This window comes from Brachyhypopomus gauderio, chromosome 12 (assembly GCF_052324685.1).
Source record: "Brachyhypopomus gauderio isolate BG-103 chromosome 12, BGAUD_0.2, whole genome shotgun sequence".
NCBI classification, from domain to species: Eukaryota; Metazoa; Chordata; class Actinopteri; order Gymnotiformes; family Hypopomidae; genus Brachyhypopomus; species Brachyhypopomus gauderio.
In genome coordinates this window covers 3,483,222-3,765,492 of record NC_135222.1, presented here as the reverse complement: position 1 = coordinate 3,765,492, position 282,271 = coordinate 3,483,222, and the positions used below count along the sequence as shown (strand labels likewise).

Below are 282,271 nucleotides of genomic sequence, written 5' to 3'. Positions count from 1 at the left end.
AGATAAGGCAGAGAACATGAACATAAAAACACGATCAGCAGAGATTTCAAACAACAAGCAGGAAAACAAGGAGGGACTCACGTACAATGAACGACGACAAGGGGTTGAACGGAGGGGTTTATATAGACAGAAAACATGACGGTGAAATGAGACGCAGGTGGGAACAATGAGGACAGGGGCGTGGCAGACAGAGGGAGAAACCATGGGGACGGGGAAACTAGGCGGGACCAGGGAACAGGGAGGGGCTGGACGTGACAAAAGTGCTTTTCCATCCATTCAAGCATGCATCTTAGATAGACAAGTTAGAATTCAAGATCCCCTCGAACCCTTGATACTACTAACCTACAGGAATAAATGCCGATACCTATGCCAATTGACATAGGTGTCAATTCCAGGTTCAGAAAGTAAAAGTCCTCACCAGGATTTTGCTCAAGCTTGCTAGATTTTCTAATTAGTGCAATCCAGGTAAAATTAGTGGAATCAACACAATCCAGGAAGCCTGATTAAAATCCTGGTCTTTTACTTTCTGAACCTGGAATTGACACCTCTGCCTAGAATTGTCAAAAGTTATGCACAATAACTGCAGGAACTACAGGAGAAAAAAAACCAATGCCTATGAGAAGTGCAAATAAACATAGGTACTATATCATACAATGTGATGTACAAGGAATACAAGATCTATCTGCAGTGTTAGCGATCATTTAAGTACTCAACAAACAGGCGAGTCTTCAGTCTATGTTTGAAGGCCGCAAAAGATTCTGTAGAGAAACAGCCAGTGGAAGATCGTTCCTTCATATCGGAGCCAGGACAGAGAATAGTGCTCAAGGTACAGATCGGGCGTTGGCCATGGTCATCATGTAGCACAGGTAGCCACCAGTGTCATTAGCTGAACACGAAACACAGATGCCATTTGTTACACACAGTGAGTGAAAACTGCCCATGAACTCAATATAAATCAGGTCAGAGTGAACTGGTTGTAGGTTGATACCAAGGATGGATGGAAACGCTTTGTGAGATAGAGGAAGAAGGATGCGTGGAAGATGTGGAATATAAGGTGGAAGATGAGGGAGACGAGGAAGAGGAAGACCAAACCCAAGAACTGCTATTTCAGATCAAATTTGAGCAATTATGATAGACCTTCTTCTTCATGGAATGATGAAGAGGGAAGCAAGAAAAAGAGCCCAACCCGGTCTCAGCAGATCCACCACAGTCCGAACATACAGAGAAGAGAGTGGGTCATCGGTGTTTTGGGGTCATTGGTGTTTAGGGGTCATTGAATAGTCATTGAATTTCTGTGTACAGTTGTTTCTGTAAATCACATTGCCAGTGTAAATGATGTGTATGTGTATGTTTTACTGTCTCAGTATTTACTGTCTAATGTATCACATTTAAACAAACTGGACATAATGTGACCAAACCGGTCTGACAGAAGTTAGTCCTCGTTTCCACACAGTTCCACACAGTTCCTCACAATTCCACCATGTTCCTGCTCTCAGCAGTTCATTCTGTAGGCTTGATTGTTTCCACTTTAGCCATTCTAACAGTTTTCAACATTATGCTAGTATGATTCTCATTTTTTTTTCTTCACTTGATTCTATGCTACTGAATTTGAAATTCAGAACATATATATTCCATTTACCAAAACAATTACCTGGTGACATGCTGGTTGGGGAAAGGTCACTCAGGTCATCCTGAAGGTGCCTGAATACCTCTGACATCTGAGAGGAATTTTACAAACACTGGGGAAATTGTTAACCAACAAAACGTTTAGTACAGTATAGCTTTATTATGTGTGATGGGGTCAGAGACTTGACCCATCACCTGGACTGCACTTTAGAGTATGTACACATGCATGTAGATGGAGTAACTCACCAGATGTCCTGTCCTCAGGGGGGGAGGGCCGTCTTCCAGGGCTTCCCTGGTGTTGGCCGGTAGAGCCCACGGTCAGCAGTAGAAGGGGGAAGACGGGCCCTACTGACCCTGTAGGAGGAGGACAGGGAAAGACAGGAGGTCATAACAGAATGTGATGTTTAACAAATAATGTCATACTATCATGTTCATAGTATCATAGGTGTTCCAACAGGCGACGCATGTGGTCCCGCTCCAAGATGTTGGTAGAGGCTAACAAGGTTGGGGGGCGGGGCTACTCGTTTAAAAGCCGAACAGGAGATCTTTCGAGGACTTCCCGTGGGGGTAGCGAGTGTGCCCCGATATATTGCCAGAACTTTTATTGCACAGAATTTTACTGATGTTTTATCTGATCCATGGGGTTATGTACACGTGTGTTGCACTAATTAAAAACCTTGGGTGAAGTCTGCTTCGGAGTCAAGCCTGATCTTTTCGGGGAGAACCCTGGTCTCTCAGAGTATATACCGTTGTGGAGTCATGTCTACCCCAAGGCACATCCCCACATTATGTATGTGCAGTACTGCCACATTTAAAATAGTTGCATGTTTAAATCATTTTAAAATTATCATTTATTACAGTTTTTAAACACCACTAGATGTCACTGTGCTCTGAGTTCTCAATGACTCAAACTTCTGAATCTTTTCCCAGTACAATTAGAAAAAAAATTAACAATTTTCTTATAACATCACATTAATAAGAACAATAAAACACATGAAACTGGATAATCTGAATATTGTAGTGTTTGCTCAATATTACTGTAGCAAATGCCTACTGAGTGTTTCCACAATAGTGGTTCCCATGGTAATAAGAGCACTAGGGGCTGTGACCCTCAAACTGAGGGAGAGGTTCCAACAGATCCCAGGAACAACACCTGAGGTCCAGAAGAGTCCTGAGAACAGCCAAGATACTGCACAGGGACCTAAAGCTCACAGGCCTCTGGTAAAGGACCCGAGCTTGAAGGAAAAAGACCAAGAGGGCAAGAGAGGGTTTAAATTTTTTTTACATATACAGTATATATACGCTACTCACAAAAAGTTATGGATATATTGCACTTCGGGTGAAATTTCAGTATTAACCTAAAATGAACTCTAATCTTTATCTGTGAACTTAATGTGACCTTCTCTAAACGTTTGAATGCACATATCCAGTTGCTCAATGTTTCTGTACTTTTTGCACAAATTGCTGGTCTGTAACAAGGAGCTTAATGGCAAAATCCAGAACAGGTGTTTGACCTGTGAACTGACCAAAACTCCTGATTCAATTAGAATTGGTATTTAAACAGTCCTCCTCATCATGCTGTTCACATATTGATATCATGAGACCAAGACAATACCTAACAATTTATCAACAGAACATCACCATTGTGAGGCCTCACACAGGATGTTCTCAGACAGAAATGGCACGGAGCTTCACAGAGTGTCACAGAGTGTCATCAGCAGGTTGCAACAGAGATATAGAAGGAAGAGTCACAGAAAGGCACAAAAGTGGACGTCCTTTGACCACATCCCACACTGACGACCGCTTCATTGTGAACAGTGCCATGCGAAACCAGGTGATGAATGCCACACAACCATTTAAGGGAGGTCATGTGTCATGTCAGACCACTTGAAACCATTTATATCAGGCCTTCATTAACACTAAGCCTTAATGAAGTTTAATGAAAAATAGGACCTCTAGAAGACCTCTAGCAAGACCTCTAGAATCTTGCGGTATGACAAAAAGGCGTGTAGATGGAAGGTAATCCATTAAATTATCTTAATTTCTTACATCTAAATACAGATTACACTGAGCAGAGTTGGGCTGCTTTAACAAACCAAGGATAGGGCAAACATTGGGCTACAGTGAACCAGGATGAGCCCATATTTAAGCTGCCTTATATTTTTAAATACCGATGAATTTACCCTATAAACCCCTCCTCAGCCATTTACACGGACCTTGGGTGAGGCTGAAAGGACTTTCCCCGAAGACTCGTCGATCTTCAGCCGTTCCAAGAAGTCTTCTCTGTTCTCGAAAATAAATGCAAACGAGCATCGAGAAAACGAACTAGCTATAACTATCATCGTTCAGCGGTTTTTGTTGTTTGTTTTGGATCACTGGCAGCAGGAAGCCAATCGATAATGATGTAGTTGACACACATCACGTTATGAAAACATTAAAACCTCTAAAGCACTCTCACCTGCACTAACGGTCTGTGTCGTGGCCCGGTTACCTCATCAGCTCTGAGGGTGACAGACTGCTACAACTTCGTGGTGCGCGGTTTGTTTACAAGACTAGCGAGCATGAACTATCTGTGCTTTTGTGATTGTGAGTCTCGTTGGTGAGATGCGGTCTTCTGTCACACGTTTTGGAATAAACCACGTACGAGGTGCAGCAAAGGCACCGCAGACGACTGAGGGAGGCTTCAAAACTACTGCCGCTGTCTGTTCTCTTCTTCCTAAAGGTGAGCGCAGGTCAGTGGCATTGTAATGTGTTGATAATGGAGTTTATCCACTTTTCAACTAGAAAACAACAGTTGCGTACGTTTTTTACAGAGTAGGCAGCCCTAGCCCGGCACCCGGGGAGCAGTTGGGTTAGGTGCATTACTCAAGGGCACCTCAGTCATGGCCTCAGGTCTGGGAATCGAACCCAGGACCCTCTGGTCACAAGCAGTCACAGAGGTCTCTCTGCGTGCGTGTGTGTGTGCGTGAGAGAGGGTGGGGGGGTGATTCTCAAGTGTGTCCATGAGAATCACCCATCTCGCCATGTGACAACCCGTCAAAGACCAAGAGCCACACTTTCACTGTGTTACAGCAAAGAGCCACATCATACACATGGACACATTTACATTTACATTTATGGCATGTGGCAGACGCCCTTATCCTGAGCGACTTACATTTTTATCTCAGTGAGCAATTGAGGGTTAGCGCCTTGCCCAGGGGCACCTCAGTCATGGCCTCAGGTCTGGGAATCGAACCTGCAACCCTCCGGTCACAAGACCAGTTCCCTAACCGCCAAGCCATGACACGCTTGAGCATCACCCATCCCTTCCTCTCTCTCTCCCTCTCTCTCTCTCTCTCTCTCACACACACACACACACACTCAAAACACACAAACGCACACACACACACACACACACGCACGCACACACACACACACATGCATGCAGAGAGACCTCTGTGACTGCTTGTGACCAGAGGGCCACCCCTGCTCTAAAGAATTTCTCCTTCTCCTAATGCAAATGTAAGTTGACAGAGATTCTAAGGACTAAACGCCAGCCTTACAGCCTTACAGCCTTACTTCCATGATTTTAACCCCATGCACTCCTACACCTTAATAACTCCATTCACATGTATTCAGACCTCATTTCCACAAGGCCATTCCCTAAATTTATTAAGAAGGGATATCACCAACAGGGCCCTGTACCTTTGCTCTATTGATAAATATATGCAAAGCCAACTGCAGTTTTATTACATGCCAAAGACCCCCCAGGGAAGAGCAAATCACTAGTTCAGAAAATGATTGTTGAATGTATATCTAAGTGGGCATTTGTGCCATCTGTGAAATGGTATTGTAATTTTGATGTGGTGTGTAATGCAAAGGAAAGTGGTAAATGCAAGATTTGTGCCTACCTTAATTTTCTTTTTAAATAGTTTATCTGCCCTGATGTAATGAGCATAACATGCATGACTTAATTACACCAGCATACTGTTTCTGCTTTCTTTACTTATAATTTATTTCTCACTATTAATTTCTTTTTTGAGGTATTACCATGGTCTTGCTGATGACCCTGACTGCTAAGACTAGTCCCAAGTGATTGACAAAAAGATGTTCATTTATCAGTCGGGTTATCACGGCTCTTATGTTTCGTGCAGAGATGCGGTCATGATTGGCTCATATTTCTATGACAAACCCATCAGGAATAGAGGAGCATCTGCACACTGTCCACCAGGGGGAGCCCTTCCTGCTGCACCTTGAGTCTCATCGATTGACCTTGGTTTGATTCTCAGGGAGCAGCATCATACTGATCAATGTGCACGTTTCTCTAGATATGAGCGCATGCCAAATGCATTAAAAGACATATAAATGGTATGTGGGACATCTCTGATTGTGAAAATGAAGTTTGAAGGTAAATATGTTGCAAAACTTGATAGTGTGAAGGACATGATTTGACAACTTGTAAAACTAAATTTGTGCTTGTATTTTTAATTTGAGAACTTCTAAACTTAAAGATGCACTTGTATTTTTGTACTCGCATTCAGCACAACTTCAAGTCATGTTATTGTATCCACTTAAGAGTCTATGCTAATACAACTTAATAGGCAGTGTAGAGACTCAGGGCACTCGTGATATTTTCTGATGTGTTGCAGTGGGCTTTATTGAGTGCATAAGTTTTGAGTCATGGTCACCGTGCTTTTAACATCTGTAAGCAAAACCTGGAGACATGGTTTTTTAAATATCCAATTATTGGCTAAGTTAGCCATCAGTTTAATCATGACACCTTAATCATGAGAATTTCTGAAGATTCTCACTTGATATGTTCCAGGAAGTGGCTTTGTGGCTTATAGCAGAAATAGGTTTCATAAGCAGCAAAATGATTATAGCTGTCATCACTGCTAACTACAGCACATTTGAACCACAGCTTAGATATGGAGCTAACTGGCCACTACACAGATCTAAGATCCCTCGTACATGTGCCTTCTTTGTCAGTGGTGATCAGTCAGTGAGTGAAAATCCCCCTTTGAAGTCAAAGCCCCTTTTTTCCTCTGCAAAATGGAAAATATAGGCACCTAATGTCACCTGTCTGAGGAGCACAAATCCATTTTGTAAAGTCAGTCTAGGCAAGAAGTCCACGGGGTTCGAGGAAGAGAACCTTGCTGTGTGAACTTCTCTGTCTGTGAACTCTCGTGCTGCCACACCGTGTCTCTCTTCTCTGTGCTTCAGCCTGAGTTCTCCTGACACACCAGCCCTCTATGCTAAGACAAACAAAACAGCTCTGTTCCTGTGTCTTATATTCTCTTGTTGAGTCTTGATTTATATTGATTTATGTCAATAAACAGACTGCAATTTTATACTGATTTGATTTTATGCTATAAGCAAAAAACGAAGCAGAAGCAAAGAGAGATTCCAGAAGCAAAAGACCTTACTGGGAAAATCCAAAAAAAACAAAAACAATGGAACCAAAAACTTGTCAAAATGCAAACAAAAATAAGTTTCAAATAACCAATTATATTAAAAAAATATACTTTTGATATATTTTTTTCTGTTTTGCATTCATAACATACTTTCTGCTCTTGATGCTAAGAATTTTGCCTGCAGATTTACTTTGGCTCCTGTGGAACTTTTGAAACAAAAATCACTCCACTCCATTTGAATTGAATAACCTTTATTGATCCCACAGATGGGAAAAAGTATTATTGTTTTTATTCAGGGCCAGCAGCAAAATATTTGTCAGTGGGATAACACTGGTACATTTACTTCATAAATCTGCAATGTCTGTCATAAACAAACAAAGAAATAAATGTTAAGTCTTAGTTTCAGTCTTTAGTCTCTGTTTCAGTGTTCATTCTCAATATGACAGCCAAACTGCTCTCTCTTTCTCTCTCTCTCTCTCTCTCTCTCTCTCTCTCTCTCTCTCTCTCTCTCTCTCTCTCACTCTTTCTTTGAACTACAAGCCCTGCAGGGTCTCCATCTGCCACTAGGAGGATGGAGGTTTGTTGCCATGCGCCACTAGGCTAGTTCACCATAAACTGCTACCAATGACACCGCTGCTTTTGAGTGCAGCAAAAGTGACACAGCACCTGTCGCACCTGTCGCATGTGGATGAAACGCAGAGCAGTTGCACATCTGACAGGATCAAAACAAGCACAAGACAAAGCACGAACAATATTGCTGTTCAGGCTGAAGCACAGAGAAGAACAACTTTCAGACATCTACACCTATTTAATATACACATTAGATCTCCATCTTTCTCAGTGGCCACTACCAAACCGAAACACTTAGTTCATCATAATTTCCATTTCTGCAGCACAATGGGAGGAAATGAGACGCCTGGTGCAAAAGACCCCCAAGCCCTCAGTAGTGCTGTGTCAGAAACACATTCTCACCTATGCAAAACGAGCCTTGTTTGCGGTGGGCATAACCTGCCCCCTTGAATACATAAAGCTTCCCTTTCACTCCAGTTAGAAGAACCCGTATGATTCTTACTCCATGGACGTTGCTGTGCAGATTCTGTTGGTCGCCCTGCTACCCTACCTGGTACTCTCTGGCAGAGGTGGAAAGAGTACTGAAAAATTGTAATTGAGTAAAAGTATCTTTACTTTGCCTAAAATCTACTCAGAGTAAAAGTAAAATTACCCATCTTAAAATTTACTCGAGTAAAAGTACAAAATTACTTCATTTAAAATGTAATTTGAGTAAAAGTTACTTAGTTACTTTCAGGTATTTGATGCATGGATGAATCATGAACCAATTTCAGCACAAGTTGTTTTAATCGATTTCAAAGTGTATTTAAGTGCACATCCACACTTGCAAAAAGATCAGTTGGGCTCAGTAACATACTTCCTCACAGCACAAGGACAATCACAACCTGTACCATAAAGTGCAAACAATTTTCAGTCCTATTGTCCAACGGACAACACTATGATAAGAATAAAGAAATTTAAATGACAAATTATTCAAAAAACAAAACGCACAACCCACAAGATGCCACAAATCAAACTAAAATACAACAGGATTCCACTACTCTCAATAAAATGCCCACAGGATCCCACATCAAAAATTAAAAAATGCTCATAGGATCCCACAATTTAAAAGTAAGTGCTCAGAGGATCCAACTATTCAAAATACAGTGCCCACCGGATCCCACTATTCACAATAAAATGCCCACAGGTTGCCACAGAACCTGATAGATAGAAGATTTAAAGATGGAACAATCTCATCCTTTTAGAAAAAAGTGCACTAGATTACGAGCTGATAATGAGACAATGGAAAGGGCGCGCGCAAGGCAAGGCCACGCAATTGACTTTCAGTTCTGGGACTCAGAAGTTAAAATTTCTGCCCGCATTTAATTTTTCACCATCAATATTTTTTTACTCAGTAATGTGAGGGCGTTCAAATGTAGTGAAGTAAAACTACTTGGGTCAAAATTTACTCGAGTAAAAGTAAAAATTACATATTTCAAAAACTACTCAGAAAATTACAAATTACTCATAAAAAGTACTCAATTACAGTAATGTGAGTAAATGTAATTAGTTACTTTCCACCCCTGCTCTCTGGTAAGGTTTACCTGATCTCAGTGACACTCGCCTCTCTGCAAACCACTGGGCCTAATTGTCACATGCTGTAGAATAGGGTTATAGAAATATTAGTAGTCCAGTAGGATAAGTGGGGAAAAGGTAAGTATATATATAAAAATATTTATATATGAAAGCTGTAATGATACTGAAAAAGCAACGTCTGGTACATAAATGATAAGGGCAAGATTAATAAATAAATGCACTTATTTACTTGCAAAAATTGGGGTTAAAAATATTCTTATTGATTTTTAAAACAACAATAGCAATAACATAACAAATAAAATAATAACAATAAAAATAAAAATAAAAATAAAAAGATTTTACTTTATGCCTGCCTTGCTATGTGTGTTGACCGTCTGGCTGTGCCCAATGTTATTTAATATTGTTTAGTGAACAATATTATTTTATTGAACACTGAAAAGTGCTTCTACAGTAGAAAGAATGAACATATATAACGTATTTTTTCCATCTCTCTCCCGTCTTTTGAAACAGCGTACGTAGATGTGGGTATAATCAATGGTAAAGAGGTGAAAACACATTCTAGGCCCTACATGGTTTCTGTTCAGAAAAACGGAAAACATGTCTGTGGTGGCTTCCTGTTGTCTGAACGCTTCGTCATGACGGCTGCCCACTGCTGGAACCTGTAAGCCCTTCTCTGTCCAAGACAGTCTGTGTTTGACACACCAGTGTCACTTTTGCAGTCAAAATACCGTGTACTGAGCAAGGAGTTTCGGTTTAGTGTGACTACTATCAAAATGACAACATTGCTGATGTCAGATTATAGCTGACAGTTTCTGAATTAATCATAAATACTTATGTTACTTATGATTACACAAACGTAGTACAAAGCATGGCTCATGCTACATCACACAGCTTTCATTCACATATGAAGAAGTCATACACTGGGAAGGATTTCTGCTACTCTCGTGTTTTTTGTGATCAGGGGGGAGAATCTCACAGCAGTGCTTGGTGCTCACGATTTGTCAAAGGGCAACCCTGCTCCACTCCACATGGCAGTGACGTTCTACCGCGTCTATCCAGCATGTAACACAAATGTCATCCTTTCGTGGTGCGTTGCCCAATCGTCCTGCATACTGAGCGTATTCCATAAAACAGTCCAGAATCAGAAAACCAGGGCACTCAGTGAAGGTTACACACACAAAATACATGATGATGGGCAACACGGTGGCTTGGTGGTTAGCACGTTTGCCTCTCAGCACTGGGGTCTTGGGTTCAAGTCCCTATCTGAGTGGAGTTTCCATGTTCTCCCCGTGTCTGCGTGGGTTTCCTCCGGGATCTCCGGTTTCCTCCCACAGTCCAAAAACATGGAGGTTTGGTAAATTGGCAGTCCCTGACAAATTCTCCCTGAGTGTGTGTCTCTATGTTCAATAAAAAGTAGTGTCTGAGTGTGTGCTTGTGTGCCCAGTGGTGGATGGTGCTCTGTCACTAGGGTCTGTCCTCTCTCCGCTTCCTGCACCCCATTCAGTCCCCCAGGGGGCTGTGGCTTCCGGTAGAGAGTACGCTGTGCGCAATTGGCTGCCGATGTGTGTGTGATTGGTTGTTTGTGACTTCTACCTGTGTTAAATTTTAAAGCGCCTTGGGAATCAGAGGTTCAGAGGCTTATTGAAGGCCTTATTGATGGTGGGCCAGAGAAATAACAAATACATCATGAAGAACAGGTCAATCCCTAAAATGAGAGGAACCTCATTTTAGCCTGATCCAACATCAAATCTATCTGGAAACACGGCATATTGAGTAGTTAAGCGCACAGAAAGCGCACTGAAATGGTTCAGAGGCTTGCTGTATGCCTATAATGTGTTATAACTATCTGTATGATAACTATGCGTTACTATCTGTAAGAGAAACCTCATTTTGGCCTGGCCCGACATCAATTTATTTCTCAAATCTAACAGGAAACATGGCATATTGAGTAAAGCGCGCAGGTAAAATGGTTCAGAGGGGCAAGCTCAGAAGTATGCTGGATGCCTGTAATGTCTTGGGCCAGGCAAACCTCAATTGCATCATACATAACTAGTTCCTATATGTATGAGACACCTGACTTTGGCCTGGCCCAGCATCATTTTATGCCTCAAATCTAACTGGAAACATGGCATATTGAGTAAAGCGCACAGGTGAAATGGTTCAGAGGGGCAAGTTGAGTTTTGAGTTTTGCCTGGCCGCAGACAATCTATAATAGTAGCAAAAACATAAACGATGCAGCGCTTTGGTGCATGGCACTATAGTGAGCTATTTTTAAAACAAGCCCGTGGGCGACTCATGACGTCCTCGCGGGCACCACGTTAGTGCCCCCTGCTGTAAATTAAAGAAAATACAACTCGCTAGCTACTATGACTTAACAACAGCTTGATGGCAAGCAGTGGACAAAATTCATGCTAGTTAGCTATAATACATGCAGAGTATTTACCTTCTTCATGAGGTGTCTGTTATTTACCCCTCCCCCCCCTTCCTCTGCCACCCTCCTCGTAAAAAAAATATTTGATTGCTTGCTATACAGCTATGGCGTTATAAAACATCCTATAACTTTTTCCTCCAATAAGGAACCAGAACCCTTCTAGTTTGAGACCTTACATTTACACAGAATGAATAAGCTCCAGGACCCTAAGGTTTGTTCGCAGCAGGAACCAAGGAATAGTAGGTTTTATTTTACAGTACAAAGCGTGATAACATTCAGGGGCATGTGAAGTTCCAGAGGACAGTTATCACGCAACACAGGTGAACCCTGTAATCTGCCAGCACATTGTGTTGTACTCAATGCTGTGCTGGGTAACGCGCAGGAAAACCAGATGATTGGCACTGAATGCCTCTAAAGCAACACTGGAAACTGACCATATATCTCTGTCTGCCTTGGTCATTAATGATGCTAATTTAATTACATTAAATTGATCTTCAATCTCATTCAGAATCATGCTTTCACACACAGACATAAACAAATACACATAGTCATACCTGTAGTATACTTTACATGTGCAGCTGGCCACAGTTGCTAAAAATGCTGAGTGCCACAGTTTGAACATGTTAATCTAGAATGAATAAGTACATAAATTAATATATTAGCCCACATAAGAATTAGGGAATATAAGGCAGATACAGGTGAAGTGTCAGGACCAAGATTAGATTAAATGAAATGTTAATGTGTGTAATTATGTGTATTATGGAGTGTTATGTGTATTGAGATGTTTTATGGCATATGGAAACAAGCTTCTCTGTAGCTAGGCTGTCATGATCCTCTTTTGTCTAATGTGCTGGCCTGAGGGATGGTGCCGGAACAGGTGAAAGCAGATCAGGGTCTGGGAATGACGGGTCAGTTGTAATTTATTCTGCACACCTCCTGATTCTAGAAGTGTACAGACCCAGCAGTGTAGGAAACGTAACACAAATGGTCTATGACTGCATATCGGTCTGTGTAGGTCATGCTTGGTGACATAGCTGCCCCACATTGTAATGAACATGGTGACAACAGATTCTATGATGGTTTAGAACTGGATCTTCAGCTCATGATGCAGGTTGAACTTCCTCAGCTGAAGCACAAACTACATCCTCTGCAGGGTTCTCTTGATGATGGAACTAATGTTGATGATGGAGCTAACTTCAAGTCCTTGGTCAATGTGGTATCCAGGAACTTGAAGGACTCAAAGGACTTGAAGGATCGTAAATATTTGCAGGGCTGGGGGACTGAAGTCTAATGTCATCTCCACAGTTTTCCCTGTGTTCAGCTCCATGTTGCTGTGGCTTTGAGGACAGCAGTGAGGAGAATTCATAACCCTCTTGAGATGAACTTTCCCAATCTCCCTGGCTGTTTTCTGCCAGCGAGGATGCTGTTGGATGTTGCTGTTTGAAGCCAGCACTCCAAGTGAAATGAGTTTGCTAAGTAATTGTGCTGGGCTGGTAATATTCAATGCCAAGCTGAAATCCAAGAACAAGTGCATACTTCGTTAAGTTCAGGGTGCTGAAGGATTAGTTGAAGTCCCATGTTCACCGTTTCATCCACCAAGCTATTGGCCCAGTATATAAACTGCAGGGAGTCCTGCAGGGGGTTGTGTTTCTCAAAGTATTTTATGACCACAGAGGTCAGGGCAACAGGTCTGCAATCATTAAATAATGTGATGGTTTTTTGGATATAGGCAAAACAGGAGGTTTGCACAGTTCCAGTGACTTGTTGAAGGTGTAAAGACAGATGGGAGCTGATCTGCACAGGCCCACAGACAGGGTGAAACTCCCATCAGTTCACATCAGTCTTCTTTATGTGGTGTGTCCTACTTTTGCTTAGAAACCAACACTGGACACACAAACCTTATTTGGAGGGTTTATTCTGACTGCTACACATATGTAAGAGTAGCGGTCGGAAGGGGCTACAAAATGAAAGTGGTGTGTACACTTTAACTGACTAAAACAAAATAAAATACAATCAAAGGAAATACGGTAATGGTTTCTACTCTTATACAACCAATGGCCTCTACCTCTACCAGATAGCCACTTCCAACACCACGTTGTCTGGATGATTGTTCAAAATGGAGCTCTATATCACACTGCTGAATCCATACTCGCAAATCGCGCTGTGCAACTTCCTACTCTTGCCAGTACCAACCCACAGAAAAAGGTGTCAAAATAAAAGCCCATACTAACTTATGCACAGAAGGGAAGAAAATAAAAGTCATGTTCCACTTGGCCACATTCTCCCCTGCTTAATGTCATCGTCCACGATGACTTAATACAGAGTTCTAACCTCTTTAACCGCTTCTCTGAAGAAAACAGTACCTAAACTGGTCAACTCTTGGAAGAATACTTCTGGACCCAAAGAAATAGCCTAACAAGTTGTTCTTGGTTCATGGTATGGGTTGGAATGAAGACCAGCATTAACTCTTTTACTTCTTCTGGGTGCAGGTATTAGCCTACAACTTGCGGGTTCTGCTACATCACCCTCCACGCGTACTGTCCCTGTACAGTCTCCATCTCCCTGACGAAACTCAGAGAGTTCCGCTACAGGGTCAACAATACCCTCAGGATGTAATGACGCTGTAAGCTCTCCCTCCACATGATGGAACCCAGGTTGCTCGTGCACAGGCTCATCATCACAATCTGCACCGGTGCCACCAGCTGAGACAGGGTCCATGTTTGTTCCTTCCCCATCTCTGAGGCTTGTATGATTCACAGTCTCAAGTACTAGACACTCTGGTTCAGAAAACTCCAACCCTGACTCTTCAACTAGAGCTTCTGCTCCGCCCAGGTCTCTAGGTGTAAGGTTCCCTTTAGATCGAGGCATAATTACAGGGTTCACACACGGACGCAAATCAGCCCTATGCACTCTCCTAAGAGGCCCACCTTCCACGGGCTCAACAGCATGTGTAGTGCCCTGAACTTCAACCACTCGGTACTCTGCAGGACTCCATGAATCTTGGATTTTATTTCTGCCTGTGGGCCTATGACGCAAGTAAACAAGCTGTCCGACATCGATGGGCGGACAATACACCTTGTCATTAAGCATCGATATCCTCTCTGCTGCTTTGCGCTCCATGTACTCTTTAGCCTTTTCATGAGCCTCTCTCAGTCTCTTTTGGTGGATAGCTAACCAGTCATGCTTTTGACTCACTACCTCTTCCCGTCCCAACAGGGCATCTACTGGGAGATGAGGGTCAACTCCAAAGAGCAAAAAGTATGGCGAGTATCCTGTGGTGGCATGAGGTGTGACATTATAAGCATAAACAACCTCTGGAAGGTGTTCTGACCAACGCCGTTTCTTCTCAGGGCTGAGGGCACGCATTAAATCATGGAGGGTTCTGTTGAACCGCTCACATTGCGCGTTTCCTTGGGGGTGATACGGTGTGGTTCGTGTTTTTTTAATTCCGTATAGCCTACACAACTCGGCAATCACCTCGCTTTCAAAATTTCGGCCCTGATCTGAATGCAACCTCTCGGGCACCCCATACTTCATGAACCACTCTTTAAGAAGAAGCTTAGCAGTGGTCTCAGCCCTCTGGTCTCTGGTAGGAAATGCCTGTGTGAATTTGGTGAACACATCAGTCACCACTAGGACATTCTCACGGCCATCTGAAGCTGGTTCAAGAACTGTGAAATCCACTGCCACAACTTCAAGAGGGCGTGAAGCTAGAAAAGATTTTGCCGGAGGGTGTATCCTTGGCTGAGGCATTTTAGTTAAGATACACCTCTGACACCTTTTCACCCATTGTTCTACATCCTGATGCATTCCTACCCAGAAGCATCTAGGCCTCAGCAGACCCAAGGTTCGTTCAATCCCTTGATGCCCCATGTTATCATGAACACCCTCCAATACTTCTGTCTTAAGACGAAGAGGCAGCAGTAGTTGCTTGCACTCACCATACTGAGAATCAGCCACAACCCGGTACAGTAACCCATCTCTTTCTTGTATGTGCTTCCACTGTTTTAATAAGCACTTCACTGTCCTATCCAGAGAAGGCCTCTCCTGACTACTGGGTAATTTCTTTCTGTCCCAGAAGTTTCTAAAAACCTGCAGAGTAGGGTCATGGGCCTGGAAGTGAGCAAGCTGCACCTTAGTGTAACTAGGAAAGGTAGCGGTGTTATATCGAGGCACATTATCCTCACTAGTCACCCCAGATTCTAAGGCGCGAATCTGTCTGATCTTACAACAATTGAGCCCAGCCGCTACCATCTCAGGGTCTAAAGGAGTTCCCTTATTCACCACATTACAGATAGCAACGCAACCATCATACTCTGCTCCCTCACCATCAGGCTCCCCTGCTAATGGCTGCCTAGAGAGGGCATCAGCTGCTGCGTTTTGTCTACCTGGCCGGTATTTAACCTCAAAATCAAATACAGCTAACTGAGCCATCCATCTCTGCTCGAGGGCACCCAGCTTGGCGGTTTTAAGGTGGCAGAGGGGGTTATTGTCTGTATAAACAACAAATTTTGATCCTAGGAGATACCCCCTGAACTTCTCTGTGATAGCCCATTTTAGAGCTAGCAGTTCAAGCTTCATACTGCTATAATTCCGATCGTTCTTTTCTGCATTGCGCAGCCTCCTACTGGCGTATGCTATGACCCTCTTCCCATCATCCTGAACTTGATATAGCACGGCACCTAAGCCCTGGTTACTGGCATCAGTCTCCACCATGAAAGGAAGAGTGAAGTGAGCATAGCCTAGGATAGGGGCAGAGGTCAGCTTTTCCTTTAGCAATTCAAAGGATGCTTGGCACTCCTTGGACCACAAAGACTCAAATCCTCTGTTCTTCCATGCCGCATTGCCTTCCTGAAGACACAAAGTGACAACATCATGAAGTGGCCCAGCGATGTTTGAGAAGCCCTCAATAAATCTTCTGTAATAACTACAGAAACCCAAGAAAGACCGCAACTCCTTCACTGAGCTTGGAATCTTCCACTGTTTGACAGCTGCAATTTTTCCTGGATCTGTTCCAATGCCTTGTGCTGATATCTCATGGCCCAGGAAACAAACCTGTTCTTGCAAAAAATGACACTTCTCAAGCTTTACTTTAAGGCCGGTATCTTTCAACCTAGTAAATACAGTCTCTAGCCTCTCCAAGTGTTCACTGAAAATCTGGGAGTACACCAATATGTCATCAAGGTAAACCAGCATGATCTGGAACACTAGGTCATTCATGGTGGACTGCATCAGACGCTGAAATGTTGCGGGACCGTTACACACGCCAAAAGGCATACGCAAGTACTGGTATGTCCCAAAAGGAGTGGTAAAAGCTGTCTTAGGCTTATCACATTCACGTACTGCGACCTGGTGGTACCCACTAGCTAAATCTATCGTTGAGAAAAACCTAGCCTCCCGCAATGCATCAAAACTTTCATCTATCCTGGGCAGTGGGAAAACATCACGTTTTGTCTTCGCATTTAATCGTCTATAGTCGACACAAAGCCTCAAACTACCATCAGATTTCCTGACCAGGACAACGGGTGAAGCATAAGCACTGCTACTTTCCTCAATCACTCCCTTCTTCAGCAGCTGAGAGATGTGCTCCCTAACTTCTTTGTACTGAGTAGGCGGTATGCGCCTATAGGGCTGTGATACTGGGATATCATCAGTTAAATGAATCTCATGCTGGACCCGGTCTGTGTATCCCAGGTCATCATCCTCAACCGCGAAGATGTCAGAGAATCGACTACACAGAGTGCTCAGCTCAGCTTTTTGCTCATCAGTCCCACCTATGTGCAACTTCCCTAGTAGTTGGTCAGGTTTACCCTTAGGTAGCTGGGAGGCTTTAATGCCAACCGTGATCTGCTCTACCTTAGCCGAAATACGCTGGAACTGAACTTCACAGGCATCGCCAGTACTCACATCCTCCACCGGCGACAAAACGCCTAATCGAGTTCTGGGATTCAGCCAAACATCTTCCTGAGAAAGATTTACCACCTGCACCGGAAACACTTGATTCCTACCTGAGAGAATGGATGGAAGAGGACTCAGACCACCAGGTAGGGGCGCGCTTACTGGCTCCAGTAACATACCATTACAATGTGCGAGGGAGACATCCACTCGCCCCTTGGCCATTACGGTAGCAACTGACGAAGCTGGTACGTGTACTGCATCTCTTCCGGCCACTCTAACAAATACAGCTTTATGAGCACTGTTAGCACTTTGGGCCCGCTGAAATGCCTCTCTCCAGTCTGATTGTAACTGTTCACCAAGTTTTGTGTCAAACCTTGCATGTACCAACTGCCGACAGCGGCTGATAATATTCATACCGATGAGCCCTGGGACCACAGGAGCATTCTCTGTATCCTTCACCACTAAGAAGGCACATTCCGGTATGATCATACCCATAGTTTCAACGTCCAACTCAAGGTACCCTAAATATGGGATGTCTAGGCCGTTGGCAGCTGTGATCTTGAGCCAATTAGATGTGGACAGCATATCTTCATCATCCCCAAAAAGATTCTGTCTAAAGAAGCTTTCCGTTATTGTGCTAACTTGACTGCCAGTATCAAGTAAACATGTAACACTAACTCCCCCGATTTTAACATCTACCACCGGGCAGGTACCAACAGCGCGCTCTAACAGCCTGCTACGACTGGCCTCTGCGTCAAGAGAGCCTATAGCCTTTCCTAGCACTGCATTGTTCATGGCAGCTGCAGGTTCGACTGAAGACTGTGGGGAGCTAGGAAACCCCTTCCGTCGTTGGGCACAATTCCGAGCGATATGCCCCACACCATTGCATTTAAAGCAAATGGGCTGCCCATCCTCAGTGAACTTAGGTTCCATCTCTTGCCTACGGACAACATGCTCAGTCTTAGCCTTGGTCAGGGTGAGTTCTTTAACCGCATAGGTTAACTCACTGATCGCCTTCCCCTGCTCTGTCACTATCCTAAGTACGTCATCCAAAGTCACCGTGGGCTTAACTGGTAAGTCAATGTTAGAACACCTGGCTTCTGACAGATCATCTGACACTACACTCCTATTCCTTGCCCCCTTGGCACTGGGCTTGTCTTCCTCTGAGGACCATGTAAGGGCTTCCTCTCTTACTTCAATGAAGGTTGACTGTGGTTTCTCTCTCACAAACTTACGTAATTCTCTTCTAAGACTGGCATCCCTCACCCCTTCCACAAACTGGTCTCTAATGACAACCTTCTCATCCGACACAGTGTTTGGATACTGCTTCAGTATAGATGTCATTATCTATGACAGTGCATGCGAATAGGTTCGAAGGTCCTCACCATCTAACTGTTCGCGGCCATAGAAAGTATGTAACAACTGAGATACACTGCGTTTCTCCCTAAATGCAGCTCTCAAACATGTAAAGATGCCACTAGGCTGCTTTGACCCTTCACCTGTCTGCAACCTCACTTCCTCCAAGGCGGCTCCCCGTAACAGAGAGAGTACATAGTCTGCCTGATCCTCAACAGGCTGATCCCTACCTCGTAAAACGCTCTCTACTTCTTCAATAAACTCATCAACAGGTCTCCCATCCTTACCCAAGTCTCCACTGAAAGGCTGAATGTGTCTCTCTCTTGGTACGTAAATGTAAGATCTTGAAGACCCTGTATTTAATCTAGCTATAGCAGCCATGGCCTCTCCATGCTGTCTACTGAGTTCTTGAATTTGCTGCTGGATATCGCCCATATTACTTCCAGCACTAGCATCTCCACTAGCAGCATGAGCTACTTCCTCCACATCAGACATTTCTAGAAATTACATTCAATTCAGTTCTAGATAGATTTCTTTTCAGTCCATGTAGCTAAAAGGACATAGCCTGTGGAGGTCCCGCTCCAATTCTCTGTTATAGTTTTTTTTTTCGTAGCAGGCGGTGTGCTTCGCTGATGCTCGTTGAATATGCACTCCGGTCCCGGAGTCCAGTTCACGTGGATACGCAGATTAAGGTCCTTCTTTGTCTCTGGAAACTCTTCCGCTGGACTCCACTGGCATCAACCTGTACCACCACCGTATTTCCACTGATTGCACTAGCCCTCTAACAGTCAGAAAATACCCCACTCCTGGTACCAATTTGTGGTGTGTCCTACTTTTGCTTAGAAACCAACACTGGACACACAAACCTTATTTGGAGGGTTTATTCTGACTGCTACACATATGTAAGAGTAGCGGTCGGAAGGGGCTACAAAATGAAAGTGGTGTGTACACTTTAACTGACTAAAACAAAATAAAATACAATCAAAGGAAATACGGTAATGGTTTCTACTCTTATACAACCAATGGCCTCTACCTCTACCAGATAGCCACTTCCAACACCACGTTGTCTGGATGATTGTTCAAAATGGAGCTCTATATCACACTGCTGAATCCATACTCGCAAATCGCGCTGTGCAACTTCCTACTCTTGCCAGTACCAACCCACAGAAAAAGGTGTCAAAATAAAAGCCCATACTAACTTATGCACAGAAGGGAAGAAAATAAAAGTCATGTTCCACTTGGCCACATTTATGTTTGTACTTTGAAGAGTCAGTGTACATCTTCACGGAACGTCAGGGCTGACTGGGTATCTGGGTATCAATGGGGTGTGGCTTGTGTTTGCATAAGTGCATGTGGTGATGGGCTTTTCGAACCTGCAGTAGAAGGTGTTAAGATCGTTGGCATGGTTAAGATGGTTGACATCATTCTATGTGTAACGGTGGCGTACCCGAAGGTAGTGAGGGATCCATACGCAGGTGGAATAACACGTAGCTTTATTTATGCAGAACAAACAAGCAGACCCCGTAGGGAAGGCAGGCAGCAGCACAAAAAGGTCAAGGCAAAAAGAGAGTCAAAAACCAGGCAGAGAGTCAAAAACCAGAACAGTCCAATAGCGGCAGGCAGAGGTACAGAAGGACTAGGCAAACGGGAGAATATCAAGAGGGCAGAGCAAGGATTGGGAACCAGGAATACAGTCCGAGAATTCAGAAACACGGCTTAGTAATGCAACACGGGGAGGCAATACTTCGCACTGTTCTGTTGTGAGAAGAGTCCTATTATAGGGCGTGGATGAGTAGCTGATCAGGTTCAGGTGTGCAGATCAATATTCGGGTGATGGCGCCCTCTGGTGGTCACGGGCGTGATTGCTATTCCTGACACTATGGAGCTTGTTTGAGAAGCTTTTCACAGTTTCTTTATTCATGGGATTCCTTGCCCATCCCCACTTCTATAGGCTTCCTGCTTGGTTTGTTGCAGCTGTTTCAGTCTGGCAGTAAACCTGGGCCCATCATTGTTGTGTTTAATGCAAGTCCTGGTGGGAACACAGAAGTGATCACAAAAGCTGATGTAGGATATCACTGTGTCCAATTAGGCAGCTTGTAGCGTTATCAAGCACAACCTAGTCTGTTAATTCCAATAACACAAGTCCCCAGTAACATATGCAATCATATGAATACCATCAAGAATTAATCAGAATTAAGGTAAATGAATCCAGTTATATTTTCTTTATATATTTATTTTACATTTTACATTCTAAAAAATAAAGTATTATGCCAGCAAAAATATTAAGGAAACATTTTCCATTCATCTTTTTGAGTTATGCCAACTGCTGAGTTGAGTTTAACCTAATTTTATTGTATGCAAAAAGAAAACGATAGCATGGTAATGTGATTTATTACATTACCATGTAAACTTATTACAAGTTTTTGGGCACATGTTTAGGTTTAACTTATGAAGATAGGTCTTTATAAGCCTATGTTAATTGTCTGGTCAAAATTTGTGCATTTTCAAAATTTGTGGAGGGGTCTAGCAATGTAATCCACGCAAATTATGGGGTATGGGGGAAGATGCTACGTGACTTGCATGTCATTAGCGTGGTATCGGCGTTATGTATGAAGCGTCCCAGATTTACATTTGTGTGAGCTGCTGTGGGTGTGTTCTTCAGAGTCATGATAAGAGCAGAAACACAAATGCTGGTGACTTAAATTTTCCTTACTATCCTGTGTGGAGACGACGGAAAGCACTATGGCACACCAGAGGAGGTACACTGCTAAAGAACTTGTGGCTATCCTTGCCAACGTGGACTGCTGTGAGTCAGATGGGGGAGAGGAACTTTCCTGTAGTTTTACCAGCGATTCATCAGATGAAGACACAAGCTTTACATCGGATGAGGTAAAACGGAGCCCTCCAAGAAAGAGGCATTGTACACAGGCTGACACCACACCTGCACCAAGCGTACGGGCAAAAGACGGAACTGTTTGGGACAAGGTTGACGTCACACGCACTCGCGTCAGCCGTTTGCCTAATTCTACATTCGTTGAACCGGCTGGGTCTACAGAGCATGCAAAGGTACAGTAACTTAATATTTTTTGCAGTGTTTATGCTTGTGTTTGATATTTCGTACGTGTAATTAACCTTGCATCATTTGTTTACTTTTACTCATACAGCATACGATCACAAGCAGACTGCAGAGTTTTCTGTGTTTGGTCGACATGGAGATGCTGAGACTCATCACCGACTGCACAGTCCATGAAGCCCGCAGAACAGACCGCACCTGGAGTTTTTTGGTCAGTGAATTGATGGCATTCGTAGCGATCCTTTTTCTATGAGCAGTCCTCTGTCCTGTTGGAGCGATGACGGAGTGTTGGTTGGCAATGTTCACTGTGCCTTCAATCAAGGAGACAATGCCGCGGGACCGCTACCAGGAAATTATGCGATAATTGTGGTTTAATAACAAGGACACCCGTGCGGTGCGTGCAAATAGCGACAAATTTGCTGCGATCTCGGACATCTTGCAGCGATTTGTAAAGAACTGCAACCTGTGTTACACCCCAGGACAAGATCTTACAGTCGACGAGCAGCTGTTTCCTACCAAGGTTCGCTGTCCATTCACACAATACATTGCATCAAATCCAGACAAATTTGGAATTAAGTTTTGGTTGCTTCTGACTTGAACACCAAGTACATTTGCAACGCCATTCCATATCTGGGAAAGGACCCCGATCGTCCCAAGGGTGAAAGAGTGTCCGAGAATGTGGTGATGAAACTTGTGAAGCCATACCTGGGCAAGGGCAGAACTGTAGCCACAGACAATTGCTTCACATCTCTGTCACTGGCTAACAAGCTGCTGGAATCCAACACAACTCTGCTTGGGACGATAAACAAGATTAGACGGGAAATTCCTTAGGAAGCCAAAAACACCAAGGGACGTGAAAAGTTATCAACGGAGGTGTACAGATCACATGATGCACTGCTGACGGTGTATGCCCCCAAGACCAATAAAACCATCTGCGTTCTCAGCACTATGCACACACACACGTGAAGATTGCCAATGACCGAAAAAAGAAACCAGACAGAGAGTAGGAGAGTCTTACTATGTGCTCTTGCTGGGGAACTTCGTCATCGTTATCTACAGGAAAAGGAGTTGAATACGCCACGTCCTTCGCCTTCACCTGGAAAGAAGACCCAGTGTCAGGTGCAGTCACACTGCAACCCTAACCACAGCATAACCCCGTGCGCTGCATGCGGCAAGTACACCTGCCGCAAATGCAGGAAAGAGCGTCGCTGGCTGTGTAGCAACTGTTAGCTACAACTACATGAAGGTGCGTCGATAAGTATATGTGGTGGTACGTATTTTTTGTCTTATGAAAGATTTTATTCAAAATGTAAGGTGTACTTTGAATTGTTCTTCAGTGTGGCATCAACATCATGGTCCAGAAGGTTCAAATACTCCACGAACACAAGAGGCACTTACACCTGTCGACATCATGGAAAGGAAGGTTCAAAAACACTGCGAGCACAAGAGGCACACATACACAGTAATATTTGAACATGCCCAATAATCTCTTCTCTTTCTGTTACAGAGTCGCACTTCAAGAAACCCGGAATAGACATTCATAATTCAACCACTCATTATTTTACTCTGTCTTAATATTTGTTTGTTTTTCTGGATATTTAATCAGAATAAAGTTGTTTAGCAGCACATGAATTTGTTTTTTCCTCTCCTTGTCTTTTTGAGTGTGCTCTGTGGAGAATAGCTTTACTATTGTTGGATGTAGTACAGTATAAAATAGAATAAACCGCTTACACCAATTATATAGTATAGTAAAAGCAATGTACAAAGAGCAAGATTCAAACTATTTTATTTATTTTTATTGTTTGGCAGGACTCATTAGAGAAACAGTCATCTCTACGTCTGCTGCTACGTGCACTTGAATTTAAACTTTTAAAACACGAGTCTACAAATTTTCTGCTGTTTGTTGTAGGATCGGTAACATATACAGTCTCCTTGTAACTTCAAGTTTATCATCAAGTTGTATCACGGTGAGCTTTGGGGTTGAGCCGCTTCCACCGCATTCCATATCATTACCAAGACAATGCAAGAGTACCTGGCTGCAGACCATGCTGGGGCAGGAAGTGACGCAGCTCCAGCGTGGGGCTGGAAACGGGTGTCCTTGTATGGAATTTACGATTCAGATTTCCATAAAGAATATTATGCTTCGCGCTTATGTTTATCTATTTATCTATGTATCGATTTAATTTTTTATTTATATTTTATAAAATAACTATGATATTAGCAGAGCCTAGATGAATGGAACTCAAGGCTAAAAATACAGATTAAAAACAGCTAGCTAACTATCCACTGGGCCTGAACATTAATTTAATTTTGGAAATCAGATTAACGTATTGTGCTTAAAATAAAAAAAAAAACCAACTTTCCTCTATATTTCAATTTTTCTACAGTAAACAGGTTTAGGCAGTAAAAATGCTAGTGTATTAGTGCTACTGGGAGCACACTGGTTGGTGAGCTGGTGCTGGAGATGCACCCAGATCATGCTAAGGTTTAAAACGATTAAAAACATTAAATAATATTTGTTACTGAAACACTTGATATTGTTCTGTGTTGAGAAAATTGCTCAAACTAACCCATATGATTCTAAAAAGTGGGTATTCTCTTCTTTATTAGAGATTCTCTGATATTATTTTGTATATTATCTGTAATGTTGATCGGTTGTTCAATAAAACAGTATAATAAAAAGTTGTGGTTTTCGTCTGTAATTTGTGTTTTTGTAAAACAACTATAAAAGTGTGTGTACATACATATATACACCCTTGTTACCCATGCCAGTTCATTAAGACTTTTGTTTTTCAGGAAATCTGCATATCTTGAGCAGCTATTTGTTAATTGAAAAGCCCATTGTATGACACTCCTACACTACCTAATATTAAATAAAACCAAAGTCAAAGTCAGATTCAGAAATGCAATATGCTGTTCTTCCTTTATACTTACACTTGCACATTAACAGGAAAACTGAAAGTGCATCTTTAAAGTTTTTTTCTCACCCATCTTTATAACCAAGTATTTCAAGCTTATGACACTAAAGCAGGGGTGCCCACAGTTTTCAGCTTGTGAGCTACTTATAAGATGACCAAGTCAGAAAGATCTACCGGGGTGGGATCTACCGGGTTTGTTGAGTGGATTGCAGATTGGCTACCGTGAATGTCAATCAAAATACAACCGTCAGTGCAGATGTGCGATTCATTTACTACTATTTTATGTGACGCGATCTACGCACATTCCTTCGCGATCGACCGACACTTCCTTCGCGATCGACCGGTCGATCGCGATCGACGTAATGAGCACCCCTGCACTAAAGTAACATGACCTAGAATTATTTATGCACACAAATGAACCTATTACAATACACATATGTTGTGCCAATAAAATGAATAATGAATGCAAAAAAAAAAGACTGTGATAAAGACTAACGGTGGTTTGTAAACTCGTTTTTCTATCTTTGAAATAACGTTCATGTCACGTAGGGCAACGCCCCCTCTCGTAACTGTCACTCTGGGTTCCCTCATGTCCGTGTTCCCTGCCTGTTTGTCCCGCCCTGCTCGTTGGTTTTGATGATTCCTGGTTTGTTACCACGCCCCTGTGTCATTGTCATCACCTGTCCCTAGTTTAGTTCTGTGTATAAAAGTCCCTGTGTCTCCCATGTCCGTATCGGTCTTTTTGTTTAAACCCGTCACTCCTGTTGTTCGTAAGTTTGAGCTTTGCGTTTTGTTATCCGTCTACATCTGCCTGTTCCGTGTTTTCCCCCTCGTTGTTAGTTTCTTGTCTGAATATGCCTGTTGTCCTTTCTTGTTCTGGCTGCCCTCCCGGTTTGACCCATGCCTGTCCGTTTAACACTGCTTTTGAATAAATCTCGCTCTCCTCAGCGTTTGTGTCCGCCTCCCTGTTCTGCCCCGCGCAGAACGTTACATAAAGACCGATCATACAAGGACACAGCGAGGGAGCGAGACTCTGGTGAGTTTAATCGCTGTGATGAGATGTTGGCTGGTTCGGTCCAGTTCAACTCTCCGATATCGCAGCGTGAACGAACCAGAGACAGAAATTCCCCTGGCGCTGTGGGAACACGGAAGTCTCGACGCGCACCAACGAAAGCCCAGCCATTTTCGGTTTTGACTGGCTTTCGCGTCGAGACTCCTGTTGAGCGCTACGTGTCTGCCCGGCTTGATCACTATAGGGAGGAGAAACCTGTAGTACAAGTCGCGGGCAGACGGATTGAGTGCACAGACTGGCGTTTGCTTAACCCTCGGTTGGCTCTCGATGGCTTCTGCGAGCTCCCGACGCCTCAGAGGAGGCGGAGCCGTCGCAGAGAGAGCCACCGAGGGGCTTCTGTGTCTGTGTATTCTTCCAGGCTCACCCAGGACCCTGAGGAAGAGGACCTACCGCCGCTGATCCCGCCGGCTACTCCACACGACACCCCCAAGTATTTTTTGGGGGGGGAGTACAAGCCATGTCGGCTTGGCGGCTCCGCCCCCCGATGACGTCAGTATGGCGGCTCCGCCCCCCGAGGACGTCGGCTTGGCGGCTCCGCCCCCCGAGGACGTCGGCTTGGCGGCTCCGCCCCCCGAGGACGTCGGCTTGGTGTACACGCCCCCCGAGGGTTTCTCCTTGCCTCAGCAACCTGTCCCCGCTGCCCGTCGGCAGTCCGTGCCTGTTCCTGTCCCCGCTGCCCGTCGGCAGTCCACGCCGGTTCCTGTCCCTGCGACCCAGGAGAGGTCGTCCACGCCGGTTCCTGTCCCTGCGACCCAGGAGAGGTCGTCCACGCCGGCTCCCGTTCCCGCTGCCCACCAGCGGACCCTGCCTGTTCCCGCTGCCCGCCAGCGGACCCTGCCTGTTCCCGCTGCCCGCCAGAGGACCCTGCCTGTTCCCGCTGCCCGCCAGCGGACGCTGCCTGTTCCCGCTGCCTGTCTGCCGGCTCCTGTGCGCGCTGCCCGCCGCCCGGCCGCGCCTGTAACCCCAGAGACTGTGCTGCCCTCTATTGGGCCTGGACTCTTTGTGCCCCCTGCTCTGCCATGTGCCCCCGTCTCTTTGCCCGTGTTCCCTTTGCTCCCATGTTCTGTCCCTGGTTTTGTGTTGGTCCCAGTTCCTGTGTGTACCTGTTCGTGTCCTCGTGCCCGTCCCTGTGTCTGTGTCTGGTCGTTTCCTCCAGGTCCCTGTCCCCGTGTCTGTTCCCCAAGTCCTGACCCACTTTGTTCCTGTGCCGGTCTCAGTAGTCCACGCCGTGTTTGCCTCTGTCCTTGTCTCTGCCCTGTCCCCTGGCCCCACTCCTGTGTCTGTTCCCAGTCCTGTCCCGTCCAGCCCTGCTCCCGTGCCTCGCCCGGTCCCTGCCTGTGTTGCCATTCCCCGGCCCAGCTCATGGCCAGTCTCCATGTCCCCTGTCTTTGTCCCTGCCATGCCCCAGGTCCCATGTCCTGTTCTGCCCGGTCCTGTCCCTCTGGTCTGTCCTGTGTCTGCTTTTCCTGTCCCTCGCCGTGTGCCATAGTTCCCTGTCCTGTCCTGGTCGGTGTCCCTGTCCTGTCTGCCCTTGCGTGCCCCGGAGTGGCACGCTTTGAGGGGGGGTTCTGTCACGTAGGGCAACGCCCCCTCTCGTAACTGTCACTCTGGGTTCCCTCATGTCCGTGTTCCCTGCCTGTTTGTCCCGCCCTGCTCGTTGGTTTTGATGATTCCTGGTTTGTTACCACGCCCCTGTGTCATTGTCATCACCTGTCCCTAGTTTAGTTCTGTGTATAAAAGTCCCTGTGTCTCCCATGTCCGTATCGGTCTTTTTGTTTAAACCCGTCACTCCTGTTGTTCGTAAGTTTGAGCTTTGCGTTTTGTTATCCGTCTACATCTGCCTGTTCCGTGTTTTCCCCCTCGTCGTTAGTTTCTTGTCTGAATATGCCTGTTGTCTTTTCTTGTTCTGGCTGCCCTCCCGGTTTGACCCATGCCTGTCCGTTTAACACTGCTTTTGGAATTTCCTTGAATAAATCTCGCTCTCCTCAGCGTTTGTGTCTGCCTCCCTGTTCTGCCCCGCGCAGAACGTTACAGTTCAGAAATATTTGATAACTGAAGGTGGTAATTGAAGATCTTACAAGGTAGAAGAAACCCTGGACTGTGAACAGTTAAGTATGAAAAATATAAGTATATTGATTATGAACCTGAGTAGCCCCCAGTTTAGATGCATGCAGATGTCTGCTTTGTTTGTGCCTGATTGCTAACTGATTAACTGCTGCTTCATGTCCTTCTGTCTCTCCGACCCGCTCCGGCTCTCTCTGGTCCGTTGTCTCTCCTCTCTCTGCTCCCTCTCTGCTGTGTGTGGTGCGGCTGAAGGGTGGATTCAGGTCACTGCAGGTAACTGCCTCTCTCTCTCCCTCCCTCCACCTCCTCTTATTTCTGCAGTGTCAAACCAGTGTGATGCTCCGTACAGCTGTTCTGCGTCTTCTCTGCATTCCCTGATGCTCTACAGCTCTCTGGCGTAACTGCCACACAGTTGTCGTGTAATCAAGCACTTTTTGTTCTGTAGTTGAAATGGCTAATGATACAGGCCTTAGGTTCTGACAGTATGCCATGATGACGAAACAAAATTGCTTTTGCGCAGTAATTGCTGAAATAATGTGTGTTACTTTGGTGCAACAAACCCAGGGTCTTGCTGAAAGTATATTTCTGAGTAGAATTAACATTATTGCACTTGTGTGAATTAAAAGGCTATTTACGTTTTATACAGTGCAAATGTTACACTTCTGAAAATGATGGGCCAACTCATCCCAGGTGCAACATATTTATTTTGTCTGCACAACAGAGAAAACGGCAGGTGCGTCAGTGCGTTCGCTACTGACTGGCCGACTACTGTCGGTCAGAGTAGCAGTGACACAAGACATGTATTGCAAATGCAAACAATAAAACAGTATTATTTTAACAATTTGCATTATCATCAATTCAATCAATAATCATCAATTACATTAATGTCTCTGCACTTTTACAGTTTTATGTCTACAAACATTGCCATCATGAACTCACTAAATCACCAGAATGTAGTTTACTGTATAAACCAGTATCAGTATAAACTCTTATCCCGGTTTACCGTGTCCTTAACCGCCATCTTAATCAGTTTTAACCTGTTTTAGTACTCTTATGAATTGCATCTTCAAATGAACTCAGTTTTAATTAAATGAACAACAAGTATTTTACATTTCCTCCGGTAAACAGAAAATATATATAGTGCAGTTTCTAGTTCAGGTATATGACCATGTGCGCTCCACAGCCTAGCATTAGCCTGTCCGATCATACCATTAGCTTTAGCTTAGACATAAACCCACTCTGCAGCCCGTTACCACAACTGCCTCGGACCATGATTCCACCATTTACACTGCACAAGATCTCATATTCACTCTCATATTTTATATAATTTAGCCTACCACCCAGCTTACCTGCACAACAGAGAAAACGGCAGGTTACCACTCGGTGCGTTCGCTACTGACTGGCCGACTACTTCTGTCGGTCAGAGCGGCAGTTAGTGGTGAATATGGCCATGTGAGGAAGGACGTTTTCCACCTTGGGGCTAAAGTTCGGCCTTGTGCATGTCGCCACATCCTGAAACTCTCTATTCTTTTCCTCCCGCAGCCGTTCTACCCCAACCGGTCCAGTCTGCCCAGCGGTGCCCTGCGTGTGCCGCCCAGCAGTGCGCCCCACACCGTTCAACCCGCTCACGTGTACCAGAACTCTGTTCCCTCAGCAGCAGCTGCAGTTCCCCAACTCTCAGGGCGCCGCCTACTTTCTCCCACCTGGACAGGTAATGCTCCAGTGCCATTGAGGTTCTGTTTGGGACACAGGGATGGTATCGACGTGAATAAACGCACAACGTCGTTTTTGTAGTATGTTTGATGTGTAGGAGGGCCATGAGGTTTTTAGTCTGAAGTTATTGGGAATTTTAATGTGACCTCTGGTGTCTCCGAGCTGAAATGATAGCTTGTTTTTTCTGAAACTGATGACCAACTGTTTGTCCTTTCTCTGTGTGTGTGTGTTGTAGTACCTCCCTCCATATGTGCCATCAGCCCAGGAGTTCCCTGTGGCCAGCGCACCTATGAGTTTATACTTCAGCACATATCCCGACAGCAGCTCTGCGTACGGTGAGGAGAGGCTCTTGAAACACCACACTCACTGTCCCTGTTTTATCACCCCAGTGATTCTGTCCTCCACTTCTGGTTTGTGTTCATTTAATTGTCCCTCTTTTTTTTTTATTTTATTTTTTGGTTTTTTTTTTAAGGACAAATACCTGTCTCTCCCTCTTTGTCTCTTTTCTCTTTGCTGATTCTGTAACCCCATTGTGCTTTATAACATTAGCTTAGTGCTGGATCTCATCATTCACCTTCTGCTCTCTGTCTGTCTCTCTCTTAAGACTATAGATTGTGGACTGGAAAGCATAACGGAAGTAGCCTAGCTGCATGACGGAAGAATGATAAGAATAATGTATTGCAAAGACTAATCAGCTTAATAAATGATTAAACATGTGCAATTTGCTATATTGTGGTTTGCACTGGAGTAAAAGTTGGTAGACAAGTGCGTTCTTAAAAGGATGACAGACATAATTGTGGTGTGTGGAATATTGCAGCACACATGCTCTATATGCAGGAAGGTTTGCTGTGATTCAACTTACACATAAAACACATATATGAATGGCATAAATGACAGGGCGACACACACACACATGGTGGGTGTGACAATGACTGTACAGTCACATAAACAGACACAAGGCAAGGTAAACTAAATGATAGAAACAATTACACTAGCCCAAACGGCTTGCTTTATGTGATGGAATTGCTTGAAAGATGTTGGAGGCTGTGATCTTGCTGAAGAGAGTTCATGTCTCTGGTATGGATGAGCTTTGGAGAAGTATCCTCTGTGTTGAGACATGGCTGCTTAGAGACATGCCCACGATTTTCAACACAGATGGCTTTAAAAGTGTCATGAAAGGTGGCAATCATTGTAATTGTAGAAACATGCTTGTGACTCTTTAGTGCAGAGATTGGTCTCTTACAGTGGTCCTAGCCAAACCCTAAAGAAGTTGCTGGAGAAATATGCTGCCCTTGCCACATGTAAATAACGTTACCAGAGTCAAGCACCTCTGTGCTTGTAGACGAGTTGTGAAGCAGGCGACTCTGAATGTCGCGCGGCAGGAATTTGAATTCTTTAAGACTATAGATTGTGGAATGGAAAGCATAACGGAAGTAGCCTAGCTGCATGACGGAAGAATGAAAAGAATAATGTATTGCAAAGACTAATCAGCTTAATAAATGATTAAACATGTGCAATTTGCTATATTGTGGTTTGCACTGGAGTAAAAGTTGGTAGACAAGTGCGTTCTTAAAAGGATGACAGACATAATTGTGGTGTGTGGAATATTGCAGCACACATGCTCTATATGCAGGAAGGTTTGCTGTGATTCAACTTACACATAAAACACATATATGAATGGCATAAATGACAGGGCGACACACACACACATGGTGGGTGTGACAATGACTGTACAGTCACATAAACAGACACAAGGCAAGGTAAACTAAATGATAGAAGCAATTACACTAGCCCAAACGACTTGGTTTATGTGATGGAATTGCTTGAAAGATGTTGGAGGCTGTGATCTTGCTGAAGAGAGTTCATGTCTCTGGTATGGATGAGCTTTGGAGAAGTATCCTCTGTGTTGAGACATGGCTGCTTAGAGACATGCCCACGATTTTCAACACAGATGGCTTTAAAAGTGTCATGAAAGGTGGCAATCATTGTCATTGTAAAAACATGCTTGTGACTCTTTAGTGCAGAGAATGGTCTCTTACAGTGGTCCTAGCCAAACCCTAAAGAAGTTGCTGGAGAAATATGCTGCCCTTGCCACATGTAAACAGCCCCGGTTCTGGACTGCTTTGCTTGGGGGGGCAGTAAAACATAATGAGGGGGCATGTTGATAGTCATGTTTATGAAGCCAGAAATATATTCAAGGCTTGATTTGTGCATGAATGATGACTATTGATACTGGCTTAAAGTGATGTATTAGGTAAAGAAATAAAAATGCACATTTTTTGAACTTAAAACTTAAAACACAATGATTAAAAAATACATGTTGATTATGTAAATGGAGAACAAAGATTATCTAATTGTATTTCATTTCAATACTGCCATTACTAATAGAACAACTCTATTTCTTGAAAGGCTGACAAATGTACCTATACACAGACTGAGAATATTCAAACATGGAAATAGGAATGAGTGAGAATATTTATATTACTGGGAAATTAAAATATAAAGAAAACAAAAGAATACAAATTCTGTTATAAAAGGGAGTATTCGTCACATTTCTATTTTGAAAAAGAAAAAAATATGAAAGTACATAAAATAAGAAATCTATATACTGCACTTTAATGGTGAAAAATCTGGTAAAGTATTGAAGTTTTTATTGATGTTATGAAACGTACTGGTACAATGCGGTATTTATGCACAGTATAACAATACTGGCTGTGATGGCGAGGAATCGTTTAAACCAGGGATGTCAAAGTCAAAAACACCGAGGGCCAAAAAAACAAATTTGCTACAAGCCGAGGGCCGGACTGGTTCAATGTTTATTAAAACATATTGAAATGATTGCACATAGCCTATTGAACCAAGACCTAACACAGTGTATATTATTTAATGTTTAAATGAATAAAGCACTATTTTCTTATGGATCTGTCAGTAATTTCAAGTGAAAACATTTTTCAACAGGCAAACAGATAAAAGCAAACTTCCTTCAAAGAAAAATCACATGAAGACACACAGAAGACACACAGGTTTACCTTTTACCTCCGTGAACATGTACTCTGCCTCCCACCTGGCTTGAAACCCGTTCTCAGTGTCCACCTTACGTTTAGTCATTTTTGAGAAGGGGGATAGCTGAACGTTGATGTCTGCTTTGACTGCTGATTTAGGTTTATACTTTCGCGAGTGACCATAGTGCGCGACTCCGAATTTTAATGTTGCTTTGTGTTGCAGGTTTGAAAAGTGCTGCAATTTAGGCTAAAGTACTTGAAAATGTTTTAAATTGTAACTACTTCGTTTCACAACAAATATCTGTCTGACTGAACAGTTCTCTTGTATTACGTTAACAAATACGAGCCTCTTGTAATTCCAGGACGAAACATGAGAGAACGTGAAGACGTTAAGATTGGGGAAAATAAACAACCATTAAATAATGTGAATAAAAAGCGAATTATTTCGAATCATTTCGAGTATATGTATAAATATTTAACATATTTAAGTTTAACGTGCTGGAAAATGTTGAAATGGACCTTTAAAGTGACGTACAAGTGCTTGAATTCCACCTTATAAAGGTGTATGAACCCTGCAAACATGACTTTGTTCATTGCGCTGGCGGAGCCACTGCGATTACGTCATTTTCGCCGCGCGGACCCTGGCGACGCTTCGCGCTGCAGTGACTTCGCGGGCTACCGTTGCATTGTGGGGAATGTAGTGTTTGTGCGTACAAAACACCATCGGGCGGCTGTGGCCTGCGGGCCGGTTCTAATAGTAATTCAATATCATCCAGGGGGCCATAGATAATCAATTCGCGGGCCGGATCTGGCTCGCGGGCTTTGACTTTGACATATGTGGTTTAAACCATGAGCCGCGACGGCTTGCACGGGGGAAAGAGCAGCCTCGCGCGCTGTCGCGCACCTCTCGAATTTTGTAACTTCGCGCGCGCCGCACCTCAGCACAATGAACAATGTCATGTTTGCCGGTTCATACACCTATACAAGGTGGAATTAAAGCACTTGTACCTCACTTTAAAGGTCCAGTTCAATATTTCTCAGCACGTTAAACTTAATTAAGTTAAATATTTATACATATACTCAAAATAATTCGCTTTTTTAATCACACTTTCAAAACGCCCAATCTTAACGTCTTCACGTTCTCTCATGTTTCGTCCTGGAATTACAAGAGGCTCGTATTTGTTAACCTAAGACAAGAGAACTGTTCATTCAGACAGATATTTGTTGTGAAACGAAGTAGTTACAATTTCAACATTTTCAAGTACTTTAGCCTAAATTCCAGCACTTTTCAAATCTGAAAAAGCAACATTAAAATTCGTCAGGTAAATGTTCATTCCCCTGTTTTTTATTACCACATATCGTTTCGGACAACACTGCGCGGCAAGTATTTAAACGCTTCCGCCGTTCGCGCAGGTTTAGGAGAACCAAGTTAGCCTAACCGCTAACGGCTAATAAAATAATTTAAGCAACACCTATGTAAGAGGTAACATTAAAGCAACGAAAAACCACAGTTAAGCAAATATTACCATGTGGAAGTCAGTTTAAACTCAGAAGAGTGTTTACCAGTATACCTGTCTTTCGCTCACACTAACAGAACATATACTGCCGAACTGAACCGTTTGGGGCGGTCTGCCGATTTTTATATGACTCAAAACTCAAAGAGCCAATCAGGAATAAGCAAGGAAATATCTTCACGCTGTAAAGCAAAATGCATTTTTGTGATTGGTTCAGAGATAATAAAAAAAAGCCGTTGCTTGCATTGTGCTTGGGGGGGCAAAGACACAATTTGGGGGGGCAATGCCCCCCTCTGCCCCCCCCTAGCGCCGGCCCTGCATGTAAATAACGTTACCAGAGTCAAGCACCTCTGTGCTTGTAGATGAGTTGTGAAGCAGGCGACTCTGAATGTCGCGCGGCAGGAATTTGAATTCTTTAAGACTATAGATTGTGGAATGGAAAGAATAACGAAAGTAGCCTAGCTGCATGACGGAAGAATGAAAAGTATAATGTATTGCAAAGACTAATCAGCTTAATAAATGATTAAACATGTGCAATTTGCTATATTGTGGTTTGCACTGGAGTAAAAGTTGGTAGACAAGTGCGTTCTTAAAAGGATGACAGACATAATTGTGGTGTGTGGAATATTGCAGCACACATGCTCTATATGCAGGAAGGTTTGCTGTGATTCAACTTACACATAAAACACATATATGAATGGCATAAATGACAGGGCGACACACACACATGGTGGGTGTGACAATGACTGTACAGTCACATAAACAGACACAAGGCAAGGTTAACTAAATGATAGAAACAATTACACTAGCCCAAACGGCTGGCTTTATGTGATGGAATTGCTTGAAAGATGTTGGAGGCTGTGATCTTGCTGAAGAGAGTTCATGTCTCTGGTATGGATGAGCTTTGGAGAAGTATCCTCTGTGTTGAGACATGGCTGCTTAGAGACATGCCCACGATTTTCAACACAGATGGCTTTAAAAGTGTCATGAATGGTGGCAATCATTGTCATTGTAAAAACATGCTTGTGACTCTTTAGTGCAGAGATTGGTCTCTTACAGTGGTCCTAGCCAAACCCTAAAGAAGTTGCTGGAGAAATATGCTGCCCTTGCCACATGTAAATAACGTTACCAGAGTCAAGCACCTCTGTGCTTGTAGACGAGTTGTGAAGCAGGCGACTCTGAATGTCGCGCGGCAGGAATTTGAATTCTTTAAGACTATAGATTGTGGAATGGAAAGCATAACGGAAGTAGCCTAGCTGCATGACGGAAGAATGATAAGAATAATGTATTGCAAAGACTAATCAGCTTAATAAATGATTAAACATGTGCAATTTGCTATATTGTGGTTTGCACTGGAGTAAAAGTTGGTAGACAAGTGCGTTCTTAAAAGGATGACAGACATAATAGTGGTGTGTGGAATATTGTAGCACACATGCTCTATATGCAGGAAGGTTTGCTGTGATTCAACTTACACATAAAACACATATATGAATGGCATAAATGACAGGGCGACACACACACATGGTGGGTGTGACTGACTGTACAGTCACATAAACAGACACAAGGCAAGGTAAACTAAATGATAGAAACAATTACACTAGCCCAAACGGCTGGCTTTATGTGATGGAATTGCTTGAAAGATGTTGGAGGCTGTGATCTTGCTGAAGAGAGTTCATGTCTCTGGTATGGATGAGCTTTGGAGAAGTATCCTCTGTGTTGAGACATGGCTGCTTAGAGACATGCCCACGATTTTCAACACAGATGGCTTTAAAAGTGTCATGAAAGGTGGCAATCATTGTAATTGTAGAAACATGCTTGTGACTCTTTAGTGCAGAGAATGGTCTCTTACAGTGGTCCTAGCCAAACCCTAAAGAAGTTGCTGGAGAAATATGCTGCCCTTGCCACATGTAAATAACGTTACCAGAGTCAAGCACCTCTGTGCTTGTAGACGAGTTGTGAAGCAGGCGACTCTGAATGTCGCGCGGCAGGAATTTGAATTCTTTAAGACTATAGATTGTGGAATGGAAAGCATAACGGAAGTAGCCTAGCTGCATGACGGAAGAATGAAAAGAATAATGTATTGCAAAGACTAATCAGCTTAATAAATGATTAAACATGTGCAATTTGCTATATTGTGGTTTGCACTGGAGTAAAAGTTGGTAGACAAGTGCGTTCTTAAAAGGATGACAGACATAATAGTGGTGTGTGGAATATTGCAGCACACATGCTCTATATGCAGGAAGGTTTGCTGTGATTCAACTTACACATAAAACACATATATGAATGGCATAAATGACAGGGTGACACACACACACACACACACACACACACACACACACACACACACACACACACACACACACACACATGGTGGGTGTGACAATGACTGTAGAGTCACATAAACAGACACAAGGCAAGGTAAACTAAATGATAGAAACAATTATACACGTATTTAATAATTGTAGAATATAACCATAATGTAAAAGACATCAATACCGGAGCCGCGGCTGAAATGTATTATTTTGTAGATTATAAAAAGAATAATGAAAAGGAGGTGGTGCCCTTTGGCTTTAGGCATATTACCAAGGCAACGGCACAACAAATAGAAAAGAAATACAAACAAAAAGAGCCACTCGTGCGTTTTAGTTCATTTACAAATGAAAAGGGAGGCGGACTTGATTGTAGTGACTGAAAAATAGCAGAACACACGGTGAAAACGTGATGACTCCGGCTTTATTTAAATTAGCCATAAAAGATATTTGAAGGGCGGTAACTGCCTGGCGACACACACAGATGGCGGGAGTCACAACGACTGTCCAGTCACATAAACAGACACGAGGCAAAGTAAACTAAATGATACAAACGATTATACACGTATATAATAATTGTACAACATAAATATAATGTAAAACATATCAATTCCGGAGCCGCGGCGGGTTTTATGGGTAATTTGCGTCGGTCGAATGGGGGACTACCCGACTTACCCATGAGCCCCCGTGGCTTCGGTATTGATCTGCATTTCGTTATGATAATGTACAATGATTAAATATGTGTGTAATTATTTGTGTCATTTAGTTTACCTTGCCCTATGTGTGTTTATGTGACTGAAATGTATTATTTTGTAGATTATAAAAAGAATAATGAAAAGGAGGTGGTGCCCTTTGGCTTTAGGCATATTACCAAGGCAACGGCACAACAAATAGAAAAGAAATACAAACAAAAAGAGCCACTCGTGCGTTTTAGTTCATTTACAAATGAAAAGGGAGACGGACTTGATTGTAGTGACTGAAAAATAGCAGATCACACGGTGAAAACATGATAACTCCGCCTTTATTTAAATTAGCCATAAAAGGTATTTGAAGCGCGGTAAGTGCCTGGCGATACACACACATGGCGGGAGTCACAACGACTGTACAGTCACATAAACAGACATGAGGCAAAGTAAACTAAATGATACAAACGATTATACACGTATATAATAATTGTACAACATAAATTATAATGTAAAACATATCAATTCCGGAGCCGCGGCGGGTTTTATGGGTAATTTGCGTCGGTCGAATGGGGGACTACCCGACTTACCCATGAGCCCCCGTGGCTTCGGTATTGATCTGCATTTCGTTATGATAATGTACAATGATTAAATATGTGTGTAATTATTTGTGTCATTTAGTTTACCTTGCCCTATGTGTGTTTATGTGACTGAAATGTATTATTTTGTAGATTATAAAAAGAATAATCAAAAGGAGGCGGTGCCCTTAGGCTTTAGGCATATTACCAAGGCAACGGCACAACAAATTCAAAAGAAATACAAACAAAAGCGCCACTCGTGCGTTTTTGTTCATTTACAAATTAAATAGTGGTAACTTTCTATCCTCTAAAGTTTGTCATTTTAATAAAGTTTGTGCCTTTGTAATGAGTTTTGACGTCTACCACCTGTTCTAAACAGGTATAGTGAGAATACATTTCACATTTTCTTCTTTTTGTAGAATGACCAATGATAATTATTATCTTTTTTGAAGTATACGTGTCCTGAGGACTGTTGTAAGATGACTGGATATAATGTAATAAGTAATATGATTAGTGAACAGTATATGGACTACTCATGGGTCATGTATGGCTTGCCATGTGTATTTTGCTATATTGTGGTTTGCACTGGAGTAAAAGTTGGTAGACAAGTGCGTTCTTAAAAGGATGACAGACATAATTGTGGTGTGTGGAATATTGCAGCACACATGCTCTATATGCAGGAACATTTGCTGTGATTCAACTTACACATAAAACACATATATGAATGGCATAAATGACAGGGCGACACACACACATGGTGGGTGTGACAATGACTGTACAGTCACATAAACAGACACAAGGCAAGGTAAACTAAATGATAGAAACAATTACACTAGCCCAAACGGCTTGCTTTATGTGATGGAATTGCTTGAAAGATGTTGGAGGCTGTGATCTTGCTGAAGAGAGTTCATGTCTCTGGTATGGATGAGCTTTGGAGAAGTATCCTCTGTGTTGAGACATGGCTGCTTAGAGACATGCCCACGATTTTCAACACAGATGGCTTTAAAAGTGTCATGAAAGGTGGCAATCATTGTCATTGTAAAAACATGCTTGTGACTCTTTAGTGCAGAGAATGGTCTCTTACAGTGGTCCTAGCCAAACCCTAAAGAAGTTGCTGGAGAAATATGCTGCCCTTGCCACATGTAAATAACGTTACCAGAGTCAAGCACCTCTGTGCTTGTAGACGAGTTGTGAAGCAGGCGACTCTGAATGTCGCGCGGCAGGAATTTGAATTCTTTAAGACTATAGATTGTGGAATGGAAAGCATAACGGAAGTAGCCTAGCTGCATGACGGAAGAATGATAAGAATAATGTATTGCAAAGACTAATCAGCTTAATAAATGATTAAACATGTGCAATTTGCTATATTGTGGTTTGCACTGGAGTAAAAGTTGGTAGACAAGTGCGTTCTTAAAAGGATGACAGACATAATAGTGGTGTGTGGAATATTGTAGCACACATGCTCTATATGCAGGAAGGTTTGCTGTGATTCAACTTACACATAAAACACATATATGAATGGCATAAATGACAGGGCGACACACACACATGGTGGGTGTGACAATGACTGTACAGTCACATAAACAGACACAAGGCAAGGTAAACTAAATGATAGAAACAATTACACTAGCCCAAACGGCTTGCTTTATGTGATGGAATTGCTTGAAAGATGTTGGAGGCTGTGATCTTGCTGAAGAGAGTTCATGTCTCTGGTATGGATGAGCTTTGGAGAAGTATCCTCTGTGTTGAGACATGGCTGCTTAGAGACATGCCCACGATTTTCAACACAGATGGCTTTAAAAGTGTCATGAAAGGTGGCAATCATTGTAATTGTAGAAACATGCTTGTGACTCTTTAGTGCAGAGAATGGTCTCTTACAGTGGTCCTAGCCAAACCCTAAAGAAGTTGCTGGAGAAATATGCTGCCCTTGCCACATGTAAATAACGTTACCAGAGTCAAGCACCTCTGTGCTTGTAGACGAGTTGTGAAGCAGGCGACTCTGAATGTCGCGCGGCAGGAATTTGAATTCTTTAAGACTATAGATTGTGGAATGGAAAGCATAACGGAAGTAGCCTAGCTGCATGACGGAAGAATGATAAGAATAATGTATTGCAAAGACTAATCAGCTTAATAAATGATTAAACATGTGCAATTTGCTATATTGTGGTTTGCACTGGAGTAAAAGTTGGTAGACAAGTGCGTTCTTAAAAGGATGACAGACATAATAGTGGTGTGTGGAATATTGTAGCACACATGCTCTATATGCAGGAAGGTTTGCTGTGATTCAACTTACACATAAAACACATATATGAATGGCATAAATGACAGGGCGACACACACACATGGTGGGTGTGACAATGACTGTACAGTCACATAAACAGACACAAGGCAAGGTAAACTAAATGATAGAAACAATTACACTAGCCCAAACGGCTTGCTTTATGTGATGGAATTGCTTGAAAGATGTTGGAGGCTGTGATCTTGCTGAAGAGAGTTCATGTCTCTGGTATGGAGGAGCTTTGGAGAAGTATCCTCTGTGTTGAGACATGGCTGCTTAGAGACATGCCCACGATTTTCAACACAGATGGCTTTAAAAGTGTCATGAAAGGTGGCAATCATTGTAATTGTAGAAACATGCTTGTGACTCTTTAGTGCAGAGAATGGTCTCTTACAGTGGTCCTAGCCAAACCCTAAAGAAGTTGCTGGAGAAATATGCTGCCCTTGCCACATGTAAATAACGTTACCAGAGTCAAGCACCTCTGTGCTTGTAGACGAGTTGTGAAGCAGGCGACTCTGAATGTCGCGCGGCAGGAATTTGAATTCTTTAAGACTATAGATTGTGGAATGGAAAGCATAACGGAAGTAGCCTAGCTGCATGACGGAAGAATGATAAGAATAATGTATTGCAAAGACTAATCAGCTTAATAAATGATTAAACATGTGCAATTTGCTATATTGTGGTTTGCACTGGAGTAAAAGTTGGTAGACAAGTGCGTTCTTAAAAGGATGACAGACATAATAGTGGTGTGTGGAATATTGTAGCACACATGCTCTATATGCAGGAAGGTTTGCTGTGATTCAACTTACACATAAAACACATATATGAATGGCATAAATGACAGGGCGACACACACACATGGTGGGTGTGACAATGACTGTACAGTCACATAAACAGACACAAGGCAAGGTAAACTAAATGATAGAAACAATTACACTAGCCCAAACGGCTTGCTTTATGTGATGGAATTGCTTGAAAGATGTTGGAGGCTGTGATCTTGCTGAAGAGAGTTCATGTCTCTGGTATGGAGGAGCTTTGGAGAAGTATCCTCTGTGTTGAGACATGGCTGCTTAGAGACATGCCCACGATTTTCAACACAGATGGCTTTAAAAGTGTCATGAAAGGTGGCAATCATTGTAATTGTAGAAACATGCTTGTGACTCTTTAGTGCAGAGAATGGTCTCTTACAGTGGTCCTAGCCAAACCCTAAAGAAGTTGCTGGAGAAATATGCTGCCCTTGCCACATGTAAATAACGTTACCAGAGTCAAGCACCTCTGTGCTTGTAGACGAGTTGTGAAGCAGGCGACTCTGAATGTCGCGCGGCAGGAATTTGAATTCTTTAAGACTATAGATTGTGGAATGGAAAGCATAACGGAAGTAGCCTAGCTGCATGACGGAAGAATGATAAGAATAATGTATTGCAAAGACTAATCAGCTTAATAAATGATTAAACATGTGCAATTTGCTATATTGTGGTTTGCACTGGAGTAAAAGTTGGTAGACAAGTGCGTTCTTAAAAGGATGACAGACATAATAGTGGTGTGTGGAATATTGTAGCACACATGCTCTATATGCAGGAAGGTTTGCTGTGATTCAACTTACACATAAAACACATATATGAATGGCATAAATGACAGGGTGACACACACACACACACACACACACACACACACACACACACACACACACACACACACACACACACATGGTGGGTGTGACAATGACTGTAGAGTCACATAAACAGACACAAGGCAAGGTAAACTAAATGATAGAAACAATTATACACGTATTTAATAATTGTAGAATATAACCATAATGTAAAAGACATCAATACCGGAGCCGCGGCTGAAATGTATTATTTTGTAGATTATAAAAAGAATAATGAAAAGGAGGTGGTGCCCTTTGGCTTTAGGCATATTACCAAGGCAACGGCACAACAAATAGAAAAGAAATACAAACAAAAAGAGCCACTCGTGCGTTTTAGTTCATTTACAAATGAAAAGGGAGGCGGACTTGATTGTAGTGACTGAAAAATAGCAGAACACACGGTGAAAACGTGATGACTCCGCCTTTATTTAAACTAGCCATAAAAGATATTTGAAGGGCGGTAACTGCCTGGCGACACACACAGATGGCGGGAGTCACAACGACTGTCCAGTCACATAAACAGACACGAGGCAAAGTAAACTAAATGATACAAACGATTATACACGTATATAATAATTGTACAACATAAATATAATGTAAAACATATCAATTCCGGAGCCGTGGCGGGTTTTATGGGTAATTTGCGTCGGTCGAATGGGGGACTACCCGACTTACCCATGAGCCCCCGTGGCTTCGGTATTGATCTGCATTTCGTTATGATAATGTACAATGATTAAATATGTGTGTAATTATTTGTGTCATTTAGTTTACCTTGCCCTATGTGTGTTTATGTGACTGAAATGTATTATTTTGTAGATTATAAAAAGAATAATGAAAAGGAGGTGGTGCCCTTTGGCTTTAGGCATATTACCAAGGCAACGGCACAACAAATAGAAAAGAAATACAAACAAAAAGAGCCACTCGTGCGTTTTAGTTCATTTACAAATGAAAAGGGAGACGGACTTGATTGTAGTGACTGAAAAATAGCAGATCACACGGTGAAAACGTGATAACTCCGCCTTTATTTAAATTAGCCATAAAAGGTATTTGAAGCGCGGTAAGTGCCTGGCGATACACACACATGGCGGGAGTCACAACGACTGTACAGTCACATAAACAGACATGAGGCAAAGTAAACTAAATGATACAAACGATTATACACGTATATAATAATTGTACAACATAAATTATACAGTAAAACATATCAATTCCGGAGCCGCGGCGGGTTTTATGGGTAATTTGCGTCGGTCGAATGGGGGACTACCCGACTTACCCATGAGCCCCCGTGGCTTCGGTATTGATCTGCATTTCGTTATGATAATGTACAATGATTAAATATGTGTGTAATTATTTGTGTCATTTAGTTTACCTTGCCCTATGTGTGTTTATGTGACTGAAATGTTTTATTTTGTAGATTATAAAAAGAATAATCAAAAGGAGGCGGTGCCCTTAGGCTTTAGGCATATTACCAAGGCAACGGCACAACAAATTCAAAAGAAATACAAACAAAAGCGCCACTCGTGCGTTTTTGTTCATTTACAAATTAAATAGTGGTAACTTTCTATCCTCTAAAGTTTGTCATTTTAATAAAGTTTGTGCCTTTGTAATGAGTTTTGACGTCTACCACCTGTTCTAAACAGGTATAGTGAGAATACATTTCACATTTTCTTCTTTTTGTAGAATGACCAATGATAATTATTATCTTTTTTGAAGTATACGTGTCCTGAGGACTGTTGTAAGATGACTGGATATAATGTAATAAGTAATATGATTAGTGAACAGTATATGGACTACTCATGGGTCATGTATGGCTTGCCACGTGTATTTTGCTATATTGTGGTTTGCACTGGAGTAAAAGTTGGTAGACAAGTGCGTTCTTAAAAGGATGACAGACATAATTGTGGTGTGTGGAATATTGCAGCACACATGCTCTATATGCAGGAACGTTTGCTGTGATTCAATTTACACATAAAACACATATATGAATGGCATAAATGACAGGGCGACACACACACATGGTGGGTGTGACAATGACTGTACAGTCACATAAACAGACACAAGGCAAGGTAAACTAAATGATACAAACAATTACACTAGCCCAAACGGCTTGCTTTATGTGATGGAATTGCTTGAAAGATGTTGGAGGCTGTGATCTTGCTGAAGAGAGTTCATGTCTCTGGTATGGATGAGCTTTGGAGAAGTATCCTCTGTGTTGAGACATGGCTGCTTAGAGACATGCCCACGATTTTCAACACAGATGGCTTTAAAAGTGTCATGAAAGGTGGCTATCATTGTCATTGTAAAAACATGCTTGTGACTCTTTAGTGCAGAGAATGGTCTCTTACAGTGGTCCTAGCCAAACCCTAAAGAAGTTGCTGGAGAAATATGCTGCCCTTGCCACATGTAAATAACGTTACCAGAGTCAAGCACCTCTGTGCTTGTAGACGAGTTGTGAAGCAGGCGACTCTGAATGTCGCGCGGCAGGAATTTGAATTCTTTAAGACTATAGATTGTGGAATGGAAAGCATAACGGAAGTAGCCTAGCTGCATGACGGAAGAATGATAAGAATAATGTATTGCAAAGACTAATCAGCTTAATAAATGATTAAACATGTGCAATTTGCTATATTGTGGTTTGCACTGGAGTAAAAGTTGGTAGACAAGTGCGTTCTTAAAAGGATGACAGACATAATAGTGGTGTGTGGAATATTGTAGCACACATGCTCTATATGCAGGAAGGTTTGCTGTGATTCAACTTACACATATATGAATGGCATAAATGACAGGGCGACACACACACATGGTGGGTGTGACAATGACTGTACAGTCACATAAACAGACATGAGGCAAAGTAAACTAAATGATACAAACGATTATACACGTATATAATAATTGTACAACATAAATTATAATGTAAAACATATCAATTCCGGAGCCGCGGCGGGTTTTATGTGTAATTTGCGTCGGTCGAATGGGGGACTACCCGACTTACCCATGAGCCCCCGTGGCTTCGGTATTGATCTGCATTTCGTTATGATAATGTACAATGATTAAATATGTGTGTAATTATTTGTGTCATTTAGTTTACCTTGCCCTATGTGTGTTTATGTGACTGAAATGTTTTATTTTGTAGATTATAAAAAGAATAATCAAAAGGAGGCGGTGCCCTTAGGCTTTAGGCATATTACCAAGGCAACGGCACAACAAATTCAAAAGAAATACAAACAAAAGCGCCACTCGTGCGTTTTTGTTCATTTACAAATTAAATAGTGGTAACTTTCTATCCTCTAAAGTTTGTCATTTTAATAAAGTTTGTGCCTTTGTAATGAGTTTTGACGTCTACCACCTGTTCTAAACAGGTATAGTGAGAATACATTTCACATTTTCTTCTTTTTGTAGAATGACCAATGATAATTATTATCTTTTTTGAAGTATACGTGTCCTGAGGACTGTTGTAAGATGACTGGATATAATGTAATAAGTAATATGATTAGTGAACAGTATATGGACTACTCATGGGTCATGTATGGCTTGCCACGTGTATTTTGCTATATTGTGGTTTGCACTGGAGTAAAAGTTGGTAGACAAGTGCGTTCTTAAAAGGATGACAGACATAATTGTGGTGTGTGGAATATTGCAGCACACATGCTCTATATGCAGGAACGTTTGCTGTGATTCAATTTACACATAAAACACATATATGAATGGCATAAATGACAGGGCGACACACACACATGGTGGGTGTGACAATGACTGTACAGTCACATAAACAGACACAAGGCAAGGTAAACTAAATGATACAAACAATTACACTAGCCCAAACGGCTTGGTTTATGTGATGGAATTGCTTGAAAGATGTTGGAGGCTGTGATCTTGCTGAAGAGAGTTCATGTCTCTGGTATGGATGAGCTTTGGAGAAGTATCCTCTGTGTTGAGACATGGCTGCTTAGAGACATGCCCACGATTTTCAACACAGATGGCTTTAAAAGTGTCATGAAAGGTGGCTATCATTGTCATTGTAAAAACATGCTTGTGACTCTTTAGTGCAGAGAATGGTCTCTTACAGTGGTCCTAGCCAAACCCTAAAGAAGTTGCTGGAGAAATATGCTGCCCTTGCCACATGTAAATAACGTTACCAGAGTCAAGCACCTCTGTGCTTGTAGACGAGTTGTGAAGCAGGCGACTCTGAATGTCGCGCGGCAGGAATTTGAATTCTTTAAGACTATAGATTGTGGAATGGAAAGCATAACGGAAGTAGCCTAGCTGCATGACGGAAGAATGATAAGAATAATGTATTGCAAAGACTAATCAGCTTAATAAATGATTAAACATGTGCAATTTGCTATATTGTGGTTTGCACTGGAGTAAAAGTTGGTAGACAAGTGCGTTCTTAAAAGGATGACAGACATAATAGTGGTGTGTGGAATATTGTAGCACACATGCTCTATATGCAGGAAGGTTTGCTGTGATTCAACTTACACATATATGAATGGCATAAATGACAGGGCGACACACACACATGGTGGGTGTGACAATGACTGTACAGTCACATAAACAGACATGAGGCAAAGTAAACTAAATGATACAAACGATTATACACGTATATAATAATTGTACAACATAAATTATAATGTAAAACATATCAATTCCGGAGCCGCGGCGGGTTTTATGTGTAATTTGCGTCGGTCGAATGGGGGACTACCCGACTTACCCATGAGCCCCCGTGGCTTCGGTATTGATCTGCATTTCGTTATGATAATGTACAATGATTAAATATGTGTGTAATTATTTGTGTCATTTAGTTTACCTTGCCCTATGTGTGTTTATGTGACTGAAATGTTTTATTTTGTAGATTATAAAAAGAATAATCAAAAGGAGGCGGTGCCCTTAGGCTTTAGGCATATTACCAAGGCAACGGCACAACAAATTCAAAAGAAATACAAACAAAAGCGCCACTCGTGCGTTTTTGTTCATTTACAAATTAAATAGTGGTAACTTTCTATCCTCTAAAGTTTGTCATTTTAATAAAGTTTGTGCCTTTGTAATGAGTTTTGACGTCTACCACCTGTTCTAAACAGGTATAGTGAGAATACATTTCACATTTTCTTCTTTTTGTAGAATGACCAATGATAATTATTATCTTTTTTGAAGTATACGTGTCCTGAGGACTGTTGTAAGATGACTGGATATAATGTAATAAGTAATATGATTAGTGAACAGTATATGGACTACTCATGGGTCATGTATGGCTTGCCACGTGTATTTTGCTATATTGTGGTTTGCACTGGAGTAAAAGTTGGTAGACAAGTGCGTTCTTAAAAGGATGACAGACATAATTGTGGTGTGTGGAATATTGCAGCACACATGCTCTATATGCAGGAACGTTTGCTGTGATTCAATTTACACATAAAACACATATATGAATGGCATAAATGACAGGGCGACACACACACATGGTGGGTGTGACAATGACTGTACAGTCACATAAACAGACACAAGGCAAGGTAAACTAAATGATACAAACAATTACACTAGCCCAAACGGCTTGGTTTATGTGATGGAATTGCTTGAAAGATGTTGGAGGCTGTGATCTTGCTGAAGAGAGTTCATGTCTCTGGTATGGATGAGCTTTGGAGAAGTATCCTCTGTGTTGAGACATGGCTGCTTAGAGACATGCCCACGATTTTCAACACAGATGGCTTTAAAAGTGTCATGAAAGGTGGCTATCATTGTCATTGTAAAAACATGCTTGTGACTCTTTAGTGCAGAGAATGGTCTCTTACAGTGGTCCTAGCCAAACCCTAAAGAAGTTGCTGGAGAAATATGCTGCCCTTGCCACATGTAAATAACGTTACCAGAGTCAAGCACCTCTGTGCTTGTAGACGAGTTGTGAAGCAGGCGACTCTGAATGTCGCGCGGCAGGAATTTGAATTCTTTAAGACTATAGATTGTGGAATGGAAAGCATAACGGAAGTAGCCTAGCTGCATGACGGAAGAATGATAAGAATAATGTATTGCAAAGACTAATCAGCTTAATAAATGATTAAACATGTGCAATTTGCTATATTGTGGTTTGCACTGGAGTAAAAGTTGGTAGACAAGTGCGTTCTTAAAAGGATGACAGACATAATAGTGGTGTGTGGAATATTGTAGCACACATGCTCTATATGCAGGAAGGTTTGCTGTGATTCAACTTACACATAAAACACATATATGAATGGCATAAATGACAGGGCGACACACACACATGGTGGGTGTGACAATGACTGTACAGTCACATAAACAGACACAAGGCAAGGTAAACTAAATGATAGAAACAATTACACTAGCCCAAACGGCTTGCTTTATGTGATGGAATTGCTTGAAAGATGTTGGAGGCTGTGATCTTGCTGAAGAGAGTTCATGTCTCTGGTATGGATGAGCTTTGGAGAAGTATCCTCTGTGTTGAGACATGGCTGCTTAGAGACATGCCCACGATTTTCAACACAGATGGCTTTAAAAGTGTCATGAAAGGTGGCAATCATTGTAATTGTAGAAACATGCTTGTGACTCTTTAGTGCAGAGAATGGTCTCTTACAGTGGTCCTAGCCAAACCCTAAAGAAGTTGCTGGAGAAATATGCTGCCCTTGCCACATGTAAATAACGTTACCAGAGTCAAGCACCTCTGTGCTTGTAGACGAGTTGTGAAGCAGGCGACTCTGAATGTCGCGCGGCAGTAATTTGAATTCTTTAAGACTATAGATTGTGGAATGGAAAGCATAACGGAAGTAGCCTAGCTGCATGACGGAAGAATGATAAGAATAATGTATTGCAAAGACTAATCAGCTTAATAAATGATTAAACATGTGCAATTTGCTATATTGTGGTTTGCACTGGAGTAAAAGTTGGTAGACAAGTGCGTTCTTAAAAGGATGACAGACATAATAGTGGTGTGTGGAATATTGTAGCACACATGCTCTATATGCAGGAAGGTTTGCTGTGATTCAACTTACACATAAAACACATATATGAATGGCATAAATGACAGGGCGACACACACACATGGTGGGTGTGACAATGACTGTACAGTCACATAAACAGACACAAGGCAAGGTAAACTAAATGATAGAAACAATTACACTAGCCCAAACGGCTTGCTTTATGTGATGGAATTGCTTGAAAGATGTTGGAGGCTGTGATCTTGCTGAAGAGAGTTCATGTCTCTGGTATGGATGAGCTTTGGAGAAGTATCCTCTGTGTTGAGACATGGCTGCTTAGAGACATGCCCACGATTTTCAACACAGATGGCTTTAAAAGTGTCATGAAAGGTGGCAATCATTGTAATTGTAGAAACATGCTTGTGACTCTTTAGTGCAGAGAATGGTCTCTTACAGTGGTCCTAGCCAAACCCTAAAGAAGTTGCTGGAGAAATATGCTGCCCTTGCCACATGTAAATAACGTTACCAGAGTCAAGCACCTCTGTGCTTGTAGACGAGTTGTGAAGCAGGCGACTCTGAATGTCGCGCGGCAGGAATTTGAATTCTTTAAGACTATAGATTGTGGAATGGAAAGCATAACGGAAGTAGCCTAGCTGCATGACGGAAGAATGATAAGAATAATGTATTGCAAAGACTAATCAGCTTAATAAATGATTAAACATGTGCAATTTGCTATATTGTGGTTTGCACTGGAGTAAAAGTTGGTAGACAAGTGCGTTCTTAAAAGGATGACAGACATAATAGTGGTGTGTGGAATATTGTAGCACACATGCTCTATATGCAGGAAGGTTTGCTGTGATTCAACTTACACATAAAACACATATATGAATGGCATAAATGACAGGGCGACACACACACATGGTGGGTGTGACAATGACTGTACAGTCACATAAACAGACACAAGGCAAGGTAAACTAAATGATAGAAACAATTACACTAGCCCAAACGGCTTGCTTTATGTGATGGAATTGCTTGAAAGATGTTGGAGGCTGTGATCTTGCTGAAGAGAGTTCATGTCTCTGGTATGGATGAGCTTTGGAGAAGTATCCTCTGTGTTGAGACATGGCTGCTTAGAGACATGCCCACGATTTTCAACACAGATGGCTTTAAAAGTGTCATGAAAGGTGGCAATCATTGTAATTGTAGAAACATGCTTGTGACTCTTTAGTGCAGAGAATGGTCTCTTACAGTGGTCCTAGCCAAACCCTAAAGAAGTTGCTGGAGAAATATGCTGCCCTTGCCACATGTAAATAACGTTACCAGAGTCAAGCACCTCTGTGCTTGTAGACGAGTTGTGAAGCAGGCGACTCTGAATGTCGCGCGGCAGGAATTTGAATTCTTTAAGACTATAGATTGTGGAATGGAAAGCATAACGGAAGTAGCCTAGCTGCATGACGGAAGAATGATAAGAATAATGTATTGCAAAGACTAATCAGCTTAATAAATGATTAAACATGTGCAATTTGCTATATTGTGGTTTGCACTGGAGTAAAAGTTGGTAGACAAGTGCGTTCTTAAAAGGATGACAGACATAATAGTGGTGTGTGGAATATTGTAGCACACATGCTCTATATGCAGGAAGGTTTGCTGTGATTCAACTTACACATAAAACACATATATGAATGGCATAAATGACAGGGCGACACACACACATGGTGGGTGTGACAATGACTGTACAGTCACATAAACAGACACAAAGCAAGGTAAACTAAATGATAGAAACAATTACACTAGCCCAAACGGCTTGCTTTATGTGATGGAATTGCTTGAAAGATGTTGGAGGCTGTGATCTTGCTGAAGAGAGTTCATGTCTCTGGTATGGATGAGCTTTGGAGAAGTATCCTCTGTGTTGAGACATGGCTGCTTAGAGACATGCCCACGATTTTCAACACAGATGGCTTTAAAAGTGTCATGAAAGGTGGCAATCATTGTAATTGTAGAAACATGCTTGTGACTCTTTAGTGCAGAGAATGGTCTCTTACAGTGGTCCTAGCCAAACCCTAAAGAAGTTGCTGGAGAAATATGCTGCCCTTGCCACATGTAAATAACGTTACCAGAGTCAAGCACCTCTGTGCTTGTAGACGAGTTGTGAAGCAGGCGACTCTGAATGTCGCGCGGCAGGAATTTGAATTCTTTAAGACTATAGATTGTGGAATGGAAAGCATAACGGAAGTAGCCTAGCTGCATGACGGAAGAATGATAAGAATAATGTATTGCAAAGACTAATCAGCTTAATAAATGATTAAACATGTGCAATTTGCTATATTGTGGTTTGCACTGGAGTAAAAGTTGGTAGACAAGTGCGTTCTTAAAAGGATGACAGACATAATAGTGGTGTGTGGAATATTGTAGCACACATGCTCTATATGCAGGAAGGTTTGCTGTGATTCAACTTACACATAAAACACATATATGAATGGCATAAATGACAGGGCGACACACACACATGGTGGGTGTGACAATGACTGTACAGTCACATAAACAGACACAAGGCAAGGTAAACTAAATGATAGAAACAATTACACTAGCCCAAACGGCTTGCTTTATGTGATGGAATTGCTTGAAAGATGTTGGAGGCTGTGATCTTGCTGAAGAGAGTTCATGTCTCTGGTATGGATGAGCTTTGGAGAAGTATCCTCTGTGTTGAGACATGGCTGCTTAGAGACATGCCCACGATTTTCAACACAGATGGCTTTAAAAGTGTCATGAAAGGTGGCAATCATTGTAATTGTAGAAACATGCTTGTGACTCTTTAGTGCAGAGAATGGTCTCTTACAGTGGTCCTAGCCAAACCCTAAAGAAGTTGCTGGAGAAATATGCTGCCCTTGCCACATGTAAATAACGTTACCAGAGTCAAGCACCTCTGTGCTTGTAGACGAGTTGTGAAGCAGGCGACTCTGAATGTCGCGCGGCAGGAATTTGAATTCTTTAAGACTATAGATTGTGGAATGGAAAGCATAACGGAAGTAGCCTAGCTGCATGACGGAAGAATGATAAGAATAATGTATTGCAAAGACTAATCAGCTTAATAAATGATTAAACATGTGCAATTTGCTATATTGTGGTTTGCACTGGAGTAAAAGTTGGTAGACAAGTGCGTTCTTAAAAGGATGACAGACATAATAGTGGTGTGTGGAATATTGTAGCACACATGCTCTATATGCAGGAAGGTTTGCTGTGATTCAACTTACACATAAAACACATATATGAATGGCATAAATGACAGGGCGACACACACACATGGTGGGTGTGACAATGACTGTACAGTCACATAAACAGACACAAAGCAAGGTAAACTAAATGATAGAAACAATTACACTAGCCCAAACGGCTTGCTTTATGTGATGGAATTGCTTGAAAGATGTTGGAGGCTGTGATCTTGCTGAAGAGAGTTCATGTCTCTGGTATGGATGAGCTTTGGAGAAGTATCCTCTGTGTTGAGACATGGCTGCTTAGAGACATGCCCACGATTTTCAACACAGATGGCTTTAAAAGTGTCATGAAAGGTGGCAATCATTGTAATTGTAGAAACATGCTTGTGACTCTTTAGTGCAGAGAATGGTCTCTTACAGTGGTCCTAGCCAAACCCTAAAGAAGTTGCTGGAGAAATATGCTGCCCTTGCCACATGTAAATAACGTTACCAGAGTCAAGCACCTCTGTGCTTGTAGACGAGTTGTGAAGCAGGCGACTCTGAATGTCGCGCGGCAGGAATTTGAATTCTTTAAGACTATAGATTGTGGAATGGAAAGCATAACGGAAGTAGCCTAGCTGCATGACGGAAGAATGATAAGAATAATGTATTGCAAAGACTAATCAGCTTAATAAATGATTAAACATGTGCAATTTGCTATATTGTGGTTTGCACTGGAGTAAAAGTTGGTAGACAAGTGCGTTCTTAAAAGGATGACAGACATAATAGTGGTGTGTGGAATATTGTAGCACACATGCTCTATATGCAGGAAGGTTTGCTGTGATTCAACTTACACATAAAACACATATATGAATGGCATAAATGACAGGGCGACACACACACATGGTGGGTGTGACAATGACTGTACAGTCACATAAACAGACACAAGGCAAGGTAAACTAAATGATAGAAACAATTACACTAGCCCAAACGGCTTGCTTTATGTGATGGAATTGCTTGAAAGATGTTGGAGGCTGTGATCTTGCTGAAGAGAGTTCATGTCTCTGGTGTGGATGAGCTTTGGAGAAGTATCCTCTGTGTTGAGACATGGCTGCTTAGAGACATGCCCACGATTTTCAACACAGATGGCTTTAAAAGTGTCATGAAAGGTGGCAATCATTGTCATTGTAAAAACATGCTTGTGACTCTTTAGTGCAGAGAATGGTCTCTTACAGTGGTCCTAGCCAAACCCTAAAGAAGTTGCTGGAGAAATATGCTGCCCTTGCCACATGTAAATAACGTTACCAGAGTCAAGCACCTCTGTGCTTGTAGACGAGTTGTGAAGCAGGCGACTCTGAATGTCGCGCGGCAGGAATTTGAATTCTTTAAGACTATAGATTGTGGACTGGAAAGCGTAACGGAAGTAGCCTAGCTGCATGACGGAAGAATGATAAGAATAATGTATTGCAAAGACTAATCAGCTTAATAAATGATTAAACATGTTCAATTTGCTATATTGTGGTTTGCACTGGAGTAAAAGTTGGTAGACAAGTGCGTTCTTAAAAGGATGACAGACATAATAGTGGTGTGTGGAATATTGTAGCACACATGCTCTATATGCAGGAAGGTTTGCTGTGATTCAACTTACACATAAAACACATATATGAATGGCATAAATGAGAGGGCGACACACACACATGGTGGGTGTGACAATGACTGTACAGTCACATAAACAGACACAAGGCAAGGTAAACTAAATGATAGAAACAATTACACTAGCCCAAACGGCTTGCTTTATGTGATGGAATTGCTTGAAAGATGTTGGAGGCTGTGATCTTGCTGAAGAGAGTTCATGTCTCTGGTATGGATGAGCTTTGGAGAAGTATCCTCTGTGTTGAGACATGGCTGCTTAGAGACATGCCCACGATTTTCAACACAGATGGCTTTAAAAGTGTCATGAAAGGTGGCAATCATTGTAATTGTAGAAACATGCTTGTGACTCTTTAGTGCAGAGAATGGTCTCTTACAGTGGTCCTAGCCAAACCCTAAAGAAGTTGCTGGAGAAATATGCTGCCCTTGCCACATGTAAATAACGTTACCAGAGTCAAGCACCTCTGTGCTTGTAGACGAGTTGTGAAGCAGGCGACTCTGAATGTCGCGCGGCAGGAATTTGAATTCTTTAAGACTATAGATTGTGGAATGGAAAGCATAACGGAAGTAGCCTAGCTGCATGACGGAAGAATGATAAGAATAATGTATTGCAAAGACTAATCAGCTTAATAAATGATTAAACATGTGCAATTTGCTATATTGTGGTTTGCACTGGAGTAAAAGTTGGTAGACAAGTGCGTTCTTAAAAGGATGACAGACATAATAGTGGTGTGTGGAATATTGTAGCACACATGCTCTATATGCAGGAAGGTTTGCTGTGATTCAACTTACACATAAAACACATATATGAATGGCATAAATGACAGGGCGACACACACACATGGTGGGTGTGACAATGACTGTACAGTCACATAAACAGACACAAGGCAAGGTAAACTAAATGATAGAAACAATTACACTAGCCCAAACGGCTTGCTTTATGTGATGGAATTGCTTGAAAGATGTTGGAGGCTGTGATCTTGCTGAAGAGAGTTCATGTCTCTGGTATGAATGAGCTTTGGAGAAGTATCCTCTGTGTTGAGACATGGCTGCTTAGAGACATGCCCACGATTTTCAACACAGATGGCTTTAAAAGTGTCATGAAAGGTGGCAATCATTGTCATTGTAAAAACATGCTTGTAACTCTTTAGTGCAGAGATTGGTCTCTTACAGTGGTCCTAGCCAAACCCTAAAGAAGTTGCTGGAGAAATATGCTGCCCTTGCCACATGTAAATAACGTTACCAGAGTCAAGCACCTCTGTGCTTGTAGACGAGTTGTGAAGCAGGCGACTCTGAATGTCGCGCGGCAGAAATTTGAATTCTTTAAGACTATAGATTGTGGAATGGAAAGCATAACGGAAGTAGCCTAGCTGCATGACGGAAGAATGATAAGAATAATGTATTGCAAAGACTAATCAGCTTAATAAATGATTAAACATGTGCAATTTGCTATATTGTGGTTTGCACTGGAGTAAAAGTTGGTAGACAAGTGCGTTCTTAAAAGGATGACAGACATAATAGTGGTGTGTGGAATATTGTAGCACACATGCTCTATATGCAGGAAGGTTTGCTGTGATTCAACTTACACATAAAACACATATATGAATGGCATAAATGACAGGGCGACACACACACATGGTGGGTGTGACAATGACTGTACAGTCACATAAACAGACACAAGGCAAGGTAAACTAAATGATAGAAACAATTACACTAGCCCAAACGGCTTGCTTTATGTGATGGAATTGCTTGAAAGATGTTGGAGGCTGTGATCTTGCTGAAGAGAGTTCATGTCTCTGGTATGGATGAGCTTTGGAGAAGTATCCTCTGTGTTGAGACATGGCTGCTTAGAGACATGCCCACGATTTTCAACACAGATGGCTTTAAAAGTGTCATGAAAGGTGGCAATCATTGTAATTGTAGAAACATGCTTGTGACTCTTTAGTGCAGAGAATGGTCTCTTACAGTGGTCCTAGCCAAACCCTAAAGAAGTTGCTGGAGAAATATGCTGCCCTTGCCACATGTAAATAACGTTACCAGAGTCAAGCACCTCTGTGCTTGTAGACGAGTTGGGAAGCAGGCGACTCTGAATGTCGTGCGGCAGGAATTTGAATTCTTTAAGACTATAGATTGTGGAATGGAAAGCATAACGGAAGTAGCCTAGCTGCATGACGGAAGAATGATAAGAATAATGTATTGCAAAGACTAATCAGCTTAATAAATGATTAAACATGTGCAATTTGCTATATTGTGGTTTGCACTGGAGTAAAAGTTGGTAGACAAGTGCGTTCTTAAAAGGATGACAGACATAATAGTGGTGTGTGGAATATTGTAGCACACATGCTCTATATGCAGGAAGGTTTGCTGTGATTCAACTTACACATAAAACACATATATGAATGGCATAAATGACAGGGCGACACACACACATGGTGGGTGTGACAATGACTGTACAGTCACATAAACAGACACAAGGCAAGGTAAACTAAATGATAGAAACAATTACACTAGCCCAAACGGCTTGCTTTATGTGATGGAATTGCTTGAAAGATGTTGGAGGCTGTGATCTTGCTGAAGAGAGTTCATGTCTCTGGTATGGATGAGCTTTGGAGAAGTATCCTCTGTGTTGAGACATGGCTGCTTAGAGACATGCCCACGATTTTCAACACAGATGGCTTTAAAAGTGTCATGAAAGGTGGCAATCATTGTAATTGTAGAAACATGCTTGTGACTCTTTAGTGCAGAGAATGGTCTCTTACAGTGGTCCTAGCCAAACCCTAAAGAAGTTGCTGGAGAAATATGCTGCCCTTGCCACATGTAAATAACGTTACCAGAGTCAAGCACCTCTGTGCTTGTAGACGAGTTGTGAAGCAGGCGACTCTGAATGTCGCGCGGCAGGAATTTGAATTCTTTAAGACTATAGATTGTGGAATGGAAAGCATAACGGAAGTAGCCTAGCTGCATGACGGAAGAATGATAAGAATAATGTATTGCAAAGACTAATCAGCTTAATAAATGATTAAACATGTGCAATTTGCTATATTGTGGTTTGCACTGGAGTAAAAGTTGGTAGACAAGTGCGTTCTTAAAAGGATGACAGACATAATAGTGGTGTGTGGAATATTGTAGCACACATGCTCTATATGCAGGAAGGTTTGCTGTGATTCAACTTACACATAAAACACATATATGAATGGCATAAATGACAGGGCGACACACACACATGGTGGGTGTGACAATGACTGTACAGTCACATAAACAGACACAAGGCAAGGTAAACTAAATGATAGAAACAATTACACTAGCCCAAACGGCTTGCTTTATGTGATGGAATTGCTTGAAAGATGTTGGAGGCTGTGATCTTGCTGAAGAGAGTTCATGTCTCTGGTATGAATGAGCTTTGGAGAAGTATCCTCTGTGTTGAGACATGGCTGCTTAGAGACATGCCCACGATTTTCAACACAGATGGCTTTAAAAGTGTCATGAAAGGTGGCAATCATTGTCATTGTAAAAACATGCTTGTAACTCTTTAGTGCAGAGATTGGTCTCTTACAGTGGTCCTAGCCAAACCCTAAAGAAGTTGCTGGAGAAATATGCTGCCCTTGCCACATGTAAATAACGTTACCAGAGTCAAGCACCTCTGTGCTTGTAGACGAGTTGTGAAGCAGGCGACTCTGAATGTCGCGCGGCAGAAATTTGAATTCTTTAAGACTATAGATTGTGGAATGGAAAGCATAACGGAAGTAGCCTAGCTGCATGACGGAAGAATGATAAGAATAATGTATTGCAAAGACTAATCAGCTTAATAAATGATTAAACATGTGCAATTTGCTATATTGTGGTTTGCACTGGAGTAAAAGTTGGTAGACAAGTGCGTTCTTAAAAGGATGACAGACATAATAGTGGTGTGTGGAATATTGTAGCACACATGCTCTATATGCAGGAAGGTTTGCTGTGATTCAACTTACACATAAAACACATATATGAATGGCATAAATGACAGGGCGACACACACACATGGTGGGTGTGACAATGACTGTACAGTCACATAAACAGACACAAGGCAAGGTAAACTAAATGATAGAAACAATTACACTAGCCCAAACGGCTTGCTTTATGTGATGGAATTGCTTGAAAGATGTTGGAGGCTGTGATCTTGCTGAAGAGAGTTCATGTCTCTGGTATGGATGAGCTTTGGAGAAGTATCCTCTGTGTTGAGACATGGCTGCTTAGAGACATGCCCACGATTTTCAACACAGATGGCTTTAAAAGTGTCATGAAAGGTGGCAATCATTGTAATTGTAGAAACATGCTTGTGACTCTTTAGTGCAGAGAATGGTCTCTTACAGTGGTCCTAGCCAAACCCTAAAGAAGTTGCTGGAGAAATATGCTGCCCTTGCCACATGTAAATAACGTTACCAGAGTCAAGCACCTCTGTGCTTGTAGACGAGTTGGGAAGCAGGCGACTCTGAATGTCGTGCGGCAGGAATTTGAATTCTTTAAGACTATAGATTGTGGAATGGAAAGCATAACGGAAGTAGCCTAGCTGCATGACGGAAGAATGATAAGAATAATGTATTGCAAAGACTAATCAGCTTAATAAATGATTAAACATGTGCAATTTGCTATATTGTGGTTTGCACTGGAGTAAAAGTTGGTAGACAAGTGCGTTCTTAAAAGGATGACAGACATAATAGTGGTGTGTGGAATATTGTAGCACACATGCTCTATATGCAGGAAGGTTTGCTGTGATTCAACTTACACATAAAACACATATATGAATGGCATAAATGACAGGGCGACACACACACATGGTGGGTGTGACAATGACTGTACAGTCACATAAACAGACACAAGGCAAGGTAAACTAAATGATAGAAACAATTACACTAGCCCAAACGGCTTGCTTTATGTGATGGAATTGCTTGAAAGATGTTGGAGGCTGTGATCTTGCTGAAGAGAGTTCATGTCTCTGGTATGGATGAGCTTTGGAGAAGTATCCTCTGTGTTGAGACATGGCTGCTTAGAGACATGCCCACGATTTTCAACACAGATGGCTTTAAAAGTGTCATGAAAGGTGGCAATCATTGTAATTGTAGAAACATGCTTGTGACTCTTTAGTGCAGAGAATGGTCTCTTACAGTGGTCCTAGCCAAACCCTAAAGAAGTTGCTGGAGAAATATGCTGCCCTTGCCACATGTAAATAACGTTACCAGAGTCAAGCACCTCTGTGCTTGTAGACGAGTTGTGAAGCAGGCGACTCTGAATGTCGCGCGGCAGGAATTTGAATTCTTTAAGACTATAGATTGTGGAATGGAAAGCATAACGGAAGTAGCCTAGCTGCATGACGGAAGAATGATAAGAATAATGTATTGCAAAGACTAATCAGCTTAATAAATGATTAAACATGTGCAATTTGCTATATTGTGGTTTGCACTGGAGTAAAAGTTGGTAGACAAGTGCGTTCTTAAAAGGATGACAGACATAATAGTGGTGTGTGGAATATTGTAGCACACATGCTCTATATGCAGGAAGGTTTGCTGTGATTCAACTTACACATAAAACACATATATGAATGGCATAAATGACAGGGCGACACACACACATGGTGGGTGTGACAATGACTGTACAGTCACATAAACAGACACAAGGCAAGGTAAACTAAATGATAGAAACAATTACACTAGCCCAAACGGCTTGCTTTATGTGATGGAATTGCTTGAAAGATGTTGGAGGCTGTGATCTTGCTGAAGAGAGTTCATGTCTCTGGTATGGATGAGTTTTGGAGAAGTATCCTCTGTGTTGAGACATGGCTGCTTAGAGACATGCCCACGATTTTCAACACAGATGGCTTTAAAAGTGTCATGAAAGGTGGCAATCATTGTCATTGTAAAAACATGCTTGTGACTCTTTAGTGCAGAGATTGGTCTCTTACAGTGGTCCTAGCCAAACCCTAAAGAAGTTGCTGGAGAAATATGCTGCCCTTGCCACATGTAAATAACGTTACCAGAGTCAAGCACCTCTGTGCTTGTAGACGAGTTGTGAAGCAGGCGACTCTGAATGTCGCGCGGCAGGAATTTGAATTCTTTAAGACTATAGATTGTGGAATGGAAAGCATAACGGAAGTAGCCTAGCTGCATGACGGAAGAATGATAAGAATAATGTATTGCAAAGACTAATCAGCTTAATAAATGATTAAACATGTGCAATTTGCTATATTGTGGTTTGCACTGGAGTAAAAGTTGGTAGACAAGTGCGTTCTTAAAAGGATGACAGACATAATAGTGGTGTGTGGAATATTGTAGCACACATGCTCTATATGCAGGAAGGTTTGCTGTGATTCAACTTACACATAAAACACATATATGAATGGCATAAATGACAGGGCGACACACACACATGGTGGGTGTGACAATGACTGTACAGTCACATAAACAGACACAAGGCAAGGTAAACTAAATGATAGAAACAATTACACTAGCCCAAACGGCTTGCTTTATGTGATGGAATTGCTTGAAAGATGTTGGAGGCTGTGATCTTGCTGAAGAGAGTTCATGTCTCTGGTATGGATGAGTTTTGGAGAAGTATCCTCTGTGTTGAGACATGGCTGCTTAGAGACATGCCCACGATTTTCAACACAGATGGCTTTAAAAGTGTCATGAAAGGTGGCAATCATTGTCATTGTAAAAACATGCTTGTGACTCTTTAGTGCAGAGATTGGTCTCTTACAGTGGTCCTAGCCAAACCCTAAAGAAGTTGCTGGAGAAATATGCTGCCCTTGCCACATGTAAATAACGTTACCAGAGTCAAGCACCTCTGTGCTTGTAGACGAGTTGTGAAGCAGGCGACTCTGAATGTCGCGCGGCAGGAATTTGAATTCTTTAAGACTATAGATTGTGGAATGGAAAGCATAACGGAAGTAGCCTAGCTGCATGACGGAAGAATGATAAGAATAATGTATTGCAAAGACTAATCAGCTTAATAAATGATTAAACATGTGCAATTTGCTATATTGTGGTTTGCACTGGAGTAAAAGTTGGTAGACAAGTGCGTTCTTAAAAGGATGACAGACATAATAGTGGTGTGTGGAATATTGTAGCACACATGCTCTATATGCAGGAAGGTTTGCTGTGATTCAACTTACACATAAAACACATATATGAATGGCATAAATGACAGGGCGACACACACACATGGTGGGTGTGACAATGACTGTACAGTCACATAAACAGACACAAGGCAAGGTAAACTAAATGATAGAAACAATTACACTAGCCCAAACGGCTTGCTTTATGTGATGGAATTGCTTGAAAGATGTTGGAGGCTGTGATCTTGCTGAAGAGAGTTCATGTCTCTGGTATGGATGAGCTTTGGAGAAGTATCCTCTGTGTTGAGACATGGCTGCTTAGAGACATGCCCACGATTTTCAACACAGATGGCTTTAAAAGTGTCATGAAAGGTGGCAATCATTGTAATTGTAGAAACATGCTTGTGACCCTTTAGTGCAGAGAATGGTCTCTTACAGTGGTCCTAGCCAAACCCTAAAGAAGTTGCTGGAGAAATATGCTGCCCTTGCCACATGTAAATAACGTTACCAGAGTCAAGCACCTCTGTGCTTGTAGACGAGTTGTGAAGCAGGCGACTCTGAATGTCGCGCGGCAGGAATTTGAATTCTTTAAGACTATAGATTGTGGAATGGAAAGCATAACGGAAGTAGCCTAGCTGCATGACGGAAGAATGATAAGAATAATGTATTGCAAAGACTAATCAGCTTAATAAATGATTAAACATGTGCAATTTGCTATATTGTGGTTTGCACTGGAGTAAAAGTTGGTAGACAAGTGCGTTCTTAAAAGGATGACAGACATAATAGTGGTGTGTGGAATATTGTAGCACACATGCTCTATATGCAGGAAGGTTTGCTGTGATTCAACTTACACATAAAACACATATATGAATGGCATAAATGACAGGGCGACACACACACATGGTGGGTGTGACAATGACTGTACAGTCACATAAACAGACACAAGGCAAGGTAAACTAAATGATAGAAACAATTACACTAGCCCAAACGGCTTGCTTTATGTGATGGAATTGCTTGAAAGATGTTGGAGGCTGTGATCTTGCTGAAGAGAGTTCATGTCTCTGGTATGGATGAGCTTTGGAGAAGTATCCTCTGTGTTGAGACATGGCTGCTTAGAGACATGCCCACGATTTTCAACACAGATGGCTTTAAAAGTGTCATGAAAGGTGGCAATCATTGTAATTGTAGAAACATGCTTGTGACTCTTTAGTGCAGAGAATGGTCTCTTACAGTGGTCCTAGCCAAACCCTAAAGAAGTTGCTGGAGAAATATGCTGCCCTTGCCACATGTAAATAACGTTACCAGAGTCAAGCACCTCTGTGCTTGTAGATGAGTTGTGAAGCAGGCGACTCTGAATGTCGCGCGGCAGGAATTTGAATTCTTTAAGACTATAGATTGTGGAATGGAAAGCATAATGGAAGTAGCCTAGCTGCATGACGGAAGAATGATAAGAATAATGTATTGCAAAGACTAATCAGCTTAATAAATGATTAAACATGTGCAATTTGCTATATTGTGGTTTGCACTGGAGTAAAAGTTGGTAGACAAGTGCGTTCTTAAAAGGATGACAGACATAATAGTGGTGTGTGGAATATTGTAGCACACATGCTCTATATGCAGGAAGGTTTGCTGTGATTCAACTTACACATAAAACACATATATGAATGGCATAAATGACAGGGCGACACACACACATGGTGGGTGTGACAATGACTGTACAGTCACATAAACAGACACAAGGCAAGGTAAACTAAATGATAGAAACAATTACACTAGCCCAAACGGCTTGCTTTATGTGATGGAATTGCTTGAAAGATGTTGGAGGCTGTGATCTTGCTGAAGAGAGTTCATGTCTCTGGTATGGATGAGCTTTGGAGAAGTATCCTCTGTGTTGAGACATGGCTGCTTAGAGACATGCCCACGATTTTCAACACAGATGGCTTTAAAAGTGTCATGAAAGGTGGCAATCATTGTAATTGTAGAAACATGCTTGTGACTCTTTAGTGCAGAGAATGGTCTCTTACAGTGGTCCTAGCCAAACCCTAAAGAAGTTGCTGGAGAAATATGCTGCCCTTGCCACATGTAAATAACGTTACCAGAGTCAAGCACCTCTGTGCTTGTAGACGAGTTGTGAAGCAGGCGACTCTGAATGTCGCGCGGCAGGAATTTGAATTCTTTAAGACTATAGATTGTGGAATGGAAAGCATAACGGAAGTAGCCTAGCTGCATGACGGAAGAATGATAAGAATAATGTATTGCAAAGACTAATCAGCTTAATAAATGATTAAACATGTGCAATTTGCTATATTGTGGTTTGCACTGGAGTAAAAGTTGGTAGACAAGTGCGTTCTTAAAAGGATGACAGACATAATAGTGGTGTGTGGAATATTGTAGCACACATGCTCTATATGCAGGAAGGTTTGCTGTGATTCAACTTACACATAAAACACATATATGAATGGCATAAATGACAGGGCGACACACACACATGGTGGGTGTGACAATGACTGTACAGTCACATAAACAGACACAAGGCAAGGTAAACTAAATGATAGAAACAATTACACTAGCCCAAACGGCTTGCTTTATGTGATGGAATTGCTTGAAAGATGTTGGAGGCTGTGATCTTGCTGAAGAGAGTTCATGTCTCTGGTATGGATGAGCTTTGGAGAAGTATCCTCTGTGTTGAGACATGGCTGCTTAGAGACATGCCCACGATTTTCAACACAGATGGCTTTAAAAGTGTCATGAAAGGTGGCAATCATTGTCATTGTAAAAACATGCTTGTGACTCTTTAGTGCAGAGATTGGTCTCTTACAGTGGTCCTAGCCAAACCCTAAAGAAGTTGCTGGAGAAATATGCTGCCCTTGCCACATGTAAATAACGTTACCAGAGTCAAGCACCTCTGTGCTTGTAGACGAGTTGTGAAGCAGGCGACTCTGAATGTCGCGCGGCAGGAATTTGAATTCTTTAAGACTATAGATTGTGGAATGGAAAGCATAACGGAAGTAGCCTAGCTGCATGACGGAAGAATGATAAGAATAATGTATTGCAAAGACTAATCAGCTTAATAAATGATTAAACATGTGCAATTTGCTATATTGTGGTTTGCACTGGAGTAAAAGTTGGTAGACAAGTGCGTTCTTAAAAGGATGACAGACATAATAGTGGTGTGTGGAATATTGTAGCACACATGCTCTATATGCAGGAAGGTTTGCTGTGATTCAACTTACACATAAAACACATATATGAATGGCATAAATGACAGGGCGACACACACACATGGTGGGTGTGACAATGACTGTACAGTCACATAAACAGACACAAGGCAAGGTAAACTAAATGATAGAAACAATTACACTAGCCCAAACGGCTTGCTTTATGTGATGGAATTGCTTGAAAGATGTTGGAGGCTGTGATCTTGCTGAAGAGAGTTCATGTCTCTGGTATGGATGAGCTTTGGAGAAGTATCCTCTGTGTTGAGACATGGCTGCTTAGAGACATGCCCACGATTTTCAACACAGATGGCTTTAAAAGTGTCATGAAAGGTGGCAATCATTGTCATTGTAAAAACATGCTTGTGACTCTTTAGTGCAGAGAATGGTCTCTTACAGTGGTCCTAGCCAAACCCTAAAGAAGTTGCTGGAGAAATATGCTGCCCTTGCCACATGTAAATAACGTTACCAGAGTCAAGCACCTCTGTGCTTGTAGACGAGTTGTGAAGCAGGCGACTCTGAATGTCGCGCGGCAGGAATTTGAATTCTTTAAGACTATAGATTGTGGAATGGAAAGCATAACGGAAGTAGCCTAGCTGCATGACGGAAGAATGATAAGAATAATGTATTGCAAAGACTAATCAGCTTAATAAATGATTAAACATGTGCAATTTGCTATATTGTGGTTTGCACTGGAGTAAAAGTTGGTAGACAAGTGCGTTCTTAAAAGGATGACAGACATAATAGTGGTGTGTGGAATATTGTAGCACACATGCTCTATATGCAGGAAGGTTTGCTGTGATTCAACTTACACATAAAACACATATATGAATGGCATAAATGACAGGGCGACACACACACATGGTGGGTGTGACAATGACTGTACAGTCACATAAACAGACACAAGGCAAGGTAAACTAAATGATAGAAACAATTACACTAGCCCAAACGGCTTGCTTTATGTGATGGAATTGCTTGAAAGATGTTGGAGGCTGTGATCTTGCTGAAGAGAGTTCATGTCTCTGGTATGGATGAGCTTTGGAGAAGTATCCTCTGTGTTGAGACATGGCTGCTTAGAGACATGCCCACGATTTTCAACACAGATGGCTTTAAAAGTGTCATGAAAGGTGGCAATCATTGTCATTGTAAAAACATGCTTGTGACTCTTTAGTGCAGAGATTGGTCTCTTACAGTGGTCCTAGCCAAACCCTAAAGAAGTTGCTGGAGAAATATGCTGCCCTTGCCACATGTAAATAACGTTACCAGAGTCAAGCACCTCTGTGCTTGTAGACGAGTTGTGAAGCAGGCGACTCTGAATGTCGCGCGGCAGGAATTTGAATTCTTTAAGACTATAGATTGTGGAATGGAAAGCATAACGGAAGTAGCCTAGCTGCATGACGGAAGAATGATAAGAATAATGTATTGCAAAGACTAATCAGCTTAATAAATGATTAAACATGTGCAATTTGCTATATTGTGGTTTGCACTGGAGTAAAAGTTGGTAGACAAGTGCGTTCTTAAAAGGATGACAGACATAATAGTGGTGTGTGGAATATTGTAGCACACATGCTCTATATGCAGGAAGGTTTGCTGTGATTCAACTTACACATAAAACACATATATGAATGGCATAAATGACAGGGCGACACACACACATGGTGGGTGTGACAATGACTGTACAGTCACATAAACAGACACAAGGCAAGGTAAACTAAATGATAGAAACAATTACACTAGCCCAAACGGCTTGCTTTATGTGATGGAATTGCTTGAAAGATGTTGGAGGCTGTGATCTTGCTGAAGAGAGTTCATGTCTCTGGTATGGATGAGCTTTGGAGAAGTATCCTCTGTGTTGAGACATGGCTGCTTAGAGACATGCCCACGATTTTCAACACAGATGGCTTTAAAAGTGTCATGAAAGGTGGCAATCATTGTAATTGTAGAAACATGCTTGTGACTCTTTAGTGCAGAGAATGGTCTCTTACAGTGGTCCTAGCCAAACCCTAAAGAAGTTGCTGGAGAAATATGCTGCCCTTGCCACATGTAAATAACGTTACCAGAGTCAAGCACCTCTGTGCTTGTAGACGAGTTGTGAAGCAGGCGACTCTGAATGTCGCGCGGCAGGAATTTGAATTCTTTAAGACTATAGATTGTGGAATGGAAAGCATAACGGAAGTAGCCTAGCTGCATGACGGAAGAATGATAAGAATAATGTATTGCAAAGACTAATCAGCTTAATAAATGATTAAACATGTGCAATTTGCTATATTGTGGTTTGCACTGGAGTAAAAGTTGGTAGACAAGTGCGTTCTTAAAAGGATGACAGACATAATAGTGGTGTGTGGAATATTGTAGCACACATGCTCTATATGCAGGAAGGTTTGCTGTGATTCAACTTACACATAAAACACATATATGAATGGCATAAATGACAGGGCGACACACACACATGGTGGGTGTGACAATGACTGTAGAGTCACATAAACAGACACAAGGCAAGGTAAACTAAATGATAGAAACAATTACACTAGCCCAAACGGCTTGCTTTATGTGATGGAATTGCTTGAAAGATGTTGGAGGCTGTGATCTTGCTGAAGAGAGTTCATGTCTCTGGTATGGATGAGCTTTGGAGAAGTATCCTCTGTGTTGAGACATGGCTGCTTAGAGACATGCCCACGATTTTCAACACAGATGGCTTTAAAAGTGTCATGAAAGGTGGCAATCATTGTCATTGTAAAAACATGCTTGTGACTCTTTAGTGCAGAGATTGGTCTCTTACAGTGGTCCTAGCCAAACCCTAAAGAAGTTGCTGGAGAAATATGCTGCCCTTGCCACATGTAAATAACGTTACCAGAGTCAAGCACCTCTGTGCTTGTAGACGAGTTGTGAAGCAGGCGACTCTGAATGTCGCGCGGCAGGAATTTGAATTCTTTAAGACTATAGATTGTGGAATGGAAAGCATAACGGAAGTAGCCTAGCTGCATGACGGAAGAATGATAAGAATAATGTATTGCAAAGACTAATCAGCTTAATAAATGATTAAACATGTGCAATTTGCTATATTGTGGTTTGCACTGGAGTAAAAGTTGGTAGACAAGTGCGTTCTTAAAAGGATGACAGACATAATAGTGGTGTGTGGAATATTGTAGCACACATGCTCTATATGCAGGAAGGTTTGCTGTGATTCAACTTACACATAATCAATCAATCAATCAATCAAAGTTTATTTGTATAGCGCTTTTAACAACTCAAGTTGTCGCAAAGCAGCTTTACAGGGTTTACAAGGTTAACAATACTATGGGTCCAGAACCCTAATGAGCAAGCCAAAGGCGACAGTGGCGAGGAAAAACTCCCTATGATGGTGGGGATTAGGAAGAAACCTCGGGAGAACCAAGACTCAAAGGGAACCCATCCTCCATTGGGCGGCCCGTTAACACACAAATACACAAGTCACACATAATTCACACAATCAGACTAGGTAAAAGGTAGAATTGAAAGTTCTGGGTTTTGATATTGTCACTGTAAATGTCTGTTGATGAATGCCAGGCTTTCATTCCGTGTCGGAGCAGTGATGCTGGTATTGTAGGCTCCGACTGCAGTGTTACTCCCCAGGTGAACCCCGGTATCAGCACATCCACCGGCAGCCAGACCATCCCCCAGGTGCCTGCAGGTGCCTGTATCCAATCGTCTTGTGTAGAGCCATGCAAGAAGATAGATAATACAGACTGAGTGGACATGAATTTAAACCACCGTTGATTTAAATGTACGTAGCTCACGTGCCAGTGATCAGCATGTGGCTCCGGCAGACTAATCTATAGCAGCATAACTAAAGGGAGAGGTTCAGAGGTGACCACAGGCATGAGGGCTCACTGAGACATTGCTTTCCAGTCAAGTCATAGTCACAAATAGAGTGATGCCAAGACACAGCTGGATGACAGCATCAACATCTCAGATCACCAGAAATCTCAACGTCTGGGGGCCCCCAAGCCCCTACACCTTACAAGGGGAATTTTAGCTGAAGGCTTGACTAAACAGGTGAGTCTTAAGTCTAGATTTAAAGATTGGAACTGTGTCAGAGTCTCGGATTGGAGCTGGAAGGCTATTCCATAATTGAGTGGCTTTAAAAGAGAAAGCTCTGCCTCCGGCTGTAGTTTTACTAATTTTTGGAACTACGAGAAATCCAGCATTTTGGGAGCGCAAAGGGCGAGATGGGTTGTAGTAATCAATGAGTTCACTCAGATATTGTGGGGCAAGACCATTTAACGCCTTATAGGTTAACAGGAGAACTTTAAATTCAATGCGATATTTAATCGGCAGCCAGTGTAGTGCGGCGAGAGTGGGACTAATATGATCGAATTTCCTAGCCTTGGTTAGGACTCTAGCTGCGGCATTTTGTACAAGTTGTAGCTTCTTTATGGACTGTTTAGAGCATCCAATTAGAAGACTATTACAGTAGTCCAATCTCGATGAGACAAAAGCATGAACTAGCTTCTCTGCATCAGCTAATGAAAGTAAGTGTCTCAGCTTGGCAATATTACGTAAATGGAAAAAGGCAGCCTTAGTGACATTGCATACATGTGTGTCAAATGAAAGATCAGAATCAATAGTGACACCTAAACTTTTTGCAGTAGATTTTGGTGTTACTGAAAAACCATCTAGGGTAAGGGGAATATCAGCCCAATTGCTTCTAACAGCTTTAGGCCCAAGAACCAGTACCTCAGTCTTGTCAGAATTTAGTTTAAGAAAATTAGACGCCATCCAGTTTTTAATATCCTGGACACAGTTCTCAATCTTGAGAGTTGTGGTGGTATCATCTGGATTAGAAGATATATACAACTGAGTATCATCTGCGTAGCAATGGAAGCTAATACCATGCCTACGAATGATAGTGCCCAATGGTAGCATATATAATGAGAATAATATGGGGCCCAGTACAGATCCTTGTGGGACACCATACTTTACTTTAGAATGCTCAGTGTTGGGGAGATATAATGATAGCTAGTTCGTTTAGGTGTTAGGCGTCATCCAACATGGGGCATCGGTCAGAATGCCAGGTAGAGGAATGATGAGGAGACGATGGACTTGGTTAATGAATTGTATTCTGACTCAATATTGAAACCGGTAGCATTAACATCCACACTGATTCATATCCACAGCTTTGTACCCATAGACTGACGTTGTGAATTCACATTCACAGTAAAGCGAGATGAGTTGACATTTCACACACACACACAGTCTGAGAGGGTAAAGGAAACAAGAAATAGAAATAAGAAATAAGGCACTATATAATACAAATAACGATCTGTAATTACGTCAACAGTGAAGTGCCTGTATTACACTACCAATATAAATATAAATCACTGGCGATTTCTAATAGTAATAAATACAGCTCAGTCACGAAACAGGCATTTTACAGTCTCAGGAGCCATCTAGAGGCCAAAATAGGTAGTGCAAATGCAACGTCTATCTCGCGAGGACAAATGAAAACTTCACTCGAAGTATTCTCATACAGCATCGAGGCAGATAGTGCGGTATGAGATAATACACTAATAACAGGCCACTCAGAAATATATAGACATTGTACTTAGAACATTGTAGGCACGTTAGGGAAACATAGACTACACAATACATCCGAACAATATGCTAACTAGCTTAGCATACATACGGATTTACAGGCGATTTAAGTAAACGAAACAGATACCCACGAAACAACAGCATGACTTACTTCTCATCATTGACTGTGAAGAAATGCCACCACCATTAACTAAATAACTAAAATGAACTTCGCTTAAAGGAAAGATTCAGAATTGAACTCTGAGCGTGCCCAACGAAAAGAGCGCTTCGTTTTCTAATACAGGCTGATGAAACAGGAAACAATACGCAACATCAAGAAATCCTACAATAAGAGTCCCGGCCTTTTGTACAGCCGCCCCCAAACGTGCAAAGCACGTTTGTTAACTATAAAGGGACAATCAGTCAGGAGCCGTAGAGTCAGTGGTTGGCGAAGTATTGTCCTCCCCAGGTGGAAGGGCTGGCAACATCACCAACCGGGCCACCGGTCGGGTGTAGGTGTGTCCATTGATGAGTACATCAGCGGACCTGATGTAGCCGTCATCGCTGCGATAAACCTGGGTCACACGGCCAATGGGCCACGAGGCCCGGGGAAGCTGAGGATCAACCATCATGACCACAGCATTATCCAGGAGCTCGGGAGAAGAGGAGTGCCATTTCCGTCTGGTCTGCATGCTGGGAAGGTAGTCTCTGATGAATCGGGACCAGAAGTGGTCCGCCAGGATCTGCGAGTGCCGCCATCTCCGACGACTCAGGATCTCGGACTCGGGGTAGACCACTTGGGGAAGTGATCCATCAGGCCGCCCCATGAGGAGGCTGTTTGGAGTTACCGGATCGATATCTGCAATGTCAGCAGACACGTAACCCAGTGGTTTGGCATTGAGGATGGCCTCAACCTCCAGGAGTACGGTAAGGAGCACCTCTTCGGGGATGGGTTGAGACCCTACACAGGTATAAAGTGCAGATTTGACCGAACGCACTTCTCTTTCCCACACACCCCCGAAGTGTGGGGCAGCGGGGGGGTTAAAGTGAAACTTGATTCTCTGGCGAGCTAGTTGCCTCTGCAAGGTGGGTGCCATACTGGCAAAGGCTTCCTTAAGCTCCCTTTCACCTCCTTTGAAATTAGTCCCTTGGTCGGACCATAGTTCAGCTGGAGTGCCTCTCCGCGCAATGAAGCGCCTTAAAGCCATGAGATAGGCATCAGCGTCCATAGTGTTCAGGAGATCCAAGTATACTGCTCTGGTAGTTAAACACTTGAAGATGATCCCCCAGCGTTTCTCGTGGCGCCTACCCACCTTCACAGTCATGGGGCCGAAGCAATCCACACCCGTGGAATGAAACGCAGGCTTGTGTAGTCGTAAACGGGCGGCGGGAAGATCAGCCATTTTCGGGATGGCCGGCTGAGCTCTCCAGCGTTGACACTCCACACAGGTTCGCTGGTGTCTCCGGATCGCCTCTCTTCCATGTATCACCCAATACGACCGCCGCAGCTCTGCAAAGACGCGTTCGGGACCAGGATGATGTAGGTCTCCATCGTACTTCTGGATGAGCAGGCGTGTAACTGGGTGGGAGGCATCCAGGACAACAGGGTGCAAGGTTGTGTCGCTTTGCCCTTCCAGTCTCCTGAGTCGTCCGCCAACTCTAATGAGAGCTGTGGACTTGTCCATCTCGGGAGCCAGGGTAATGAGGCGGCTACCAGACAAGACAGGTTTCCCGGCAGATAGTAGTCGGTAATCATCAGGGAATGACTGCTGTTGAGCTCGCTGAAGAATGATCACCTCTGCCTGGCGATACTCCTCAGCAGTAGGGGTGGGGCTGCTGGGGTTCTGTTGGAGTTCACATGCAGTAACATCCATAAGCTCTTGCCAGGTGCTATATACTTTATCAGATGCTTGAGTCATGGGAGAGGTGACTGCCACTCCACAGAATGCAGACTTGCGCAGCTCTGTCTTGTCCTCAGGTGGCTCTGCACTAGGCTGCTCTGGCCATGTGTCTGGGCCCTGGAGCAGGAACGGAGGTCCTTGAGACCAACGATTGGGCTCCACCAGGGCTTCTAGGGATTTTCCCCTAGTCAGGTCATCGGCAGGGTTATTCGCCGAGTCGACATAACGCCAGGAGCAGTACTCCGTTAACTCTTGAATTTCAGCTACTCTTGCCCCTACAAAGACTTTATAGCGACAAGATTCAGAGTGTAGCCAGGTTAGTACTGTAGTGGAGTCGGACCATAATACGGTACGGGACACTTGCAAGGTGAGCTCTCGCTCAAAGACACGAGCTAGCTGGGCTGCAACCAGAGCAGCACACAGCTCCAGGCGTGGGATAGACTGCATGCGCTTCGGCGCTACTCGAGAGCGGGCAAGAAGGAACGACAGGTCCACATGGCCATCAGCATTCTCAGTCCTCATGTAGGCCACCGCACCATAAGCTTGCTCTGAGGCGTCTGCGAAGATGTGCAGTTCTCGTGCGGCAGCCTCTAGGCTGGCTTCGGCTGGCGCATAAGGACGAGGAAAGGCGATGTGGGGTAGGAACTTGAGTTCACTTTCCCAGGTGGACCAGGATTGCAGGAGGTCAGTTGGCAGGTTGGAGTCATCCCAGCTACGCTGTTTGTCCCACAGCTGCCGGATAATGAGCTTTGCCCGGGTGGAGTAGGGCAACAGGTAGCCCAGGGGATCATACTGTGTGGCAACGACTCTGTATATGTTGCGCAGCGTTGGGGCATCATATACAACTGGTCTGTGTTTGTAGCCGAAGGTATCTGTTTGCCAGTTCCAGCTGAGGCCCAGGGTGGACTCCAGCGGGTTGGACTTATCCTCTGCTAGCCACAGGTCGAGGCTTTCTGATCTGGCTTCTTGAGGTAGGTGGCTCAGTACGCTGGGGTCATTGCAGGCCCACTGTCGCAGCTGGAAGCCTGCAGAGGCCAGCAGTTCCTGGAGTCGGTTCACCAGCAGCTTGGCTTCATCTGTTGAGCGTACACTCTGTAGGCAGTTGTCCACATAAAAACAGTTCTCCACGGAGAACCTCAGGCTGTCATCAGGCTTGGTGTGATCAATTATGTGGCGTTGGAGTGCGTACACAGCGCAGCAGGGGCTGCAGGTAGTACCAAATGGTAGGACTTGCCACTCAAAGGTTTTAGGAGGCTCACTGACTTTCAGATCGCGCCACAGGAATCTTAAGAGGTGACAATCATCAGGGAGGAGGCGGACCTGGTGAAACATCCCCTTGATGTCTCCACTGACTGCCACAGGGTGTTCACGGAACCTCATAAGGACGCCCAGAAGGGAGGCGCCAAGGGTGGGGCCAGGCAGGAGATATTGGTTGAGCGTCTGTCCCTGGTATTGGTGTGAACAGTTGAAGACCAGGCGGTTCTTCCCGTTGTGGCTCACAAGGTGATGAGGGATATACCAGCTTTCCTTTGAGGAACTCTCCTCGCTGACCTCCTTCACCACACCGGCTTCAATGAGCTTGTTCATTTCTACCTTGTATGCATCTGCCTGCTGGGGGTCTCTGAGGAGGCGCCTCTCCGTGCTACGCAGCAAGGGCATCACTGACTCTTTAGGTGAATGCAGTGGCGGCATACATGTATGGCGCAGCAGGGGAGTAGCATACCGGTAGACTCCTTCCACTTTGACACGGACGGTCTGAGCTTCAAGCAGAGCGATTGCCTGCTTGTCCTGCTTTGACCTGGTTACTTCCCTTTCTCGCTGGTGAGGCAGGGTGTCCACTTGCCAGAGCCGTTGGACGTGCTTGAAGAGCTCTTCTGGCGGTAGGGTGGCAGAGGTGAACAGGCACTCTGTGGAGTGTGATGGCCGCCCCATGAGTTGGACAGGGCCTTGAAGAGTCCATCCCAGGCGAGTACGAACAGCTGCCGGGCTACCAGGCGGTCCAAGTCTTACAGGTTCGACAGGGGTTATTAGGTGAGGCTGGTCAGAGCCAATCAGGAGGCATGGCTTGGCTCCCTGGAATGCAGGTAGGGGAATGCCACGCAGGTGTCTGAATTTGTGCTGAAGATGCTCAATAGGGTAGGTGTATTGAGCTAAGGTGAGACGGCTTGCTGTGAAGGCACCATCTATCTTGTAGCTGACCTGAGGTGTGGCAGCAGGAGAGACGCGGAATGAAACTGTGTGTCCGTGGAGTACCTGGATATCCTGACGGACTGTGCGCAGTGGTAGGGCTTCAGGGGTTCCCCGTATGGCGAGGGACTTAGCTGCGGAGGGCAACAGCATTGTCCTCTCAGACCCGTCATCGAGGATCGCGAAGGTGTCGAAGGTCCTTCCACCACAGTGCACAAGCACAGGCACAACCTTCAGCAGTGCACGGTTGCTTGCGCCAGGTCTGTCCAGGTAGAGTGTGTCAGAGGCAGGACTGGCGCTACATTCTTTAGCTGTTACATCTCTCCGAGCCTTGTCTGTCCTCATGTTTATTTCGTGGAGGGCGAGGAGATGCTTCCCTTGGCAGAGGTTGCAGGGTTTCTTGAGTGTGCACTGTGCTGCCTGGTGGGCTCGGGCACAGCGCCAACAGCGTTTGTTGACTTGGATCCACTCTCTTAGTTGATCCTTGGAGAGCTTGGCAACATCAGTGCACTGACTGAGGTAGTGCTCAGTACTCTCACAGTAGGCACAGTAGGCCTTCTTCGGTTTCTTCTGCACAGGTGACTGGGAGGTGGACTGTAGGACCTCACCCGCACCATGCAGGACTGACACGGTCTTCTTTGCCTGACGGCTATCACTCTTTGTGTTCTGCTTCTCTTTACTGCATTTCTCGGGGACTAGCTCGTCTGTGCCTTGACACCATGACTCATGGCGGAGCCACTCTGACAGGTTGTACAACGTGTGGGCGGTTCTGGAGTGCTTTAACTGATATCGGCGAAAGTTGGCTCGTAGTTCAGGAGGGAGCTTACCAAGAAGGTTGGCTACATGTGAGCCGCAGTGGAGTTCAATCTCCCCTTCGGGTCCTACGTTCTGCAATAGGCCCACGAGCGATTGGATCTGGAGGGAGAGCGCCTCGAAGGCGGGTATGTCACCGCGCTTGATTTCCGGACCCCCCAGGACACTCCGTATCCTTCTAAGGGCAAGCTGATGGGGTTGGCCGAATTTATCATATAAAGCAGCCATTGTGTCAGAGTAAGGTGTTGGTGAGGTCAGGTAGGCATCAGCGATGAGCTTAGCTTCATCTAGCTTCAGGTGGTCTACAAGTATTTGGTACTTAAAGAGTTCTGTAGCATTAGATGGAAGCAGGTTTCCAAGAGCTATGCGTAGCCGAGCAAAGTCACTAGGATCTGGGCGAGCAAACTTGGGGATAGTGGGTTTTGGACCCCTATAATGTTCTTCAGGCACTGAGGGATGCGGTGGTAGGTAAGGTGTAGGTGCCGCAGGTCTCACTCTGTAGAATGATGCGGGAGGGTAGACTAAGCTAGGCACTGCGGGCCATGTCCTGGCATAGGCTGGAGCAGGATGAGCGATTGGCTGAGAGTGTGATACAGGAGGTTGAGGCAGCTGTTGGGGGTACTCTGCCTGCGCGTAGTAGGCTGGTACCCTTCTACGAAGCACAGACTTGGAAGGTGAGGGGTGAGACCGCACTGGAGGTGGAGGTTTGTAAGGCGTGTATGCAGGTTCTAGTGAGGCATAGGAGGGTTGGCTGTAGCCTTGCTTTGGTGCCTCAAACTTTAGGTTGTATACACCTTCATTCAGTTCCTCCTCAGGCTTGCACCACACTGGAGGGTCGGGCCATGTTTCCTCTTCCTCCTCTTCCGCCCTAGGCTGTACCGCGAGGGAACAACTTGGACCTGCAGTACTGCGTGGAGGGGGATGGTGCGTGGGGTAGTTCGATGCGGGGGCATTGGACTGCCCAATCTCTGTTCTCAGTGAGCGTGCCACCTCTATTAGCTCTTTGATCTCGCTTCGTGCCTTGTTGAGCTCTGCTATGCCTGACTCAAAGTAATGCCTTGTTTGGAGCAGCTTAGCGTTCTCCTCTTGGATGGCTCTCAACTCTGCTGAGGAGTGGGGGCCTAGGTGTGAGCGTTGCAGGTGATGGTATTCAGGTAGGAGGTCATCGCTGGTCAGATCCCTCCTCTGGAAGCAGCTGATGGCTAGCTGAGGGATCTCACTGTGAGCAGCATCACTTTGGCGGCTACCAGGACGAGTCTGTGAGGTTAGGGGACTTGAATGACCTGAATGCATCCCTGTTGCGGGAGGTGATGAGCCCATGTAACGGTCCACTTCATAGTCATCAAGCCAGGGAGGTTGACGTATTTGCCGTTTAGGACGCACGACAGGCATGGTCTCTTCACCGAACTCCATCTTGAATACGCCTATCCGGCTCGAAGGACCAATGTTGGGGAGATATAATGATAGCTAGTTCGTTTAGGTGTTAGGCGTCATCCAACATGGGGCATCGGTCAGAATGCCAGGTAGAGGAATGATGAGGAGACGATGGACTTGGTTAATGAATTGTATTCTGACTCAATATTGAAACCGGTAGCATTAACATCCACACTGATTCATATCCACAGCTTTGTACCCATAGACTGACGTTGTGAATTCACATTCACAGTAAAGCGAGATGAGTTGACATTTCACACACACACACAGTCTGAGAGGGTAAAGGAAACAAGAAATAGAAATAAGAAATAAGGCACTATATAATACAAATAACGATCTGTAATTACGTCAACAGTGAAGTGCCTGTATTACACTACCAATATAAATATAAATCACTGGCGATTTCTAATAGTAATAAATACAGCTCAGTCACGAAACAGGCATTTTACAGTCTCAGGAGCCATCTAGAGGCCAAAATAGGTAGTGCAAATGCAACGTCTATCTCGCGAGGACAAATGAAAACTTCACTCGAAGTATTCTCATACAGCATCGAGGCAGATAGTGCGGTATGAGATAATACACTAATAACAGGCCACTCAGAAATATATAGACATTGTACTTAGAACATTGTAGGCACGTTAGGGAAACATAGACTACACAATACATCCGAACAATATGCTAACTAGCTTAGCATACATACGGATTTACAGGCGATTTAAGTAAACGAAACAGATACCCACGAAACAACAGCATGACTTACTTCTCATCATTGACTGTGAAGAAATGCCACCACCATTAACTAAATAACTAAAATGAACTTCGCTTAAAGGAAAGATTCAGAATTGAACTCTGAGCGTGCCCAACGAAAAGAGCGCTTCGTTTTCTAATACAGGCTGATGAAACAGGAAACAATACGCAACATCAAGAAATCCTACAATAAGAGTCCCGGCCTTTTGTACACTCAGAGCATTCGTTATTTACTAGCACAAATTGGTAACGATCTGTCAGGTAGGACCTGAACCAGGAGAGTGCTTGACCTCTTATGCCAACGAGTGTCTCCAGTCTATTAAGTAGAATATTATGATCAATGGTGTCAAAAGCAGCACTGAGGTCTAGCAGTATGAGAAACGAAATGTGTCCTTTATCAGAGGATATTAAGAGATCATTCAGTACTTTAGTTAGTGCTGTTTCAGTGCTGTGATGAGCTCTAAATCCAGACTGAAATAACTCTAAGACATGTTCTGTCTGTAAGAAGGAAGAGAGTTGTGAAGAAACTACTTTCTCTAAAATTTTGGATATGAATGACAGATTAGAAATTGGCCTATAGTTGGACAGTTCTTGGGGGTTAAGACCAGGTTTTTTAATTAGCGGCTTGATGACTGCAAGTTTAAATGAACTGGGAACGTAGCCCAGGCTCAGAGAATAATTTATTATAGTAAGCAACGGTTCTACATTGCTGTGCAGTAATTCTTTAAGTAGATGGGTTGGTACGGCATCTAGTATGCATGTGGAGGGTTTAGCAGATTTCACCAGTGAAATAAGCTCCTCACGACCAATTGGGGAGAAGGACTCTAACAGGGCATCAGAGCTGACCAGACAGCTGTCAAGGTGCATTGGCATGTTGACAGGCTCTGAGATAGCACTACTAATGTTTTCCCTAATTTTATCAATCTTATCATTAAAAAATTTCATAAAATTGTTACTGCTACACTCTAGTGGAATAAGAGAATTGTTTTGTTCATGACTCCTCGTAAGGCTGGAAACAGTTTTAAAAAGGAGTCCTGAATTGTTTTTATGTTTTTCTATTAAGATAAACACATATATAAATGGCATAAATGACAGGGCGACACACACACATGGTGGGTGTGACAATGACTGTACAGTCACATAAACAGACACAAGGCAAGGTAAACTAAATGATAGAAACAATTACACTAGCCCAAACGGCTTGCTTTATGTGATGGAATTGCTTGAAAGATGGAGGCTGTGATCTTGCTGAAGAGAGTTCATGTCTCTGGTATGGATGAGCTTTGGAGAAGTATCCTCTGTGTTGAGACATGGCTGCTTAGAGACATGCCCACGATTTTCAACACAGATGGCTTTAAAAGTGTCATGAAAGGTGGCTATCATTGTCATTGTAAAAACATGCTTGTGACTCTTTAGTGCAGAGAATGGTCTCTTACAGTGGTCCTAGCCAAACCCTAAAGAAGTTGCTGGAGAAATATGCTGCCCTTGCCACATGTAAATAACGTTACCAGAGTCAAGCACCTCTGTGCTTGTAGACGAGTTGTGAAGCAGGCGACTCTGAATGTCGCGCGGCAGGAATTTGAATTCTTTAAGACTATAGATTGTGGAATGGAAAGCATAACGGAAGTAGCCTAGCTGCATGACGGAAGAATGATAAGAATAATGTATTGCAAAGACTAATCAGCTTAATAAATGATTAAACATGTGCAATTTGCTATATTGTGGTTTGCACTGGAGTAAAAGTTGGTAGACAAGTGCGTTCTTAAAAGGATGACAGACATAATAGTGGTGTGTGGAATATTGTAGCACACATGCTCTATATGCAGGAATGTTTGCTGTGATTCAACTTACACATAAAACACATATATGAATGGCATAAATGACAGGGCGACACACACACATGGTGGGTGTGACAATGACTGTACAGTCACATAAACAGACATGAGGCAAAGTAAACTAAATGATACAAACGATTATACACGTATATAATAATTGTACAACATAAATTATAATGTAAAACATATCAATTCCGGAGCCGCGGCGGGTTTTATGGGTAATTTGCGTCGGTCGAATGGGGGACTACCCGACTTACCCATGAGCCCCCGTGGCTTCGGTATTGATCTGCATTTCGTTATGATAATGTACAATGATTAAATATGTGTGTAATTATTTGTGTCATTTAGTTTACCTTGCCCTATGTGTGTTTATGTGACTGAAATGTTTTATTTTGTAGATTATAAAAAGAATAATCAAAAGGAGGCGGTGCCCTTAGGCTTTAGGCATATTACCAAGGCAACGGCACAACAAATTCAAAAGAAATACAAACAAAAGCGCCACTCGTGCGTTTTTGTTCATTTACAAATTAAATAGTGGTAACTTTCTATCCTCTAAAGTTTGTCATTTTAATAAAGTTTGTGCCTTTGTAATGAGTTTTGACGTCTACCACCTGTTCTAAACAGGTATAGTGAGAATACATTTCACATTTTCTTCTTTTTGTAGAATGACCAATGATAATTATTATCTTTTTTGAAGTATACGTGTCCTGAGGACTGTTGTAAGATGACTGGATATAATGTAATAAGTAATATGATTAGTGAACAGTATATGGACTACTCATGGGTCATGTATGGCTTGCCACGTGTATTTTGCTATATTGTGGTTTGCACTGGAGTAAAAGTTGGTATAGACAAGTGCGTTCTTAAAAGGATGACAGACATAATTGTGGTGTGTGGAATATTGCAGCACACATGCTCTATATGCAGGAACGTTTGCTGTGATTCAATTTACACATAAAACACATATATGAATGGCATAAATGACAGGGCGACACACACACATGGTGGGTGTGACAATGACTGTACAGTCACATAAACAGACACAAGGCAAGGTAAACTAAATGATACAAACAATTACACTAGCCCAAACGGCTTGGTTTATGTGATGGAATTGCTTGAAAGATGTTGGAGGCTGTGATCTTGCTGAAGAGAGTTCATGTCTCTGGTATGGATGAGCTTTGGAGAAGTATCCTCTGTGTTGAGACATGGCTGCTTAGAGACATGCCCACGATTTTCAACACAGATGGCTTTAAAAGTGTCATGAAAGGTGGCTATCATTGTCATTGTAAAAACATGCTTGTGACTCTTTAGTGCAGAGAATGGTCTCTTACAGTGGTCCTAGCCAAACCCTAAAGAAGTTGCTGGAGAAATATGCTGCCCTTGCCACATGTAAATAACGTTACCAGAGTCAAGCACCTCTGTGCTTGTAGACGAGTTGTGAAGCAGGCGACTCTGAATGTCGCGCGGCAGGAATTTGAATTCTTTAAGACTATAGATTGTGGAATGGAAAGCATAACGGAAGTAGCCTAGCTGCATGACGGAAGAATGATAAGAATAATGTATTGCCAAGACTAATCAGCTTAATAAATGATTAAACATGTGCAATTTGCTATATTGTGGTTTGCACTGGAGTAAAAGTTGGTAGACAAGTGCGTTCTTAAAAGGATGACAGACATAATAGTGGTGTGTGGAATATTGTAGCACACATGCTCTATATGCAGGAAGGTTTGCTGTGATTCAACTTACACATAAAACACATATATGAATGGCATAAATGACAGGGCGACACACACACATGGTGGGTGTGACAATGACTGTACAGTCACATAAACAGACACAAGGCAAGGTAAACTAAATGATAGAAACAATTACACTAGCCCAAACGGCTTGCTTTATGTGATGGAATTGCTTGAAAGATGTTGGAGGCTGTGATCTTGCTGAAGAGAGTTCATGTCTCTGGTATGGATGAGTTTTGGAGAAGTATCCTCTGTGTTGAGACATGGCTGCTTAGAGACATGCCCACGATTTTCAACACAGATGGCTTTAAAAGTGTCATGAAAGGTGGCAATCATTGTAATTGTAGAAACATGCTTGTGACTCTTTAGTGCAGAGAATGGTCTCTTACAGTGGTCCTAGCCAAACCCTAAAGAAGTTGCTGGAGAAATATGCTGCCCTTGCCACATGTAAATAACGTTACCAGAGTCAAGCACCTCTGTGCTTGTAGACGAGTTGTGAAGCAGGCGACTCTGAATGTCGCGCGGCAGGAATTTGAATTCTTTAAGACTATAGATTGTGGAATGGAAAGCATAACGGAAGTAGCCTAGCTGCATGACGGAAGAATGATAAGAATAATGTAATGCAAAGACTAATCAGCTTAATAAATGATTAAACATGTGCAATTTGCTATATTGTGGTTTGCACTGGAGTAAAAGTTGGTAGACAAGTGCGTTCTTAAAAGGATGACAGACATAATAGTGGTGTGTGGAATATTGTAGCACACATGCTCTATATGCAGGAAGGTTTGCTGTGATTCAACTTACACATAAAACACATATATGAATGGCATAAATGACAGGGCGACACACACACATGGTGGGTGTGACAATGACTGTACAGTCACATAAACAGACACAAGGCAAGGTAAACTAAATGATAGAAACAATTACACTAGCCCAAACGGCTTGCTTTATGTGATGGAATTGCTTGAAAGATGTTGGAGGCTGTGATCTTGCTGAAGAGAGTTCATGTCTCTGGTATGGATGAGCTTTGGAGAAGTATCCTCTGTGTTGAGACATGGCTGCTTAGAGACATGCCCACGATTTTCAACACAGATGGCTTTAAAAGTGTCATGAAAGGTGGCTATCATTGTCATTGTAAAAACATGCTTGTGACTCTTTAGTGCAGAGAATGGTCTCTTACAGTGGTCCTAGCCAAACCCTAAAGAAGTTGCTGGAGAAATATGCTGCCCTTGCCACATGTAAATAACGTTACCAGAGTCAAGCACCTCTGTGCTTGTAGACGAGTTGTGAAGCAGGCGACTCTGAATGTCGCGCGGCAGGAATTTGAATTCTTTAAGACTATAGATTGTGGAATGGAAAGCATAACGGAAGTAGCCTAGCTGCATGACGGAAGAATGATAAGAATAATGTATTGCCAAGACTAATCAGCTTAATAAATGATTAAACATGTGCAATTTGCTATATTGTGGTTTGCACTGGAGTAAAAGTTGGTAGACAAGTGCGTTCTTAAAAGGATGACAGACATAATAGTGGTGTGTGGAATATTGTAGCACACATGCTCTATATGCAGGAAGGTTTGCTGTGATTCAACTTACACATAAAACACATATATGAATGGCATAAATGACAGGGCGACACACACACATGGTGGGTGTGACAATGACTGTACAGTCACATAAACAGACACAAGGCAAGGTAAACTAAATGATAGAAACAATTACACTAGCCCAAACGGCTTGCTTTATGTGATGGAATTGCTTGAAAGATGTTGGAGGCTGTGATCTTGCTGAAGAGAGTTCATGTCTCTGGTATGGATGAGTTTTGGAGAAGTATCCTCTGTGTTGAGACATGGCTGCTTAGAGACATGCCCACGATTTTCAACACAGATGGCTTTAAAAGTGTCATGAAAGGTGGCAATCATTGTAATTGTAGAAACATGCTTGTGACTCTTTAGTGCAGAGAATGGTCTCTTACAGTGGTCCTAGCCAAACCCTAAAGAAGTTGCTGGAGAAATATGCTGCCCTTGCCACATGTAAATAACGTTACCAGAGTCAAGCACCTCTGTGCTTGTAGACGAGTTGTGAAGCAGGCGACTCTGAATGTCGCGCGGCAGGAATTTGAATTCTTTAAGACTATAGATTGTGGAATGGAAAGCATAACGGAAGTAGCCTAGCTGCATGACGGAAGAATGATAAGAATAATGTAATGCAAAGACTAATCAGCTTAATAAATGATTAAACATGTGCAATTTGCTATATTGTGGTTTGCACTGGAGTAAAAGTTGGTAGACAAGTGCGTTCTTAAAAGGATGACAGACATAATAGTGGTGTGTGGAATATTGTAGCACACATGCTCTATATGCAGGAAGGTTTGCTGTGATTCAACTTACACATAAAACACATATATGAATGGCATAAATGACAGGGCGACACACACATGGTGGGTGTGACAATGACTGTACAGTCACATAAACAGACACAAGGCAAGGTAAACTAAATGATAGAAACAATTACACTAGCCCAAACGGCTTGCTTTATGTGATGGAATTGCTTGAAAGATGTTGGAGGCTGTGATCTTGCTGAAGAGAGTTCATGTCTCTGGTATGGATGAGCTTTGGAGAAGTATCCTCTGTGTTGAGACATGGCTGCTTAGAGACATGCCCACGATTTTCAACACAGATGGCTTTAAAAGTGTCATGAAAGGTGGCTATCATTGTCATTGTAAAAACATGCTTGTGACTCTTTAGTGCAGAGAATGGTCTCTTACAGTGGTCCTAGCCAAACCCTAAAGAAGTTGCTGGAGAAATATGCTGCCCTTGCCACATGTAAATAACGTTACCAGAGTCAAGCACCTCTGTGCTTGTAGACGAGTTGTGAAGCAGGCGACTCTGAATGTCGCGCGGCAGGAATTTGAATTCTTTAAGACTATAGATTGTGGAATGGAAAGCATAACGGAAGTAGCCTAGCTGCATGACGGAAGAATGATAAGAATAATGTATTGCAAAGACTAATCAGCTTAATAAATGATTAAACATGTGCAATTTGCTATATTGTGGTTTGCACTGGAGTAAAAGTTGGTAGACAAGTGCGTTCTTAAAAGGATGACAGACATAATAGTGGTGTGTGGAATATTGTAGCACACATGCTCTATATGCAGGAAGGTTTGCTGTGATTCAACTTACACATAAAACACATATATGAATGGCATAAATGACAGGGCGACACACACACATGGTGGGTGTGACAATGACTGTACAGTCACATAAACAGACACAAGGCAAGGTAAACTAAATGATAGAAACAACTACACTAGCCCAAACGGCTTGCTTTATGTGATGGAATTGCTTGAAAGATGTTGGAGGCTGTGATCTTGCTGAAGAGAGTTCATGTCTCTGGTATGGATGAGCTTTGGAGAAGTATCCTCTGTGTTGAGACATGGCTGCTTAGAGACATGCCCACGATTTTCAACACAGATGGCTTTAAAAGTGTCATGAAAGGTGGCTATCATTGTCATTGTAAAAACATGCTTGTGACTCTTTAGTGCAGAGAATGGTCTCTTACAGTGGTCCTAGCCAAACCCTAAAGAAGTTGCTGGAGAAATATGCTGCCCTTGCCACATGTAAATAACGTTACCAGAGTCAAGCACCTCTGTGCTTGTAGACGAGTTGTGAAGCAGGCGACTCTGAATGTCGCGCGGCAGGAATTTGAATTCTTTAAGACTATAGATTGTGGAATGGAAAGCATAACGGAAGTAGCCTAGCTGCATGACGGAAGAATGATAAGAATAATGTATTGCAAAGACTAATCAGCTTAATAAATGATTAAACATGTGCAATTTGCTATATTGTGGTTTGCACTGGAGTAAAAGTTGGTAGACAAGTGCGTTCTTAAAAGGATGACAGACATAATAGTGGTGTGTGGAATATTGTAGCACACATGCTCTATATGCAGGAAGGTTTGCTGTGATTCAACTTACACATAAAACACATATATGAATGGCATAAATGACAGGGCGACACACACACATGGTGGGTGTGACAATGACTGTACAGTCACATAAACAGACACAAGGCAAGGTAAACTAAATGATAGAAACAATTACACTAGCCCAAACGGCTTGCTTTATGTGATGGAATTGCTTGAAAGATGGAGGCTGTGATCTTGCTGAAGAGAGTTCATGTCTCTGGTATGGATGAGCTTTGGAGAAGTATCCTCTGTGTTGAGACATGGCTGCTTAGAGACATGCCCACGATTTTCAACACAGATGGCTTTAAAAGTGTCATGAAAGGTGGCTATCATTGTCATTGTAAAAACATGCTTGTGACTCTTTAGTGCAGAGAATGGTCTCTTACAGTGGTCCTAGCCAAACCCTAAAGAAGTTGCTGGAGAAATATGCTGCCCTTGCCACATGTAAATAACGTTACCAGAGTCAAGCACCTCTGTGCTTGTAGACGAGTTGTGAAGCAGGCGACTCTGAATGTCGCGCGGCAGGAATTTGAATTCTTTAAGACTATAGATTGTGGAATGGAAAGCATAACGGAAGTAGCCTAGCTGCATGACGGAAGAATGATAAGAATAATGTATTGCAAAGACTAATCAGCTTAATAAATGATTAAACATGTGCAATTTGCTATATTGTGGTTTGCACTGGAGTAAAAGTTGGTAGACAAGTGCGTTCTTAAAAGGATGACAGACATAATAGTGGTGTGTGGAATATTGTAGCACACATGCTCTATATGCAGGAAGGTTTGCTGTGATTCAACTTACACATAAAACACATATATGAATGGCATAAATGACAGGGCGACACACACACATGGTGGGTGTGACAATGACTGTACAGTCACATAAACAGACACAAGGCAAGGTAAACTAAATGATAGAAACAATTACACTAGCCCAAACGGCTTGCTTTATGTGATGGAATTGCTTGAAAGATGTTGGAGGCTGTGATCTTGCTGAAGAGAGTTCATGTCTCTGGTATGGATGAGTTTTGGAGAAGTATCCTCTGTGTTGAGACATGGCTGCTTAGAGACATGCCCACGATTTTCAACACAGATGGCTTTAAAAGTGTCATGAAAGGTGGCAATCATTGTAATTGTAGAAACATGCTTGTGACTCTTTAGTGCAGAGAATGGTCTCTTACAGTGGTCCTAGCCAAACCCTAAAGAAGTTGCTGGAGAAATATGCTGCCCTTGCCACATGTAAATAACGTTACCAGAGTCAAGCACCTCTGTGCTTGTAGACGAGTTGTGAAGCAGGCGACTCTGAATGTCGCGCGGCAGGAATTTGAATTCTTTAAGACTATAGATTGTGGAATGGAAAGCATAACGGAAGTAGCCTAGCTGCATGACGGAAGAATGATAAGAATAATGTATTGCAAAGACTAATCAGCTTAATAAATGATTAAACATGTGCAATTTGCTATATTGTGGTTTGCACTGGAGTAAAAGTTGGTAGACAAGTGCGTTCTTAAAAGGATGACAGACATAATAGTGGTGTGTGGAATATTGTAGCACACATGCTCTATATGCAGGAAGGTTTGCTGTGATTCAACTTACACATAAAACACATATATGAATGGCATAAATGACAGGGCGACACACACACATGGTGGGTGTGACAATGACTGTACAGTCACATAAACAGACACAAGGCAAGGTAAACTAAATGATAGAAACAATTACACTAGCCCAAACGGCTTGCTTTATGTGATGGAATTGCTTGAAAGATGTTGGAGGCTGTGATCTTGCTGAAGAGAGTTCATGTCTCTGGTATGGATGAGCTTTGGAGAAGTATCCTCTGTGTTGAGACATGGCTGCTTAGAGACATGCCCACGATTTTCAACACAGATGGCTTTAAAAGTGTCATGAAAGGTGGCAATCATTGTCATTGTAAAAACATGCTTGTGACTCTTTAGTGCAGAGAATGGTCTCTTACAGTGGTCCTAGCCAAACCCTAAAGAAGTTGCTGGAGAAATATGCTGCCCTTGCCACATGTAAATAACGTTACCAGAGTCAAGCACCTCTGTGCTTGTAGACGAGTTGTGAAGCAGGCGACTCTGAATGTCGCGCGGCAGGAATTTGAATTCTTTAAGACTATAGATTGTGGAATGGAAAGCATAACGGAAGTAGCCTAGCTGCATGACGGAAGAATGATAAGAATAATGTATTGCAAAGACTAATCAGCTTAATAAATGATTAAACATGTGCAATTTGCTATATTGTGGTTTGCACTGGAGTAAAAGTTGGTAGACAAGTGCGTTCTTAAAAGGATGACAGACATAATAGTGGTGTGTGGAATATTGTAGCACACATGCTCTATATGCAGGAAGGTTTGCTGTGATTCAACTTACACATAAAACACATATATGAATGGCATAAATGACAGGGCGACACACACACATGGTGGGTGTGACAATGACTGTACAGTCACATAAACAGACACAAGGCAAGGTAAACTAAATGATAGAAACAATTACACTAGCCCAAACGGCTTGCTTTATGTGATGGAATTGCTTGAAAGATGTTGGAGGCTGTGATCTTGCTGAAGAGAGTTCATGTCTCTGGTATGGATGAGCTTTGGAGAAGTATCCTCTGTGTTGAGACATGGCTGCTTAGAGACATGCCCACGATTTTCAACACAGATGGCTTTAAAAGTGTCATGAAAGGTGGCTATCATTGTCATTGTAAAAACATGCTTGTGACTCTTTAGTGCAGAGAATGGTCTCTTACAGTGGTCCTAGCCAAACCCTAAAGAAGTTGCTGGAGAAATATGCTGCCCTTGCCACATGTAAATAACGTTACCAGAGTCAAGCACCTCTGTGCTTGTAGACGAGTTGTGAAGCAGGCGACTCTGAATGTCGCGCGGCAGGAATTTGAATTCTTTAAGACTATAGATTGTGGAATGGAAAGCATAACGGAAGTAGCCTAGCTGCATGACGGAAGAATGATAAGAATAATGTATTGCAAAGACTAATCAGCTTAATAAATGATTAAACATGTGCAATTTGCTATATTGTGGTTTGCACTGGAGTAAAAGTTGGTAGACAAGTGCGTTCTTAAAAGGATGACAGACATAATAGTGGTGTGTGGAATATTGTAGCACACATGCTCTATATGCAGGAAGGTTTGCTGTGATTCAACTTACACATAAAACACATATATGAATGGCATAAATGACAGGGCGACACACACACATGGTGGGTGTGACAATGACTGTACAGTCACATAAACAGACACAAGGCAAGGTAAACTAAATGATAGAAACAATTACACTAGCCCAAACGGCTTGCTTTATGTGATGGAATTGCTTGAAAGATGTTGGAGGCTGTGATCTTGCTGAAGAGAGTTCATGTCTCTGGTATGGATGAGTTTTGGAGAAGTATCCTCTGTGTTGAGACATGGCTGCTTAGAGACATGCCCACGATTTTCAACACAGATGGCTTTAAAAGTGTCATGAAAGGTGGCAATCATTGTAATTGTAGAAACATGCTTGTGACTCTTTAGTGCAGAGAATGGTCTCTTACAGTGGTCCTAGCCAAACCCTAAAGAAGTTGCTGGAGAAATATGCTGCCCTTGCCACATGTAAATAACGTTACCAGAGTCAAGCACCTCTGTGCTTGTAGACGAGTTGTGAAGCAGGCGACTCTGAATGTCGCGCGGCAGGAATTTGAATTCTTTAAGACTATAGATTGTGGAATGGAAAGCATAACGGAAGTAGCCTAGCTGCATGACGGAAGAATGATAAGAATAATGTATTGCAAAGACTAATCAGCTTAATAAATGATTAAACATGTGCAATTTGCTATATTGTGGTTTGCACTGGAGTAAAAGTTGGTAGACAAGTGCGTTCTTAAAAGGATGACAGACATAATAGTGGTGTGTGGAATATTGTAGCACACATGCTCTATATGCAGGAAGGTTTGCTGTGATTCAACTTACACATAAAACACATATATGAATGGCATAAATGACAGGGCGACACACACACATGGTGGGTGTGACAATGACTGTACAGTCACATAAACAGACACAAGGCAAGGTAAACTAAATGATAGAAACAATTACACTAGCCCAAACGGCTTGCTTTATGTGATGGAATTGCTTGAAAGATGTTGGAGGCTGTGATCTTGCTGAAGAGAGTTCATGTCTCTGGTATGGATGAGCTTTGGAGAAGTATCCTCTGTGTTGAGACATGGCTGCTTAGAGACATGCCCACGATTTTCAACACAGATGGCTTTAAAAGTGTCATGAAAGGTGGCAATCATTGTCATTGTAAAAACATGCTTGTGACTCTTTAGTGCAGAGAATGGTCTCTTACAGTGGTCCTAGCCAAACCCTAAAGAAGTTGCTGGAGAAATATGCTGCCCTTGCCACATGTAAATAACGTTACCAGAGTCAAGCACCTCTGTGCTTGTAGACGAGTTGTGAAGCAGGCGACTCTGAATGTCGCGCGGCAGGAATTTGAATTCTTTAAGACTATAGATTGTGGAATGGAAAGCATAACGGAAGTAGCCTAGCTGCATGACGGAAGAATGATAAGAATAATGTATTGCAAAGACTAATCAGCTTAATAAATGATTAAACATGTGCAATTTGCTATATTGTGGTTTGCACTGGAGTAAAAGTTGGTAGACAAGTGCGTTCTTAAAAGGATGACAGACATAATAGTGGTGTGTGGAATATTGTAGCACACATGCTCTATATGCAGGAAGGTTTGCTGTGATTCAACTTACACATAAAACACATATATGAATGGCATAAATGACAGGGCGACACACACACATGGTGGGTGTGACAATGACTGTACAGTCACATAAACAGACACAAGGCAAGGTAAACTAAATGATAGAAACAATTACACTAGCCCAAACGGCTTGCTTTATGTGATGGAATTGCTTGAAAGATGTTGGAGGCTGTGATCTTGCTGAAGAGAGTTCATGTCTCTGGTATGGATGAGCTTTGGAGAAGTATCCTCTGTGTTGAGACATGGCTGCTTAGAGACATGCCCACGATTTTCAACACAGATGGCTTTAAAAGTGTCATGAAAGGTGGCAATCATTGTAATTGTAGAAACATGCTTGTGACTCTTTAGTGCAGAGAATGGTCTCTTACAGTGGTCCTAGCCAAACCCTAAAGAAGTTGCTGGAGAAATATGCTGCCCTTGCCACATGTAAATAACGTTACCAGAGTCAAGCACCTCTGTGCTTGTAGACGAGTTGTGAAGCAGGCGACTCTGAATGTCGCGCGGCAGGAATTTGAATTCTTTAAGACTATAGATTGTGGAATGGAAAGCATAACGGAAGTAGCCTAGCTGCATGACGGAAGAATGATAAGAATAATGTATTGCAAAGACTAATCAGCTTAATAAATGATTAAACATGTGCAATTTGCTCTATTGTGGTTTGCACTGGAGTAAAAGTTGGTAGACAAGTGCGTTCTTAAAAGGATGACAGACATAATAGTGGTGTGTGGAATATTGTAGCACACATGCTCTATATGCAGGAAGGTTTGCTGTGATTCAACTTACACATAAAACACATATATGAATGGCATAAATGACAGGGTGACACACACACACACACACACACACACACACACACACACACACACACACACACACATGGTGGGTGTGACAATGACTGTAGAGTCACATAAACAGACACAAGGCAAGGTAAACTAAATGATAGAAACAATTATACACGTATTTAATAATTGTAGAATATAACCATAATGTAAATTTTGTAGATTATAAAAAGAATAATGAAAAGGAGGTGGTGCCCTTTGGCTTTAGGCATATTACCAAGGCAACGGCACAACAAATAGAAAAGAAATACAAACAAAAAGAGCCACTCGTGCGTTTTAGTTCATTTACAAATGAAAAGGGAGGCGGACTTGATTGTAGTGACTGAAAAATAGCAGAACACACGGTGAAAAGGTGATGACTCCGCCTTTATTTAAATTAGCCATAAAAGATATTTGAAGGGCGGTAACTGCCTGGCGACACACACAGATGGCGGGAGTCACAACGACTGTCCAGTCACATAAACAGACACGAGGCATAGTAAACTAAATGATACAAACGATTATACACGTATATAATAATTGTACAACATAAATATAATGTAAAACATATCAATTCCGGAGCCGCGGCGGGTTTTATGGGTAATTTGCGTCGGTCGAATGGGGGACTACCCGACTTACCCATGAGCCCCCGTGGCTTCGGTATTGATCTGCATTTCGTTATGATAATGTACAATGATTAAATATGTGTGTAATTATTTGTGTCATTTAGTTTACCTTGCCCTATGTGTGTTTATGTGACTGAAATGTATTATTTTGTAGATTATAAAAAGAATAATGAAAAGGAGGTGGTGCCCTTTGGCTTTAGGCATATTACCAAGGCAACGGCACAACAAATAGAAAAGAAATACAAACAAAAAGAGCCACTCGTGCGTTTTAGTTCATTTACAAATGAAAAGGGAGGCGGACTTGATTGTAGTGACTGAAAAATAGCAGATCACACGGTGAAAACGTGATAACTCCGCCTTTATTTAAATTAGCCATAAAAGGTATTTGAAGCGCGGTAAGTGCCTGGCGATACACACACATGGCGGGAGTCACAACGACTGTACAGTCACATAAACAGACATGAGGCAAAGTAAACTAAATGATACAAACGATTATACACGTATATAATAATTGTACAACATAAATTATAATGTAAAACATATCAATTCCGGAGCCGCGGCGGGTTTTATGGGTAATTTGCGTCGGTCGAATGGGGGACTACCCGACTTACCCATGAGCCCCCGTGGCTTCGGTATTGATCTGCATTTCGTTATGATAATGTACAATGATTAAATATGTGTGTAATTATTTGTGTCATTTAGTTTACCTTGCCCTATGTGTGTTTATGTGACTGAAATGTTTTATTTTGTAGATTATAAAAAGAATAATCAAAAGGAGGCGGTGCCCTTAGGCTTTAGGCATATTACCAAGGCAACGGCACAACAAATTCAAAAGAAATACAAACAAAAGCGCCACTCGTGCGTTTTTGTTCATTTACAAATTAAATAGTGGTAACTTTCTATCCTCTAAAGTTTGTCATTTTAATAAAGTTTGTGCCTTTGTAATGAGTTTTGACGTCTACCACCTGTTCTAAACAGGTATAGTGAGAATACATTTCACATTTTCTTCTTTTTGTAGAATGACCAATGATAATTATTATCTTTTTTGAAGTATACGTGTCCTGAGGACTGTTGTAAGATGACTGGATATAATGTAATAAGTAATATGATTAGTGAACAGTATATGGACTACTCATGGGTCATGTATGGCTTGCCATGTGTATTTTGCTATATTGTGGTTTGCACTGGAGTAAAAGTTGGTAGACAAGTGCGTTCTTAAAAGGATGACAGACATAATAGTGGTGTGTGGAATATTGTAGCACACATGCTCTATATGCAGGACGGTTTGCTGTGATTCAACTTACACATAAAACACATATATGAATGGCATAAATGACAGGGCGACACACACACATGGTGGGTGTGACAATGACTGTACAGTCACATAAACAGACACAAGGCAAGGTAAACTAAATGATAGAAACAATTACACTAGCCCAAACGGCTTGCTTTATGTGATGGAATTGCTTGAAAGATGTTGGAGGCTGTGATCTTGCTGAAGAGAGTTCATGTCTCTGGTATGGATGAGCTTTGGAGAAGTATCCTCTGTGTTGAGACATGGCTGCTTAGAGACATGCCCACGATTTTCAACACAGATGGCTTTAAAAGTGTCATGAAAGGTGGCAATCATTGTCATTGTAAAAACATGCTTGTGACTCTTTAGTGCAGAGAATGGTCTCTTACAGTGGTCCTAGCCAAACCCTAAAAAAGTTGCTGGAGAAATATGCTGCCCTTGCCACATGTAAATAACGTTACCAGAGTCAAGCACCTCTGTGCTTGTAGACGAGTTGTGAAGCAGGCAACTCTGAATGTCGCGCGGCAGGAATTTGAATTCTTTAAGACTATAGATTGTGGAATGGAAAGCATAACGGAAGTAGCCTAGCTGCATGACGGAAGAATGATAAGAATAATGTATTGCAAAGACTAATCAGCTTAATAAATGATTAAACATGTGCAATTTGCTCTATTGTGGTTTGCACTGGAGTAAAAGTTGGTAGACAAGTGCGTTCTTAAAAGGATGACAGACATAATAGTGGTGTGTGGAATATTGTAGCACACATGCTCTATATGCAGGAAGGTTTGCTGTGATTCAACTTACACATAAAACACATATATGAATGGCATAAATGACAGGGCGACACACACACATGGTGGGTGTGACAATGACTGTACAGTCACATAAACAGACACAAGGCAAGGTAAACTAAATGATAGAAACAATTACACTAGCCCAAACGGCTTGCTTTATGTGATGGAATTGCTTGAAAGATGTTGGAGGCTGTGATCTTGCTGAAGAGAGTTCATGTCTCTGGTATGGATGAGCTTTGGAGAAGTATCCTCTGTGTTGAGACATGGCTGCTTAGAGACATGCCCACGATTTTCAACACAGATGGCTTTAAAAGTGTCATGAAAGGTGGCAATCATTGTAATTGTAGAAACATGCTTGTGACTCTTTAGTGCAGAGAATGGTCTCTTACAGTGGTCCTAGCCAAACCCTAAAGAAGTTGCTGGAGAAATATGCTGCCCTTGCCACATGTAAATAACGTTACCAGAGTCAAGCACCTCTGTGCTTGTAGACGAGTTGTGAAGCAGGCGACTCTGAATGTCGCGCGGCAGGAATTTGAATTCTTTAAGACTATAGATTGTGGAATGGAAAGCATAACGGAAGTAGCCTAGCTGCATGACGGAAGAATGATAAGAATAATGTATTGCAAAGACTAATCAGCTTAATAAATGATTAAACATGTGCAATTTGCTCTATTGTGGTTTGCACTGGAGTAAAAGTTGGTAGACAAGTGCGTTCTTAAAAGGATGACAGACATAATAGTGGTGTGTGGAATATTGTAGCACACATGCTCTATATGCAGGAAGGTTTGCTGTGATTCAACTTACACATAAAACACATATATGAATGGCATAAATGACAGGGTGACACACACACACACACACACACACACACACACACACACACACACACACACACACACACATGGTGGGTGTGACAATGACTGTAGAGTCACATAAACAGACACAAGGCAAGGTAAACTAAATGATAGAAACAATTATACACGTATTTAATAATTGTAGAATATAACCATAATGTAAATTTTGTAGATTATAAAAAGAATAATGAAAAGGAGGTGGTGCCCTTTGGCTTTAGGCATATTACCAAGGCAACGGCACAACAAATAGAAAAGAAATACAAACAAAAAGAGCCACTCGTGCGTTTTAGTTCATTTACAAATGAAAAGGGAGGCGGACTTGATTGTAGTGACTGAAAAATAGCAGAACACACGGTGAAAAGGTGATGACTCCGCCTTTATTTAAATTAGCCATAAAAGATATTTGAAGGGCGGTAACTGCCTGGCGACACACACAGATGGCGGGAGTCACAACGACTGTCCAGTCACATAAACAGACACGAGGCATAGTAAACTAAATGATACAAACGATTATACACGTATATAATAATTGTACAACATAAATATAATGTAAAACATATCAATTCCGGAGCCGCGGCGGGTTTTATGGGTAATTTGCGTCGGTCGAATGGGGGACTACCCGACTTACCCATGAGCCCCCGTGGCTTCGGTATTGATCTGCATTTCGTTATGATAATGTACAATGATTAAATATGTGTGTAATTATTTGTGTCATTTAGTTTACCTTGCCCTATGTGTGTTTATGTGACTGAAATGTATTATTTTGTAGATTATAAAAAGAATAATGAAAAGGAGGTGGTGCCCTTTGGCTTTAGGCATATTACCAAGGCAACGGCACAACAAATAGAAAAGAAATACAAACAAAAAGAGCCACTCGTGCGTTTTAGTTCATTTACAAATGAAAAGGGAGGCGGACTTGATTGTAGTGACTGAAAAATAGCAGATCACACGGTGAAAACGTGATAACTCCGCCTTTATTTAAATTAGCCATAAAAGGTATTTGAAGCGCGGTAAGTGCCTGGCGATACACACACATGGCGGGAGTCACAACGACTGTACAGTCACATAAACAGACATGAGGCAAAGTAAACTAAATGATACAAACGATTATACACGTATATAATAATTGTACAACATAAATTATAATGTAAAACATATCAATTCCGGAGCCGCGGCGGGTTTTATGGGTAATTTGCGTCGGTCGAATGGGGGACTACCCGACTTACCCATGAGCCCCCGTGGCTTCGGTATTGATCTGCATTTCGTTATGATAATGTACAATGATTAAATATGTGTGTAATTATTTGTGTCATTTAGTTTACCTTGCCCTATGTGTGTTTATGTGACTGAAATGTTTTATTTTGTAGATTATAAAAAGAATAATCAAAAGGAGGCGGTGCCCTTAGGCTTTAGGCATATTACCAAGGCAACGGCACAACAAATTCAAAAGAAATACAAACAAAAGCGCCACTCGTGCGTTTTTGTTCATTTACAAATTAAATAGTGGTAACTTTCTATCCTCTAAAGTTTGTCATTTTAATAAAGTTTGTGCCTTTGTAATGAGTTTTGACGTCTACCACCTGTTCTAAACAGGTATAGTGAGAATACATTTCACATTTTCTTCTTTTTGTAGAATGACCAATGATAATTATTATCTTTTTTGAAGTATACGTGTCCTGAGGACTGTTGTAAGATGACTGGATATAATGTAATAAGTAATATGATTAGTGAACAGTATATGGACTACTCATGGGTCATGTATGGCTTGCCATGTGTATTTTGCTATATTGTGGTTTGCACTGGAGTAAAAGTTGGTAGACAAGTGCGTTCTTAAAAGGATGACAGACATAATAGTGGTGTGTGGAATATTGTAGCACACATGCTCTATATGCAGGACGGTTTGCTGTGATTCAACTTACACATAAAACACATATATGAATGGCATAAATGACAGGGCGACACACACACATGGTGGGTGTGACAATGACTGTACAGTCACATAAACAGACACAAGGCAAGGTAAACTAAATGATAGAAACAATTACACTAGCCCAAACGGCTTGCTTTATGTGATGGAATTGCTTGAAAGATGTTGGAGGCTGTGATCTTGCTGAAGAGAGTTCATGTCTCTGGTATGGATGAGCTTTGGAGAAGTATCCTCTGTGTTGAGACATGGCTGCTTAGAGACATGCCCACGATTTTCAACACAGATGGCTTTAAAAGTGTCATGAAAGGTGGCAATCATTGTCATTGTAAAAACATGCTTGTGACTCTTTAGTGCAGAGAATGGTCTCTTACAGTGGTCCTAGCCAAACCCTAAAAAAGTTGCTGGAGAAATATGCTGCCCTTGCCACATGTAAATAACGTTACCAGAGTCAAGCACCTCTGTGCTTGTAGACGAGTTGTGAAGCAGGCAACTCTGAATGTCGCGCGGCAGGAATTTGAATTCTTTAAGACTATAGATTGTGGAATGGAAAGCATAACGGAAGTAGCCTAGCTGCATGACGGAAGAATGATAAGAATAATGTATTGCAAAGACTAATCAGCTTAATAAATGATTAAACATGTGCAATTTGCTCTATTGTGGTTTGCACTGGAGTAAAAGTTGGTAGACAAGTGCGTTCTTAAAAGGATGACAGACATAATAGTGGTGTGTGGAATATTGTAGCACACATGCTCTATATGCAGGAAGGTTTGCTGTGATTCAACTTACACATAAAACACATATATGAATGGCATAAATGACAGGGCGACACACACACATGGTGGGTGTGACAATGACTGTACAGTCACATAAACAGACACAAGGCAAGGTAAACTAAATGATAGAAACAATTACACTAGCCCAAACGGCTTGCTTTATGTGATGGAATTGCTTGAAAGATGTTGGAGGCTGTGATCTTGCTGAAGAGAGTTCATGTCTCTGGTATGGATGAGCTTTGGAGAAGTATCCTCTGTGTTGAGACATGGCTGCTTAGAGACATGCCCACGATTTTCAACACAGATGGCTTTAAAAGTGTCATGAAAGGTGGCAATCATTGTAATTGTAGAAACATGCTTGTGACTCTTTAGTGCAGAGAATGGTCTCTTACAGTGGTCCTAGCCAAACCCTAAAGAAGTTGCTGGAGAAATATGCTGCCCTTGCCACATGTAAATAACGTTACCAGAGTCAAGCACCTCTGTGCTTGTAGACGAGTTGTGAAGCAGGCGACTCTGAATGTCGCGCGGCAGGAATTTGAATTCTTTAAGACTATAGATTGTGGAATGGAAAGCATAACGGAAGTAGCCTAGCTGCATGACGGAAGAATGATAAGAATAATGTATTGCAAAGACTAATCAGCTTAATAAATGATTAAACATGTGCAATTTGCTATATTGTGGTTTGCACTGGAGTAAAAGTTGGTAGACAAGTGCGTTCTTAAAAGGATGACAGACATAATAGTGGTGTGTGGAATATTGTAGCACACATGCTCTATATGCAGGAAGGTTTGCTGTGATTCAACTTACACATAAAACACATATATGAATGGCATAAATGACAGGGCGACACACACACATGGTGGGTGTGACAATGACTGTACAGTCACATAAACAGACACAAGGCAAGGTAAACTAAATGATAGAAACAATTACACTAGCCCAAACGGCTTGCTTTATGTGATGGAATTGCTTGAAAGATGTTGGAGGCTGTGATCTTGCTGAAGAGAGTTCATGTCTCTGGTATGGATGAGCTTTGGAGAAGTATCCTCTGTGTTGAGACATGGCTGCTTAGAGACATGCCCACGATTTTCAACACAGATGGCTTTAAAAGTGTCATGAAAGGTGGCAATCATTGTCATTGTAAAAACATGCTTGTGACTCTTTAGTGCAGAGAATGGTCTCTTACAGTGGTCCTAGCCAAACCCTAAAGAAGTTGCTGGAGAAATATGCTGCCCTTGCCACATGTAACTAACGTTACCAGAGTCAAGCACCTCTGTGCTTGTAGACGAGTTGTGAAGCAGGCGACTCTGAATGTCGCGCGGCAGGAATTTGAATTCTTTAAGACTATAGATTGTGGAATGGAAAGCATAACGGAAGTAGCCTAGCTGCATGACGGAAGAATGATAAGAATAATGTATTGCAAAGACTAATCAGCTTAATAAATGATTAAACATGTGCAATTTGCTCTATTGTGGTTTGCACTGGAGTAAAAGTTGGTAGACAAGTGCGTTCTTAAAAGGATGACAGACATAATAGTGGTGTGTGGAATATTGTAGCACACATGCTCTATATGCAGGAAGGTTTGCTGTGATTCAACTTACACATAAAACACATATATGAATGGCATAAATGACAGGGTGACACACACACACACACACACACACACACACACACACACACACACACACACACACACACATGGTGGGTGTGACAATGACTGTAGAGTCACATAAACAGACACAAGGCAAGGTAAACTAAATGATAGAAACAATTATACACGTATTTAATAATTGTAGAATATAACCATAATGTAAAAGACATCAATACCGGAGCCGCGGCTGAAATGTATTATTTTGTAGATTATAAAAAGAATAATGAAAAGGAGGTGGTGCCCTTTGGCTTTAGGCATATTACCAAGGCAACGGCACAACAAATAGAAAAGAAATACAAACAAAAAGAGCCACTCGTGCGTTTTAGTTCATTTACAAATGAAAAGGGAGGCGGACTTGATTGTAGTGACTGAAAAATAGCAGAACACACGGTGAAAAGGTGATGACTCCGCCTTTATTTAAATTAGCCATAAAAGATATTTGAAGGGCGGTAACTGCCTGGCGACACACACAGATGGCGGGAGTCACAACGACTGTCCAGTCACATAAACAGACACGAGGCATAGTAAACTAAATGATACAAACGATTATACACGTATATAATAATTGTACAACATAAATATAATGTAAAACATATCAATTCCGGAGCCGCGGCGGGTTTTATGGGTAATTTGCGTCGGTCGAATGGGGGACTACCCGACTTACCCATGAGCCCCCGTGGCTTCGGTATTGATCTGCATTTCGTTATGATAATGTACAATGATTAAATATGTGTGTAATTATTTGTGTCATTTAGTTTACCTTGCCCTATGTGTGTTTATGTGACTGAAATGTATTATTTTGTAGATTATAAAAAGAATAATGAAAAGGAGGTGGTGCCCTTTGGCTTTAGGCATATTACCAAGGCAACGGCACAACAAATAGAAAAGAAATACAAACAAAAAGAGCCACTCGTGCGTTTTAGTTCATTTACAAATGAAAAGGGAGGCGGACTTGATTGTAGTGACTGAAAAATAGCAGATCACACGGTGAAAACGTGATAACTCCGCCTTTATTTAAATTAGCCATAAAAGGTATTTGAAGCGCGGTAAGTGCCTGGCGATACACACACATGGCGGGAGTCACAACGACTGTACAGTCACATAAACAGACATGAGGCAAAGTAAACTAAATGATACAAACGATTATACACGTATATAATAATTGTACAACATAAATTATAATGTAAAACATATCAATTCCGGAGCCGCGGCGGGTTTTATGGGTAATTTGCGTCGGTCGAATGGGGGACTACCCGACTTACCCATGAGCCCCCGTGGCTTCGGTATTGATCTGCATTTCGTTATGATAATGTACAATGATTAAATATGTGTGTAATTATTTGTGTCATTTAGTTTACCTTGCCCTATGTGTGTTTATGTGACTGAAATGTTTTATTTTGTAGATTATAAAAAGAATAATCAAAAGGAGGCGGTGCCCTTAGGCTTTAGGCATATTACCAAGGCAACGGCACAACAAATTCAAAAGAAATACAAACAAAAGCGCCACTCGTGCGTTTTTGTTCATTTACAAATTAAATAGTGGTAACTTTCTATCCTCTAAAGTTTGTCATTTTAATAAAGTTTGTGCCTTTGTAATGAGTTTTGACGTCTACCACCTGTTCTAAACAGGTATAGTGAGAATACATTTCACATTTTCTTCTTTTTGTAGAATGACCAATGATAATTATTATCTTTTTTGAAGTATACGTGTCCTGAGGACTGTTGTAAGATGACTGGATATAATGTAATAAGTAATATGATTAGTGAACAGTATATGGACTACTCATGGGTCATGTATGGCTTGCCATGTGTATTTTGCTATATTGTGGTTTGCACTGGAGTAAAAGTTGGTAGACAAGTGCGTTCTTAAAAGGATGACAGACATAATAGTGGTGTGTGGAATATTGTAGCACACATGCTCTATATGCAGGACGGTTTGCTGTGATTCAACTTACACATAAAACACATATATGAATGGCATAAATGACAGGGCGACACACACACATGGTGGGTGTGACAATGACTGTACAGTCACATAAACAGACACAAGGCAAGGTAAACTAAATGATAGAAACAATTACACTAGCCCAAACGGCTTGCTTTATGTGATGGAATTGCTTGAAAGATGTTGGAGGCTGTGATCTTGCTGAAGAGAGTTCATGTCTCTGGTATGGATGAGCTTTGGAGAAGTATCCTCTGTGTTGAGACATGGCTGCTTAGAGACATGCCCACGATTTTCAACACAGATGGCTTTAAAAGTGTCATGAAAGGTGGCAATCATTGTCATTGTAAAAACATGCTTGTGACTCTTTAGTGCAGAGAATGGTCTCTTACAGTGGTCCTAGCCAAACCCTAAAAAAGTTGCTGGAGAAATATGCTGCCCTTGCCACATGTAAATAACGTTACCAGAGTCAAGCACCTCTGTGCTTGTAGACGAGTTGTGAAGCAGGCAACTCTGAATGTCGCGCGGCAGGAATTTGAATTCTTTAAGACTATAGATTGTGGAATGGAAAGCATAACGGAAGTAGCCTAGCTGCATGACGGAAGAATGATAAGAATAATGTATTGCAAAGACTAATCAGCTTAATAAATGATTAAACATGTGCAATTTGCTCTATTGTGGTTTGCACTGGAGTAAAAGTTGGTAGACAAGTGCGTTCTTAAAAGGATGACAGACATAATAGTGGTGTGTGGAATATTGTAGCACACATGCTCTATATGCAGGAAGGTTTGCTGTGATTCAACTTACACATAAAACACATATATGAATGGCATAAATGACAGGGCGACACACACACATGGTGGGTGTGACAATGACTGTACAGTCACATAAACAGACACAAGGCAAGGTAAACTAAATGATAGAAACAATTACACTAGCCCAAACGGCTTGCTTTATGTGATGGAATTGCTTGAAAGATGTTGGAGGCTGTGATCTTGCTGAAGAGAGTTCATGTCTCTGGTATGGATGAGCTTTGGAGAAGTATCCTCTGTGTTGAGACATGGCTGCTTAGAGACATGCCCACGATTTTCAACACAGATGGCTTTAAAAGTGTCATGAAAGGTGGCAATCATTGTAATTGTAGAAACATGCTTGTGACTCTTTAGTGCAGAGAATGGTCTCTTACAGTGGTCCTAGCCAAACCCTAAAGAAGTTGCTGGAGAAATATGCTGCCCTTGCCACATGTAAATAACGTTACCAGAGTCAAGCACCTCTGTGCTTGTAGACGAGTTGTGAAGCAGGCGACTCTGAATGTCGCGCGGCAGGAATTTGAATTCTTTAAGACTATAGATTGTGGAATGGAAAGCATAACGGAAGTAGCCTAGCTGCATGACGGAAGAATGATAAGAATAATGTATTGCAAAGACTAATCAGCTTAATAAATGATTAAACATGTGCAATTTGCTATATTGTGGTTTGCACTGGAGTAAAAGTTGGTAGACAAGTGCGTTCTTAAAAGGATGACAGACATAATAGTGGTGTGTGGAATATTGTAGCACACATGCTCTATATGCAGGAAGGTTTGCTGTGATTCAACTTACACATAAAACACATATATGAATGGCATAAATGACAGGGCGACACACACACATGGTGGGTGTGACAATGACTGTACAGTCACATAAACAGACACAAGGCAAGGTAAACTAAATGATAGAAACAATTACACTAGCCCAAACGGCTTGCTTTATGTGATGGAATTGCTTGAAAGATGTTGGAGGCTGTGATCTTGCTGAAGAGAGTTCATGTCTCTGGTATGGATGAGCTTTGGAGAAGTATCCTCTGTGTTGAGACATGGCTGCTTAGAGACATGCCCACGATTTTCAACACAGATGGCTTTAAAAGTGTCATGAAAGGTGGCAATCATTGTCATTGTAAAAACATGCTTGTGACTCTTTAGTGCAGAGATTGGTCTCTTACAGTGGTCCTAGCCAAACCCTAAAAAAGTTGCTGGAGAAATATGCTGCCCTTGCCACATGTAAATAACGTTACCAGAGTCAAGCACCTCTGTGCTTGTAGACGAGTTGTGAAGCAGGCAACTCTGAATGTCGCGCGGCAGGAATTTGAATTCTTTAAGACTATAGATTGTGGAATGGAAAGCATAACGGAAGTAGCCTAGCTGCATGACGGAAGAATGATAAGAATAATGTATTGCAAAGACTAATCAGCTTAATAAATGATTAAACATGTGCAATTTGCTCTATTGTGGTTTGCACTGGAGTAAAAGTTGGTAGACAAGTGCGTTCTTAAAAGGATGACAGACATAATAGTGGTGTGTGGAATATTGTAGCACACATGCTCTATATGCAGGAAGGTTTGCTGTGATTCAACTTACACATAAAACACATATATGAATGGCATAAATGACAGGGCGACACACACACATGGTGGGTGTGACAATGACTGTACAGTCACATAAACAGACACAAGGCAAGGTAAACTAAATGATAGAAACAATTACACTAGCCCAAACGGCTTGCTTTATGTGATGGAATTGCTTGAAAGATGTTGGAGGCTGTGATCTTGCTGAAGAGAATTCATGTCTCTGGTATGGATGAGCTTTGGAGAAGTATCCTCTGTGTTGAGACATGGCTGCTTAGAGACATGCCCACGATTTTCAACACAGATGGCTTTAAAAGTGTCATGAAAGGTGGCAATCATTGTAATTGTAGAAACATGCTTGTGACTCTTTAGTGCAGAGAATGGTCTCTTACAGTGGTCCTAGCCAAACCCTAAAGAAGTTGCTGGAGAAATATGCTGCCCTTGCCACATGTAAATAACGTTACCAGAGTCAAGCACCTCTGTGCTTGTAGACGAGTTGTGAAGCAGGCGACTCTGAATGTCGCGCGGCAGGAATTTGAATTCTTTAAGACTATAGATTGTGGAATGGAAAGCATAACGGAAGTAGCCTAGCTGCATGACGGAAGAATGATAAGAATAATGTATTGCAAAGACTAATCAGCTTAATATATGATTAAACATGTGCAATTTGCTATATTGTGGTTTGCACTGGAGTAAAAGTTGGTAGACAAGTGCGTTCTTAAAAGGATGACAGACATAATAGTGGTGTGTGGAATATTGTAGCACACATGCTCTATATGCAGGAAGGTTTGCTGTGATTCAACTTACACATAAAACACATATATGAATGGCATAAATGACAGGGCGACACACACACATGGTGGGTGTGACAATGACTGTACAGTCACATAAACAGACACAAGGCAAGGTAAACTAAATGATAGAAACAATTACACTAGCCCAAACGGCTTGCTTTATGTGATGGAATTGCTTGAAAGATGTTGGAGGCTGTGATCTTGCTGAAGAGAGTTCATGTCTCTGGTATGGATGAGCTTTGGAGAAGTATCCTCTGTGTTGAGACATGGCTGCTTAGAGACATGCCCACGATTTTCAACACAGATGGCTTTAAAAGTGTCATGAAAGGTGGCAATCATTGTAATTGTAGAAACATGCTTGTGACTCTTTAGTGCAGAGAATGGTCTCTTACAGTGGTCCTAGCCAAACCCTAAAGAAGTTGCTGGAGAAATATGCTGCCCTTGCCACATGTAAATAACGTTACCAGAGTCAAGCACCTCTGTGCTTGTAGACGAGTTGTGAAGCAGGCGACTCTGAATGTCGCGCGGCAGGAATTTGAATTCTTTAAGACTATAGATTGTGGAATGGAAAGCATAACGGAAGTAGCCTAGCTGCATGACGGAAGAATGATAAGAATAATGTATTGCAAAGACTAATCAGCTTAATAAATGATTAAACATGTGCAATTTGCTATATTGTGGTTTGCACTGGAGTAAAAGTTGGTAGACAAGTGCGTTCTTAAAAGGATGACAGACATAATAGTGGTGTGTGGAATATTGTAGCACACATGCTCTATATGCAGGAAGGTTTGCTGTGATTCAACTTACACATAAAACACATATATGAATGGCATAAATGACAGGGCGACACACACACATGGTGGGTGTGACAATGACTGTACAGTCACATAAACAGACACAAGGCAAGGTAAACTAAATGATAGAAACAATTACACTAGCCCAAACGGCTTGCTTTATGTGATGGAATTGCTTGAAAGATGTTGGAGGCTGTGATCTTGCTGAAGAGAGTTCATGTCTCTGGTATGGATGAGCTTTGGAGAAGTATCCTCTGTGTTGAGACATGGCTGCTTAGAGACATGCCCACGATTTTCAACACAGATGGCTTTAAAAGTGTCATGAAAGGTGGCAATCATTGTCATTGTAAAAACATGCTTGTGACTCTTTAGTGCAGAGAATGGTCTCTTACAGTGGTCCTAGCCAAACCCTAAAGAAGTTGCTGGAGAAATATGCTGCCCTTGCCACATGTAAATAACGTTACCAGAGTCAAGCACCTCTGTGCTTGTAGACGAGTTGTGAAGCAGGCGACTCTGAATGTCGCGCGGCAGGAATTTGAATTCTTTAAGACTATAGATTGTGGAATGGAAAGCATAACGGAAGTAGCCTAGCTGCATGACGGAAGAATGATAAGAATAATGTATTGCAAAGACTAATCAGCTTAATAAATGATTAAACATGTGCAATTTGCTATATTGTGGTTTGCACTGGAGTAAAAGTTGGTAGACAAGTGCGTTCTTAAAAGGATGACAGACATAATAGTGGTGTGTGGAATATTGTAGCACACATGCTCTATATGCAGGAAGGTTTGCTGTGATTCAACTTACACATAAAACACATATATGAATGGCATAAATGACAGGGCGACACACACACATGGTGGGTGTGACAATGACTGTACAGTCACATAAACAGACACAAGGCAAGGTAAACTAAATGATAGAAACAATTACACTAGCCCAAACGGCTTGCTTTATGTGATGGAATTGCTTGAAAGATGTTGGAGGCTGTGATCTTGCTGAAGAGAGTTCATGTCTCTGGTATGGATGAGCTTTGGAGAAGTATCCTCTGTGTTGAGACATGGCTGCTTAGAGACATGCCCACGATTTTCAACACAGATGGCTTTAAAAGTGTCATGAAAGGTGGCTATCATTGTCATTGTAAAAACATGCTTGTGACTCTTTAGTGCAGAGAATGGTCTCTTACAGTGGTCCTAGCCAAACCCTAAAGAAGTTGCTGGAGAAATATGCTGCCCTTGCCACATGTAAATAACGTTACCAGAGTCAAGCACCTCTGTGCTTGTAGACGAGTTGTGAAGCAGGCGACTCTGAATGTCGCGCGGCAGGAATTTGAATTCTTTAAGACTATAGATTGTGGAATGGAAAGCATAACGGAAGTAGCCTAGCTGCATGACGGAAGAATGATAAGAATAATGTATTGCAAAGACTAATCAGCTTAATAAATGATTAAACATGTGCAATTTGCTATATTGTGGTTTGCACTGGAGTAAAAGTTGGTAGACAAGTGCGTTCTTAAAAGGATGACAGACATAATAGTGGTGTGTGGAATATTGTAGCACACATGCTCTATATGCAGGAAGGTTTGCTGTGATTCAACTTACACATAAAACACATATATGAATGGCATAAATGACAGGGCGACACACACACATGGTGGGTGTGACAATGACTGTACAGTCACATAAACAGACACAAGGCAAGGTAAACTAAATGATAGAAACAATTACACTAGCCCAAACGGCTTGCTTTATGTGATGGAATTGCTTGAAAGATGTTGGAGGCTGTGATCTTGCTGAAGAGAGTTCATGTCTCTGGTATGGATGAGCTTTGGAGAAGTATCCTCTGTGTTGAGACATGGCTGCTTAGAGACATGCCCACGATTTTCAACACAGATGGCTTTAAAAGTGTCATGAAAGGTGGCTATCATTGTCATTGTAAAAACATGCTTGTGACTCTTTAGTGCAGAGAATGGTCTCTTACAGTGGTCCTAGCCAAACCCTAAAGAAGTTGCTGGAGAAATATGCTGCCCTTGCCACATGTAAATAACGTTACCAGAGTCAAGCACCTCTGTGCTTGTAGACGAGTTGTGAAGCAGGCGACTCTGAATGTCGCGCGGCAGGAATTTGAATTCTTTAAGACTATAGATTGTGGAATGGAAAGCATAACGGAAGTAGCCTAGCTGCATGACGGAAGAATGATAAGAATAATGTATTGCAAAGACTAATCAGCTTAATAAATGATTAAACATGTGCAATTTGCTATATTGTGGTTTGCACTGGAGTAAAAGTTGGTAGACAAGTGCGTTCTTAAAAGGATGACAGACATAATAGTGGTGTGTGGAATATTGTAGCACACATGCTCTATATGCAGGAAGGTTTGCTGTGATTCAACTTACACATAAAACACATATATGAATGGCATAAATGACAGGGCGACACACACACATGGTGGGTGTGACAATGACTGTACAGTCACATAAACAGACACAAGGCAAGGTAAACTAAATGATAGAAACAATTACACTAGCCCAAACGGCTTGCTTTATGTGATGGAATTGCTTGAAAGATGTTGGAGGCTGTGATCTTGCTGAAGAGAGTTCATGTCTCTGGTATGGATGAGTTTTGGAGAAGTATCCTCTGTGTTGAGACATGGCTGCTTAGAGACATGCCCACGATTTTCAACACAGATGGCTTTAAAAGTGTCATGAAAGGTGGCAATCATTGTAATTGTAGAAACATGCTTGTGACTCTTTAGTGCAGAGAATGGTCTCTTACAGTGGTCCTAGCCAAACCCTAAAGAAGTTGCTGGAGAAATATGCTGCCCTTGCCACATGTAAATAACGTTACCAGAGTCAAGCACCTCTGTGCTTGTAGACGAGTTGTGAAGCAGGCGACTCTGAATGTCGCGCGGCAGGAATTTGAATTCTTTAAGACTATAGATTGTGGAATGGAAAGCATAACGGAAGTAGCCTAGCTGCATGACGGAAGAATGATAAGAATAATGTATTGCAAAGACTAATCAGCTTAATAAATGATTAAACATGTGCAATTTGCTATATTGTGGTTTGCACTGGAGTAAAAGTTGGTAGACAAGTGCGTTCTTAAAAGGATGACAGACATAATAGTGGTGTGTGGAATATTGTAGCACACATGCTCTATATGCAGGAAGGTTTGCTGTGATTCAACTTACACATAAAACACATATATGAATGGCATAAATGACAGGGCGACACACACACATGGTGGGTGTGACAATGACTGTACAGTCACATAAACAGACACAAGGCAAGGTAAACTAAATGATAGAAACAATTACACTAGCCCAAACGGCTTGCTTTATGTGATGGAATTGCTTGAAAGATGTTGGAGGCTGTGATCTTGCTGAAGAGAGTTCATGTCTCTGGTATGGATGAGCTTTGGAGAAGTATCCTCTGTGTTGAGACATGGCTGCTTAGAGACATGCCCACGATTTTCAACACAGATGGCTTTAAAAGTGTCATGAAAGGTGGCAATCATTGTCATTGTAAAAACATGCTTGTGACTCTTTAGTGCAGAGAATGGTCTCTTACAGTGGTCCTAGCCAAACCCTAAAGAAGTTGCTGGAGAAATATGCTGCCCTTGCCACATGTAAATAACGTTACCAGAGTCAAGCACCTCTGTGCTTGTAGACGAGTTGTGAAGCAGGCGACTCTGAATGTCGCGCGGCAGGAATTTGAATTCTTTAAGACTATAGATTGTGGAATGGAAAGCATAACGGAAGTAGCCTAGCTGCATGACGGAAGAATGATAAGAATAATGTATTGCAAAGACTAATCAGCTTAATAAATGATTAAACATGTGCAATTTGCTATATTGTGGTTTGCACTGGAGTAAAAGTTGGTAGACAAGTGCGTTCTTAAAAGGATGACAGACATAATAGTGGTGTGTGGAATATTGTAGCACACATGCTCTATATGCAGGAAGGTTTGCTGTGATTCAACTTACACATAAAACACATATATGAATGGCATAAATGACAGGGCGACACACACACATGGTGGGTGTGACAATGACTGTACAGTCACATAAACAGACACAAGGCAAGGTAAACTAAATGATAGAAACAATTACACTAGCCCAAACGGCTTGCTTTATGTGATGGAATTGCTTGAAAGATGTTGGAGGCTGTGATCTTGCTGAAGAGAGTTCATGTCTCTGGTATGGATGAGCTTTGGAGAAGTATCCTCTGTGTTGAGACATGGCTGCTTAGAGACATGCCCACGATTTTCAACACAGATGGCTTTAAAAGTGTCATGAAAGGTGGCTATCATTGTCATTGTAAAAACATGCTTGTGACTCTTTAGTGCAGAGAATGGTCTCTTACAGTGGTCCTAGCCAAACCCTAAAGAAGTTGCTGGAGAAATATGCTGCCCTTGCCACATGTAACTAACGTTACCAGAGTCAAGCACCTCTGTGCTTGTAGACGAGTTGTGAAGCAGGCGACTCTGAATGTCGCGCGGCAGGAATTTGAATTCTTTAAGACTATAGATTGTGGAATGGAAAGCATAACGGAAGTAGCCTAGCTGCATGACGGAAGAATGATAAGAATAATGTATTGCAAAGACTAATCAGCTTAATAAATGATTAAACATGTGCAATTTGCTATATTGTGGTTTGCACTGGAGTAAAAGTTGGTAGACAAGTGCGTTCTTAAAAGGATGACAGACATAATAGTGGTGTGTGGAATATTGTAGCACACATGCTCTATATGCAGGAAGGTTTGCTGTGATTCAACTTACACATAAAACACATATATGAATGGCATAAATGACAGGGCGACACACACACATGGTGGGTGTGACAATGACTGTACAGTCACATAAACAGACACAAGGCAAGGTAAACTAAATGATAGAAACAATTACACTAGCCCAAACGGCTTGCTTTATGTGATGGAATTGCTTGAAAGATGTTGGAGGCTGTGATCTTGCTGAAGAGAGTTCATGTCTCTGGTATGGATGAGCTTTGGAGAAGTATCCTCTGTGTTGAGACATGGCTGCTTAGAGACATGCCCACGATTTTCAACACAGATGGCTTTAAAAGTGTCATGAAAGGTGGCAATCATTGTAATTGTAGAAACATGCTTGTGACTCTTTAGTGCAGAGAATGGTCTCTTACAGTGGTCCTAGCCAAACCCTAAAGAAGTTGCTGGAGAAATATGCTGCCCTTGCCACATGTAAATAACGTTACCAGAGTCAAGCACCTCTGTGCTTGTAGACGAGTTGTGAAGCAGGCGACTCTGAATGTCGCGCGGCAGGAATTTGAATTCTTTAAGACTATAGATTGTGGAATGGAAAGCATAACGGAAGTAGCCTAGCTGCATGACGGAAGAATGATAAGAATAATGTATTGCAAAGACTAATCAGCTTAATAAATGATTAAACATGTGCAATTTGCTCTATTGTGGTTTGCACTGGAGTAAAAGTTGGTAGACAAGTGCGTTCTTAAAAGGATGACAGACATAATAGTGGTGTGTGGAATATTGTAGCACACATGCTCTATATGCAGGAAGGTTTGCTGTGATTCAACTTACACATAAAACACATATATGAATGGCATAAATGACAGGGTGACACACACACACACACACACACACACACACACACACACACACACACACACACACACACATGGTGGGTGTGACAATGACTGTAGAGTCACATAAACAGACACAAGGCAAGGTAAACTAAATGATAGAAACAATTATACACGTATTTAATAATTGTAGAATATAACCATAATGTAAAAGACATCAATACCGGAGCCGCGGCTGAAATGTATTATTTTGTAGATTATAAAAAGAATAATGAAAAGGAGGTGGTGCCCTTTGGCTTTAGGCATATTACCAAGGCAACGGCACAACAAATAGAAAAGAAATACAAACAAAAAGAGCCACTCGTGCGTTTTAGTTCATTTACAAATGAAAAGGGAGGCGGACTTGATTGTAGTGACTGAAAAATAGCAGAACACACGGTGAAAAGGTGATGACTCCGCCTTTATTTAAATTAGCCATAAAAGATATTTGAAGGGCGGTAACTGCCTGGCGACACACACAGATGGCGGGAGTCACAACGACTGTCCAGTCACATAAACAGACACGAGGCATAGTAAACTAAATGATACAAACGATTATACACGTATATAATAATTGTACAACATAAATATAATGTAAAACATATCAATTCCGGAGCCGCGGCGGGTTTTATGGGTAATTTGCGTCGGTCGAATGGGGGACTACCCGACTTACCCATGAGCCCCCGTGGCTTCGGTATTGATCTGCATTTCGTTATGATAATGTACAATGATTAAATATGTGTGTAATTATTTGTGTCATTTAGTTTACCTTGCCCTATGTGTGTTTATGTGACTGAAATGTATTATTTTGTAGATTATAAAAAGAATAATGAAAAGGAGGTGGTGCCCTTTGGCTTTAGGCATATTACCAAGGCAACGGCACAACAAATAGAAAAGAAATACAAACAAAAAGAGCCACTCGTGCGTTTTAGTTCATTTACAAATGAAAAGGGAGGCGGACTTGATTGTAGTGACTGAAAAATAGCAGATCACACGGTGAAAACGTGATAACTCCGCCTTTATTTAAATTAGCCATAAAAGGTATTTGAAGCGCGGTAAGTGCCTGGCGATACACACACATGGCGGGAGTCACAACGACTGTACAGTCACATAAACAGACATGAGGCAAAGTAAACTAAATGATACAAACGATTATACACGTATATAATAATTGTACAACATAAATTATAATGTAAAACATATCAATTCCGGAGCCGCGGCGGGTTTTATGGGTAATTTGCGTCGGTCGAATGGGGGACTACCCGACTTACCCATGAGCCCCCGTGGCTTCGGTATTGATCTGCATTTCGTTATGATAATGTACAATGATTAAATATGTGTGTAATTATTTGTGTCATTTAGTTTACCTTGCCCTATGTGTGTTTATGTGACTGAAATGTTTTATTTTGTAGATTATAAAAAGAATAATCAAAAGGAGGCGGTGCCCTTAGGCTTTAGGCATATTACCAAGGCAACGGCACAACAAATTCAAAAGAAATACAAACAAAAGCGCCACTCGTGCGTTTTTGTTCATTTACAAATTAAATAGTGGTAACTTTCTATCCTCTAAAGTTTGTCATTTTAATAAAGTTTGTGCCTTTGTAATGAGTTTTGACGTCTACCACCTGTTCTAAACAGGTATAGTGAGAATACATTTCACATTTTCTTCTTTTTGTAGAATGACCAATGATAATTATTATCTTTTTTGAAGTATACGTGTCCTGAGGACTGTTGTAAGATGACTGGATATAATGTAATAAGTAATATGATTAGTGAACAGTATATGGACTACTCATGGGTCATGTATGGCTTGCCATGTGTATTTTGCTATATTGTGGTTTGCACTGGAGTAAAAGTTGGTAGACAAGTGCGTTCTTAAAAGGATGACAGACATAATAGTGGTGTGTGGAATATTGTAGCACACATGCTCTATATGCAGGACGGTTTGCTGTGATTCAACTTACACATAAAACACATATATGAATGGCATAAATGACAGGGCGACACACACACATGGTGGGTGTGACAATGACTGTACAGTCACATAAACAGACACAAGGCAAGGTAAACTAAATGATAGAAACAATTACACTAGCCCAAACGGCTTGCTTTATGTGATGGAATTGCTTGAAAGATGTTGGAGGCTGTGATCTTGCTGAAGAGAGTTCATGTCTCTGGTATGGATGAGCTTTGGAGAAGTATCCTCTGTGTTGAGACATGGCTGCTTAGAGACATGCCCACGATTTTCAACACAGATGGCTTTAAAAGTGTCATGAAAGGTGGCAATCATTGTCATTGTAAAAACATGCTTGTGACTCTTTAGTGCAGAGAATGGTCTCTTACAGTGGTCCTAGCCAAACCCTAAAAAAGTTGCTGGAGAAATATGCTGCCCTTGCCACATGTAAATAACGTTACCAGAGTCAAGCACCTCTGTGCTTGTAGACGAGTTGTGAAGCAGGCAACTCTGAATGTCGCGCGGCAGGAATTTGAATTCTTTAAGACTATAGATTGTGGAATGGAAAGCATAACGGAAGTAGCCTAGCTGCATGACGGAAGAATGATAAGAATAATGTATTGCAAAGACTAATCAGCTTAATAAATGATTAAACATGTGCAATTTGCTCTATTGTGGTTTGCACTGGAGTAAAAGTTGGTAGACAAGTGCGTTCTTAAAAGGATGACAGACATAATAGTGGTGTGTGGAATATTGTAGCACACATGCTCTATATGCAGGAAGGTTTGCTGTGATTCAACTTACACATAAAACACATATATGAATGGCATAAATGACAGGGCGACACACACACATGGTGGGTGTGACAATGACTGTACAGTCACATAAACAGACACAAGGCAAGGTAAACTAAATGATAGAAACAATTACACTAGCCCAAACGGCTTGCTTTATGTGATGGAATTGCTTGAAAGATGTTGGAGGCTGTGATCTTGCTGAAGAGAGTTCATGTCTCTGGTATGGATGAGTTTTGGAGAAGTATCCTCTGTGTTGAGACATGGCTGCTTAGAGACATGCCCACGATTTTCAACACAGATGGCTTTAAAAGTGTCATGAAAGGTGGCAATCATTGTAATTGTAGAAACATGCTTGTGACTCTTTAGTGCAGAGAATGGTCTCTTACAGTGGTCCTAGCCAAACCCTAAAGAAGTTGCTGGAGAAATATGCTGCCCTTGCCACATGTAAATAACGTTACCAGAGTCAAGCACCTCTGTGCTTGTAGACGAGTTGTGAAGCAGGCGACTCTGAATGTCGCGCGGCAGGAATTTGAATTCTTTAAGACTATAGATTGTGGAATGGAAAGCATAACGGAAGTAGCCTAGCTGCATGACGGAAGAATGATAAGAATAATGTATTGCAAAGACTAATCAGCTTAATAAATGATTAAACATGTGCAATTTGCTATATTGTGGTTTGCACTGGAGTAAAAGTTGGTAGACAAGTGCGTTCTTAAAAGGATGACAGACATAATAGTGGTGTGTGGAATATTGTAGCACACATGCTCTATATGCAGGAAGGTTTGCTGTGATTCAACTTACACATAAAACACATATATGAATGGCATAAATGACAGGGCGACACACACACATGGTGGGTGTGACAATGACTGTACAGTCACATAAACAGACACAAGGCAAGGTAAACTAAATGATAGAAACAATTACACTAGCCCAAACGGCTTGCTTTATGTGATGGAATTGCTTGAAAGATGTTGGAGGCTGTGATCTTGCTGAAGAGAGTTCATGTCTCTGGTATGGATGAGCTTTGGAGAAGTATCCTCTGTGTTGAGACATGGCTGCTTAGAGACATGCCCACGATTTTCAACACAGATGGCTTTAAAAGTGTCATGAAAGGTGGCAATCATTGTCATTGTAAAAACATGCTTGTGACTCTTTAGTGCAGAGAATGGTCTCTTACAGTGGTCCTAGCCAAACCCTAAAGAAGTTGCTGGAGAAATATGCTGCCCTTGCCACATGTAACTAACGTTACCAGAGTCAAGCACCTCTGTGCTTGTAGACGAGTTGTGAAGCAGGCGACTCTGAATGTCGCGCGGCAGGAATTTGAATTCTTTAAGACTATAGATTGTGGAATGGAAAGCATAACGGAAGTAGCCTAGCTGCATGACGGAAGAATGATAAGAATAATGTATTGCAAAGACTAATCAGCTTAATAAATGATTAAACATGTGCAATTTGCTCTATTGTGGTTTGCACTGGAGTAAAAGTTGGTAGACAAGTGCGTTCTTAAAAGGATGACAGACATAATAGTGGTGTGTGGAATATTGTAGCACACATGCTCTATATGCAGGAAGGTTTGCTGTGATTCAACTTACACATAAAACACATATATGAATGGCATAAATGACAGGGTGACACACACACACACACACACACACACACACACACACACACACACACACACACACACACATGGTGGGTGTGACAATGACTGTAGAGTCACATAAACAGACACAAGGCAAGGTAAACTAAATGATAGAAACAATTATACACGTATTTAATAATTGTAGAATATAACCATAATGTAAAAGACATCAATACCGGAGCCGCGGCTGAAATGTATTATTTTGTAGATTATAAAAAGAATAATGAAAAGGAGGTGGTGCCCTTTGGCTTTAGGCATATTACCAAGGCAACGGCACAACAAATAGAAAAGAAATACAAACAAAAAGAGCCACTCGTGCGTTTTAGTTCATTTACAAATGAAAAGGGAGGCGGACTTGATTGTAGTGACTGAAAAATAGCAGAACACACGGTGAAAAGGTGATGACTCCGCCTTTATTTAAATTAGCCATAAAAGATATTTGAAGGGCGGTAACTGCCTGGCGACACACACAGATGGCGGGAGTCACAACGACTGTCCAGTCACATAAACAGACACGAGGCATAGTAAACTAAATGATACAAACGATTATACACGTATATAATAATTGTACAACATAAATATAATGTAAAACATATCAATTCCGGAGCCGCGGCGGGTTTTATGGGTAATTTGCGTCGGTCGAATGGGGGACTACCCGACTTACCCATGAGCCCCCGTGGCTTCGGTATTGATCTGCATTTCGTTATGATAATGTACAATGATTAAATATGTGTGTAATTATTTGTGTCATTTAGTTTACCTTGCCCTATGTGTGTTTATGTGACTGAAATGTATTATTTTGTAGATTATAAAAAGAATAATGAAAAGGAGGTGGTGCCCTTTGGCTTTAGGCATATTACCAAGGCAACGGCACAACAAATAGAAAAGAAATACAAACAAAAAGAGCCACTCGTGCGTTTTAGTTCATTTACAAATGAAAAGGGAGGCGGACTTGATTGTAGTGACTGAAAAATAGCAGATCACACGGTGAAAACGTGATAACTCCGCCTTTATTTAAATTAGCCATAAAAGGTATTTGAAGCGCGGTAAGTGCCTGGCGATACACACACATGGCGGGAGTCACAACGACTGTACAGTCACATAAACAGACATGAGGCAAAGTAAACTAAATGATACAAACGATTATACACGTATATAATAATTGTACAACATAAATTATAATGTAAAACATATCAATTCCGGAGCCGCGGCGGGTTTTATGGGTAATTTGCGTCGGTCGAATGGGGGACTACCCGACTTACCCATGAGCCCCCGTGGCTTCGGTATTGATCTGCATTTCGTTATGATAATGTACAATGATTAAATATGTGTGTAATTATTTGTGTCATTTAGTTTACCTTGCCCTATGTGTGTTTATGTGACTGAAATGTTTTATTTTGTAGATTATAAAAAGAAATATAGCCGCAAGCGGCGATTGGCGGGTTCACACAAAAAAAGGCACAAAAGCCCAAAGGGTCTTTTAGACCAACAAGTGATATGAAGCTACTTCAGTCCAAAAAATGGACAGATAAAGTAATTTGCAAAAAATTATTCAACTGGGGCAATAAAGGCCCAAAAGATCAAAACAAAATGTCATGGCAAAATGATTCAGATCATAGAAGTTAATCAAATGCTGTGATTAGCTTTGTATGTGTGTGTTTGTGTGTTTTTTCATGTATGCAGTAAGGGCTTCTTGAGGCTTTTTTTGGTTGGCTTGAGCAAAGGAATACAACTGAAGTAGAATTTTGTTTCTAGGCCATACAGTGTGGAAGATATTAAACAAAATGATTCAGACCATACAACTAAATCAAATGCTGAGATTAGGTTAAAAGCACTGACACACTGACCCAGGGGCCTAGTCAAATAAATATACCTTTGGCTGAATTTGTCAGAAGTTGTGAACATAGCAGCAGGAGAGCTCTTGTTAATGCCCCACATGTAAACCCCACTCTTTAACCCTTTTCATTTAGCTGACAAAATCTGTCACATGTGAATCTCAAACAAACCAAAGAGTGATGGCTTACTATACAATAAAATAACACAAATATTCTTATATTTGCCTGTTCATGATGTTCTCATCCCTACTCTGACATGTTCTCACTGTTGTGCCCATAGTAGGGAGGCCACTAGGAATGTGTATCTAACAAGACTTTGATGATAAGTAAAGCATGCAGTTATTTACAGGTTGTGTGTGAAATGTGAATTACATGTCTCTGTCCTCTCTTATGTCATTTCAGGATGTATAGAGGGCATGTGTTGAAAGTGTGGATGGAAAAATGAAGCTAAATATCAGTTAGTGTGTTGGAAATGGCTAGAGAAATGTATATATGAAGCATATAGGAAGTCCTATGTGAGGGTGTGTGGAAAAAAGAAGCTAAATATCTGTATATTAGTCACTGGGTAATTGGTAGTAATAGCTAGAATTAGTGTGTATGTGAAACCTATAGGCCAGAGAGGCCTTTGTTTTTGTGAGTGCATGTGAAGGAGAGAGAGGGGGAGGGAGAGCCCAAGGGTTGTAAAGTGTTAGAAGCATGGGGGAGTGGAGGAGGGGGGCAGCGTGTGTGAGAATGTGCGTGTCTTAGCAGCTGTCTATGCCTCCCTGCACTGGTCAGTATGGAAAATGAAAATATTCACTGTAGAGCTGTTTGTGGACGGATTTGGCTCAAACGTGGCACACAGCACCACAATGGTCATGTGAATGTGGATGTCAATTTTCATAACAATCAGACATACTATGGCGTAGTTATTGAACTGTGAATTTGATGTGTTACGATGGTAGCATTGTGATGCATATGAAAAATATTAATTTGTCAAAACCTTAGGATTTTTTTGCTAATCTTAGCATTTCAGAGTCTGCTGAGTATTACAAGGTGTGATTTAAAGGTAATGGAGTTAAAATGCTAGGACTAGTATGAAAATGACAAGTTATATATATTTGATAATAGTGAAAAAGTGGTACATTTTTGCAAAACACATGTAATTAGAAAGTTGCTAGGAATTCTGCATACAATCATATGAGTGCAAGCATTTCTTGATAAGTGAAAATATGTAGGAGAAATTCTGGATTTTCTAGTATAGCGCCACCTAGTGGTGCAATTCCCTTCTAACATGAGTATGGCTTAGAGGGTGTGTACATGAACATACCATGTCAGTTTCATGTGTATGAACCTATGGTAAGTCTGTCAAATGGCCAATTAATTCAAATAAAAATTAATTAGCTCCTGGCGGCCATGTTTTTTGAGGGATGATGTCATCCATGTGTGCCTTGATACCACTTGGGCCCCTGATGATGCGAGTAAAGTTTTGGCTTGATGTGACTAATGGTTTCTGAGAAACAGTTTTTCCCATGTTATAGCGCCCCCTATTGGACAATCGTGGCCAGCTTTGACCTCTGACCTTTCAGTCATGTGCTCTAACAACTGATAAATTTTCATGAAGAAAGGTCAAAGCATTGCTGAGATATAGCTACTGAAGTAAATTTGGCCACGCCTCAGAGCTATTGATTGACATGTGACAACCAGACTGTATACCCATGTCACAGTTTTGTTGATATTCCTTAATAATGAGATTCTTGTGAATGTTTTGACACCAAGATTGTGGTGATCAGATGAAAAACCAGGGACTAGTATAAAAAAGTAGGTTTTGCATATTATGCAAATTAGCAAAAAATCTAAGTAGGCGGAGCTTAATGGTTCTTGAGGCTTTTTTGTTTGTCTGGAGCCAAGGAATGCACCTGAAGTGGAATTTTGTTTCTAGGACCTACGGGGTGGGAGATATGAACCCAAACGCAAAATGCTGCGCTATAGCGCCACCATCAGGCCAATTTGGGTGTCTGTACTTTAGCACGGTCCCGCAAACAGACTACACCAGTCTGCCAAGTTTGGTCTCCCTGGGCCTTACGGTCTATGCTGCAGTATGCGTTTTATGCGGAGAAAAATAATAATAAGAAAAAGAAGAAAAAGAAAAATCCTAACAATTACAATAGGGTTCCCACACTATGTGTGTGAACCCTAAATATAGCCGCAAGCGGCGATTGGCGGGTTCACACAAAAAAAGGCAAAAAAGCCCAAAGGGTCTTTTAGACAAACAAATTGGCCTCTTGGCCTCAATAGGCAAAAAGAAGCCCAATAGGTCCTTTAGACCCAAAAGTGAATAGAAGCTGTTTGAGTGGAAAAAATGCATAAGTAAATCAATGTGACAAAACATTCAATTCAACTGAGGCACTAAAGGCCCAAAAGGATCAAAATAATGTGTATTGGCAAAATGATTCAGATCACAGAACTAAATCACATGCTGAGGTCAGCTTTGTGTGCGTTTGTGTGGTGTTTCATGTGAGCAATTGTTTTCAGTCAGTTTCGGTGTTTGGCCACTAGATGGAGCCCAAGTACTATCATACTGATATCTCATTAATCTCAATAATGCAATGACATTTTGGTGAATTAAAAGGTTCATTTCTGGTCAGGCAGTGCACTTTTTGTTATGAGATGTAATTGCAATGTTATAGACCTCATTGATCTGAATCATACAAGCCCAATTACTTGTCTGTATTCTGCATAACAAGATTGCTGCGTGAGTTTTTATGATTTCTCAGGTTTTTGGGTACTGTAGCGCCTCCGACAGGCCAATTTGAACCAAACTTGGCCTACCTCACAAGGACCTCAGTCTATAAAAGCCTTTCAAATTGGGAGTTGATCACTTACATGGTTTATGAGTTATAGCAATAAAGGTCATTTATGGCATGGCCAGAAGGATATAATGGAAAAATTGACCAATCAGACAAATAAAAATGCAACATTTTTTCCTTATTTAGTTAACTACAGTGTCTACAGATTATGCCTATGCCATTTTTGCCATCATTGGATCAAATTCCTAGGACTAGTTCTTAAAGAGCTATTTTCAAACAATTGATGAATGTGACAAAAGTATGCATTTTTTAATAGGACTTGTAATTGCAAAGTTGTCAGGTCTACTGCAAGGTATAAAATGAAACAAGTTGCATGTTCCTAAGTGAAAATTTGGAGGAGTTATGCATGATTTTCACAAATAGCGCCACCTAGTGGCCAAATGTTTCAACACTGCACAGTATGACACATAGTCCTGGGATATGTACAGTGATGAGGTTTCATGTTGATTGGCCAATGGTAAGTCTGTCAAATGGCCAATTAATTCAAATAAAAATTAATTGGCTCATGGCGGCCATGTTTTTTTGAGTGATGAGGTCATCATTGTGTGCCTTGATACCACTTGGGCCCCTGATGATGCCTGTAAAGTTTGGGCTTGATGTGACTAATGGTTTCTGAGAAACAAATTTCCCCATGTTATAGCGCCCCCTATTGGACAATCGTGGCCAGCTTTGACCTGTGACCTCTGAGTCATGTGCCCTAACAACTGATAAATTTTCATAAAGATAGGTCAAAGCATTGCTGAGATATAGCTGCTGAAGTCAATTTGGCCACGCCTCAGAGCTATTGATTGACATGTGACAACGACACTGTATGCAAATGTAACAATTTTGTTCAAATTTATTGATAACGAGATTCTTGTGAATATTTTGACACCAAGATTGTGGTGATCAGATGAAAAACCAGGGACTAGTATAAAAAAGTAGGTTTTGCATATTATGCAAATTAGCAAAAAATCTAAGTAGGCGGAGCTTAATGGTTCTTGAGGCTTTGTTGTTTGGCTTGAGCCAAGGAATCCATCAGAAGTGGAATTTTGTTTCTAGGCCCTACGGTTTGGGAGATATGGACCAAAACGCAAAATGGTGCGCTATAGCGCCACCATCAGGCCAATGTGGGTCTCTGTGCTTAAGCACGGTCCCGCAAACAGACTACACCAGTCTGCCAAGTTTGGTCTCCCTGGGCCTTACGGTTTAGGCTGCAGTATGCGTTTTATGCGGAGAAAAATAATAATAATAATAAGAAAGAAGAAAAAACCTAACAATAACAATAGGTTTCCCACACTACGTGTGTGAACCCTAATAATCAAAAGGAGGCGGTGCCCTTAGGCTTTAGGCATATTACCAAGGCAACGGCACAACAAATTCAAAAGAAATACAAACAAAAGCGCCACTCGTGCGTTTTTGTTCATTTACAAATTAAATAGTGGTAACTTTCTATCCTCTAAAGTTTGTCATTTTAATAAAGTTTGTGCCTTTGTAATGAGTTTTGACGTCTACCACCTGTTCTAAACAGGTATAGTGAGAATACATTTCACATTTTCTTCTTTTTGTAGAATGACCAATGATAATTATTATCTTTTTTGAAGTATACGTGTCCTGAGGACTGTTGTAAGATGACTGGATATAATGTAATAAGTAATATGATTAGTGAACAGTATATGGACTACTCATGGGTCATGTATGGCTTGCCATGTGTATTTTGCTATATTGTGGTTTGCACTGGAGTAAAAGTTGGTAGACAAGTGCGTTCTTAAAAGGATGACAGACATAATAGTGGTGTGTGGAATATTGTAGCACACATGCTCTATATGCAGGACGGTTTGCTGTGATTCAACTTACACATAAAACACATATATGAATGGCATAAATGACAGGGCGACACACACACATGGTGGGTGTGACAATGACTGTACAGTCACATAAACAGACACAAGGCAAGGTAAACTAAATGATAGAAACAATTACACTAGCCCAAACGGCTTGCTTTATGTGATGGAATTGCTTGAAAGATGTTGGAGGCTGTGATCTTGCTGAAGAGAGTTCATGTCTCTGGTATGGATGAGCTTTGGAGAAGTATCCTCTGTGTTGAGACATGGCTGCTTAGAGACATGCCCACGATTTTCAACACAGATGGCTTTAAAAGTGTCATGAAAGGTGGCAATCATTGTCATTGTAAAAACATGCTTGTGACTCTTTAGTGCAGAGAATGGTCTCTTACAGTGGTCCTAGCCAAACCCTAAAAAAGTTGCTGGAGAAATATGCTGCCCTTGCCACATGTAAATAACGTTACCAGAGTCAAGCACCTCTGTGCTTGTAGACGAGTTGTGAAGCAGGCAACTCTGAATGTCGCGCGGCAGGAATTTGAATTCTTTAAGACTATAGATTGTGGAATGGAAAGCATAACGGAAGTAGCCTAGCTGCATGACGGAAGAATGATAAGAATAATGTATTGCAAAGACTAATCAGCTTAATAAATGATTAAACATGTGCAATTTGCTCTATTGTGGTTTGCACTGGAGTAAAAGTTGGTAGACAAGTGCGTTCTTAAAAGGATGACAGACATAATAGTGGTGTGTGGAATATTGTAGCACACATGCTCTATATGCAGGAAGGTTTGCTGTGATTCAACTTACACATAAAACACATATATGAATGGCATAAATGACAGGGCGACACACACACATGGTGGGTGTGACAATGACTGTACAGTCACATAAACAGACACAAGGCAAGGTAAACTAAATGATAGAAACAATTACACTAGCCCAAACGGCTTGCTTTATGTGATGGAATTGCTTGAAAGATGTTGGAGGCTGTGATCTTGCTGAAGAGAGTTCATGTCTCTGGTATGGATGAGCTTTGGAGAAGTATCCTCTGTGTTGAGACATGGCTGCTTAGAGACATGCCCACGATTTTCAACACAGATGGCTTTAAAAGTGTCATGAAAGGTGGCAATCATTGTAATTGTAGAAACATGCTTGTGACTCTTTAGTGCAGAGAATGGTCTCTTACAGTGGTCCTAGCCAAACCCTAAAGAAGTTGCTGGAGAAATATGCTGCCCTTGCCACATGTAAATAACGTTACCAGAGTCAAGCACCTCTGTGCTTGTAGACGAGTTGTGAAGCAGGCGACTCTGAATGTCGCGCGGCAGGAATTTGAATTCTTTAAGACTATAGATTGTGGAATGGAAAGCATAACGGAAGTAGCCTAGCTGCATGACGGAAGAATGATAAGAATAATGTATTGCAAAGACTAATCAGCTTAATAAATGATTAAACATGTGCAATTTGCTATATTGTGGTTTGCACTGGAGTAAAAGTTGGTAGACAAGTGCGTTCTTAAAAGGATGACAGACATAATAGTGGTGTGTGGAATATTGTAGCACACATGCTCTATATGCAGGAAGGTTTGCTGTGATTCAACTTACACATAAAACACATATATGAATGGCATAAATGACAGGGCGACACACACACATGGTGGGTGTGACAATGACTGTACAGTCACATAAACAGACACAAGGCAAGGTAAACTAAATGATAGAAACAATTACACTAGCCCAAACGGCTTGCTTTATGTGATGGAATTGCTTGAAAGATGTTGGAGGCTGTGATCTTGCTGAAGAGAGTTCATGTCTCTGGTATGGATGAGCTTTGGAGAAGTATCCTCTGTGTTGAGACATGGCTGCTTAGAGACATGCCCACGATTTTCAACACAGATGGCTTTAAAAGTGTCATGAAAGGTGGCAATCATTGTCATTGTAAAAACATGCTTGTGACTCTTTAGTGCAGAGATTGGTCTCTTACAGTGGTCCTAGCCAAACCCTAAAAAAGTTGCTGGAGAAATATGCTGCCCTTGCCACATGTAAATAACGTTACCAGAGTCAAGCACCTCTGTGCTTGTAGACGAGTTGTGAAGCAGGCAACTCTGAATGTCGCGCGGCAGGAATTTGAATTCTTTAAGACTATAGATTGTGGAATGGAAAGCATAACGGAAGTAGCCTAGCTGCATGACGGAAGAATGATAAGAATAATGTATTGCAAAGACTAATCAGCTTAATAAATGATTAAACATGTGCAATTTGCTCTATTGTGGTTTGCACTGGAGTAAAAGTTGGTAGACAAGTGCGTTCTTAAAAGGATGACAGACATAATAGTGGTGTGTGGAATATTGTAGCACACATGCTCTATATGCAGGAAGGTTTGCTGTGATTCAACTTACACATAAAACACATATATGAATGGCATAAATGACAGGGCGACACACACACATGGTGGGTGTGACAATGACTGTACAGTCACATAAACAGACACAAGGCAAGGTAAACTAAATGATAGAAACAATTACACTAGCCCAAACGGCTTGCTTTATGTGATGGAATTGCTTGAAAGATGTTGGAGGCTGTGATCTTGCTGAAGAGAATTCATGTCTCTGGTATGGATGAGCTTTGGAGAAGTATCCTCTGTGTTGAGACATGGCTGCTTAGAGACATGCCCACGATTTTCAACACAGATGGCTTTAAAAGTGTCATGAAAGGTGGCAATCATTGTAATTGTAGAAACATGCTTGTGACTCTTTAGTGCAGAGAATGGTCTCTTACAGTGGTCCTAGCCAAACCCTAAAGAAGTTGCTGGAGAAATATGCTGCCCTTGCCACATGTAAATAACGTTACCAGAGTCAAGCACCTCTGTGCTTGTAGACGAGTTGTGAAGCAGGCGACTCTGAATGTCGCGCGGCAGGAATTTGAATTCTTTAAGACTATAGATTGTGGAATGGAAAGCATAACGGAAGTAGCCTAGCTGCATGACGGAAGAATGATAAGAATAATGTATTGCAAAGACTAATCAGCTTAATATATGATTAAACATGTGCAATTTGCTATATTGTGGTTTGCACTGGAGTAAAAGTTGGTAGACAAGTGCGTTCTTAAAAGGATGACAGACATAATAGTGGTGTGTGGAATATTGTAGCACACATGCTCTATATGCAGGAAGGTTTGCTGTGATTCAACTTACACATAAAACACATATATGAATGGCATAAATGACAGGGCGACACACACACATGGTGGGTGTGACAATGACTGTACAGTCACATAAACAGACACAAGGCAAGGTAAACTAAATGATAGAAACAATTACACTAGCCCAAACGGCTTGCTTTATGTGATGGAATTGCTTGAAAGATGTTGGAGGCTGTGATCTTGCTGAAGAGAGTTCATGTCTCTGGTATGGATGAGCTTTGGAGAAGTATCCTCTGTGTTGAGACATGGCTGCTTAGAGACATGCCCACGATTTTCAACACAGATGGCTTTAAAAGTGTCATGAAAGGTGGCAATCATTGTAATTGTAGAAACATGCTTGTGACTCTTTAGTGCAGAGAATGGTCTCTTACAGTGGTCCTAGCCAAACCCTAAAGAAGTTGCTGGAGAAATATGCTGCCCTTGCCACATGTAAATAACGTTACCAGAGTCAAGCACCTCTGTGCTTGTAGACGAGTTGTGAAGCAGGCGACTCTGAATGTCGCGCGGCAGGAATTTGAATTCTTTAAGACTATAGATTGTGGAATGGAAAGCATAACGGAAGTAGCCTAGCTGCATGACGGAAGAATGATAAGAATAATGTATTGCAAAGACTAATCAGCTTAATAAATGATTAAACATGTGCAATTTGCTATATTGTGGTTTGCACTGGAGTAAAAGTTGGTAGACAAGTGCGTTCTTAAAAGGATGACAGACATAATAGTGGTGTGTGGAATATTGTAGCACACATGCTCTATATGCAGGAAGGTTTGCTGTGATTCAACTTACACATAAAACACATATATGAATGGCATAAATGACAGGGCGACACACACACATGGTGGGTGTGACAATGACTGTACAGTCACATAAACAGACACAAGGCAAGGTAAACTAAATGATAGAAACAATTACACTAGACCAAACGGCTTGCTTTATGTGATGGAATTGCTTGAAAGATGTTGGAGGCTGTGATCTTGCTGAAGAGAGTTCATGTCTCTGGTATGGATGAGCTTTGGAGAAGTATCCTCTGTGTTGAGACATGGCTGCTTAGAGACATGCCCACGATTTTCAACACAGATGGCTTTAAAAGTGTCATGAAAGGTGGCAATCATTGTCATTGTAAAAACATGCTTGTGACTCTTTAGTGCAGAGAATGGTCTCTTACAGTGGTCCTAGCCAAACCCTAAAAAAGTTGCTGGAGAAATATGCTGCCCTTGCCACATGTAAATAACGTTACCAGAGTCAAGCACCTCTGTGCTTGTAGACGAGTTGTGAAGCAGGCAACTCTGAATGTCGCGCGGCAGGAATTTGAATTCTTTAAGACTATAGATTGTGGAATGGAAAGCATAACGGAAGTAGCCTAGCTGCATGACGGAAGAATGATAAGAATAATGTATTGCAAAGACTAATCAGCTTAATAAATGATTAAACATGTGCAATTTGCTCTATTGTGGTTTGCACTGGAGTAAAAGTTGGTAGACAAGTGCGTTCTTAAAAGGATGACAGACATAATAGTGGTGTATGGAATATTGTAGCACACATGCTCTATATGCAGGAAGGTTTGCTGTGATTCAACTTACACATAAAACACATATATGAATGGCATAAATGACAGGGCGACACACACACATGGTGGGTGTGACAATGACTGTACAGTCACATAAACAGACACAAGGCAAGGTAAACTAAATGATAGAAACAATTACACTAGCCCAAACGGCTTGCTTTATGTGATGGAATTGCTTGAAAGATGTTGGAGGCTGTGATCTTGCTGAAGAGAGTTCATGTCTCTGGTATGGATGAGCTTTGGAGAAGTATCCTCTGTGTTGAGACATGGCTGCTTAGAGACATGCCCACGATTTTCAACACAGATGGCTTTAAAAGTGTCATGAAAGGTGGCAATCATTGTAATTGTAGAAACATGCTTGTGACTCTTTAGTGCAGAGAATGGTCTCTTACAGTGGTCCTAGCCAAACCCTAAAGAAGTTGCTGGAGAAATATGCTGCCCTTGCCACATGTAAATAACGTTACCAGAGTCAAGCACCTCTGTGCTTGTAGACGAGTTGTGAAGCAGGCGACTCTGAATGTCGCGCGGCAGGAATTTGAATTCTTTAAGACTATAGATTGTGGAATGGAAAGCATAACGGAAGTAGCCTAGCTGCATGACGGAAGAATGATAAGAATAATGTATTGCAAAGACTAATCAGCTTAATAAATGATTAAACATGTGCAATTTGCTATATTGTGGTTTGCACTGGAGTAAAAGTTGGTAGACAAGTGCGTTCTTAAAAGGATGACAGACATAATAGTGGTGTGTGGAATATTGTAGCACACATGCTCTATATGCAGGAAGGTTTGCTGTGATTCAACTTACACATAAAACACATATATGAATGGCATAAATGACAGGGCGACACACACACATGGTGGGTGTGACAATGACTGTACAGTCACATAAACAGACACAAGGCAAGGTAAACTAAATGATAGAAACAATTACACTAGCCCAAACGGCTTGCTTTATGTGATGGAATTGCTTGAAAGATGTTGGAGGCTGTGATCTTGCTGAAGAGAGTTCATGTAGCTGGTATGGATGAGCTTTGGAGAAGTATCCTCTGTGTTGAGACATGGCTGCTTAGAGACATGCCCACGATTTTCAACACAGATGGCTTTAAAAGTGTCATGAAAGGTGGCAATCATTGTAATTGTAGAAACATGCTTGTGACTCTTTAGTGCAGAGAATGGTCTCTTACAGTGGTCCTAGCCAAACCCTAAAGAAGTTGCTGGAGAAATATGCTGCCCTTGCCACATGTAAATAACGTTACCAGAGTCAAGCACCTCTGTGCTTGTAGACGAGTTGTGAAGCAGGCGACTCTGAATGTCGCGCGGCAGGAATTTGAATTCTTTAAGACTATAGATTGTGGAATGGAAAGCATAACGGAAGTAGCCTAGCTGCATGACGGAAGAATGATAAGAATAATGTATTGCAAAGACTAATCAGCTTAATAAATGATTAAACATGTGCAATTTGCTATATTGTGGTTTGCACTGGAGTAAAAGTTGGTAGACAAGTGCGTTCTTAAAAGGATGACAGACATAATAGTGGTGTGTGGAATATTGTAGCACACATGCTCTATATGCAGGAAGGTTTGCTGTGATTCAACTTACACATAAAACACATATATGAATGGCATAAATGACAGGGCGACACACACACATGGTGGGTGTGACAATGACTGTACAGTCACATAAACAGACACAAGGCAAGGTAAACTAAATGATAGAAACAATTACACTAGCCCAAACGGCTTGCTTTATGTGATGGAATTGCTTGAAAGATGTTGGAGGCTGTGATCTTGCTGAAGAGAGTTCATGTATCTGGTATGGATGAGCTTTGGAGAAGTATCCTCTGTGTTGAGACATGGCTGCTTAGAGACATGCCCACGATTTTCAACACAGATGGCTTTAAAAGTGTCATGAAAGGTGGCAATCATTGTAATTGTAGAAACATGCTTGTGACTCTTTAGTGCAGAGAATGGTCTCTTACAGTGGTCCTAGCCAAACCCTAAAGAAGTTGCTGGAGAAATATGCTGCCCTTGCCACATGTAAATAACGTTACCAGAGTCAAGCACCTCTGTGCTTGTAGACGAGTTGTGAAGCAGGCGACTCTGAATGTCGCGCGGCAGGAATTTGAATTCTTTAAGACTATAGATTGTGGAATGGAAAGCATAACGGAAGTAGCCTAGCTGCATGACGGAAGAATGATAAGAATAATGTATTGCAAAGACTAATCAGCTTAATAAATGATTAAACATGTGCAATTTGCTATATTGTGGTTTGCACTGGAGTAAAAGTTGGTAGACAAGTGCGTTCTTAAAAGGATGACAGACATAATAGTGGTGTGTGGAATATTGTAGCACACATGCTCTATATGCAGGAAGGTTTGCTGTGATTCAACTTACACATAAAACACATATATGAATGGCATAAATGACAGGGCGACACACACACATGGTGGGTGTGACAATGACTGTACAGTCACATAAACAGACACAAGGCAAGGTAAACTAAATGATAGAAACAATTACACTAGCCCAAACGGCTTGCTTTATGTGATGGAATTGCTTGAAAGATGTTGGAGGCTGTGATCTTGCTGAAGAGAGTTCATGTCTCTGGTATGGATGAGCTTTGGAGAAGTATCCTCTGTGTTGAGACATGGCTGCTTAGAGACATGCCCACGATTTTCAACACAGATGGCTTTAAAAGTGTCATGAAAGGTGGCAATCATTGTAATTGTAGAAACATGCTTGTGACTCTTTAGTGCAGAGAATGGTCTCTTACAGTGGTCCTAGCCAAACCCTAAAGAAGTTGCTGGAGAAATATGCTGCCCTTGCCACATGTAAATAACGTTACCAGAGTCAAGCACCTCTGTGCTTGTAGACGAGTTGTGAAGCAGGCGACTCTGAATGTCGCGCGGCAGGAATTTGAATTCTTTAAGACTATAGATTGTGGAATGGAAAGCATAACGGAAGTAGCCTAGCTGCATGACGGAAGAATGATAAGAATAATGTATTGCAAAGACTAATCAGCTTAATAAATGATTAAACATGTGCAATTTGCTATATTGTGGTTTGCACTGGAGTAAAAGTTGGTAGACAAGTGCGTTCTTAAAAGGATGACAGACATAATAGTGGTGTGTGGAATATTGTAGCACACATGCTCTATATGCAGGAAGGTTTGCTGTGATTCAACTTACACATAAAACACATATATGAATGGCATAAATGACAGGGCGACACACACACATGGTGGGTGTGACAATGACTGTACAGTCACATAAACAGACACAAGGCAAGGTAAACTAAATGATAGAAACAATTACACTAGCCCAAACGGCTTGCTTTATGTGATGGAATTGCTTGAAAGATGTTGGAGGCTGTGATCTTGCTGAAGAGAGTTCATGTCTCTGGTATGGATGAGCTTTGGAGAAGTATCCTCTGTGTTGAGACATGGCTGCTTAGAGACATGCCCACGATTTTCAACACAGATGGCTTTAAAAGTGTCATGAAAGGTGGCAATCATTGTAATTGTAGAAACATGCTTGTGACTCTTTAGTGCAGAGAATGGTCTCTTACAGTGGTCCTAGCCAAACCCTAAAGAAGTTGCTGGAGAAATATGCTGCCCTTGCCACATGTAAATAACGTTACCAGAGTCAAGCACCTCTGTGCTTGTAGACGAGTTGTGAAGCAGGCGACTCTGAATGTCGCGCGGCAGGAATTTGAATTCTTTAAGACTATAGATTGTGGAATGGAAAGCATAACGGAAGTAGCCTAGCTGCATGACGGAAGAATGATAAGAATAATGTATTGCAAAGACTAATCAGCTTAATAAATGATTAAACATGTGCAATTTGCTATATTGTGGTTTGCACTTGAGTAAAAGTTGGTAGACAAGTGCGTTCTTAAAAGGATGACAGACATAATAGTGGTGTGTGGAATATTGTAGCACACATGCTCTATATGCAGGAAGGTTTGCTGTGATTCAACTTACACATAAAACACATATATGAATGGCATAAATGACAGGGTGACACACACACACACACACACACACACACACACACACACACACACACACACACACACACACATGGTGGGTGTGACAATGACTGTAGAGTCACATAAACAGACACAAGGCAAGGTAAACTAAATGATAGAAACAATTATACACGTATTTAATAATTGTAGAATATAACCATAATGTAAAAGACATCAATACCGGAGCCGCGGCTGAAATGTATTATTTTGTAGATTATAAAAAGAATAATGAAAAGGAGGTGGTGCCCTTTGGCTTTAGGCATATTACCAAGGCAACGGCACAACAAATAGAAAAGAAATACAAACAAAAAGAGCCACTCGTGCGTTTTAGTTCATTTACAAATGAAAAGGGAGGCGGACTTGATTGTAGTGACTGAAAAATAGCAGAACACACGGTGAAAAGGTGATGACTCCGCCTTTATTTAAATTAGCCATAAAAGATATTTGAAGGGCGGTAACTGCCTGGCGACACACACAGATGGCGGGAGTCACAACGACTGTCCAGTCACATAAACAGACACGAGGCATAGTAAACTAAATGATACAAACGATTATACACGTATATAATAATTGTACAACATAAATATAATGTAAAACATATCAATTCCGGAGCCGCGGCGGGTTTTATGGGTAATTTGCGTCGGTCGAATGGGGGACTACCCGACTTACCCATGAGCCCCCGTGGCTTCGGTATTGATCTGCATTTCGTTATGATAATGTACAATGATTAAATATGTGTGTAATTATTTGTGTCATTTAGTTTACCTTGCCCTATGTGTGTTTATGTGACTGAAATGTATTATTTTGTAGATTATAAAAAGAATAATGAAAAGGAGGTGGTGCCCTTTGGCTTTAGGCATATTACCAAGGCAACGGCACAACAAATAGAAAAGAAATACAAACAAAAAGAGCCACTCGTGCGTTTTAGTTCATTTACAAATGAAAAGGGAGGCGGACTTGATTGTAGTGACTGAAAAATAGCAGATCACACGGTGAAAACGTGATAACTCCGCCTTTATTTAAATTAGCCATAAAAGGTATTTGAAGCGCGGTAAGTGCCTGGCGATACACACACATGGCGGGAGTCACAACGACTGTACAGTCACATAAACAGACATGAGGCAAAGTAAACTAAATGATACAAACGATTATACACGTATATAATAATTGTACAACATAAATTATAATGTAAAACATATCAATTCCGGAGCCGCGGCGGGTTTTATGGGTAATTTGCGTCGGTCGAATGGGGGACTACCCGACTTACCCATGAGCCCCCGTGGCTTCGGTATTGATCTGCATTTCGTTATGATAATGTACAATGATTAAATATGTGTGTAATTATTTGTGTCATTTAGTTTACCTTGCCCTATGTGTGTTTATGTGACTGAAATGTTTTATTTTGTAGATTATAAAAAGAATAATCAAAAGGAGGCGGTGCCCTTAGGCTTTAGGCATATTACCAAGGCAACGGCACAACAAATTCAAAAGAAATACAAACAAAAGCGCCACTCGTGCGTTTTTGTTCATTTACAAATTAAATAGTGGTAACTTTCTATCCTCTAAAGTTTGTCATTTTAATAAAGTTTGTGCCTTTGTAATGAGTTTTGACGTCTACCACCTGTTCTAAACAGGTATAGTGAGAATACATTTCACATTTTCTTCTTTTTGTAGAATGACCAATGATAATTATTATCTTTTTTGAAGTATACGTGTCCTGAGGACTGTTGTAAGATGACTGGATATAATGTAATAAGTAATATGATTAGTGAACAGTATATGGACTACTCATGGGTCATGTATGGCTTGCCATGTGTATTTTGCTATATTGTGGTTTGCACTGGAGTAAAAGTTGGTAGACAAGTGCGTTCTTAAAAGGATGACAGACATAATAGTGGTGTGTGGAATATTGTAGCACACATGCTCTATATGCAGGACGGTTTGCTGTGATTCAACTTACACATAAAACACATATATGAATGGCATAAATGACAGGGCGACACACACACATGGTGGGTGTGACAATGACTGTACAGTCACATAAACAGACACAAGGCAAGGTAAACTAAATGATAGAAACAATTACACTAGCCCAAACGGCTTGCTTTATGTGATGGAATTGCTTGAAAGATGTTGGAGGCTGTGATCTTGCTGAAGAGAGTTCATGTCTCTGGTATGGATGAGCTTTGGAGAAGTATCCTCTGTGTTGAGACATGGCTGCTTAGAGACATGCCCACGATTTTCAACACAGATGGCTTTAAAAGTGTCATGAAAGGTGGCAATCATTGTCATTGTAAAAACATGCTTGTGACTCTTTAGTGCAGAGAATGGTCTCTTACAGTGGTCCTAGCCAAACCCTAAAAAAGTTGCTGGAGAAATATGCTGCCCTTGCCACATGTAAATAACGTTACCAGAGTCAAGCACCTCTGTGCTTGTAGACGAGTTGTGAAGCAGGCAACTCTGAATGTCGCGCGGCAGGAATTTGAATTCTTTAAGACTATAGATTGTGGAATGGAAAGCATAACGGAAGTAGCCTAGCTGCATGACGGAAGAATGATAAGAATAATGTATTGCAAAGACTAATCAGCTTAATAAATGATTAAACATGTGCAATTTGCTCTATTGTGGTTTGCACTGGAGTAAAAGTTGGTAGACAAGTGCGTTCTTAAAAGGATGACAGACATAATAGTGGTGTGTGGAATATTGTAGCACACATGCTCTATATGCAGGAAGGTTTGCTGTGATTCAACTTACACATAAAACACATATATGAATGGCATAAATGACAGGGCGACACACACACATGGTGGGTGTGACAATGACTGTACAGTCACATAAACAGACACAAGGCAAGGTAAACTAAATGATAGAAACAATTACACTAGCCCAAACGGCTTGCTTTATGTGATGGAATTGCTTGAAAGATGTTGGAGGCTGTGATCTTGCTGAAGAGAGTTCATGTCTCTGGTATGGATGAGCTTTGGAGAAGTATCCTCTGTGTTGAGACATGGCTGCTTAGAGACATGCCCACGATTTTCAACACAGATGGCTTTAAAAGTGTCATGAAAGGTGGCAATCATTGTAATTGTAGAAACATGCTTGTGACTCTTTAGTGCAGAGAATGGTCTCTTACAGTGGTCCTAGCCAAACCCTAAAGAAGTTGCTGGAGAAATATGCTGCCCTTGCCACATGTAAATAACGTTACCAGAGTCAAGCACCTCTGTGCTTGTAGACGAGTTGTGAAGCAGGCGACTCTGAATGTCGCGCGGCAGGAATTTGAATTCTTTAAGACTATAGATTGTGGAATGGAAAGCATAACGGAAGTAGCCTAGCTGCATGACGGAAGAATGATAAGAATAATGTATTGCAAAGACTAATCAGCTTAATAAATGATTAAACATGTGCAATTTGCTATATTGTGGTTTGCACTGGAGTAAAAGTTGGTAGACAAGTGCGTTCTTAAAAGGATGACAGACATAATAGTGGTGTGTGGAATATTGTAGCACACATGCTCTATATGCAGGAAGGTTTGCTGTGATTCAACTTACACATAAAACACATATATGAATGGCATAAATGACAGGGCGACACACACACATGGTGGGTGTGACAATGACTGTACAGTCACATAAACAGACACAAGGCAAGGTAAACTAAATGATAGAAACAATTACACTAGCCCAAACGGCTTGCTTTATGTGATGGAATTGCTTGAAAGATGTTGGAGGCTGTGATCTTGCTGAAGAGAGTTCATGTCTCTGGTATGGATGAGCTTTGGAGAAGTATCCTCTGTGTTGAGACATGGCTGCTTAGAGACATGCCCACGATTTTCAACACAGATGGCTTTAAAAGTGTCATGAAAGGTGGCAATCATTGTCATTGTAAAAACATGCTTGTGACTCTTTAGTGCAGAGATTGGTCTCTTACAGTGGTCCTAGCCAAACCCTAAAAAAGTTGCTGGAGAAATATGCTGCCCTTGCCACATGTAAATAACGTTACCAGAGTCAAGCACCTCTGTGCTTGTAGACGAGTTGTGAAGCAGGCAACTCTGAATGTCGCGCGGCAGGAATTTGAATTCTTTAAGACTATAGATTGTGGAATGGAAAGCATAACGGAAGTAGCCTAGCTGCATGACGGAAGAATGATAAGAATAATGTATTGCAAAGACTAATCAGCTTAATAAATGATTAAACATGTGCAATTTGCTCTATTGTGGTTTGCACTGGAGTAAAAGTTGGTAGACAAGTGCGTTCTTAAAAGGATGACAGACATAATAGTGGTGTGTGGAATATTGTAGCACACATGCTCTATATGCAGGAAGGTTTGCTGTGATTCAACTTACACATAAAACACATATATGAATGGCATAAATGACAGGGCGACACACACACATGGTGGGTGTGACAATGACTGTACAGTCACATAAACAGACACAAGGCAAGGTAAACTAAATGATAGAAACAATTACACTAGCCCAAACGGCTTGCTTTATGTGATGGAATTGCTTGAAAGATGTTGGAGGCTGTGATCTTGCTGAAGAGAATTCATGTCTCTGGTATGGATGAGCTTTGGAGAAGTATCCTCTGTGTTGAGACATGGCTGCTTAGAGACATGCCCACGATTTTCAACACAGATGGCTTTAAAAGTGTCATGAAAGGTGGCAATCATTGTAATTGTAGAAACATGCTTGTGACTCTTTAGTGCAGAGAATGGTCTCTTACAGTGGTCCTAGCCAAACCCTAAAGAAGTTGCTGGAGAAATATGCTGCCCTTGCCACATGTAAATAACGTTACCAGAGTCAAGCACCTCTGTGCTTGTAGACGAGTTGTGAAGCAGGCGACTCTGAATGTCGCGCGGCAGGAATTTGAATTCTTTAAGACTATAGATTGTGGAATGGAAAGCATAACGGAAGTAGCCTAGCTGCATGACGGAAGAATGATAAGAATAATGTATTGCAAAGACTAATCAGCTTAATATATGATTAAACATGTGCAATTTGCTATATTGTGGTTTGCACTGGAGTAAAAGTTGGTAGACAAGTGCGTTCTTAAAAGGATGACAGACATAATAGTGGTGTGTGGAATATTGTAGCACACATGCTCTATATGCAGGAAGGTTTGCTGTGATTCAACTTACACATAAAACACATATATGAATGGCATAAATGACAGGGCGACACACACACATGGTGGGTGTGACAATGACTGTACAGTCACATAAACAGACACAAGGCAAGGTAAACTAAATGATAGAAACAATTACACTAGCCCAAACGGCTTGCTTTATGTGATGGAATTGCTTGAAAGATGTTGGAGGCTGTGATCTTGCTGAAGAGAGTTCATGTCTCTGGTATGGATGAGCTTTGGAGAAGTATCCTCTGTGTTGAGACATGGCTGCTTAGAGACATGCCCACGATTTTCAACACAGATGGCTTTAAAAGTGTCATGAAAGGTGGCAATCATTGTAATTGTAGAAACATGCTTGTGACTCTTTAGTGCAGAGAATGGTCTCTTACAGTGGTCCTAGCCAAACCCTAAAGAAGTTGCTGGAGAAATATGCTGCCCTTGCCACATGTAAATAACGTTACCAGAGTCAAGCACCTCTGTGCTTGTAGACGAGTTGTGAAGCAGGCGACTCTGAATGTCGCGCGGCAGGAATTTGAATTCTTTAAGACTATAGATTGTGGAATGGAAAGCATAACGGAAGTAGCCTAGCTGCATGACGGAAGAATGATAAGAATAATGTATTGCAAAGACTAATCAGCTTAATAAATGATTAAACATGTGCAATTTGCTATATTGTGGTTTGCACTGGAGTAAAAGTTGGTAGACAAGTGCGTTCTTAAAAGGATGACAGACATAATAGTGGTGTGTGGAATATTGTAGCACACATGCTCTATATGCAGGAAGGTTTGCTGTGATTCAACTTACACATAAAACACATATATGAATGGCATAAATGACAGGGCGACACACACACATGGTGGGTGTGACAATGACTGTACAGTCACATAAACAGACACAAGGCAAGGTAAACTAAATGATAGAAACAATTACACTAGCCCAAACGGCTTGCTTTATGTGATGGAATTGCTTGAAAGATGTTGGAGGCTGTGATCTTGCTGAAGAGAGTTCATGTCTCTGGTATGGATGAGCTTTGGAGAAGTATCCTCTGTGTTGAGACATGGCTGCTTAGAGACATGCCCACGATTTTCAACACAGATGGCTTTAAAAGTGTCATGAAAGGTGGCAATCATTGTCATTGTAAAAACATGCTTGTGACTCTTTAGTGCAGAGATTGGTCTCTTACAGTGGTCCTAGCCAAACCCTAAAAAAGTTGCTGGAGAAATATGCTGCCCTTGCCACATGTAAATAACGTTACCAGAGTCAAGCACCTCTGTGCTTGTAGACGAGTTGTGAAGCAGGCGACTCTGAATGTCGCGCGGCAGGAATTTGAATTCTTTAAGACTATAGATTGTGGAATGGAAAGCATAACGGAAGTAGCCTAGCTGCATGACGGAAGAATGATAAGAATAATGTATTGCAAAGACTAATCAGCTTAATATATGATTAAACATGTGCAATTTGCTATATTGTGGTTTGCACTGGAGTAAAAGTTGGTAGACAAGTGCGTTCTTAAAAGGATGACAGACATAATAGTGGTGTGTGGAATATTGTAGCACACATGCTCTATATGCAGGAAGGTTTGCTGTGATTCAACTTACACATAAAACACATATATGAATGGCATAAATGACAGGGCGACACACACACATGGTGGGTGTGACAATGACTGTACAGTCACATAAACAGACACAAGGCAAGGTAAACTAAATGATAGAAACAATTACACTAGCCCAAACGGCTTGCTTTATGTGATGGAATTGCTTGAAAGATGTTGGAGGCTGTGATCTTGCTGAAGAGAGTTCATGTCTCTGGTATGGATGAGCTTTGGAGAAGTATCCTCTGTGTTGAGACATGGCTGCTTAGAGACATGCCCACGATTTTCAACACAGATGGCTTTAAAAGTGTCATGAAAGGTGGCAATCATTGTAATTGTAGAAACATGCTTGTGACTCTTTAGTGCAGAGAATGGTCTCTTACAGTGGTCCTAGCCAAACCCTAAAGAAGTTGCTGGAGAAATATGCTGCCCTTGCCACATGTAAATAACGTTACCAGAGTCAAGCACCTCTGTGCTTGTAGACGAGTTGTGAAGCAGGCGACTCTGAATGTCGCGCGGCAGGAATTTGAATTCTTTAAGACTATAGATTGTGGAATGGAAAGCATAACGGAAGTAGCCTAGCTGCATGACGGAAGAATGATAAGAATAATGTATTGCAAAGACTAATCAGCTTAATAAATGATTAAACATGTGCAATTTGCTATATTGTGGTTTGCACTGGAGTAAAAGTTGGTAGACAAGTGCGTTCTTAAAAGGATGACAGACATAATAGTGGTGTGTGGAATATTGTAGCACACATGCTCTATATGCAGGAAGGTTTGCTGTGATTCAACTTACACATAAAACACATATATGAATGGCATAAATGACAGGGCGACACACACACATGGTGGGTGTGACAATGACTGTACAGTCACATAAACAGACACAAGGCAAGGTAAACTAAATGATAGAAACAATTACACTAGCCCAAACGGCTTGCTTTATGTGATGGAATTGCTTGAAAGATGTTGGAGGCTGTGATCTTGCTGAAGAGAGTTCATGTCTCTGGTATGGATGAGCTTTGGAGAAGTATCCTCTGTGTTGAGACATGGCTGCTTAGAGACATGCCCACGATTTTCAACACAGATGGCTTTAAAAGTGTCATGAAAGGTGGCAATCATTGTCATTGTAAAAACATGCTTGTGACTCTTTAGTGCAGAGATTGGTCTCTTACAGTGGTCCTAGCCAAACCCTAAAAAAGTTGCTGGAGAAATATGCTGCCCTTGCCACATGTAAATAACGTTACCAGAGTCAAGCACCTCTGTGCTTGTAGACGAGTTGTGAAGCAGGCAACTCTGAATGTCGCGCGGCAGGAATTTGAATTCTTTAAGACTATAGATTGTGGAATGGAAAGCATAACGGAAGTAGCCTAGCTGCATGACGGAAGAATGATAAGAATAATGTATTGCAAAGACTAATCAGCTTAATAAATGATTAAACATGTGCAATTTGCTCTATTGTGGTTTGCACTGGAGTAAAAGTTGGTAGACAAGTGCGTTCTTAAAAGGATGACAGACATAATAGTGGTGTGTGGAATATTGTAGCACACATGCTCTATATGCAGGAAGGTTTGCTGTGATTCAACTTACACATAAAACACATATATGAATGGCATAAATGACAGGGCGACACACACACATGGTGGGTGTGACAATGACTGTACAGTCACATAAACAGACACAAGGCAAGGTAAACTAAATGATAGAAACAATTACACTAGCCCAAACGGCTTGCTTTATGTGATGGAATTGCTTGAAAGATGTTGGAGGCTGTGATCTTGCTGAAGAGAATTCATGTCTCTGGTATGGATGAGCTTTGGAGAAGTATCCTCTGTGTTGAGACATGGCTGCTTAGAGACATGCCCACGATTTTCAACACAGATGGCTTTAAAAGTGTCATGAAAGGTGGCAATCATTGTAATTGTAGAAACATGCTTGTGACTCTTTAGTGCAGAGAATGGTCTCTTACAGTGGTCCTAGCCAAACCCTAAAGAAGTTGCTGGAGAAATATGCTGCCCTTGCCACATGTAAATAACGTTACCAGAGTCAAGCACCTCTGTGCTTGTAGACGAGTTGTGAAGCAGGCGACTCTGAATGTCGCGCGGCAGGAATTTGAATTCTTTAAGACTATAGATTGTGGAATGGAAAGCATAACGGAAGTAGCCTAGCTGCATGACGGAAGAATGATAAGAATAATGTATTGCAAAGACTAATCAGCTTAATATATGATTAAACATGTGCAATTTGCTATATTGTGGTTTGCACTGGAGTAAAAGTTGGTAGACAAGTGCGTTCTTAAAAGGATGACAGACATAATAGTGGTGTGTGGAATATTGTAGCACACATGCTCTATATGCAGGAAGGTTTGCTGTGATTCAACTTACACATAAAACACATATATGAATGGCATAAATGACAGGGCGACACACACACATGGTGGGTGTGACAATGACTGTACAGTCACATAAACAGACACAAGGCAAGGTAAACTAAATGATAGAAACAATTACACTAGCCCAAACGGCTTGCTTTATGTGATGGAATTGCTTGAAAGATGTTGGAGGCTGTGATCTTGCTGAAGAGAGTTCATGTCTCTGGTATGGATGAGCTTTGGAGAAGTATCCTCTGTGTTGAGACATGGCTGCTTAGAGACATGCCCACGATTTTCAACACAGATGGCTTTAAAAGTGTCATGAAAGGTGGCAATCATTGTAATTGTAGAAACATGCTTGTGACTCTTTAGTGCAGAGAATGGTCTCTTACAGTGGTCCTAGCCAAACCCTAAAGAAGTTGCTGGAGAAATATGCTGCCCTTGCCACATGTAAATAACGTTACCAGAGTCAAGCACCTCTGTGCTTGTAGACGAGTTGTGAAGCAGGCGACTCTGAATGTCGCGCGGCAGGAATTTGAATTCTTTAAGACTATAGATTGTGGAATGGAAAGCATAACGGAAGTAGCCTAGCTGCATGACGGAAGAATGATAAGAATAATGTATTGCAAAGACTAATCAGCTTAATAAATGATTAAACATGTGCAATTTGCTATATTGTGGTTTGCACTGGAGTAAAAGTTGGTAGACAAGTGCGTTCTTAAAAGGATGACAGACATAATAGTGGTGTGTGGAATATTGTAGCACACATGCTCTATATGCAGGAAGGTTTGCTGTGATTCAACTTACACATAAAACACATATATGAATGGCATAAATGACAGGGCGACACACACACATGGTGGGTGTGACAATGACTGTACAGTCACATAAACAGACACAAGGCAAGGTAAACTAAATGATAGAAACAATTACACTAGCCCAAACGGCTTGCTTTATGTGATGGAATTGCTTGAAAGATGTTGGAGGCTGTGATCTTGCTGAAGAGAGTTCATGTCTCTGGTATGGATGAGCTTTGGAGAAGTATCCTCTGTGTTGAGACATGGCTGCTTAGAGACATGCCCACGATTTTCAACACAGATGGCTTTAAAAGTGTCATGAAAGGTGGCAATCATTGTCATTGTAAAAACATGCTTGTGACTCTTTAGTGCAGAGATTGGTCTCTTACAGTGGTCCTAGCCAAACCCTAAAAAAGTTGCTGGAGAAATATGCTGCCCTTGCCACATGTAAATAACGTTACCAGAGTCAAGCACCTCTGTGCTTGTAGACGAGTTGTGAAGCAGGCGACTCTGAATGTCGCGCGGCAGGAATTTGAATTCTTTAAGACTATAGATTGTGGAATGGAAAGCATAACGGAAGTAGCCTAGCTGCATGACGGAAGAATGATAAGAATAATGTATTGCAAAGACTAATCAGCTTAATATATGATTAAACATGTGCAATTTGCTATATTGTGGTTTGCACTGGAGTAAAAGTTGGTAGACAAGTGCGTTCTTAAAAGGATGACAGACATAATAGTGGTGTGTGGAATATTGTAGCACACATGCTCTATATGCAGGAAGGTTTGCTGTGATTCAACTTACACATAAAACACATATATGAATGGCATAAATGACAGGGCGACACACACACATGGTGGGTGTGACAATGACTGTACAGTCACATAAACAGACACAAGGCAAGGTAAACTAAATGATAGAAACAATTACACTAGCCCAAACGGCTTGCTTTATGTGATGGAATTGCTTGAAAGATGTTGGAGGCTGTGATCTTGCTGAAGAGAGTTCATGTCTCTGGTATGGATGAGCTTTGGAGAAGTATCCTCTGTGTTGAGACATGGCTGCTTAGAGACATGCCCACGATTTTCAACACAGATGGCTTTAAAAGTGTCATGAAAGGTGGCAATCATTGTAATTGTAGAAACATGCTTGTGACTCTTTAGTGCAGAGAATGGTCTCTTACAGTGGTCCTAGCCAAACCCTAAAGAAGTTGCTGGAGAAATATGCTGCCCTTGCCACATGTAAATAACGTTACCAGAGTCAAGCACCTCTGTGCTTGTAGACGAGTTGTGAAGCAGGCGACTCTGAATGTCGCGCGGCAGGAATTTGAATTCTTTAAGACTATAGATTGTGGAATGGAAAGCATAACGGAAGTAGCCTAGCTGCATGACGGAAGAATGATAAGAATAATGTATTGCAAAGACTAATCAGCTTAATAAATGATTAAACATGTGCAATTTGCTATATTGTGGTTTGCACTGGAGTAAAAGTTGGTAGACAAGTGCGTTCTTAAAAGGATGACAGACATAATAGTGGTGTGTGGAATATTGTAGCACACATGCTCTATATGCAGGAAGGTTTGCTGTGATTCAACTTACACATAAAACACATATATGAATGGCATAAATGACAGGGCGACACACACACATGGTGGGTGTGACAATGACTGTACAGTCACATAAACAGACACAAGGCAAGGTAAACTAAATGATAGAAACAATTACACTAGCCCAAACGGCTTGCTTTATGTGATGGAATTGCTTGAAAGATGTTGGAGGCTGTGATCTTGCTGAAGAGAGTTCATGTCTCTGGTATGGATGAGCTTTGGAGAAGTATCCTCTGTGTTGAGACATGGCTGCTTAGAGACATGCCCACGATTTTCAACACAGATGGCTTTAAAAGTGTCATGAAAGGTGGCAATCATTGTCATTGTAAAAACATGCTTGTGACTCTTTAGTGCAGAGATTGGTCTCTTACAGTGGTCCTAGCCAAACCCTAAAAAAGTTGCTGGAGAAATATGCTGCCCTTGCCACATGTAAATAACGTTACCAGAGTCAAGCACCTCTGTGCTTGTAGACGAGTTGTGAAGCAGGCAACTCTGAATGTCGCGCGGCAGGAATTTGAATTCTTTAAGACTATAGATTGTGGAATGGAAAGCATAACGGAAGTAGCCTAGCTGCATGACGGAAGAATGATAAGAATAATGTATTGCAAAGACTAATCAGCTTAATAAATGATTAAACATGTGCAATTTGCTCTATTGTGGTTTGCACTGGAGTAAAAGTTGGTAGACAAGTGCGTTCTTAAAAGGATGACAGACATAATAGTGGTGTGTGGAATATTGTAGCACACATGCTCTATATGCAGGAAGGTTTGCTGTGATTCAACTTACACATAAAACACATATATGAATGGCATAAATGACAGGGCGACACACACACATGGTGGGTGTGACAATGACTGTACAGTCACATAAACAGACACAAGGCAAGGTAAACTAAATGATAGAAACAATTACACTAGCCCAAACGGCTTGCTTTATGTGATGGAATTGCTTGAAAGATGTTGGAGGCTGTGATCTTGCTGAAGAGAATTCATGTCTCTGGTATGGATGAGCTTTGGAGAAGTATCCTCTGTGTTGAGACATGGCTGCTTAGAGACATGCCCACGATTTTCAACACAGATGGCTTTAAAAGTGTCATGAAAGGTGGCAATCATTGTAATTGTAGAAACATGCTTGTGACTCTTTAGTGCAGAGAATGGTCTCTTACAGTGGTCCTAGCCAAACCCTAAAGAAGTTGCTGGAGAAATATGCTGCCCTTGCCACATGTAAATAACGTTACCAGAGTCAAGCACCTCTGTGCTTGTAGACGAGTTGTGAAGCAGGCGACTCTGAATGTCGCGCGGCAGGAATTTGAATTCTTTAAGACTATAGATTGTGGAATGGAAAGCATAACGGAAGTAGCCTAGCTGCATGACGGAAGAATGATAAGAATAATGTATTGCAAAGACTAATCAGCTTAATATATGATTAAACATGTGCAATTTGCTATATTGTGGTTTGCACTGGAGTAAAAGTTGGTAGACAAGTGCGTTCTTAAAAGGATGACAGACATAATAGTGGTGTGTGGAATATTGTAGCACACATGCTCTATATGCAGGAAGGTTTGCTGTGATTCAACTTACACATAAAACACATATATGAATGGCATAAATGACAGGGCGACACACACACATGGTGGGTGTGACAATGACTGTACAGTCACATAAACAGACACAAGGCAAGGTAAACTAAATGATAGAAACAATTACACTAGCCCAAACGGCTTGCTTTATGTGATGGAATTGCTTGAAAGATGTTGGAGGCTGTGATCTTGCTGAAGAGAGTTCATGTCTCTGGTATGGATGAGCTTTGGAGAAGTATCCTCTGTGTTGAGACATGGCTGCTTAGAGACATGCCCACGATTTTCAACACAGATGGCTTTAAAAGTGTCATGAAAGGTGGCAATCATTGTCATTGTAAAAACATGCTTGTGACTCTTTAGTGCAGAGAATGGTCTCTTACAGTGGTCCTAGCCAAACCCTAAAAAAGTTGCTGGAGAAATATGCTGCCCTTGCCACATGTAAATAACGTTACCAGAGTCAAGCACCTCTGTGCTTGTAGACGAGTTGTGAAGCAGGCAACTCTGAATGTCGCGCGGCAGGAATTTGAATTCTTTAAGACTATAGATTGTGGAATGGAAAGCATAACGGAAGTAGCCTAGCTGCATGACGGAAGAATGATAAGAATAATGTATTGCAAAGACTAATCAGCTTAATAAATGATTAAACATGTGCAATTTGCTCTATTGTGGTTTGCACTGGAGTAAAAGTTGGTAGACAAGTGCGTTCTTAAAAGGATGACAGACATAATAGTGGTGTGTGGAATATTGTAGCACACATGCTCTATATGCAGGAAGGTTTGCTGTGATTCAACTTACACATAAAACACATATATGAATGGCATAAATGACAGGGCGACACACACACATGGTGGGTGTGACAATGACTGTACAGTCACATAAACAGACACAAGGCAAGGTAAACTAAATGATAGAAACAATTACACTAGCCCAAACGGCTTGCTTTATGTGATGGAATTGCTTGAAAGATGTTGGAGGCTGTGATCTTGCTGAAGAGAGTTCATGTCTCTGGTATGGATGAGCTTTGGAGAAGTATCCTCTGTGTTGAGACATGGCTGCTTAGAGACATGCCCACGATTTTCAACACAGATGGCTTTAAAAGTGTCATGAAAGGTGGCAATCATTGTAATTGTAGAAACATGCTTGTGACTCTTTAGTGCAGAGAATGGTCTCTTACAGTGGTCCTAGCCAAACCCTAAAGAAGTTGCTGGAGAAATATGCTGCCCTTGCCACATGTAAATAACGTTACCAGAGTCAAGCACCTCTGTGCTTGTAGACGAGTTGTGAAGCAGGCGACTCTGAATGTCGCGCGGCAGGAATTTGAATTCTTTAAGACTATAGATTGTGGAATGGAAAGCATAACGGAAGTAGCCTAGCTGCATGACGGAAGAATGATAAGAATAATGTATTGCAAAGACTAATCAGCTTAATAAATGATTAAACATGTGCAATTTGCTATATTGTGGTTTGCACTGGAGTAAAAGTTGGTAGACAAGTGCGTTCTTAAAAGGATGACAGACATAATAGTGGTGTGTGGAATATTGTAGCACACATGCTCTATATGCAGGAAGGTTTGCTGTGATTCAACTTACACATAAAACACATATATGAATGGCATAAATGACAGGGCGACACACACACATGGTGGGTGTGACAATGACTGTACAGTCACATAAACAGACACAAGGCAAGGTAAACTAAATGATAGAAACAATTACACTAGCCCAAACGGCTTGCTTTATGTGATGGAATTGCTTGAAAGATGTTGGAGGCTGTGATCTTGCTGAAGAGAGTTCATGTCTCTGGTATGGATGAGCTTTGGAGAAGTATCCTCTGTGTTGAGACATGGCTGCTTAGAGACATGCCCACGATTTTCAACACAGATGGCTTTAAAAGTGTCATGAAAGGTGGCAATCATTGTAATTGTAGAAACATGCTTGTGACTCTTTAGTGCAGAGAATGGTCTCTTACAGTGGTCCTAGCCAAACCCTAAAGAAGTTGCTGGAGAAATATGCTGCCCTTGCCACATGTAAATAACGTTACCAGAGTCAAGCACCTCTGTGCTTGTAGACGAGTTGTGAAGCAGGCGACTCTGAATGTCGCGCGGCAGGAATTTGAATTCTTTAAGACTATAGATTGTGGAATGGAAAGCATAACGGAAGTAGCCTAGCTGCATGACGGAAGAATGATAAGAATAATGTATTGCAAAGACTAATCAGCTTAATAAATGATTAAACATGTGCAATTTGCTATATTGTGGTTTGCACTGGAGTAAAAGTTGGTAGACAAGTGCGTTCTTAAAAGGATGACAGACATAATAGTGGTGTGTGGAATATTGTAGCACACATGCTCTATATGCAGGAAGGTTTGCTGTGATTCAACTTACACATAAAACACATATATGAATGGCATAAATGACAGGGCGACACACACACATGGTGGGTGTGACAATGACTGTACAGTCACATAAACAGACACAAGGCAAGGTAAACTAAATGATAGAAACAATTACACTAGCCCAAACGGCTTGCTTTATGTGATGGAATTGCTTGAAAGATGTTGGAGGCTGTGATCTTGCTGAAGAGAATTCATGTCTCTGGTATGGATGAGCTTTGGAGAAGTATCCTCTGTGTTGAGACATGGCTGCTTAGAGACATGCCCACGATTTTCAACACAGATGGCTTTAAAAGTGTCATGAAAGGTGGCAATCATTGTAATTGTAGAAACATGCTTGTGACTCTTTAGTGCAGAGAATGGTCTCTTACAGTGGTCCTAGCCAAACCCTAAAGAAGTTGCTGGAGAAATATGCTGCCCTTGCCACATGTAAATAACGTTACCAGAGTCAAGCACCTCTGTGCTTGTAGACGAGTTGTGAAGCAGGCGACTCTGAATGTCGCGCGGCAGGAATTTGAATTCTTTAAGACTATAGATTGTGGAATGGAAAGCATAACGGAAGTAGCCTAGCTGCATGACGGAAGAATGATAAGAATAATGTATTGCAAAGACTAATCAGCTTAATATATGATTAAACATGTGCAATTTGCTATATTGTGGTTTGCACTGGAGTAAAAGTTGGTAGACAAGTGCGTTCTTAAAAGGATGACAGACATAATAGTGGTGTGTGGAATATTGTAGCACACATGCTCTATATGCAGGAAGGTTTGCTGTGATTCAACTTACACATAAAACACATATATGAATGGCATAAATGACAGGGCGACACACACACATGGTGGGTGTGACAATGACTGTACAGTCACATAAACAGACACAAGGCAAGGTAAACTAAATGATAGAAACAATTACACTAGCCCAAACGGCTTGCTTTATGTGATGGAATTGCTTGAAAGATGTTGGAGGCTGTGATCTTGCTGAAGAGAGTTCATGTCTCTGGTATGGATGAGCTTTGGAGAAGTATCCTCTGTGTTGAGACATGGCTGCTTAGAGACATGCCCACGATTTTCAACACAGATGGCTTTAAAAGTGTCATGAAAGGTGGCAATCATTGTAATTGTAGAAACATGCTTGTGACTCTTTAGTGCAGAGAATGGTCTCTTACAGTGGTCCTAGCCAAACCCTAAAGAAGTTGCTGGAGAAATATGCTGCCCTTGCCACATGTAAATAACGTTACCAGAGTCAAGCACCTCTGTGCTTGTAGACGAGTTGTGAAGCAGGCGACTCTGAATGTCGCGCGGCAGGAATTTGAATTCTTTAAGACTATAGATTGTGGAATGGAAAGCATAACGGAAGTAGCCTAGCTGCATGACGGAAGAATGATAAGAATAATGTATTGCAAAGACTAATCAGCTTAATAAATGATTAAACATGTGCAATTTGCTATATTGTGGTTTGCACTGGAGTAAAAGTTGGTAGACAAGTGCGTTCTTAAAAGGATGACAGACATAATAGTGGTGTGTGGAATATTGTAGCACACATGCTCTATATGCAGGAAGGTTTGCTGTGATTCAACTTACACATAAAACACATATATGAATGGCATAAATGACAGGGTGACACACACACACACACACACACACACACACACACACACACACACACACACATGGTGGGTGTGACAATGACTGTAGAGTCACATAAACAGACACAAGGCAAGGTAAACTAAATGATAGAAACAATTATACACGTATTTAATAATTGTAGAATATAACCATAATGTAAAAGACATCAATACCGGAGCCGCGGCTGAAATGTATTATTTTGTAGATTATAAAAAGAATAATGAAAAGGAGGTGGTGCCCTTTGGCTTTAGGCATATTACCAAGGCAACGGCACAACAAATAGAAAAGAAATACAAACAAAAAGAGCCACTCGTGCGTTTTAGTTCATTTACAAATGAAAAGGGAGGCGGACTTGATTGTAGTGACTGAAAAATAGCAGAACACACGGTGAAAACGTGATGACTCCGCCTTTATTTAAATTAGCCATAAAAGATATTTGAAGGGCGGTAACTGCCTGGCGACACACACAGATGGCGGGAGTCACAACGACTGTCCAGTCACATAAACAGACACGAGGCAAAGTAAACTAAATGATACAAACGATTATACACGTATATAATAATTGTACAACATAAATTATACAGTAAAACATATCAATTCCGGAGCCGCGGCGGGTTTTATGGGTAATTTGCGTCGGTCGAATGGGGGACTACCCGACTTACCCATGAGCCCCCGTGGCTTCGGTATTGATCTGCATTTCGTTATGATAATGTACAATGATTAAATATGTGTGTAATTATTTGTGTCATTTAGTTTACCTTGCCCTATGTGTGTTTATGTGACTGAAATGTATTATTTTGTAGATTATAAAAAGAATAATGAAAAGGAGGTGGTGCCCTTTGGCTTTAGGCATATTACCAAGGCAACGGCACAACAAATAGAAAAGAAATACAAACAAAAAGAGCCACTCGTGCGTTTTAGTTCATTTACAAATGAAAAGGGAGACGGACTTGATTGTAGTGACTGAAAAATAGCAGATCACACGGTGAAAACGTGATAACTCCGCCTTTATTTAAATTAGCCATAAAAGGTATTTGAAGCGCGGTAAGTGCCTGGCGATACACACACATGGCGGGAGTCACAACGACTGTACAGTCACATAAACAGACATGAGGCAAAGTAAACTAAATGATACAAACGATTATACACGTATATAATAATTGTACAACATAAATTATAATGTAAAACATATCAATTCCGGAGCCGCGGCGGGTTTTATGGGTAATTTGCGTCGGTCGAATGGGGGACTACCCGACTTACCCATGAGCCCCCGTGGCTTCGGTATTGATCTGCATTTCGTTATGATAATGTACAATGATTAAATATGTGTGTAATTATTTGTGTCATTTAGTTTACCTTGCCCTATGTGTGTTTATGTGACTGAAATGTTTTATTTTGTAGATTATAAAAAGAATAATCAAAAGGAGGCGGTGCCCTTAGGCTTTAGGCATATTACCAAGGCAACGGCACAACAAATTCAAAAGAAATACAAACAAAAGCGCCACTCGTGCGTTTTTGTTCATTTACAAATTAAATAGTGGTAACTTTCTATCCTCTAAAGTTTGTCATTTTAATAAAGTTTGTGCCTTTGTAATGAGTTTTGACGTCTACCACCTGTTCTAAACAGGTATAGTGAGAATACATTTCACATTTTCTTCTTTTTGTAGAATGACCAATGATAATTATTATCTTTTTTGAAGTATACGTGTCCTGAGGACTGTTGTAAGATGACTGGATATAATGTAATAAGTAATATGATTAGTGAACAGTATATGGACTACTCATGGGTCATGTATGGCTTGCCACGTGTATTTTGCTATATTGTGGTTTGCACTGGAGTAAAAGTTGGTAGACAAGTGCGTTCTTAAAAGGATGACAGACATAATTGTGGTGTGTGGAATATTGCAGCACACATGCTCTATATGCAGGAACGTTTGCTGTGATTCAATTTACACATAAAACACATATATGAATGGCATAAATGACAGGGCGACACACACACATGGTGGGTGTGACAATGACTGTACAGTCACATAAACAGACACAAGGCAAGGTAAACTAAATGATACAAACAATTACACTAGCCCAAACGGCTTGGTTTATGTGATGGAATTGCTTGAAAGATGTTGGAGGCTGTGATCTTGCTGAAGAGAGTTCATGTCTCTGGTATGGATGAGCTTTGGAGAAGTATCCTCTGTGTTGAGACATGGCTGCTTAGAGACATGCCCACGATTTTCAACACAGATGGCTTTAAAAGTGTCATGAAAGGTGGCTATCATTGTCATTGTAAAAACATGCTTGTGACTCTTTAGTGCAGAGAATGGTCTCTTACAGTGGTCCTAGCCAAACCCTAAAGAAGTTGCTGGAGAAATATGCTGCCCTTGCCACATGTAAATAACGTTACCAGAGTCAAGCACCTCTGTGCTTGTAGACGAGTTGTGAAGCAGGCGACTCTGAATGTCGCGCGGCAGGAATTTGAATTCTTTAAGACTATAGATTGTGGAATGGAAAGCATAACGGAAGTAGCCTAGCTGCATGACGGAAGAATGATAAGAATAATGTATTGCAAAGACTAATCAGCTTAATAAATGATTAAACATGTGCAATTTGCTCTATTGTGGTTTGCACTGGAGTAAAAGTTGGTAGACAAGTGCGTTCTTAAAAGGATGACAGACATAATAGTGGTGTGTGGAATATTGTAGCACACATGCTCTATATGCAGGAAGGTTTGCTGTGATTCAACTTACACATAAAACACATATATGAATGGCATAAATGACAGGGCGACACACACACATGGTGGGTGTGACAATGACTGTACAGTCACATAAACAGACACAAGGCAAGGTAAACTAAATGATAGAAACAATTACACTAGCCCAAACGGCTTGGTTTATGTGATGGAATTGCTTGAAAGATGTTGGAGGCTGTGATCTTGCTGAAGAGAGTTCATGTCTCTGGTATGGATGAGCTTTGGAGAAGTATCCTCTGTGTTGAGACATGGCTGCTTAGAGACATGCCCACGATTTTCAACACAGATGGCTTTAAAAGTGTCATGAAAGGTGGCAATCATTGTCATTGTAAAAACATGCTTGTGACTCTTTAGTGCAGAGAATGGTCTCTTACAGTGGTCCTAGCCAAACCCTAAAGAAGTTGCTGGAGAAATATGCTGCCCTTGCCACATGTAAATAACGTTACCAGAGTCAAGCACCTCTGTGCTTGTAGACGAGTTGTGAAGCAGGCGACTCTGAATGTCGCGCGGCAGGAATTTGAATTCTTTAAGACTATAGATTGTGGAATGGAAAGCATAACGGAAGTAGCCTAGCTGCATGACGGAAGAATGATAAGAATAATGTATTGCAAAGACTAATCAGCTTAATAAATGATTAAACATGTGCAATTTGCTCTATTGTGGTTTGCACTGGAGTAAAAGTTGGTAGACAAGTGCGTTCTTAAAAGGATGACAGACATAATAGTGGTGTGTGGAATATTGTAGCACACATGCTCTATATGCAGGAAGGTTTGCTGTGATTCAACTTACACATAAAACACATATATGAATGGCATAAATGACAGGGCGACACACACACATGGTGGGTGTGACAATGACTGTACAGTCACATAAACAGACACAAGGCAAGGTAAACTAAATGATAGAAACAATTACACTAGCCCAAACGGCTTGGTTTATGTGATGGAATTGCTTGAAAGATGTTGGAGGCTGTGATCTTGCTGAAGAGAGTTCATGTCTCTGGTATGGATGAGCTTTGGAGAAGTATCCTCTGTGTTGAGACATGGCTGCTTAGAGACATGCCCACGATTTTCAACACAGATGGCTTTAAAAGTGTCATGAAAGGTGGCTATCATTGTCATTGTAAAAACATGCTTGTGACTCTTTAGTGCAGAGAATGGTCTCTTACAGTGGTCCTAGCCAAACCCTAAAGAAGTTGCTGGAGAAATATGCTGCCCTTGCCACATGTAAATAACGTTACCAGAGTCAAGCACCTCTGTGCTTGTAGACGAGTTGTGAAGCAGGCGACTCTGAATGTCGCGCGGCAGGAATTTGAATTCTTTAAGACTATAGATTGTGGAATGGAAAGCATAACGGAAGTAGCCTAGCTGCATGACGGAAGAATGATAAGAATAATGTTTTGCAAAGACTAATCAGCTTAATAAATGATTAAACATGTGCAATTTGCTATATTGTGGTTTGCACTGGAGTAAAAGTTGGTAGACAAGTGCGTTCTTAAAAGGATGACAGACATAATAGTGGTGTGTGGAATATTGTAGCACACATGCTCTATATGCAGGAAGGTTTGCTGTGATTCAACTTACACATAAAACACATATATGAATGGCATAAATGACAGGGCGACACACACACATGGTGGGTGTGACAATGACTGTACAGTCACATAAACAGACACAAGGCAAGGTAAACTAAATGATACAAACAATTACACTAGCCCAAACGGCTTGCTTTATGTGATGGAATTGCTTGAAAGATGTTGGAGGCTGTGATCTTGCTGAAGAGAGTTCATGTCTCTGGTATGGATGAGCTTTGGAGAAGTATCCTCTGTGTTGAGACATGGCTGCTTAGAGACATGCCCACGATTTTCAACACAGATGGCTTTAAAAGTGTCATGAAAGGTGGCAATCATTGTAATTGTAGAAACATGCTTGTGACTCTTTAGTGCAGAGAATGGTCTCTTACAGTGGTCCTAGCCAAACCCTAAAGAAGTTGCTGGAGAAATATGCTGCCCTTGCCACATGTAAATAACGTTACCAGAGTCAAGCACCTCTGTGCTTGTAGACGAGTTGTGAAGCAGGCGACTCTGAATGTCGCGCGGCAGGAATTTGAATTCTTTAAGACTATAGATTGTGGAATGGAAAGCATAACGGAAGTAGCCTAGCTGCATGACGGAAGAATGATAAGAATAATGTATTGCAAAGACTAATCAGCTTAATAAATGATTAAACATGTGCAATTTGCTCTATTGTGGTTTGCACTGGAGTAAAAGTTGGTAGACAAGTGCGTTCTTAAAAGGATGACAGACATAATAGTGGTGTGTGGAATATTGTAGCACACATGCTCTATATGCAGGAAGGTTTGCTGTGATTCAACTTACACATAAAACACATATATGAATGGCATAAATGACAGGGTGACACACACACACACACACACACACACACACACACACACATGGTGGGTGTGACAATGACTGTAGAGTCACATAAACAGACACAAGGCAAGGTAAACTAAATGATAGAAACAATTATACACGTATTTAATAATTGTAGAATATAACCATAATGTAAAAGACATCAATACCGGAGCCGCGGCTGAAATGTATTATTTTGTAGATTATAAAAAGAATAATGAAAAGGAGGTGGTGCCCTTTGGCTTTAGGCATATTACCAAGGCAACGGCACAACAAATAGAAAAGAAATACAAACAAAAAGAGCCACTCGTGCGTTTTAGTTCATTTACAAATGAAAAGGGAGGCGGACTTGATTGTAGTGACTGAAAAATAGCAGAACACACGGTGAAAACGTGATGACTCCGCCTTTATTTAAAGTAGCCATAAAAGATATTTGAAGGGCGGTAACTGCCTGGCGACACACACAGATGGCGGGAGTCACAACGACTGTCCAGTCACATAAACAGACACGAGGCAAAGTAAACTAAATGATACAAACGATTATACACGTATATAATAATTGTACAACATAAATATAATGTAAAACATATCAATTCCGGAGCCGTGGCGGGTTTTATGGGTAAATTGCGTCGGTCGAATGGGGGACTACCCGACTTACCCATGAGCCCCCGTGGCTTCGGTATTGATCTGCATTTCGTTATGATAATGTACAATGATTAAATATGTGTGTAATTATTTGTGTCATTTAGTTTACCTTGCCCTATGTGTGTTTATGTGACTGAAATGTATTATTTTGTAGATTATAAAAAGAATAATGAAAAGGAGGTGGTGCCCTTTGGCTTTAGGCATATTACCAAGGCAACGGCACAACAAATAGAAAAGAAATACAAACAAAAAGAGCCACTCGTGCGTTTTAGTTCATTTACAAATGAAAAGGGAGACGGACTTGATTGTAGTGACTGAAAAATAGCAGATCACACGGTGAAAACGTGATAACTCCGCCTTTATTTAAATTAGCCATAAAAGGTATTTGAAGGGCGGTAAGTGCCTGGCGATACACACACATGGCGGGAGTCACAACGACTGTACAGTCACATAAACAGACATGAGGCAAAGTAAACTAAATGATACAAACGATTATACACGTATATAATAATTGTACAACATAAATTATAATGTAAAACATATCAATTCCGGAGCCGCGGCGGGTTTTATGGGTAATTTGCGTCGGTCGAATGGGGGACTACCCGACTTACCCATGAGCCCCCGTGGCTTCGGTATTGATCTGCATTTCGTTATGATAATGTACAATGATTAAATATGTGTGTAATTATTTGTGTCATTTAGTTTACCTTGCCCTATGTGTGTTTATGTGACTGAAATGTTTTATTTTGTAGATTATAAAAAGAATAATCAAAAGGAGGCGGTGCCCTTAGGCTTTAGGCATATTACCAAGGCAACGGCACAACAAATTCAAAAGAAATACAAACAAAAGCGCCACTCGTGCGTTTTTGTTCATTTACAAATTAAATAGTGGTAACTTTCTATCCTCTAAAGTTTGTCATTTTAATAAAGTTTGTGCCTTTGTAATGAGTTTTGACGTCTACCACCTGTTCTAAACAGGTATAGTGAGAATACATTTCACATTTTCTTCTTTTTGTAGAATGACCAATGATAATTATTATCTTTTTTGAAGTATACGTGTCCTGAGGACTGTTGTAAGATGACTGGATATAATGTAATAAGTAATATGATTAGTGAACAGTATATGGACTACTCATGGGTCATGTATGGCTTGCCACGTGTATTTTGCTATATTGTGGTTTGCACTGGAGTAAAAGTTGGTAGACAAGTGCGTTCTTAAAAGGATGACAGACATAATTGTGGTGTGTGGAATATTGCAGCACACATGCTCTATATGCAGGAACGTTTGCTGTGATTCAATTTACACATAAAACACATATATGAATGGCATAAATGACAGGGCGACACACACACATGGTGGGTGTGACAATGACTGTACAGTCACATAAACAGACACAAGGCAAGGTAAACTAAATGATAGAAACAATTACACTAGCCCAAACGGCTTGGTTTATGTGATGGAATTGCTTGAAAGATGTTGGAGGCTGTGATCTTGCTGAAGAGAGTTCATGTCTCTGGTATGGATGAGCTTTGGAGAAGTATCCTCTGTGTTGAGACATGGCTGCTTAGAGACATGCCCACGATTTTCAACACAGATGGCTTTAAAAGTGTCATGAAAGGTGGCTATCATTGTCATTGTAAAAACATGCTTGTGACTCTTTAGTGCAGAGAATGGTCTCTTACAGTGGTCCTAGCCAAACCCTAAAGAAGTTGCTGGAGAAATATGCTGCCCTTGCCACATGTAAATAACGTTACCAGAGTCAAGCACCTCTGTGCTTGTAGACGAGTTGTGAAGCAGGCGACTCTGAATGTCGCGCGGCAGGAATTTGAATTCTTTAAGACTATAGATTGTGGAATGGAAAGCATAACGGAAGTAGCCTAGCTGCATGACGGAAGAATGATAAGAATAATGTATTGCAAAGACTAATCAGCTTAATAAATGATTAAACATGTGCAATTTGCTCTATTGTGGTTTGCACTGGAGTAAAAGTTGGTAGACAAGTGCGTTCTTAAAAGGATGACAGACATAATAGTGGTGTGTGGAATATTGTAGCACACATGCTCTATATGCAGGAAGGTTTGCTGTGATTCAACTTACACATAAAACACATATATGAATGGCATAAATGACAGGGCGACACACACACATGGTGGGTGTGACAATGACTGTACAGTCACATAAACAGACACAAGGCAAGGTAAACTAAATGATAGAAACAATTACACTAGCCCAAACGGCTTGGTTTATGTGATGGAATTGCTTGAAAGATGTTGGAGGCTGTGATCTTGCTGAAGAGAGTTCATGTCTCTGGTATGGATGAGCTTTGGAGAAGTATCCTCTGTGTTGAGACATGGCTGCTTAGAGACATGCCCACGATTTTCAACACAGATGGCTTTAAAAGTGTCATGAAAGGTGGCTATCATTGTCATTGTAAAAACATGCTTGTGACTCTTTAGTGCAGAGAATGGTCTCTTACAGTGGTCCTAGCCAAACCCTAAAGAAGTTGCTGGAGAAATATGCTGCCCTTGCCACATGTAAATAACGTTACCAGAGTCAAGCACCTCTGTGCTTGTAGACGAGTTGTGAAGCAGGCGACTCTGAATGTCGCGCGGCAGGAATTTGAATTCTTTAAGACTATAGATTGTGGAATGGAAAGCATAACGGAAGTAGCCTAGCTGCATGACGGAAGAATGATAAGAATAATGTATTGCAAAGACTAATCAGCTTAATAAATGATTAAACATGTGCAATTTGCTATATTGTGGTTTGCACTGGAGTAAAAGTTGGTAGACAAGTGCGTTCTTAAAAGGATGACAGACATAATAGTGGTGTGTGGAATATTGTAGCACACATGCTCTATATGCAGGAAGGTTTGCTGTGATTCAACTTACACATAAAACACATATATGAATGGCATAAATGACAGGGCGACACACACACATGGTGGGTGTGACAATGACTGTACAGTCACATAAACAGACACAAGGCAAGGTAAACTAAATGATAGAAACAATTACACTAGCCCAAACGGCTTGGTTTATGTGATGGAATTGCTTGAAAGATGTTGGAGGCTGTGATCTTGCTGAAGAGAGTTCATGTCTCTGGTATGGATGAGCTTTGGAGAAGTATCCTCTGTGTTGAGACATGGCTGCTTAGAGACATGCCCACGATTTTCAACACAGATGGCTTTAAAAGTGTCATGAAAGGTGGCAATCATTGTAATTGTAGAAACATGCTTGTGACTCTTTAGTGCAGAGAATGGTCTCTTACAGTGGTCCTAGCCAAACCCTAAAGAAGTTGCTGGAGAAATATGCTGCCCTTGCCACATGTAAATAACGTTACCAGAGTCAAGCACCTCTGTGCTTGTAGACGAGTTGTGAAGCAGGCGACTCTGAATGTCGCGCGGCAGGAATTTGAATTCTTTAAGACTATAGATTGTGGAATGGAAAGCATAACGGAAGTAGCCTAGCTGCATGACGGAAGAATGATAAGAATAATGTATTGCAAAGACTAATCAGCTTAATAAATGATTAAACATGTGCAATTTGCTATATTGTGGTTTGCACTGGAGTAAAAGTTGGTAGACAAGTGCGTTCTTAAAAGGATGACAGACATAATAGTGGTGTGTGGAATATTGTAGCACACATGCTCTATATGCAGGAAGGTTTGCTGTGATTCAACTTACACATAAAACACATATATGAATGGCATAAATGACAGGGCGACACACACACATGGTGGGTGTGACAATGACTGTACAGTCACATAAACAGACACAAGGCAAGGTAAACTAAATGATACAAACAATTACACTAGCCCAAACGGCTTGCTTTATGTGATGGAATTGCTTGAAAGATGTTGGAGGCTGTGATCTTGCTGAAGAGAGTTCATGTCTCTGGTATGGATGAGCTTTGGAGAAGTATCCTCTGTGTTGAGACATGGCTGCTTAGAGACATGCCCACGATTTTCAACACAGATGGCTTTAAAAGTGTCATGAAAGGTGGCAATCATTGTAATTGTAGAAACATGCTTGTGACTCTTTAGTGCAGAGAATGGTCTCTTACAGTGGTCCTAGCCAAACCCTAAAGAAGTTGCTGGAGAAATATGCTGCCCTTGCCACATGTAAATAACGTTACCAGAGTCAAGCACCTCTGTGCTTGTAGACGAGTTGTGAAGCAGGCGACTCTGAATGTCGCGCGGCAGGAATTTGAATTCTTTAAGACTATAGATTGTGGAATGGAAAGCATAACGGAAGTAGCCTAGCTGCATGACGGAAGAATGATAAGAATAATGTATTGCAAAGACTAATCAGCTTAATAAATGATTAAACATGTGCAATTTGCTATATTGTGGTTTGCACTGGAGTAAAAGTTGGTAGACAAGTGCGTTCTTAAAAGGATGACAGACATAATAGTGGTGTGTGGAATATTGTAGCACACATGCTCTATATGCAGGAAGGTTTGCTGTGATTCAACTTACACATAAAACACATATATGAATGGCATAAATGACAGGGTGACACACACACACACACACACACACACACACACACACACACACACACACACACATGGTGGGTGTGACAATGACTGTAGAGTCACATAAACAGACACAAGGCAAGGTAAACTAAATGATAGAAACAATTATACACGTATTTAATAATTGTAGAATATAACCATAATGTAAAAGACATCAATACCGGAGCCGCGGCTGAAATGTATTATTTTGTAGATTATAAAAAGAATAATGAAAAGGAGGTGGTGCCCTTTGGCTTTAGGCATATTACCAAGGCAACGGCACAACAAATAGAAAAGAAATACAAACAAAAAGAGCCACTCGTGCGTTTTAGTTCATTTACAAATGAAAAGGGAGACGGACTTGATTGTAGTGACTGAAAAATAGCAGATCACACGGTGAAAACGTGATAACTCCGCCTTAATTTAAATTAGCCATAAAAGGTATTTGAAGGGCGGTAAGTGCCTGGCGATACACACACATGGCGGGAGTCACAACGACTGTACAGTCACATAAACAGACATGAGGCAAAGTAAACTAAATGATACAAACGATTATACACGTATATAATAATTGTACAACATAAATTATAATGTAAAACATATCAATTCCGGAGCCGCGGCGGGTTTTATGGGTAATTTGCGTCGGTCGAATGGGGGACTACCCGACTTACCCATGAGCCCCCGTGGCTTCGGTATTGATCTGCATTTCGTTATGATAATGTACAATGATTAAATATGTGTGTAATTATTTGTGTCATTTAGTTTACCTTGCCCTATGTGTGTTTATGTGACTGAAATGTTTTATTTTGTAGATTATAAAAAGAATAATCAAAAGGAGGCGGTGCCCTTAGGCTTTAGGCATATTACCAAGGCAACGGCACAACAAATTCAAAAGAAATACAAACAAAAGCGCCACTCGTGCGTTTTTGTTCATTTACAAATTAAATAGTGGTAACTTTCTATCCTCTAAAGTTTGTCATTTTAATAAAGTTTGTGCCTTTGTAATGAGTTTTGACGTCTACCACCTGTTCTAAACAGGTATAGTGAGAATACATTTCACATTTTCTTCTTTTTGTAGAATGACCAATGATAATTATTATCTTTTTTGAAGTATACGTGTCCTGAGGACTGTTGTAAGATGACTGGATATAATGTAATAAGTAATATGATTAGTGAACAGTATATGGACTACTCATGGGTCATGTATGGCTTGCCACGTGTATTTTGCTATATTGTGGTTTGCACTGGAGTAAAAGTTGGTAGACAAGTGCGTTCTTAAAAGGATGACAGACATAATTGTGGTGTGTGGAATATTGCAGCACACATGCTCTATATGCAGGAACGTTTGCTGTGATTCAATTTACACATAAAACACATATATGAATGGCATAAATGACAGGGCGACACACACACATGGTGGGTGTGACAATGACTGTACAGTCACATAAACAGACACAAGGCAAGGTAAACTAAATGATAGAAACAATTACACTAGCCCAAACGGCTTGGTTTATGTGATGGAATTGCTTGAAAGATGTTGGAGGCTGTGATCTTGCTGAAGAGAGTTCATGTCTCTGGTATGGATGAGCTTTGGAGAAGTATCCTCTGTGTTGAGACATGGCTGCTTAGAGACATGCCCACGATTTTCAACACAGATGGCTTTAAAAGTGTCATGAAAGGTGGCTATCATTGTCATTGTAAAAACATGCTTGTGACTCTTTAGTGCAGAGAATGGTCTCTTACAGTGGTCCTAGCCAAACCCTAAAGAAGTTGCTGGAGAAATATGCTGCCCTTGCCACATGTAAATAACGTTACCAGAGTCAAGCACCTCTGTGCTTGTAGACGAGTTGTGAAGCAGGCGACTCTGAATGTCGCGCGGCAGGAATTTGAATTCTTTAAGACTATAGATTGTGGAATGGAAAGCATAACGGAAGTAGCCTAGCTGCATGACGGAAGAATGATAAGAATAATGTATTGCAAAGACTAATCAGCTTAATAAATGATTAAACATGTGCAATTTGCTCTATTGTGGTTTGCACTGGAGTAAAAGTTGGTAGACAAGTGCGTTCTTAAAAGGATGACAGACATAATAGTGGTGTGTGGAATATTGTAGCACACATGCTCTATATGCAGGAAGGTTTGCTGTGATTCAACTTACACATAAAACACATATATGAATGGCATAAATGACAGGGCGACACACACACATGGTGGGTGTGACAATGACTGTACAGTCACATAAACAGACACAAGGCAAGGTAAACTAAATGATAGAAACAATTACACTAGCCCAAACGGCTTGGTTTATGTGATGGAATTGCTTGAAAGATGTTGGAGGCTGTGATCTTGCTGAAGAGAGTTCATGTCTCTGGTATGGATGAGCTTTGGAGAAGTATCCTCTGTGTTGAGACATGGCTGCTTAGAGACATGCCCACGATTTTCAACACAGATGGCTTTAAAAGTGTCATGAAAGGTGGCTATCATTGTCATTGTAAAAACATGCTTGTGACTCTTTAGTGCAGAGAATGGTCTCTTACAGTGGTCCTAGCCAAACCCTAAAGAAGTTGCTGGAGAAATATGCTGCCCTTGCCACATGTAAATAACGTTACCAGAGTCAAGCACCTCTGTGCTTGTAGACGAGTTGTGAAGCAGGCGACTCTGAATGTCGCGCGGCAGGAATTTGAATTCTTTAAGACTATAGATTGTGGAATGGAAAGCATAACGGAAGTAGCCTAGCTGCATGACGGAAGAATGATAAGAATAATGTTTTGCAAAGACTAATCAGCTTAATAAATGATTAAACATGTGCAATTTGCTATATTGTGGTTTGCACTGGAGTAAAAGTTGGTAGACAAGTGCGTTCTTAAAAGGATGACAGACATAATAGTGGTGTGTGGAATATTGTAGCACACATGCTCTATATGCAGGAAGGTTTGCTGTGATTCAACTTACACATAAAACACATATATGAATGGCATAAATGACAGGGCGACACACACACATGGTGGGTGTGACAATGACTGTACAGTCACATAAACAGACACAAGGCAAGGTAAACTAAATGATACAAACAATTACACTAGCCCAAACGGCTTGCTTTATGTGATGGAATTGCTTGAAAGATGTTGGAGGCTGTGATCTTGCTGAAGAGAGTTCATGTCTCTGGTATGGATGAGCTTTGGAGAAGTATCCTCTGTGTTGAGACATGGCTGCTTAGAGACATGCCCACGATTTTCAACACAGATGGCTTTAAAAGTGTCATGAAAGGTGGCAATCATTGTAATTGTAGAAACATGCTTGTGACTCTTTAGTGCAGAGAATGGTCTCTTACAGTGGTCCTAGCCAAACCCTAAAGAAGTTGCTGGAGAAATATGCTGCCCTTGCCACATGTAAATAACGTTACCAGAGTCAAGCACCTCTGTGCTTGTAGACGAGTTGTGAAGCAGGCGACTCTGAATGTCGCGCGGCAGGAATTTGAATTCTTTAAGACTATAGATTGTGGAATGGAAAGCATAACGGAAGTAGCCTAGCTGCATGACGGAAGAATGATAAGAATAATGTATTGCAAAGACTAATCAGCTTAATAAATGATTAAACATGTGCAATTTGCTATATTGTGGTTTGCACTGGAGTAAAAGTTGGTAGACAAGTGCGTTCTTAAAAGGATGACAGACATAATAGTGGTGTGTGGAATATTGTAGCACACATGCTCTATATGCAGGAAGGTTTGCTGTGATTCAACTTACACATAAAACACATATATGAATGGCATAAATGACAGGGTGACACACACACACACACACACACACACACACACACACACACACACACACACACACACACATGGTGGGTGTGACAATGACTGTAGAGTCACATAAACAGACACAAGGCAAGGTAAACTAAATGATAGAAACAATTATACACGTATTTAATAATTGTAGAATATAACCATAATGTAAAAGACATCAATACCGGAGCCGCGGCTGAAATGTAGATTATAAAAAGAATAATGAAAAGGAGGTGGTGCCCTTTGGCTTTAGGCATATTACCAAGGCAACGGCACAACAAATAGAAAAGAAATACAAACAAAAAGAGCCACTCGTGCGTTTTAGTTCATTTACAAATGAAAAGGGAGGCGGACTTGATTGTAGTGACTGAAAAATAGCAGAACACACGGTGAAAACGTGATGACTCCGCCTATATTTAAATTAGCCATAAAAGATATTTGAAGGGCGGTAACTGCCTGGCGACACACACAGATGGCGGGAGTCACAACGACTGTCCAGTCACATAAACAGACACGAGGCAAAGTAAACTAAATGATACAAACGATTATACACGTATATAATAATTGTACAACATAAATATAATGTAAAACATATCAATTCCGGAGCCGCGGCGGGTTTTATGGGTAATTTGCGTCGGTCGAATGGGGGACTACCCGACTTACCCATGAGCCCCCGTGGCTTCGGTATTGATCTGCATTTCGTTATGATAATGTACAATGATTAAATATGTGTGTAATTATTTGTGTCATTTAGTTTACCTTGCCCTATGTGTGTTTATGTGACTGAAATGTATTATTTTGTAGATTATAAAAAGAATAATGAAAAGGAGGTGGTGCCCTTTGGCTTTAGGCATATTACCAAGGCAACGGCACAACAAATAGAAAAGAAATACAAACAAAAAGAGCCACTCGTGCGTTTTAGTTCATTTACAAATGAAAAGGGAGACGGACTTGATTGTAGTGACTGAAAAATAGCAGATCACACGGTGAAAACGTGATAACTCCGCCTTTATTTAAATTAGCCATAAAAGGTATTTGAAGGGCGGTAAGTGCCTGGCGATACACACACATGGCGGGAGTCACAACGACTGTACAGTCACATAAACAGACATGAGGCAAAGTAAACTAAATGATACAAACGATTATACACGTATGTAATAATTGTACAACATAAATTATACAGTAAAACATATCAATTCCGGAGCCGCGGCGGGTTTTATGGGTAATTTGCGTCGGTCGAATGGGGGACTACCCGACTTACCCATGAGCCCCCGTGGCTTCGGTATTGATCTGCATTTCGTTATGATAATGTACAATGATTAAATATGTGTGTAATTATTTGTGTCATTTAGTTTACCTTGCCCTATGTGTGTTTATGTGACTGAAATGTTTTATTTTGTAGATTATAAAAAGAATAATCAAAAGGAGGCGGTGCCCTTAGGCTTTAGGCATATTACCAAGGCAACGGCACAACAAATTCAAAAGAAATACAAACAAAAGCGCCACTCGTGCGTTTTTGTTCATTTACAAATTAAATAGTGGTAACTTTCTATCCTCTAAAGTTTGTCATTTTAATAAAGTTTGTGCCTTTGTAATGAGTTTTGACGTCTACCACCTGTTCTAAACAGGTATAGTGAGAATACATTTCACATTTTCTTCTTTTTGTAGAATGACCAATGATAATTATTATCTTTTTTGAAGTATACGTGTCCTGAGGACTGTTGTAAGATGACTGGATATAATGTAATAAGTAATATGATTAGTGAACAGTATATGGACTACTCATGGGTCATGTATGGCTTGCCACGTGTATTTTGCTATATTGTGGTTTGCACTGGAGTAAAAGTTGGTAGACAAGTGCGTTCTTAAAAGGATGACAGACATAATTGTGGTGTGTGGAATATTGCAGCACACATGCTCTATATGCAGGAACGTTTGCTGTGATTCAATTTACACATAAAACACATATATGAATGGCATAAATGACAGGGCGACACACACACATGGTGGGTGTGACAATGACTGTACAGTCACATAAACAGACACAAGGCAAGGTAAACTAAATGATACAAACAATTACACTAGCCCAAACGGCTTGGTTTATGTGATGGAATTGCTTGAAAGATGTTGGAGGCTGTGATCTTGCTGAAGAGAGTTCATGTCTCTGGTATGGATGAGCTTTGGAGAAGTATCCTCTGTGTTGAGACATGGCTGCTTAGAGACATGCCCACGATTTTCAACACAGATGGCTTTAAAAGTGTCATGAAAGGTGGCTATCATTGTCATTGTAAAAACATGCTTGTGACTCTTTAGTGCAGAGAATGGTCTCTTACAGTGGTCCTAGCCAAACCCTAAAGAAGTTGCTGGAGAAATATGCTGCCCTTGCCACATGTAAATAACGTTACCAGAGTCAAGCACCTCTGTGCTTGTAGACGAGTTGTGAAGCAGGCGACTCTGAATGTCGCGCGGCAGGAATTTGAATTCTTTAAGACTATAGATTGTGGAATGGAAAGCATAACGGAAGTAGCCTAGCTGCATGACGGAAGAATGATAAGAATAATGTATTGCAAAGACTAATCAGCTTAATAAATGATTAAACATGTGCAATTTGCTATATTGTGGTTTGCACTGGAGTAAAAGTTGGTAGACAAGTGCGTTCTTAAAAGGATGACAGACATAATAGTGGTGTGTGGAATATTGTAGCACACATGCTCTATATGCAGGAAGGTTTGCTGTGATTCAACTTACACATAAAACACATATATGAATGGCATAAATGACAGGGCGACACACACACATGGTGGGTGTGACAATGACTGTACAGTCACATAAACAGACACAAGGCAAGGTAAACTAAATGATAGAAACAATTACACTAGCCCAAATGGCTTGCTTTATGTGATGGAATTGCTTGAAAGATGTTGGAGGCTGTGATCTTGCTGAAGAGAGTTCATGTCTCTGGTATGGATGAGCTTTGGAGAAGTATCCTCTGTGTTGAGACATGGCTGCTTAGAGACATGCCCACGATTTTCAACACAGATGGCTTTAAAAGTGTCATGAAAGGTGGCTATCATTGTCATTGTAAAAACATGCTTGTGACTCTTTAGTGCAGAGAATGGTCTCTTACAGTGGTCCTAGCCAAACCCTAAAGAAGTTGCTGGAGAAATATGCTGCCCTTGCCACATGTAAATAACGTTACCAGAGTCAAGCACCTCTGTGCTTGTAGACGAGTTGTGAAGCAGGCGACTCTGAATGTCGCGCGGCAGGAATTTGAATTCTTTAAGACTATAGATTGTGGAATGGAAAGCATAACGGAAGTAGCCTAGCTGCATGACGGAAGAATGATAAGAATAATGTATTGCAAAGACTAATCAGCTTAATAAATGATTAAACATGTGCAATTTGCTATATTGTGGTTTGCACTGGAGTAAAAGTTGGTAGACAAGTGCGTTCTTAAAAGGATGACAGACATAATAGTGGTGTGTGGAATATTGTAGCACACATGCTCTATATGCAGGAAGGTTTGCTGTGATTCAACTTACACATAAAACACATATATGAATGGCATAAATGACAGGGCGACACACACACATGGTGGGTGTGACAATGACTGTACAGTCACATAAACAGACACAAGGCAAGGTAAACTAAATGATAGAAACAATTACACTAGCCCAAACGGCTTGCTTTATGTGATGGAATTGCTTGAAAGATGTTGGAGGCTGTGATCTTGCTGAAGAGAGTTCATGTCTCTGGTATGGATGAGCTTTGGAGAAGTATCCTCTGTGTTGAGACATGGCTGCTTAGAGACATGCCCACGATTTTCAACACAGATGGCTTTAAAAGTGTCATGAAAGGTGGCAATCATTGTAATTGTAGAAACATGCTTGTGACTCTTTAGTGCAGAGAATGGTCTCTTACAGTGGTCCTAGCCAAACCCTAAAGAAGTTGCTGGAGAAATATGCTGCCCTTGCCACATGTAAATAACGTTACCAGAGTCAAGCACCTCTGTGCTTGTAGACGAGTTGTGAAGCAGGCGACTCTGAATGTCGCGCGGCAGGAATTTGAATTCTTTAAGACTATAGATTGTGGAATGGAAAGCATAACTGAAGTAGCCTAGCTGCATGACGGAAGAATGATAAGAATAATGTATTGCAAAGACTAATCAGCTTAATAAATGATTAAACATGTGCAATTTGCTATATTGTGGTTTGCACTGGAGTAAAAGTTGGTAGACAAGTGCGTTCTTAAAAGGATGACAGACATAATAGTGGTGTGTGGAATATTGTAGCACACATGCTCTATATGCAGGAAGGTTTGCTGTGATTCAACTTACACATAAAACACATATATGAATGGCATAAATGACAGGGCGACACACACACATGGTGGGTGTGACAATGACTGTACAGTCACATAAACAGACACAAGGCAAGGTAAACTAAATGATAGAAACAATTACACTAGCCCAAACGGCTTGCTTTATGTGATGGAATTGCTTGAAAGATGTTGGAGGCTGTGATCTTGCTGAAGAGAGTTCATGTCTCTGGTATGGATGAGCTTTGGAGAAGTATCCTCTGTGTTGAGACATGGCTGCTTAGAGACATGCCCACGATTTTCAACACAGATGGCTTTAAAAGTGTCATGAAAGGTGGCTATCATTGTCATTGTAAAAACATGCTTGTGACTCTTTAGTGCAGAGAATGGTCTCTTACAGTGGTCCTAGCCAAACCCTAAAGAAGTTGCTGGAGAAATATGCTGCCCTTGCCACATGTAAATAACGTTACCAGAGTCAAGCACCTCTGTGCTTGTAGACGAGTTGTGAAGCAGGCGACTCTGAATGTCGCGCGGCAGGAATTTGAATTCTTTAAGACTATAGATTGTGGAATGGAAAGCATAACGGAAGTAGCCTAGCTGCATGACGGAAGAATGATAAGAATAATGTATTGCAAAGACTAATCAGCTTAATAAATGATTAAACATGTGCAATTTGCTATATTGTGGTTTGCACTGGAGTAAAAGTTGGTAGACAAGTGCGTTCTTAAAAGGATGACAGACATAATAGTGGTGTGTGGAATATTGTAGCACACATGCTCTATATGCAGGAAGGTTTGCTGTGATTCAACTTACACATAAAACACATATATGAATGGCATAAATGACAGGGCGACACACACACATGGTGGGTGTGACAATGACTGTACAGTCACATAAACAGACACAAGGCAAGGTAAACTAAATGATAGAAACAATTACACTAGCCCAAACGGCTTGCTTTATGTGATGGAATTGCTTGAAAGATGTTGGAGGCTGTGATCTTGCTGAAGAGAGTTCATGTCTCTGGTATGGATGAGCTTTGGAGAAGTATCCTCTGTGTTGAGACATGGCTGCTTAGAGACATGCCCACGATTTTCAACACAGATGGCTTTAAAAGTGTCATGAAAGGTGGCAATCATTGTAATTGTAGAAACATGCTTGTGACTCTTTAGTGCAGAGAATGGTCTCTTACAGTGGTCCTAGCCAAACCCTAAAGAAGTTGCTGGAGAAATATGCTGCCCTTGCCACATGTAAATAACGTTACCAGAGTCAAGCACCTCTGTGCTTGTAGACGAGTTGTGAAGCAGGCGACTCTGAATGTCGCGCGGCAGGAATTTGAATTCTTTAAGACTATAGATTGTGGAATGGAAAGCATAACTGAAGTAGCCTAGCTGCATGACGGAAGAATGATAAGAATAATGTATTGCAAAGACTAATCAGCTTAATAAATGATTAAACATGTGCAATTTGCTATATTGTGGTTTGCACTGGAGTAAAAGTTGGTAGACAAGTGCGTTCTTAAAAGGATGACAGACATAATAGTGGTGTGTGGAATATTGTAGCACACGCTCTATATGCAGGAAGGTTTGCTGTGATTCAACTTACACATAAAACACATATATGAATGGCATAAATGACAGGGCGACACACACACATGGTGGGTGTGACAATGACTGTACAGTCACATAAACAGACACAAGGCAAGGTAAACTAAATGATAGAAACAATTACACTAGCCCAAACGGCTTGCTTTATGTGATGGAATTGCTTGAAAGATGTTGGAGGCTGTGATCTTGCTGAAGAGAGTTCATGTCTCTGGTATGGATGAGCTTTGGAGAAGTATCCTCTGTGTTGAGACATGGCTGCTTAGAGACATGCCCACGATTTTCAACACAGATGGCTTTAAAAGTGTCATGAAAGGTGGCTATCATTGTCATTGTAAAAACATGCTTGTGACTCTTTAGTGCAGAGAATGGTCTCTTACAGTGGTCCTAGCCAAACCCTAAAGAAGTTGCTGGAGAAATATGCTGCCCTTGCCACATGTAAATAACGTTACCAGAGTCAAGCACCTCTGTGCTTGTAGACGAGTTGTGAAGCAGGCGACTCTGAATGTCGCGCGGCAGGAATTTGAATTCTTTAAGACTATAGATTGTGGAATGGAAAGCATAACGGAAGTAGCCTAGCTGCATGACGGAAGAATGATAAGAATAATGTATTGCAAAGACTAATCAGCTTAATAAATGATTAAACATGTGCAATTTGCTATATTGTGGTTTGCACTGGAGTAAAAGTTGGTAGACAAGTGCGTTCTTAAAAGGATGACAGACATAATAGTGGTGTGTGGAATATTGTAGCACACATGCTCTATATGCAGGAAGGTTTGCTGTGATTCAACTTACACATAAAACACATATATGAATGGCATAAATGACAGGGCGACACACACACATGGTGGGTGTGACAATGACTGTACAGTCACATAAACAGACACAAGGCAAGGTAAACTAAATGATAGAAACAATTACACTAGCCCAAACGGCTTGCTTTATGTGATGGAATTGCTTGAAAGATGTTGGAGGCTGTGATCTTGCTGAAGAGAGTTCATGTCTCTGGTATGGATGAGCTTTGGAGAAGTATCCTCTGTGTTGAGACATGGCTGCTTAGAGACATGCCCACGATTTTCAACACAGATGGCTTTAAAAGTGTCATGAAAGGTGGCAATCATTGTCATTGTAAAAACATGCTTGTGACTCTTTAGTGCAGAGAATGGTCTCTTACAGTGGTCCTAGCCAAACCCTAAAGAAGTTGCTGGAGAAATATGCTGCCCTTGCCACATGTAAATAACGTTACCAGAGTCAAGCACCTCTGTGCTTGTAGACGAGTTGTGAAGCAGGCGACTCTGAATGTCGCGCGGCAGGAATTTGAATTCTTTAAGACTATAGATTGTGGAATGGAAAGCATAACGGAAGTAGCCTAGCTGCATGACGGAAGAATGATAAGAATAATGTATTGCAAAGACTAATCAGCTTAATAAATGATTAAACATGTGCAATTTGCTATATTGTGGTTTGCACTGGAGTAAAAGTTGGTAGACAAGTGCGTTCTTAAAAGGATGACAGACATAATAGTGGTGTGTGGAATATTGTAGCACACATGCTCTATATGCAGGAAGGTTTGCTGTGATTCAACTTACACATAAAACACATATATGAATGGCATAAATGACAGGGCGACACACACACATGGTGGGTGTGACAATGACTGTACAGTCACATAAACAGACACAAGGCAAGGTAAACTAAATGATAGAAACAATTACACTAGCCCAAATGGCTTGGTTTATGTGATGGAATTGCTTGAAAGATGTTGGAGGCTGTGATCTTGCTGAAGAGAGTTCATGTCTCTGGTATGGATGAGCTTTGGAGAAGTATCCTCTGTGTTGAGACATGGCTGCTTAGAGACATGCCCACGATTTTCAACACAGATGGCTTTAAAAGTGTCATGAAAGGTGGCAATCATTGTAATTGTAGAAACATGCTTGTGACTCTTTAGTGCAGAGAATGGTCTCTTACAGTGGTCCTAGCCAAACCCTAAAGAAGTTGCTGGAGAAATATGCTGCCCTTGCCACATGTAAATAACGTTACCAGAGTCAAGCACCTCTGTGCTTGTAGACGAGTTGTGAAGCAGGCGACTCTGAATGTCGCGCGGCAGGAATTTGAATTCTTTAAGACTATAGATTGTGGAATGGAAAGCATAACGGAAGTAGCCTAGCTGCATGACGGAAGAATGATAAGAATAATGTATTGCAAAGACTAATCAGCTTAATAAATGATTAAACATGTGCAATTTGCTATATTGTGGTTTGCACTGGAGTAAAAGTTGGTAGACAAGTGCGTTCTTAAAAGGATGACAGACATAATAGTGGTGTGTGGAATATTGTAGCACACATGCTCTATATGCAGGAAGGTTTGCTGTGATTCAACTTACACATAAAACACATATATGAATGGCATAAATGACAGGGTGACACACACACACACACACACACACACACACACACACACACACACACACACACACACATGGTGGGTGTGACAATGACTGTAGAGTCACATAAACAGACACAAGGCAAGGTAAACTAAATGATAGAAACAATTATACACGTATTTAATAATTGTAGAATATAACCATAATGTAAAAGACATCAATACCGGAGCCGCGGCTGAAATGTATTATTTTGTAGATTATAAAAAGAATAATGAAAAGGAGGTGGTGCCCTTTGGCTTTAGGCATATTACCAAGGCAACGGCACAACAAATAGAAAAGAAATACAAACAAAAAGAGCCACTCGTGCGTTTTAGTTCATTTACAAATGAAAAGGGAGGCGGACTTGATTGTAGTGACTGAAAAATAGCAGATCACACGGTGAAAACGTGATAACTCCGCCTTTATTTAAATTAGCCATAAAAGGTATTTGAAGCGCGGTAAGTGCCTGGCGATACACACACATGGCGGGAGTCACAACGACTGTACAGTCACATAAACAGACATGAGGCAAAGTAAACTAAATGATACAAACGATTATACACGTATGTAATAATTGTACAACATAAATTATACAGTAAAACATATCAATTCCGGAGCCGCGGCGGGTTTTATGGGTAATTTGCGTCGGTCGAATGGGGGACTACCCGACTTACCCATGAGCCCCCGTGGCTTCGGTATTGATCTGCATTTCGTTATGATAATGTACAATGATTAAATATGTGTGTAATTATTTGTGTCATTTAGTTTACCTTGCCCTATGTGTGTTTATGTGACTGAAATGTATTATTTTGTAGATTATAAAAAGAATAATGAAAAGGAGGTGGTGCCCTTTGGCTTTAGGCATATTACCAAGGCAACGGCACAACAAATAGAAAAGAAATACAAACAAAAAGAGCCACTCGTGCGTTTTAGTTCATTTACAAATGAAAAGGGAGACGGACTTGATTGTAGTGACTGAAAAATAGCAGATCACACGGTGAAAACGTGATAACTCCGCCTTTATTTAAATTAGCCATAAAAGGTATTTGAAGCGCGGTAAGTGCCTGGCGATACACACACATGGCGGGAGTCACAACGACTGTACAGTCACATAAACAGACATGAGGCAAAGTAAACTAAATGATACAAACGATTATACACGTATGTAATAATTGTACAACATAAATTATACAGTAAAACATATCAATTCCGGAGCCGCGGCGGGTTTTATGGGTAATTTGCGTCGGTCGAATGGGGGACTACCCGACTTACCCATGAGCCCCCGTGGCTTCGGTATTGATCTGCATTTCGTTATGATAATGTACAATGATTAAATATGTGTGTAATTATTTGTGTCATTTAGTTTACCTTGCCCTATGTGTGTTTATGTGACTGAAATGTTTTATTTTGTAGATTATAAAAAGAATAATCAAAAGGAGGCGGTGCCCTTAGGCTTTAGGCATATTACCAAGGCAACGGCACAACAAATTCAAAAGAAATACAAACAAAAGCGCCACTCGTGCGTTTTTGTTCATTTACAAATTAAATAGTGGTAACTTTCTATCCTCTAAAGTTTGTCATTTTAATAAAGTTTGTGCCTTTGTAATGAGTTTTGACGTCTACCACCTGTTCTAAACAGGTATAGTGAGAATACATTTCACATTTTCTTCTTTTTGTAGAATGACCAATGATAATTATTATCTTTTTTGAAGTATACGTGTCCTGAGGACTGTTGTAAGATGACTGGATATAATGTAATAAGTAATATGATTAGTGAACAGTATATGGACTACTCATGGGTCATGTATGGCTTGCCACGTGTATTTTGCTATATTGTGGTTTGCACTGGAGTAAAAGTTGGTAGACAAGTGCGTTCTTAAAAGGATGACAGACATAATTGTGGTGTGTGGAATATTGCAGCACACATGCTCTATATGCAGGAACGTTTGCTGTGATTCAATTTACACATAAAACACATATATGAATGGCATAAATGACAGGGCGACACACACACATGGTGGGTGTGACAATGACTGTACAGTCACATAAACAGACACAAGGCAAGGTAAACTAAATGATACAAACAATTACACTAGCCCAAACGGCTTGCTTTATGTGATGGAATTGCTTGAAAGATGTTGGAGGCTGTGATCTTGCTGAAGAGAGTTCATGTCTCTGGTATGGATGAGCTTTGGAGAAGTATCCTCTGTGTTGAGACATGGCTGCTTAGAGACATGCCCACGATTTTCAACACAGATGGCTTTAAAAGTGTCATGAAAGGTGGCTATCATTGTCATTGTAAAAACATGCTTGTGACTCTTTAGTGCAGAGAATGGTCTCTTACAGTGGTCCTAGCCAAACCCTAAAGAAGTTGCTGGAGAAATATGCTGCCCTTGCCACATGTAAATAACGTTACCAGAGTCAAGCACCTCTGTGCTTGTAGACGAGTTGTGAAGCAGGCGACTCTGAATGTCGCGCGGCAGGAATTTGAATTCTTTAAGACTATAGATTGTGGAATGGAAAGCATAACGGAAGTAGCCTAGCTGCATGACGGAAGAATGATAAGAATAATGTATTGCAAAGACTAATCAGCTTAATAAATGATTAAACATGTGCAATTTGCTATATTGTGGTTTGCACTGGAGTAAAAGTTGGTAGACAAGTGCGTTCTTAAAAGGATGACAGACATAATAGTGGTGTGTGGAATATTGTAGCACACATGCTCTATATGCAGGAAGGTTTGCTGTGATTCAACTTACACATAAAACACATATATGAATGGCATAAATGACAGGGCGACACACACACATGGTGGGTGTGACAATGACTGTACAGTCACATAAACAGACACAAGGCAAGGTAAACTAAATGATAGAAACAATTACACTAGCCCAAACGGCTTGCTTTATGTGATGGAATTGCTTGAAAGATGTTGGAGGCTGTGATCTTGCTGAAGAGAGTTCATGTCTCTGGTATGGATGAGCTTTGGAGAAGTATCCTCTGTGTTGAGACATGGCTGCTTAGAGACATGCCCACGATTTTCAACACAGATGGCTTTAAAAGTGTCATGAAAGGTGGCAATCATTGTCATTGTAAAAACATGCTTGTGACTCTTTAGTGCAGAGAATGGTCTCTTACAGTGGTCCTAGCCAAACCCTAAAGAAGTTGCTGGAGAAATATGCTGCCCTTGCCACATGTAAATAACGTTACCAGAGTCAAGCACCTCTGTGCTTGTAGACGAGTTGTGAAGCAGGCGACTCTGAATGTCGCGCGGCAGGAATTTGAATTCTTTAAGACTATAGATTGTGGAATGGAAAGCATAACGGAAGTAGCCTAGCTGCATGACGGAAGAATGATAAGAATAATGTATTGCAAAGACTAATCAGCTTAATAAATGATTAAACATGTGCAATTTGCTATATTGTGGTTTGCACTGGAGTAAAAGTTGGTAGACAAGTGCGTTCTTAAAAGGATGACAGACATAATAGTGGTGTGTGGAATATTGTAGCACACATGCTCTATATGCAGGAAGGTTTGCTGTGATTCAACTTACACATAAAACACATATATGAATGGCATAAATGACAGGGCGACACACACACATGGTGGGTGTGACAATGACTGTACAGTCACATAAACAGACACAAGGCAAGGTAAACTAAATGATAGAAACAATTACACTAGCCCAAATGGCTTGGTTTATGTGATGGAATTGCTTGAAAGATGTTGGAGGCTGTGATCTTGCTGAAGAGAGTTCATGTCTCTGGTATGGATGAGCTTTGGAGAAGTATCCTCTGTGTTGAGACATGGCTGCTTAGAGACATGCCCACGATTTTCAACACAGATGGCTTTAAAAGTGTCATGAAAGGTGGCAATCATTGTCATTGTAAAAACATGCTTGTGACTCTTTAGTGCAGAGAATGGTCTCTTACAGTGGTCCTAGCCAAACCCTAAAGAAGTTGCTGGAGAAATATGCTGCCCTTGCCACATGTAAATAACGTTACCAGAGTCAAGCACCTCTGTGCTTGTAGACGAGTTGTGAAGCAGGCGACTCTGAATGTCGCGCGGCAGGAATTTGAATTCTTTAAGACTATAGATTGTGGAATGGAAAGCATAACGGAAGTAGCCTAGCTGCATGACGGAAGAATGATAAGAATAATGTATTGCAAAGACTAATCAGCTTAATAAATGATTAAACATGTGCAATTTGCTATATTGTGGTTTGCACTGGAGTAAAAGTTGGTAGACAAGTGCGTTCTTAAAAGGATGACAGACATAATAGTGGTGTGTGGAATATTGTAGCACACATGCTCTATATGCAGGAAGGTTTGCTGTGATTCAACTTACACATAAAACACATATATGAATGGCATAAATGACAGGGCGACACACACACATGGTGGGTGTGACAATGACTGTACAGTCACATAAACAGACACAAGGCAAGGTAAACTAAATGATAGAAACAATTACACTAGCCCAAATGGCTTGGTTTATGTGATGGAATTGCTTGAAAGATGTTGGAGGCTGTGATCTTGCTGAAGAGAGTTCATGTCTCTGGTATGGATGAGCTTTGGAGAAGTATCCTCTGTGTTGAGACATGGCTGCTTAGAGACATGCCCACGATTTTCAACACAGATGGCTTTAAAAGTGTCATGAAAGGTGGCAATCATTGTAATTGTAGAAACATGCTTGTGACTCTTTAGTGCAGAGAATGGTCTCTTACAGTGGTCCTAGCCAAACCCTAAAGAAGTTGCTGGAGAAATATGCTGCCCTTGCCACATGTAAATAACGTTACCAGAGTCAAGCACCTCTGTGCTTGTAGACGAGTTGTGAAGCAGGCGACTCTGAATGTCACGCGGCAGGAATTTGAATTCTTTAAGACTATAGATTGTGGAATGGAAAGCATAACGGAAGTAGCCTAGCTGCATGACGGAAGAATGATAAGAATAATGTATTGCAAAGACTAATCAGCTTAATAAATGATTAAACATGTGCAATTTGCTATATTGTGGTTTGCACTGGAGTAAAAGTTGGTAGACAAGTGCGTTCTTAAAAGGATGACAGACATAATAGTGGTGTGTGGAATATTGTAGCACACATGCTCTATATGCAGGAAGGTTTGCTGTGATTCAACTTACACATAAAACACATATATGAATGGCATAAATGACAGGGTGACACACACACACACACACACACACACACACACACACACACACACACACACACACATGGTGGGTGTGACAATGACTGTAGAGTCACATAAACAGACACAAGGCAAGGTAAACTAAATGATAGAAACAATTATACACGTATTTAATAATTGTAGAATATAACCATAATGTAAAAGACATCAATACCGGAGCCGCGGCTGAAATGTATTATTTTGTAGATTATAAAAAGAATAATGAAAAGGAGGTGGTGCCCTTTGGCTTTAGGCATATTACCAAGGCAACGGCACAACAAATAGAAAAGAAATACAAACAAAAAGAGCCACTCGTGCGTTTTAGTTCATTTACAAATGAAAAGGGAGGCGGACTTGATTGTAGTGACTGAAAAATAGCAGATCACACGGTGAAAACGTGATAACTCCGCCTTTATTTAAATTAGCCATAAAAGGTATTTGAAGCGCGGTAAGTGCCTGGCGATACACACACATGGCGGGAGTCACAACGACTGTACAGTCACATAAAGAGACATGAGGCAAAGTAAACTAAATGATACAAACGATTATACACGTATGTAATAATTGTACAACATAAATTATACAGTAAAACATATCAATTCCGGAGCCGCGGCGGGTTTTATGGGTAATTTGCGTCGGTCGAATGGGGGACTACCCGACTTACCCATGAGCCCCCGTGGCTTCGGTATTGATCTGCATTTCGTTATGATAATGTACAATGATTAAATATGTGTGTAATTATTTGTGTCATTTAGTTTACCTTGCCCTATGTGTGTTTATGTGACTGAAATGTATTATTTTGTAGATTATAAAAAGAATAATGAAAAGGAGGTGGTGCCCTTTGGCTTTAGGCATATTACCAAGGCAACGGCACAACAAATAGAAAAGAAATACAAACAAAAAGAGCCACTCGTGCGTTTTAGTTCATTTACAAATGAAAAGGGAGACGGACTTGATTGTAGTGACTGAAAAATAGCAGATCACACGGTGAAAACGTGATAACTCCGCCTTTATTTAAATTAGCCATAAAAGGTATTTGAAGCGCGGTAAGTGCCTGGCGATACACACACATGGCGGGAGTCACAACGACTGTACAGTCACATAAACAGACATGAGGCAAAGTAAACTAAATGATACAAACGATTATACACGTATGTAATAATTGTACAACATAAATTATACAGTAAAACATATCAATTCCGGAGCCGCGGCGGGTTTTATGGGTAATTTGCGTCGGTCGAATGGGGGACTACCCGACTTACCCATGAGCCCCCGTGGCTTCGGTATTGATCTGCATTTCGTTATGATAATGTACAATGATTAAATATGTGTGTAATTATTTGTGTCATTTAGTTTACCTTGCCCTATGTGTGTTTATGTGACTGAAATGTTTTATTTTGTAGATTATAAAAAGAATAATCAAAAGGAGGCGGTGCCCTTAGGCTTTAGGCATATTACCAAGGCAACGGCACAACAAATTCAAAAGAAATACAAACAAAAGCGCCACTCGTGCGTTTTTGTTCATTTACAAATTAAATAGTGGTAACTTTCTATCCTCTAAAGTTTGTCATTTTAATAAAGTTTGTGCCTTTGTAATGAGTTTTGACGTCTACCACCTGTTCTAAACAGGTATAGTGAGAATACATTTCACATTTTCTTCTTTTTGTAGAATGACCAATGATAATTATTATCTTTTTTGAAGTATACGTGTCCTGAGGACTGTTGTAAGATGACTGGATATAATGTAATAAGTAATATGATTAGTGAACAGTATATGGACTACTCATGGGTCATGTATGGCTTGCCACGTGTATTTTGCTATATTGTGGTTTGCACTGGAGTAAAAGTTGGTAGACAAGTGCGTTCTTAAAAGGATGACAGACATAATTGTGGTGTGTGGAATATTGCAGCACACATGCTCTATATGCAGGAACGTTTGCTGTGATTCAATTTACACATAAAACACATATATGAATGGCATAAATGACAGGGCGACACACACACATGGTGGGTGTGACAATGACTGTACAGTCACATAAACAGACACAAGGCAAGGTAAACTAAATGATAGAAACAATTACACTAGCCCAAACGGCTTGCTTTATGTGATGGAATTGCTTGAAAGATGTTGGAGGCTGTGATCTTGCTGAAGAGAGTTCATGTCTCTGGTATGGATGAGCTTTGGAGAAGTATCCTCTGTGTTGAGACATGGCTGCTTAGAGACATGCCCACGATTTTCAACACAGATGGCTTTAAAAGTGTCATGAAAGGTGGCTATCATTGTCATTGTAAAAACATGCTTGTGACTCTTTAGTGCAGAGAATGGTCTCTTACAGTGGTCCTAGCCAAACCCTAAAGAAGTTGCTGGAGAAATATGCTGCCCTTGCCACATGTAAATAACGTTACCAGAGTCAAGCACCTCTGTGCTTGTAGACGAGTTGTGAAGCAGGCGACTCTGAATGTCGCGCGGCAGGAATTTGAATTCTTTAAGACTATAGATTGTGGAATGGAAAGCATAACGGAAGTAGCCTAGCTGCATGACGGAAGAATGATAAGAATAATGTATTGCAAAGACTAATCAGCTTAATAAATGATTAAACATGTGCAATTTGCTATATTGTGGTTTGCACTGGAGTAAAAGTTGGTAGACAAGTGCGTTCTTAAAAGGATGACAGACATAATAGTGGTGTGTGGAATATTGTAGCACACATGCTCTATATGCAGGAAGGTTTGCTGTGATTCAACTTACACATAAAACACATATATGAATGGCATAAATGACAGGGCGACACACACACATGGTGGGTGTGACAATGACTGTACAGTCACATAAACAGACACAAGGCAAGGTAAACTAAATGATAGAAACAATTACACTAGCCCAAACGGCTTGCTTTATGTGATGGAATTGCTTGAAAGATGTTGGAGGCTGTGATCTTGCTGAAGAGAGTTCATGTCTCTGGTATGGATGAGCTTTGGAGAAGTATCCTCTGTGTTGAGACATGGCTGCTTAGAGACATGCCCACGATTTTCAACACAGATGGCTTTAAAAGTGTCATGAAAGGTGGCAATCATTGTCATTGTAAAAACATGCTTGTGACTCTTTAGTGCAGAGAATGGTCTCTTACAGTGGTCCTAGCCAAACCCTAAAGAAGTTGCTGGAGAAATATGCTGCCCTTGCCACATGTAAATAACGTTACCAGAGTCAAGCACCTCTGTGCTTGTAGACGAGTTGTGAAGCAGGCGACTCTGAATGTCGCGCGGCAGGAATTTGAATTCTTTAAGACTATAGATTGTGGAATGGAAAGCATAACGGAAGTAGCCTAGCTGCATGACGGAAGAATGATAAGAATAATGTATTGCAAAGACTAATCAGCTTAATAAATGATTAAACATGTGCAATTTGCTATATTGTGGTTTGCACTGGAGTAAAAGTTGGTAGACAAGTGCGTTCTTAAAAGGATGACAGACATAATAGTGGTGTGTGGAATATTGTAGCACACATGCTCTATATGCAGGAAGGTTTGCTGTGATTCAACTTACACATAAAACACATATATGAATGGCATAAATGACAGGGCGACACACACACATGGTGGGTGTGACAATGACTGTACAGTCACATAAACAGACACAAGGCAAGGTAAACTAAATGATAGAAACAATTACACTAGCCCAAATGGCTTGGTTTATGTGATGGAATTGCTTGAAAGATGTTGGAGGCTGTGATCTTGCTGAAGAGAGTTCATGTCTCTGGTATGGATGAGCTTTGGAGAAGTATCCTCTGTGTTGAGACATGGCTGCTTAGAGACATGCCCACGATTTTCAACACAGATGGCTTTAAAAGTGTCATGAAAGGTGGCAATCATTGTCATTGTAAAAACATGCTTGTGACTCTTTAGTGCAGAGAATGGTCTCTTACAGTGGTCCTAGCCAAACCCTAAAGAAGTTGCTGGAGAAATATGCTGCCCTTGCCACATGTAAATAACGTTACCAGAGTCAAGCACCTCTGTGCTTGTAGACGAGTTGTGAAGCAGGCGACTCTGAATGTCGCGCGGCAGGAATTTGAATTCTTTAAGACTATAGATTGTGGAATGGAAAGCATAACGGAAGTAGCCTAGCTGCATGACGGAAGAATGATAAGAATAATGTATTGCAAAGACTAATCAGCTTAATAAATGATTAAACATGTGCAATTTGCTATATTGTGGTTTGCACTGGAGTAAAAGTTGGTAGACAAGTGCGTTCTTAAAAGGATGACAGACATAATAGTGGTGTGTGGAATATTGTAGCACACATGCTCTATATGCAGGAAGGTTTGCTGTGATTCAACTTACACATAAAACACATATATGAATGGCTCGTGCGTTTTAGTTCATTTACAAATGAAAAGGGAGGCGGACTTGATTGTAGTGACTGAAAAATAGCAGATCACACGGTGAAAACGTGATAACTCCGCCTTTATTTAAATTAGCCATAAAAGGTATTTGAAGCGCGGTAAGTGCCTGGCGATACACACACATGGCGGGAGTCACAACGACTGTACAGTCACATAAAGAGACATGAGGCAAAGTAAACTAAATGATACAAACGATTATACACGTATGTAATAATTGTACAACATAAATTATACAGTAAAACATATCAATTCCGGAGCCGCGGCGGGTTTTATGGGTAATTTGCGTCGGTCGAATGGGGGACTACCCGACTTACCCATGAGCCCCCGTGGCTTCGGTATTGATCTGCATTTCGTTATGATAATGTACAATGATTAAATATGTGTGTAATTATTTGTGTCATTTAGTTTACCTTGCCCTATGTGTGTTTATGTGACTGAAATGTATTATTTTGTAGATTATAAAAAGAATAATGAAAAGGAGGTGGTGCCCTTTGGCTTTAGGCATATTACCAAGGCAACGGCACAACAAATAGAAAAGAAATACAAACAAAAAGAGCCACTCGTGCGTTTTAGTTCATTTACAAATGAAAAGGGAGACGGACTTGATTGTAGTGACTGAAAAATAGCAGATCACACGGTGAAAACGTGATAACTCCGCCTTTATTTAAATTAGCCATAAAAGGTATTTGAAGCGCGGTAAGTGCCTGGCGATACACACACATGGCGGGAGTCACAACGACTGTACAGTCACATAAACAGACATGAGGCAAAGTAAACTAAATGATACAAACGATTATACACGTATGTAATAATTGTACAACATAAATTATACAGTAAAACATATCAATTCCGGAGCCGCGGCGGGTTTTATGGGTAATTTGCGTCGGTCGAATGGGGGACTACCCGACTTACCCATGAGCCCCCGTGGCTTCGGTATTGATCTGCATTTCGTTATGATAATGTACAATGATTAAATATGTGTGTAATTATTTGTGTCATTTAGTTTACCTTGCCCTATGTGTGTTTATGTGACTGAAATGTTTTATTTTGTAGATTATAAAAAGAATAATCAAAAGGAGGCGGTGCCCTTAGGCTTTAGGCATATTACCAAGGCAACGGCACAACAAATTCAAAAGAAATACAAACAAAAGCGCCACTCGTGCGTTTTTGTTCATTTACAAATTAAATAGTGGTAACTTTCTATCCTCTAAAGTTTGTCATTTTAATAAAGTTTGTGCCTTTGTAATGAGTTTTGACGTCTACCACCTGTTCTAAACAGGTATAGTGAGAATACATTTCACATTTTCTTCTTTTTGTAGAATGACCAATGATAATTATTATCTTTTTTGAAGTATACGTGTCCTGAGGACTGTTGTAAGATGACTGGATATAATGTAATAAGTAATATGATTAGTGAACAGTATATGGACTACTCATGGGTCATGTATGGCTTGCCACGTGTATTTTGCTATATTGTGGTTTGCACTGGAGTAAAAGTTGGTAGACAAGTGCGTTCTTAAAAGGATGACAGACATAATTGTGGTGTGTGGAATATTGCAGCACACATGCTCTATATGCAGGAACGTTTGCTGTGATTCAATTTACACATAAAACACATATATGAATGGCATAAATGACAGGGCGACACACACACATGGTGGGTGTGACAATGACTGTACAGTCACATAAACAGACACAAGGCAAGGTAAACTAAATGATACAAACAATTACACTAGCCCAAACGGCTTGCTTTATGTGATGGAATTGCTTGAAAGATGTTGGAGGCTGTGATCTTGCTGAAGAGAGTTCATGTCTCTGGTATGGATGAGCTTTGGAGAAGTATCCTCTGTGTTGAGACATGGCTGCTTAGAGACATGCCCACGATTTTCAACACAGATGGCTTTAAAAGTGTCATGAAAGGTGGCTATCATTGTCATTGTAAAAACATGCTTGTGACTCTTTAGTGCAGAGAATGGTCTCTTACAGTGGTCCTAGCCAAACCCTAAAGAAGTTGCTGGAGAAATATGCTGCCCTTGCCACATGTAAATAACGTTACCAGAGTCAAGCACCTCTGTGCTTGTAGACGAGTTGTGAAGCAGGCGACTCTGAATGTCGCGCGGCAGGAATTTGAATTCTTTAAGACTATAGATTGTGGAATGGAAAGCATAACGGAAGTAGCCTAGCTGCATGACGGAAGAATGATAAGAATAATGTATTGCAAAGACTAATCAGCTTAATAAATGATTAAACATGTGCAATTTGCTATATTGTGGTTTGCACTGGAGTAAAAGTTGGTAGACAAGTGCGTTCTTAAAAGGATGACAGACATAATAGTGGTGTGTGGAATATTGTAGCACACATGCTCTATATGCAGGAAGGTTTGCTGTGATTCAACTTACACATAAAACACATATATGAATGGCATAAATGACAGGGCGACACACACACATGGTGGGTGTGACAATGACTGTACAGTCACATAAACAGACACAAGGCAAGGTAAACTAAATGATAGAAACAATTACACTAGCCCAAACGGCTTGCTTTATGTGATGGAATTGCTTGAAAGATGTTGGAGGCTGTGATCTTGCTGAAGAGAGTTCATGTCTCTGGTATGGATGAGCTTTGGAGAAGTATCCTCTGTGTTGAGACATGGCTGCTTAGAGACATGCCCACGATTTTCAACACAGATGGCTTTAAAAGTGTCATGAAAGGTGGCAATCATTGTCATTGTAAAAACATGCTTGTGACTCTTTAGTGCAGAGAATGGTCTCTTACAGTGGTCCTAGCCAAACCCTAAAGAAGTTGCTGGAGAAATATGCTGCCCTTGCCACATGTAAATAACGTTACCAGAGTCAAGCACCTCTGTGCTTGTAGACGAGTTGTGAAGCAGGCGACTCTGAATGTCGCGCGGCAGGAATTTGAATTCTTTAAGACTATAGATTGTGGAATGGAAAGCATAACGGAAGTAGCCTAGCTGCATGACGGAAGAATGATAAGAATAATGTATTGCAAAGACTAATCAGCTTAATAAATGATTAAACATGTGCAATTTGCTATATTGTGGTTTGCACTGGAGTAAAAGTTGGTAGACAAGTGCGTTCTTAAAAGGATGACAGACATAATAGTGGTGTGTGGAATATTGTAGCACACATGCTCTATATGCAGGAAGGTTTGCTGTGATTCAACTTACACATAAAACACATATATGAATGGCATAAATGACAGGGCGACACACACACATGGTGGGTGTGACAATGACTGTACAGTCACATAAACAGACACAAGGCAAGGTAAACTAAATGATAGAAACAATTACACTAGCCCAAATGGCTTGGTTTATGTGATGGAATTGCTTGAAAGATGTTGGAGGCTGTGATCTTGCTGAAGAGAGTTCATGTCTCTGGTATGGATGAGCTTTGGAGAAGTATCCTCTGTGTTGAGACATGGCTGCTTAGAGACATGCCCACGATTTTCAACACAGATGGCTTTAAAAGTGTCATGAAAGGTGGCAATCATTGTCATTGTAAAAACATGCTTGTGACTCTTTAGTGCAGAGAATGGTCTCTTACAGTGGTCCTAGCCAAACCCTAAAGAAGTTGCTGGAGAAATATGCTGCCCTTGCCACATGTAAATAACGTTACCAGAGTCAAGCACCTCTGTGCTTGTAGACGAGTTGTGAAGCAGGCGACTCTGAATGTCGCGCGGCAGGAATTTGAATTCTTTAAGACTATAGATTGTGGAATGGAAAGCATAACGGAAGTAGCCTAGCTGCATGACGGAAGAATGATAAGAATAATGTATTGCAAAGACTAATCAGCTTAATAAATGATTAAACATGTGCAATTTGCTATATTGTGGTTTGCACTGGAGTAAAAGTTGGTAGACAAGTGCGTTCTTAAAAGGATGACAGACATAATAGTGGTGTGTGGAATATTGTAGCACACATGCTCTATATGCAGGAAGGTTTGCTGTGATTCAACTTACACATAAAACACATATATGAATGGCATAAATGACAGGGCGACACACACACATGGTGGGTGTGACAATGACTGTACAGTCACATAAACAGACACAAGGCAAGGTAAACTAAATGATAGAAACAATTACACTAGCCCAAATGGCTTGGTTTATGTGATGGAATTGCTTGAAAGATGTTGGAGGCTGTGATCTTGCTGAAGAGAGTTCATGTCTCTGGTATGGATGAGCTTTGGAGAAGTATCCTCTGTGTTGAGACATGGCTGCTTAGAGACATGCCCACGATTTTCAACACAGATGGCTTTAAAAGTGTCATGAAAGGTGGCAATCATTGTAATTGTAGAAACATGCTTGTGACTCTTTAGTGCAGAGAATGGTCTCTTACAGTGGTCCTAGCCAAACCCTAAAGAAGTTGCTGGAGAAATATGCTGCCCTTGCCACATGTAAATAACGTTACCAGAGTCAAGCACCTCTGTGCTTGTAGACGAGTTGTGAAGCAGGCGACTCTGAATGTCGCGCGGCAGGAATTTGAATTCTTTAAGACTATAGATTGTGGAATGGAAAGCATAACGGAAGTAGCCTAGCTGCATGACGGAAGAATGATAAGAATAATGTATTGCAAAGACTAATCAGCTTAATAAATGATTAAACATGTGCAATTTGCTATATTGTGGTTTGCACTGGAGTAAAAGTTGGTAGACAAGTGCGTTCTTAAAAGGATGACAGACATAATAGTGGTGTGTAGAATATTGTAGCACACATGCTCTATATGCAGGAAGGTTTGCTGTGATTCAACTTACACATAAAACACATATATGAATGGCATAAATGACAGGGCGACACACACACATGGTGGGTGTGACAATGACTGTACAGTCACATAAACAGACACAAGGCAAGGTAAACTAAATGATAGAAACAATTACACTAGCCCAAATGGCTTGGTTTATGTGATGGAATTGCTTGAAAGATGTTGGAGGCTGTGATCTTGCTGAAGAGAGTTCATGTCTCTGGTATGGATGAGCTTTGGAGAAGTATCCTCTGTGTTGAGACATGGCTGCTTAGAGACATGCCCACGATTTTCAACACAGATGGCTTTAAAAGTGTCATGAAAGGTGGCAATCATTGTAATTGTAGAAACATGCTTGTGACTCTTTAGTGCAGAGAATGGTCTCTTACAGTGGTCCTAGCCAAACCCTAAAGAAGTTGCTGGAGAAATATGCTGCCCTTGCCACATGTAAATAACGTTACCAGAGTCAAGCACCTCTGTGCTTGTAGACGAGTTGTGAAGCAGGCGACTCTGAATGTCGCGCGGCAGGAATTTGAATTCTTTAAGACTATAGATTGTGGAATGGAAAGCATAACGGAAGTAGCCTAGCTGCATGACGGAAGAATGATAAGAATAATGTATTGCAAAGACTAATCAGCTTAATAAATGATTAAACATGTGCAATTTGCTATATTGTGGTTTGCACTGGAGTAAAAGTTGGTAGACAAGTGCGTTCTTAAAAGGATGACAGACATAATAGTGGTGTGTGGAATATTGTAGCACACATGCTCTATATGCAGGAAGGTTTGCTGTGATTCAACTTACACATAAAACACATATATGAATGGCATAAATGACAGGGTGACACACACACACACACACACACACACACACACACACACACACACACACACACATGGTGGGTGTGACAATGACTGTAGAGTCACATAAACAGACACAAGGCAAGGTAAACTAAATGATAGAAACAATTATACACGTATTTAATAATTGTAGAATATAACCATAATGTAAAAGACATCAATACCGGAGCCGCGGCTGAAATGTATTATTTTGTAGATTATAAAAAGAATAATGAAAAGGAGGTGGTGCCCTTTGGCTTTAGGCATATTACCAAGGCAACGGCACAACAAATAGAAAAGAAATACAAACAAAAAGAGCCACTCGTGCGTTTTAGTTCATTTACAAATGAAAAGGGAGGCGGACTTGATTGTAGTGACTGAAAAATAGCAGAACACACGGTGAAAACGTGATGACTCCGCCTTTATTTAAACTAGCCATAAAAGATATTTGAAGGGCGGTAACTGCCTGGCGACACACACAGATGGCGGGAGTCACAACGACTGTCCAGTCACATAAACAGACACGAGGCAAAGTAAACTAAATGATACAAACGATTATACACGTATATAATAATTGTACAACATAAATATAATGTAAAACATATCAATTCCGGAGCCGTGGCGGGTTTTATGGGTAATTTGCGTCGGTCGAATGGGGGACTACCCGACTTACCCATGAGCCCCCGTGGCTTCGGTATTGATCTGCATTTCGTTATGATAATGTACAATGATTAAATATGTGTGTAATTATTTGTGTCATTTAGTTTACCTTGCCCTATGTGTGTTTATGTGACTGAAATGTATTATTTTGTAGATTATAAAAAGAATAATGAAAAGGAGGTGGTGCCCTTTGGCTTTAGGCATATTACCAAGGCAACGGCACAACAAATAGAAAAGAAATACAAACAAAAAGAGCCACTCGTGCGTTTTAGTTCATTTACAAATGAAAAGGGAGACGGACTTGATTGTAGTGACTGAAAAATAGCAGATCACACGGTGAAAACGTGATAACTCCGCCTTTATTTAAATTAGCCATAAAAGGTATTTGAAGCGCGGTAAGTGCCTGGCGATACACACACATGGCGGGAGTCACAACGACTGTACAGTCACATAAACAGACATGAGGCAAAGTAAACTAAATGATACAAACGATTATACACGTATATAATAATTGTACAACATAAATTATACAGTAAAACATATCAATTCCGGAGCCGCGGCGGGTTTTATGGGTAATTTGCGTCGGTCGAATGGGGGACTACCCGACTTACCCATGAGCCCCCGTGGCTTCGGTATTGATCTGCATTTCGTTATGATAATGTACAATGATTAAATATGTGTGTAATTATTTGTGTCATTTAGTTTACCTTGCCCTATGTGTGTTTATGTGACTGAAATGTTTTATTTTGTAGATTATAAAAAGAATAATCAAAAGGAGGCGGTGCCCTTAGGCTTTAGGCATATTACCAAGGCAACGGCACAACAAATTCAAAAGAAATACAAACAAAAGCGCCACTCGTGCGTTTTTGTTCATTTACAAATTAAATAGTGGTAACTTTCTATCCTCTAAAGTTTGTCATTTTAATAAAGTTTGTGCCTTTGTAATGAGTTTTGACGTCTACCACCTGTTCTAAACAGGTATAGTGAGAATACATTTCACATTTTCTTCTTTTTGTAGAATGACCAATGATAATTATTATCTTTTTTGAAGTATACGTGTCCTGAGGACTGTTGTAAGATGACTGGATATAATGTAATAAGTAATATGATTAGTGAACAGTATATGGACTACTCATGGGTCATGTATGGCTTGCCACGTGTATTTTGCTATATTGTGGTTTGCACTGGAGTAAAAGTTGGTAGACAAGTGCGTTCTTAAAAGGATGACAGACATAATTGTGGTGTGTGGAATATTGCAGCACACATGCTCTATATGCAGGAACGTTTGCTGTGATTCAATTTACACATAAAACACATATATGAATGGCATAAATGACAGGGCGACACACACACATGGTGGGTGTGACAATGACTGTACAGTCACATAAACAGACACAAGGCAAGGTAAACTAAATGATACAAACAATTACACTAGCCCAAACGGCTTGGTTTATGTGATGGAATTGCTTGAAAGATGTTGGAGGCTGTGATCTTGCTGAAGAGAGTTCATGTCTCTGGTATGGATGAGCTTTGGAGAAGTATCCTCTGTGTTGAGACATGGCTGCTTAGAGACATGCCCACGATTTTCAACACAGATGGCTTTAAAAGTGTCATGAAAGGTGGCTATCATTGTCATTGTAAAAACATGCTTGTGACTCTTTAGTGCAGAGAATGGTCTCTTACAGTGGTCCTAGCCAAACCCTAAAGAAGTTGCTGGAGAAATATGCTGCCCTTGCCACATGTAAATAACGTTACCAGAGTCAAGCACCTCTGTGCTTGTAGACGAGTTGTGAAGCAGGCGACTCTGAATGTCGCGCGGCAGGAATTTGAATTCTTTAAGACTATAGATTGTGGAATGGAAAGCATAACGGAAGTAGCCTAGCTGCATGACGGAAGAATGATAAGAATAATGTATTGCAAAGACTAATCAGCTTAATAAATGATTAAACATGTGCAATTTGCTATATTGTGGTTTGCACTGGAGTAAAAGTTGGTAGACAAGTGCGTTCTTAAAAGGATGACAGACATAATAGTGGTGTGTGGAATATTGTAGCACACATGCTCTATATGCAGGAAGGTTTGCTGTGATTCAACTTACACATAAAACACATATATGAATGGCATAAATGACAGGGCGACACACACACATGGTGGGTGTGACAATGACTGTACAGTCACATAAACAGACACAAGGCAAGGTAAACTAAATGATAGAAACAATTACACTAGCCCAAATGGCTTGCTTTATGTGATGGAATTGCTTGAAAGATGTTGGAGGCTGTGATCTTGCTGAAGAGAGTTCATGTCTCTGGTATGGATGAGCTTTGGAGAAGTATCCTCTGTGTTGAGACATGGCTGCTTAGAGACATGCCCACGATTTTCAACACAGATGGCTTTAAAAGTGTCATGAAAGGTGGCTATCATTGTCATTGTAAAAACATGCTTGTGACTCTTTAGTGCAGAGAATGGTCTCTTACAGTGGTCCTAGCCAAACCCTAAAGAAGTTGCTGGAGAAATATGCTGCCCTTGCCACATGTAAATAACGTTACCAGAGTCAAGCACCTCTGTGCTTGTAGACGAGTTGTGAAGCAGGCGACTCTGAATGTCGCGCGGCAGGAATTTGAATTCTTTAAGACTATAGATTGTGGAATGGAAAGCATAACGGAAGTAGCCTAGCTGCATGACGGAAGAATGATAAGAATAATGTATTGCAAAGACTAATCAGCTTAATAAATGATTAAACATGTGCAATTTGCTATATTGTGGTTTGCACTGGAGTAAAAGTTGGTAGACAAGTGCGTTCTTAAAAGGATGACAGACATAATAGTGGTGTGTGGAATATTGTAGCACACATGCTCTATATGCAGGAAGGTTTGCTGTGATTCAACTTACACATAAAACACATATATGAATGGCATAAATGACAGGGCGACACACACACATGGTGGGTGTGACAATGACTGTACAGTCACATAAACAGACACAAGGCAAGGTAAACTAAATGATAGAAACAATTACACTAGCCCAAACGGCTTGCTTTATGTGATGGAATTGCTTGAAAGATGTTGGAGGCTGTGATCTTGCTGAAGAGAGTTCATGTCTCTGGTATGGATGAGCTTTGGAGAAGTATCCTCTGTGTTGAGACATGGCTGCTTAGAGACATGCCCACGATTTTCAACACAGATGGCTTTAAAAGTGTCATGAAAGGTGGCAATCATTGTAATTGTAGAAACATGCTTGTGACTCTTTAGTGCAGAGAATGGTCTCTTACAGTGGTCCTAGCCAAACCCTAAAGAAGTTGCTGGAGAAATATGCTGCCCTTGCCACATGTAAATAACGTTACCAGAGTCAAGCACCTCTGTGCTTGTAGACGAGTTGTGAAGCAGGCGACTCTGAATGTCGCGCGGCAGGAATTTGAATTCTTTAAGACTATAGATTGTGGAATGGAAAGCATAACTGAAGTAGCCTAGCTGCATGACGGAAGAATGATAAGAATAATGTATTGCAAAGACTAATCAGCTTAATAAATGATTAAACATGTGCAATTTGCTATATTGTGGTTTGCACTGGAGTAAAAGTTGGTAGACAAGTGCGTTCTTAAAAGGATGACAGACATAATAGTGGTGTGTGGAATATTGTAGCACACGCTCTATATGCAGGAAGGTTTGCTGTGATTCAACTTACACATAAAACACATATATGAATGGCATAAATGACAGGGCGACACACACACATGGTGGGTGTGACAATGACTGTACAGTCACATAAACAGACACAAGGCAAGGTAAACTAAATGATAGAAACAATTACACTAGCCCAAACGGCTTGCTTTATGTGATGGAATTGCTTGAAAGATGTTGGAGGCTGTGATCTTGCTGAAGAGAGTTCATGTCTCTGGTATGGATGAGCTTTGGAGAAGTATCCTCTGTGTTGAGACATGGCTGCTTAGAGACATGCCCACGATTTTCAACACAGATGGCTTTAAAAGTGTCATGAAAGGTGGCTATCATTGTCATTGTAAAAACATGCTTGTGACTCTTTAGTGCAGAGAATGGTCTCTTACAGTGGTCCTAGCCAAACCCTAAAGAAGTTGCTGGAGAAATATGCTGCCCTTGCCACATGTAAATAACGTTACCAGAGTCAAGCACCTCTGTGCTTGTAGACGAGTTGTGAAGCAGGCGACTCTGAATGTCGCGCGGCAGGAATTTGAATTCTTTAAGACTATAGATTGTGGAATGGAAAGCATAACGGAAGTAGCCTAGCTGCATGACGGAAGAATGATAAGAATAATGTATTGCAAAGACTAATCAGCTTAATAAATGATTAAACATGTGCAATTTGCTATATTGTGGTTTGCACTGGAGTAAAAGTTGGTAGACAAGTGCGTTCTTAAAAGGATGACAGACATAATAGTGGTGTGTGGAATATTGTAGCACACATGCTCTATATGCAGGAAGGTTTGCTGTGATTCAACTTACACATAAAACACATATATGAATGGCATAAATGACAGGGCGACACACACACATGGTGGGTGTGACAATGACTGTACAGTCACATAAACAGACACAAGGCAAGGTAAACTAAATGATAGAAACAATTACACTAGCCCAAACGGCTTGCTTTATGTGATGGAATTGCTTGAAAGATGTTGGAGGCTGTGATCTTGCTGAAGAGAGTTCATGTCTCTGGTATGGATGAGCTTTGGAGAAGTATCCTCTGTGTTGAGACATGGCTGCTTAGAGACATGCCCACGATTTTCAACACAGATGGCTTTAAAAGTGTCATGAAAGGTGGCAATCATTGTCATTGTAAAAACATGCTTGTGACTCTTTAGTGCAGAGAATGGTCTCTTACAGTGGTCCTAGCCAAACCCTAAAGAAGTTGCTGGAGAAATATGCTGCCCTTGCCACATGTAAATAACGTTACCAGAGTCAAGCACCTCTGTGCTTGTAGACGAGTTGTGAAGCAGGCGACTCTGAATGTCGCGCGGCAGGAATTTGAATTCTTTAAGACTATAGATTGTGGAATGGAAAGCATAACGGAAGTAGCCTAGCTGCATGACGGAAGAATGATAAGAATAATGTATTGCAAAGACTAATCAGCTTAATAAATGATTAAACATGTGCAATTTGCTATATTGTGGTTTGCACTGGAGTAAAAGTTGGTAGACAAGTGCGTTCTTAAAAGGATGACAGACATAATAGTGGTGTGTGGAATATTGTAGCACACATGCTCTATATGCAGGAAGGTTTGCTGTGATTCAACTTACACATAAAACACATATATGAATGGCATAAATGACAGGGCGACACACACACATGGTGGGTGTGACAATGACTGTACAGTCACATAAACAGACACAAGGCAAGGTAAACTAAATGATAGAAACAATTACACTAGCCCAAATGGCTTGGTTTATGTGATGGAATTGCTTGAAAGATGTTGGAGGCTGTGATCTTGCTGAAGAGAGTTCATGTCTCTGGTATGGATGAGCTTTGGAGAAGTATCCTCTGTGTTGAGACATGGCTGCTTAGAGACATGCCCACGATTTTCAACACAGATGGCTTTAAAAGTGTCATGAAAGGTGGCAATCATTGTAATTGTAGAAACATGCTTGTGACTCTTTAGTGCAGAGAATGGTCTCTTACAGTGGTCCTAGCCAAACCCTAAAGAAGTTGCTGGAGAAATATGCTGCCCTTGCCACATGTAAATAACGTTACCAGAGTCAAGCACCTCTGTGCTTGTAGACGAGTTGTGAAGCAGGCGACTCTGAATGTCGCGCGGCAGGAATTTGAATTCTTTAAGACTATAGATTGTGGAATGGAAAGCATAACGGAAGTAGCCTAGCTGCATGACGGAAGAATGATAAGAATAATGTATTGCAAAGACTAATCAGCTTAATAAATGATTAAACATGTGCAATTTGCTATATTGTGGTTTGCACTGGAGTAAAAGTTGGTAGACAAGTGCGTTCTTAAAAGGATGACAGACATAATAGTGGTGTGTGGAATATTGTAGCACACATGCTCTATATGCAGGAAGGTTTGCTGTGATTCAACTTACACATAAAACACATATATGAATGGCATAAATGACAGGGTGACACACACACACACACACACACACACACACACACACACACACACACACACACACACATGGTGTCATGAAAGGTGGCAATCATTGTCATTGTAAAAACATGCTTGTGACTCTTTAGTGCAGAGAATGGTCTCTTACAGTGGTCCTAGCCAAACCCTAAAGAAGTTGCTGGAGAAATATGCTGCCCTTGCCACATGTAAATAACGTTACCAGAGTCAAGCACCTCTGTGCTTGTAGACGAGTTGTGAAGCAGGCGACTCTGAATGTCGCGCGGCAGGAATTTGAATTCTTTAAGACTATAGATTGTGGAATGGAAAGCATAACGGAAGTAGCCTAGCTGCATGACGGAAGAATGATAAGAATAATGTATTGCAAAGACTAATCAGCTTAATAAATGATTAAACATGTGCAATTTGCTATATTGTGGTTTGCACTGGAGTAAAAGTTGGTAGACAAGTGCGTTCTTAAAAGGATGACAGACATAATAGTGGTGTGTGGAATATTGTAGCACACATGCTCTATATGCAGGAAGGTTTGCTGTGATTCAACTTACACATAAAACACATATATGAATGGCATAAATGACAGGGCGACACACACACATGGTGGGTGTGACAATGACTGTACAGTCACATAAACAGACACAAGGCAAGGTAAACTAAATGATAGAAACAATTACACTAGCCCAAACGGCTTGCTTTATGTGATGGAATTGCTTGAAAGATGTTGGAGGCTGTGATCTTGCTGAAGAGAGTTCATGTCTCTGGTATGGATGAGCTTTGGAGAAGTATCCTCTGTGTTGAGACATGGCTGCTTAGAGACATGCCCACGATTTTCAACACAGATGGCTTTAAAAGTGTCATGAAAGGTGGCTATCATTGTCATTGTAAAAACATGCTTGTGACTCTTTAGTGCAGAGAATGGTCTCTTACAGTGGTCCTAGCCAAACCCTAAAGAAGTTGCTGGAGAAATATGCTGCCCTTGCCACATGTAAATAACGTTACCAGAGTCAAGCACCTCTGTGCTTGTAGACGAGTTGTGAAGCAGGCGACTCTGAATGTCGCGCGGCAGGAATTTGAATTCTTTAAGACTATAGATTGTGGAATGGAAAGCATAACGGAAGTAGCCTAGCTGCATGACGGAAGAATGATAAGAATAATGTATTGCAAAGACTAATCAGCTTAATAAATGATTAAACATGTGCAATTTGCTATATTGTGGTTTGCACTGGAGTAAAAGTTGGTAGACAAGTGCGTTCTTAAAAGGATGACAGACATAATAGTGGTGTGTGGAATATTGTAGCACACATGCTCTATATGCAGGAAGGTTTGCTGTGATTCAACTTACACATAAAACACATATATGAATGGCATAAATGACAGGGCGACACACACACATGGTGGGTGTGACAATGACTGTACAGTCACATAAACAGACACAAGGCAAGGTAAACTAAATGATAGAAACAATTACACTAGCCCAAACGGCTTGCTTTATGTGATGGAATTGCTTGAAAGATGTTGGAGGCTGTGATCTTGCTGAAGAGAGTTCATGTCTCTGGTATGGATGAGCTTTGGAGAAGTATCCTCTGTGTTGAGACATGGCTGCTTAGAGACATGCCCACGATTTTCAACACAGATGGCTTTAAAAGTGTCATGAAAGGTGGCAATCATTGTAATTGTAGAAACATGCTTGTGACTCTTTAGTGCAGAGAATGGTCTCTTACAGTGGTCCTAGCCAAACCCTAAAGAAGTTGCTGGAGAAATATGCTGCCCTTGCCACATGTAAATAACGTTACCAGAGTCAAGCACCTCTGTGCTTGTAGACGAGTTGTGAAGCAGGCGACTCTGAATGTCGCGCGGCAGGAATTTGAATTCTTTAAGACTATAGATTGTGGAATGGAAAGCATAACGGAAGTAGCCTAGCTGCATGACGGAAGAATGATAAGAATAATGTATTGCAAAGACTAATCAGCTTAATAAATGATTAAACATGTGCAATTTGCTATATTGTGGTTTGCACTTGAGTAAAAGTTGGTAGACAAGTGCGTTCTTAAAAGGATGACAGACATAATAGTGGTGTGTGGAATATTGTAGCACACATGCTCTATATGCAGGAAGGTTTGCTGTGATTCAACTTACACATAAAACACATATATGAATGGCATAAATGACAGGGCGACACACACACATGGTGGGTGTGACAATGACTGTACAGTCACATAAACAGACACAAGGCAAGGTAAACTAAATGATAGAAACAATTACACTAGCCCAAATGGCTTGGTTTATGTGATGGAATTGCTTGAAAGATGTTGGAGGCTGTGATCTTGCTGAAGAGAGTTCATGTCTCTGGTATGGATGAGCTTTGGAGAAGTATCCTCTGTGTTGAGACATGGCTGCTTAGAGACATGCCCACGATTTTCAACACAGATGGCTTTAAAAGTGTCATGAAAGGTGGCAATCATTGTAATTGTAGAAACATGCTTGTGACTCTTTAGTGCAGAGAATGGTCTCTTACAGTGGTCCTAGCCAAACCCTAAAGAAGTTGCTGGAGAAATATGCTGCCCTTGCCACATGTAAATAACGTTACCAGAGTCAAGCACCTCTGTGCTTGTAGACGAGTTGTGAAGCAGGCGACTCTGAATGTCGCGCGGCAGGAATTTGAATTCTTTAAGACTATAGATTGTGGAATGGAAAGCATAACGGAAGTAGCCTAGCTGCATGACGGAAGAATGATAAGAATAATGTATTGCAAAGACTAATCAGCTTAATAAATGATTAAACATGTGCAATTTGCTATATTGTGGTTTGCACTGGAGTAAAAGTTGGTAGACAAGTGCGTTCTTAAAAGGATGACAGACATAATAGTGGTGTGTGGAATATTGTAGCACACATGCTCTATATGCAGGAAGGTTTGCTGTGATTCAACTTACACATAAAACACATATATGAATGGCATAAATGACAGGGCGACACACACACATGGTGGGTGTGACAATGACTGTACAGTCACATAAACAGACACAAGGCAAGGTAAACTAAATGATAGAAACAATTACACTAGCCCAAACGGCTTGCTTTATGTGATGGAATTGCTTGAAAGATGTTGGAGGCTGTGATCTTGCTGAAGAGAGTTCATGTCTCTGGTATGGATGAGCTTTGGAGAAGTATCCTCTGTGTTGAGACATGGCTGCTTAGAGACATGCCCACGATTTTCAACACAGATGGCTTTAAAAGTGTCATGAAAGGTGGCAATCATTGTAATTGTAGAAACATGCTTGTGACTCTTTAGTGCAGAGAATGGTCTCTTACAGTGGTCCTAGCCAAACCCTAAAGAAGTTGCTGGAGAAATATGCTGCCCTTGCCACATGTAAATAACGTTACCAGAGTCAAGCACCTCTGTGCTTGTAGACGAGTTGTGAAGCAGGCGACTCTGAATGTCGCGCGGCAGGAATTTGAATTCTTTAAGACTATAGATTGTGGAATGGAAAGCATAACGGAAGTAGCCTAGCTGCATGACGGAAGAATGATAAGAATAATGTATTGCAAAGACTAATCAGCTTAATAAATGATTAAACATGTGCAATTTGCTATATTGTGGTTTGCACTTGAGTAAAAGTTGGTAGACAAGTGCGTTCTTAAAAGGATGACAGACATAATAGTGGTGTGTGGAATATTGTAGCACACATGCTCTATATGCAGGAAGGTTTGCTGTGATTCAACTTACACATAAAACACATATATGAATGGCATAAATGACAGGGCGACACACACACATGGTGGGTGTGACAATGACTGTACAGTCACATAAACAGACACAAGGCAAGGTAAACTAAATGATAGAAACAATTACACTAGCCCAAATGGCTTGGTTTATGTGATGGAATTGCTTGAAAGATGTTGGAGGCTGTGATCTTGCTGAAGAGAGTTCATGTCTCTGGTATGGATGAGCTTTGGAGAAGTATCCTCTGTGTTGAGACATGGCTGCTTAGAGACATGCCCACGATTTTCAACACAGATGGCTTTAAAAGTGTCATGAAAGGTGGCAATCATTGTAATTGTAGAAACATGCTTGTGACTCTTTAGTGCAGAGAATGGTCTCTTACAGTGGTCCTAGCCAAACCCTAAAGAAGTTGCTGGAGAAATATGCTGCCCTTGCCACATGTAAATAACGTTACCAGAGTCAAGCACCTCTGTGCTTGTAGACGAGTTGTGAAGCAGGCGACTCTGAATGTCGCGCGGCAGGAATTTGAATTCTTTAAGACTATAGATTGTGGAATGGAAAGCATAACGGAAGTAGCCTAGCTGCATGACGGAAGAATGATAAGAATAATGTATTGCAAAGACTAATCAGCTTAATAAATGATTAAACATGTGCAATTTGCTATATTGTGGTTTGCACTGGAGTAAAAGTTGGTAGACAAGTGCGTTCTTAAAAGGATGACAGACATAATAGTGGTGTGTGGAATATTGTAGCACACATGCTCTATATGCAGGAAGGTTTGCTGTGATTCAACTTACACATAAAACACATATATGAATGGCATAAATGACAGGGCGACACACACACATGGTGGGTGTGACAATGACTGTACAGTCACATAAACAGACACAAGGCAAGGTAAACTAAATGATAGAAACAATTACACTAGCCCAAACGGCTTGCTTTATGTGATGGAATTGCTTGAAAGATGTTGGAGGCTGTGATCTTGCTGAAGAGAGTTCATGTCTCTGGTATGGATGAGCTTTGGAGAAGTATCCTCTGTGTTGAGACATGGCTGCTTAGAGACATGCCCACGATTTTCAACACAGATGGCTTTAAAAGTGTCATGAAAGGTGGCAATCATTGTCATTGTAAAAACATGCTTGTGACTCTTTAGTGCAGAGAATGGTCTCTTACAGTGGTCCTAGCCAAACCCTAAAGAAGTTGCTGGAGAAATATGCTGCCCTTGCCACATGTAAATAACGTTACCAGAGTCAAGCACCTCTGTGCTTGTAGACGAGTTGTGAAGCAGGCGACTCTGAATGTCGCGCGGCAGGAATTTGAATTCTTTAAGACTATAGATTGTGGAATGGAAAGCATAACGGAAGTAGCCTAGCTGCATGACGGAAGAATGATAAGAATAATGTATTGCAAAGACTAATCAGCTTAATAAATGATTAAACATGTGCAATTTGCTATATTGTGGTTTGCACTGGAGTAAAAGTTGGTAGACAAGTGCGTTCTTAAAAGGATGACAGACATAATAGTGGTGTGTGGAATATTGTAGCACACATGCTCTATATGCAGGAAGGTTTGCTGTGATTCAACTTACACATAAAACACATATATGAATGGCATAAATGACAGGGCGACACACACACATGGTGGGTGTGACAATGACTGTACAGTCACATAAACAGACACAAGGCAAGGTAAACTAAATGATAGAAACAATTACACTAGCCCAAACGGCTTGCTTTATGTGATGGAATTGCTTGAAAGATGTTGGAGGCTGTGATCTTGCTGAAGAGAGTTCATGTCTCTGGTATGGATGAGCTTTGGAGAAGTATCCTCTGTGTTGAGACATGGCTGCTTAGAGACATGCCCACGATTTTCAACACAGATGGCTTTAAAAGTGTCATGAAAGGTGGCAATCATTGTAATTGTAGAAACATGCTTGTGACTCTTTAGTGCAGAGAATGGTCTCTTACAGTGGTCCTAGCCAAACCCTAAAGAAGTTGCTGGAGAAATATGCTGCCCTTGCCACATGTAAATAACGTTACCAGAGTCAAGCACCTCTGTGCTTGTAGACGAGTTGTGAAGCAGGCGACTCTGAATGTCGCGCGGCAGGAATTTGAATTCTTTAAGACTATAGATTGTGGAATGGAAAGCATAACGGAAGTAGCCTAGCTGCATGACGGAAGAATGATAAGAATAATGTATTGCAAAGACTAATCAGCTTAATAAATGATTAAACATGTGCAATTTGCTATATTGTGGTTTGCACTGGAGTAAAAGTTGGTAGACAAGTGCGTTCTTAAAAGGATGACAGACATAATAGTGGTGTGTGGAATATTGTAGCACACATGCTCTATATGCAGGAAGGTTTGCTGTGATTCAACTTACACATAAAACACATATATGAATGGCATAAATGACAGGGCGACACACACACACATGGTGGGTGTGACAATGACTGTACAGTCACATAAACAGACACAAGGCAAGGTAAACTAAATGATAGAAACAATTACACTAGCCCAAACGGCTTGCTTTATGTGATGGAATTGCTTGAAAGATGTTGGAGGCTGTGATCTTGCTGAAGAGAGTTCATGTCTCTGGTATGGATGAGCTTTGGAGAAGTATCCTCTGTGTTGAGACATGGCTGCTTAGAGACATGCCCACGATTTTCAACACAGATGGCTTTAAAAGTGTCATGAAAGGTGGCAATCATTGTAATTGTAGAAACATGCTTGTGACTCTTTAGTGCAGAGAATGGTCTCTTACAGTGGTCCTAGCCAAACCCTAAAGAAGTTGCTGGAGAAATATGCTGCCCTTGCCACATGTAAATAACGTTACCAGAGTCAAGCACCTCTGTGCTTGTAGACGAGTTGTGAAGCAGGCGACTCTGAATGTCGCGCGGCAGGAATTTGAATTCTTTAAGACTATAGATTGTGGAATGGAAAGCATAACGGAAGTAGCCTAGCTGCATGACGGAAGAATGATAAGAATAATGTATTGCAAAGACTAATCAGCTTAATAAATGATTAAACATGTGCAATTTGCTATATTGTGGTTTGCACTGGAGTAAAAGTTGGTAGACAAGTGCGTTCTTAAAAGGATGACAGACATAATAGTGGTGTGTGGAATATTGTAGCACACATGCTCTATATGCAGGAAGGTTTGCTGTGATTCAACTTACACATAAAACACATATATGAATGGCATAAATGACAGGGCGACACACACACATGGTGGGTGTGACAATGACTGTACAGTCACATAAACAGACACAAGGCAAGGTAAACTAAATGATAGAAACAATTACACTAGCCCAAACGGCTTGCTTTATGTGATGGAATTGCTTGAAAGATGTTGGAGGCTGTGATCTTGCTGAAGAGAGTTCATGTCTCTGGTATGGATGAGCTTTGGAGAAGTATCCTCTGTGTTGAGACATGGCTGCTTAGAGACATGCCCACGATTTTCAACACAGATGGCTTTAAAAGTGTCATGAAAGGTGGCAATCATTGTAATTGTAGAAACATGCTTGTGACTCTTTAGTGCAGAGAATGGTCTCTTACAGTGGTCCTAGCCAAACCCTAAAGAAGTTGCTGGAGAAATATGCTGCCCTTGCCACATGTAAATAACGTTACCAGAGTCAAGCACCTCTGTGCTTGTAGACGAGTTGTGAAGCAGGCGACTCTGAATGTCGCGCGGCAGGAATTTGAATTCTTTAAGACTATAGATTGTGGAATGGAAAGCATAACGGAAGTAGCCTAGCTGCATGACGGAAGAATGATAAGAATAATGTATTGCAAAGACTAATCAGCTTAATAAATGATTAAACATGTGCAATTTGCTATATTGTGGTTTGCACTGGAGTAAAAGTTGGTAGACAAGTGCGTTCTTAAAAGGATGACAGACATAATAGTGGTGTGTGGAATATTGTAGCACACATGCTCTATATGCAGGAAGGTTTGCTGTGATTCAACTTACACATAAAACACATATATGAATGGCATAAATGACAGGGTGACACACACACACACACACACACACACACACACACACACACACACACACACACACACACACACACACACACACACACACACACACACACACATGGTGGGTGTGACAATGACTGTAGAGTCACATAAACAGACACAAGGCAAGGTAAACTAAATGATAGAAACAATTATACACGTATTTAATAATTGTAGAATATAACCATAATGTAAAAGACATCAATACCGGAGCCGCGGCTGAAATGTATTATTTTGTAGATTATAAAAAGAATAATGAAAAGGAGGTGGTGCCCTTTGGCTTTAGGCATATTACCAAGGCAACGGCACAACAAATAGAAAAGAAATACAAACAAAAAGAGCCACTCGTGCGTTTTAGTTCATTTACAAATGAAAAGGGAGGCGGACTTGATTGTAGTGACTGAAAAATAGCAGAACACACGGTGAAAACGTGATGACTCCGCCTTTATTTAAATTAGCCATAAAAGATATTTGAAGGGCGGTAACTGCCTGGCGACACACACAGATGGCGGGAGTCACAACGACTGTCCAGTCACATAAACAGACACGAGGCAAAGTAAACTAAATGATACAAACGATTATACACGTATATAATAATTGTACAACATAAATATAATGTAAAACATATCAATTCCGGAGCCGCGGCGGGTTTTATGGGTAATTTGCGTCGGTCGAATGGGGGACTACCCGACTTACCCATGAGCCCCCGTGGCTTCGGTATTGATCTGCATTTCGTTATGATAATGTACAATGATTAAATATGTGTGTAATTATTTGTGTCATTTAGTTTACCTTGCCCTATGTGTGTTTATGTGACTGAAATGTATTATTTTGTAGATTATAAAAAGAATAATGAAAAGGAGGTGGTGCCCTTTGGCTTTAGGCATATTACCAAGGCAACGGCACAACAAATAGAAAAGAAATACAAACAAAAAGAGCCACTCGTGCGTTTTAGTTCATTTACAAATGAAAAGGGAGACGGACTTGATTGTAGTGACTGAAAAATAGCAGATCACACGGTGAAAACGTGATAACTCCGCCTTTATTTAAATTAGCCATAAAAGGTATTTGAAGCGCGGTAAGTGCCTGGCGATACACACACATGGCGGGAGTCACAACGACTGTACAGTCACATAAACAGACATGAGGCAAAGTAAACTAAATGATACAAACGATTATACACGTATATAATAATTGTACAACATAAATTATAATGTAAAACATATCAATTCCGGAGCCGCGGCGGGTTTTATGGGTAATTTGCGTCGGTCGAATGGGGGACTACCCGACTTACCCATGAGCCCCCGTGGCTTCGGTATTGATCTGCATTTCGTTATGATAATGTACAATGATTAAATATGTGTGTAATTATTTGTGTCATTTAGTTTACCTTGCCCTATGTGTGTTTATGTGACTGAAATGTTTTATTTTGTAGATTATAAAAAGAATAATCAAAAGGAGGCGGTGCCCTTAGGCTTTAGGCATATTACCAAGGCAACGGCACAACAAATTCAAAAGAAATACAAACAAAAGCGCCACTCGTGCGTTTTTGTTCATTTACAAATTAAGTAGTGGTAACTTTCTATCCTCTAAAGTTTGTCATTTTAATAAAGTTTGTGCCTTTGTAATGAGTTTTGACGTCTACCACCTGTTCTAAACAGGTATAGTGAGAATACATTTCACATTTTCTTCTTTTTGTAGAATGACCAATGATAATTATTATCTTTTTTGAAGTATACGTGTCCTGAGGACTGTTGTAAGATGACTGGATATAATGTAATAAGTAATATGATTAGTGAACAGTATATGGACTACTCATGGGTCATGTATGGCTTGCCACGTGTATTTTGCTATATTGTGGTTTGCACTGGAGTAAAAGTTGGTAGACAAGTGCGTTCTTAAAAGGATGACAGACATAATTGTGGTGTGTGGAATATTGCAGCACACATGCTCTATATGCAGGAACGTTTGCTGTGATTCAATTTACACATAAAACACATATATGAATGGCATAAATGACAGGGCGACACACACACATGGTGGGTGTGACAATGACTGTACAGTCACATAAACAGACACAAGGCAAGGTAAACTAAATCATAGAAACAATTACACTAGCCCAAACGGCTTGGTTTATGTGATGGAATTGCTTGAAAGATGTTGGAGGCTGTGATCTTGCTGAAGAGAGTTCATGTCTCTGGTATGGATGAGCTTTGGAGAAGTATCCTCTGTGTTGAGACATGGCTGCTTAGAGACATGCCCACGATTTTCAACACAGATGGCTTTAAAAGTGTCATGAAAGGTGGCAATCATTGTAATTGTAGAAACATGCTTGTGACTCTTTAGTGCAGAGAATGGTCTCTTACAGTGGTCCTAGCCAAACCCTAAAGAAGTTGCTGGAGAAATATGCTGCCCTTGCCACATGTAAATAACGTTACCAGAGTCAAGCACCTCTGTGCTTGTAGACGAGTTGTGAAGCAGGCGACTCTGAATGTCGCGCGGCAGGAATTTGAATTCTTTAAGACTATAGATTGTGGAATGGAAAGCATAACGGAAGTAGCCTAGCTGCATGACGGAAGAATGATAAGAATAATGTATTGCAAAGACTAATCAGCTTAATAAATGATTAAACATGTGCAATTTGCTATATTGTGGTTTGCACTGGAGTAAAAGTTGGTAGACAAGTGCGTTCTTAAAAGGATGACAGACATAATAGTGGTGTGTGGAATATTGTAGCACACATGCTCTATATGCAGGAAGGTTTGCTGTGATTCAACTTACACATAAAACACATATATGAATGGCATAAATGACAGGGCGACACACACACATGGTGGGTGTGACAATGACTGTACAGTCACATAAACAGACACAAGGCAAGGTAAACTAAATGATAGAAACAATTACACTAGCCCAAACGGCTTGCTTTATGTGATGGAATTGCTTGAAAGATGTTGGAGGCTGTGATCTTGCTGAAGAGAGTTCATGTCTCTGGTATGGATGAGCTTTGGAGAAGTATCCTCTGTGTTGAGACATGGCTGCTTAGAGACATGCCCACGATTTTCAACACAGATGGCTTTAAAAGTGTCATGAAAGGTGGCAATCATTGTCATTGTAAAAACATGCTTGTGACTCTTTAGTGCAGAGAATGGTCTCTTACAGTGGTCCTAGCCAAACCCTAAAGAAGTTGCTGGAGAAATATGCTGCCCTTGCCACATGTAAATAACGTTACCAGAGTCAAGCACCTCTGTGCTTGTAGACGAGTTGTGAAGCAGGCGACTCTGAATGTCGCGCGGCAGGAATTTGAATTCTTTAAGACTATAGATTGTGGAATGGAAAGCATAACGGAAGTAGCCTAGCTGCATGACGGAAGAATGATAAGAATAATGTATTGCAAAGACTAATCAGCTTAATAAATGATTAAACATGTGCAATTTGCTATATTGTGGTTTGCACTGGAGTAAAAGTTGGTAGACAAGTGCGTTCTTAAAAGGATGACAGACATAATAGTGGTGTGTGGAATATTGTAGCACACATGCTCTATATGCAGGAAGGTTTGCTGTGATTCAACTTACACATAAAACACATATATGAATGGCATAAATGACAGGGCGACACACACACATGGTGGGTGTGACAATGACTGTACAGTCACATAAACAGACACAAGGCAAGGTAAACTAAATGATAGAAACAATTACACTAGCCCAAACGGCTTGCTTTATGTGATGGAATTGCTTGAAAGATGTTGGAGGCTGTGATCTTGCTGAAGAGAGTTCATGTCTCTGGTATGGATGAGCTTTGGAGAAGTATCCTCTGTGTTGAGACATGGCTGCTTAGAGACATGCCCACGATTTTCAACACAGATGGCTTTAAAAGTGTCATGAAAGGTGGCAATCATTGTAATTGTAGAAACATGCTTGTGACTCTTTAGTGCAGAGAATGGTCTCTTACAGTGGTCCTAGCCAAACCCTAAAGAAGTTGCTGGAGAAATATGCTGCCCTTGCCACATGTAAATAACGTTACCAGAGTCAAGCACCTCTGTGCTTGTAGACGAGTTGTGAAGCAGGCGACTCTGAATGTCGCGCGGCAGGAATTTGAATTCTTTAAGACTATAGATTGTGGAATGGAAAGCATAACGGAAGTAGCCTAGCTGCATGACGGAAGAATGATAAGAATAATGTATTGCAAAGACTAATCAGCTTAATAAATGATTAAACATGTGCAATTTGCTATATTGTGGTTTGCACTGGAGTAAAAGTTGGTAGACAAGTGCGTTCTTAAAAGGATGACAGACATAATAGTGGTGTGTGGAATATTGTAGCACACATGCTCTATATGCAGGAAGGTTTGCTGTGATTCAACTTACACATAAAACACATATATGAATGGCATAAATGACAGGGCGACACACACACATGGTGGGTGTGACAATGACTGTACAGTCACATAAACAGACACAAGGCAAGGTAAACTAAATGATAGAAACAATTACACTAGCCCAAACGGCTTGCTTTATGTGATGGAATTGCTTGAAAGATGTTGGAGGCTGTGATCTTGCTGAAGAGAGTTCATGTCTCTGGTATGGATGAGCTTTGGAGAAGTATCCTCTGTGTTGAGACATGGCTGCTTAGAGACATGCCCACGATTTTCAACACAGATGGCTTTAAAAGTGTCATGAAAGGTGGCAATCATTGTAATTGTAGAAACATGCTTGTGACTCTTTAGTGCAGAGAATGGTCTCTTACAGTGGTCCTAGCCAAACCCTAAAGAAGTTGCTGGAGAAATATGCTGCCCTTGCCACATGTAAATAACGTTACCAGAGTCAAGCACCTCTGTGCTTGTAGACGAGTTGTGAAGCAGGCGACTCTGAATGTCGCGCGGCAGGAATTTGAATTCTTTAAGACTATAGATTGTGGAATGGAAAGCATAACGGAAGTAGCCTAGCTGCATGACGGAAGAATGATAAGAATAATGTATTGCAAAGACTAATCAGCTTAATAAATGATTAAACATGTGCAATTTGCTATATTGTGGTTTGCACTGGAGTAAAAGTTGGTAGACAAGTGCGTTCTTAAAAGGATGACAGACATAATAGTGGTGTGTGGAATATTGTAGCACACATGCTCTATATGCAGGAAGGTTTGCTGTGATTCAACTTACACATAAAACACATATATGAATGGCATAAATGACAGGGTGACACACACACACACACACACACACACACACACACACACACACACACACACACACACACACACACACACACACACACACACACACACACACACACACACACATGGTGGGTGTGACAATGACTGTAGAGTCACATAAACAGACACAAGGCAAGGTAAACTAAATGATAGAAACAATTATACACGTATTTAATAATTGTAGAATATAACCATAATGTAAAAGACATCAATACCGGAGCCGCGGCTGAAATGTATTATTTTGTAGATTATAAAAAGAATAATGAAAAGGAGGTGGTGCCCTTTGGCTTTAGGCATATTACCAAGGCAACGGCACAACAAATAGAAAAGAAATACAAACAAAAAGAGCCACTCGTGCGTTTTAGTTCATTTACAAATGAAAAGGGAGGCGGACTTGATTGTAGTGACTGAAAAATAGCAGAACACACGGTGAAAACGTGATGACTCCGCCTTTATTTAAATTAGCCATAAAAGATATTTGAAGGGCGGTAACTGCCTGGCGACACACACAGATGGCGGGAGTCACAACGACTGTCCAGTCACATAAACAGACACGAGGCAAAGTAAACTAAATGATACAAACGATTATACACGTATATAATAATTGTACAACATAAATATAATGTAAAACATATCAATTCCGGAGCCGCGGCGGGTTTTATGGGTAATTTGCGTCGGTCGAATGGGGGACTACCCGACTTACCCATGAGCCCCCGTGGCTTCGGTATTGATCTGCATTTCGTTATGATAATGTACAATGATTAAATATGTGTGTAATTATTTGTGTCATTTAGTTTACCTTGCCCTATGTGTGTTTATGTGACTGAAATGTATTATTTTGTAGATTATAAAAAGAATAATGAAAAGGAGGTGGTGCCCTTTGGCTTTAGGCATATTACCAAGGCAACGGCACAACAAATAGAAAAGAAATACAAACAAAAAGAGCCACTCGTGCGTTTTAGTTCATTTACAAATGAAAAGGGAGACGGACTTGATTGTAGTGACTGAAAAATAGCAGATCACACGGTGAAAACGTGATAACTCCGCCTTTATTTAAATTAGCCATAAAAGGTATTTGAAGCGCGGTAAGTGCCTGGCGATACACACACATGGCGGGAGTCACAACGACTGTACAGTCACATAAACAGACATGAGGCAAAGTAAACTAAATGATACAAACGATTATACACGTATGTAATAATTGTACAACATAAATTATACAGTAAAACATATCAATTCCGGAGCCGCGGCGGGTTTTATGGGTAATTTGCGTCGGTCGAATGGGGGACTACCCGACTTACCCATGAGCCCCCGTGGCTTCGGTATTGATCTGCATTTCGTTATGATAATGTACAATGATTAAATATGTGTGTAATTATTTGTGTCATTTAGTTTACCTTGCCCTATGTGTGTTTATGTGACTGAAATGTTTTATTTTGTAGATTATAAAAAGAATAATCAAAAGGAGGCGGTGCCCTTAGGCTTTAGGCATATTACCAAGGCAACGGCACAACAAATTCAAAAGAAATACAAACAAAAGCGCCACTCGTGCGTTTTTGTTCATTTACAAATTAAATAGTGGTAACTTTCTATCCTCTAAAGTTTGTCATTTTAATAAAGTTTGTGCCTTTGTAATGAGTTTTGACGTCTACCACCTGTTCTAAACAGGTATAGTGAGAATACATTTCACATTTTCTTCTTTTTGTAGAATGACCAATGATAATTATTATCTTTTTTGAAGTATACGTGTCCTGAGGACTGTTGTAAGATGACTGGATATAATGTAATAAGTAATATGATTAGTGAACAGTATATGGACTACTCATGGGTCATGTATGGCTTGCCACGTGTATTTTGCTATATTGTGGTTTGCACTGGAGTAAAAGTTGGTAGACAAGTGCGTTCTTAAAAGGATGACAGACATAATTGTGGTGTGTGGAATATTGCAGCACACATGCTCTATATGCAGGAACGTTTGCTGTGATTCAATTTACACATAAAACACATATATGAATGGCATAAATGACAGGGCGACACACACACATGGTGGGTGTGACAATGACTGTACAGTCACATAAACAGACACAAGGCAAGGTAAACTAAATGATACAAACAATTACACTAGCCCAAACGGCTTGGTTTATGTGATGGAATTGCTTGAAAGATGTTGGAGGCTGTGATCTTGCTGAAGAGAGTTCATGTCTCTGGTATGGATGAGCTTTGGAGAAGTATCCTCTGTGTTGAGACATGGCTGCTTAGAGACATGCCCACGATTTTCAACACAGATGGCTTTAAAAGTGTCATGAAAGGTGGCTATCATTGTCATTGTAAAAACATGCTTGTGACTCTTTAGTGCAGAGAATGGTCTCTTACAGTGGTCCTAGCCAAACCCTAAAGAAGTTGCTGGAGAAATATGCTGCCCTTGCCACATGTAAATAACGTTACCAGAGTCAAGCACCTCTGTGCTTGTAGACGAGTTGTGAAGCAGGCGACTCTGAATGTCGCGCGGCAGGAATTTGAATTCTTTAAGACTATAGATTGTGGAATGGAAAGCATAACGGAAGTAGCCTAGCTGCATGACGGAAGAATGATAAGAATAATGTATTGCAAAGACTAATCAGCTTAATAAATGATTAAACATGTGCAATTTGCTATATTGTGGTTTGCACTGGAGTAAAAGTTGGTAGACAAGTGCGTTCTTAAAAGGATGACAGACATAATAGTGGTGTGTGGAATATTGTAGCACACATGCTCTATATGCAGGAAGGTTTGCTGTGATTCAACTTACACATAAAACACATATATGAATGGCATAAATGACAGGGCGACACACACACATGGTGGGTGTGACAATGACTGTACAGTCACATAAACAGACACAAGGCAAGGTAAACTAAATGATAGAAACAATTACACTAGCCCAAACGGCTTGCTTTATGTGATGGAATTGCTTGAAAGATGTTGGAGGCTGTGATCTTGCTGAAGAGAGTTCATGTCTCTGGTATGGATGAGCTTTGGAGAAGTATCCTCTGTGTTGAGACATGGCTGCTTAGAGACATGCCCACGATTTTCAACACAGATGGCTTTAAAAGTGTCATGAAAGGTGGCAATCATTGTAATTGTAGAAACATGCTTGTGACTCTTTAGTGCAGAGAATGGTCTCTTACAGTGGTCCTAGCCAAACCCTAAAGAAGTTGCTGGAGAAATATGCTGCCCTTGCCACATGTAAATAACGTTACCAGAGTCAAGCACCTCTGTGCTTGTAGACGAGTTGTGAAGCAGGCGACTCTGAATGTCGCGCGGCAGGAATTTGAATTCTTTAAGACTATAGATTGTGGAATGGAAAGCATAACGGAAGTAGCCTAGCTGCATGACGGAAGAATGATAAGAATAATGTATTGCAAAGACTAATCAGCTTAATAAATGATTAAACATGTGCAATTTGCTATATTGTGGTTTGCACTGGAGTAAAAGTTGGTAGACAAGTGCGTTCTTAAAAGGATGACAGACATAATAGTGGTGTGTGGAATATTGTAGCACACATGCTCTATATGCAGGAAGGTTTGCTGTGATTCAACTTACACATAAAACACATATATGAATGGCATAAATGACAGGGCGACACACACACATGGTGGGTGTGACAATGACTGTACAGTCACATAAACAGACACAAGGCAAGGTAAACTAAATGATAGAAACAATTACACTAGCCCAAACGGCTTGCTTTATGTGATGGAATTGCTTGAAAGATGTTGGAGGCTGTGATCTTGCTGAAGAGAGTTCATGTCTCTGGTATGGATGAGCTTTGGAGAAGTATCCTCTGTGTTGAGACATGGCTGCTTAGAGACATGCCCACGATTTTCAACACAGATGGCTTTAAAAGTGTCATGAAAGGTGGCAATCATTGTAATTGTAGAAACATGCTTGTGACTCTTTAGTGCAGAGAATGGTCTCTTACAGTGGTCCTAGCCAAACCCTAAAGAAGTTGCTGGAGAAATATGCTGCCCTTGCCACATGTAAATAACGTTACCAGAGTCAAGCACCTCTGTGCTTGTAGACGAGTTGTGAAGCAGGCGACTCTGAATGTCGCGCGGCAGGAATTTGAATTCTTTAAGACTATAGATTGTGGAATGGAAAGCATAACGGAAGTAGCCTAGCTGCATGACGGAAGAATGATAAGAATAATGTATTGCAAAGACTAATCAGCTTAATAAATGATTAAACATGTGCAATTTGCTATATTGTGGTTTGCACTGGAGTAAAAGTTGGTAGACAAGTGCGTTCTTAAAAGGATGACAGACATAATAGTGGTGTGTGGAATATTGTAGCACACATGCTCTATATGCAGGAAGGTTTGCTGTGATTCAACTTACACATAAAACACATATATGAATGGCATAAATGACAGGGCGACACACACACATGGTGGGTGTGACAATGACTGTACAGTCACATAAACAGACACAAGGCAAGGTAAACTAAATGATAGAAACAATTACACTAGCCCAAACGGCTTGCTTTATGTGATGGAATTGCTTGAAAGATGTTGGAGGCTGTGATCTTGCTGAAGAGAGTTCATGTCTCTGGTATGGATGAGCTTTGGAGAAGTATCCTCTGTGTTGAGACATGGCTGCTTAGAGACATGCCCACGATTTTCAACACAGATGGCTTTAAAAGTGTCATGAAAGGTGGCAATCATTGTAATTGTAGAAACATGCTTGTGACTCTTTAGTGCAGAGAATGGTCTCTTACAGTGGTCCTAGCCAAACCCTAAAGAAGTTGCTGGAGAAATATGCTGCCCTTGCCACATGTAAATAACGTTACCAGAGTCAAGCACCTCTGTGCTTGTAGACGAGTTGTGAAGCAGGCGACTCTGAATGTCGCGCGGCAGGAATTTGAATTCTTTAAGACTATAGATTGTGGAATGGAAAGCATAACGGAAGTAGCCTAGCTGCATGACGGAAGAATGATAAGAATAATGTATTGCAAAGACTAATCAGCTTAATAAATGATTAAACATGTGCAATTTGCTATATTGTGGTTTGCACTGGAGTAAAAGTTGGTAGACAAGTGCGTTCTTAAAAGGATGACAGACATAATAGTGGTGTGTGGAATATTGTAGCACACATGCTCTATATGCAGGAAGGTTTGCTGTGATTCAACTTACACATAAAACACATATATGAATGGCATAAATGACAGGGTGACACACACACACACACACACACACACACACACACACACACACACATGGTGGGTGTGACAATGACTGTAGAGTCACATAAACAGACACAAGGCAAGGTAAACTAAATGATAGAAACAATTATACACGTATTTAATAATTGTAGAATATAACCATAATGTAAAAGACATCAATACCGGAGCCGCGGCTGAAATGTATTATTTTGTAGATTATAAAAAGAATAATGAAAAGGAGGTGGTGCCCTTTGGCTTTAGGCATATTACCAAGGCAACGGCACAACAAATAGAAAAGAAATACAAACAAAAAGAGCCACTCGTGCGTTTTAGTTCATTTACAAATGAAAAGGGAGGCGGACTTGATTGTAGTGACTGAAAAATAGCAGAACACACGGTGAAAACGTGATGACTCCGCCTTTATTTAAATTAGCCATAAAAGATATTTGAAGGGCGGTAACTGCCTGGCGACACACACAGATGGCGGGAGTCACAACGACTGTCCAGTCACATAAACAGACACGAGGCAAAGTAAACTAAATGATACAAACGATTATACACGTATATAATAATTGTACAACATAAATATAATGTAAAACATATCAATTCCGGAGCCGCGGCGGGTTTTATGGGTAATTTGCGTCGGTCGAATGGGGGACTACCCGACTTACCCATGAGCCCCCGTGGCTTCGGTATTGATCTGCATTTCGTTATGATAATGTACAATGATTAAATATGTGTGTAATTATTTGTGTCATTTAGTTTACCTTGCCCTATGTGTGTTTATGTGACTGAAATGTATTATTTTGTAGATTATAAAAAGAATAATGAAAAGGAGGTGGTGCCCTTTGGCTTTAGGCATATTACCAAGGCAACGGCACAACAAATAGAAAAGAAATACAAACAAAAAGAGCCACTCGTGCGTTTTAGTTCATTTACAAATGAAAAGGGAGACGGACTTGATTGTAGTGACTGAAAAATAGCAGATCACACGGTGAAAACGTGATAACTCCGCCTTTATTTAAATTAGCCATAAAAGGTATTTGAAGCGCGGTAAGTGCCTGGCGATACACACACATGGCGGGAGTCACAACGACTGTACAGTCACATAAACAGACATGAGGCAAAGTAAACTAAATGATACAAACGATTATACACGTATGTAATAATTGTACAACATAAATTATACAGTAAAACATATCAATTCCGGAGCCGCGGCGGGTTTTATGGGTAATTTGCGTCGGTCGAATGGGGGACTACCCGACTTACCCATGAGCCCCCGTGGCTTCGGTATTGATCTGCATTTCGTTATGATAATGTACAATGATTAAATATGTGTGTAATTATTTGTGTCATTTAGTTTACCTTGCCCTATGTGTGTTTATGTGACTGAAATGTTTTATTTTGTAGATTATAAAAAGAATAATCAAAAGGAGGCGGTGCCCTTAGGCTTTAGGCATATTACCAAGGCAACGGCACAACAAATTCAAAAGAAATACAAACAAAAGCGCCACTCGTGCGTTTTTGTTCATTTACAAATTAAATAGTGGTAACTTTCTATCCTCTAAAGTTTGTCATTTTAATAAAGTTTGTGCCTTTGTAATGAGTTTTGACGTCTACCACCTGTTCTAAACAGGTATAGTGAGAATACATTTCACATTTTCTTCTTTTTGTAGAATGACCAATGATAATTATTATCTTTTTTGAAGTATACGTGTCCTGAGGACTGTTGTAAGATGACTGGATATAATGTAATAAGTAATATGATTAGTGAACAGTATATGGACTACTCATGGGTCATGTATGGCTTGCCACGTGTATTTTGCTATATTGTGGTTTGCACTGGAGTAAAAGTTGGTAGACAAGTGCGTTCTTAAAAGGATGACAGACATAATTGTGGTGTGTGGAATATTGCAGCACACATGCTCTATATGCAGGAACGTTTGCTGTGATTCAATTTACACATAAAACACATATATGAATGGCATAAATGACAGGGCGACACACACACATGGTGGGTGTGACAATGACTGTACAGTCACATAAACAGACACAAGGCAAGGTAAACTAAATGATACAAACAATTACACTAGCCCAAACGGCTTGGTTTATGTGATGGAATTGCTTGAAAGATGTTGGAGGCTGTGATCTTGCTGAAGAGAGTTCATGTCTCTGGTATGGATGAGCTTTGGAGAAGTATCCTCTGTGTTGAGACATGGCTGCTTAGAGACATGCCCACGATTTTCAACACAGATGGCTTTAAAAGTGTCATGAAAGGTGGCTATCATTGTCATTGTAAAAACATGCTTGTGACTCTTTAGTGCAGAGAATGGTCTCTTACAGTGGTCCTAGCCAAACCCTAAAGAAGTTGCTGGAGAAATATGCTGCCCTTGCCACATGTAAATAACGTTACCAGAGTCAAGCACCTCTGTGCTTGTAGACGAGTTGTGAAGCAGGCGACTCTGAATGTCGCGCGGCAGGAATTTGAATTCTTTAAGACTATAGATTGTGGAATGGAAAGCATAACGGAAGTAGCCTAGCTGCATGACGGAAGAATGATAAGAATAATGTATTGCAAAGACTAATCAGCTTAATAAATGATTAAACATGTGCAATTTGCTATATTGTGGTTTGCACTGGAGTAAAAGTTGGTAGACAAGTGCGTTCTTAAAAGGATGACAGACATAATAGTGGTGTGTGGAATATTGTAGCACACATGCTCTATATGCAGGAAGGTTTGCTGTGATTCAACTTACACATAAAACACATATATGAATGGCATAAATGACAGGGCGACACACACACATGGTGGGTGTGACAATGACTGTACAGTCACATAAACAGACACAAGGCAAGGTAAACTAAATGATAGAAACAATTACACTAGCCCAAACGGCTTGCTTTATGTGATGGAATTGCTTGAAAGATGTTGGAGGCTGTGATCTTGCTGAAGAGAGTTCATGTCTCTGGTATGGATGAGCTTTGGAGAAGTATCCTCTGTGTTGAGACATGGCTGCTTAGAGACATGCCCACGATTTTCAACACAGATGGCTTTAAAAGTGTCATGAAAGGTGGCAATCATTGTAATTGTAGAAACATGCTTGTGACTCTTTAGTGCAGAGAATGGTCTCTTACAGTGGTCCTAGCCAAACCCTAAAGAAGTTGCTGGAGAAATATGCTGCCCTTGCCACATGTAAATAACGTTACCAGAGTCAAGCACCTCTGTGCTTGTAGACGAGTTGTGAAGCAGGCGACTCTGAATGTCGCGCGGCAGGAATTTGAATTCTTTAAGACTATAGATTGTGGAATGGAAAGCATAACGGAAGTAGCCTAGCTGCATGACGGAAGAATGATAAGAATAATGTATTGCAAAGACTAATCAGCTTAATAAATGATTAAACATGTGCAATTTGCTATATTGTGGTTTGCACTGGAGTAAAAGTTGGTAGACAAGTGCGTTCTTAAAAGGATGACAGACATAATAGTGGTGTGTGGAATATTGTAGCACACATGCTCTATATGCAGGAAGGTTTGCTGTGATTCAACTTACACATAAAACACATATATGAATGGCATAAATGACAGGGCGACACACACACATGGTGGGTGTGACAATGACTGTACAGTCACATAAACAGACACAAGGCAAGGTAAACTAAATGATAGAAACAATTACACTAGCCCAAACGGCTTGCTTTATGTGATGGAATTGCTTGAAAGATGTTGGAGGCTGTGATCTTGCTGAAGAGAGTTCATGTCTCTGGTATGGATGAGCTTTGGAGAAGTATCCTCTGTGTTGAGACATGGCTGCTTAGAGACATGCCCACGATTTTCAACACAGATGGCTTTAAAAGTGTCATGAAAGGTGGCAATCATTGTAATTGTAGAAACATGCTTGTGACTCTTTAGTGCAGAGAATGGTCTCTTACAGTGGTCCTAGCCAAACCCTAAAGAAGTTGCTGGAGAAATATGCTGCCCTTGCCACATGTAAATAACGTTACCAGAGTCAAGCACCTCTGTGCTTGTAGACGAGTTGTGAAGCAGGCGACTCTGAATGTCGCGCGGCAGGAATTTGAATTCTTTAAGACTATAGATTGTGGAATGGAAAGCATAACGGAAGTAGCCTAGCTGCATGACGGAAGAATGATAAGAATAATGTATTGCAAAGACTAATCAGCTTAATAAATGATTAAACATGTGCAATTTGCTATATTGTGGTTTGCACTGGAGTAAAAGTTGGTAGACAAGTGCGTTCTTAAAAGGATGACAGACATAATAGTGGTGTGTGGAATATTGTAGCACACATGCTCTATATGCAGGAAGGTTTGCTGTGATTCAACTTACACATAAAACACATATATGAATGGCATAAATGACAGGGCGACACACACACATGGTGGGTGTGACAATGACTGTACAGTCACATAAACAGACACAAGGCAAGGTAAACTAAATGATAGAAACAATTACACTAGCCCAAACGGCTTGCTTTATGTGATGGAATTGCTTGAAAGATGTTGGAGGCTGTGATCTTGCTGAAGAGAGTTCATGTCTCTGGTATGGATGAGCTTTGGAGAAGTATCCTCTGTGTTGAGACATGGCTGCTTAGAGACATGCCCACGATTTTCAACACAGATGGCTTTAAAAGTGTCATGAAAGGTGGCAATCATTGTAATTGTAGAAACATGCTTGTGACTCTTTAGTGCAGAGAATGGTCTCTTACAGTGGTCCTAGCCAAACCCTAAAGAAGTTGCTGGAGAAATATGCTGCCCTTGCCACATGTAAATAACGTTACCAGAGTCAAGCACCTCTGTGCTTGTAGACGAGTTGTGAAGCAGGCGACTCTGAATGTCGCGCGGCAGGAATTTGAATTCTTTAAGACTATAGATTGTGGAATGGAAAGCATAACGGAAGTAGCCTAGCTGCATGACGGAAGAATGATAAGAATAATGTATTGCAAAGACTAATCAGCTTAATAAATGATTAAACATGTGCAATTTGCTATATTGTGGTTTGCACTGGAGTAAAAGTTGGTAGACAAGTGCGTTCTTAAAAGGATGACAGACATAATAGTGGTGTGTGGAATATTGTAGCACACATGCTCTATATGCAGGAAGGTTTGCTGTGATTCAACTTACACATAAAACACATATATGAATGGCATAAATGACAGGGCGACACACACACATGGTGGGTGTGACAATGACTGTACAGTCACATAAACAGACACAAGGCAAGGTAAACTAAATGATAGAAACAATTACACTAGCCCAAACGGCTTGCTTTATGTGATGGAATTGCTTGAAAGATGTTGGAGGCTGTGATCTTGCTGAAGAGAGTTCATGTCTCTGGTATGGATGAGCTTTGGAGAAGTATCCTCTGTGTTGAGACATGGCTGCTTAGAGACATGCCCACGATTTTCAACACAGATGGCTTTAAAAGTGTCATGAAAGGTGGCAATCATTGTAATTGTAGAAACATGCTTGTGACTCTTTAGTGCAGAGAATGGTCTCTTACAGTGGTCCTAGCCAAACCCTAAAGAAGTTGCTGGAGAAATATGCTGCCCTTGCCACATGTAAATAACGTTACCAGAGTCAAGCACCTCTGTGCTTGTAGACGAGTTGTGAAGCAGGCGACTCTGAATGTCGCGCGGCAGGAATTTGAATTCTTTAAGACTATAGATTGTGGAATGGAAAGCATAACGGAAGTAGCCTAGCTGCATGACGGAAGAATGATAAGAATAATGTATTGCAAAGACTAATCAGCTTAATAAATGATTAAACATGTGCAATTTGCTATATTGTGGTTTGCACTGGAGTAAAAGTTGGTAGACAAGTGCGTTCTTAAAAGGATGACAGACATAATAGTGGTGTGTGGAATATTGTAGCACACATGCTCTATATGCAGGAAGGTTTGCTGTGATTCAACTTACACATAAAACACATATATGAATGGCATAAATGACAGGGCGACACACACACATGGTGGGTGTGACAATGACTGTACAGTCACATAAACAGACACAAGGCAAGGTAAACTAAATGATAGAAACAATTACACTAGCCCAAACGGCTTGCTTTATGTGATGGAATTGCTTGAAAGATGTTGGAGGCTGTGATCTTGCTGAAGAGAGTTCATGTCTCTGGTATGGATGAGCTTTGGAGAAGTATCCTCTGTGTTGAGACATGGCTGCTTAGAGACATGCCCACGATTTTCAACACAGATGGCTTTAAAAGTGTCATGAAAGGTGGCAATCATTGTAATTGTAGAAACATGCTTGTGACTCTTTAGTGCAGAGAATGGTCTCTTACAGTGGTCCTAGCCAAACCCTAAAGAAGTTGCTGGAGAAATATGCTGCCCTTGCCACATGTAAATAACGTTACCAGAGTCAAGCACCTCTGTGCTTGTAGACGAGTTGTGAAGCAGGCGACTCTGAATGTCGCGCGGCAGGAATTTGAATTCTTTAAGACTATAGATTGTGGAATGGAAAGCATAACGGAAGTAGCCTAGCTGCATGACGGAAGAATGATAAGAATAATGTATTGCAAAGACTAATCAGCTTAATAAATGATTAAACATGTGCAATTTGCTATATTGTGGTTTGCACTGGAGTAAAAGTTGGTAGACAAGTGCGTTCTTAAAAGGATGACAGACATAATAGTGGTGTGTGGAATATTGTAGCACACATGCTCTATATGCAGGAAGGTTTGCTGTGATTCAACTTACACATAAAACACATATATGAATGGCATAAATGACAGGGCGACACACACACATGGTGGGTGTGACAATGACTGTACAGTCACATAAACAGACACAAGGCAAGGTAAACTAAATGATAGAAACAATTACACTAGCCCAAACGGCTTGCTTTATGTGATGGAATTGCTTGAAAGATGTTGGAGGCTGTGATCTTGCTGAAGAGAGTTCATGTCTCTGGTATGGATGAGCTTTGGAGAAGTATCCTCTGTGTTGAGACATGGCTGCTTAGAGACATGCCCACGATTTTCAACACAGATGGCTTTAAAAGTGTCATGAAAGGTGGCAATCATTGTCATTGTAAAAACATGCTTGTGACTCTTTAGTGCAGAGAATGGTCTCTTACAGTGGTCCTAGCCAAACCCTAAAGAAGTTGCTGGAGAAATATGCTGCCCTTGCCACATGTAAATAACGTTACCAGAGTCAAGCACCTCTGTGCTTGTAGACGAGTTGTGAAGCAGGCGACTCTGAATGTCGCGCGGCAGGAATTTGAATTCTTTAAGACTATAGATTGTGGAATGGAAAGCATAACGGAAGTAGCCTAGCTGCATGACGGAAGAATGATAAGAATAATGTATTGCAAAGACTAATCAGCTTAATAAATGATTAAACATGTGCAATTTGCTATATTGTGGTTTGCACTGGAGTAAAAGTTGGTAGACAAGTGCGTTCTTAAAAGGATGACAGACATAATAGTGGTGTGTGGAATATTGTAGCACACATGCTCTATATGCAGGAAGGTTTGCTGTGATTCAACTTACACATAAAACACATATATGAATGGCATAAATGACAGGGTGACACACACACACACACACACACACACACACACACACACACACACACACACACACACACACACACATGGTGGGTGTGACAATGACTGTAGAGTCACATAAACAGACACAAGGCAAGGTAAACTAAATGATAGAAACAATTATACACGTATTTAATAATTGTAGAATATAACCATAATGTAAAAGACATCAATACCGGAGCCGCGGCTGAAATGTATTATTTTGTAGATTATAAAAAGAATAATGAAAAGGAGGTGGTGCCCTTTGGCTTTAGGCATATTACCAAGGCAACGGCACAACAAATAGAAAAGAAATACAAACAAAAAGAGCCACTCGTGCGTTTTAGTTCATTTACAAATGAAAAGGGAGGCGGACTTGATTGTAGTGACTGAAAAATAGCAGAACACACGGTGAAAACGTGATGACTCCGCCTTTATTTAAATTAGCCATAAAAGATATTTGAAGGGCGGTAACTGCCTGGCGACACACACAGATGGCGGGAGTCACAACGACTGTCCAGTCACATAAACAGACACGAGGCAAAGTAAACTAAATGATACAAACGATTATACACGTATATAATAATTGTACAACATAAATATAATGTAAAACATATCAATTCCGGAGCCGTGGCGGGTTTTATGGGTAATTTGCGTCGGTCGAATGGGGGACTACCCGACTTACCCATGAGCCCCCGTGGCTTCGGTATTGATCTGCATTTCGTTATGATAATGTACAATGATTAAATATGTGTGTAATTATTTGTGTCATTTAGTTTACCTTGCCCTATGTGTGTTTATGTGACTGAAATGTATTATTTTGTAGATTATAAAAAGAATAATGAAAAGGAGGTGGTGCCCTTTGGCTTTAGGCATATTACCAAGGCAACGGCACAACAAATAGAAAAGAAATACAAACAAAAAGAGCCACTCGTGCGTTTTAGTTCATTTACAAATGAAAAGGGAGACGGACTTGATTGTAGTGACTGAAAAATAGCAGATCACACGGTGAAAACGTGATAACTCCGCCTTTATTTAAATTAGCCATAAAAGGTATTTGAAGCGTGGTAAGTGCCTGGCGATACACACACATGGCGGGAGTCACAACGACTGTACAGTCACATAAACAGACATGAGGCAAAGTAAACTAAATGATACAAACGATTATACACGTATATAATAATTGTACAACATAAATTATACAGTAAAACATATCAATTCCGGAGCCGCGGCGGGTTTTATGGGTAATTTGCGTCGGTCGAATGGGGGACTACCCGACTTACCCATGAGCCCCCGTGGCTTCGGTATTGATCTGCATTTCGTTATGATAATGTACAATGATTAAATATGTGTGTAATTATTTGTGTCATTTAGTTTACCTTGCCCTATGTGTGTTTATGTGACTGAAATGTTTTATTTTGTAGATTATAAAAAGAATAATCAAAAGGAGGCGGTGCCCTTAGGCTTTAGGCATATTACCAAGGCAACGGCACAACAAATTCAAAAGAAATACAAACAAAAGCGCCACTCGTGCGTTTTTGTTCATTTACAAATTAAATAGTGGTAACTTTCTATCCTCTAAAGTTTGTCATTTTAATAAAGTTTGTGCCTTTGTAATGAGTTTTGACGTCTACCACCTGTTCTAAACAGGTATAGTGAGAATACATTTCACATTTTCTTCTTTTTGTAGAATGACCAATGATAATTATTATCTTTTTTGAAGTATACGTGTCCTGAGGACTGTTGTAAGATGACTGGATATAATGTAATAAGTAATATGATTAGTGAACAGTATATGGACTACTCATGGGTCATGTATGGCTTGCCACGTGTATTTTGCTATATTGTGGTTTGCACTCGAGTAAAAGTTGGTAGACAAGTGCGTTCTTAAAAGGATGACAGACATAATAGTGGTGTGTGGAATATTGTAGCACACATGCTCTATATGCAGGAAGGTTTGCTGTGATTCAACTTACACATAAAACACATATATGAATGGCATAAATGACAGGGCGACACACACACATGGTGGGTGTGACAATGACTGTACAGTCACATAAACAGACACAAGGCAAGGTAAACTAAATGATAGAAACAATTACACTAGCCCAAACGGCTTGCTTTATGTGATGGAATTGCTTGAAAGATGTTGGAGGCTGTGATCTTGCTGAAGAGAGTTCATGTCTCTGGTATGGATGAGCTTTGGAGAAGTATCCTCTGTGTTGAGACATGGCTGCTTAGAGACATGCCCACGATTTTCAACACAGATGGCTTTAAAAGTGTCATGAAAGGTGGCAATCATTGTAATTGTAGAAACATGCTTGTGACTCTTTAGTGCAGAGAATGGTCTCTTACAGTGGTCCTAGCCAAACCCTAAAGAAGTTGCTGGAGAAATATGCTGCCCTTGCCACATGTAAATAACGTTACCAGAGTCAAGCACCTCTGTGCTTGTAGACGAGTTGTGAAGCAGGCGACTCTGAATGTCGCGCGGCAGGAATTTGAATTCTTTAAGACTATAGATTGTGGAATGGAAAGCATAACGGAAGTAGCCTAGCTGCATGACGGAAGAATGATAAGAATAATGTATTGCAAAGACTAATCAGCTTAATAAATGATTAAACATGTGCAATTTGCTATATTGTGGTTTGCACTGGAGTAAAAGTTGGTAGACAAGTGCGTTCTTAAAAGGATGACAGACATAATAGTGGTGTGTGGAATATTGTAGCACACATGCTCTATATGCAGGAAGGTTTGCTGTGATTCAACTTACACATAAAACACATATATGAATGGCATAAATGACAGGGCGACACACACACATGGTGGGTGTGACAATGACTGTACAGTCACATAAACAGACACAAGGCAAGGTAAACTAAATGATAGAAACAATTACACTAGCCCAAACGGCTTGCTTTATGTGATGGAATTGCTTGAAAGATGTTGGAGGCTGTGATCTTGCTGAAGAGAGTTCATGTCTCTGGTATGGATGAGCTTTGGAGAAGTATCCTCTGTGTTGAGACATGGCTGCTTAGAGACATGCCCACGATTTTCAACACAGATGGCTTTAAAAGTGTCATGAAAGGTGGCAATCATTGTCATTGTAAAAACATGCTTGTGACTCTTTAGTGCAGAGAATGGTCTCTTACAGTGGTCCTAGCCAAACCCTAAAGAAGTTGCTGGAGAAATATGCTGCCCTTGCCACATGTAAATAACGTTACCAGAGTCAAGCACCTCTGTGCTTGTAGACGAGTTGTGAAGCAGGCGACTCTGAATGTCGCGCGGCAGGAATTTGAATTCTTTAAGACTATAGATTGTGGAATGGAAAGCATAACGGAAGTAGCCTAGCTGCATGACGGAAGAATGATAAGAATAATGTATTGCAAAGACTAATCAGCTTAATAAATGATTAAACATGTGCAATTTGCTATATTGTGGTTTGCACTGGAGTAAAAGTTGGTAGACAAGTGCGTTCTTAAAAGGATGACAGACATAATAGTGGTGTGTGGAATATTGTAGCACACATGCTCTATATGCAGGAAGGTTTGCTGTGATTCAACTTACACATAAAACACATATATGAATGGCATAAATGACAGGGCGACACACACACATGGTGGGTGTGACAATGACTGTACAGTCACATAAACAGACACAAGGCAAGGTAAACTAAATGATAGAAACAATTACACTAGCCCAAACGGCTTGCTTTATGTGATGGAATTGCTTGAAAGATGTTGGAGGCTGTGATCTTGCTGAAGAGAGTTCATGTCTCTGGTATGGATGAGCTTTGGAGAAGTATCCTCTGTGTTGAGACATGGCTGCTTAGAGACATGCCCACGATTTTCAACACAGATGGCTTTAAAAGTGTCATGAAAGGTGGCAATCATTGTAATTGTAGAAACATGCTTGTGACTCTTTAGTGCAGAGAATGGTCTCTTACAGTGGTCCTAGCCAAACCCTAAAGAAGTTGCTGGAGAAATATGCTGCCCTTGCCACATGTAAATAACGTTACCAGAGTCAAGCACCTCTGTGCTTGTAGACGAGTTGTGAAGCAGGCGACTCTGAATGTCGCGCGGCAGGAATTTGAATTCTTTAAGACTATAGATTGTGGAATGGAAAGCATAACGGAAGTAGCCTAGCTGCATGACGGAAGAATGATAAGAATAATGTATTGCAAAGACTAATCAGCTTAATAAATGATTAAACATGTGCAATTTGCTATATTGTGGTTTGCACTGGAGTAAAAGTTGGTAGACAAGTGCGTTCTTAAAAGGATGACAGACATAATAGTGGTGTGTGGAATATTGTAGCACACATGCTCTATATGCAGGAAGGTTTGCTGTGATTCAACTTACACATAAAACACATATATGAATGGCATAAATGACAGGGCGACACACACACATGGTGGGTGTGACAATGACTGTACAGTCACATAAACAGACACAAGGCAAGGTAAACTAAATGATAGAAACAATTACACTAGCCCAAACGGCTTGCTTTATGTGATGGAATTGCTTGAAAGATGTTGGAGGCTGTGATCTTGCTGAAGAGAGTTCATGTCTCTGGTATGGATGAGCTTTGGAGAAGTATCCTCTGTGTTGAGACATGGCTGCTTAGAGACATGCCCACGATTTTCAACACAGATGGCTTTAAAAGTGTCATGAAAGGTGGCAATCATTGTAATTGTAGAAACATGCTTGTGACTCTTTAGTGCAGAGAATGGTCTCTTACAGTGGTCCTAGCCAAACCCTAAAGAAGTTGCTGGAGAAATATGCTGCCCTTGCCACATGTAAATAACGTTACCAGAGTCAAGCACCTCTGTGCTTGTAGACGAGTTGTGAAGCAGGCGACTCTGAATGTCGCGCGGCAGGAATTTGAATTCTTTAAGACTATAGATTGTGGAATGGAAAGCATAACGGAAGTAGCCTAGCTGCATGACGGAAGAATGATAAGAATAATGTATTGCAAAGACTAATCAGCTTAATAAATGATTAAACATGTGCAATTTGCTATATTGTGGTTTGCACTGGAGTAAAAGTTGGTAGACAAGTGCGTTCTTAAAAGGATGACAGACATAATAGTGGTGTGTGGAATATTGTAGCACACATGCTCTATATGCAGGAAGGTTTGCTGTGATTCAACTTACACATAAAACACATATATGAATGGCATAAATGACAGGGCGACACACACACATGGTGGGTGTGACAATGACTGTACAGTCACATAAACAGACACAAGGCAAGGTAAACTAAATGATAGAAACAATTACACTAGCCCAAACGGCTTGCTTTATGTGATGGAATTGCTTGAAAGATGTTGGAGGCTGTGATCTTGCTGAAGAGAGTTCATGTCTCTGGTATGGATGAGCTTTGGAGAAGTATCCTCTGTGTTGAGACATGGCTGCTTAGAGACATGCCCACGATTTTCAACACAGATGGCTTTAAAAGTGTCATGAAAGGTGGCAATCATTGTAATTGTAGAAACATGCTTGTGACTCTTTAGTGCAGAGAATGGTCTCTTACAGTGGTCCTAGCCAAACCCTAAAGAAGTTGCTGGAGAAATATGCTGCCCTTGCCACATGTAAATAACGTTACCAGAGTCAAGCACCTCTGTGCTTGTAGACGAGTTGTGAAGCAGGCGACTCTGAATGTCGCGCGGCAGGAATTTGAATTCTTTAAGACTATAGATTGTGGAATGGAAAGCATAACGGAAGTAGCCTAGCTGCATGACGGAAGAATGATAAGAATAATGTATTGCAAAGACTAATCAGCTTAATAAATGATTAAACATGTGCAATTTGCTATATTGTGGTTTGCACTGGAGTAAAAGTTGGTAGACAAGTGCGTTCTTAAAAGGATGACAGACATAATAGTGGTGTGTGGAATATTGTAGCACACATGCTCTATATGCAGGAAGGTTTGCTGTGATTCAACTTACACATAAAACACATATATGAATGGCATAAATGACAGGGCGACACACACACATGGTGGGTGTGACAATGACTGTACAGTCACATAAACAGACACAAGGCAAGGTAAACTAAATGATAGAAACAATTACACTAGCCCAAACGGCTTGCTTTATGTGATGGAATTGCTTGAAAGATGTTGGAGGCTGTGATCTTGCTGAAGAGAGTTCATGTCTCTGGTATGGATGAGCTTTGGAGAAGTATCCTCTGTGTTGAGACATGGCTGCTTAGAGACATGCCCACGATTTTCAACACAGATGGCTTTAAAAGTGTCATGAAAGGTGGCAATCATTGTAATTGTAGAAACATGCTTGTGACTCTTTAGTGCAGAGAATGGTCTCTTACAGTGGTCCTAGCCAAACCCTAAAGAAGTTGCTGGAGAAATATGCTGCCCTTGCCACATGTAAATAACGTTACCAGAGTCAAGCACCTCTGTGCTTGTAGACGAGTTGTGAAGCAGGCGACTCTGAATGTCGCGCGGCAGGAATTTGAATTCTTTAAGACTATAGATTGTGGAATGGAAAGCATAACGGAAGTAGCCTAGCTGCATGACGGAAGAATGATAAGAATAATGTATTGCAAAGACTAATCAGCTTAATAAATGATTAAACATGTGCAATTTGCTATATTGTGGTTTGCACTGGAGTAAAAGTTGGTAGACAAGTGCGTTCTTAAAAGGATGACAGACATAATAGTGGTGTGTGGAATATTGTAGCACACATGCTCTATATGCAGGAAGGTTTGCTGTGATTCAACTTACACATAAAACACATATATGAATGGCATAAATGACAGGGCGACACACACACATGGTGGGTGTGACAATGACTGTACAGTCACATAAACAGACACAAGGCAAGGTAAACTAAATGATAGAAACAATTACACTAGCCCAAACGGCTTGCTTTATGTGATGGAATTGCTTGAAAGATGTTGGAGGCTGTGATCTTGCTGAAGAGAGTTCATGTCTCTGGTATGGATGAGCTTTGGAGAAGTATCCTCTGTGTTGAGACATGGCTGCTTAGAGACATGCCCACGATTTTCAACACAGATGGCTTTAAAAGTGTCATGAAAGGTGGCAATCATTGTCATTGTAAAAACATGCTTGTGACTCTTTAGTGCAGAGAATGGTCTCTTACAGTGGTCCTAGCCAAACCCTAAAGAAGTTGCTGGAGAAATATGCTGCCCTTGCCACATGTAAATAACGTTACCAGAGTCAAGCACCTCTGTGCTTGTAGACGAGTTGTGAAGCAGGCGACTCTGAATGTCGCGCGGCAGGAATTTGAATTCTTTAAGACTATAGATTGTGGAATGGAAAGCATAACGGAAGTAGCCTAGCTGCATGACGGAAGAATGATAAGAATAATGTATTGCAAAGACTAATCAGCTTAATAAATGATTAAACATGTGCAATTTGCTATATTGTGGTTTGCACTGGAGTAAAAGTTGGTAGACAAGTGCGTTCTTAAAAGGATGACAGACATAATAGTGGTGTGTGGAATATTGTAGCACACATGCTCTATATGCAGGAAGGTTTGCTGTGATTCAACTTACACATAAAACACATATATGAATGGCATAAATGACAGGGCGACACACACACATGGTGGGTGTGACAATGACTGTACAGTCACATAAACAGACACAAGGCAAGGTAAACTAAATGATAGAAACAATTACACTAGCCCAAACGGCTTGCTTTATGTGATGGAATTGCTTGAAAGATGTTGGAGGCTGTGATCTTGCTGAAGAGAGTTCATGTCTCTGGTATGGATGAGCTTTGGAGAAGTATCCTCTGTGTTGAGACATGGCTGCTTAGAGACATGCCCACGATTTTCAACACAGATGGCTTTAAAAGTGTCATGAAAGGTGGCAATCATTGTCATTGTAAAAACATGCTTGTGACTCTTTAGTGCAGAGAATGGTCTCTTACAGTGGTCCTAGCCAAACCCTAAAGAAGTTGCTGGAGAAATATGCTGCCCTTGCCACATGTAAATAACGTTACCAGAGTCAAGCACCTCTGTGCTTGTAGACGAGTTGTGAAGCAGGCGACTCTGAATGTCGCGCGGCAGGAATTTGAATTCTTTAAGACTATAGATTGTGGAATGGAAAGCATAACGGAAGTAGCCTAGCTGCATGACGGAAGAATGATAGGAATAATGTATTGCAAAGACTAATCAGCTTAATAAATGATTAAACATGTGCAATTTGCTATATTGTGGTTTGCACTGGAGTAAAAGTTGGTAGACAAGTGCGTTCTTAAAAGGATGACAGACATAATAGTGGTGTGTGGAATATTGTAGCACACATGCTCTATATGCAGGAAGGTTTGCTGTGATTCAACTTACACATAAAACACATATATGAATGGCATAAATGACAGGGTGACACACACACACACACACACACACACACACACACACACACACACACACACACACACACATGGTGGGTGTGACAATGACTGTAGAGTCACATAAACAGACACAAGGCAAGGTAAACTAAATGATAGAAACAATTATACACGTATTTAATAATTGTAGAATATAACCATAATGTAAAAGACATCAATACCGGAGCCGCGGCTGAAATGTATTATTTTGTAGATTATAAAAAGAATAATGAAAAGGAGGTGGTGCCCTTTGGCTTTAGGCATATTGCCAAGGCAACGGCACAACAAATAGAAAAGAAATACAAACAAAAAGAGCCACTCGTGCGTTTTAGTTCATTTACAAATGAAAAGGGAGGCGGACTTGATTGTAGTGACTGAAAAATAGCAGAACACCCGGTGAAAACGTGATGACTCCGCCTTTATTTAAACTAGCCATAAAAGATATTTGAAGGGCGGTAACTGCCTGGCGACACACACAGATGGCGGGAGTCACAACGACTGTCCAGTCACATAAACAGACACGAGGCAAAGTAAACTAAATGATACAAACGATTATACACGTATATAATAATTGTACAACATAAATATAATGTAAAACATATCAATTCCGGAGCCGTGGCGGGTTTTATGGGTAATTTGCGTCGGTCGAATGGGGGACTACCCGACTTACCCATGAGCCCCCGTGGCTTCGGTATTGATCTGCATTTCGTTATGATAATGTACAATGATTAAATATGTGTGTAATTATTTGTGTCATTTAGTTTACCTTGCCCTATGTGTGTTTATGTGACTGAAATGTATTATTTTGTAGATTATAAAAAGAATAATGAAAAGGAGGTGGTGCCCTTTGGCTTTAGGCATATTACCAAGGCAACGGCACAACAAATAGAAAAGAAATACAAACAAAAAGAGCCACTCGTGCGTTTTAGTTCATTTACAAATGAAAAGGGAGACGGACTTGATTGTAGTGACTGAAAAATAGCAGATCACACGGTGAAAACGTGATAACTCCGCCTTTAATTAAATTAGCCATAAAAGATATTTGAAGCGCGGTAAGTGCCTGGCGATACACACACATGGCGGGAGTCACAACGACTGTACATTCACATAAACAGACATGAGGCAAAGTAAACTAAATGATACAAACAATTATACACGTATATAATAATTGTACAACATAAATTATAATGTAAAACATATCAATTCCGGAGCCGCGGCGGGTTTTATGGGTAATTTGCGTCGGTCGAATGGGGAGATGCATCCAATTGCACAGCCGGAGAGCCAACTGCAGTTCTAGACCTGCAGTTTTAGACCTGCAGTTCTAGACGTGCTGTAGTTTTAGCCATGCGCCACCTAGCGGCTCGGAATGTAGCTAACGACAGCCAACCGCAGTTCTAGACCAGCAGTTCCAATGCATGCCGTAGGCTCAGGGGCTTGTATATTGTAATAATCCATTGTTTATTTGTTAAATAAGCCCATTGATTCTGAATTGTTTTAGCCAAATCTATAACATTTGACAAGTTTTAAACGATAATGTACACCACATTTTGTATTTAAATAGAAGTAGTACGCCTCATTTTCCCTGTTCTTTTAGGGAGTTTTGATTAATTTTGTCATTTACACACACAGCTTGTCTCCTGAAGATATTTTATTTTTAATTAAACTACTGGATTACTGGCATAGGCTATTTTGTATTAAAAATCAGCAAAAAATGCATAATGTCAGGATGCTTTCAGTGAGTAAGCATACGTTTCCAGAATGTTAGGAGTGATTTATTTTACTCGTATACCTTCATTGGCATGCAACTAGCAAATATTATGTGATACTTGGGGTTTTTCGCTCACACGCCACACATCCGATTTCTCACGCCGAAAAAAAATCTAGTTTATTTACCTCTGATCCATATCTATGATTCAATGAGTTACCAGTTCGCTCTGGCGCAAACACTGGCGACCGATCGATCGCAATATAATACAAATTTTTGTCCATTTTACGTTCGCCACCACCCCCCCCCCCCCCCCCGGCAAAAATTTACGTTCGCAGGACTAGCATTTCTCTCAAAGTCGAAGTAGCTACAAAGTAGTCATAAAGGTAGCCAGAACTAACGAACTAAGACACACTAACGCTAGCCAGATTCATCCTTCATGACATAAACATTACGATAACACAAAAATGACCTTCAGACCGATCATATTTACATTTACATTTATGGCATTTAGCAGACTAAATATATGTGTATCATATATTAATATGCTCAATTGTATCAATATTCAGAACATAGTCTGGGTTCTTATGGGCTAATAATGATGTGGAAATGCTACTTTAGCTTGCTTACTACTTTTAGTATTAATAGTAGCGTAGTAAGTGCTAATTTCCTTCCTTTAAGTTGTTTCAAATTTAATCAAAGTAGCTACTAAGTAGCCATAAAGGTAGCCAGAACTAACGAACCAAGACACACTAACGCTAGTCAGATTCATCCTTCATGACATAAACATTACGATAACCCAAAAATTACCTTCAGACATTATCATATATCTATCATATATTATTGTTGCTTATAAATATTCTTCCATCTGCTCCCGCGACATACTAAAACACTATCTGGATATTACGTTACATACATCTAAAACTACGGCACGTCTAGAACTGCAGGTCTAGAACTGCAGGTCTAAAACTGCGGTTGGCTCTCCGGGTGTGCAATTGGATGATGTAGGGAATGGGGGACTACCCGACTTACCCATGAGCCCCCGTGGCTTCGGTATTGATCTGCATTTCGTTATGATAATGTACAATGATTAAATATGTGTGTAATTATTTGTGTCATTTAGTTTACCTTGCCCTATGTGTGTTTATGTGACTGAAATGTGTTATTTTGTAGATTATAAAAAGAATAATCAAAAGGAGGCGGTGCCCTTAGGCTTTAGGCATATTACCAAGGCAACGGCACAACAAATTCAAAAGAAATACAAACAAAAGCGCCACTCGTGCGTTTTTGTTCATTTACAAATTAAATAGTGGTAACTTTCTATCCTCTAAAGTTTGTCATTTTAATAAAGTTTGTGCCTTTGTAATGAGTTTTGACGTCTACCACCTGTTCTAAACAGGTATAGTGAGAATACATTTCACATTTTCTTCTTTTTGTAGAATGACCAATGATAATTATTATCTTTTTTGAAGTATACGTGTCCTGAGGACTGTTGTAAGATGAATGGATATAATGTAATAAGTAATATGATTAGTGAACAGTATATGGACTACTCATGGGTCATGTATGGCTTGCCACGTGTATTTTGCTATATTGTGGTTTGCACTGGAGTAAAAGTTGGTAGACAAGTGCGTTCTTAAAAGGATGACAGACATAATAGTGGTGTGTGGAATATTGTAGCACACATGCTCTATATGCAGGAAGGTTTGCTGTGATTCAACTTACACATTAAACACATATATGAATGGCATAAATGACAGGGCGACACACACACATGGTGGGTGTGACAATGACTGTACAGTCACATAAACAGACACAAGGCAAGGTAAACTAAATGATAGAAACAATTACACTAGCCCAAACGGCTTGCTTTATGTGATGGAATTGCTTGAAAGATGTTGGAGGCTGTGATCTTGCTGAAGAGAGTTCATGTCTCTGGTATGGATGAGCTTTGGAGAAGTATCCTCTGTGTTGAGACATGGCTGCTTAGAGACATGCCCACGATTTTCAACACAGATGGCTTTAAAAGTGTCATGAAAGGTGGCAATCATTGTCATTGTAAAAACATGCTTGTAACTCTTTAGTGCAGAGATTGGTCTCTTACAGTGGTCCTAGCCAAACCCTAAAGAAGTTGCTGGAGAAATATGCTGCCCTTGCCACATGTAAATAACGTTACCAGAGTCAAGCACCTCTGTGCTTGTAGACGAGTTGTGAAGCAGGCGACTCTGAATGTCGCGCGGCAGGAATTTGAATTCTTTAAGACTATAGATTGTGGAATGGAAAGCATAACGGAAGTAGCCTAGCTGCATGACGGAAGAATGATAAGAATAATGTATTGCAAAGACTAATCAGCTTAATAAATGATTAAACATGTGCAATTTGCTATATTGTGGTTTGCACTGGAGTAAAAGTTGGTAGACAAGTGCGTTCTTAAAAGGATGACAGACATAATAGTGGTGTGTGGAATATTGTAGCACACATGCTCTATATGCAGGAAGGTTTGCTGTGATTCAACTTACACATAAAACACATATATGAATGGCATAAATGACAGGGCGACACACACACATGGTGGGTGTGACAATGACTGTACAGTCACATAAACAGACACAAGGCAAGGTAAACTAAATGATAGAAACAATTACACTAGCCCAAACGGCTTGCTTTATGTGATGGAATTGCTTGAAAGATGTTGGAGGCTGTGATCTTGCTGAAGAGAGTTCATGTCTCTGGTATGGATGAGCTTTGGAGAAGTATCCTCTGTGTTGAGACATGGCTGCTTAGAGACATGCCCACGATTTTCAACACAGATGGCTTTAAAAGTGTCATGAAAGGTGGCAATCATTGTAATTGTAGAAACATGCTTGTGACTCTTTAGTGCAGAGAATGGTCTCTTACAGTGGTCCTAGCCAAACCCTAAAGAAGTTGCTGGAGAAATATGCTGCCCTTGCCACATGTAAATAACGTTACCAGAGTCAAGCACCTCTGTGCTTGTAGACGAGTTGTGAAGCAGGCGACTCTGAATGTCGCGCGGCAGGAATTTGAATTCTTTAAGACTATAGATTGTGGAATGGAAAGCATAACGGAAGTAGCCTAGCTGCATGACGGAAGAATGATAAGAATAATGTATTGCAAAGACTAATCAGCTTAATAAATGATTAAACATGTGCAATTTGCTATATTGTGGTTTGCACTGGAGTAAAAGTTGGTAGACAAGTGCGTTCTTAAAAGGATGACAGACATAATAGTGGTGTGTGGAATATTGTAGCACACATGCTCTATATGCAGGAAGGTTTGCTGTGATTCAACTTACACATAAAACACATATATGAATGGCATAAATGACAGGGCGACACACACACATGGTGGGTGTGACAATGACTGTACAGTCACATAAACAGACACAAGGCAAGGTAAACTAAATGATAGAAACAATTACACTAGCCCAAACGGCTTGCTTTATGTGATGGAATTGCTTGAAAGATGTTGGAGGCTGTGATCTTGCTGAAGAGAGTTCATGTCTCTGGTATGGATGAGCTTTGGAGAAGTATCCTCTGTGTTGAGACATGGCTGCTTAGAGACATGCCCACGATTTTCAACACAGATGGCTTTAAAAGTGTCATGAAAGGTGGCAATCATTGTAATTGTAGAAACATGCTTGTGACTCTTTAGTGCAGAGAATGGTCTCTTACAGTGGTCCTAGCCAAACCCTAAAGAAGTTGCTGGAGAAATATGCTGCCCTTGCCACATGTAAATAATGTTACCAGAGTCAAGCACCTCTGTGCTTGTAGACGAGTTGTGAAGCAGGCGACTCTGAATGTCGCGCGGCAGGAATTTGAATTCTTTAAGACTATAGATTGTGGAATGGAAAGCATAACGGAAGTAGCCTAGCTGCATGACGGAAGAATGATAAGAATAATGTATTGCAAAGACTAATCAGCTTAATAAATGATTAAACATGTGCAATTTGCTATATTGTGGTTTGCACTGGAGTAAAAGTTGGTAGACAAGTGCGTTCTTAAAAGGATGACAGACATAATAGTGGTGTGTGGAATATTGTAGCACACATGCTCTATATGCAGGAAGGTTTGCTGTGATTCAACTTACACATAAAACACATATATGAATGGCATAAATGACAGGGCGACACACACACATGGTGGGTGTGACAATGACTGTACAGTCACATAAACAGACACAAGGCAAGGTAAACTAAATGATAGAAACAATTACACTAGCCCAAACGGCTTGCTTTATGTGATGGAATTGCTTGAAAGATGTTGGAGGCTGTGATCTTGCTGAAGAGAGTTCATGTCTCTGGTATGGATGAGCTTTGGAGAAGTATCCTCTGTGTTGAGACATGGCTGCTTAGAGACATGCCCACGATTTTCAACACAGATGGCTTTAAAAGTGTCATGAAAGGTGGCAATCATTGTCATTGTAAAAACATGCTTGTGACTCTTTAGTGCAGAGATTGGTCTCTTACAGTGGTCCTAGCCAAACCCTAAAGAAGTTGCTGGAGAAATATGCTGCCCTTGCCACATGTAAATAACGTTACCAGAGTCAAGCACCTCTGTGCTTGTAGACGAGTTGTGAAGCAGGCGACTCTGAATGTCGCGCGGCAGGAATTTGAATTCTTTAAGACTATAGATTGTGGAATGGAAAGCATAACGGAAGTAGCCTAGCTGCATGACGGAAGAATGATAAGAATAATGTATTGCAAAGACTAATCAGCTTAATAAATGATTAAACATGTGCAATTTGCTATATTGTGGTTTGCACTGGAGTAAAAGTTGGTAGACAAGTGCGTTCTTAAAAGGATGACAGACATAATAGTGGTGTGTGGAATATTGTAGCACACATGCTCTATATGCAGGAAGGTTTGCTGTGATTCAACTTACACATAAAACACATATATGAATGGCATAAATGACAGGGCGACACACACACATGGTGGGTGTGACAATGACTGTACAGTCACATAAACAGACACAAGGCAAGGTAAACTAAATGATAGAAACAATTACACTAGCCCAAACGGCTTGCTTTATGTGATGGAATTGCTTGAAAGATGTTGGAGGCTGTGATCTTGCTGAAGAGAGTTCATGTCTCTGGTATGGATGAGCTTTGGAGAAGTATCCTCTGTGTTGAGACATGGCTGCTTAGAGACATGCCCACGATTTTCAACACAGATGGCTTTAAAAGTGTCATGAAAGGTGGCAATCATTGTAATTGTAGAAACATGCTTGTGACTCTTTAGTGCAGAGAATGGTCTCTTACAGTGGTCCTAGCCAAACCCTAAAGAAGTTGCTGGAGAAATATGCTGCCCTTGCCACATGTAAATAACGTTACCAGAGTCAAGCACCTCTGTGCTTGTAGACGAGTTGTGAAGCAGGCGACTCTGAATGTCGCGCGGCAGGAATTTGAATTCTTTAAGACTATAGATTGTGGAATGGAAAGCATAACGGAAGTAGCCTAGCTGCATGACGGAAGAATGATAAGAATAATGTATTGCAAAGACTAATCAGCTTAATAAATGATTAAACATGTGCAATTTGCTATATTGTGGTTTGCACTGGAGTAAAAGTTGGTAGACAAGTGCGTTCTTAAAAGGATGACAGACATAATAGTGGTGTGTGGAATATTGTAGCACACATGCTCTATATGCAGGAAGGTTTGCTGTGATTCAACTTACACATAAAACACATATATGAATGGCATAAATGACAGGGCGACACACACACATGGTGGGTGTGACAATGACTGTACAGTCACATAAACAGACACAAGGCAAGGTAAACTAAATGATAGAAACAATTACACTAGCCCAAACGGCTTGCTTTATGTGATGGAATTGCTTGAAAGATGTTGGAGGCTGTGATCTTGCTGAAGAGAGTTCATGTCTCTGGTATGGATGAGCTTTGGAGAAGTATCCTCTGTGTTGAGACATGGCTGCTTAGAGACATGCCCACGATTTTCAACACAGATGGCTTTAAAAGTGTCATGAAAGGTGGCAATCATTGTCATTGTAAAAACATGCTTGTGACTCTTTAGTGCAGAGAATGGTCTCTTACAGTGGTCCTAGCCAAACCCTAAAGAAGTTGCTGGAGAAATATGCTGCCCTTGCCACATGTAAATAACGTTACCAGAGTCAAGCACCTCTGTGCTTGTAGACGAGTTGTGAAGCAGGCGACTCTGAATGTCGCGCGGCAGGAATTTGAATTCTTTAAGACTATAGATTGTGGAATGGAAAGCATAACGGAAGTAGCCTAGCTGCATGACGGAAGAATGATAAGAATAATGTATTGCAAAGACTAATCAGCTTAATAAATGATTAAACATGTGCAATTTGCTATATTGTGGTTTGCACTGGAGTAAAAGTTGGTAGACAAGTGCGTTCTTAAAAGGATGACAGACATAATTGTGGTGTGTGGAATATTGCAGCACACATGCTCTATATGCAGGAACGTTTGCTGTGATTCAACTTACACATAAAACACATATATGAATGGCATAAATGACAGGGCGACACACACACATGGTGGGTGTGACAATGACTGTACAGTCACATAAACAGACACAAGGCAAGGTAAACTAAATGATAGAAACAATTACACTAGCCCAAACGGCTTGGTTTATGTGATGGAATTGCTTGAAAGATGTTGGAGGCTGTGATCTTGCTGAAGAGAGTTCATGTCTCTGGTATGGATGAGCTTTGGAGAAGTATCCTCTGTGTTGAGACATGGCTGCTTAGAGACATGCCCACGATTTTCAACACAGATGGCTTTAAAAGTGTCATGAAAGGTGGCAATCATTGTCATTGTAAAAACATGCTTGTAACTCTTTAGTGCAGAGATTGGTCTCTTACAGTGGTCCTAGCCAAACCCTAAAGAAGTTGCTGGAGAAATATGCTGCCCTTGCCACATGTAAATAACGTTACCAGAGTCAAGCACCTCTGTGCTTGTAGACGAGTTGTGAAGCAGGCGACTCTGAATGTCGCGCGGCAGGAATTTGAATTCTTTAAGACTATAGATTGTGAAATGGAAAGCATAACGGAAGTAGCCTAGCTGCATGACGGAAGAATGATAAGAATAATGTATTGCAAAGACTAATCAGCTTAATAAATGATTAAACATGTGCAATTTGCTATATTGTGGTTTGCACTGGAGTAAAAGTTGGTAGACAAGTGCGTTCTTAAAAGGATGACAGACATAATTGTGGTGTGTGGAATATTGCAGCACACATGCTCTATATGCAGGAAGGTTTGCTGTGATTCAACTTACACATAAAACACATATATGAATGGCATAAAGGACAGGGCGACACACACACATGGTGGGTGTGACAATGACTGTACAGTCACATAACCAGACACAAGGCAAGGTACACTAAATGATAGAAACAATTACACTAGCCCAAACGGCTTGGTTTATGTGATGGAATTGCTTGAAAGATGTTGGAGGCTGTGATCTTGCTGAAGAGAGTTCATGTCTCTGGTGTGAATAGTTCTGCTCAATGTCACGAAGGATGCGGATGTCATCATTTTTCACAAAGTTGATGGCCACACCCTTGCAGCATGTCTCCGTGCATAGAGGACACCGTGAAGTTTGCCTCTCTCATCTTTTCAGTCAGCCAGTCCACCTCAAAAAATTTAAATAGTTAATTTTTAAATAATTTTTTTTTTAGTAAATCAGGGGTAACTGAAGATATGTAGAACATTCGAGTCTTGTACTGAGTCCCTTAGTGTCCGAGTGAGAGAGCGTGTGATACTGACCTTCTGTTTGGTGTTGCAAAAGATGACCGTGTGATGGTAAGAGTATCATACAGGTCACACAGTGTGTCAAACTTCCACTCTTCCCTCTCCACAGCTACAAAGAACTGCTTAATACCCTCCAGCGTCAACTCATCACTGCAAACAGTGCAGAGAATTTTACATTAATGCCCATCGAGCTGAATTTAAATTTTAAAATGTAAGTGACACATATACACAAACCTATTAGTGCTCTTGAATTAGGTACAGTGCAAGCAGACATTTTATTCTTACCGCTTGACCAGAATGCGGATGGGGTCTGTCATGAACGTGTTTGTCATTTCCAGGATCTCGTGTGGCAGGGTAGCACTGATCAGACACACCTGAGTGGCAGGAGGCAGGTACCGGTACACATCATAGATCTGCTCTTTAAAACCTAAACACAGAGAGGGAATAGACAAACGCAAATCAGCACCCAGAGTCCGTTTCATTCAAGACTCTCCAGTCATGAGCCCGACAGCCCATCTTTTTTTAGTTTTTTTTTTTATCTAGAGTCCATACCTTTGTTGAGCATTTCATCAGCTTCATCGAGAACCAGCATTTTAATAGCACGGGTCCTCAGACTTCTCCTGCGGATCATATCTAAGAGAGGAAGGGTAATGAAGTTCATACTCACCTTAGTGGTGACACGAAGCACATCCAAATTAAGATCCCAACAATGAACTCACCAAACACTCTGCCAGATGTTTCCGCTACAACGTGCTTCCAACAACCAGCTTCCGGATGTCTTCACCCACGTTTGTGCCACCAATACAGGTGTATTGTCAGTCTATGTATGGGGTGGGTTTGAGACTTCTATTTTGACGAGGTGTAGTTTGAGGTTCATTTTGATGATGTCACCAACTCTGTGTTAGTTCAGGAAGTGCATTGTCAGTATACGAGAAGAGAGTCTCATGTCTGCATGTTCTAATCAATTGCCATCTGTTACATCTCTCGCCTTTCATATGTACTGTCGGTATGTTAGTTTCTCAACATAAGTTTGAATCATATTCTGTTTATATTTGTTGCTTGTTGCTTAGATGACATGTATTACGATGGTACAGCTCTAACTCTGCCATATAGCAATTGTTAATATGCTATTTTATTCTTTGTAGTTTTACCCTACTTCCATTCAACCATTAAACAAGAAGAACTGGAATCCTCTTCAGCGTGGTGATTGGGAGAGGAGTTGTTTGTCTGCTGACTTGTGCAGGGCGTATAAGGGTGGCAGAACAACAGGCATGGCACTGGACATCCATGTAGTCGCCCAGAGCGAGAAGAACCTATAATGCAGATCAGTACAAGAGACACTACAATGAGACACTTGTGCAAGTCGTTTGGTGGAAGGTGGTTTGACACCAATAAATGCACCCAATGTATTTTAAACAAATGTACTTTAAACATTAACCTTTTGAATTTGTCCAGCCAATTCTCTAGTTGGAGCCAAAATTAGTGCCTGTGTCTCATGAACCTTTTGGGGCAGGGATAAGAGGATGAAGTGAGCAAATGAAAAGCATTGAAGAGCCACTTGTGTACGTTTACAGTACATTTACATTAAAAGTTAGCCACTCAGAAAAAAAAACCTCTTTAAATACCTGAATGTCCAGACACTGCAGCACCGACACGCAAAACGTCGCCGTTTTACCGGACTGCGACCTGGAGAGAGGAACGGGAAGATATTTCAGCTTAAATAGGGAAGCCACTCTCGGCGGTAATATAAATACGTATCGCTGCGTTTTGAAAATAAGATCACTTATAAGAAAGACATGGCAGAAAGACAAGAGGTCAAAGGTAGCTGAGAAACGTACTGAGCAATTACATCTCTCCCCTTTATTATTTGTTTGCTCTTTGGATCGCTGATGGCTTCTCGAAACCTAAACGAAGAGCAGATGATATTACTCAAATGATCAGATCCCAGATGAAGCCCTAATGCGATCCTAATGGCACATTCAGTAAAACCTCAACTATAAGGACACATCGCAGAGGTGATGGCGACGACTACAAACACGACAGATATGGAGAGCAAGACGTGCGTCCAGGAGTTCACGGCCCACCGCAAGAAGCTGGAGGAGTCCATCCATGACGTGGTGTTCCACCCCACCAAGTGCTACATCGGCTACCGGTGCCGACGCCCTCGCCAAAGTCTTCGTATGACCCCCGACCTCTTCTCCTCCCGTGGACCTGTGGCCTTAAGGCCCGGACCTGAATGTGATGGGCTGGAGACTCCTTTTAGATCGGACCGGCACCTGCTTCAGTGATTTGTGAGGCAGGGCTGTTTGGGACTGGCTATGTTGGTGTGTTTGAGTCACGGTAGATACGAGAAGCCTCTCCCAGCGAACCGTGTTCAAGCAACCCTGTGATCCTCTATTTGCCCTCATCCGGGCAGGCCTGGGTGTGTGCCGTTGATGCGGCCTTCTGGCAGAAGAAGGCCAATGCATTAGCTGTAATTTGCTTAGAGAGCCACTAGGGGGCTCTAAGGATCATCACGCAGACAACCCCCACCCACCCACCCGCCATACTCTGTCCTGTGCTGGAGGACACAGAGGGGTGTGTGTGTGTGTGTGTGTGTGTGTGTGTGTGTGTGTGTGTGTGTGTGTGTGTGTGTGTGTGTGTGTGTGTGTGTGTGCGCGCGCGTACACCCACTCCCCCTTTGTCTGTCTTTTTGTTTCTGGAAATGAGAATGCCACCAAGCTTGAGGCGAGCTTGCGATTCCCACCTCATCCTCCTCTACCTGTCTCACCACAGCCTCCTCTACCTGTCTCACCACAGCCTCCACAGCCTGTCTCACCTCCTCTCACTTTCAACTGGTCAATGACGGCGTGCCTTCTGCTCCCAGTTCCCTTTGCAGATTTCAGTTGGGCTCAGACTAGATGAAGCCATCCTCCTCTGCTCAAGCAGCAGGTAATATTCCCCCTGCTCTCAGTTTTATTAGACAGTGTGGGGGTTCGATGGCTCATTCCCAAAATCTGTACAGCCCACCGTGTGTTGGGAGCATCTATGGTGGATTCAGGTTCACTTTGCTTGTGTGAAAGTTGCTCAGAGCACCAAAACTTTAAAGCTCAGAAAAATTTGTGAATGGGGGAAATCTTTTTAATCCAAGGATTCTGTCACATGTTCAAATATATTCCTCCCCTCCACATCCACTCGGCTCTCTCCTCGTAAGGCACATTTAAATGGGTTCTCTGGAATAGAGTTTGATATATATTTTTTAATATATATCTTAAATAGTTCTTAAATGGTTCTGTTATAGAACAACCGGGATTAGACTTGTACATAGGATGGTAATAAAGTAAATTATTTATTGGTGGAACCATTACCAAAATTCTCTGTGGCTTTACTCCTATTACAAGTGACTTTGTATTGTACTGCCTTTATTCTTTAATTTCATAAGCACCTTTAACAAGCTAGTGCACCCCCAAAACTGTCCATCCTAACTGTTGCATAGTTTTGACCTAGTGTTTCCTGGAAGCTTTAGATCTTGATATCTAAGCTTGTTTTAGAAAAGTAGTTCTCAGTTCTAAAGGTGTACAGTTCTCTTTCCTAAAGAGAGCAGGTCACTGATCCGGTAGAGTTGTATATTTTGTGCAATGGCTACAGTATAATAATTTTCTTTTTTCTTTTTTTTCTTCTTCTTTGTTATTGAATTTTGTACATGGAGTAGATCAGACACTTTCACTGTTGTGTAATGCCAACAATGTAATGTTCCAAGAAATTTAGGACAAAAAAAAGTGGTGAAGTCCAATGAAATCTGTCGACATGTGATTAAACTGCCTAGCTCTAGATCAATTATACAGATGAATGATGCGTGTCGTGTTTTGGATCCGACCACAGAAGGCGCACAAGCAAGGCGTGAAATTCGACTGAGCGTCTCGGAGTGCACTTGTCCCAGCATCGGACAAACTGTACACAAACTGCAGCGATTCGACGTCCCCTTTTACGGGGTTTTAAGGGAGGATTTTACAGCTTGATTTCTAGAATTTAAAAATATTTCTTTCTGTTAATTTATGGATTTGCTTGGGTTGGGTTCTTTCTTTTTGGCCAAGTGTTTTCTGATTGTTAGTGATTTTTAGGACAGACATGCAGTGTGTACGGGACTGTGTGAAGGACATGAGGTGTGTGCTTGACTGTTTTACTGGAGTGTCAGAGGTCAGAGTTCAGGAAACGGCTCCCTTGTAACTATCTCAGCATCTTACACATACCGCTTCACTCCTGCTTTGATTATATGACCTTCCAGAACAAATGCGAGTATTTCTCTCTTTACTTACGTTATGTTTGGTGACGGGTTGCAAATGAAATGTAACCAAGCTGTGCTGCAGGTTGATACTTTAAACAGGTTTGTTGGCTTGTTTTGTTTATTCTGTGATTACTTGAAATTTGAAAGTTTGTGTCTGGGGTGCCTCTTGTTTCCTCTGCTGAAGGGTTGAACATATGCCAGTTTAATCAGGAATGACATGCCATTTTAAGTGATTGTGCGGGCATTACAAAGCAAAGGAAATTGTGTGCGTGCGCTCGTTTATTTCCAGTTCATTAAATCATTACATAATGAAAATTAAGGGGAACCTTTGCTATTTTATCCAAATGAGAAGAGTATTAGATTGATTTTGATTTAACACAAAAAATGTAGAATTTACTGGAGAAAGTATAGGAAAAGAGGTGCTGATGCTGATAAATATGCTCCATTTTTATTTTTCCTGTTGCATTTTTACTTTAGAAAGGAGGGAATCGGTATAATCTTTGAGTATTTACCAACAAGCGATTTACAGCACAGTGTATATCAAACTGCAGATGGCTAACCAATCTCACCTAGTGGCGTGTGCTTTTAATGGTAAACGGGACAACACTAACATTTCACCACGTGCACTGCGGTTTCGTTAATTTTAACGTGTGCATTTGCACAGACATTACCGACATAAACTTGCTTAACCTTGCACCTGTCAATAAAAATCAGAATCAGAATGGTGTAGCTATAATGGTACAGGGCTAAAAACCCGCATTTTATGTGCAGGTTATCAGATTTGGAAGCGCTTAAAAAACAAAGTAAGGTGCTTCAGCAATATTTCGATTGGCACATTTCATGTGGTTACATTATATTTATACAGTATAGCTGTAGGTTCGTGTTGTTCTGAGCAAAAAATATTCCCATTTACTCCCCAGATTTCTCGTATGCCATTAATATTGGTTGGGGAGAGACTGCGGGTTTGATGTATTTATTGCACGTCCAGCTTTTATTTCTCTGCTATCTGAGTTGCCTTATTGATTAACAGTATAGTGCCCCCTGCTGGTCAGAGAAAGGAACTAGTTAGCTGGCCTATGAAGGGTTGAAGTCCCGGTGTTTTCGTTGGGATAAAAATACATATGCCTAATTATCAGTTCTCTTTGAAATATGACACGTGTCCAGGGAATTTCTATGCTTTCTAAATATCTCCCCGTGACAAGTTCTTTGACATTTTTGAGGCCTCCTAACAAAGAGCATCGTGATGTTCGGCACACTGTTGTCTGTAAACATCGATTTGTCAAACAGGACGACGGCGTGGAGCTCCTGCCTTAGGTCACTGTACTGTAGCTGTGACTTTTATTCAGCCCAGTGTTCAGATAGAAAATATATAGGCCCTATGCCATTATTTCCAGGGTATTGTTTTTTGGGAACTGAGTTAGACAGCCTTCAAACGCCTTGACCAGGGGGGTATTCCAAGAAGCGGGTTAAGCGAGAAAACCGGGTAAGTTAACTCAGAGTTCACGGAAACTCGAGGTTTTCCGTTCCAGAAACCGAGCTTAGAGAGAACCTGAGTCAGTTACTACAGCAACTTATGCTCTGAAACTAACCTGCTCGCTGGCAGGTTAACTTGGACCTGACCCAGAGTTACAAACGCGTCATCATGACCTCGAGGATCATGTGGATATTGAAGCTCAGTTTATTCGCTGAGTTCTTCATCGGGAACACCTTATAAAACCCAGAATAGACATAGGCCTACTATCATTTTCGGATTATTTTTTAATGAACGTTATTGTTTTTCAGCACAATCCATTACTTACATCAATAAAATTATTAAGCGTCACATTTCAAATATTACACATCGCGGATCAGCCCTAAATTCTCTCCAGATTGTTATACATCGCTCTTCGTTTTTTTGCTAGTGGAAGTTTTCTTTATAGTGTAGGAGATGCGGAATCTGTCAGCAAAGCTACTGTATGTTGGTCTGTAAACTATGTCCGGCATTAAAATGACTAGTGTCCAGTTTTGTGGTGTTTCCTGGGCTTAAGCCAGTTATGGACATCAAAGAGGAATTCCACAGCATCGTTTGTTTGTCTTTAATTCACACGGACAATAAATAAAAAAATTAAGCAAAGGAGAAGCAATATATAACGAACTTCATTCCATTTACATTTTAAGGATTCCCTAGAGTGATTGGCTGCATTGATGGAACCTACATACATGGGCGTGGTAGTGGGGGGGGAAATGGACCTGGCTACCCAGGGCCCGAGTAGAGAGAGGGGCCCACTTTGCTCATGTGCCTCATTTTCTGCCATTTATAGGGACCCACTGACATTAAGAGTGTACAGGGCCCAGAAATAACTGCTACTCCCCTGCCTACATATGATTCAAGAGATTTATTGTCATGTGCCCAGCAGAAACAGGCAGTTACACTGTGCAATGAAATTCTTACTTTGGTGTTCCTCCATTCACCATTAAAAAATTAAAATATTTAACAATACGATAGTAAGAAATAATACAAGAGTAAATAAGTAATTAAATACAGAAAATAAAGTGAATTTGAATATTTCGCACGATGGCGAAATATTTAAAGTGTTTTGTGCAAAGTGTGTGCAAATTCTGTGCAAAAAGACTGTGGACATGTGAACATTGGGAGTTACTGACGTAAAATATTCGAGATGTATTTGTAAACATTTCACATTAAGGGCATTTAAATGTGGTAAGGTGCAGGAACATGTAGAGCGTTGAGGGGGGCTTGAGAGGCGTTAAAGAGTCTGATTGTCAGTCTTTTAGTCCTGGACTTCACACTCCTGTAGCGTCTGCCTGAAGGGAGGAGTATAAAGAGTGAGTGCTGTGGGTGTGTACTGTCCTTGATTATGTTGTGTGATCTCCTGATTACTCTGGAGTGATAGATGTCCTGTAAGGGTGTGAAGGTAGTTCCTGAAATGGACTGTGCCATTTTGATTACCCGCTGGAGAGCCTTCCTGTCCTGCACAGTGCAGTTTCCATACCAGACCATGATGGAGCTGCTAAGGACACTCTGGATGGTGCTTCTGTAGAAGGTGCTGAGAATTGTAGATGGCATGCCAAACTTCCTCAGCCTTCTCAGAAAATACAGGCGCTGCTGGGACTTCCTGATAATGGTGTGTGTGTTGTGAGACCAGGTGAGATCCTCGCTGATGTGGATACCGAGGAACTTGAAGGTTTTCACCCTCTCGACCTCAGTCTCACCGATGTACAGGGGTGAGTGTGGCTCCTGCTTTCTCCTGGGATCAATAACCATTTCTTTGGTCTTGTCAGTATTCAGGGAAAGATTGTTGTTGTGACACCAGGTCACCAGGTCAGCCACCTCCCTCCTGTAAGCTGTTTATGCTACCTTACAGCACCATTAGAACATGAAGGCGATTACATAAACAGAAAATCCATCCATAGCATTAATGTACAGGTACTAACCTTTATAATCCTTAATGAATAATGTACTTATCTTTAATGGTAACAAAAATAACGTAGCTATTGTAACTGACCGTTCTCCCCATCAAGATCATATGTGATGCTTCCCACCTCATCACAAATGTTGAAGCCATATGGCCAGGATCCGTGTATGATTCCACACTGTACAACAAATCTGAACAGAGTAGGCCTGTGGTAGTTTTGCTAGTTGTTCACATGCAGTGTAATAGTTAAATCATTGCAAACCCTAGTGCGATTATATAGGACACTATGACGGCCTCCTTCATGAAGACAGAGGGTATCCTTGCCTATACCTTGTGACTCCCTATTCAAATCCTGCACCTGGACCACAGTCCCGCTACAATCAGGCCCACAGCAAAACCAGGGCAAGAATTGAAATGACCCTAGGAATCCTCAAGGCCAGGTTCCAGTGCCTGAAGGGGCTCAGAGTAACCCCTGATAGGGCGTGCCACATAATAATGGCATATGTGGTATTACACAACATTGCAACCATCCAGGATGAGCGACAGCCTACCATCTCTGACATGCCCACAGATGAGGAACCTTACATGCATGTGGGTGACAACAGAGATGGTGGAGTTGTCAGAGACTCCATCTGCAATCACTGCTTTCCACATTAAATCATGCACCACCACCCACCCCATTATCCACCCTGTAACCTTTTAATATACATTACAGTCAAATTCACTGTTATGTTTCATTATTTCATTTTTCCTGTAAATAAATATATTTTAGAATATATTTTAAGAATAAGATATAGTTATGTACAGCCATACCACTTTGTACAATATTCTTATACTTCATTTTTATCTGATGCCATGTGTGTTTCACACCACTCAGATTAGACCTGGAATTAGTAAGTGTTCAATTAAAAATATATTTAAAAACTCAATACAGTATTATAAATGTGGAGAATATAATAATATAATCACGCCCTTCTGCTAAATATAAAAAATATCATTTTCACTCCCGCATTAACTCTGTTGGCAATTTTTTTTACATGCTGACTGCCTTTCTTTAGCAGATACCGCAGTATTACATTTACGTTTATATAATATCTAAATATTCTGCATACGCAGTCATTAATACTTCAAGCTACAGTGGTGTGAAATACGATGCTCGGCTGATTTTCGCGTTTAAGTCCATGATAAATCCTATTTATCTGCTTTCCATTAAGTCCATGATAAATCCTATTTATCTGCTTTCCATTAAGAATGCCTGTTACGCGTGAACGTGCTTCTGTCTGTGTCAACCTACTCAGAGTTGAGCGACCCTGATTACTTTAACTCCGATCAGCCGTTTTGGAAGCAAAAACTCTGAGTATGTCAGATCGGGGTAAGACAACTCAGAGGCTGTGTTCGAAATAGCCTACATACTACTGGCATACTGATCGAGCCCCAAATCAGTATGTCGTATGCAGTATGTGACCAAAATGAAAATTTCCAGTACGTGAAACATACCCGGATGACCTACTACTTCCGCAAAATATTCCAGTACGTGAACAGAGCTATCTTCGTGGTGTACTGCATCCCATCATGCAACGCTACGTTCACGTGACCCCGTAGTATGCTTTGCTTTTGTCACATACTGGAAACTGTACTGCATACTACTATGAGGACAAGTATGCAGTATCCAGTATATAGTCTATTTCAAACAGAGCCAGAGTTCAGGGTTAAGTTTAGAGTTTGTTAAACCCGCTTTCTGGAATACCCCCCAGGAGTGTATACCCCCCCATAATGTCCTCGGAAGTGAACTGCTGAACAGAAATGTAACGCAAGTGCTGCATATGTGACAGTAGCCTGTACCCCCTCTAATTCGGCTGTGTAGAGTACCATACAGATTGGATAAATATGTTCATTCTCTTGTATATACTTTTTTATTGACATCATTTTTCGTTCGTTGTATTTTGCTTTGTTTTGTTCCTTTTTTTGTTTTGGGTTTTTATCAGATGGAAGACATTTATCAATATAATACAATAATAAAAGACAATGTTGTATTTCACAGTGGTGTAGACTTAAACAGTACACATACGTATTGTTCTGTTCGTTATATTTGAGTATCAGGTACCATGAATCATTCAGCAAAATTATTCGAGTATTTAAATTTACAACAAGTGATTTGAGTATTTAAAATTACTACACAACGTCCATTCATAGTTCTCTTTCAGTGATTTGGAAATGTTTCCGGGAACTGCGATGCTGTTTGCTCTCTAAACAAAGCTCCCGTTAAGTCAACTGCCAAATCAGATTTCTCATGCTTTGACATACGCACAAAAGCCCACAAACCATCATACACAACAACTTCTGGCCTAATGAAAGTGGCTGGAGCTGCAATGCGGTATTTCTGCCACCAGGGGGCGTTACGGTTGCTGTCTCATTTTATGAGTTAAATTAACAGAGTAGGCTGCCCTAGCCCGGCACCCGGGGAGCAGTTGGGTTAGGTGTATTGCTCAAGGGCACCTCAGTCATGGCCACAGGCCCGGGAATCGATCCCAGGACCCTCTGGTCACAAGCAGTCACAGAGGTCTCTCTGTGTGCATGTGTGTGTGTGAGAGAGGGGGGGGGGGTGATTCTCAAGTGTGTCCATGAGAATCACCCATCTCGCCATGTGACAACCCGTCAAAGACCAAGAGCCACACTTTCACTGTGTTACAGCAAAGAGCCACATCATACACATGGACACATTTACATTTATTTACATTTATGGCATGTGGCAGACGCCCTTATCCTGAGCGACTTACATTTTTATCTCAGTGAGCAATTGAGGGTTAGCGCCTTGCCCAGGGGCACCTCAGTCATGGCCTCAGGTCTGGGAATCGAACCTGCAACCCTCCGGTCACTAGACCAGTTCCCTAACCGCCAAGCCATGACACGCTTGAGCATCACCCATCCCTTCCTCTCTCTCTCCCTCTCTCTCTCTCACACACACACACACACTCAAAACACACAAACGCACACACACACACACACACACATGCATGCAGAGAGACCTCTGTGACTGCTTGTGACCAGAGGGCCACCCCTGCTCTAAAGAATTTCTCCTTCTCCTAATGCAAATGTAAGTTGACAGAGATTCTAAGGACTAAACGCCAGCCTTACAGCCTTACTTTCATGATTTTAACCCCATGCACTCCCACACTTTAATAACTCCATTCACATGTATTCAGACCTCATTTCCACAAGGCCATTCCCTAATTTTATTAAGAAGGGATATCACCAACAGGGCCCTGTACCTTTGCTCTATTGATAAATATATGCAAAGCCAACTGCAGTTTTATTACATGCCAAATACCCCCCAGGGAAGAGCAAATCACTAGTTCAGAAAATGATTGTTGAATGTATATCTAAGTGGGCATTTGTGTCATCTGTGAAATGGTATTGTAATTTTGATGTGGTGTGTAATGCAAAGGAAAGTGGTAAATGCAAGATTTGTGCCTACCTTAATTTTCTTTTTAAATAGTTTATCTGCCCTGATGTAATGAGCATAACATGCATGACTTAATTACACCAGCATACTGTTTCTGCTTTCTTTACTTATAATTTATTTCTCACTATTAATTTCTTTTTTGAGGTATTACCATGGTCTTGCTGATGACCTTGACTGCTAAGACTAGTCCCAAGTGATTGACAAAAAGATGTTCATTTATCAGTCGGGTTACCACGGCTCTTATGTTTCGTGCAGAGATGCGGTCATGATTGGCTCATATTTCTATGACAAACCCATCAGGAATAGAGGAGCATCTGCACACTGTCCACCAGGGGGAGCCCTTCCTGCTGCACCTTGAGTCTCATCGATTGACCTTGGTTTGATTCTCAGGGAGCAGCATCATACTGATCAATGTGCACGTTTCTCTAGATATGAGCGCATGCCAAATGCATTAAAAGACATATAAATGGTATGTGGGACATTTCTGATTGTGAAAATGAAGTTTGAAGGTAAATATGTTGCAAAACTTGATAGTGTGAAGGACATGATTTGACAACTTGTAAAACTAAATTTGTGCTTGTATTTTTAATTTGAGAACTTCTAAACTTAAAGATGCACTTGTATTTTTGTACACGCATTCAGCACAACTTCAAGTCATGTTATTGTATCCACTTAAGAGTCTATGCTAATACAACTTAATAGGCAGTGTAGAGACTCAGGGCACTCGTGATATTTTCTGATGTGTTGCAGTGGGCTTTATTGAGTGCATAAGTTTTGAGTCATGGTCACCGTGCTTTTAACATCTGTAAGCAAAACCTGGAGACATGGTTTTTTAAATATCCAATTATTGGCTAAGTTAGCCATCAGTTTAATCATGACACCTTAATCATGAGAATTTCTAAAGATTCTCACTTGATATGTTCCAGGAAGTGGCTTTGTGGCTTATAGCAGAAATAGGTTTCATAAGCAGCAAAATGTTTATAGCTGTCATCACTGCTAACTACATGACATTTGAACCACAGCTTAGATATGGAGCTAACTGGCCACTACACAGATCTAAGATCCCTCGTACATGTGCCTTTTTTGTCAGTGGTGATCAGTCAGTGAGTGAAAATCCCCCTTTGAAGTCAAAGTCCCCTTTTTTCCTCTGCAAAATGGAAAATATAGGCACCTAATGTCACCTGTCTGAGGAGCACAAATCCATTTAGTAAAGTCAGTCTAGGCAAGAAGTGCACGGGGTTCGAGGAAGAGAACCTTGCTGTGTGAACTTCTCTGTCTGTGAACTCTCGTGCTGCCACACTGTGTCTCTCTTCTCTGTGCTTCAGCCCGAGTTCTCCTGACACACCAGCCCTCTATGCTAAGACAAACACAACAGCTCTGTTCCAGTGTCTTATATTCTCTTGTTGAGTCTTGATTTATATTGATTTATGTCAATAAACAGACTGCAATTTTATACTGATTTGATTATATGCTATAAGCAAAAAACGAAGCAGAAGCAAAGAGAGATTCCAGAAGCAAAAGACCTTACTGGGAAAATCCAAAAAAACAAAAACAATGGAACCAAAAACTTGTCAAAATGCAAACGAAAATAAGTTTCAAATAACCAATTATATTAAAAATATATACTTTTGATATATTTTTTTCTGTTTTTGTCACGTTGTGGGGGGGCCCCCCTACCGGTCGCCCCCGGTTACAGCGGCAGCGGCCCTGTTTTTTGTCATGTGATGTTCGTCCTTCAGGTGGGCGGGACCCGTGATCCGTCTCACCTGAGGGTCGTTTGTTCGTCTATATATGTCTTGTCTTTGTACCAGTTGACTGCTGGTTATTATTTCCTTAATCTGGAACCATGCACGGGTTTTTGGTTTGCACACTTTCTATTAAACCATCCTATTTCCCTGAGACTTGGCGTGATCGCTTCCTTTTTAGTTGCTCACACCTGCCCGTCACAGTTTTGCATTCATAACATACTTTCTGCTCTTGATGCTAAGAATTTTGCCTGCAGATTTACTTTGGCTCCTGTGGAACTTTTGAAACAAAAATCACTCCACTCCATTTGAATTGAATTGAATAACCTTTATTTATCCTACAGATGGGAAAAAATATTATTGTTTTTATTCAGGGCCAGCAGCAAAATATTTGTCAGTGGGATAACACTGGTACATTTACTTCATAAATCTGCAATGTCTGTCATAAACAAACAAAGAAATAAATGTTAAGTCTTAGTTTCAGTCTTTAGTCTCTGTTTCAGTGTTCATTCTCAATATGACAGCCAAACTGCTCTCTCTCTCTCTCTCTCTCTCTCTCTCTCTCTCTCTCTCTTTCTTTGAACTACAAGCCCTGCAGGGTCTCCATCTGTCACTAGGAGGATGGAGGTTTGTTGCCATGCGCCACTAGGCTAGTTCACCATAAACTGCTACCAATGACACCACTGCATTTGAGTGCAGCAAAAGTGACACAGCACCTGTCGCATGTGGATGAAACGCAGAGCAGTTGCACATCTGACAGGATCAAAACAAGCACAAGACAAAGCACGAACAATATTGCTGTAAAACAACTTTCAGACATCTACACCTATTTAATATACACATTAGATCTCCATCTTTCTCAGTGGCCACTACCAAACCGAAACACTTAACTCATCATTATTTCTATTTCTGTAGCACAATGGGAGGAAATGAGACGCCTGGTGCAAAAGACCCCAAAGTAGAGTTGTGTCAGAACCACATTCTCACCTATGCAGAAAGAGCCTTGTTTGCGGTGGGCATAACCTGCCCCCTTGAATACATAAAGCTTCCCTTCCACTCCAGTTAGAAGAACCCGTATGACTCTTACTCCATGGACGTTGCTGTGCAGATTCTGTTGGTCGCCCTGCTGCCCTACCTGGTACTCCAGGCCTGTAGCCAGGGGGGATCGAAGGGTTCGTTCGATCCCCCCCCCCCCCCCCACCCCCGCACCCTCCCTCCGTACACATATGCCCCTCAAGATAGGTAGGCTATTCAATGAATGAATTGTTCAATGAATGAATGAATTGTTAATCTCCGGTGAATATACAGACGAATTGCGTGTTGCCAACTGTCACGCAATGAGCGTAAGACACACGCATCTGACCGTCTTCACACGCTCACACGCCACACATCCAATTTTTCACGCTGAAAAAAAAATCTAGTTTATTTACCTCTGATCCACATCTATGATTCAATGCAGTGGCTAAAGCACCACCAACTCTGCACTTTATCAACGATAGTGCCCTTTTGAAACTTCGGTTATTATCATTTTACTGAGGTCGGTTTGAAATGATCTTTTGAAAACCTGAGCGATTAAAACAATGCCCTGAAATGAGCCACCACCTCACACACACCCGACCTCTCTCTTCCTTTAACACCAGATGCGCTGCAGCAGCATTTTAGTTCAGCGAGTGGAAGGAAGCGTCTTCAGCACAGCACACACGGTCACAGATAGACCTCTTCTCCCGTCCCCACCAGCCTGGTAACATACACATCAAGTCAAATCGTACCGTTTGCCCTCTAAGCCCAACGTGAAATCATTTTGTTGTGCTGTAAAATGTCTCATACAGCACAAACCTACTAAGCATTTTTAGCCGACTGGTCACCTGATAAACTAGTCGCTCTACCCAAATCAATGATAGATAACGTGAGGACGACCACATACAAATAATTAATGTGGAGTTTGCAAATCTATGTGTTAAGTTAAACGTTTTCTGTTGTATACACTGTAAAAAAAAACAGTTTTTTTACAGGTTTTTCCCAATAAATTTTACAGTTTTTTCCTGTATTTTAAAATGACAGGGAAAGTGTATTACAATTACCAGAACAAACTGTTTATTTAAAAATGTCATGTGATTTAACAAGAAAAATCTGTATAAATTAAATACATTATAAATCTGTTTTTTAACAATTCTTAGATAATAATTTTAACTAAACAAACTGTAAAAAGAAAGTAATATTGATTAATCTTAATGAGACAAAGTAATAGAATCTTCTGGAATTAATTTCAAGGAAATATTACAAGACAACATTGATGCATGTTTTAATTTAAGTTTTGACATGTTAAATATGTGATTTTCATGTTATAAAAGTGAGTAAAAAGTAAAATGTTCTTGACTGTGATTTATTTTTATATTTATAACATACATAAAGAGTTAAGGCGTTCCAGATCCATCTCATTTTCAATCCACTATTAAATATGCACTGTATCTGTATCACTGTATCTACACTGTAAACCCGGATTAGGTTTTAATAAATTATTTTAGTAATCATTAATTATTATTTCATGTTTCATAAAAAATATTGCCATTACTAAATAAAACTAGTTGTTATCATTATTGAGCTGAAATAGGCATTGCAATGATCATGTTAAGTAAAGATAACTGAATATGTTAAGTTTATGATTGGTAGGGGTGGGGCCTGTTTGAATCGGACCACTGCACAGTGTGCATGAAGAGTTGTTCTGGTTGTGCATATTGTTTGAAGAACCTTTCGTTATCACCCCGCTGCAGCCCAAATGCATGAGTTTTGAAATCAGTGTTTCTTCAAATGAGTATTTGCAACGTCAGCTTTCAGTGCATGTAACTTATTTAGTTAACGCGTAATATATTCTTATCGGTTCATATAGTGCTAGAACATGTGTCTGGCATTCCTGTCCGATCATAGTTTAACTATAACCGTAGCGTTGAAATGTGTGTTCTGACGGTTCGGAGTTTATGGCTCATTTTAACTATTAATGTTATATATATTTTTATATTGAAGCGTCGGTCCAATGGGGGACGGCTGTAACGTGGCTCGCGCCACGGAGCGAGGAGACGGACACAATCGCTGAGAAGAGCGAGATTTATTGCAGGGCATTCCACAATCGTCATCGTAGTGGCAGGCAGGGGTCATAATAGGAGAGCCATCAAGGTTGGACAGGTACAGGGGCATAACGACACGGAAAGCAACAAACGACAGCAGGGCAACACGAAACTGAGAAACACATAAACGGTCAGACATCCAAAACAACCGACAACCAGACTGGGGAAATACAGGGACTATATGAACACTGAACTAAACTAGGAACAGGTGGGGACGATTATGACAGGGGCGTGGCGGACAATCAGGGAATCTCAGAGACAACGAGCGGGGCAGGGTAAACAGGCACGGAACACAGACACGAGGGAACCCAGAGTGGCAGCCACGAGAGGGGGCGTTGCCCTACGTGACAACGGCGCTACTTCCCATGAGTCTCTGCGACTCCGGTATCGTTATCTGTTAATGTGATGTCTATGCATGTGTTGATTAATTGTGTACTTGATTATGTGCATTACTTGGTTTAAGTCCCCCTTCATCAATTTATGTAGTTGTACTGTGTGAATTATTCTATGCCATGTTTGTGTAGTGTTGTCGTGTTATTGCCGTTCTCTCATGTTTTGTGTCTAAATTAAGTCTCTTCTGCGTGATCGTGGGGTCTGGCGTGATTATGTTGTTGAGGCAGTTTGAATTTAAAAAGCCTTGTGCTGCGGTGGATCTGTTTGCTACCTCTCCTTCCTACACCACACTGCAATATTGTTATAATTGAATGTGAACTAGAGTAAAGACCACATTCAATTTTAGGAATATTTCCTTTAAAATGACAGTGTTGCATGTTAAGTGTTATAATCACCGTTTTTTTACAGTTTATGTATGTTTTTTAATTTACAGTACTTATCTGTTTTTTTACATAAACTGTAAAAAAACGGTAATTTTCTGGAAACGGGGGGTGCCAGAAAATTGCCGTTTTTTTACAGTTTATGTATGTTTTTAAATTTACAGTACTTATCTGTTTTTTTACAGTAATTTTCTGGCGCCCCCATTTCCAGAAAATTACCGTTTTTTTACACTTTTTTTTTTTACAGTGTAGGTTTTGTTAGGCAACATAAATTAACACATTCATTTGTGAAAGAAGAAACGGGAAGTTCCCCATTACCTGTGAAAAATGCCCATCTGCATTCATGTAATGACAACACTCTGTAGCCTATAACTCCTTCTTGTATTTTTTAGTCTTTTTACAGTCTTAATTGTAGGCCTATATTGATTTACTAATTGCAAAATATATGCAACAAGGCCTGCAGACAGTGGAGGGTAAACAGAAGTTAACTGAAGGACATGACTGTGTATAGTTAATATTGGATATGAATTTAAAATTTTATCAGTTCGCTGCGTGACTTTTCTCCATTGAAAAATCACGTTTAGAGAATGTTACAAATAAAATGTCAAATTTCATTCAACATGTGCTTGTAATTTTTTTTATAATGATGTGTTCCACGTGTGCTAAAAAGTGCCCTTCACCACCCCCCAAGCACTTGCCCCCCAAAATGTCTGTGCACGCCACTGATTCAATGAGTTAATAGTTCACTCTGGCGCCAATCACTGGCGATCGATCGCTTTAAGCCAGGTTCACACTACACGACTTTTCAGTCGTCAGGTTTTTGTGCTGTTCGCACTACACGACTGGTTGTGCTGTAATCGCGAGTCTTTCAGTTGTGGTGGCTTTCACACTACATGACTGATCGGCGACGCGGGCTCACGAAGACTCAGTCACCGACTGGGCTAGATATTAAACATGCTAGATATCTGCCGGTCGTCCGCGATGAGTCGGCAACCAGTCGGCGACGGCTCGGCGAGCGTCTTTCAGCAGTTCACACTACACGACTGAGCGAGCGCCGAGTGATCGCCGATTTGCCCCGACCACAGTTTCTGTCGGCGATATACAAAAAACAGTCGGCGACTGTCGGCGACTGAAAAACTAGCCTAAAATCGTGTAGTGTGAACCTGGCATTAGGCGCAGCATAGAGGAAACATATAAGACATAAACCCAACACCCCCCCCCCGTCAACGTTTGACACACACACCCCCCCTCCCGCCCCCAAACCAAATCTCAGTCCTAGTGATTTTGAAAAGTTGGCAACCTTGCTTATAATGAATAAAATATGTGTAAATTAAAAGGTTTGAAGTGTGCTCGCGTATTTAGGGGGTATTGGAGTAGAGAGCCAAATGAAGTCCACTTTTGGGGGAAAAAGATCCCCCCCATCACAATGCTGGCTACGGGCCTGTACTCTCTTGTAAGGTTTACCTGATCTCAGTGACACTCGCCTCTCTGCAAACCACTGGGCCTAATTGTCACATGCTGTAGAATAGGGTTATAGAAATATTAGTAGTCCAGTAGGATAAGTGGGGAAAAGGTAAGTATATGTATAAAAATATTAATATATGAAAGCTGTAATGATACTGAAAAAGCAACATCTGGTACATAAATGAAAAAGGCAAGATTAAAAAATAAATGCACTTATTTACTTGCAAAAATTGGGGTAAAAAATATTCTTATTGATTTTTAAAACAACAATAGCAATAACATAACAATTAAATAAAATAATAACAATAACAATAATTTTATTTTTTTTTACTTTATGCCTGCCACTTGCTATGTGTGTTGACCGTCTGGCTGTGCCCAATGTTATTTAATATTGTTTAGTGAACAATATTATTTTATTGAACACTGAAAAGTGCTTCTACAGTAGGAAGAATGAACATGTATAACATATTTTTTCCATCTCTCTCCCGTCTTTTGAAACAGCGTACGTAGATGTGGGTATAATCAATGGTAAAGAGGTGAAAACACATTCTAGGCCAGGCGTACTCAACTAAATTTGTCCCCGGTCCAATTTTGGCAGATACCTTTGACCTGAGGTCCGGTGCGGGCGGGGGTGGCGAACGTAAGTTGTTGAGCGGGGGGGTGGGGGGGGTGGCGAACGTAACACTCGTGACGGAGTGTTTTTTCAATAGCCCTGAAATAAATGCTACGGTTTTGTTTTGGTCCGTATCCAGTTAATCAGGAATGAGATTGGGTCCGGACAGGACTGCGTTCGGGTCCGGATCCGGACCGCGGTCCGCCAGTTGAGTACCCCTGTTCTAGGCCCTACATGGTTTCTGTTCAGAAAAACGGAAAACATGTCTGTGGTGGCTTCCTGTTGTCTGAACGCTTCATCATGACGGCTGCCCACTGCTGGAACCTGTAAGCCCTTCTCTGTCCAAGACAGTCTGTGTTTGACACACGTGTCACTTTTGCATTCAGAATCCCGTGTACTGAGCAAGGAGTTTCGGTTTAGTGTGACTACTATCAAAATGACAACATTGCTGATGTCAGATTATAGCTGAACAGTTTCTGAATTCATCATAAATACTTATGTTACTTATGATTACACAAACGTAGTACAAAGCATGGCTCATGCTACATCACACAGCTTTCATTCACATATGAAGAAGTCATACACTTGGAAGGATTTCTGCTACTCTCGTGTTTTTTGTGATCAGGGGGGAGAATCTCACAGCAGTGCTTGGTGCTCACGATTTGTCAAAGGGCAACCCTGCTCCACTCCACATGGCAGTGACGTTCTACCACATCTATCCAGCATGTAACACAAATGTCATCCTTTCGTGGTGCGTTGCCCAATCGTCCTAATTAACACACTGCCCATGGAACCTACACTCTTAACCCAAATTAATTGACTCTACTAGAAAATTGCGTGGAAATTCGTTGCCTTAAATTACTTAAGTTTTTGCACAAAGAAGTTAATGCAGCAGTACACAACTGATTAATAAACATAATGTGTGAATTCACCATTACATACCAACAGTCCACACGTTCAGAAACATTGTTGGAAAGCAGTGACCATGTGGACAAATGTATTATTATTTTCTAATCTAACTAAGCCTCTTTAACAGGTTTTGTAAGGGACTGCATATCTCATGTAGAAATCCCCAGCACAGGAAACATTGATTCTTCACTTGTAAAAGCAATACCTGATCAGTCAGTGTTGTAACAAATGTTATAGACGCTATTGAAGGTGACAAAATCTGCACCTCATATCAAACGCAATTGCGTAAAACGTAGTACACACTTGTATCTGCAGAATCTATTACACAATCTGAGGCAAACGTAGTTTGGTGTAAACAAGGGATGCTTTTTATGCTTACATCACAGTTCTGTGGACACCTTCCCGCACTACTGATTTTATTTACTTATAGACACATGCATAATAGCTGTGGACATATTTTTGTAAATATACATTTTCATTTGAAAAGTTCCAGTCTGGATTTCGTAAAGAGGGTAAAACAGAAACAGCCCTGCTGAGAATTCTAAATGATCTTGTATTGCACTCTGATTCTAGGTGTTTGGTGTAGATTAGTGTTTTTTTTTTTTTTTTTTCTTAGTGGTGTGTTTGATACCGTTCATCCTGGTTTTTTGATAAATAGGCTTAAGGAATGGGTTGGCATATCTTGGACTGCACTTGATTGGTTTATATCATATTGGTCAAATCAAATGTTTTCAGCATCCTTTGAAAAAAAAAGTGTCTTCTGTGGTTGATCTTACATGTGGGGAACCACAGGGTTGTACTCTTGGCCCTATTTTATTTAAAATTTTCATGCTTTTACTTACTTTTAATATTTCTTGCGGATGATGCACAACTGTACGTTTCTGTTAATCAGAATGATTGAGGTAGAATATCTCATTTAATGGGGTGTATTGGTGCCATAAGGGACTGGATGAACTACAATTTTCTTAATTTAAATGAGGATAATAGAGAAAGGCTGATTGTTGGTCTAGATAACATTCCTGGGGATCTACAAGTGACTCTTGGTGCACTTGCATCAAAGGTAAATCTTTGATCGGCCACTGGGATCCAGTAATAAAGGGCTTATTGCTGTTCCCTAGACAGAAGCAGAAGGAAGATTGTGTATTTGCTGTATATGCACCTGGATAATTGAATACTCTCTCCTGTAATATTATATCTGCTGAGTCCATAATTTCTGGTATAGTGGTGTAAGAGGCAGAAGCCACCACATCACTTCTCTGGAAATTTCACAGAAATAAATTTTTATAATGTGTGAAGATTAAACTGATTGTGGTGCATATCTCAATCATTATATCTTACATAAAATTGTGTAACAGTGACATAGACGTGACACTGGGAGGGAGGGAGTTAAGACAGAAGTGCTAATATATTTTTTATACTTCACAAATTTCTAAATTTTTATTTTTTATGACATGCCTGGTGATGGAGGCCATCTTATTAGCTGCAGTAAGAACTACACCTGGCCTGCCAAGGTCACCTTCTCCAACTCGCCCAGCAGAGGTACAGGTGACACCTGTTGCATGTGACTTTATCCCAGCAGCTGTAGGAGAGGGGGTGACTACGTTCCGCTTTTATTACCATCACTTCCTTCTTGGTCATTGATTTATATGGCTGTCACTGCAAATGAGCTTCCTCACTAGCTGAATACAGGTGGTTAAAATAAGATTTTGTTTTTTGAAAATTTGAAAAATTTGAAAAGTTAAAGTTATGATAAGTTAAAGTTAAAATCCAAAGTGACTTTATTCTTGTGCTTTTAATTTGGCATCCGCCGTCCGAGTCTAATAGCTCAGAGTCAGGGAACAGACAGGAATCCATGTGCAGGAAAGGAAAGATATTTAATGAACAAACTTTCCAGATGGAGAAGAAATGGTCAACATCAGGCAGTGAGTCAGTATTAAAAATGGGCAAGAGGGCAAAAACCAGAGAAACAAGCCATTCAGAAGATGAGAAAACACTTCGATAATCGCTTGGCAGGCACACTAAATGAGTAGAGGCAGTGCTTCACTAAGAGTAAGGTGTGGTGGCTGGTTATATGTGGTGTGGTAGGGTGTGGTTAACAGCTGATTCTGATCAGTAGTGCAGGGATGAGGACCTCAAGAGGCAAGGAGTGGAATCGCCGATGCTGACACAGAGGTGATGTGTCCTCCTTCTGAGCCTTGTCTAATTACAAATGTGACAAGGTAGGCGTCCATCTTAATTCAGGTAAGGAGAATGCGGCATTCAGACTGAGTAAGCTTCCTAACACCAAGTCCAATCCACACGCCAGACACCAGCACTCATTACCTCTATACCACAGTTTTACAGTCAAGACAGTTTTAATGATCCACAACCACTAAAATCATCACATTAGTACATTATGAAGAATATTGTTTATTCACTAAAATATTGTTTATTGTTTCATTAATGTTTTCACATTGTTAGTTATCCACCTACTTATGTACAGAAATTAAAATGGCTTGGTGTTTGCTGGAATTGTTGTAGTTCCTCAAGGGAATCAACCGAATGAACCGAATGAACAATCTTTCTGATCCAAGGCAGGAAAATAGATGTCTTAGTGTAGACATTTGGTGTTGAGGGATCATCACATTTATTCCGTTCAAAGAAAGACATGATGCCAACTACACACCAGCGGACCCCCAGAGTCTAGCTGCAAAAAGACAAACACAAAAATGTCAAACAGTACAGCCTGTTTGTTGAAGTATGCACCTATGGTACTATACCACGGACACAGTTTGGTATACAAGGATATGTGGTGGAAACTTGATTACAAGTGCATATTGTTTCCTGCTTTAATAACATGATTACGTCTATGTATGCTTGTAGGAAGGATATATTTCATATGTTTGTTGAATGTAGTTTGTGATACTTAAACTCACTTATTAAAAAACAAATTCTATTTTAGGCAGAAAAAATGTGTAACCATGTGTAACGCCATGTTTAACTCTTAAATCAAACACATGTAAAGTTATACCGAACAGTGACTAACACTTGATTTTTTAGATTTTTTACCTTGCAGAATCCTTGAGGTATTCCATCTACACATAGCATACTTGTGACATTGTAGCACTCTTTCCAGTGATCCTCACAATCGTTTTTAATAACAGTTACCAGGCCATGCATAAGACAGTTGCTTACAGCCCCATTGGTTGTTTGTTTTCCCCAACCAGCTATACTGCAAATGGAATTGGCCTTGACATCTTGGTTCGGTTCTTCTGGGATGGAGATAGTGTCAACATTTTTGATATTGTCAACTGGTTGTTGAAGCTATAACAAAATCATGAAAATCATCAACAAAAATGGTCTGAGAGGTTTGTCTGAAACATTTGTCTGAGATGGTCAGAGTATTGGTGATTGACCTGCTCAGTCACACCTGATTCAAGTCATCATTCAATTGCTATGTTGAGTAGGGGGGTCTGAGCTGAGCAATTGTTAAATGTTGCTGGACTCCAGATCCAGACTTTGATACCCCTGCTCAATTGACTGCCCGATGATTGATCTCTAAGCCTTTTTGTAGTGTTTTTGTAATTGTTCATTATGTATTTGTCTTTTCACACATCAAAGAACCCAAACAAAACAAGTGATTGTTTACTTGCAACAGCATGATGTCATTGCGAAGACATGTGCCATATTCATAAGCTGGATGTCTGTGGTATGATGTCACATTAATGCGGGTAGATCTATCGTCGTTCAGGAGATGGGCACCCACCACTACTGTGAGTTTTTCACTGTTGACAGAGAACAATGGAGAGTACTATATTGATGAGTACATAGAGCTTTCAAAAATCATTAAATCACACGATAGTAGTTATACTTCACATTGTACATTATACTTTACAGTCGATATTTCATTGGTTGCCAATAAATGTGAAATATGAAGTCTTTTGGATTTTTTTAAGATCATTTCAGTGAACATAAAACCTCAATAAGCCACAAAATGGTGGAGTTTGCCAAAGCTGGTGATGCCCAATACGCCCGTGTAGCCACCATCACATCACCCACTACAGGGTTCCAGTCTGCAGCAATAAGTAACATCAGCACAAAACCTGGAGGCTCTTCCATGTCTCTACTTTTATTTCCCGAAACTCACTGAAGCTACAGCTGTTCTTATTCAGAAGTGTCACCTGTCCCATGACAGTACATAAAAAACAATCACAGTATCAGCACAGGACACTTGACACTGGTGTAAGAAGGATCCAGAGAAGCAGATAATCAACCAAAACTTACTGTTTGCAGTGGCCGGCCGTCATGACAAACTGATTCGTCACGAGGAAGCCACCACAGATGTGTGTCCCATTCTTCTGGACAGAAACCATGTAGGGTCTGGAGTGGGGTCTCACCTCTGTGCCGTTCACGATACCAAGAATCACACGGGCTGAGGAAGCAAGAGAAAGAAGATGTGACGATATGTATTCTTCTGGTTTGAGTTTGAATAAAAATCAGGCCCATGTTAAAGCCCAGGCCAAAGAGGTGACACCTACCAGAGAGGCCCAGGTGTAGAAGGATGATGAGAACCATGGTGCTGCAGGAGAAGAGTGGCATCAACGAGGAAGCAAAGAGGAGCTTTAGCAGCTCACGCCTTTCCTTAAAAGCCCTGCATTTCCTGTCTTCATTAGAATGGTTTACCATCTCAGTCACGTGTCAAACTTGTAAGGATGTGTCCTGACAGCCGTACAGTGCAAGCAGGGCTACATAAACTTTTGCAATCAGTTAATTAATGTGCGCTCGCGCAGTGTCCTGTGCTCGTCGTTGTCTAAGTCTACACGTTGTGTCAGTATATTCAGTGTTGCTCGTGCGCCATCGCACGTTTATTTTGTGAAATAAAAGTGACGTCCGTCAAACTGCAAGGATTCCGTGTCTCATCCTTCGCTTCGCCCCGTTCGTCACAGAACGACGAGCCGCCCGAGACACCAACAACTATGCCAGGCTACAAAACTAAGCCGAAGAAGGGGAAGAAGCCCAGTAAGCGGCACTACCGCTCTTCCTCCTCTCCCCCGCGCCGCAGAACCTCGCCGACGCGGGCGCAACTGGAGGAGGACCCGGTATGCGCTCTCCAGCTGGCCTCAGCCCAGAGGGTCGAGGAAAGAGACCCCGAGCTGGCGGAGATCTTCCGCCAGGGAGCGGTCAGAATTTGGAGGGAGCGACACTGCCCTCCATCCCACGCCCTCGCGCCGACGGAGAGTCCCGGTGCGATTTGCGTCGCGGACTCAACCCCGGAGGCAGAGTTTCATACCCTAGATCTAATATTAACGCTGGGTATCGACGTAGATAATATAAACATACTCCCGCAAACCGTAGCAATCTCCGATCATTATTTAGTAAAATTCGATTTTCACCTTAACATAAGTACCCGCCCGTCTCCTCGGCAGTGTATAAAGCGCTCAATAAATTCATCAACAGCAACACGGTTTATTGAAACCCTCCCTGACTTAACTGCTTTAGCCCACTCGCCATCCGATCCAGGAGAGTTAGATAGTCTAACCGACTACTTAGAGAATACCTGCAGATCAGCTCTAGATATAGTAGCTCCACTAAAATATAAAAAAGCTAGATCCAAAAAGCTCGCCCCATGGTACACCGACCAAACTAGAAACTTAAAACAAATAGCACGTAAATTAGAGCGGAAATGGCGATCTACTAAATTGGAAGCATTCCACTGTGCCTGGAAGGATAGCATTATTGACTACAAACGGGCACTCACTAAAGCACGCTCAGCATACTTAGCCTCACTGATAGAGAAAAATAAAAACAATCCTAGATTTCTTTTTAATACTATTTCTAAACTTACAAAAAATCAAGCAGGCACAGAACCTCAGATTCCAGTAAACCTCACTAGTAATGTATTTATAGATTTCTTTGATAATAAAATAGAGAATATTAGACAAAATATAAAACCCTTTATTAGCAATACAACTGGTATGTCATCTGGTTTGGTTGATATTGATTTAAATTACATACCGGGAGAAAAACTTGATGCTTTTCATCCACTCCCAAAATCAGAATTAGAGAAAATAATTTCTTCCTTAAATTGTACTACCTGCACATTAGACTCAGTTCCCTCAAAGTTATTAAAAGAGGTATTACCAGCTGTAACTGAACCTCTTCTAACTATAGTTAACTCATCCATTACAATAGGTCACATGCCCAAATCATGTAAATTAGCAATTATCAAACCTCTGATCAAGAAACCAAATCTTGATCCGACTGTGCTATCTAATTATAGACCCATTTCAAACACATCATTTATATCTAAGATCATAGAAAAAGCTGTTGCCCAGCAATTATGCCTATAAATCTGTATAGGAATAACACATTTGAAAAGTTCCAATCTGGTTTTAGGCCCCATCACAGTACTGAAACAGCATTAGTTAAAGTAACAAATGATCTCCTCCTTGCATCAGATCAAGGCTATGTATCACTGTTAGTGCTTCTTGATCTTAGTGCAGCTTTCGACACAATTGATCATAGGATCTTGCTAGAAAGGTTAGAACGCTGGGTTGGAGTCTCAGGCACAGCCCTTTCATGGTTTCAGTCTTACTTAACAAATCGCTATCAGTTTGTAGAGCTCAATAATATTTCATCCAAACGTACAATGGTTAAATATGGGGTCCCGCAAGGCTCCATCTTAGGACCACTATTATTTACATTATATATGCTACCATTGGGCAGTTATAAACAAACATGGTGTCAATTTTCACTGCTATGCGGATGACACTCAACTTTACATATCAGCCAAACCCGATGACAAACTCAGTTTAGGAAAAATTGAGGCCTGTGTAAGAGATATTAAATGCTGGATGTCTCTAAACTTCCTACAATTAAATGAGGACAAAACAGAAGTTCTCCTTGTGGGCCCTAAGGCCGCAAGACAGAAAATTCCAAATTTAATGCTTAATCTTGCAGACTATCCCATTACACCTGGCACAGTAGCCAAAAACCTAGGCGTCATACTCGACTCCGACCTATCATTTGATAAATATATAGATAATACTACTAGGATAGCTTTTCTACATCTCCGCAACATTGCCAAATTAAGAAATGCATTATCACAGGATGATGCAGAAAAATTGGTGCACGCCTTTGTTAGCTCTAGACTAGACTACTGCAATTCACTACTGTCAGGATGTTCAAATAGGAATCTAAATAAACTTCAAGTAGTTCAAAATGCCGCAGCTAGAGTTCTGACCAGAACTAGAAAATTTCAGCATATTAGACCAGTCCTATCAGCCCTGCATTGGCTCCCAGTTAAATTTCGTATTGATTTTAAAATTCTATTATTAGCATACAAAGCACTACACGGGCTTGCTCCTGAATACCTCCAGGAACTAATTTCCTACTATGAACCCCCACGTCAACTAAGATCACAGGGTGCTGGTCTGTTATTAGTTCCACAAATTAACAAGGTAACAGCAGGGGGAAGAGCCTTTTCTTATAAGGCCCCCCAGCTTTGGATTAATCTTCCTAAATGTGTCCGGGACTCTGACACAGTCACAATCTTTAAATCTAGGTTGAAAACCCACTTATTTAGTCTAGCGTTTGATAATTAATATCCCCCTTACATAAAGGTACAGATCCAGGGGTTCATAGACGAAGGGTTTTATGGTAGACTGGGGTGCTGGTGCTGTCATCCTGTCACTGCTCGTGGTCACTCAAGTTTGTTGACAGTGCAGTGGACGGATGCCATTGTCTCAGAATGCCCCCAAGCCTATGGTACCTTCTGGTTCTGCCTTTTTTTAGCTAGGCTGTAATAATTTAACTTGGTGCCGGAGTTGCTGCCACACTCCAGAAATGTTTATAATTTTACCTGTCCTGTATATGTCCTCATACAGAGCTAATTTTCCCTGTTTTATTTCTCCACATGGCTGCCTGCCTGCTTGAGGAATAATGAGATGAGGAGAGACAAGCGATCCATCCTGGCCGGCCACCTCCTGCCTAACCGGATGCCTACACCATGATGGACATTATAACATATTTTTCGGTCTAAATGGACAAATTATTGCATCTTTTACATTCTGTCTACATTCTGTCTATATTGTTGTTGTTGTCATGGTGACCGGTGTCGGCCAGAGGAGGATGGGTTCCCCCCCTGAGTCTTGGTTCCTCTCAAGGTTTCTTCCTCATGCAAAAAACTAGGGAGTTTTTCCTTGCCACTGTCGCCTTTGGCTTGCTCACTGGGGGCTAGGACTCGGCACTTGTAAAGCTGCTTTGTGACAACAACTGTTGTAAAAAGCGCTATATAAATAAAATTTGATTGATTGATTGATTGGTTTGGGGAGGGGGACTCCGAGGAGGAGGAGGAGCAGGACGAAGAGGAGGGGGCATACCCTCCTTCGTTGTGTGATGCCTCCACCGTGAACTACGGTGAGGAAGAGGAGGAGGTCTACCCCCCCTCGCTGGACGACGCGTCCACCATATACTAAGGGGAAGAGGAGGAGGAGGAGGAGTCCGAGGAAGAGGACTACCTCCCACCGCCCGTAGGTCCCTCTTCTGTAGTAGAGGAGGGGGAGGGGGAGGAGGAGGACGAGGAGGACTACCCGCCGTCAGAGCGCTCCACATACCCCTCCGATTATGGTGAGGACGAGGAAGATCGTCCTCTGTCCGTGCACTCGGGCGTTTCGGAGTGCACGGACAGCGAGCGTTACTCGGGGGAGGAGGGTAGTCCGCCCCCCTCTGAGTGTTCGGCTGGGACTGTGAAAGGGAGGTGGATACCAGAGGCGGGTCCATCCTTCGTTCACTCTGGAGAGGAGAAGATGGAGTGCTCCCGGGGTGGCAGCCCGGAGCAGTTCATGGAGTGGAACCAGAGCGAGGAAGAAGAGGACATGGAGACCGAAGAGGTTTCCTCAAGTGGCCCGTATGGGGAGTCCGCCGGACGCGCTGCTCCGGGCGCCCACGCCGGACGCGCTGCTCCGGGCGCCCAAGCCGGACGCGCTGCTCCGGGCGCCCACGCCGGATGCGCTGCTCCGGGCGCCCACGCCGGGCGCGCTGCACCTGGCACGTCCGCCGCAGCCCCGGCGGCCCCCGGTCTTCCTCCACTCCTAGCTCTTCTCCTGGCACGTAGTCTGGCGCCCGTTACGTGTATGTTTGTTCCAGTGTTTGTAAGTCTACCCGTATGTTTACCAAACCCCTTTTTCCCTCTCGTTCCTCTATGTGTTAATGTGCCCGTGTGTGTGTTCGTGTCCGTTCCGTTTAATGTGTCAAACGTTTTTTCCCCGGTCTTCCCAGGGGGGGTGTGCTAGGCGATTCGGGACGGACGCTTCGCCAAGGGCAGTCACCTCCCAGACGCAGGACTGAGCGCGTCGGATCCGCCCATCGTCGTGGGTTCGGGGCACTCGGTCCTGTTGGCACCCCGGGACGGGTAGTGTCACGTTGAGGACCACGGCCCCTCCCCTTTGGGCGTGTGTTCACGTAGTCCACGTGCTTTGTCTGCGTCAGTGGATATTCGGGGTTGGGGTTATGTCGTGTGATTAATAAGTATCACCTGTGACTTGTCTCGTAATCACATGGGGTTAATGTGGTTTGTCTATTTAATGTGCGCTCGCGCAGTGTCCTGTGCTCGTCATTGTCTAAGTCTACACGTTGTGTCAGTATATTCAGTGTTGCTCGTGCGCCATCGCACGTTTATTTTGTGAAATAAAAGTGACGTCCGTCAAACTGCAAGGATTCCGTGTCTCATCCTTCGCTTCGCCCCGTTCGTCACATCTATGTGCTCCATCTGTTCAAATTTTCCTTTACATTTTCTACTTTCAATTTCAAGGTGACTTGATTTCACAGTTTTTCTGAATTACTACGACACTAAACTCCCTTCTGTGAACAAAACTGCCAACTGCCAAAACTAGTTTATCAAATGTTCACATTCTCACACACTAAAGCCATTTTACAAGGTGATACACTTGTGGTGTATAATGGTTTCCATTGACATTTAGGGCATTTAACAGACACTCCTATCCATAGCAACTTACAAAGTTGTAACGTTCTAACGGAAGGGGCGTGACAAACTAAACAGACGAAAATACTAAAGCACACTAGAACGCACGTAAGGGAAAACATACAAACGACTAAACAGCAAACAGAACCACCAAGAAACTGAACTAATAATGACCTAGGTGTCAGGAACAGCACGTGATCACCCGAAAGATTCCTTACACCTGCTGCTCGTTACTCCAATATTCACGTGTACTTAAGCTTCCCCCTCTCACTTCTGGGTTGCGAAGTATTGTTGACATGCCACTTACCAAGCGTTATATCTCCGTGATTGATCACCTGTGTACTGACCTCTGCTCTCGTCCCAGACCTCGTTCCCTGCCTAGCCCTTGTAACCGGTCAGCCCTCTGTCTACCCGGCGTGACACTGGACCGTCCTGACCTCGACTACAGCACCTACACGCCACACACACTCTGCGGAGTTATTCATTTGTTCGAGTACTCTGTATGCACTTCAAAAATAAAAACAACCTTATTCCGCATTTGGATCCTTGTCTGCCTGGTTGGTTCGTTACACTAGGAAGAAGACCACAAATCACTAAACTGAAACGGAGAATGCATCAGTGGGGAACCGTCAGGGCCCTCTATGCCCTCTCAGAGGGCCTAAAATATTCTTAAAACATAAATATATATAATATAAATTTATCCAATTTTATTTTATCTACTTACAGTTTGACAATAGACATTTCAGACAATAGACAACAATTTCAAAAATTTAAGCAAATAAATTACTCACCCGTGTCTATTCAATCTGTGTTGGAAGGTGAGGGGTTAAGTGTCTCCCCCTATCAGGACTGTGATGCCCGCTGTTCGTTTTCAGAGGGCCTGGCAGTTATAATTCAGTGCAATACCAGTTTCAAATGACAGTAAAATTGACCAACCATATCTTCCCTCTTAGTGGGTGGGCTTAACTGTATGATAATTTCTGCCCGCTGTGGCGACGCTAGCTGTCGTTAGCGTCCCACCGCTAGCTAGTTTCGATTCATTCCTTTGATGCCCTTGTGCGCGTTGTTTACATATTCCGCTCCCGAGGAACACGGAGCTGTGAACCTTATTTTGTTGGAACCTTATTTTGCTTAAGAAGTTATCTAGTACATGTTATTGTTTATTGCATTTTTAAAGCTGTACTGTCGTACACTAGACACTACACTAGACAAACTAGGAAGAAACATACACAGCGCACTACGAAAACGCTACGAGGTAATGAAGAGGGAAACAGCGACTAATGGGGGAAGAGAGATAAATAACAGGGCAAGGCTACAGACAAATAACTAAACCAGACTACACAAACAAAACTAGGGTTATGCAAAGGAGACAGGGAAACTAACAAACAATACAACCTTAAATCAGGACAGACTACGCGGAGCTGGGAGGCAGGGCAATGAGGAGAAAACGTAATATCAAAATAACTAGAGATAAGGCAGAGAACATGAACATAAAAACACGATCAGCAGAGATTTCAAACAACGAGCAGGAAAACAAGGAGGGACTCACGTACAATGAACAACGACAAGGGGTTGAACGGATTGTGGGGTTTATACAGACAGAAAACATGACGGTGAAATGAGACGCAGGTGGGAACAATGAGGACAGGGGCGTGGCAGACAGAGGGAGAAACCATGGGGACGGGGAAACTAGGCGGGACCAGGGAACAGGGAGGGGCTGGACGTGACAAAAGTGCTTTTCCATCCATTCAAGCATGCATCCTAGATAGACAAGTTAGAATTCAAGATGCCCTCGAACCCTTGATACTACTAAGCTACAGGAATAAATGCCAATACCTAGAATCAGAGGTGTCAATTCCAGGTTCAGAAAGTAAAAGTCCTCACCAGGATTTTGCTCAAGCTTGCTAGATTTTCTAATTAGTGTAATCCAGGTAAAATTAGTGGAATCAACACAATCCAGGAAGCCTGATTAAAATCCTGGTCTTTTACTTTCTGAACCTGGAATTGACACCTCTGCCTAGAATTGTCAAAAGTTATGCTCAATAACTGCAGGAACTACAGGAAAAAAACCAATGCCTATGAGAAGTGCAAATAAACATAGGTACTATATCATACAATGTGATGTACAAGGAATACAAGATCTATCTGCAGTGTTAGTGGTCATTTAAGTACTCAACAAACAGGCGAGTCTTCAGTCTATGTTTGAAGGCCGCAAAAGATTCTGTAGAGAAACAACCAGTGGAAGATCGTTCCTTCATCTCGGAGCCAGGACAGAGAATAGTGCTCAAGGTACAGATCGGGCGTTGGCCATGGTCATCATGTAGCACAGGTAGCCACCAGTGTCATTAGCTGAACACGAAACACAGATGCCATTTGTTACACACAGTGAGTGAAAACTGCCCATGAACTCAATATAAATCAGGTCAGAGTGAACTGGTTGTAGGTTGATACCAAGGATGGATGGAAACGCTTTGTTAGATAGAGGAAGAAGGATGCGTGGAAGATGTGGAATATAAGGTGGAAGATGAGGGAGACGAGGAAGAGGAAGACCAAACCCAAGAACTGCTATTTCAGATCAAATTTGAGCAACTATGATAGACCTTCTTCTTCATGGAATGACAATGAGGGAAGCAAGAAAAAGAGCCCAACCCGGTCTCAGCAGATCCACCACAGTCCGAACATACAGAGAAGAGAGTTGGTCATCGGTGTTTTGGGGTCAACGGTGTTTAGGGGTCATTGAATAGTCATTGAATTTCTGTGTACAGTTGTTTCTGTAAATCACATTGCCAGTGTAAATGATGTGTATGGGTATGTTTTACTGTCTCAGTATTTACTGTCTAATGTATCACATTTAAACAAACTGGACATAATGTGACCAAACCGGTCTGACAGAAGTTAGTCCTCGTTTCCTCACAGTTCCACACAGTTCCTCACAATTCCACCATGTTCCTGCTCTCAGCAGTTCATTCTGTAGGCTTGATTGTTTCCACTTTAGCCATTCTAACAGTTTTCAACATTATGCTAGTATGATTCTCATTTTTTTTTCTTCACTTGATTCTATGCTACTGAATTTGAAATTCAGAACATATATATTCCATTTACCAAAACAATTACCTGGTGACATGCTGGTTGGGGAAAGGTCACTCAGGTCATCCTGAAGGTGCCTGAATACCTCTGACATCTGAGAGGAATTTTACAAACACTGGGGAAATTGTTAACCAACAAAACGTTTAGTACAGTATAGCTTTATTATGTGTGATGGGGTCAGAGACTTGACCCATCACCTGGACTGCACTTTAGAGTATGTACACATGCATGTAGATGGAGTAACTCACCAGATGTCCTGTCCTCAGGGGGGGAGGGCCGTCTTCCAGGGCTTCCCTGGTGTTGGCCGGTAGAGCCCACGGTCGGCAGTAGAAGGGGGAAGACGGGCCCTACTGATCCTGTAGGAGGAGGACAGGGAAAGACAGGAGGTCATAACATAATGTGATGTTTAACAAATAATGTCATACTATCATGTTCATAGTATCATAGGTGTTCCAACAGGCGACGCATGTGGTCCCGCTCCAAGATGTTGGTAGAGGCTAACAAGGTTGGGGGGCGGGGCTACTCGTTTAAAAGCCGAACAGGAGATCTTTCGAGGACTTCCCGTGGGGGTAGCGAGTGTGCCCCGACATATTGCCAGAACTTTTATTGCACAGAATTTTACTGATGTTTTATCTGATCCATGGGGTTACGTACACGTGTGTTGCACTAATTAAAAATCTTGGGTGAAGTCTGCTTCGGAGTCAAGCCTGATCTTTTCGGGGAGAACCCTGGTCTCTCAGAGTATATACCGTCGTGGAGTCATGTCTACCCCAAGGCACATCCCCACATTATGTATGTGCAGTACTGCCACATTTAAATCAGTTGCATGTTTAAATCATTTTAAAATGATCATTTATTACAGTTTTTAAACACCACTAGATGTCACTGTGCTCTGAGTTCTCAATGACTCAAACTTCTGAATCTTTTCCCAGTACAATTAGAAAAAAATTTATAACATCACATTAATAAGAACAATAAAACACATGAAACTGGATAATCTGAATATTGCAGTGTTTGCTCAATATTACATATTACATATTACTCAATATTACTCAGCACATGCCTACTGAGTGTTTCCACAATAGTGGTTCCCATGGTAATAAGAGCACTAGGGGCTGTGACCCTCAAACTGAGGGAGAGGTTCCAACAGATCCCAGGAACAACACCTGAGGTCCAGAAGAGTCCTGAGAACAGCCAAGATACTGCACAGGGACCTAAAGCTCACAGGCCTCTGGTAAAGGACCCGAGCTTGAAGGAAAAAGACCAAGAGGGCAAGAGAGGGTTTAAATTTTTTTTACATATACAGTATATATACGCTACTCACAAAAAGTTATGGATATATTGCACTTCGGGTGAAATTTCAGGATTAACCTAAAATGAACTCTAATCTTTATCGGTGAACTTAATGTGACCTTCTCTAAACGTTTGAATGCACATATCCAGTTGCTCAATGTTTCTGTACTTTTTGCACAAATTGCTGGTCTGTAACAAGGAGCTTAATGGCAAAATCCAGAACAGGTGTTTGACCTGTGAACTGACCAAAACTCCTGGTTCAATTAGAATTGGTATTTAAACAGTCCTCCGCATCATGCTGTTCACATATTGATATCATGAGACCAAGATAATACCTAACAATTTATCAACAGAACATCACCATTGTGAGGCCTCACACAGGATGTTCTCAGACAGAAATGGCACGGAGCTTCACAGAGTGTCATCAGCAGGTTGCAACAGAGATTCAGAAGGAAGAGTCACAGAAAGGCACAGAAGTGGACGTCCTTTGACCACATCCCACACTGACGACCGCTTCATTGTGAACAGTGCCGTGCGAAACCAGGTGATGAATGCCACACAACCCCAGACACATGTGTCATGTCAGACCATTTGAAACCATTTATATCAGGCCTTCATTAACACTAAGCCTTAATGAAGTTTAATGAAAAATAGGACCTCTAGAAGACCTCTAGCAAGACCTCTAGAATCTTGCGGTATGAAAAAAGGCGTGTAGATGGAAGGTAATCCTTTAAATTATCTTAATTTCTTACATCAAAATACAGATTACCCTGAGCAGAGTTGGGCTGCTTTAACAGACCAAGGATAGGGCAAACATTGGGCTACCCTATAAACCCCTCCTCAGCCATTTACACATACCTTGGGTGAGGCTGAAAGGGCTTTCCCCGGGACCTCCAGGACATTTTGTTCATCTGTGATGCTGACACCTACCCACATGAGACATGTACTTGCGTTCCCATCACTTGATAATGTTCCGCAAACGCCCGCAGTTCAGATGGTCCTTGTCTTCATGTCCTTATGTCCCGATACACAGATCCAGGAAGACCTGGTGCTGTATTTCACTCGTCGATCTTCAGCCGTTCCAAGAAGTCTTCTCTGTTCTCGAAAATAAATGCAAACGAGCATCGAGAAAACGAACTAGCTATAACTATCATCGTTCAGCGGTTTTTGTTGTTTGTTTTGGATCACTGGCAGCAGGAAGCCAATCGATAATGATGTAGTTGACACACATCACGTTATGAAAACATTAAAACCTCGGTCTGTGTCGGTCTATTAAAAACGGTCTGTGTCGTGGCCCGGTTACCTCATCAGCTCTGAGGGTGACAGACTGCTACAACTTCGTGGTGCGCGGTTTGTTTACAAGACTAGCGAGCATGAAGTATCTGTGCTTTTGTGATTGTGAGTCTCGTTGGTGAGATGCGGTCTTCTGTCACACGTTTGGAATAAACCACGTACGAGGTGCAGCAAAGGCACCGCAGATGACTGAGGGAGGCTTCAAAACTACTGACACTGTCTGTTCTCTTCTTCCTAAAGGTGAGCGCAGGTCAGTGGCATTGTAACGTGTTGATAACGGAGTTTATCCACTTTTCAACTAAAAAACAACAGTTGCATAAGTTTTTTACAGAGTAGGCAGCCCTAGCCCGGCACCCGGGGAGCAGTTGGGGTTAGGTGCATTACTCAAGGGCACCTCAGTCATGGCCTCAGGCCTGGGAATCGATCCCAGGACCCTCTGGTCACAAGCAGTCACAGAGGTCTCTCTGTGTGCATGTGTGTGTGTGAGAGAGGGGGGGGGGGTGATTCTCAAGTGTGTCCATGAGAATCACCCATCTCGCCATGTGACAACCCGTCAAAGACCAAGAGCCACACTTTCACTGTGTTACAGCAAAGAGCCACATCATACACATGGACACATTTACATTTATTTACATTTATGGCATGTGGCAGACGCCCTTATCCTGAGCGACTTACATTTTTATCTCAGTGAGCAATTGAGGGTTAGCGCCTTGCCCAGGGGCACCTCAGTCATGGCCTCAGGTCTGGGAATCGAACCTGCAACCCTCCGGTCACAAGACCAGTTCCCTAACCGCCAAGCCATGACACGCTTGAGCATCACCCATCCCTTCCTCTCTCTCTCTCTCACACACACACACACACACACACACTCAAAACACACAAACGCACACACACACACACACACATGCATGCAGAGAGACCTCTGTGACTGCTTGTGACCAGAGGGCCACCCCTGCTCTAAAGAATTTCTCCTTCTCCTAATGCAAATGTAAGTTGACAGAGATTCTAAGGACTAAACGCCAGCCTTACAGCCTTACTTTCATGATTTTAACCCCATGCACTCCCACACTTTAATAACTCCATTCACATGTATTCAGACCTCATTTCCACAAGGCCATTCCCTAATTTTATTAAGAAGGGATATCACCAACAGGGCCCTGTACCTTTGCTCTATTGATAAATATATGCAAAGCCAACTGCAGTTTTATTACATGCCAAATACCCCCCAGGGAAGAGCAAATCACTAGTTCAGAAAATGATTGTTGAATGTATATCTAAGTGGGCATTTGTGCCATCTGTGAAATGGTATTGTAATTTTGATGTGGTGTGTAATGCAAAGGAAAGTGGTAAATGCAAGATTTGTGCCTACCTTAATTTTCTTTTTAAATAGTTTATCTGCCCTGATGTAATGAGCATAACATGCATGACTTAATTACACCAGCATACTGTTTCTGCTTTCTTTACTTATAATTTATTTCTCACTATTAATTTCTTTTTTGAGGTATTACCATGGTCTTGCTGATGACCTTGACTGCTAAGACTAGTCCCAAGTGATTGACAAAAAGATGTTCATTTATCAGTCGGGTTACCACGGCTCTTATGTTTCGTGCAGAGATGCGGTCATGATTGGCTCATATTTCTATGACAAACCCATCAGGAATAGAGGAGCATCTGCACACTGTCCACCAGGGGGAGCCCTTCCTGCTGCACCTTGAGTCTCATCGATTGACCTTGGTTTGATTCTCAGGGAGCAGCATCATACTGATCAATGTGCACGTTTCTCTAGATATGAGCGCATGCCAAATGCATTAAAAGACATATAAATGGTATGTGGGACATTTCTGATTGTGAAAATGAAGTTTGAAGGTAAATATGTTGCAAAACTTGATAGTGTGAAGGACATGATTTGACAACTTGTAAAACTAAATTTGTGCTTGTATTTTTAATTTGAGAACTTCTAAACTTAAAGATGCACTTGTATTTTTGTACACGCATTCAGCACAACTTCAAGTCATGTTATTGTATCCACTTAAGAGTCTATGCTAATACAACTTAATAGGCAGTGTAGAGACTCAGGGCACTCGTGATATTTTCTGATGTGTTGCAGTGGGCTTTATTGAGTGCATAAGTTTTGAGTCATGGTCACCGTGCTTTTAACATCTGTAAGCAAAACCTGGAGACATGGTTTTTTAAATATCCAATTATTGGCTAAGTTAGCCATCAGTTTAATCATGACACCTTAATCATGAGAATTTCTAAAGATTCTCACTTGATATGTTCCAGGAAGTGGCTTTGTGGCTTATAGCAGAAATAGGTTTCATAAGCAGCAAAATGTTTATAGCTGTCATCACTGCTAACTACATGACATTTGAACCACAGCTTAGATATGGAGCTAACTGGCCACTACACAGATCTAAGATCCCTCGTACATGTGCCTTTTTTGTCAGTGGTGATCAGTCAGTGAGTGAAAATCCCCCTTTGAAGTCAAAGTCCCCTTTTTTCCTCTGCAAAATGGAAAATATAGGCACCTAATGTCACCTGTCTGAGGAGCACAAATCCATTTAGTAAAGTCAGTCTAGGCAAGAAGTGCACGGGGTTCGAGGAAGAGAACCTTGCTGTGTGAACTTCTCTGTCTGTGAACTCTCGTGCTGCCACACTGTGTCTCTCTTCTCTGTGCTTCAGCCCGAGTTCTCCTGACACACCAGCCCTCTATGCTAAGACAAACAAAACAGCTCTGTTCCAGTGTCTTATATTCTCTTGTTGAGTCTTGATTTATATTGATTTATGTCAATAACAGGGGTGATAGTGGGAAAAATTCCTGAGCCTGTCATTTTTTTGAGCGGGGGGGGGGGGGGGGGGTGTGTGTTGTGGAAGTGTACCATATTTTTAATATTTAATAATTAATCTTAATTAACTCATTATGGTGAAATAAAACTTATTATGGTGAAATAAAAAAAACAAATTTCTATTAATATTCTGAGAAAATGCTGTAACCTAAAGATTCTGTTAACACAATTAGACACAATATGTTAAAAACAGGCATGATTAATTATTTATTCATTACTGTTAGTAAATCAAAGGATACCAGACAACTCAAAGAATTATGCAAATAAAGTTTAAAATAATGACAAGTATTATGATTATAGTTAGTTTTAATATATAAAATATTTTATAAATATTTTGTGTTGGATTATTAGGACATACATTTTGTGCTTTTGTTCATGTATTACACCTTACGCCGTAAGGCGGCCATGATGAACCAGATCGTCTGACCACCTGTACCGGCTCAAAAAAAACACTTTCTTATAATTAAACTTCATCAGAATAAAGATAAAATACTGAATTTATCTTGTATCTACCTCTGAAGTTCTTCCGATGTCTGAAATACAGGCGGTCCCCGGGTTACGACGTCGATCCGTCGTAAATCGATTTTCGGTGTAAATCGGAACATACGTACATTCTGTACGTAAATACAAAAAAATTCACCTATGCAGGACGAGCCTTGTTTGCGGTGGGCATAACCTGCCCCCTTGAATACATAAAGCTTCCCTTTCACTCCAGTTAGAAGAACCCGTATGACTCTTACTCCATGGACGTTGCTGTGCAGATTCTGTTGGTCGCCCTGCTACCCTACCTGGTACTCTCTGGCAGAGGTGGAAAGAGTACTGAAAAATTGTAATTGAGTAAAAGTATCTTTACTTTGCCTAAAATCTACTCAGAGTAAAAGTAAAATTACCCATCTCAAAATTTACTCGAGTAAAAGTACAAAATTACTTCATTTAAAATGTAATTTGAGTAAAAGTTACTTAGTTACTTTCAGTTATTTAATGCATGGATGAATCATGAACCAATTTCAGCACAAGTTGTTTTAATCGATTTCAAAGTGTATTTAAGTGCACATCCACACTTGCAAAAAGATCAGCTGGGCTCAGTAACATACTTCCTCACAGCACAAGGACAATCACAACCTGTACCATAAAGTGCAAACAATTTTCAGTCCTATTGTCCAACGGACAACACTATGATAAGAATAAAGAAAATTTAAATGACAAATTATTCAAAAAACAAAACGCATAACCCACAAGATGCCACAAATCAAACTAAAATGCAACAGGATTCCACTACTCTCAATAAAATGCCCACAGGATCCCACATCAAAAATTAAAAAATGCTCATAGGATCCCACAATTTAAAAGTAAGTGCTCAGAGGATCCAACTATTCAAAATACAGTGCCCACCGGATCCCACTATTCACAATAAAATGCCCACAGGTTGTCACAGAACCTGATAGATAGAAGATTTAAAGATAGAACAATCTCATCCTTTTGAAAAAAAAGTGCACCAGATTACGACCCGATTATGAGACAATGGAAAGGGCGCGCGCAAGGCAAGGCCACGAAATTGACTTTCAGTTCTGGGACTCAGAAGTTTAAATTTCTGCCCGCATTTAATTTTTCCCCATCAATATTTTTTTACTCAGTAATGTGAGGGCGTTCAAATGTAGTGAAGTAAAACTACTTGGGTCAAAATTTCGGTCCCCCAGGGGGCTGTGGCTTCCGGTAGAGAGTACGCTGTGCGCAATTGGCTGCCGGTGTGTGTGATTGGTTGTTTGTGACTTCTACCTGTGTTAAATTTTAAAGCGCCTTGGGAATCAGAGGTTCAGAGGCTTATTGAAGGCCTTATTGATGGTGGGCCAGAGAAATAACAAATGCATCATGAAGAACAGGTCAATCCCTAAGAGAGGAACCTCATTTTAGCCTGATCCAACATCAAATCTATCTGGAAACACGGCATATTGAGTAGTTAAGCGCACAGAAAGCGCACTGAAATGGTTCAGAGGCTTGCTGTATGCCTATAATGCGTTATAACTATCTGTATGATAACTATGCGTTACTATCTGTAAGAGAAACCTCATTTTGGCCTGGCCCGACATCAATTTATGTATAAAATCTAACAGGAAACATGGCATATTGAGTAAAGCGCACAGGTAAAATGGTTCAGAGGGGCAAGTTGAGTTTTGAGTTTTGCCTGGCCGCAGACAATCTATAATAGTAGTAAAAACATAAACGATGCAGCGCTTTGGTGCATGGCACTATAGTGAGCTATTTTTAAAACAAGCCCGTGGGCGACTCATGACGTCCTCGCGGGCGACATGGTGCCCCCTGCTGTAAATAAAAGAAAATACAACTCGCTAGCTACTATGACTTAACAACAGCTTGATGGCAAGCAGTGGGTAAAATTCATGCTAGTTAGCTATAATACATGCAGAGTATTTACCTTCTTCATGAGGTGTCTGTTATTTACCCCCCCCCCCCCCTTCCTCTGCCACCTTCCTCGTAAAAAAAATATTTGATTGCTTGCTATATAGCTATGGCTTTATAAAACATCCTATAACTTTTTCCTCCAATACGGAACCAGAACCCTTCTAGTTTGAGACCTTACATTTACACAGAATTAATAAGCTCCAGGACCCTAAGGTTTGTTCGCAGCAGGAACCAAGGAATAGTAGGTTTTATTTTACAGTACAAAGCGTGATAGCATTCAGGGGCATGTGAAGTTCCAGAGGACAGTTATCACGCAACACAGGTGAACCCTGTAATCTGCCAGCACATTGTGTTGTACTCAATGCTGTGCTGGGTAACGCGCAGGAAAACCAGATGATTGGCACTGAATGCCTCTAAAGCAACACTGGAAACTGACCATATATCTCTGTCTGCCTTGGTCATTAATGATGCTAATTTAATTACATTAAATTGATCTTCAATCTCATTCAGAATCATGCTTTCACACACAGACATAAACAAATACACATAGTCATACCTGTAGTATACTTTACATGTGCAGCTGGCCACAGTTGCTAAAAATGCTGAGTGCCACAGTTTGAACATGTTAATCTAGAATGAATAAGTACATAAATTAATATATTAGCCCACATAAGAATTAGGGAATATAAGGCAGATACAGGTGAAGTGTCAGGACCAAGATTAGATTAAATGAAATGTTAATGTGTGTAATTATGTGTATTATGGAGTGTTATGTGTATTGAGATGTTTTATGGCATATGGAAACAAGCTTCTCTGTAGCTAGGCTGTCATGATCCTCTTTTGTCTAATGTGCTGGCCTGAGGGATGGTGCCGGAACAGGTGAGACAGATCAGGGTCTGGGAATGACGGGTCAGTTGTAATTTATTCTGCACACCTCCTGATTCTAGAAGTGTACAGACCCAGCAGTGTAGGAAACGTAACACAAATGGTCTATGACTGCATATCGGTCTGTGTAGGTCATGCTTGGTGACATAGCTGCCCCACATTGTAATGAACATGGTGACAACAGATTCTATGATGGTTTAGAACTGGATCTTCAGCTCATGATGCAGGTTGAACTTCCTCAGCTGAAGCACAAACTACATCCTCTGCAGGGTTCTCTTGATGATGGAACTAATGTTGATGATGGAGCTAACTTCAAGTCCTTGGTCAATGTGGTATCCAGGAACTTGAAGGACTCAAAGGACTTGAAGGATCGTAAATATTTGCAGGGCTGGGGGACTGAAGTCTAATGTCATCTCCACAGTTTTCCCTGTGTTCAGCTCCATGTTGCTGTGGCTTTGAGGACAGCAGTGAGGAGAATTCATAACCCTCTTGAGATGAACTTTCCCAATCTCCCTGGCTGTTTTCTGCCAGCGAGGATGCTGTTGGATGTTGCTGTTTGAAGCCAGCACTCCAAGTTAAATGAGTTTGCTAAGTAATTGTGCTGGGCTGGTAATATTCAATGCCAAGCTGAAATCCAAGAACAAGTGCATACTTCGTTAAGTTCAGGGTGCTGAAGGATTAGTTGAAGTCCCATGTTCACCGTTTCATCCACCAAGCTATTGGCCCAGTATATAAACTGCAGGGAGTCCTGCAGGGGGTTGTGTTTCTCAAAGTATTTTATGACCACAGAGGTCAGGGCAACAGGTCTGCAATCATTAAATAATGTGATGGTTTTTTGGATATAGGCAAAACAGGAGGTTTGCACAGTTCCAGTGACTTGTTGAAGGTGTAAAGACAGATGGGAGCTGATCTGCACAGGCCCACAGACAGGGTGAAACTCCCATCAGTTCACATCAGTCTTCTTTATGTTTGTACTTTGAAGAATCAGTGTACATCTTCACGGAACGTCAGGGCTGACTGGGTATCTGGGTATCAATGGGGTGTGGCTTGTGTTTGCATAAGTGCATGTGGTGATGGGCTTTTCGAACCTGCAGTAGAAGGTGTTAAAATCGTTGGCATGGTTAAGATGGTTGACATCATTCTATGTGTAACGGTGGCGTACCCGAAGGTAGTGAGGGATCCATACGCAGGTGGAATAACACGTAGCTTTATTTATGCAGAACGAACAAGCAGACCCCGTAGGGAAGGCAGGCAGCAGCACAAAAAGGTCAAGGCAAAAAGAGAGTCAAAAACCAGGCAGAGAGTCAAAAACCAGAACAGTCCAATAGCGGCAGGCAGAGGTACAGAAGGGCTAGGCAAACGGGAGAATATCAAGAGGGCAGAGCAAGGATCGGTAACCAGAATAACAGTCAGAGAATTCAGAAATACGGCTTAATAATGCTACACGGGGAGGCAATACTTCGCACTGTTCTGTTGTGAGAAGAGTCCTATTATAGGGCGTGGATGAGTAGCTGATCAGGTTCAGGTGTGCAGATCAATATTCGGGTGATGGCGCCCTCTGGTGGTCACGGGCGTGATTGCTATTCCTGACACTATGGAGCTTGTTTGAGAAGCTTTTCACAGTTTCTTTATTCATGGGATTCCTTGCCCATCCCCACTTCTATAGGCTTCCTGCTTGGTTTGTTGCAGCTGTTTCAGTCTGGCAGTAAACCTGGGCCCATCATTGTTGTGTTTAATGCAAGTCCTGGTGGGAACACAGAAGTGATCACAAAAGCTGATGTAGGATATCACTGTGTCCAATTAGGCAGCTTGTAGCGTTATCAAGCACAACCTAGTCTGTTAATTCCAATAACACAAGTCCCCAGTAACATATGCAATCATATGAATACCATCAAGAATTAATCAGAATTAAGGTAAATGAATCCAGTTATATTTTCTTTATATATTTATTTTACATTCGAAAAAATAAAGTATTATGCCAGCAAAAATATTAAGGAAACATTTTCCATTCATCTTTTTGAGTTATGCCAACTGCTGAGTTGAGTTTAACCTAATTTTATTGTATGCAAAAAGAAAACGATAGCATGGTAATGTGATTTATTACATTACCATGTAAACTTATTACAAGTTTTTGGGCACATGTTTAGGTTTAACTTATGAAGATAGGTCTTTATAAGCCTATGTTAATTGTCTGGTCAAAATTTGTGCATTTTCAAAATTTGTGGAGGGGTCTAGCAATGTAATCCACGCAAATTATGGGGTATGGGGGAAGATGCTACGTGACTTGCATGTCATTAGCGTGGTATCGGCGTTATGTATGAAGCGTCCCAGATTTACATTTGTGTGAGCTGCTGTGGGTGTGTTCTTCAGAGTCATGATAAGAGCAGAAACACAAATGCTGGTGACTTAAATTTTCCTTACTATCCTGTGTGGAGACGACGGAAAGCACTATGGCACACCAGAGGAGGTACACTGCTAAAGAACTTGTGGCTATCCTTGCCAACGTGGACTGCTGTGAGTCAGATGGGGGAGAGGAACTTTCCTGTAGTTTTACCAGCGATTCATCAGATGAAGACACAAGCTTTACATCGGATGAGGTCAAACGGAGCCCTCCAAGAAAGAGGCATTGTACACAGGCTGACACCACACCTGCACCAAGCGTACGGGCAAAAGACGGAACTGTTTGGGACAAGGTTGACGTCACACGCACTCGCGTCAGCCGTTTGCCTAATTCTACATTCGTTGAACCGGCTGGGTCTACAGAGCATGCAAAGGTACAGTAACTTAATATTTTTTGCAGTGTTTATGCTTGTGTTTGATATTTCGTACGTGTAATTAACCTTGCGTCATTTGTTTACTTTTACTCATACAGCATACGATCACAAGCAGACTGCAGAGTTTTCTGTGTTTGGTCGACATGGAGATGCTGAGACTCATCACCGACTGCACAGTCCATGAAGCCCGCAGAACAGACCGCACCTGGAGTTTTTTGGTCAGTGAATTGATGGCATTCGTAGCGATCCTTTTTCTATGAGCAGTCCTCTGTCCTGTTGGAGCGATGACGGAGTGTTGGTTGGCAATGTTCACTGTGCCTTCAATCAAGGAGACAATGCCGCGGGACCGCTACCAGGAAATTATGCGATAATTGTGGTTTAATAACAAGGACACCCGTGCGGTGCGTGCAAATAGCGACAAATTTGCTGCGATCTCGGACATCTTGCAGCGATTTGTAAAGAACTGCAACCTGTGTTACACCCCAGGACAAGATCTTACAGTCGACGAGCAGCTGTTTCCTACCAAGGTTCGCTGTCCATTCACACAATACATTGCATCAAATCCAGACAAATTTGGAATTAAGTTTTGGTTGCTTCTGACTTGAACACCAAGTACATTTGCAACGCCATTCCATATCTGGGAAAGGACCCCGATCGTCCCAAGGGTGAAAGAGTGTCCGAGAATGTGGTGATGAAACTTGTGAAGCCATACCTGGGCAAGGGCAGAACTGTGGCCACAGACAATTACTTCACATCTCCGTCACTGGCTAACAAGCTGCTGGAATCCAACACAACTCTGCTTGGGACGATAAACAAGATTAGACGGGAAATTCCTTAGGAAGCCAAAAACACCAAGGGACGTGAAAAGTTATCAACGGAGGTGTACAGATCACATGATGCACTGCTGACGGTGTATGCCCCCAAGACCAATAAAACCATCTGCGTTCTCAGCACTATGCACACACACGTGAAGATTGCCAACGACCGAAAAAAGAAACCAGACAGAGAGTAGGAGAGTCTTACTATGTGCTCTTGCTGGGGAACTTCGTCATCGTTATCTACAGGAAAAGGAATTGAAGAAAACGCCACGTCCTTCGCCTGCTCCTGGAAAGAAGACCCAGTGTCAGGTGCAGTCACACTGCAACCCTAACCATAGCATAAACCCGTGTGCTGCATGCGGCAAGTACACCTGCCGCAAATGCAGGAAAGAGCGTCGCTGGCTGTGTAGCAACTGTTAGCTACAACTACATGAAGGTGCGTCGATAAGTATATGTGGTGGTACGTATTTTTTGTCTTATGAAAGATTTTATTCAAAATGTAAGGTGTACTTTGAATTGTTCTTCAGTGTGGCATCAACATCATGGTCCAGAAGGTTCAAATACTCCACGAACACAAGAGGCACTTACACCTGTCGACATCATGGAAAGGAAGGTTCAAAAACACTGCGAGCACAAGAGGCACACATACACAGTAATATTTGAACATGCCCAATAATCTCTTCTCTTTCTGTTACAGAGTCGCACTTCAAGAAACCCGGAATAGACATTCATAATTCAACCACTCATTATTTTAGTCTGTCTTAATATTTGTTTGTTTTTCTGGATATTTAATCAGAATAAAGTTGTTTAGCAGCACATGAATTTGTTTTTTCCTCTCCTTGTCTTTTTGAGTGTGCTCTGTGGAGAATAGCTTTACTATTGTTGGATGTAGTACAGTATAAAATAGAATAAACCGCTTACACCAATTATATAGTATAGTAAAAGCAATGTACAAAGAGCAAGATTCAAACTATTTTATTTATTTTTATTGTTTGGCAGGACTCATTAGAGAAACAGTCATCTCTACGTCTGCTGCTACGTGCACTTGAATTTAAACTTTTAAAACACGAGTCTACAAATTTTCTGCTGTTTGTTGTAGGATCGGTAACATATACAGTCTCCTTGTAACTTCAAGTTTATCATCAAGTTGTATCACGGTGAGCTTTGGGGTTGAGCCGCTTCCACCGCATTCCATATCATTACCAAGACAATGCAAGAGTACCTGGCTGCAGACCATGCTGGGGCAGGAAGTGACGCAGCTCCAGCGTGGGGCCGGAAACGGGTGTCCTTGTATGGAATTTACGATTCAGATTTCCATAAAGAATATTATGCTTCGCGCTTATGTTTATCTATTTATCTATGTATCGATTTAATTTTTTATTTATATTTTATAAAATAACTATGATATTAGCAGAGCCTAGATGAATGGAACTCAAGGCTAAAAATACAGATTAAAAACAGCTAGCTAACTATCCACTGGGCCTGAACATTAATTTAATTTTGGAAATCAGATTAACGTATTGTGCTTAAAATAAAAAAAAAAAAACAACTTTCCTCTATATTTCAATTTTTCTACAGTAAACAGGTTTAGGCAGTAAAAATGCTAGTGTATTAGTGCTACTGGGAGCACACTGGTTGGTGAGCTGGTGCTGGAGATGCACCCAGATCATGCTAAGGTTTAAAACGATTAAAAACATTAAATAATATTTGTTACTGAAACACTTGATATTGTTCTGTGTTGAGAAAATTGCTCAAACTAACCCATATGATTCTAAAAAGTGGGTATTCTCTTCTTTATTAGAGATTCTCTGATATTATTTTGTATATTATCTGTAATGTTGATCGGTTGTTCAATAAAACAGTATAATAAAAAGTTGTGGTTTTCGTCTGTAATTTGTGTTTTTGTAAAACAACTATAAAAGTGTGCGTACATACATATATACACCCTTGTTACCCATGCCAGTTCATTAAGACTTTTGTTTTTCAGGAAATCTGCATATCTTGAGCAGCTATTTGTTAATTGAAAAGCCCATTGTATGACACTCCTACACTACCTAATATTAAATAAAACGAAAGTCAAAGTCAGATTCAGAAATGCAATATGCTGTTCTTCCTTTATACTTACACTTGCACATTAACATGAAAACTGAAAGTGCATCTTTAAAGTTTTTTTCTCACCCATCTTTATAACCAAGTATTTCAAGCTTATGACACTAAAGTAACATGACCTAGAATTATTTATGCACACAAATAAACCTATTACAATACACATATGTTTTGCCATTAAAATGAATAATGAATGCAAAAAAAAAAGACTGTGATAAAGACTAACGGTGGTTTGTAAACTCGTTTTTCTATCTTTGAAATAACGTTCATGTCACGTAGGGCAACGCCCCCTCTCGTAACTGTCACTCTGGGTTCCCTCATGTCCGTGTTCCCTGCCTGTTTGTCCCGCCCTGCTCGTTGGTTTTGATGATTCCTCGTTTGTTACCACGCCCCTGTGTCATTGTCATCACCTGTCCCTAGTTTAGTTCTGTGTATAAAAGTCCCTGTGTCTCCCATGTCCGTATCGGTCTTTTTGTTTAAACCCGTCACTCCTGTTGTTCGTAAGTTTGAGCTTTGCGTTTTGTTATCCGTCTACATCTGCCTGTTCCGTGTTTTCCCCCTCGTCGTTAGTTTCTTGTCTGAATATGCCTGTTGTCTTTTCTTGTTCTGGCTGCCCTCCCGGTTTGACCCATGCCTGTCCGTTTAACACTGCTTTTGAATAAATCTCGCTCTCCTCAGCGTTTGTGTCCGCCTCCCTGTTCTGCCCCGCGCAGAACGTTACATAAAGACCGATCATACAAGGACACAGCGAGGGAGCGAGACTCTGGTGAGTTTAATCGCTGTGATGAGATGTTGGCTGGTTCGGTCCAGTTCAACTCTCCGATATCGCAGCGTGAACGAACCAGAGACAGAAATTCCCCTGGCGCTGTGGGAACACGGAAGTCTCGACGCGCACCAACGAAAGCCCAGCCATTTTCGGTTTCGACTGGCTTTCGCGTCGAGACTCCTGTTGAGCGCTACGTGTCTGCCCGGCTTGATCACTATAGGGAGGAGAAACCTGTAGTACAAGTCGCGGGCAGACGGATTGAGTGCACAGACTGGCGTTTGCTTAACCCTCGGTTGGCTCTCGATGGCTTCTGCGAGCTCCCGACGCCTCAGAGGAGGCGGAGCCGTCGCAGAGAGAGCCACCGAGGGGCTTCTGTGTCTGTGTATTCTTCCAGGCTCACCCAGGACCCTGAGGAAGAGGACCTACCGCCGCTGATCCCACCGGCTACTCCACACGACACCCCCAAGTATTTTTTGGGGGGGAGTACAAGCCATGTCGGCTTGGCGGTCCCGCCCCCC

At 41.2% G+C, this 282,271-nt stretch overlaps 2 pseudogenes across 1 annotated transcript; both read right to left on the bottom strand.

Moving 5' to 3' along the window:
* Positions 1-76,532: 76,532 nt before the first annotated feature.
* Positions 76,533-235,748, bottom strand: LOC143528427 (eukaryotic initiation factor 4A-III-like; annotated as a pseudogene).
* A 19,850-nt stretch (positions 235,749-255,598) lies between these two features.
* Positions 255,599-258,060, bottom strand: LOC143528426 (granzyme B(G,H)-like; annotated as a pseudogene). The gene is made up of 6 exons (XR_013134451.1): positions 258,024-258,060; positions 257,770-257,917; positions 257,135-257,270; positions 256,534-256,809; positions 256,131-256,192; positions 255,599-255,705 (listed from the first exon to the last, which is right to left on the bottom strand). The product of XR_013134451.1 is annotated as a granzyme B(G,H)-like (transcript).
* Between the last annotated feature and the right edge of the window lie 24,211 nt (positions 258,061-282,271).